The sequence below is a fragment of the Dicentrarchus labrax genome, unplaced genomic scaffold (genome assembly GCF_905237075.1).
Source record: "Dicentrarchus labrax unplaced genomic scaffold, dlabrax2021, whole genome shotgun sequence".
NCBI lineage: Eukaryota > Metazoa > Chordata > Actinopteri > Moronidae > Dicentrarchus > Dicentrarchus labrax.
Genome location: NW_026136713.1, coordinates 13,017,220 through 13,249,957, shown reverse-complemented (window position 1 = coordinate 13,249,957; position 232,738 = coordinate 13,017,220). Strand labels below are relative to the sequence as shown.

The following is a 232,738-nucleotide window of genomic DNA, read 5'->3' as shown; positions in this document are numbered from 1 at the left end:
TCTTTATTTATTATGTGTTGGTGTTTGTGCGTGAAGCTGTGTGTAGATGGTGCATGTTTGAGTGCTCTAATAGATGGTTTGCTTTTATAACATCTGACATACTGAGACTGACAGCTTTTTCTGTGACCATGGAAACAGGAAATTAGCCCGTTCACTACGGTGATGCACTCAGAAGAGGGGTTTGAGCAACAAGGCTACGGTAATCTGCTGGCTGACACTTAGACACTTGCATCCTGAAGAGCGTATCTGAGGAGAGCAGAGGAGGAAGAGAGGGGAGGAGAGGTGGCAGATAGATGAAGAAAAACACAAAGATGAGAGATAACACTTCAGGTTTACATTTTGATCTCTTTTCTCCAGAGACGTAGTCGTATAGTTAGCCTCAATGCAACCCTCATGTACAAATCCCATCCCTTATTGAGCTCTTCCTCCTCTCCACTGAAGTCTATCTGAGGTCTGGTTGACTCGACGAGAGAAAGATGTCTCCTCCAGATGTGGTGTTTGCAGCTTAGTAGTATGCGGTTTGGCTCCCGCGATGGCTTGGGAGGCAAGCTGTGTGCAGTAATTGAAGCTGGCTCCCCTTGGGGCTCTGCACTAATCGCTAATAAAGTCTACCTCCTCCCCACCACCGCCACCACCAACCGGCAGAGTGTGTTTGACCCCTGCCTGCCATCTCTGTGTGGTCCCATAATGAAGGTCAGGATGACTGTATACACTCACAGCACAATTATACAGTACAGACAACAAGAGGCCTCACTGAAACTTATGAAAACACAGTGCGGCAGTATACACTGTACACTGTAATTACAGTGTAGAACCATGTATTAATTTGCTGGTGCTCAGACACAGACATGCACGCACACAGATATGCATGCACACATGAGGTCAGCCAGCCACGCATTTCCCCTCACAGCACTTCTGCAACACACTTATTTTTTTCCCCCACAGTTTTAATTTCACAGCTGAAAAGAAGAGACAACTCTGTCTACTAGGCACAAAGCGCATTGGTAAATGAACAAGATTTCTACTGAATAAAACATCTAGTGAGAATCCCAAATGCCCACAGTGCTGAGCTTATTGTAAGTCTTAGAAGTAAAAAGAGGATAAAGACAGGAATCTATTAAGACTATTTAAATCGGTTTCATACCCTTTTAGACATGGACACTGTGACCTCTGCTCTCTTGTGCTTTAAAAGGTATTACATTTTAGACAATGGAAATGATATTTCATGGATATTGAATTTTATTGTATTTGTGGCCAATTTCATAACAGTAGAGAGATGACAGGAAAAGCCAACTCAAAACAGGAATGTTTCCATGACATTGTCAGCATCTGAAAAACCCTCAGGCCACAGGGGCAAATAAAAAAAACATTATAGCAACAACTGTAATTGTCTTCTACCCCCTACGCTCATAGTCGTGTTGACAGACTATGAGCACATGTTGTCACAGTGCATGGACCTGCTAGTGGCCCTGCGAGGCTGCACTTCGGATTTTAGATTAATGCTAAAGTCAGCATGCTAACATGTTCACAAAGACTAATACGCTAGCAAACAGATGTTTATCAGGTATCAATTTTTATCTTCAACATATTTTTTTTATATTATAATATAATTTAATTAATTAATAATATTATTTGCTAATGAGCCACAAAAAGAGGTATTTCATTCATAGACTATAATACGTAAACCTCCATCATCTCTGATGGACAGCATGGAGCGACACTAAAATTGAGAAAACTCAAAATAAATAGCCTTTTATTATAAATACAATTAGTATATTGACAGACAATGCCATCCCTAAAATGCTGCTAGTGTGGGGGAAAAAAAAGGTCTTCTACATGTTCTTTGTTCAGGGTAACCAGTCATCAGCAGTCACTTTTAGAGCTGTAACAACATCATAAGGTAAAATATGATATTGTTTCAGCTCTAAAAGTGAATCGGTCCTCAGGAGCACTGACACACTTGACAAGTTTGAAGTGAAAAATCTAGAAAAATGTGACCAAACCTACAGAAGCAAGCTATCATTCCCATTTAAATTACCCTGTGTTCTTTGATGAGGAAGTGTATTGACGATCTCGCTTCAGTGAGAAAGAACCTATCAAGAGGCTTATGGTGTCATGTGGGGAGATGTAGTTCCAGATGACTGTAATTATATGCTCAGTGTTGCTTCTCTTCGATACCAAAATAGATTTATGATTCACCAGCCCACGCAGTGTCCACACATGCACAGACACGCGCACACACTCAATGTGTAGCCACACAAACAAACATGCGCACACCTCCCTAGTAATCAACTCTGATGGAACACAATTAATATCCAATTTCACCAGCTTTTGTTTTCAGCTGTGGATTTAAAAAGAAATGAGGAGCTCCCGGGGGAATTGACTCATGAAAACCAATATTTAGTGTGGTGACATTGTCTGCTTGAGGTCAGGGATAAAGGACTGAAGAGCTCAGGAAACAACACTGATGGATGCAGGGTAAACCATAGAGTATAACAAAAGCAAGCAGAAAATACCCTCGATGGTATTTATTAGGATGTGAGAGGTCTTTAGTATGCCGGAGGCCTCAGGTGTTGGGAGACACACAAGATTCCAATCTTAAGCTTCCCGTCTGGCTCTGGATGACACACCAATGGATAGCCAGCCGATTCATTCCCCCTGCTAGTCTTCAATCAATAGCGGAACCAGCAGGGGAGGGAGAGGTATCTTGGCTTCTCTCCGTTTCCCCTTTAAATCAGACTTACTATGCAGGGAAGGAAGACAACCCCTTCATCCTTTATCATGCTGGAAAGACAAGCCCACGGAATGCCTCAAGGCAAACTGTGTGCTCGGCACTCTCCTGCATGGCTGCCTCAGCGATAAACTGTGTCTTTGTAGCCTGCGGTGGAGTTGTGTGTCAGTATATTTGGCCACTGTGGTTAGACATTCAGATAGACTAGTCTGAGGGTGAAGGACGACAAGATAGGAGTAGTCTAAAAGACAGTTACGGCTGTTGTAATGTTCCTGTTAAACTGGGAAGGTTTGACCTCGAGGGTGCTCGAGTTTTTGAGGTGTAACTCCATCTTTTCCTTTTCGTGCTTCCTGAAGAATCGGTATCAAAGAAATCTCTACTAGCCTACTCATTCCTTTTTAGCCGTACTAGCAGCGTGGCAAATGCGATTTTTTATCTGGTCTGTTATTCCACCACTTTATATTTCAGTAAGATAGAAATATCTCAACAGCTATTGGACATACTGCCATGCAATTTAATTACAGGGCTTCACAGTCCCTACAGGATGAATTATATTGTTTAGTGATCTCCTGACTTTTCCTCTTACATTTCTGGTTTTGAATGAAATTTATGTGAATATATATTTATAAATAAATTGTTATGACATTTTGGGTAAACATTTATGTAGTCATTTTGTGATCCTCTGACCTTTCATATCATCGTCAGGTCAAAATTCGAATTTATTTATAGTACTTGCAAAAACTAATTCACATCCCATCAGCCTCAGTTGTACTCTGTGTTTAGTTTAATACAATGGTGAACATGATAAACATTATACCTGCTTGACATCAGAATGTTTGCATTGTCTCTGTGAGCCTGTTAGCATGCTGAAGTTAGCATTTAGCTCAAAGCAGTGTGCTTAAAGGACCTGTGTGTGGCCTTTAGTGGCATCTAGCGGTGTAGTTGCAGATTGCGATCCCCTTGCCTCACCATCCCCTTCCAACTGTGTAGGATAAACTATGATTTCTGTGAGACTTTTGAAAGGCTTTATCTACATCGATCTTTGTCACCGTGTTGGCCTACTATAGAAACATGGTGGTTCAACATGGCGGCCTCTGCAGAAGAGGACCCGCTCCCTCTGTAGATAAGTAAGGTGACCAAATCACAACGATTATCATTTTCAGGTCATTATACACTAATGAAAACAGACCTATGAATATTATATTCCATTTATGTCAGCAGTTCCTCCTAAATGTTTCACACTGGACCTTTAAATACAACCTCAGAGCATGGCTGCAGACTGCTATCATTGTCGAAACATATCCTGTATGATCATGTGTGTATGCAGGCCTTTTAATCATGAATATTCTAAAGCAAAGGCCTAATGTTGCATAATAATTTAACAGGAGTGTTGCAACACAAACTTTTACTCTTTGTAGCTTGCAGGCATTGCATTATGGGTGGTATTTTTTGGTGTTTCACCATTCAGTACCCCAAAGGGAAATATTATTGGCAACGCATAAATAGTTTGCTACAGAAAAAAAAGCATAGATATTCCATTCGACCATCCATTCAACAAATCTAACTTAGAAGGCTGTTTAGTTTTAAAGCTAAGCCTTTAACTTTCCTTCAAATTATCTGTCTGCCCTAACAGCCACTTTTTACTTTATCGTCTTCCTCCTTCCTCTCCCTTTTGCCAGAGAGATGGATGGCCACAGATCAGGATGGAGGCGGCTGCCTCGGACAGACTGATAGGGAGCGTGAGTGAGCCATCACTCTTGTAATGAGGTATTGGGACAGAAACTAGGGTGAGTGGGTAGTTAGGAGGAGGGATCAGCCCACCAGAGGTCAGCCTGGAGGTCAGTACAGAGAGGTGTGACGGGACAAGGAAGCGCATAAACACTGTGGTATTAGTAGGAGACAGAAATAGATGCTACAGGGGGCTTGGTAACAGATCGAGGTCAGGTTATGTGAGTGTGTATTTGTGTGTGTTTAACACAAGGGGCGGGGGGCAACAGTTGAGGCAGAGACCCCTCCCAGGCGAGCAGTTAAGGGCGAAAGCGGTTGGTGTTATTGTGTGGATATGTCAGAGTCTTCAGGACCTGCTGCGAGGGGAAGGGTAATGAGAGCAGCTCCAGTGTGGAGATGTTTGTTTTGGGGGCACCAGGAAGTATCTAATTAATGCTATTCCAGAGGCCCTGGTGAGGCCTGACCTTCTGTTCAAAGCCCAGAGCTGCCTTCACCGCTTCACCCTGCCTGGGCTGCCATCAGTGAGGCTTGAATTATTGATAAGACTGAGAAGAGAAGTAGGAGAAAACTGGAGGGATGGAATTCTCCATTGCATGTTGCAGGAAGTTGAACAATCTATAAAGGGAGATGAGACTAACCCCAAGGGCGGGAGTCTTCAGGGAGAGGAGCATCCTAAATAACAGGCATTCTTGAGAGACCGGGGTTAAAGGTGATGGAGACGAGGATGGAAGTGACTGAGAGCAACAGGAGAATGATGAGTGAAGCCGGAGGATGAAACATACATCCAAGATGGAAGCAGAAGAGACAAAGAGAGAGGAAAAGACAAATTAAAAAGGCAAAATTTGTCCAAACATTTAGGAATGCGCCTGCATGAAATGCAGCATATTAGCAAGCCTCAGCACGATGGAGAGTGGAAGGGGGGACGGTGGAGGGTGTGTTGCGACTCCTAAATCAGGCTGATGCTTTCCCCAAATGCTCTGCTGTTATTTTGCCGCAGCTGGGGCTCGCTCGCAGGAAACAGATGGAGGTAATAAAGCCGGGAGCTGGGTGGACTCTGCGATCCCACTGGGCTGTCTGCAAGCAGGCGCACTCCATCCCAGCCCTGACACACATAAAGCCCGTTGAGGATTGAGTAGGGCACGAATGGCCGGCGGGCAAGGTGACCAGTGGGGCAGGGATTCAATCTGGGGGAAACAGGCAGTGTTTAAGGCTTAAGGTTTAAGAATGATTCACGAGTAGACTCCAGAAGTAATACAAGGCCTGGGTCTTAAATATCAACTGTGAAGTCACAGAGAACAGGGGCTGGAAACGTGGCTCAGAGCAGGTTTCAAGTTGCAAACATATTAATAAATCAATACACAGCACACGACGAATCTTGATATATTAAGGAATAGATCGACATTTTGCAAATTGGACTACACTTGATTTGTTTTCCTAAATGATGGGTTTTTTTGCACTCAGGGGAACATCACTCAAACTGGTGTTGGTTTATTGATTTTAAGAATGGTGTTTATCTGTTTTTGCAAATGAACTCTTCACTTACTGACAAGCTTGTCAACTTCCAAGTAGGTGGACTTTGTTGCTTTTGGAAAGAGCCACACTCGCTGTTTCCCCTTCATTTCTAGTCTTTATGGTAAGCTAAGCTAACTTCATACAGTATTTAAGGCACAAATATATGAGTGGATGAATCATCTCATATAACTCTTGGAAAGTAAGCAAATTTACCTCCCAAAATACCTAAATTAATTAAACCTCAGCCTTAAGCACTATTTTACACATAAAAATTCATCATCTAGGCGCAAGAACTCAGATGCAACAATAATTTGACAGTAATAAACAACACTGTCATTGCCTCAGTTACCTTGAAATCGCACAGATTGCATGAAATCTCTCCAGACTACAAACCTGAACACTTTTGCATAAATCTGAAAGACTAATTAGCCTTTGGTGATTAGTTGCTGCTCTTGCTTTTATTCCCTTCTCTTATAATCCCAACCCACCCCTACACCTACGCTCTTTCTCAGCTAAGTCATTAACGGCAAACCTCCGGTGGGAACTGAAGCTACCTGCGTTGAACAAAAACAAATACTAGCTTGTTTCATGCATCAGCCACCGGAACCCCTGGGACTTGCAAAGTATGAAGTCAGGAGACGGCTGCTCCCACTAATGTATTTTTAATCACTTGTGTACACTTTTTATTCTCCCGTCCAGACAGGAGACAGATGCAGTCAGTCCTCATGTCAACTTCCTATTATCTAACATTATTAAAAAGTATTTTTGGAAATGTTTTAGTCAGGAAATAAGCTGCGCAGACTTTTCTTCTGGCTTTACTATGTTCTATATAAACATTTTATGCAGAAATAGAGAAATAGAGGAAATGTTGCTTGCCAAAGTGCTGTTATATGTTTCTACAGCCGTGGAAAACTGCAAGAAAGAAAAGGGGAAGGAAAGTTGTCAGCTGTTCATCCACATGAACTATCTAAGAAACATTAACTTGGCACGAAGGGAGAAACTCTGCCACCTAAATAAGACCAGGAGCAATCAGATCCCATTAGTATTACATGCCACGAAGTCCCTGTACACACACACACACACACACAAACACACAAAATCACAATGCTGCTGTCTTTCTGTTAATTCAATAAACACAGCACTTGTGTTTATAGAAGAATTTACTCCATCCAAAGCAATTATTTTCTATCTCAGGCAACCTCTGGTCTTATTTTGTTTGGAGAGGCAAAGGCAATTTCAGTATATATTCACATCCTTGAATATGTAAACACTCACAAACACGAGGCTCTGACATCCTGTTTTCGACTCACCTTCTCTCTCCCTGTGGGGCTTACAAGCACTAATGTTCTCTGATGTCTGATTCAAGGTTCAACCTGCAGCTCTTAGTAAAAGAAAGAAAGAGACAGAGAGCTGAGGTGCGTAGCAAAGAGGCACATAAAGGAAAAAATGTGACGACAGAGATAACAAAGATGTCGGAGCGGGTTTGAGATTCTGCAGAAGCAGCAGCAGCCAGCGAGCCAGATGTGACAGCTTGTATTTTGTCTTCCCTGACAGAGTGAGAGTGATGGCTGCTTTGATCCAGCACAGGATCTGACATATTCTCAGTTCCTATCAGAGCACTCAACACATCCCCACTGGCATGCAAAAAAGCCCCCAAACACGCTAGTGTTCGTAAGCAAAGATAGAACTGCAGAGTGCTTGATACAAAAGTACCACAAAGCCACCTGTCATGGGCTGGATGTGATGTGATGTGATTACAAATTGTTCCATTAACTCTAATCTTCTCTGGGGTAGGCAGCAAGAATTCTCAACTTGAGGCAAAGATGCACATGAAAAAATAGTTTCGGTCCATCTGTATGGGAAATTTATTGCAGTGTATTCACATCGCACAATGTTTTGCAAACACCCCACCTGCAGCAAAGTAAATGTTATCATTGCACCAAATGGGCTGGCATGCATGTTCGTATGGAGAAGCGCTCCCAAGCGGAAATCCACAGTTAAACAGTGAAAAGGCCCACTGAGTCTCTGTAAACAGTGGATAGGTGCTTCAGCCTCCGGTTAGATTTGGGAGCTGCTTTCACCTTCTGTTTGTCTCCTGGTTGACAGGCAGTATAAACCCTTCCAGCCTGTAAGTAAAACAAAAATTAGTCCACTTTTTGCAGCGAGGTCTGCCTGCAGAGCAACACTGTGACTTCATGACAGACTCTCTAATCCTCAATCTATGATATGGATTTAAGAAGGGTTGAACAAGGGCTCTGAGGGATTTACCCTCTGACATCCTACTGTGTATCCCCATAAAATAATATGTATGTCTATAAATATGTTAGTATTCTTGTCAGTGGCCTCAGTATTTACATAAATTTTACTTCTACTTATACCACCACATTTAAAGGGGAAATGTTTTTACATGTTTTACTACGTTACATTTACTTATACAGCTATAATTACTAAGTTACTCAGAAGACTGATGTGTTGCCTTTATGTTTTATCCGATTTTAGCATTATTAGTGGTGTGGCTCTAGGGATGGATGACAATGGATGGTCCACCACTGTCCTCCAAACTGAAATATCTCAACAACTATTACATGGATTGCCATTCATTTTGGTTCACACAATCATCTCCAGACGATAAAACCCATAGATTTTTGTGATCCCCTGACATTTCTCTTGTAGCGGCACCATAAGGTTTATGTTTATGATTTTGAGTGCAATGTCTCCACCGCTTTTGAGCTGATTGCCATGAAAATTGGTGCATATATCCATGGTGCCAAGAGGGTGAGTCCTAATGACTTTGGTGATGCTCTGACTTTTCAACTAGCGCCATCATCAGGTTTATAAAATGTAAAAATGTATTTTGTTCATTACTTTTGTTCATCACCAAATACTTACAAAACAAATTACATTTCTATCAGCCTCAAGTTTACTAAGTTCTATTTAGCAAATGTTAGCATGCTTAGACACTAAACCTACATTGTGATATTGCTATTTTCCTTTAGTGTAAGATCTGAAAACTTCTTCTATGTTCTTCTGTCATTAAATCTGTGGGTTGATGTTTCTGCACCATTAATCTGATTAATCTGATCTTTTTTTTTTAATGCTCCTATACTAAAAGTACATTCTGCTCATGTAGATGCACTTAATCATAACGACATCATTTTCATTTTAACAGCAGCTGAGAGACTCGTTTTATGTCTAAACAAAAGAGTTAAAGGTGTTTTGACGCTAAGAGTCCCTTGGTTATAACGAACCAGCTCTTCTATTTATTTCTCTGTGTCTAGGACTGTGTTACTGAGACATGAGACATACAACCTGTGGGCATCTTAAGTGCCTCTTATCAGCAGCATTTGCCTCATAGAGAACCAAATTGGGCTGCTGATGCACGCACAGCTGATCCCTCACCCTTGGGGCTTGAACCAAAGAAAATGCTGCAATTGTGAGCCATGGATTTAGTCTGGGTAGTGTTTATCCACCAATCTGTTTGGATTACCGAATAGCACAGAGGATATTGTTCAGATATGGTCCCCTGTCGTGTAGAACAGTGCTCAAAATAAGATGTCTGTCCGTATGCTCAGCCCATGGAGGACATGAATACAGATGTAATCCACCCACATCATGGAGTCATCGCTGTCTAGGGGCAAACAAGTTATCAAGAAAATGTGTTGAAGTCATCTAACTCAGATTTTACTAAGAAATTATTTTTAAAAAAAACCCCTGCCTTTTTAGATTAGAGAAACATTTTATAATTCTAGCCACATGGTGTCTTGGAACTTAGTGGAAGCAGTTGCTTATTATTATAATCACAGTGAAGCCCAGAGTGATTAAAAAAATGACAATTGTTTCTCTAATGTAACAATTTTACACAGTTTGGCAGTTTTCAAAATTTTGATTAAGAGCAGATATTACCAATTGTTTCAGTAGCCCAGAGTTTTGCAGCCATCGTAGTTTCTACTACACACTTCACAGCCCGTTCTCATTCCCAGGTTGTCAGATGCAGACGCAAGTGGTGTTCATTTAGTCACAATCTGCAACTTCACCGCTAAGTGCCACTAAATCCTACACACTGGTCCTTTAACTGATAAAAGTGACTGCAATGATATGATATATTTATCTAAAATAGTAATTTTATTTCTCTTGCTGCATTCTTAGGGAAATATTTATAGAAGAAGCTGCACTATGTGTACTGTAATGTACTGCTTTACATTATAAATACATAGTATATATTGTAGTACTTAGTGTCAGATGTAAGACAGCATCTGACATTTAATGACTGGGTTTTTTCCACAGATTATAGCTGTTAGAGCTCTAACTACAGGGTCTTCCTCAGTTTTACTTTCCTTTTTTTTCTTTTTCCAGATTTATCTAAGATAAAGTTTTCAGTAAAGCAATGGTGACTTTCCACTGTTCTAAAACAGGAATTGAGGCATTCACAAGCTTTCTTTCTCACACCAGCAAATCCACAGACCCACAAACAAAAGCTGCCAAAAGTAGTAAAGCATCTTGGTGAAGCAGCAAAACTGCTTTACAGTCCACATGTACAGGTATATTTCAAGAACATAATGCAATATATCATTCTAATCTGAATAAATAATTGATTTTGTTTGTTTCAACTTTACAGTGGTTCATGAACTATTCAGTTCAGATAATGTTATGACACCAGAAAAGGAAGTGTCTTGTTCCCACCCATCTGCCCTGTTCCCACAGGAGGAAAGCTCTCTGCACCCCCCTCGTATTTTCCCCAGAATGTATCCAGCCTGTCAGATCTGGAAGCATACAGATCTTTTCCTGTTTTGACTTTTCCTGTCTCCGCTCTTTCCTGTCGAGCACTGCTCAACTGCAGGGTGTTTGTCTAAAATGTCTGGATGTGAGATGTTAGAGTTTGCGGGAGTTGGCAGGTGTCGTCTGGAGATGGAAACAGGTGGGATTGCTATTGATTTTCTCCATGAGCTGGCGCACGTGCATAAAAGATTTAGGGACAAAGCAAAAAAGGGAGAATGGCCAGATGTGTTCATTGCAGCTCATTGGAGCAGAAGCTCTTGTACTGGAGTTAATCAGTTTCTCTGAGGCTGTTCCTCTAACCTCCAAACTTGTCTAACTACGTAGAGGCCTTCTTTCATTCCCTCATCTCATGAAGATTTTTCTCTTCTTGAATTTCAAATAAGGTTTTCTCAAATAGTTTTTCCTGTCTTTTTGAGCCCTTTATGAATCTAGTGTAATTTATGTGACATTTTTCTTTAGTTAGTTATCAAACTCTCTAGGATTCTAAATTTGATTCTTGGAAACTTGGACAGCTGCTTCACCAAGATGCTTTACTACTGTTGGCAGCTTTTGTTTGTGGGTCTGTGGATTTGCTGGTGTGAGAAAGAAAGCTTGTGAATGCCTCAATTCTTGCTGCTAATTTATTAATTCCTGGCTAAAATCCTCTTGATGAAATGTTTCCATTTAATAGACTGAGGATCAAAGTCTTTTAGCAACCTCTTCAGGAGACAGAGAGCTAGTTAGCAGCCATCATAGTAGCAACAGCAGCGTGAAGGCGTGTGTGTACAGTTTGTGTGAATTGATTCTGCATTGCTGGCAGTGCAGTGTGCTTCTCTGATGAATCACTGTAATTTGCACATCCTGCAGTGGAGGCGATGCCACAGACTATTAAAGACAGCAGCCCTGCATTGATTACCATAGCAGGTAATTGCTTGGTGAAGATAAAATCAGTGCTAATCCTGGGGTGTTGTCAGGTTTTGAAACAAGAAAAACTTTTGATCTTCCCAGCGGGTATGTAAAAGCCTGGCCATGCCAAAGGAGATAAGCTGAAGTGGACCAAATCAATTCCTGTAGTGGGTTAATTGCTTTTCTGTGCATGTCTAGCACATTTTAAGAGTGAGAGAGGATTGTTTTTATATTGATTCACTGCACAGGGAAGATTTTAATTTGCCCAAACCTCTCTGGCAGTGCCGACAGTATGAGGTTAGGAAATCCAATTATCTGGGCTGGTCCCAAAACTAAACTAAAACCGCAGGAGAACCATGATATTGAAATGACTGACATGATTCAATGGGCCTTTTGAAAATTTGAATGACGCGAGATAAGGATCAATAGATCAAGGTCGCATTCACTGAGATAATAAGCAGGTTCGGGGAGGCTTGTATGCTTTGTCCTCTGTAAAAGACTTGGGAAATATGTTGTGTGAAAAGCCTGAGACATGCTGAGACTCACTGCACAGACACTGAGACATTCAGTGTTGCAGCAGCGTTGCATGTACCAAACCAGAATCTAATTTGAAGCATTTTATTTTAGTTTATAGTGTGTTGACACTGGAAGGACATTTTGGAAGATGTTAAAAAATGCTCTGTTTTTGAGTCTAGTGTTGACAGATACTATTTCCTACGAAGCAATGTAAAATAGATACCGTAAACAGGAGCTGCTCAGATCCAGCGAAAGTGAAATCAATTTGGACATTGGTGTGATGCCTCAGGCAACAGCTCAATATCTTGCCTCAGATGCATCTACAAGAAATACTGGATGGGCAGATGTGAAGTATTTTATCCAGCAATAGCTCAAAAAGCAAACAAACAAACATAACTATATACAACCTCTCTTCTTGGTTTCTTTTTAAAGTAAGTACTTTCTAAAATAAATAAAACTCTCTATGTTTTATATAATATATATAATATTTAGCTCTCTGCTAATTTGTTTCAAATGTGCTTACCTCTGCCTTCTCTGAATTGTTGTGGATTCTTTTACCTCTGAGTTTCTTTTGAGAACTGTGCCTACACCTGGCAGCTTTATTATTTGTACTCAGGTTGTCTGCGTTGCAGTTTGTGGTTATGTGATTACACTCAACTTTATTTGTGAGTTCGATCCGAGTACAATTCTGAAACTGAAATAACTGAGTTCCTAAGATTGAATTTTGGAACAAGGACCCTCACCAAGCCAAGGCCACAACAATAGGTATTAATGTAGGACCCTCCTCAGTTGATATTGTGGTGTAAATTCACCAACACATTTGGAATTAAATAAAAAAAACAAAAAGAAAAAAATGAAACACTATGAACCTTGTGTTTTTTGGGCAGTTGCCTACTTTGCAGAGATGTGCACAAAAGATGCTTGAAACCAAGATTTAGTCTCTACAATATCAGGTAGTTTGTTGGGTTTCTGGTACCAACTCTCCAATGTTGGTTGTTCTTGAGTTCATTAAACTCAGGATTTGTGTGTGCTTTAATGTGGGCTAAAACAACTAAGAAGCTAAATCTCAAATACATTCCCATTTAGAGGTTTACAACAATACAAAAGCTCTAAATGCAGTTCTAAGAATATGTGGGGGGTAACGGGCAGGAATTAGCATTTCGCTCTTTCAGCCATCCATTAATCCATTAATTCTGCCTTCCATTAATTGGTTGCATTGAGCTACAGAGTTTCAGTGTGACAGACTGATTAAATCTCAATAACTCTAAAATGTCCTGTTGGTGGTGTTTTTTAATTGAATTATGTCTGTACATTGTAATCGCCGCAGCTGCGAGGGAGAGCGCTGTCTCTGCTCACCTTGATGTGTTGGAGACAGAGACACAGCCACAGGCCTTAATAGAGACTTCACAAAACTCTGGGAGAGGAATACAGCAGTGTGATGATCACTTCAAAGTTGTCAGGAGGCCTATACATAATGGATGACACAAGAGCAGTCCGCTCTGAAGTGCATTGTTCATCTCTCCCAATTAATTTAGAGGTAATAATTCCTTAGGCACCTTAATACGACGTGAGGCCACCATAGAGAAGCTGCTGCTACTGCTGGAATTAGAAAAGACATCCGTAAGCATAACTGTGATTACATGCCAGTCACTCTGGCTAGCTCTGCAACACTGTCAATCCTTTTTTACTACACTGTAACCATGCATTGCATTATTACCTTACATTTATTTAGGTAATGCTTTTATCCAAAGCAACTTACAGTGAGTGCATGCATCCATGTGGAAACAACTTAATCAAATATGCCGATACTTCAAGTGCTACATTTAGAAACCATAAGAAATAGAGGTTAACTCAAAGAGACAGATCAAAACCAAAGCGGCAGAGATCAAGATGTCGTGACATTTGGTCCCTTTGGATCAAGCTCCGTAAACACAAGATCCTGCTTTTTCCAGAATGCAACTAAATGGCATTTTTCATTAATCCCTCCCTGCCTGGATAATGACTACACCTTTATATTCACATATACAACTGTTTTCTCGGGCCCCTCCTTGTGACCATTAAACTAAACTTCATGAGTAAAATTGGTAGTTTGTCCATTTGAAGCAGCATTAGCTAACTTTTTGGCTACTTGGTTGCAGCAGAAACAAGCTGGAGACCATTTGAAGTAATAATGGTGAACGTAGCAAACAGACTCAGAGCAATGTCAGCATTCATTTGTAGCCGTGTTTTGGGCCACCTCCCTCTTCTTGTATCTCTGTTTTTTTGCCCACTATGTTCACCAGATTGTCGCTTGTCTGTCTGCTGTTTGGTGCAAAGCAGGTAACATAATGTCTTGTCTTCTGATGAGAGCAGTGTGAGTGAACAAATAGTAAAGTTGTGGCAGAAAACCAAAACGATGAGCTGAAAAATGCTAAAATGCTCCACAGAGTTTCGTCACTATGAGTGACACAAGTCCCTCCTAAGCCTGTATAAATTTTCAACAAAGCAGTCAGTAAGGTCTATTTTTGTGTTTGTTTTCCATGACACGTTCTGAGGTGTGATTTTGTGGTGTAGTGTATGTGACTGGCAGTTTGCCAGCAGCATCACTAATGCATACGGCCCATTTGGATGCGAAGAGAAAGGAAGCTGAAAATGTTCCTGATTTATTTGGGAGCCGCGGGGGACTCAAGTGGGCTCTATTGTTGCCGCAGTGTGTTTGTTTGTTGGAGGAGTTTTTGTGGCCCCATGAGAGACTCGCAGACAAGACACACAGATACACACACACACACACACACACACACACACACACACACACACACACACACACACACACACACACACACACACACAGGGACTGATGATGATGTACAACCTCGGTGTGTTGAGGAGCTTCCTCAGCACTACATAATGCCAGGAGAGTGAGAGTGACTCAGGCTGACACAGCGGGAGTGTACATGGGGCCGAGGAAACTCAGCTCCCAGTGCACCACAACTCCTCCTATGCCAGAAACAGTGCCGCTTTGCAGCTTTTGGAGCCCAGTTTCCAAAGACTCCCGGGTTCCGTTATTAATGGTAATGTTGTTTAATGTTTTCTTATCTGCTGAGTCCCTGAATGTTGAACATTTGCAATTCTGAGTTTTTATTTGATCTCTTCCTCATTCCCCTGCTAGGCTAATAATCTCTCCATTTTTCCATGCTGTGTTAAACAAGTCAAAAAGCACATTTGGTCCTGCAGACCTTCCTGGAAAAAAAAAATTATTCAATTAATAATAATAACAAAAGAGACTTGCAATTTGGAATCACCATTGAATTGCCTTATCACCTCAGGGTATAGTGGTGGAAAAATGAAACAAATGAGGTGAGGTGATGCCAGCCACAACAGTCCCTGTTGTGCAAGTCAGATAGCTTCAAAGTCTCTGACATCTTGTAATATAGTTTTAATAATGTCAGTGTAGAACACTGGGGATTTTCTTTAGACAATAAGATAACAATAACTACTGCAGCTTTAGGCAATGTTTTCTATCCCTCACTTTTACTGTTGTTTGGCTCTACAATATTTGGGAAGAACTGTCCAAGGCCACATAAAAGATTTATGAATACTGCTTCTGGTTTGACCCAATGTTCACTTTAAAACAATAACAATTGAACAGTAGCGTATTTGCATATTTTAATGTTTAACCCTTATGATCTTGAAACGTTTCATAGCACAGGAATGAGTAGTTAATGAAGAAGGACGGATGAAGGTTCATTGTGAATTCAGCTACAGTACAGGTGACAGCACAGTGTTTGATGACACAGCTGGATCTTATTGGTGAAGATCAGAAGGAAAAACTTCATCTGAAGTCAACTTGATCCCGCACACTTTGGATGAGAATTTAGTTTGCAACAAACTCATTAAAATTTCTTTTTCAAGAGCTTCCTTTTTTCTCAACGTTTTTTTTAAATGTACAATGCAGTCAAGTGAAACCACATAAGGAAAATCTACTCAATTATACATTGTTGTTGATTGTTTGTGCTGTTGTTGAATGACAGATAAGACCGCAGCTAAGGAGGGACTTGTAGGTGAGGTTTAGTGATCTTAAAAATGTCATTAAAGGTGAATTCATGTAAAAGAGGATTAAGGGCTAATTGGTGTTTAAAAGGTCGTTTTCTCTCTGGATGTCAAAAATCTTTTCCCCTGCTAGCAGCCCTGCTCTGTGCTGTAGGTGTTTTAAGCACAATTAACAACTTTAAAGCAGTCAAGCCCACACACAAGTGTCACAAGATCACACCCCCAGACACATAAGTGGGTTAGCAGTCAACATTATGTGTTTTATAACAAAATACACTAAAGATAGAGAATATTGTGTATTTTGTTTTCACAGACACACACTCTACAAACGCCTTTGTCCATCATTACCATCAGCAGAATTCCTGCTGTTTACAACATCAGTGAGGCTCGCTTCTGTCTCCAACCGTCAGATATACTGTATATTTTTAATACTGCTTCACATTCACCTCAAAAAAACATCAAGCACCAGAAGCAAGATGCCTTGCCTCATTTGTGCGTGCACAGTGTAGTGATATCTCTACAGCTCATATTTCTCCCCATGATTCTACTAAATTATCATCCCATAGTTCATAAAACACAGAAAAACAGGACCAGTCAGAGGACAGCACAAACCAGAAGGCTCTGACGCTGTAGATTAAACTCATGTCAAGCTGCATTCTCTGCCCCACTCCTCTCCACATTGACAGCAGATGGCCTGCAGGGTAACATGTCAGCAGGGCACTCATTGCTATGCATAAAAATGTCTGAAAAAGGCAGAGAATGGAACACAGTGCAGTGATTTGCAGCATGAAAAGCATTAATGAGCAACAAAGCATCATGGGATGACTGTCGTGGCTGAATTTGAATCAATTCAAATGATGTGCTGTGAGGGCTAATACGTCTACTACATGGTTATAGCATTATTACAAGTTCTTATAAATACATTACTCTCCTGCAGGAGGCTTAGCCTGTTTGATATTTGTTTCTATATTTGGTACGTTATAATTCCCATCCAAGGAAGAGAGGCTATTCCAATCACGCAGCAGTCCACACAAAACAGCAACAAGGCCATGTGCCTCACATTCTGACAGGCCATGTCAGATTTTCCACCGAGAAAAGTAGCAGGCCAGGCACTTGGCTCACAGGATTGGACTATCATGCCATCTGCCGCTCCATCCCACAGATTCAGTCTTTTATGTGATGCTTGGTAATCAAGTCATCTAATGTTTCCATTTATGCTACAGCTCATTTCCACATGCCTACCATTACACAGCACTACCCATGATGTGGCTGTATATCCTCTTACATACCATTAATCATGTACAGGGGTTGACAAGGATCACAGAGATGGCAAGAAATGAGCATCAAAACCCTCTCCATACACACTTATCACACAGAGGTATATTTATGTAAAGGATTTAAAAGCAGGTAAAGTGACCCTACTGAAATACTGGAAGTGTGTATCTCTCTCTCTCTCTCTGTGTGTGTGTGTGTGTGTGTGTGTGTGTGTGTGTGTTTGGTGGAGGGGCTCCGAAAGCTTTCATTCTGAATCTATGGAAATGCACGATTTTAAATCAGGGAGAGAGGGGGAGAGAGAGAGAGAGAGAGAGAGAGAGAGAGAGAGAGAGAGAGAGAGAGAGAGAGAATGGAATAGGAGTGTGCAGAGAGAAAAGGGTGCAGAATTAGGAGATTAAAGTAGCTACAGGATTAGGCCCCAGGTTTTAATGATGGAAATGGAAAAGCTGTGAACAGAGTCTGACACATTCTTTCTGGCCCTCCTCTCCTCTTCACTGCCTCTTTCCACAGCATGTGTCTCCTGCTGATTGCGTGGACGACCTGCGGGGAGAGCCAGCTCTGCTCTCCATTAAATAGCATGTATTTGTCTAAAGAACATTTATGTGCAAGCACGTGTTTCCTAAAGCAATGCAGCTGCTCTGGTTAACAGATAATATGTGGACTGGTTTAGCATGCGCAAGTTACATTTTAATAGCTTTTGCCAAGGCACTTGCACACACACATTTGGGGCCCACACACACAGAGAGAGACATTTCATGTTTGCATTCAAACACTGTAAATACCAGGATTAAGGCAATAGTTTGGTTACTTACTTGATTTACAGTAATCAGACATCCAGAGTTTACAAAATCAAGTTAATGTCTGGAAAGGGGTAGTTTACTGGGGACATCTCATTAGTGCCACAAATAAGCAAAAAAAAAATAGACAGCCTTTGTTGTTGTTTTTTTTATTTCTAGGAATTTTCAGAACACTTTAACATTATTTATGTCCCTTGCTAGCTGTGAATGGAAAGCTGTTATGCTGTCAGCCCAATAATTTTCCATCCAATCTTAGCCATGCTATTTTGTCTTTTTATTAAAGAAAGGTTATTCATTACTTTTGAGGAGAATAGAATAGAATCAAATCAGACTCTGTTACTGATATGTAAATTGTGTGAATCAGGGTAGTTTTTCTTATTTGGATTTCACCTGAAAACAACAGTTGCGGTTGAGTGCTGCATTATTCGGTCGTAGTAAAATGATTACTGTGCATGTGAACGTACATTTTGATCATTTCAATAATAACAAAGAATAATTGTAACGAAGGAGTTGATTAGGACCACTTACTCTATAATGAGAAAACTGCAGGCTGCTAAATTTTTACACTAGTATGAACCTAAGAGTGTGTTATTAGACAGCTTAACTGCCAGCTCTGCATTCCCATTTCAGGCGTAATAATTAGGCCTCAGTTTTCCCTAAAGCCACATTTCATTAGCACATGCATACTGCTTGCACACAAAGTTTATCTTTAAGCGTGAAACTCTTCCTGACTGCTGAAATACTAAAATATCCCAAGACCCTCACTGCGGCACAGTATTTTACAAAGATCACTTTCAGCTGAGCTTTAATTGTCAGGAGGCCCGACTGTACTGAAGATAACTCATGCCCCGAAGAAATGAGATGCTAATGTATTGCTGGCCATTCGAAATAAATCTGCAAGGTGCTCTTTCATGCAAATGCAAGGCGCCCCGTGTGTCAGCAAAAAGGCAAAAACTGATACATTTGGGGAAATAAGATGGAATACTGTGCCCAGGATGTTTGTGGCAACTTCTCTCTGACATCCCGTTCTTGCTGAAGGCTACTGTGGTCAATATGGCATTACCTGAAAACAAATGAGGGATTGCGCCGTCAGTCCTCCTCTTTTATCACTCTATCGTATTAAGAATACATATCACATTATGTATTTAATCAGCTGCAGTTTTAATGGGTGACATTAAAATTTGGATGCCAAAAATGATTCAGTCTGGGCTTTGGATCCTGCACTTGTCGTCACAAAATCATAGGAGAAGGGCTAATATAGCTGTGCCATCCTCAGTGCCCCGGGTGCCAATCCAGTAAAAACTTTAGGAAGTGACTTTAAAGACAGACCCCATGTTTAGTTCTACCTCTGTCCAGGGATAATCACCACTGCTAAAATTCGTTGGTTTGATCTCTCATGCTTAAATATTCTGTCAAATAATGTTTTTCTATCAGACCTGTTCCCACCAGACTGCTTTACCTCTTCATTTCAAAGGATAAGTATTCCCTTTGTTGAAGGGCTGAGCCTATCAACTTCAGAGATCAAATCCTCATAGTGCATCCATAATAAGTCCAAAGGCCAGCTTCAGAGGGTTATACCGAAAAAAAAACAAAGGGTGAAAGAGAATTGAGAAGTGAACAGATTCCAACGGAGAGGTCCACATGCAAATCAAGGACTTCTGGTTTTGGAAAGGAATGTCTGTTTTGTCTAACAGGACTCCAACACAGCAGACTGTGCAGCTTCTGCCACAGTAAACAGGGATTTTAAATCGGGAAGACTTGTTGTTTCAATCCTCTGCATGCATCCTGACTCAGGCGTGCTCTGATGACACTCCTCCGAGTCTGGGAGCCCGGCCAGCATGCTGTCGCTGTCCAAGCCAATGCTGAAAGATGAGAAATACAAGAAAAGGAGCTGATGAGGCAATACTCTCTAATGAGTTGCAAAGTAAAATCTTTTCTATGGATTTCTCAGCAATCAGTGACCAGTTGGAGACGGCCGGAGTGTTTACGTCAGTGTGAAATGTTTCCGCAAAGACTGACTGGATGATATAAATTGTCGCCGTCGTGTAGCTGGGAGAGGAATTGCCTGCTGTTTAGAGGCTCTTTAGAACCTTAATCTGTTGTTAATCCTCTACTCAGGGCAAGAGGATAGCTCTGTTGCTCCTTAGCAGTTACCAGAATGCCTGATAAAACTATTCCATTTGTCTGATGTTTAATGAGATAAAACGTCCCTCTCAACTGACACTTGAGGATTAATGTCTTAACCTCAAAATTAACCCAGGACAAACGCACAGCTGAATTGCATCAGGCTGAAGGCCTGAGACAATGAGACAACAAAACATCTTTAGGGCTACCGTCAATAAGTCAGCACTCTGCTTATCTATCAGTGTGGTTGAAGATATTTGTTGTTCTCTGGAAACTTCATCTGAAGCCAAAGGTACCCATGAAAGAAATCACAAGAAAACAGATATTTGATGATCTTGATGATGCTGGGGAAATGATCAAAAGGTTTCAAAACCTTAAAACTACTTTGGTATCTTGATTTGTCTTAAAAGTTTGATGTTCAAACTCAAAGAAACGTGTAGACTTACTGGTAAGCCATGAAGAAACTACTGAAAATAGTAACTGAATATACTTTTTAGACGATGGATAAGAAGATTGATAGATAGAGTTAACATGTCTATCCATTTAGAAGAAGTGCTACAGCCAGGATTAAATTAGCTATAAACCTAAAATACTACCAGCACGTGTAAAGCTCACTAATTAACCCAAACATTATCATGTGCGAGAACAGAAACGTTTAAACGATAACTTTTGAGGAAGCTACGTCATAGGTCACTGCATGAGATATAACATGTTACAAGTGAGCTTTAGAGGTGCTGGTAGGAAGATTTTTGAACTTTGGAGAGCATTTTGTTTTCTTTGTTTTCCAGTTTTTACGCAAAGCAAAGCTAACTGCCTCCTTGGTCTAACTCTGTAGGCCTACTTATGCACAGATGTGAGGGCAGTGGTGACCCTCGCATTGATAAGAAACAAGTAAGCGTATTTTCGATGTTGAAATTTAACCCACAAGGTGATTAAATAAATGTAATGTTTCATTTCATTGTAATTTATGCCATATATTCCACATTAAGACCTAGAAACAGGTTCTCACACACACGCACACACACACACACACACACACACACACACACACACACATACATGCACACACATACACACACACCTGGTAAATCATTAGTGAAGCCGGATGAAAATTTTATGCAGAGCAGATAGAGGAACAAATGGCACTGTGCATTGGTTCATGTAGTCATTATTATTCCACATTCTGGCCCTCTGTAATTACCCACTTCGCTTCCCGGTACTCGTTCTGAATGCTTTCCATTGCTAGCTTGAAGATAATGTAATCACAAAACCATCCAAACTGCACAGCTTTTGAATCACAGGCAGAGAGGAGAAGAAAGGCTTTGAAGTTATATGGTTAATATTGATGAGGTGAGATATTTTAGATGATTAGCACCAAGAATTTCACTTATTTCTTTTATTTTGCATCAGCAAGGTCAAATGCCTAAAGTTTTACACTTTTTCCAGTTGCTTGATCAGTGGACACAGTACAGAGAACAGGGCAGCAATCTCTTATTAACAACATTACATATATTATCCTTTGAGTGAGTGAAGAGAAGATAATTCAAAGTAGTTTGTAATGTCTCCATTACAAATGTCTGTGTCTCTTTTTTGGAAAAAGAAGTGTCACTAACAATCACTATAGGGATGTTTTCTTCTATGCTGGGAAAAGACAAACCTCATTGTTGTAATCGTGTATGTGTGATTGCTAGACGAGTTCAGCCTAAATACTACACTTAATCAAACTGTTTAGTTCTGCTGACATGCAAAAGCTACGATGTTAGAGGTTTAAGTAAACTTGTTGACAATCTTCACACAGCTTGAATCAGAGCAACGTGAATGAAACTGCTTACAACACGTTCTTGCCATTTTTATAAAATCCTCAAATTTGTTGACAGTGTTGCCACAGCAAAACACTCTATGCATTGTACTTCTTAAGCAAGTCACTTTGCCAGTGCCTTTTGCGATCTGGAAATTCTCTGGGCAAGCGGATCTTTTTGAAGTCCTCAATGCATTTCTTGAGATCCTCCTCCAGCATCTTCTTTTCCTCCTCCTCTTCATCTACCCCCAGTGGGGGGCCACCATTCTCCTTCACGGTGGGTCGTGGCAGGGTCTTTAGGTTGAGCATGGTTGGACGCTGGGGGCTTTCAGCTGGAGGCGGTGTTGGGGGAAGAGGAGGACTGGAGGTAGAAAAAGGTTTGGCTGGCAGGGGTGGGGGCAGGACTGAAGGGGACAGAGGAGGGAGTTCAAGGCTGTCTGCAGCAGGAGGAGGTGGAGGAGGAAGAGGAGGTGTCAGAGGAGAAGGAGAGTCCAGGGCCAGTGGGTTTCGTATGTCTAGTTGTGTGTTGCTGTTGGTTTCTGGAAGACTTTTGGTTTGGCCAGTGCTGATGAGCTTCTCTGTGGCTGATACAGCATGTGCAGTAGCAGGTTGAGAGGTCAGCACTTCAATCGTTGCCTTGGAAATCATTGATGAACCACCTACAGCAGAGAGAAATAATTACAAATTTAAGTGAGTTAACTTTTAAGCATTACAACATAGTTACACTTATTCAAAGATTTTCTTCATCATTTTGGGAAATGTGCTCTTTCTTCATTCATGGGTAGATCAATACCACTCTCATCTGAACTGTAAATATGAAGCTAGAGCCAACATGCAATTAGCTTAGCATAAAGACTGGAAAGAGGGGGAAACAGCAAGCCTGGGTCTGTCCAAGGCTTAGTATGGAATTATTTTCTCATTCAACAGCCACGTTGCAAATTGCAACTCCCTCGCTTCACCCTCACTTTCCCAGCATGAAGGAGAAATCATGATGACTGCGAAAAATGCAAACAGCCCTATCTAGAGCCAGTGTCGTTTTTATCTTCCTGATTGCGTACAGATTAAGATATAATGTGTTAATGAGTGATTAGTACTAGGCATATTTTTACTCTTTGGACAGAGTCAGACTGGCTGTTTAACCTTGTTTCCACTCGCTATGCTAATCTAATTACCTCCTGGCTCCAGCTACATATTTACTGAACAGACTTCAGAGTGATATCGCTCTCCAACTTCTCCAATCTATTTCCAGTCTTTGTGCTAAGCTAAGTTAACAGCTGCTAGTTATCACTTTATATGTGAGAGTGGTATCAATGTTCTCATGTAACTCTTGGCATGAAAGCCAATAAATGTATTTTCCAAAATGTCAGACTATTCCTTTAAAAATTGAGAGCAGCCAATATTCTTACACAGGTGTCTGCGCTGCTTTGCACACAAATTTAATTACATTTCGCTTTTTTTGTATGCCTTATCAAAGTGTGTCAGTAGTGTGTGGCTGGCACAGAAACAAGCACCTCAGCTTTGAGCTTTACAGTTTTTGTCTCCAAAAGTACAAAAGTACACACATGCTGGCACAAGAGGCTGTAGGAGCATTATGGAAACAGGAATTAGCAAAGAAAGGAGCTCAGCAGGAAAGGAAAGGAAATGAGAGATAAGGAGACTGGAGGACAGTTTCAATTAATTTCAGAATTACTATAATTTTTGTATGTACATTATCCTACAAGGAATACTTTGATTGAACGGATGGTGTGAAACCTCCTGACTGAAGATTGACAAGCCATTTTTCACGGTATGTTGATTTTTCATCTCATCTCTGTGTGAGGACAGAGGAGGTTGCTGCACTGCCACTTCTCAGAATAGTTGAAGTAGCACATGTACATTCTGTTCTATTTGAAAGCCCATCAACCATTTTGAATTGCCTCCTCTCTGAACATACAGCCTATATTTTAGAAAGCAGTGAGCAAGTAATAAGCCTTTCACTTTCCTTTGATTTTTACAGTCACATGATGGTACACAGCCTTAGATTGGAAAAGCAAGTCATAGCAAACTTGCCCATGTCCACACTAAAGCGGATAAATTTCAAAATGCATCTTATTTTGGGGGGGTGGAGGAGGGCTTCCATTTCCCACTAATCCTGGATTTTTACCACAGAGAACACACCACACTTTGGTAACATTTGAAATTGCCCCATTTTTGTCATAAGGCTAGAGCTTTACTGTAACATATGATTGTTATGCATTCTCAGGCTTTCTTGTCATGTGATCCATTTTGGAGAATTTGACATGCTTTGTTCTTCATGCCTACTCTGTAAACAATAAAAAGCCTAAGGGGGAAACAGTACAAAGCTTTACGAATGAAAATGGCCAGCAGAAGAGATCTGAGCCTTTTGTTGTTGTTGTGGTATTTCAATTTGGACGCTGAACTTTCAGAAAACAATCAGAAAATTCTCTGTGGACAAAAAAAACCTCCACTACATAAACATTTTCAAATTCATCGTGGATATTGCTTTATACCATGTAAAATGACAATAAGAGTCCTCCATGCACACTGCTTGTGGACTACATCATCCATTAGAGTCACAGTCATACAATTTTAAATCACACACACTCGCATGCTGCTTCTGTATAAGAAAATACATATGAGCAGAATCTCTCTCGCAGCCTCTCCTCATGCGTGCTCATGCAGAGATATGCAGGTACAATATGCCACGCTTATGGCAGCAGTCACACACACAACCCAAACACACACGTGTGCAGACATACAAAGACACACAAGGCCTTGCACTCCTTCCTTCAACAGGGCTCATCGTCACGGTAACCCATCTTATATAACTGGAAAAGCTGCTTGTCTCAAACGGAGGCGGCACAGAATATTCTCCCGCTGCCTTGGCTTTCTGAATACCTGAATGTGTGTGTTTGTGCGTGTGTGTGTGTGGGAACGTTTGACAAAAAGTGCTTGTGTGTGAGAGCAAGTAAGTGTTGTCTTGTGTATTTGTGCATGCATGCGTACTGTAAGCATGCGTGTGTGTGTGTGTGTGTGTGAGTGAGTGTGTGTACAGTATGAGTAGGTGTGGGTGTTTCCGTGTGTGTGGGCATGTGTGTCGTTATATTCTGGGCATGCACTGGCATTTGAAAGAAGGACAGATAAAAGCAGAGAGAAAGAAAGAAGATGTAGGGGAAGGAGGGGTTGGCAGAAACATGTTTTCCACTGTGTTTGTGTGTTCGGTGCATTCAGTGTCTCTCATAATGAATACATGTGTTTGAGGGCCGCTTGGACGTGGGAGTATGGGGGCTTAGCAGCGTCGGAGGAATAATCCACTGGGGGATGGGCTCCATGCTTTCCTCCACCACTAAGCCTTATGGAGGAGAACAGCGAAAGAGAGCACTCAACCCTTTTCCCCAGGCCACTTCTCCAGGGATATATGCAAAAGCCAAAGCACTTTCTCACACATCCTCTCCTCTATGCTGCCTCTCTCTTTCCCATCTGCTCAGTGTGACACATCCCTCTGTTGCCATCATTACAGCTATTAGCAACTCTAGTGTGTCACTGTTGCCAGGGTTTAGCACCTCTCTGTCACAAAATGTCTTCTCTATGGTGTGTAATGTTTTTCCACCCCACCTGAATCTTCATTTCATTGAATCATAGCACACTTGTGTACTCCTACACACCGATTAAAAGAAGACATTATTTGTGTTAAGTTCTCATGGTATTATCATCCAAACCTAATGTAAACATACAGGAGTCGTTTTCATATTAAAGTCGAAGTGAAATTAAAATGTATTTTTTGTCACGACCATCATCAGGTAGTAAGATCGACGTAATGACTCCCCAATAGTGAAGCACAAACGTCTGAATCGCCTCCTGGTGACTGACTGAGAAGTATGTTATTCGCTTTCTTGCTGTGAGTTAAATAAGAAGATTCATACCATGCTCATGTTTGTGTGGTAAATGTAAAGCTACCGCTAGTTAGTTTAGCTTTACATAAAGACCTGAAATTGGCTCTATCCAAAGATTTTCATACCAGTAACTCAAGCTCACTATTTAATATGTCATATTCTGTTTGTTCACTTTCTACAAAAAATTGTATTTATCATTTATTACAGTACAGTACAAATTACAAGGAGTTATGTGCCAGACAATTTCTTGGCTAAGACCAGAATCTTCACTGATTTCCTGGCAACTGTTATCACAGAACCAGGCCAGCTGTTTCCCCCCACCCCCGTTTCCAGTCGTTGTAATAAGTGTATTTCCAGAAATACAGAATTTGTTTACAGCAAGATGGCCCCTTAAAATGTTCAGTGTTGCAGAAATAGAATATAATATTCATAGGTATGTTTTTATTAGTGTATAATCACCTGAAAATTTGTTGTTTGTTTTCGTTACCTTAGAATGCGATGTTTTTTTAATCTACAGAGGGAGCGGGTCCTCTTCTACGGAGTCCGACATGTTGAACCGGCATGTTTCTACAGTAGCCTATAATGGGCAAACCAAACACTGGGTCTATTGAGGACCTTTCACGTTTTTTGTCCATCTTAGTTTCTCCTACAGGCTTGGAATGCTGGGTTGTATTTGAATGGTTGCAATCTGCAACTTTACCACTAGATGTCACTAAATTCTAGACACCAAATTGCTAAAAGATAAAAACCAAAGCTATGTGGGCTTGTTGAAAAAGGGAGCTTTAAAATAACTGCAGTATCATTATGGTCTACGTTTGCTTACACAAACATTGGCTGAATTACCTTAAATGTGACCAGGTCGATCTGTGGGTACCTTTTAAAATTCACTGTGGCTGCTGACAGGTGTTGCGACCCGAGATTGGAGAGACCGGCAAACAAGAGGACAGCATCATCTCCATGGTAACGCCACAATGATGTGCAGGAGCCAGAGCTACACAAATGCATAGTAATGTGTATGAGACAGATAGAAGCCTTTTATCCAGAGTGTGAAGTTGTGCATATGGCTCTATCCCGCTGTTCTAAAGGGAGCTCACGCTACATAGTTTTGGCAATTACAGCGTGTTTTATATCTAATTACCCAGCATTCAGCACAGATATCCAACATCTGCTTTGTGAAATGATCAGTATGGTGCTTAGTGACAGAGTGGGCCTCACCACCTACAGTCTTTTCATTCATTGTCTTTTCTCTCTGATTGCTGTCAGAGCAAATACATACAGAGGCGTAATCAGACATGTTAATGCTATATTCTTCAGACTAACTTTACATGCCCGGGCATAAGCACAGATGCCCAGATAGAAAATCACTGGAGTGTACTCACAAGTCTCTGAGCAATTACAAATCTGTCAATCTACATAATGTAGAGGAAATGTGTGACGTAAACAGCTGGAGACAGGGAGCTGCTGCCAAGTTAAGAAAAGCAAAAAAGGGAGCAGAGATTATTAGAAAGAAATGCGGAAAGAGGAGGTGTTTAAAAGAAACCTGTGAGCCAGTCATCAGTAACTAACTAGCAGATAAGGTTTTTCAATTCATTTGGATGAGGAAAAGACTTTTATATGATATTTTATGCAATATGTATATTTTATTTTTGCAGACTTGCACAAATCTATGTCCGATCCAAGTGTCCTACTGATTCACCTGCTCCATGTGCCTCCTGTTTATCTCCCTCTGCTTTAAACACCCTGAGCTGCTGCCTGGCGTTTACAGCCAGTAAAAGCCAGTCTGCCTAAGCACCCAAAGCCCACCCTGGCACCCCCATAGCCTGCAGCCCCCCTGCCACCTGCTTGTCCTCTCCTGCCCAGTGTCAGCTCTGCCTAGGACGACAGCACAAGGACATGCTGACTGTTTAGATTACTGATAATTAGGGGGACAGATTAAAGCCCAAGTCTCCAGATGGCCCAGGTGAATCCTATCCTAACAACAGCAGTGACACATTTACAACTCACTGCTTAAAGCAAGAAACATTAGATCAGCGGAGACGTAGTGACTCCTCACTTTACTTTCACACTGTTTTCACAAAGCTGATGTACTGTGCATGTATTACCACATTAGTCTAAGTAATTATAGAATAAAATACATAAGGGGATGCTTTGCATTTTAAAATTGTATTTATTAAAAATATATGACCCTTTCCCCTCTGTCAGTGATTGATAGCGTGTAATTAAAACTCATCAGATTTAAGTAATTGCCATCTTGAGACATTCATTTGCAAAGAAATAAACTTTATAATTATTGTTCCCATGCTAGTCAACCAACTCTAATTACCAAAACATATAAGTATTAAATAAAACCATAGATTAAAAACAACATAAAATTATGTTTCATAATATAAATTGTTTTTTAAAAAGTGAGGGAGTAAAAGATAACCCTTCAAACAACAGCATAAAAACAAACCAGGATTGAAGTTATTATTTAAGAAACTGAATTTTTTTTGCGCATTATTTTGTGACTTTTTAGTAAAGAAATGTTGTTGTCTTTCTGTACTGTGCAAATGTTTAGTCTAGGCAAAAAGCATAAAAAATACATATTGCATCAGACCGTATGAGCAGCAGTCAGGAGCAAAAAATAACATCATTAGTATGTTCTTACTCTAAACTGAGCTCTTTGAATTTTAATGAGAAATGTTAATAACAGTCACTTCTATAGAGGCTGTGCCCTCCCCCGTCCCCCCCAGCCTGATGGGGTCCTGGGCTAGTGTCCAGGAGGCCCTTTAATCAATGGCATCAGTACATAGTTTTATGTTGCATTTGTAATGAAACAATTTACATGTTTAAAATGCCAGTTGCAGCTGAGTCAAGCAGGGGATGTTCAACTGTCTTGCAACGGTTTCCTCAGTCAGTTATTGTCACAACTTCCAACTTGCTGTGCCAATCTGATGTTTCTTTTTTCCTTTTTAACTATTTCTGTCCCACTCCAGATGCTCTTCACATATTTACAGTCCCTATGGCAGTATATATGAAGGACTTTGCCACTTGAGTTATCCTATTTGTTCCTTTCCTTTTTAATCCTACAACTTTCCTCTGACACTCTGACTCACTTCCTTTATAACAAATGTCATGCTCCCTCATTCCTGTCCAGCTTTTACTTTAGTCTTTCTGTGTCTTGGAGCTTAAAAGAGAGAAGAAAAGATTGCACAGTCAAAGAGAATAATAAAGAGACAACATGGAGCGAGAGGGATGAGAAGACACCGTACTGTACTTGGGGAGTGACCTAATCTGCTCTTTTTCAGCTGCTAGACCACATCCCATGTTAACTGTCTTCTCTGCCTCCCTGCCCATGGGTATGACTACCCCCCTGACCTTGCGTGATGGAGTCCCCCAGGTGTTTGGGAAGCCAATATGCTTAGTGATAGCTGCTCTCTGCAAGAGATGTGTGTAAAGTGGAGGAAGAGGGGGAGAAGGAGGAGGAGGAGGGGCAGCAGGAGCATATGTACCCATGCTCGAGGAGCAGTGGCGGTACACATCTGACTCAATGCCTGGCACACTATAAATAACCCGACACACAATGAGATAAAGATGCCCTGAGCCAGTGCTACTGTACTTGCATATGGGCTTAGATGGCAGTGTGGGCGAAGCGTGTTTGACGTCAAGGACAAATACAAACACAGCAGGTTTTTCAGCTCACATACATATACATGTGCAAATGAACCAAAGCATGTAACACGCTGGGCTGACGTTCACATATAGCATGCACACCCTCCCTTCACAGACATCACATATTGGTGGAGAAAGCAGTCGTAGGCCTCAGGCTTCAGTTCTCAGGTTCTGCACTACATCCTCCTATTGGCCGACGTTACTCTAAGGTAATTAGTGGCAATGATGCTTTTCTATATTAGCATGGACTTCTCGTGTTATTGCTGTCAAGAGAGGATGAGGGAGGCAAATGGCTTGTTTGTCTGCTAATGCATTTTTAACTGATCGCAAAGAAGAGTGAAACGAAGGCGACCAATTAGATGTAAAACCTCACAGCTCTGACTCATTAGCGTTGCACAGGAGGGTTGTTGCACATCTTCTCCTAGCAACTTCTCTCCCTCTGTGCATGTGTGTGGTCTGTGTTTGCGTTCAGAGATGCCAACTGCCGGCTCAGCATATTTGTGAGCGAGGGAGTGCACCTAGTTCATTGCCCCCACGTGGCCCCCCATACCAAACCAGCGCTGACACACCCGACGCACAGGCCCAAAAACTTATCCAACCTGCCCTCTAAAACTCCTCGTAAGCACAAACATGAGGACGAAACAGAGTCAGAATATCCCGGCATGCCGATCCAAAAGTAGACAAGGCATTAAGGCTGTGAAGACATAAACAAGCACAGAGCCACAGATGGTTGCAGCTGAATGAACAGAAACAGCAGCGCGCAGACAACATCTGATAGTACACTAGTCTACACAGTCTAAGATGTAGAGAAAATGACTCATTGTAGTGCTCTGTGTTGTCACTCTAACGCATGTGGTATGTCTATTCATAATAGAGTATGCAGTCTGGGAACCAGGGCTGGTTATAGTTACAGGCACGGCTCATGATTCACATGATGAGACAGAAAATACAATTATGTTTTGTTGGAAAATATCAATTTTCCCACTTTCTTTTGATGTAATCATATACTATGAATCAATATTAATCCCAACCATACTGAGTAATCCTGTGGATCTATATCTGTCTGGTGTTACTGAATCTGTCTGTGAGTGTTGACGGAGCAGATGGGCCACAGAGGAGCACATTACAGCACGGCCCAGTGAGGGCTTTGTTTGTCAGGGTGATCCAGCACCTCTTCCGAATAACAGGACACTTCATGCTGGAGTTGCTCAGAAAGATAAGATCGGAACACCAAATCCTTCCCACTTAAATACTCCCCCAGTCTCGTCTCACTTCCACCAGGTTATTCGTCTCACTTTCTCTCTTCTTCTTTGCCCCATTTTCCAATCTCTTTTCCTTTGACGTACATCCACTCCTGTTCTCCTTCTGCTCTGTTCCTTTCTTTTTTCCAATTGGGGGAAGCGATGACCCAGCTGGCTACAAGACAAGGGGATCATTCTAAGAGAGGAAGGCAGACTGAGCCAAGGCATATTGCCATGTAGAGCTGCCTACAGTAACAATAGCACCACAGGAAGACGACATGGGTCAAATCACTGCCTCAAGGTACTGAGAACAATCTTGTGCTTGCATGGTTTCTTTTTCCCTTGTACTTCATGATAAGAGTTTAATAACGGATTGCTCATTGAGAAAAGCTCAGTGAGAAATTGTATATCAAACCTTGTGGTAAGAATGTGAATAATATTAAATAAATGATTTAATTAAATTGAATGTGTGCTTTGTGATGAGCAAAGAATGCAATCTGCTATTTTGGATTTTTCCAAAAGACAGAGAAGCAAAAATGTCATGGTAAAATATCTTTATTGTAACGTTCTGGATAGAACAGGCATACCACTATGGTGACACAACTAGAACCTGCTTCTGGATATGGTGCAGGAGCAGGCGTGCTACACTTTTCAGCCACAAGTTTCACAACAGAGCATTAAAAAAAAAGATAGATAGAGAAAACAAAAAACCCAAGGAGCATTTCATCACAGCTTAGCATGTGGACCTTGCTGCTGTTCAATGTCGGAGTGTCAACACTTCTCACACGTCTACTGTTGAATGTTGAGTCTCAAGGCAACTCATGGACGTGAAGAGCGAGAACAGTTTAGGACACTGATGCCTGAAATTTCACACATGAGGCATGTCTCTCCATGCTTGTGCTAATGACTGACCTTGGCGCTCCAGTGTTGCAGTAGTGTGCCGGAGGACAGTGACAGAGGAATGCTGTCTGTGACTGGGTTTGTTTGGGCTGAAGAGACACTGCAGGCACGGTATTGTCCGGATTTGCCATGCATTCCAGACCGCAACAAAAATCATCTATTTTCCAGGAAGGGAGCCACATAAATTTTTCAACAGTTTTTGTGAGGCTCATCAGCTATGCTTTTATCTAGGCCAGACTGAGATCAGGTTTAGAGGTCTTATACTAACGTAATTAGCAGGGGATAATCTCTTACGAAAAAACTTATATGAATCAGAGTTTATAAAACAACATGTGCCTGCCTTAATCACATAAACATGACCGTTGTTGTTGTTCAAATGTAAAATATGCACACTTTTCTGTCTCTGGGTGTACTCAATAAAAATGCAGTCAAAAACAATCTCTAATCTTGTGTAGCCTATAAAACTACAGTATTATTTTCACAGTATTTCACAGTCCTGCATTTTAGGCCCAATCTATTTTAAGATTTTCTTTACTATACGTAGTAATTAGGTCAATTATTGGAAACAAAATAAGGGTTTTGTAATCTGCTTTAACAGAGCCTGTTATCTATGCATGTCCTCATTTCTATCATGGCTCTGTTTTCTGGTCAACTGAACAAAAAAAAAAAGAGGAAAAGATGTGGAGAAACAGTGGAAAGGCAGATGGGAGGAAGAGGGAGGATGGTGCCTGAGGATAGAGTGTTGAACATTTAATATGTAGTAGAGTTTATGTCCAAGGACATTTCCTTTTATGGGAAGTGATGAGATGAAAATTTGAAATGGTGTACTTGTGATTGAGTCGTACTGTCAGTGAAAATTAAAAAACGTAAACTTTCCTCATAGTTTGTGCTGAATGCCATTCAATGCTGAGAAAACATTGTGTTATAAATGGAAAATACAACCCGAATAGAAAGAAAACATCTTTTTATTTGACAAATCAATTTGCTTTTTGCTGAACACTTTTAATTTCAGTGTTGTCTACGCCTGCAGCGACACTGCAGCAGGTCTAACATATTGACTCAGATGTCAACAGCACTTCATCACACTGAAACACAACAATGCGGTTTCTAGACATTTCAGAATACATTTATTGTCACTGTCAGACGTTCTGCCAAAACTACAACCTGACACCTTCTAGCTCAGGAGAAATCCTGCACTATACTGCCTCGATGGCTGCTTCTCAACTCAAAATTCACTTTATATTCAACCTCCTATTCATCAGTCCTCCTACAGCATCTAATTTGGGATATTTTCCTAACTGTGTCTTCATTTTCACATCATCAGCTGGAGCTTTTGATGGATTTACGTGCCTTCAGTTTGAGTTATAGTCTGAGGTATACATGATGTGCAGACCTGTCCTGAGGCTGTATCTGGAAATGACCCTCTTACTTAACTCGCTCCTTTATAACCTAAGTTACACCTGCTCACTATAAACTGCCCTCACAATGCCCTTGCTACAGTGCTGAGAAAACATTGGGCTTTGGCTGTTTACGGCGTAACCCAACCCTTTTTTTGAGTATTCACTTACAGAAAGTGAGAGCTATCATCAAATATGCAACAGCTTCAACTAATACTGGACTGAGTATTAAGAATAACATTAATGTTTACAGAACACTCAAAACGTGATCCGCTAAGGTGACTACCACTTTTTTATTTTTTTCCTGAAACAACATGGTGTAAGCCTGTCCCAAGAAGCGCTTCACTGTAAAAATGCTCTTAAATATGTAGACTTATTGAGCGAAGAAATGTCAAAGAAGCACAATGAGTGAACAAATATGAGCAGTGGGCTGAGAGTGATGTAACACCTTCCATCTCCTCTGCCCTCCCAGTGTGGGTGATTAAAATACTGAAAGCTCCCTTGCAAAATCAATACACACTTCATCTGAGAACCTTTTTTTTCTTTCTGTCTACGAGATCTCTCTTGATATTTGAGCTTTCATAGTTTCTGTTTTTTTTATCAAAGCCTGTTGCTTGTTCATTTGCCACACAGACAGCGCCTTCTTGAAAAAGAAACTCCACACACCTACGATCTACTTCTCTCTTTCAAAATAAAAAAAGTCTAATGCATTTTTTCCCCCCTGTCCATGTGAGTGTATTATTGATAACCCTCAGTCATTCATAACACAAGCTGAACAGATAAACTACTATATGGCACGTTCCCAATTGCATGGTACTGGACACATATAATAAAAACTGAAGGAAATTTGAGTTTTGTGTTACACTTCTTTCTTGTGCTGGGGTGCTGTGCTCACGTCCCTCAAGGCTGATAAAATGTCCAATTATTTGGTAATTTAGTTCAGAGGAGCAGGAGAGAGTCCGATCTGCAGGCAAAGTACAGCAGTGTACATCAGGGTCACTCTTTGAAGCCCTTTCCCTTATGCCCTTATGACTGTTTCAATAGTCATGTAGACACACTGGGGTGCGTATTTAACAAAATTAGCTCTTGGATACAGTATTGTGCTTCACCAAGGCAGATATATAATATATAGAGTACAAAAGGGAAATAGTACATAGAAGGTATCAGTCTCTGCAGGAAAGGCTATGGAGTTGCTGTAGTTGAGGACTGGGGACTACAACTAAGCAAGGGCAAAAGCTGCACCTGAGGATGAAAGGGGGGATGAATCTGGGGTTGAAGGAGGGGGAGGGCTGCAGATTCGACCTGGAGAGAAGGTATGAGTCAAAGCAGTTGCTGTTCATGGGATAAAAGCTGGGGGGGCTGCAGAGAGATGCAAGGGCACAACATCTACGGTACATCTACTGGTGCAGGAGCCATCAGAGAGAGTAGGACAGGATGGCTGGAGGCTGGAGGAGGAGGGGGCACTTGGAGACAGGGTAGGGGACCGAGGGGGAACAAAGCCGATAGTCTCACTCACGGTAGAACACATATTCAGTGTAGCTGGTCCAGATCTTGTCGTCCGTCTGCTCATGGGCAAAGGCGCAGGTTCCTGTGGAATTACAGGCCACCATGTGGAAGCCTGCATCGGCCAGCTTGTCAAAAGCCTGCTCCAGAAAGGTGAACTTGAGATAGTAGCGGGATGTGTAGCGCTCAGGTGGGCGGTCGGGGTCACGGCTCTCGTTCAGCGTCTCCCCAAACACCTCTTTGGCCAGAGAGGTCTTCCCACACACCATGATCCGTGCCACCCGGCGGAATTTGGCATCGGTGTGACTGTCACGGCCCAGGGTGTATGAGCCTCGGTAGCCAATGGTGATGAACCCGGACCGTTTGCCATCCATGGCGCCGGGCACCAGGCTGGCACAGGCGGCGGCAGCGGCACCCAGGGAGCTGAGGTTACGGGCCGAGTCAATCCCAGGCGAGGAGTCCTCTGGGTCGCTCTGACATCCCTCGTCGCCAAGCGAGTTCTGCTTGCTGATTTTGGGCGCCAGTAGCTTGACAAGCTCCGGCAGGTTGAAGAACTCAGCCTCCCTCTGCAGACGCCCGCGCTCCGGGAAGTGGTCTGGAAGAACCAGCTGCTGGTCCCGCATGTAGTCCAGGATGTAACGGAACAGGAAGCCATCCCGATCCACGAAGAAGCGACCCTTGGTGTCCCTGGCCAGTCCTTTGGCTGACTTTCGACTGAACATCTCCCACAGCAGGGAGTCTGGCACACTTGTGAGGGTAGAAAAGCGGGTTATGTATACCTGCCCACCAACATTGAGCTCTATAATCTCTGGGAAGGGTACCTCTTCCCCAGATATGCCACTATCGGGTAAAGCCATGGCTTACTCCTTCCTAACAGGTGCACTTGGCTGCAGCTTTAAAAAAAAAAAAAAAAACAACTCTCTTGGATGTAGTGAAAGTTCAAATAACAGGATATGTCGGTGAAACCCTTGCAGAGTGGTTGGTGAGGCCTGTTGCCCGTTTAAAGACTGCAGGTCCTGCTGCGGTGGATCGCCGGTGGTAACGGAGCGGCTCAACTGCAGCGCACGATTGGTATGCGCGCAATAAAGGGCTGGCCGCCACTCTCGCATCAAAAGCCAGGCAGCAAACAAAACAGTCACACAAACACACCCCCTATTCTAACTACAGCTTCCCCCCATAATGACTAAAACATAGCGCGGAGGGTGTTTTCAGGCAGCGCTGGATGAAACCGTTCTGTCCACGTCCTTTACGCACAAACAGATTTGGTATCCTGAGATGGAAACGGTGCTTTTGACACCAGTTCTCTGAGCAGGAAATGCGCGATTTGCACAACTGTCCATAACGACTTCTCTTACTCTAAATTTTGCTCGGATGTCCTGGCGCAAGCGGGATCAGGTGGCCCAACTTCAATAAAGCAATCCATAGTTTGTGACCTCCGTGGGTTCCCCGATGAGGAACGTCCACGAGACGACGAGGATGTTGCACATGCAGTGAGAGGCGATGAAGAAGTATAAAAAGATCTCGGTGTTTTTCATCCCCACCACCCCCCCCGCGGTTAAATTTTCCGCGAAGTAGTCAGCTGTTCGGCTCCCTTTGCTCCTCTCTGGTGTCGGACTGTAACTCTGCTGCAACGTAACGGAGGATACAGCGTTATTCAGCCGGTAAGCCACGCCCACCCGCGGTGACGCGCCTTCTGCCCTGATCCAGGTCAAAATACTTTGCCCCCCTGAGAGAGCCGTGTGGATGGCAGGAGCCTTCAGTGTGTCGGTTTAAACTCTGGGTGATGAAGTCTGAAGTTTTAGTGGTGCCCAAAATAAATACACAAGGCCAGAATCAAATTAAAAGATCCTAATTTTTTTGTTCTTTCTATTTTTCTATCTATTTTGAAATTCATATAATTCATAAAATGGCCTACCATAAATAGGAACAGTAACCAAACCTGTGGTCCCAAATTCTAATTCGTACTTTTTTTTTTATCAATGTGCACACTTGAATAAATAAACAGTGACAGAAGAATAAAATAACAGTAGCCTACTACCAAATTCTTGTTTTTCTGGAGTCTCATTAAAACCCAGCCACTGACTTAGAAATGGGCATGCATTTAATTTTGATGGATTTTTTTTTGGGGGAACACTCTCAGTGATCAGTCAGTATCTCTCAGAATGGATGGGATAACAGTGACATCTAGTGAATATTCAAGAGCAAGTGTTTTTTTGATTCTCTGATATGGGTTAGATAGGTATTAATTGATATTCTACATTAGTTAGCATTCTAGTTAAAGTCCCCCTCCATCATCAAAATGTTTCTGATTGTTACTTCACTTGGATGTTTGACCTTCACTGTGCAGCTTGATGCTAGGAGGCTGTTTTCACATTCATCTACTGAAGGGAAAAGTTCCACTGAGTATTTTTTTGTAACATCACAACTAGTTTGGAAGTCAGTCGTGGTCCAATGTGCAACCCAGACAAGTGTGAAGCCTGCACTACACATACACTGAGAATGGACAGGAATTTTCCAATACTGGTATCGGAACAACTTCAGTGTTTTCAAGAATTTTCAACAAGTTGATTCATAGATTTTTGTGGGAAAACCATATTAAATGCAAATTATTACTCAAAATACAGCAATAATTATTCTAATAATGATAACACTTTACTTTAACCAGCACTTCTCATTTAGCATTTATGATTATGCATTTATATAAACATGTAATTAATAGTTTATAACGCACTAGAATAAAGTTTTACACAGATACAAGTGCATGTTATTGTCAATAACTCTGATTGTTATGAGTGGAGGCTGGTGTACAAACATAAAAGTTACAATTAAAAGTTATCACACAGTCTTCATCTGTGGATGATTTCGGTTCAGTTGTCATGGAAACTGATCTGTTGACATTCAGATTCAATTCAAGTTATGAATCCATCCATAGCACTTTTTGGGCTTAAAAACAGTTAAGCATGAATGTTCATTCTTGACCTTTGACATAGCAATCTGACAAAACAATCTCAGAGATCCACTTACTAGCCATTGGAAATCTACATCAGATGACACATCCTATAGTCAAAGTGTAAACATAACAAATTAGTAAGCATGGGAGAGTCACAGAGACCTGCACAGTCAACAGACTGCCTGCTATATATGTCTCCCTCTTTTTCTTTTCATGTGTAGTCCACCACACAGTCCTCCCTCTGACTAATCAGCAGGCCAATTTCACCCGTCTCCAAGCATTCTGGCACTGATTTCCCTGAGGGCCCCGCAGTCTCCAGCTGGCTTGCAGCACTGCAGCCTGGCCGAAGACAATCTGGATCCGACAACATTGGTTATGTGGGCTACCACAGGATCTGGAGGTAATATGGCAGTGGTGCCTGCCAATGAGATGAGTCGATGACACACTCCCAGCTCCATTCGCTGTTCACTCCACTGAAATATGCAAGAGCAATATGCTGTGTAACACCAGAAACCAGTGAAGTCCAGAGCAAAATATCCAAAATAATAAGCTCTGATGCAGAACCCTATCTAAATATTTGGGATGACTGCCCATTATTGGGATGACTTCCCATAACCCATGCCGGCGTTTGAAAAATATTGAGTGAAACATCTGTGTATGACTGCATCACTCACTGCACATCAGCCTGCAAACCTCTTTTTACTGGCAGTTTCATCATTCTAATCACATCCAAACCACAGCCCATTGATCCTCAGAAATACGGACCGAAACGACTACATCAAATAAATTAGTTTGACCTTCTGCACCGGCTGGATTATCTGTGTACGTCTGTCAATTCTCATCACAGTGATGGCCTTCAGAGGCTGTTAGGTGTATCGTGCGTGTTCGGTGCATCGCTGATTCATTGGCAGAGAGGAGGCTTGCAACCAATGGGAGAGAAATAGTGGTTCAGCACACTTAGACAGGAATTTGGAAAATGTACTTAACGACTACCGGTGTTGCTAAATCTGCATGTATTCAGAGAAAAACAACCAGACATGCTACTCTGAACACTGAATTCTTGGATCATGCAGCGAGAGAGAACGGTTACTTAGGGAGGATTTTATGGATATGTCTGCATATTGATCTCAGCGTTCTCAGCGGTTTCTGCTGACAGCTGCACCAGTAAGTGATTTATGAGATATTCTGTGGGATCAACAAAAAAAATGAACAGGCTGTTGTATCTGTTTTCTCAGGTGTTTGCGGTGCTCGTGTGAACCCATCTGCACAGCCTCATTTCCCTCAGTATGAGGCGTCATACATCTTTCGAGACAGGCGACATGGGAGTGAAACAGGACACGACTGCGGCACATCTCGGTGAAAGAGTCATACAGCCTGCGAGTCTCGGCACAGAGGAAAAAGATGCAGTTGTTTATTTAATAACAACAGAGTCAGACTTGAGAGCAGTCGCTCTGTGCAACATAATGAAATTAAAGAGGACATTTAACCAGGAAGGCTGGCAGCCCCCGCACACACTATTACTGCAAAGTTTTTAATCAATTCAGTTTGTTCCCCCCCCCCTCTGTGCTCTTCCTCTCTCTTTCTATGGTTACACCCAAAACCGTTTAATCAACCTGTTTGTTGTCTCTGAGGCCACCCCCAAACCAATCATATCCTCCGTATGAAATAAATAATGTATATGACTTTGACAAATGTGGATCCACATTCATCACTATCTCCCATATTGATCTTTCCCCTCTTGGCTACTACCAGTCTGGAAGTTTGTGGTTTGAATTGGAAGGAAGTACATTACTGAAACTGACTGTTTGAAAGTGGGAAAATTACTATTTGAAATTTGGGTATATGTTTTCAGTTGAACTCCAAACATTACCTTTACTTTAATAGACAACATTATGACCCCTGACGAAGATCTGAATGGGATCAACAATACATTTTGTTTTATCAGTGCTGTATCTATACCCTTTCATCTTCATGTGTATAATAATGTTTCACAGAAGACATTTTGACATTTCACAGTTGAAAAAAGGACAGGTGTAAATAATCAAATGAAATCTGGCTGAATTCCATTTATCTGCTTCAGTTTCAGGTTCCTGGTATTGTGCATGCTGGCTCACTGTCAGTTTACAGGGACACTTGATTAATGTTATTAGGAACTACTGCACTTTTCCTACCACCCTCTGTCTAAAATCTAGGCTCTTTACATTAGCAGTCGATTGCAGATATAATCAAACTTCCCTTAAGCTTATCAATTCTTTTTCTAATTCAATGGACAATACAACTTAGCTGAGAAACACTAATTCTGATTCACTGCAGGCTTGAGAACTGTGCAACTATGTCAGCTGAGCTAATTCTTTCTGACCTAGAAGACTGACTGTTTTTTGCTGAGCCAGTGAGGCTGCGATCTCTTTGAAGCACTTGAAAGACCTCAGCTTGTACAGTATGCACTGAATCTACTTGTTGAGTTAGAGATGCTCTTAATGTATACAGCTATTGGAATATTATCCCAAATATACATAGTGTATCAACGAGTTAAATTGAAAGTATACAACTTTGGAAGGCTTAAGCATCTCTGGATTTCAAGTCTGGAACTTGGAAGATTATTGAAATGTATTTATCCGTGCTTGCAAGACTGGGCAGTACAGTTCAGTCCCCTCTCACAATCCTGCGTCTATGCCAGGTGCGTCACAGGGTGACCTGGTAAAATAAAATGCTGAATTCCCTTTTACTAACCGATTAATGGCTTGTCGCTGGAACCACAGTTACTGAGGCTTACTGGCATATTTCATCACTTCTCTGGTGGACTAAAGTTGTACAATCACAGCATTGGATCACCATGTTGGCTGCTACAACTAAAAACACACTCATTAGAGGTTTTACAAAAATAACAGCGTTCTTGAAGCAAGTTGTGGATGAAGCATTTTCGTGTTGCCAAACAGAACACTTCTTTTTTTTTTAAATCTTCCCTGAATAATTTTGTTGATTTACAGAGCTAAGAAAGTCACTAAGCATAGTAACATGACAAAACTACAACCCTGCATGTCCTCCTCCTTGAATGAAGTTGACCTATAAACTACTGTATGAAATAAATCTGTATTCTGTCTGTTCCTCGAGTACATTTAAGGGAACATCTGAGATACTCACAGAACAATTGACATAATTTCCACATAATACAGATTAGCTACAACCAACCCAACCCTCATGTATGTGCATATTCCTGCGTTAAGTTGTGATAGACATACAGCTCTTCAAGATGCCACGTAAACATGATTCTTTTCTGCAGGACAGAAAGGACAAAAAGCGTAAAAAGATAATTGTTTATTTTGGTTCTTCCCCACCAGTAGTTTATCCACAATCAGACTGAAAGAAAATATAGACTAAGGTACACGAAATGCAGGGATTTTTAATATATACCACAATTAATTTCATGGAGACAGCATATGTGCATACTTTAAAGACTAACGCCAATATGATGACCACTGACTTCAAGGGAATAATCCCATGTTTGGGACCGGGTTGGGTTATTTAGGGTTGTAGGACGAGGGTCTGGGAAACTTGTTAGTGAGCACAAACAAAACACAAAACCCAATCACTTATCCATAGAACAAAACAATAAATGGTTTCACCCACCACTTTCAATGACAATTCAGTTTTGATGCAGTAATGGGTCGTGCCCACTCACCAGCGATAACACTCAAAACAATCTTTACCTTTACCAACTCACAAAGCTTTGCAATTGTTTATGTAGGATTTATTTATATATATGTATACATATACATACATATATATGTATATATGTGTGTGTGCGTGTGTCTGTGTATGCACACATGTAATTAAAATACAAAAGTTATTAAAGTGCTTTCTACTGACTCAAACACACAATCTCTGAGAGAATGGTATTGATACAGCATGTTTGAGAGTTAAAAATCACTTAATTTCTGATTAGCTGTGTTTATCAGTGCTTAAGAGATAAAGACCATCAGATGTAAGGCATGATTGCAATCAAATGGTTAGCTGAGAGAGCACATCTGTGTCATAGGTAACATTACACATACGCAACTTACAGTGGCAGTCAGATATAGTATCTTCAGGGGTCATCAAACGTGAACCAATCCATCTGTCAAGTTCATATAATAATACACCTGTTAATTATCGGCACCCTCATAGCAGATTTCTGATATTCTACTAATACACCAACTGCACCATTTCTCCTTGTTAGACACCTCTGATCAGACAACAACAAAACTCTGACTCAACTTTTAAAACATATTTAACGGAATATAGCCTATATTATACATGATTAATTTAATGTAACTCCAAAATGTTGGAAGTTCAGCTGTTAGATTTATTGAGATATCTTTTTAAGGTGCGTAATGTGTGTCAACATCATTCAAAACCATTTATGAACTCATGAATGGCCCTGCCCCTTAAAGACCAGATGGCATTGAAAACAAATGTCAGGGTAAAAGCTGGTTAATAAGGAAAAGAGATACTAGTTGGTACTATGGAGGCAAACGTCTCCTGTACTCATTCCACATCATCTGAAGAACTGGCATGACGTTCACAAAGCACCGCTTTCTGTTTTACAGGACACAGTCATCATCTTGCAGCATTTCAGCTGAGTGGGTATAAAAATATAGACATTTGAGACCCTGAATATATGTTCATATGTGATTTTCTGCAACAAAACAAAACACAATTTACAGCTGTCCCACTCAGTGTACACACACTGTCTTTTTTAGACTTTACCCCCATCTAAAATGTGTTCTTGCATTACCCCTGGGGGAGGAGGTTTACACCCATTACAACACAGAACACATAACGGCAATTATAATGTTGTCGTCTTCTTCAACAGCCTACATCCGTCACTTCATTTGTTAATATACTAAAATTATCTCTGGGTGTGTGACACAGATTTACTCAGGAAAGAGGAGTGTGTGTGTGTGCGATGACATTACATCAACATGTCTTTGTGATGCCTGGCTATGTGCTGGCTCTTCTCCGAAGGCCTCCTAAAGCCCTTGGTGCAGTAGTCGCAGCGGTGGGGGTAGTCCTTGGTGTGAATGGAGATAACATGGCGTTTGAAGCCAGAAGCGTCCGTACTGTTATACTCACAATACTGGCACTGATAAACCTTTCTACCACTGTGTGTCTTCATGTGCTTCTTCAGCTCAGCGGGCTGGCGGAAGCCTCGCCGGCAGCGCTTGCACTTAAAGGGGAGGTCCTTTGTATGCAAGGACAGGATATGGCGACTCAAGGTAAAGGTGTCGGGAGCATTGAAGTTACAATGCCGGCACTGGTGCACCTTGTTGCCCTTGTGTGTCTCCGCGTGTTTCTTCAACTCCGAGGGCCTGTGAAAGCCTTTCTCACACACGTCACACTGATGGGGGAAGTCCTTGGTGTGAACAGAGATAATGTGTCGTTTCAGGTCACTGGAGTTGGTGCTCTTGTGCTCACAGTGTGGGCACTGATGGGTCTTGTGACCTTGCACCACCTCTATATGACGCTGGAGTTCCCGTGCATCAGCGTAGGCTTGAGGACAATGGCTGCATTTGAAAGGCAGATCTGCGCCGTGCTTGCTCTTGATGTGAGTCTTTAGGTTGGACTGATCTGCGCAGCGGAACTCGCAGTGCGGGCAGTGGTAGGGCTTCTCGCCTGTGTGGGTCCGCATGTGTTTCTTCAGCTCTGATGGGTGGCGGAATCCTTTGGCGCACTCGACACACACATGTGCAAAGTTCTTACTGTGCACAGCCAGCAGGTGACGGTTGAGCAGGCCCTGCTCAGCTGTCTCATAATCGCAGTACTTGCAGTGATGAAGTTTGGGCTCCCGGTCTTTGACGATGAGCTTGTCAGACCCCAGGGGGCTGGACTCATGGTAGCGCCGTGCGTACTCAGTGTATTCCGGAGAGCGCTCATTGTTATGGCTCAGCAGCTTGTGACTCTCCAAGTGGTTGTGGAAACTGACCTTCTTGTTGGTGGTAAAGTCGCAGTCTGTACACTGATACTTCTTCTTAAGCAGGTGGTCAGGGTGGTTCTTCATGTGGCATTTGAGAAAGCCTCGTGAGCGAAACTTCTTTCCACATATGTGGCACGGGTAGACCGTCAAAGGCATACCATCTGGTCCAATGATAACAGCTGGACGAGAGGGTTCGAAAAATAGAGAAATACGGTTAACCTTTTAATGTGAAATGCTTTTTATCAGATAATACAAATGTGTTGACACAACAAAAGTGCCAAATGACCATCTTATCATCGTGTCAAATGTTATGCAGTTCATACCAGTCTGACACTGCCGTGTGTCTCCTTTCTTCTTTTTCTTAGTTTTAGGTTTGAGAGCACGGTTGACGCCCAGCCCTTCTCGGATTTGCAAAAATTGTGTGGAATTTCCATTCTTCACCTGTTCAATGGTATTACCTGTACAGACAGTTGGGAATAAAACAGGATAGAAGACACTTTTAATTGTGAGATATATATATAATATATAGGTTATTTTTTAAAGACTGTTTGCTCTATGGAACCATCATTGAAAACATGTTATATATTCTAGCTAAGACATTTGCGGTACAAAACGCCCAGACACAGACACAAACATCTTGTTGTTACGGACTGATGGTTGACACTGACAACATGGACCAAAAGCTGTTTTACAAAAGGAACATACTGATGTCATCGTCGTCGTCATCATCACTGTCATCCTCATCATCCTCTTCTTCTTTTGGATGGTTCTTGACTGCCATGTAGACCATCTTGTCACGGCCAACTCCCAGTCTCCCTGATGATGCAGCTTCCAGGTCAGGATGGCCATTCTGGTAGTCATCCTCTGTTATTACCTCTGTTCCGCCTTGGAAAAGGAAAGAAAATTACAATTTAATCAAAGCTGTCATCTACATTCAGTTTAACAGGAAGTAATCTCTATGTAATTTCTTGTATTAACTGATTATTTTTCAAGTCACTTGCCTAAATCGTCATCTGCTTCAGCTTTGAAAATGTAGACTTTGATGACCTCAGAGCCGTCCTCCTCTTTAGATTCCTTGTCTTCCATTACCTCAGTGCTGATCTCAAGAGGAGTATCTCCTATGTCCAGCTTCTCTCCCACCTCATCCACTACAGTAACACAAATAGCCTTAGTTATCAAAAACATAAATATAAAACACAGCATTGCATAAGAACAATATTTATTAATGAAAGTTATGTTTTTATAAAGCAAGCTGTCTTACAGGAGATCATGAGGTAATCCTCAGAGCTGCTTCTTGCATCATCATCCTCATCTGTCTGCAAGGGAACAGCCTCAGTTGGCATCTGTTCCTGGATTATGGTCTCGGAGTTGGCCTCTGTAACCATCAAGCCTTCTGACACAAGCTGGTGATCCAGAGTGTTGCCCTGGTGCTCAGACAGTAACTCTGCCACAAACACCTGGTCTGGCATGTCATCATGGTGGTGGTTTGAGCCCTGGATGAGGTCTGAGGTTAGGACGTGGTGATGATGGGGGTCCAGCTCTTCCTCTATCGCAACTTCTGTGCCCAGAATATTCTCGGGCATGATCACACTGTGTTCTGAGGACACCATGTCCTCACTGGTGATTTCATGGGCTTCGACTCCTTGAGATTGCAGACTTTCCACGTCTACCTCCAGACCTTCGACAACCTCAGCTTCTAAACCCTCTACTTCCACCTCCTCCTCAAGGCCCTCGACAACGTGAGCTTCCAGGCCCTCAACATCTACCTCAGTTTCCAGGCCCTCCACCACTTGTGCCTCAAGACCCTCAACTTCCACCTCACCGTCTAGGCCCTCAACAACCTGAGCCTCCAGCTCTACCACTTGTGTCTGTAGCTCCTCAACCACCTCTGCCTCCAAGCCTTCTACATCTGCATGTAAGCTCTCGACCACTTCTGTCTCCAGGCCTTGGACCACCTGAGTCTCCAGGCCTTCCACCTCAAGCCCATGCTCCAGGAGGATGCCCTCGTCCGTCATCACATCAGAAAGAAGCATACCCTCGGGCACAGACACCACAATGTGCTCCCCATCAATGTGAGCCAGACCCCCCATGCCTGCAACTGTAAACACAACATGCAAAGAGGGGTGCATGACAATGAGTTTCAAACTTCAAAATGACAATTAAAATTACAACCCAGTCTTTTGTATAGTCTAGCTATAGCACAGATGTCATAGCACCATGTCACATGTTTGTGAAGGTGATTCATCTTCTCGTTGATATGCAGTGAAAATGTCATTAGAAGAAATTACAGATGTCATCTTTAGGCTTTACCTTTATTTCTTAATTCGCTTTGGATTACAAGTTGTATGTTGAAATGAAGTACCGTTTGCAATTTGACTACTTGACCACCTACCAAAGTCTTGCATGATCATAGCGTGGGGCATTTTCAGCTCCTGAGTGTGTAGCTCCAACACCCCTCCTCCTTGATCCATGTCTTCACTCAGAAAAAGACTGAAAATTACAGTGTAAACTGTGTCAGCGGTTTTCTTTCACTTTTGTTAGTGTGCATTACTAATAATGAAAGTGAATGCAAAAAACTGTGAATGCCACTATGGCTAATATTCATCATACATACCTTCACATTTGATGACAAAACCCTTAGAATAAAACCAATAAGATATTTGATGGGCTTTCTTCCATCAAGGTAACCAATCCCTCTGACAATGAAAAAACAAGCCATTTGTACTCATAAGAATTACACTCACAATACAACAGAACTGAAAAAGAGACAATTTGAAACAAATATGTTTAAAAACATTTATACATGAGTTCAGGTTTACAATAAGGACATTGGTGCCACCATAAATAATGGCTTCTGTATGGGTACAACACACAAGGAAGAACAGAACAACTCCAATGCTGCCACTTAAGAGGAGGGCAGTTATGTTGTTGACCACTGGCTCCATCCTTTGCCTATAAAGAGTACTACAGGCAGCTTCAACCTAAGGACATATAGCTATACACCTGAAGCTGGTTGAGCCTGATGGCTGGAGCCCATCTGAGACAAAGGGCTGTTTCTCTCAGTGTGCAGGAGGACGGGCTCGCAGGAAACGGCTCTAATAGCCACTGGAAGTTCACTCCTGCATGTTTTTGTGAACGGACGGTTCAAAATAAGCCAAATATGTCATGTCTGCAATGGTCTGTGGTGGCGTTGAGGGTCCCTGTTGTCCACGGATGTTATCATTTTGAGATCAAACTAACACCGTGCTGACACAGTTATCGTTTGTGGGGGGAAAAAAATAGTGTATTTTGGACTCTTTGCACAAAACTACACACGCTCAGAGTGTATGGCCGCCAATGAAAGTACCGCAGACGTTATGCAATGCATACTAGGGTGGCTACCGCCCTCCACCCACCGGAGCTAACCAACGTTAGCAAGCGAGCTAGGGCTGTTCCTCCGAGCGCCATTTTGTTTTAGCATAATGGCTAATTCAAGGAACGGAACAACCGATCTTATTTTACCAACAAAGAACCCCCTTCGCACAACGTTACAACAATAAGAGAGTAACTAACACAAGCAACAAACCACTGTCACTCATAATGTGTCTTGTTTTCACGTCGCGCTGATCTAGGCGACGACGGCCGTCCCTCCGGCTAGCTAGCTTGCTAAGCTAAGTGAAGCCGCTTGTGCCGCATTATCTTCCATGTTGTTTTTCGAAAAGGCTGAAAGAGGCCCGCTACGGCCGACTGGGCCCTCGCGTCTTATTCCACATGCCTTTCTAACCGATTCAAAATAATTTTACCTGATAACGTCGTCTTCAGACTCTATCGGTGTTTCTCCCCCTTCTCAGTTTTGTCTGTTATTGTTTTGGTTTATTTTTGACGGTAAGCTAAGTGCGGCCTGCAGTTTTGGATCCCCGGGCACCCTTTGCTAGGCCTCGGCCAATCAGCTTGCTTCCTGACAAGCAGAGGGAGGGCGGGGGGCAGACAATGCGTGGCCTCGTTTACCGCTGATCCCTTACTATTTGCGTCATGCATAAGAGAGCAGAGTTACATTTACACAGACATACTCTTAATGGGGACATAATTACGTTCAGCTCTGAGACACAAACATTCACACGTTATCACACCGAGAATTTTTTTATTTTTTTTTTTATTATTGTGGTCGCAGACTGTGCTCCCACACTTTGAATGCGCAGATGAGGCCTGTAGGCCATTTTGTCACAAGGGGTGGGTGAGCGTCGAGCATTGTATTGTGAAGCGTTTGGTCATGAACCCAGGAAATATCCGGGAGAGGATGACGGAACCTGCTTGCACTGCGGATGAACTGCATAGTGTGACTAATTAACCTGTGATGCAAGCAGACCTGGACTTTTTTTTTGCATGCATATATATATATAAATAAAAAACAAACAAATATAACAATTATAGTTTCAGGGTAAGACTTTATTATCCAGTTTCATTACAGCTCTTAAATTGCAGAGGCACTCTGCATGAGGGTGCATAGCTGTCTAAGGCACGCGGCCTTCGTGCATAAACATTTTCTTTATTACAGTGGTATCCAAAAGCAGACACTCAAAACCACCTCTAGATATGCTGTAAAAATGCTTGAAAAACACAGTACCGTAAGATTACCTTTAATGAATCACTTCTGGTATTAGAAAGAGTGTTGCAGCTGAAATGCACCTTGGCACAAACCATATTTTTTCCTTTTTTTGTATTATTTATAAGGGCAGTGTGGTTTACAGGAGTTGCATTGCTGTGTATTCGAAGAGCAAAACACAAATACAACACAAATCTAATGATAATTTCACAATGAACCAACCAAACATTCATAAATTCACACAGATCATTGTGGAACACGTGGGAGATTTGTCATATTGCAGTTACATAATGATGAAAAGGCTGTAGGAATAAGGAGGAAAAAAACAAACAAAAAACCGAGCATGCAACACTCAGCACCTTCATCTATTAGGAATTCACACAGAAAATGAACAAACCAGCAATATCTTCATTTAAATTGTCGTCATATCAATTACATCAAGAGAACAGTAATACAACCCTTAATATTCCAGCAGTTTCTCACAATCACCATAGAAAAATAAGTAAAATTGACACAAACAAATCTTCTGGAAGCTCTGAGTTGGTCCATATCACAAGTGGAGTGTGCATGTGTGCCTTCTTGTCTGCCTACACATCCTCTCTGTGTGGGTTGACAATGTTTCATGCAAGGGCAAGAGATGAGTCTTAAACTACGAATCCAGTGTAGCCCAGCACTCCAGTTTGAAATGGGGGGGACTGAAAGGTTGTATGACGTGTCTATGGACACAGTGGCTGTGTTCTTTGTACTACGAGAGGTAACCGGGAGAGATCAGGTGAGGGGTTGCAGCAGTGAACATCCTTCATCACCAGCCAACCTCAGTAACAGCCATCTTTCCAGGATTCATCTGAGATTTTACTCATGCCCAAAGACCTGTAAGTAAAATAATAATATTTTTACGTATAATTATCAAAAAAGACACATTCCTCAATATCTTAATTTACCATTGAAGCACTCACCTCCTGGGGGGCTGTGAGAGTTTACTCCTGGTGGATGCTGATGACACAGCCTGTCCTCGGCCCATGGCAGGCCTCCCCACCCCAGTGGAAGCTCTCCCGGGTATGTAGGCTCCGCCATTGACAGAGCCTGGGGACTGCACCCTGCGACCCCCTGCTGCAGGCGATGCTTGTACAACAGGCAGACCTCTGGATGGCTGACGACAAGGTGGCATGGAGCCCACCGGAGCGACAGCTTTAACTGGAGCCCGCAGGGAGAGAGGCGACTGGCCGTTGCTACGCAGCCGACTACAAGCCATACCTTGAGTGAAGAAAGTAGAGTATAAAAGAATCACAACCAGCTACTTCTTTCAGACAAGTTAGGAAAGCAAATATTAATTAATACATAGAAAAATGCAGTAGCTGAAATCCAAACCCCACTTGTGGCATGTAGAAGTTGTAGGCAAGCCGGGGAGGAGCAGTACTGGATTATCAAGGACAAGTTTGGAGTAAAGTAGTGGAATAATCATGTAGCAGGTCGGGTAAAAAGAGAGTTACCTGTACAGTACCTGGGGTATGTTAGGGAAGATGAGTGGTCAGGGAAGGAGCAGCAGAAGTAGCTGTGACTCATATATAATGAGTGAGTTACAGTTGGACTTGTGTGTTGAGGGTTAGACTGTCAAGGTTAGATCGATACATCTGTTTTAATATGTATCAGACTGATATTAGATTTTTATGGAGGGGGGGTATAATATCAGTGTCTAAATATCGTTCAAAGAATATAAGTTTCATTTTTCAACATTTATTAATGTTAATGATTTTTTACAATTGAAACATTTTTGATTTGAACATTTCCTTTGTTTGTTAGTGAATAAGTAACACGACGTCTCATCACATTGGTGTATATTACTGTTTCTTGTTGACAGCAGCCTTCAGGGCTCCAGACTTTTACATTTATTCAAACAATATTTAATTAAAAAGAAATTACTAGGGATGTCCCAATCAAGCAATCAAGGTTTTTTCAGACCCTGATCCAAACTCAGTCATTTAATTTTGATTATCTGCCGATGCCGAGTCCCACTCCGATACTTGTTTTTGTTTTATAGATAATATAGTGTATACAGTGAACTGTCTGTATTCTATTGAGCGGTTATTTACGTTGTCTGTACATCTTTTGCACCAGTTCATTAATTAATTACTCTTACTGGCTTGTCTCTCCTCCGAGCATGGGATAACGCCTGGTGAGATCGGATCCGGACATCACCAGAAATTTGTATTTTTAATGTACTCCTGTTCCATTGGAAACATCTGCAAATAATGCCTATTGGTATTCAGTTAAACATGTAAGGCTGCCTGTGGTGTTTTCTTATAAACAAACAACATTTCTGTTTACATTCATAACCCACTGCATGTATACTTAAGGTCTAACAAACGTGTTAAATATATTTCCTTCCTCATAAAACATTTACAAGGCCAATTTTTAGATAAGTTTGAAACCTGAATTTTATCCATATTTGTTTGCTAGCAGTCGCTTTATTCCCCCAACCACTGCCAAGAATGTGCATTATGACAAGGCTGCACAATTATGGTCAAAATGATAATCCCGATTATTTTGATCAGTATTGAGGTTGAGAGGTCCCAGAATACAGCAAAACTTCAGTTCATTTTGATAAAGTAGTCAAGTCAAATTGGTCTTTTTCCATCAGTCTGTGATGTGAAGAACCGTGATCTGATTTTAAGCTGCACACGGTATGGGTCTGAACAGTGACTGCAACTGACATGGCTGAGAAGTGGGAGGTGTGCAGCGTGTTGCCTGCAGCTTTCTCTTACAGCTCACTGTGGCTGCTCCTTCTTGTTCCATTACTCCCTGACATATTTCAAATGGATCTGCTGTCCAAATAATCCAAAAATGACCATTGTCTTGTTTTGTAGATACATTTTTTTTTAACAATAGCAGCCATTGTCAAGCGAACTGACAAACACTTTGCACTTCCGGTGACCAGCTTACTTCAAAATAAAAGTCAACTCGTGTTTCGCCAGTTAAATGCTTTTAAAAAGAGAAGCTGCAGCCGTAGTAAACGTTTGGTTTTTGTTAGCAGTAACTTAATACAGTATTTTTCTGGATCACCCGTGGTGGCTGGCTGTTAGTTTATGAAGTGTTCAAAGAGTTTTCTATGATCTGAGTACGCATTTAAAACATATATATCGTAGTCGATCACATTAATTGAATTGTAGGAAGACAAAATCGTTATGGGGATTAGTTTTTGATTAATTGTGCAGCTCTAGTGTCACCAATGTGCGTGTATGTGTGTGCTCATGCTTGTGCAAGATAAAAGCAAATTGAGGACCTACTCATGCTCCATAGTGCTAGAAGTGGTCAAATATTCCACAGGGTACCTTTAAGAAGAATCTTCCAGAGTATCGATCAAACCTTACCTGTGGTCATGCAGAGGTTAAGATGAGGTGAAGTGATAGGATAAAAGTGACACTACAAATGGCTATAAGCAAATGCAGGTGCCACTGTATTACAGGAGTGGTGTGGACCAGGTGAAGAGGGTAGGGTTACCTGTGGAGGGGGAGTGAGGCAGATGGGACATGCGGTTGCCAGAGCTCTGGAGGTTAGCCTCCATGCTGCGGCTGTTTCTGACTGCCTCCAGGGAACGTAGGCTGGTGCGGGGGGCCAGATTAGGCATGCTGTGTCTCAACTCCTCTGGAACCACACATATAGAACACATTTAGCAACATTATGATGTGTATTATTATAGTTTTGGTACAACAAGAATCTCTGTGAAGGTCACGCTGATCTTCTAAGTGCTGAATTACCATGTTTCTGGTTATAGCCTACCCTCACTCTTAGCAAATTTAAGCAGCTCTGCACTGGGGCCCTGGAGAGATCGTCTGGGTGCTCTTGTGCGTGGGGCCCCGAGTCGGCTGCTGTATTCCTGACCGTGGTTGGAGGTGGATGGAGACAGGCACCGGGGTGAGCCTAAGGGCGAAGGGGTAAAGCGATGTCGTCGCTGTGGCATGGAGCAAAACTCATCCTCTTCGTCCTCCAGGCTGTAACTATCAAATTCCTGATCACTGTAGGTGCCCCCCGGCGCAGGGACTGCAGAGAGGCTGTGGAGCTGCGGCGTGATGCAGATGCTGAACTAGAAGCATAATCCTGCCTCAAACCTGACACCAAAAATATAAAGTTATTAAGCCATGCAAATGCACTAGCATACACACAGATGCATGCACATAGAAAAACACAGAAAACTACTCAACTCAGCTTTAAGATAGAGTCAAAATATCTATCTCACCTACTGAGGTGTAGGAAAATATCTTCTCTAAGGCTAACTGTGCCAGTTAAGTGCCTTTCTCCATGAGCTGTCACAAACAGTAGTAGACTTTGGGAACACAATCACATGTGATGTCCAGCACACCATGTGCACAACACCTCTACTTACTCTCTTCCTGTAGGCGAGCCATGATCTGGACATCAGTGAGATCCTGCAGCTTATAGCCCATAGAGATGGAGTCATCTGATGTGCTGAGCTCACTGTCTATGGAGGACTGTGAGCTCAGGGCTGACTGCATGTTTGGGACACCTGTAAAGACAGAGGGACACCTATTAAAACAAAGGTGCATCTCATACATAAATGGTACTAGTAACCAGGTTCTACAAGTTATTTCCTCTGTTGGAGAGAATTACCTTAAATTCTCAAATAAATGCCAATTCTTAACAAAAAGCCACATGTGTCTGTTTGAACAAATAAAAAAATAAATGGGCGGGAATTACCAGGACCTGTAATATAATGCCTACAGAGCAGGGCTCTCCTAAAAAGAGGGAACAGAAATGGTTTCGGCCGCACCTTTACCTCCATTTTTCAAAACACTTATTGGACTATAGTATGCACTTCAGTTTTTTATTTATTTTCCTCCATTGTGCAACAGGGGTTACCAGGTTTAAACCTGACACTGCCATCCATAGGACCAGCACATCACGACAAGATGATAACTAGCTTTCAAACAAAGATTGCCTAACCCCTCCAAAAAGAAAAAAAAAGACAAAATTGAAATTGGACACGAGGCCCAGGTGAAGCACTGCTTTGATTAATGAGCTCCTTTGACAACATAAAATGAGCATGACAAATATGAGACCATTACCTATGTGGTAACTGAATTGATCTAAAAAGATTAGATGCCAACAGCATCTGTCAGACTCTGCTCAGTAGATGACAGGGACTGATTGATCAGGCTCATACAACTGTGTTATCGCTTCAAGGTAATTAAGCAGAGGAGCACATCACAGTGTTGATGGAAAAAGTTGGTAAAGCTTATTTAAGTTGGGAAACATCGAAATAAAGCAGCTCAATCAGTCTGGAGGAGGTGTGTGAAATATAAGTCACACCCGTAGCACTGCCTGTATCAGGACAATTTTGATTTAAATTTAATATTCACCCAGTGGATATGCATTTCACGTAATTTATCAGACTGACTTGGTCAATGGTTAACAATTCAAAGTTTGAATGCAGTCTTTGTTTGACAATCACATCTGGTACATTTTAATTAACACGGCTCTCCTCCCAGACTTCACTTCAGCCTTGCCTAACAGCATTAGTCTAAAAACGACTGTTTGCTGATGATGCCCAGGAAAGCAGTATGCAATGTTTCCCCCGCCAGACGTGTCTGTCTGACACAGGCCTTACTCTCAGACTGAGACAAACGAGAAACGACAACATCATCCAGGGGCATTTGGTTATGTAAAAAGTCTGGGATTAGATAGGGTCACCACTCCCACAAGCCAAGCATTTACAAGTTCATGCAAAGATGTTATTTACAGGCTTTTCACAACATTAGCACTGTTTGTCTCTGCACAGTGAAGGGCCAGGTATTGCGAGTGCAAGGTAACTGTAACAGTCACCACAAAGTCCAAATCACACATCATTGAACATTTCATACAGGTTAGCATTGCCTAACAACTTTTAATATACCTTGTTCCCATCCCCCTTAAGTATAAACTACATATAGTTTACAAAATCCTGATCATCTTCACCAAGTATACTAGTGTTTTTTTTTATCTGCCTGGCACACACAGTTCTCCACTCATTTCAATTGTTATATTGATTTATTTGTTTCATCACTTTTATTATGTATTTATTTTAGAATTGTGATGTAAGTGAAGGTTTGGAGGAATGGGAAGGATATGTGTTTGTGATGCTGGCAAAAACAGCAACCTTTGTGATGCAAGAAGCTGCCAAATACATATTTGCCCTTTCATGACATCTGTCTTCACTTATTTTTCTTTATTGACAAGATAGTACTGAATTCAACAGACAACAATTTAGTCTATCATATCAGACCTTTCCACAAAAGTGAAACCTATGTTCATTGTGATGGAATGCACTTCTCAGGCAAGTTTAAATTCTTTGTTAATTTTAATACTGTAATAAAATGAATGGTAAACAATGTCTGCCTGGTAGAAGTAGAAAATCAATCTAGAAAACCTGTGATATGTCTTCAAAAAAGGTTAATAGTAATGTGCAGTATATGCAACATACAGTAAACTGGGTAAGAAATGCAACAATGCCAGAATAGTCAATAGAAATTACCATTCAGATCCCCAAGAGGGAACATTGTTGATGCATTAGTGCACACGCATATCAACTGACCTACATCCTTACAATAAATGACGTCAATCCCACTGTTGTGTTGGGCAGAAACTGAGGAGCACAGTGTGTTAATGTCATGCCATACCTGAAGTGCCACAGGTTAGTAGGGATTTGTTAGTTGATTTGTGGTACCCAGGAGAGATCAGGCCTGAGCCTGCCGAGCCTGCCTCTGCTGATGGGCTACTGTACATGTTCCTCCATCGAGATGCTGCAGGGAACAGGAGAGGAGAGATATTCACAGAGAAGAAAATACACACTCAAAAAGAGATGACATAAAGAGAGAGACATTCAGAATATGGTTGCCAAGTATGGTCGGCATCAGTGTAAATGATATAAAGGGCTCCATTTTAATCGTGCAATGGCAAGTGCAGAGCAGTTGGTCTTGGGCTGTGTGGGCGTCTCTGCCACCCCAAGTCAACTGCCAGCAGCGCAAACGGCTGAGTGAAGGGGACTATAGATTAGAGGGTGTGGTGATTAATAAATAACTGGTCTCATCACTCAGAAACAGCTGAGCCAGTCAAGGTGACACATGACGATACAACAGCCCAACAAATAAAGACTGGTCATCTACAGGAAGTCATGTTATCTGGATGACGCAGAGTGCTATGATGTGAACACACAGCACTGCATAACCAGAGGCAAATGGTGTGGGGTTTTCTTTTAAAAGTTAGATAAAAACAAGTAATAAAATAAGTTTTAACAGTTTATATGATTCCATCAATTTATATACATAAAACACACTTGCTACTGGATGTTGCACAAGAGGACCAGCAACTAAAACCAAAACAATTGGACTGAAACTCCCCAAAAACGTCTTTCCAATAATCACAAACACCACTGATTTGGTTGAAATAAACCCTTAATTCACCAAATTAGGTGTGAAAATATTCCAACAAGTAAGCGAACGTTAATCCTTGTGGACAAATCTGCCCCTAAAAGTAAATTAAAACTGAAAGTGCTTGTTTTGGCCACCGACAGGCTCAGATTGTTATTCTAACAACCTTAAGTAAAGGATCCCTACATAGGCAGACCCTTTGTTTAACCAGAAACAGCCGTAATATTGCTATCGCTCGCCATATTCCAGAGACAAAAAAGAGTCATTTTACCTTGCATATAACTGTAACATCTAACCTAACTTCATTCAAAGTGAACAGAAACAAAATTAAACTTATTCCAATGTTCCAACAATCACAAATTCTGCTTTGGTGTAAATAAACTCTCAATTTAGAGACGTAGATAAGAAAAACAGTGGTTTCGGTCCCTCTATTGAGCTGCACACAGAACAGACGGGTTATGTAAACAGAGCACAGAGAGGCTGCGATGACAACAAAGGTGAGAGAGTGTGAAAAGAGAGCAAGAGTTTGACGTCATTCTCTGCCCAAGACGCCATTGATCAACTATATCCTCATATAGAAAATAGTTATTTGCTGCTAAATAAGTGTTCATATAACCTTGAAGTCATAATCGTACTGTATTTCACATTGCAATGCTTACATCATATCTTCAAATGTGACACAGCAGCATTTGCTTCCTAATGCAAACGGGCCACTGAATTACTTTTAAAAAGTTGTAAAGGAGACTTAGGTTTTACACAATATGTGGACAGTTGGATGTTCTGTGTAATAGCGGGTGTAACTTTACACAAGAGCTTTGAGAGAAAAACTGTCGCAACATTTGCATTCATACTGTAGTAAACCGAAAATGGGGTTCATTTAGACGCCATGTTTTAACTGCTATCCCTATAGTTTCTGCAGTTTCGCTCCAACATAATCTATGCCACAAGGCAGTTTCACGGCCTGGTGCTGCCGTTTAAAAAGGAGAGCTGACGCGGGCGGGGAGGGGGGGAAAGGTAATCCAACCCAGCCCATGACTTCGTGTAGTCATTCAGCCCTGGTGTGAATAGCTTTGTTGTTCAGGTTCTGCAGTGTGCGGGAAGTAGGAGCCGCAAGCAAGATAAATAATACATGGGGTCTGTTGGATCAGACACAAACTTCTGTTCACACGTAGAAACATACAGAGCATGGACACATCACTCAGGCTTTGTCACACGACTTTAAACACACACAGATCTGTGCACACGCACAGTGGAGGTGAGCAGTAAATAAGACACATTCACAGAAGGAGGTGAGACCGTCTCCCTCGGCTGAACTGGGTGCTTGATTTAGGCCAACCACCTCTAAGGCAGAGACATGTGACTCAAAGACCTTAAGATACAAACATTTTCTCTCATTTATAATGAAAGCAAGTTGCTGCTCAACATGTGTGATGGACTCTAAGATTGTTAATCTTAGGGCTTACATAGGGAATGAAAACACGCACAGATTAAAGCATACTTTGGTTCAGGCATTCAAGGAATTTCATTCAAAGATGTATGTTTGATGCTTACTCTGGTCTAAACGGCTGATCAGGGTCCGACAAGCAATTTCTGTCTCTGGGCTGCGGTGGTCAAGAGCCTGCCGACACCACTTCAATGGAGACTCTGGGCCTGGCTCTGCTACTTGCTTTTTTGGAGACACATACAACCTGTGGAGAAAACAAATGATTACATGGGGAACTGAGAGCAATCACAAGGAGTAAAGGGGATTTGTAGAGTAACACAGAGATGGAAAAACTGAGGTAGGGAAAAGGCAGTTCAGGGCTGAAAAACTAAGCCTAATCTACGTTGTATTAAACATGCTTGTCAGAAGTGCCAGTAACTGCAGAGCAGAAGATTTGGATAAAAAATAGCTGCAGATTAGTGTGCACTACTGGCCTGTGAGGTATGCACTTAATAATATTAAGCATGCCGTGTACAACAAGAATGTTTTTCACACTGTACAACACGAGCATGGCTGAGCACAGACAGAAGTAACACCCAACCACCGAATGGTTCTCCAGCAAAGGGACACTGAGGAGGCAAAGATCTCACATCAAACAGACAACCAGGCTGTTTTGTTTAAAATAAATGATGTAATCAAACCAAACAGTGACTGAGCAAATAAAGTATTGCATCTTTAAACATCCGTATCACAGCCTCAACCTGGTTCTCTGACTCTGTTCTCCCCTCTGAGATGAATACACATTTGGCTCAGCCACATTTGCCTAGCATATGAAGCACATCCCAGCCTGTGTAATGACACTCAACTCCACTTCTGACCAAGTCTAAACAGCCAAAACGGAGAGAAATTTAGTGTTATATTTGGAATCAGCTGTACATTAATGTCCACTGCCACAAAACTCGAAGGAAACTGCAAATTCAAATCTAAGAACCAGCCATGGTGGTTTTTTATGGAGCCGTGCAATGTCTGAAATCAACACTTGACTTGGTGTTTCCGATGCCTCCTCTGAGATGTGTCCGGTGTTGCCCCAGTGAGAGCAAACAGCCATTAGTTCAACCACAAGCTTTGAACTGGCAGTCACATGGGCTGATCCTTTGAGTCTGATACACAAAAGGCCCGGACGGACTGGTTCTGGACCAATCAACAACAAATCATCTTCCCATTGGGCAAACACAAAAGGACCCATTTCCCACTGGAATGAGCAACAATGCAGAGAGCAATATTCAGGTCACATATCCTGCCACAGAGGACAGCTTTTCTGTGTGTGGGGGAGCAGAGCTGCTTTTCTTAAACACAAAACCTTGTGTTTGATGTGGACTAATGCTGCACATTTGATCCATTCACACTCGAGTTTTGGTCACAGGTTAACGCCTGGGTGTTGCCATTCATGCAAGCCACAGGTCTACTACTGTAGTTCTATTAACATGACTGCTAAACTAAAAAATATAGACCAGACCTTTGTTAACAGTAGTCTCTACAATGTTTGCTCTGAAGAGTCAACAATGAAGATGGGCAATAATAATAATGTTCAAGTATATCTGAGATGAGGAGAGCTAATCCTATAGTTACTGTAAAAAAAAAAAAGTATTCTTCCTTGCATTATAAAACCGAACTGTGTCGTACACAGAAGCAGGTTGGACAACTTTTAACGCGATGAAATCAACTGAAAATTTTGGTTTATTCTGCTCAACTGCTCAATTAGGAGGTTTGGAGTTTAGGCCTGTGTGACGGAATATATTAACAGGCAGGAAACATTATTTTGCTAAGCTTAACAGGAGAGCTAAAAGTCTGGGAACTAAACTTCAGAGAGAGTGGATACTACGCTTTTTAAATAACACGACCCGTGTGCTGCTGGAAAACTATATTTTCTCTTTTAGAGATTTTATTCTAAGATTTCAAACCCCACAAAAAGAGATCCTGCAGAATCTCTCAGTTCCAGTGTGTCCTTGTTGCAGTCTGGTCACACAGGGGGGCCCCCCTTTGGGTCACATGCTGTGCAATCCCACCCAAAGCAGTTTAGCCATGTGGCAGCACCCAGTCCAGAACAGATCAGATTATGTCGCTGTTAGGATTACTGGATGTTTTGGCTATGATAACCTCACAAAGCACATATGGTATGGCTAATGATGCGAAACTGAAAATAAGTCATGAATGGTCTGGCTGTTAAGCTCCATGGCTCAGCTGCTAAAGTAGCCATCAGGAACACAATATGGTACCTGCTTCAGGCAATGCACTGCACAGCGTAAACACATCCAACTGGGATAAAAATGAACATGGATTATGAGTAATTAGCCCTCTATTACCGCTCTTTTTGCGTACATATATTCCATCACTTAAATTGGAGGAAATTAACAAACTTAATTAATCTCAAACTGGTGTTTATAAGCCTCACCCTGACTTGCATTCAGGAATGAACGAATGCAGATATAGCTTTGTTGATCTTTAGGACATTGTGTAAGAGGGCTTAGGGAAAGCAGATCTATGCCGAGTCCAGTCAACAATAACAACAATCATTATTAGAATCATTTTCTCAAACAGTTTGATAGTTAACACACTCTTGGTGCGTTTTTGTTCAGATGGGTATGAATAATAAAAAAAGCTTTGTGCTCATTATAACCTGCCAAACAGGTATCAGATAGGTTCAGGCCTATTGTTTATCAAGACCAGAGAGTCAAGTTTAAGAGACAACAAACAGCCTCCTCCTTTTGTTTTTATACGTCAGCTGCTTCTGAAATGATTCTCTCTGACTGGCTGCCCTTTCTTTTTCTTCCTCCTCATCACTGCAGTGGCTTTCTTCTCTCCCTTTTTTTCCCACCAACACCTTATTATTTCCTCCTATTTACAGTACATATTGAGAGTTAGTGATCAAAGCTTTGAAAGTACAATGTGGATGAGCAAAAGGGGAAGTAACACACTTTCAAATCAGAGGTTAAAATGAAAGAGCCCAAGTGAATCAGGCTGAAGGGGCTCCTCTAACTATACAAAGGTGAACTTAAATGTGGCATCCCTGCAGCCTATATCACCAGAAATCAACTTCCACTGAAGGTGACTCGTATACGCTGCTACATATTATGGATAGTACTTGTGATCTTTCTCATATTTGCAAATGTTTATCCAGAACTTATAAAAAATATATAAGTTGGATAACCCAAACACGTGGGGAATTGCGAGGCCATCAGAGCACGGGGACTAGAGACAAGCATCGCCGATAACAAAACATACCAACTGTCCTCGTCCTCTACTTCTGCACACTCATCCTCCAAATCTAGGACATCCACTTCATCCAGTGCAGTTTGGTCCACCCCTGAGTCGCTCTCTGCGAGTGTCTCTGAGTCATAACTGTCCTGAGAGGGGCTCTCTGGCGTCTGGCTTTGCCCCCCGGACTGCCGCCCTCCGTTGCTGTAGGCCAGTGTTAGAAAGCCCCCACACGGACCCTGCTCGTCGTCGTCCTCCTCTTCCTCCAGCCTGTTCGCCATGGGGAGAGGGGACATCTCTTCGCCACTACTGCTGTCCTGAGGGGGTGACAACTCAAAGTCTGTGCTGCCCAGCTTGCCACCGTGCTCCAATCTGAGATGGGAGTTGCTCACCCCTTCACAAGTCAGCCTCTCATTGATATTGACAGCGGCCGTGAGGTTGCTGTTGCTGCTGCTGCTGGCTCCTCTGTGGATGATAGTCTTCTTGCTCCCCCTGTTGCGCAGGGTCTCGTTCTGGACCTCCAACCTATGAACAAGCTCCTGCAGCTTTCGGACCTCCTCCAGCTCCACCCCTGCCAGGTCCTGACCCCCCACCCCTTCCTCCTCCTCACACCCGGGCTCGGAGCTCTCCATGAGGCCGATGCCAGGCTGGGGGACCACGCTGGCACTGTCCGGGACCACCATGCTCCTACTCTATTGAGAGTCAAATGAAAAAAAAAAAAAAAAAAGATTATTTACATGATGACAATATAAAAACATGCCTATTTATATATTAACCGGATGAGCTCAAGCTTTCTAGGACCACATGCAAGCTCAAGTTATGATGATCACACCAGTGAATGGGCACTATCTTGCCAACAGCAACTTACAGCCAAATACACTGTTAGTATAAAATAATGCACAACTAACGTTACTTTAAACACATGCTAAGCTTTTGGTCCTAGTAGCAATACTATGAAGGCGCCACTTGTGCTTTAACTAGCCGATTTCTCCTAACAAGTACCACTATTTACATGTCGCTTTTATTACTTTTTTCCCCCCCTCGTCGTAGCGTTGCTAACTCCGCAACAACAAATAACGCCACCGATGCATAAAGCTAGCGAGAGGACGTTGTAAACCCTCAAATCTACCCGTAAACTGTGAACCCCACAGCGGCTATATTGTACTAACATCCGTCCACTGTACATTATAAGCACTCTGGTTTATTGTTAGCAAGGTTTAGCATTGCTATCAGCAAAACAATCGTACCGGTGAGAGAGCCGTGTTGTTCCCCAGTTGTCCCAGCGGGCTGACGACTGAGCTCCCCCGCCACTCAAGAGCTATAAACCCCGTCTGTGAGCACCAGCGACCGCATGAATGAAGCAGCTAACCACAGTCACCTGAAACGGTCCTCAGCTCGGTAATGATTGTCAAGGCACCGGGAAAAAACCTTTCAGGTAGCTAGTTCATGTTCTCTTGTTGCTGCAGCATCCCCGGCAGCGTCCACCGTATCGCTCGCTGCTAACTAGCTTGTTGATGGACCTTATTGCTTTAGTTAGCCCAGTGAACCGAGCAACAGACCTGCAGCGGCAGCAGCGCTCGCCCCTCCCCCTACGAGTTTTCCCGGTTGTTTGGCGCCCCTTATGGGGGAAAAGTGGTACTGCAATAATATTTTATATATATTTATATTGTAACCACTGGGCGTCGCTGTTTACATGGTCGCTGTTTACATGATGGTGCAACACAGCACTGTATTTAAAAGTTAGGAACCCAATAAATGTTTTATTTATGCAGTGACTAATGGACGGTGAGTCATTTTTCACTAGATATATAAAAAAAATAGTAATAGTTTCTTGGGAAATGGCATTGTTGTTTTTAAAATGTAATTTCTCCATGGGTTCCACAATTTATATTTTATTCACGCCATTGTGGGGTAAAGACCTGAAGAACTATCATCAGTAAGTATCCCAACACCTTGACAAATAAAATAATAATAATAAAAGATCCTATATACTACTTTAGTTAAGCAGTAGTAGCTGCAAAGAAACATTCATAGCTGCAGTCATAGAGGCCTACTTGCTTTATGTCACCACATCTGATATATAATAATCAGTTAAGGACATATGCGTCAATAACAGCCTCATTTAAATTAAAAAAAGGATGGCAAAAACAGCATATTGTCAATATTTTAGAGACAAACCAAGTTTTCCGGGGAGCTCATGTCTTATTAAGGAGAGCCAAGTTAAGCCCTGGCTCACCTGTAGTTGGCACCCTCAGTTAACAGATAACGTGTTTTTATGTTTTACATTATGACCCCCACAAAGAAAAAGAAATGTGAAGGGAATGACTAAATGTAAAAGAGATGACCCTCATTGTTTTTCTGTTAATATACACTCAAAGGTCAATCATTATAGTGGATAGGACATAAAAGGGGTCCAGAAATCCTAACTCCTGAGTGGTCATGTAGGCTTACTTACATACACACAACTTCACTTTGTGCAATTAAAAATGCAGGATAGTGAGACTACTAATGAAAATAAAACACCAAGTTGAATGCAGCAAACACTACAGTACAGTGGGTCTATTTTGTTTTCTGGACAAGGTGAACTTAAGAAAGTTCTCATGCTACTAGAAGTACCTGTATAACTTGTTTTGCGACGGACAATGATCATGTGCACTTGTCTCAATGTTGACACAGGGATAATTCATGGATTGAATACAGCGGGCAATAAAAACACGGGTGTAATCAGCAGTATGCCCCGGATACTGCAATTGTCCAGTATAAATCATATGTACACGTTTTTCAGTATACTGACTGTGATTTTCAAAGACAGTGAATAAGATCATAAGTCTGACTTCCTCCTATCATTTAGTTGTGTCCTCATATGTTCTCTGCTCGTTTGTCTCTAGTCTGTTGTCATAGTGCAAAGACAAGCCTGATCCTGAAAGTACATTCGAAACGAAGACAACATGCATCACTTTTTGCAGATTCATAAAAGCTATCATTCCCTTGAAAAGTGATAAATTTTTCATGATCTCTGGCAGAAGTCCTTACAACAGAAGGGAAATTATAAATCTGTATAACTCTGCAACCAAATTGGACAGTATAAAGTATGTCTACACTCTCAAGTACTTTAATGCTGCTGTATGAGCATGTTTTAACAGGCTTATCAGGAAAACCCAGCCTACCCTATCTTGAGCAATCCACCTGCATTCTGATGATCCATGTGATGCATTTCTCCTTCCGCTGTATGGTTTTCCCAAGCACACACACAAGATTAATGTGGACATTTGATAAATCTTATGCACCTGTAAACATGTAAATGTTACACCCCTGCATATGGAAACTAAACTAAAACTCACTTTTATGACATGAACCATATTTTATGTTGGCAATTAAAAATGCAGGTGATCAACTGCCTTTTCTTCTGCAGGCTAAAACCTGTTCTAACTTAAGGGAGGAAGTTCTCACTAGGTGAGGAGTCTGTCAACAATTAAAAACTGAAGTCAGTTATATGCAGCTCATGGGCAGCCAAAGCAAACAATATGCATGCTCACAAACAGTAATAACAGTTTTATTATTGAAAAATAAAGTTTGGACATCACTACAGGCTTTGATTTAGGACCTTTTTCCACTCAGCCTAACATTATTAAGTAACAGGAAAGTGAGTGTCCATTACTATGAATATTGTGAATTATATGAAGCATGTAAAAGGTGTTTACAAACTGGCTCTGGTTTTACCTGTTTGGTTTCTTTATTGTGCACACTGGAGCACTCAAGCAGCACAATTTGGATCTTGCAAATGAGACATATCTTTTTAACTTGGCTTTTAATTTGGGTTGCCTTTGCTGGTATCGTTTTTACATTTTATTGTTATTATTATATGTATGTATATGTATATATGAATCAATAATATGATATGAATGCTACTTTACAAATATCTTTACTCGTGTTTTTCAGCTGCATGTTGGCGTGCAGTTTCATATTTTGGGCATAGGAATGAAAATAACTGAGCTTGAAAGTGTACCTCAGCTTTAAATGTAACTCAGTTTTGCCTGCCACTCATTGTTGGCAATTGACTTAGACCATGTCCAGCTAACATTAGAAGCATTTTTGTCCCAACAAAATCCATTCAAATATGCTTTAAATACACAAGATGACAGTTTGATAAAATATACACAAATGCAACGCAAGCAAATCATCATTAACACTTTTTTATTAAAGCAAAAATATCATCTTATGTGTTACTTTTTAGACATTTCCTGGATGGCACCATTTACAGACATACTTATGGTATTGGTAACAATGCAATATATTGGATGGGTTTCCATTAATACAGTTATTTATGATAATTTGAACCTGTTAACTTGTTATCTTGCTCCATTCAGCCCTTTCTAAACCGCATGGAAAGCACAATAACATATATCCATTGCATTAATTTATGTGGGATTACATACAGATCTTTCCCCAAACACCATTTCTTATGAAACATGGCGGCACAGAAAACAGAGGCACAGGTGGTGATGATGGACAGGATTCCTAATTGGAGGAAAAGCATGTAACAGGGCAGGACTGAAGGAGAGGAATCATGACAGGTGCATTTCAGTTTTTTCCCTCTTTAATGGCTTTCTTCTCTTCTTCAATTTCTGTGGGATTACAAGAGAGGCAGACAGCGACAGAGATTAAGTGATCTGGAAGTCAAGACTAGTCCTAAATTGTTGTCAGGACAAGAAAACAAACTCATGTACCTCTGTGTTTAAACAACATCATCCTATATTAATGGATTTTAAGAAGACATTATACAATTGTTTTCTCAGGATGTGTAGTACTCCGCATGCCTTAACCTCATCTATGAAGGGCTTTAATGTAATGTCTATCTAGGATTTCTGCAGCAATGTACAACATAACATTAGATGTAGAATATCAGGACGTGGCACAGGAGTGAAAAATAACATTGAAAAGAATAAAGATAGGATTTTATGATTTCAGTAGAATTATTACAATTTAGTATAAATGAGCCTGTGTGACTTTCGCTAAAACATATCAGCTCAAGTAGAGGTGAGTCTTAAAGGCAGTGAACCGTGCGCTCAGTTTCACAACAACATCTGTCTAACCATAAGATACTGTCATACCACACCAAGTAAGGGTGTAGCTGCAAAGTGTAATGAATTTATCAAGTGTGTCATTGCTAATGAATTTAACTCATTTAACTCATTTATAGGAGGAAAAAAGTGTTAGTTCTTTCAAAAGCTGCATAGTTTAACTTCATTGCGTGGAATTCAGGTACAAACTGGACACTAAAACAGCCACATTTAGCTCAAGCAACATGTTTCCTTCCACTGCAACAAGCAGGGAAATGCAGAGAAAATTCACAGTTAGTTGATATCCAGCTTCAGTGCCACCCGCTTCAGTGCTAATGCTGAGGGTGCCTCATCACTGAGATACCAGTCAGGGCACATTTTCCCTTAAATTCTCCCCTTTCCTGCTGCTGCATGTCACACCATGAAACATGAAGCTCAATTTGCCCTCATGTCTCATCTGCACTTATTATTCAGGAGACCGAAATCTAATGATAAAAAGATGGGTGGGGCTGTGTGTTTCCTGAACAGGTTGGCATTAAGCAGAAGGTATTTGGGTGGGTGTGTGTGAAGTTAATCAGTCATGCGGTGTTTGCAGTTGCCTTTCATGATGTTAGGCAAGGAGGAGTTGAACTACAGAGAAAATCTGGATAAAGGGTGTTTGAGTTTTATTTGTTGACAGCATTATTTTCCTTTACTTTTCTTACCATCCTTGGTTGGCATATGATTCTTTTCTTCCGTTGCAGTCTTCCTTAGTTTGCTCTTGTTAAACGTCTCCACCTCCTTGGTGACTGGGTTGTCGCTCATTTTTAAAAGATGTCTAATGGAAAACAGTGCAAGAGAGAAAAGAGAGAGCAGAAAATGGGGATTCAAATCAAAACTGATTTTGACTATTAACATGGCATGAGAAAATGAATGAACACACCCCATTATCAGTTCCATCACTCAAGATGTTGTCTGCAGTACATGTCCATACAGGTATACAAATCAAGCCCATCCTCAGTTAAAGAATACAGTTCTGGGCTGAACTCTGTAGTTATGTAAGCCCGTCACAAGAATCAACATGTACTTACAATCTACCTGATCACGGTGAACAAACAGGTCTGGTGTCATGTTACACATGTTACGCTGTTATTTACAGGTATTCAGTCTCACAAGAGAGCGGACATACTGTACTTGTGCATAGCTTTGAAAGGGTGGTGATATGGGTAATGAAAGTGCGTCTACGTGGGAAAAAAAAGTTTGACACATAGTTTCAGTATTATCTTATTTTTATATGACTTCTGTTGTAGAAATTCTATGTGGAGCTTGATATAATACTGTAACACCGCCCGCACCGACAGAGTGGACATCCTGCGTAAAGGGTGGCACAGTTTTATAATCTACATCATAGTGAGGATGTGACAGGTGAACGCACCAGCACGCGGGCCTGCTTGCGACAGGTTTGCTTGAAAAGGCAACGTTAAGTAATGATCAAGGCACGTACAGCTTGTGTGCAGAGGAATGCAGCGCTGCCAGGTGTCTATACACACCCCATAATATAACAGTAATATTAACAGTAACCTTACTGTATTGGAATGGCTGTATGGTCTATAGCAGAAATGTTGCATAACACATATAAGCCTTTGATGCATAGAAATAATACCATAACATTTATTATGATGTTTGCATTGCATTGCATTGATTAGGTGTTTTTTTTTAATGCACGGGCTAAAACAAAGAGAATTCATAATAATTTACCTGGTGCAGGGGTGCGCAGTGACAATGTCCTTTACAGGTAAGATGCGTGTGTGTTATCTGTGCAAAGCCAACGGTTAAATAGAGTCTATACGCCCTTCTGCACGCCAACATGGACACCCATGCTCTGGCTCTCATTGGCTACCAGAGCTCAGAGGAGGACTTTTAATTGGACGCGCTTGGTGCCTGACTTCTCTGAAATATTACAGGCTGCTTCTTGGGCACGGCTGCCCATTCTTGCCATGCAGTGTTGTAATTATCTGAATCATGTGTTCTTCTTTTCCTGAGTGAATTTGTTTGTCTACTATGCAGTTGAGCTCCCATTATAGTTGATGTGGATGATATCATCTTTTTACTTTTAACACAGTGTCATCTAGTGGACTGGTTATGACATTACACGGTTTGACATAAATCCATTAGAAAGGTAGGAGAACAGCAAGTACATCATAGAAACCACACAATGCACAACTGATAAGATTCATTTATTAATGCACTTTGAGGGAAAAAGTGTATTCTTCATTATAATGTTATTATATGTTAATTTCACAGGTTTATGGCCATTGACATATTCCTTTTACAGTCAAACAGATTTATTTAATGAGCTACATTAATACCAATGTATATGTATACTTATAATACCTACAGCGTATTAGAGTACTATATAACAATTTATTTTCAGATTAACATCACCTGCATGTCTGGACACCCATGCAGATTCTTGTCCAGGATCTTCTTGCACTGTGCCCTCTCATTTGTTCCAGTTCTTTAATCCACAGACAATTAAATAATATACTGACAATACACCTTGAACGTGCGTACATGTCCTTTAAAAGAGGAGCTCCTGTGATTTAGTATTTCACTTCCATCAAGTCTCCCAAGAGACAGATGGTCAAAATTAATATAGCAGAGACTGGGTCCAACTGTAAAAAGCATGGATGAAACCAATTTTGTTGACCCCTGAGCGACCATAAATAACCATCTCTTATAAAAATCCATGCCCCAGTTTGTTAAGCAGGCTTTATTTTATAAGTTGGAGTCTCCGACCTGATGCAGGGATGCTGGAAGTCAGTCAAAGCTAGGGGTGCTGAGAGAAACTCAGTTTATTTAATGATAACATATTAAAGGCTATGTGACAAATAAATATGCTGCAAAACCCCCCACATTAACCTTGTTACCAGATATATTTCATAATCTAGATCTGAAACCAAATTACACATCCTGTTAAACTAGTGGTGTACATGTGTCACTTTACAGTAGCAGCAATTGCAGTTACCTTGCGTACTCTAGCTGTAGCTGGCTAGACAGTACTTTTCTAACATAAAGTTGTCTAACATCACATTAGACAACTTCCTTGGATTGAGGACGGTTGGAGACCTTTGTTGGATGTCATTGCCACTTTCTCCCAGCCTATCAATTCTTCATTCTACTGAGTTAAAAAAAAAAAAACTTGACAAAACAATGTTCCTTTAGTGCCACAGAGGGGATTGCACAACCATTTCCTGAGTAGTAGCTCCCATGATGAGACTGAATTTGAGGAGTAAAATTGGTGAAATTCCCCTTTAAGACAATAAAAATACAAGGCACCTATGATTCACTAGCACCATATAAATACTAAATGATAAATATTCCCCCACCGCCTCAGAGACCGGGGTTTGAGTCCTGGCAGTTGTACCTTCAACTTACTAAATTGGCGTTGTTAGTTGATTTGAACCAGCTGATGGATCACGTTCTTGTTGCTACACTAACAATTCCCATTAATAGGCTTTTGTCACTTAGTAGCGGCTTAACAGTAGTAAAAGATGTAAATGTAAATGTAATAAAATTTATGATGGTTGAAATCCATTTACCTGCTACAGTTTAAGGGTCCTGGTACAGTTGATGATGGCTCAATGTCACACTGTTATGGCTTACTGGGACACTTATAATAGTTAATGTTATTAGTAACACCTGCAGTTTACTTGTATGCTGTGAAAAAGGCCAAATGGTTAGGGCACCTGCATGAACCGCAGGGACCGGGATCCGATGAATGCGTTTTGAAAAAGCAACATGGCTGTTCACTCACCAGTAAAACATTGAGAGTTAGCAGTGATAAGGAATATAAACACAAAAGGGCAGAAACTGAAAACAAAATACTCTTCAGACAAGTCTACGTCAAAAAAGTCTACGTAAAATAATTGCATGGACCGTTTTCTGGATCATAAATAACACAAATAATAAAACCAGCCATTTTTAACTGCGTCTATTCAGCTTGAACGCTTCTGCTGCCTGTCGTAGATAGCAGTGGTGATTCCCCATGTAATGCATGATCTCAAAATAACCAGAGAACCTCCTCGGTAAAGCAGAGTCACACTCTGCTGCCGAGACTTCCACAGCATTCTCCAGCAAGCCATGACCCCTTTCACTTCCCCTCCCACCTGTGCCTGCATATTTGCCACTAGCACAGACAGCGGGTAAAGAGCCAAGCTGATTGCCATTGAGGTCAGCGTCCCTGAGATGAAGGAGGACACCATTGGAGAGAGCCCCTGTCCCTCCACAACAGCACACATTGGCCCCTTCAGGCCAAAGTAGAGCGAGCTGCCAAGAGCGTTGCGGGCCATGATGGGCAGGAAGGCTCTGTAGTACCCTAAGCCCGGCCTCTGTGCTTGCAGCTTGACAAGAACACTCTTCAAGGTGGGTAGACGGTTGTCGTTTTGGCCATTTTGCAACACATTCTGGACACGCTCAAAGGGGGTTAAAACCACAGCTTCTACCATACCTGCACCGAATCCAGCCAGAGCAGGCAGGGCAGAGGCAGAGAGGACATTCTGGGATGACAAGGAGAGTTGGTGAAGGAGGGTGTCCTGGAGGCCAAAGAGGAGCGTACCATTCAGTGTCCTCATCAGTAATGGTGGGGCCACGCCCCTGTAGAGCTTTGCAGGACCCTCTTTGTAGAGCTGTCCCACTGCCTGGTGAACCGGGGTGTTGTGGATTTGTTGGCGGAAAACAGTTTTGTAGACAGGGAAGACGATGAGGGTAGGGAGGGTGGATAGCAAGCTGGAGGTCCCACCGTGCAAGTAGCTACGGAAACGAACCACTGGATCCCCATGGCCCTCTTTATCTTGTTTATGGTCAGGATTTCCTATCATTCTTGAGCTGATTAAAATCTGAAACACAAATCATTTCAGTTGTCAGGACAGTCCTACTGAAACTGAAAATAATAAGATTAAACAAAAAGCACAGGATGCAAACCCAAAGCAAAAAATATTACACTTAAATATCATGAACCAGTCTGTGATCAGAAACATTTAAGATAAATCAGAGATGAAATGTACCTACCCGTGTCACCAGGCAGAAGAAAAAGCTTAATGATTATACTCTCCTCCGTTCATTGTTGGATCCTGAAGGCAGCACGGGCGTCTATTCGTACACCATCACTACACGTGGAGTGGGGTAATTTCTGGTTATTTTACATTACGATTGCAGCCCGTTTTCACCCCGTTCCCATCCAAATGCGAGATGAATAAACTGTCAAACCTCGTCAGACGGTGTGCAGGAGTATGAAGGCGACAGATGGAATGAGTATTAACCGGCCGGTGCGTTTGATTGGTGAAGACAGGCTACGTCACGTGGCCAGCGATTGGTTATTTTGTCTATCAATCAAAGTATTTCCGTTGGAAGAAGGCTGTGTTCAATGCAAACTCGGAATAGACTTTTTAATATATATATATTTTTTAATTATTTAATTAACAAATAATTTATTTAATTTTAATTTAATAATTTTCTATATCTAAATGCTGTTTCAGATTATTCTCAACACATTCTGATAGGGAAATACAGAATATTTTATTATTTGCTGGGCAGAATAAGAGAAACAATGGGATAAGCATATACAAGATATAGACAAAGGGATTATAACTGTACAATGTAAACTCACTATGTTGACTAAAAAAAACCCATTCCAAAATATCAGAAAAGACCCAGAGACTAACAATAGAAATTAGGTTTTAGCAATATTAGACGCAAAAAATGTATTGTGTATAGTCCCTGTTAATAAATAATAAAATAATTGTAAAAAGTCTGGTCCAGCCTTGGTTGCATACAACTTGAAGCCTTACAAGCCTATAATATGGTACATTAATGCCAGAAATAACAGACACAAGTGCCACAGTTAAGATTTTGCGCATATTTCATTTTATTAAGAATGCATCCTCAGATAACTGGCGCATTCAGCCTACTGAAAAAGTAAAACACAAAAGTTTGGAATATGCACAATAATGACAAATCTTTCCTCCAGACATACAAAAAGACAAAAATGAAGAAGGAAAAGCAGGTGAACATTTCTGACGGAAGCTCCAGCCTGCAGAGACCCCAAACTAAAAACCCGACAGCTTCTCTATAGAAAGACCTTCAATGCAGAACCTCGGAGGGTAAACCCTGGACACTGGGCCAACCACACTCAATGAGGGCACCTCAAGAGCTGAAATAAACATGCAAAATCGTCTTCTACAGCCTGATAAGACGTGTGACAGTTCTTCATCCAGTGAGAATATAAACACAGCTAAATAGGAGGGAGAAATGAGAGAACTGGAAGAAAAAAAGTCATTTCATTTCAGACTGTTGAGGCACTCTTGGTTGAGTGGAGCTTCAGTGGCACTGTAAACTAGTTCAATACACATTCACTTCATTAATTATAATCTTTCAAACAGCAGAAGATACAAGAGCAACATGAAAAACTGCACTCGTTCATTGTAACAAAAAGCACTGTAACAGCTTTATATGGCAGATGCTTCTCCTGACCACTGGAACCTGCCAGGGATATTTATATAAGCTCTTTGACAACAGATTGAAATGACTCCTGGAGAGGTGAAATGGTCAGGAGAAACTCTGGATTTATGAAAGGGGGGGACAAAGTTCACAGTGGATAAACACTTATTTACCCGAGTACAATAAATACGCTGACCTAAACTGGTAGCTTGCAATTGCTTTGGTGTCCCAGACATGAAGGGACACCGCTCAAGAGGGAAGGGACTCAAGTGAGTGGGATCAGCATTAGTAACAGACATGACAGTTTTTTTGTGTTTTTTTCATGGTAAGTTAGCAGAACAGCTTTGCTAATGGTTGTGTTTGGGTTGGGGAATTCCCTCTTCTCTTATTTGGTGTAACAGCACACAGTAGATGGTAGACACTATTTGTTACAATGGGACGTGGCTGAACAGGTACGACACAGACTCCCCGTTGTGAGTTCTACGGATGGCCTCTGCAAGGATCATGGAGATGTCAATAACCTGGAGGGAGAGAAGACGGGATGATGTGAACACAACTAGACTGGATGAGTTGTTTATTGACAGAGAATTAAGTACTGTTTGTTTGTTATTTTACTTTGGTGTCTGGGAAACAAAAGAAAAGTGATAATCAAAATTATCAGTTGCAACCTTACATAAAACCAATGTAAATGCTGTATCCTGACCTGTATTTTGGGACAATGCTTCATCTTTTCCTCCTGAGGGATTGTATTGGTGACCACCACAGCTTCAAAGCAGGCATTGTTGATGCGTGAGATAGCTGGGCCGGAGAAGATGCCATGGGTTAGGATGGCATACACCTTGGTGGCACCAGCAGAAATTAGTCTAAAAGGGAGAGAAACAGTATGTTGCATTACACATCTCCACATGACTGGATATCAGTGATCAAGGTCTGTTTTAATTCATTAGTAACTCGAGCAAAGGCTGAAGCAACACAATACTTTTAAAAAGGGAGAAATAAATTCCCTACAAGTTAGAGTTTTGTTTGTTATTTTGTAAAAAAAATAAAAAAACTTTAAAAGAACAGCTTGAATTAAGTTTTTTTTGTTGTTAATGCAATGCAGAGTTATTCACATGTATTATCTAAGTATTGAATCAGGACTCAGTATCAGCAGACACTCAATATGAAATGACTCCGAAAAACTTGACCTGGACATAACTACTGGATATATATACTGGAATAGAGTTGAAATCAATAATTATCTCTTTCTAAATTAGTTTGACATCAGGACCACAGTAACCAGAGAAGTTATATTTTAAGGTTTCAACTGGATTTACCAGGAAGGGGTAAACAAAGAGACTTACTTGTCAGCTGCATGACAGATTGTACCACACGTGTCAGCCATGTCATCAACTAGAATGGCAACCCGATCCGTCACATCTCCGACGAGAACCATGCGGTCCACCTCATTTGCCTTTTTCCTCTCCTTGTGAATAAGGGCAAAGTCCACATTCAACCTGTCTGCTATTGAGGTGACCCTGCAAAGGGAAAAATACAATGTCCTTGAGTTAGAGCCAGTGTGCAAGCCAAAGTGTACAAAACTGTAAATGCACACATCAAATTAGAGCCAGAGGATAAGTAAAGCCAACAAAAGTTTAATCTAATGTGAATTCCAGAGGAGATATGGTGAGGGTAAGCTTTGCTCAAGGGTTAGAACACCTATGGCAAGTGGCACTGGCATACCTCTTGGCTCCTCCTGCGTCGGGTGAGACGATGGTACAGTTTTTCCATTCAGGGATGTTCTCTTTGATCCATTTCAGCACCGCTGGCTCTGCATACAAGTTATCAACGGGGATATCAAAGAATCCCTGGAAAAAAGATAACAGAGGTAATGATGATGAAAAACTGTACGTCTTGATCAGTCTTCACTTTCATGAAAAAAAAAAAGAGGATGAAAGAATAAACACGCAGCCTCAGATGTCCTTACTTGAATATATGAGTTAAATACAACACAGATCCGCTAAGAGAGTTCTCGGCAAACATGTGCACATGGGCACAGTCATAACAATAACCTGAAATACAAAGTTTAACACGTTCTTTTGTGGGTAACAAACACAAATCTGGTTGCGCTGCCATTACTGCTGACTATGGGACTGTTCACAGCAGCATGGGTAACTGGTTGACAATGTTAGTCAGTGGCCCCCAGTTACTGATGCAGGTACGTATATGGATGGAAAAAGGGACCACTCAACCGTTCGTCACATTTCAAGTGCTAGCTAGCATAATCAATCAAGAGTTGCATTTAATCATCACAGAGCAGTTATATTTGTAAAAATGTATAAATACAAATTAATGTTTTTTCATAGGTATTCAAGATTATTTCATAAATCGCCAGGCATGCAAACATTTTAGTCCTCTTATTTACTTCTGGTACTTCCTTGTGTACAATTTAATGTCAAAGTGTTTTTCTGTTCATTAATATCAAGAAAGTCTGGAACATCTCCAAGGACCTTCCCATCTGTAGCAGTGGACAGGCTGACACCTCCCTACATAAAACACTATGAGTGTTACGGCCTCCGAGGCCTCCTCAGGTCAACACACATTTCATGTATAATATCAAAGTAACTATATTAAAGTATAAATATCTACATTACCAATAAATTCTCCAACAAGTGGTATATGGACTCGGGTCACAAGCGCTACCTGCTGTCCTTTGTTGACATATTATATATAAACATAAGGCTGTAATCATCAGGGTTCTAATGTAGGTTCTCCAAAATCAGGCATAAACAAACAGGGGTTTCCAAACTTTTTGAGTGTGAGGACTACCTAAAGGGAGAAATGGTCAGTAATGTGTTTAAATGTTTTGATACAATGGAACCCATTTGTACACTTAAGACTGAAATTGAGATTATAGAACTTGCTCTGTGGGAGTATGTTGGAGACCCACTGGTTTATAATGTAAAAAGAAACAATGGCACTATAGCAAATGAGATGCACTTCTGTTTGGGTCTGCTTGCGTGTTGCTCACCTGTATCTGTGAGGCATGCAAGTCCATAGTGATGATATGGTCCGCGCCGGACACTGACAACATGTTGGCCACCAACTTGGCAGAGATAGGAGCGCGGCTCTGTAATGAAAATAGATCTCTTCAGTCACATGGAATAAGTGAACTGGCAAGCAAGGCTTGTTTCTAAAAATAGCACTTAACTGAGAGCTTAGCTATTCAGTAAAATGATATCAGTTAAATATAACAATCCTTTAGACTCTAGATCTTAATAATGGTAATATAAAAAATATTTACAGTTTGATTATTCATACTACTAATAATAACTACTAATTACCAGTATGTAGAGATGACTAAGCACACAGAGGCATTCAGTTTTAATTTCTGAGTTAGCTCTTAACATAAGAACAATACAACACTTATTGCTGTATAACAAACTCATCCTGGATCCTGGATATCTAGCCTTGCATCACAATAATTAACAATTCAGATTTGGTAAAAAGTGGAAAACATGCCATTCATGCAATGATTAAAATGTTGCAATGAGAGTTAATAACAGGCAAATAGCTACACAAGAGGAAATGAGAAGGAACTGGTGCTGACTCAGTAATGCATAAAGAAAGGGTGGAGGGGGGGGGGTGGCAGCGAACAAACAAAAAGAAAGCAAATATGCTTTGTCGAGTGGTTGTTTATAGACAGGGCTGCAGGCTTCTTGTCATGATGCTGGATGGCAAATGGCATGACAGAAGTAATTAGACAGATATCCCTCACCCCCACCTTGTCCTTCTTGTCTTGCCGGGCATACGGAAAGCAGGGGATGACAGCCGTGACCCTGGAGGCAGAGGCGATCTTGCAGGCGTTGATCATGATCAGCAGCTCCATCAAATTGTCATTGATCTCCCCACAGCCACTCTGCACGATGTAGACATCTTCCCCTCTTACGCTCTCCCCTATCTCCACGCTGCAAGGCAGGAGAGAGGCGACAAGACAAACAGCACTTAGTGCCACTGAGTTAACACACCATGACAGGCAGAAGATGGATGAGACAGGGTGAACTATAGCTTCTGTGTATGTGATGTTATCTCAAGGGTTAAATCTGGGGGGGAGGGGGAGGGGGCATGCTGAGTCAGAAAACGACAGTCGCAGTATTTTATATATGTATGACATAATTTCAGTTTACTGGAGGTGGCTGTGTGGCTCAGAATTAACAGCCAGGTTGATAGTTAGCATGAGTCCTCAGACATGCGTGGACTACAAGTTCCTAACAACACCGCGCGGCAATTTCATCGTGACACCACGTTTCTAATTTAATACATGTCGCTAGGCTACAACATTTGCATACAATGCAGCCATACGCCTTCCCTATGAGCTTCTTTAAGAAGTAGCCACGGCTGCAAACGCCTCACCATGTTTCTTGGTTGCTGAATTTCTTCGTAACAACCTTCCCCAGCTCGAGTCCCAGGCGGTCTGCTATTTTCTGAGACAGGTCCGGGTGTGAGCTACCGCTGAATATTTTGATATTCGGCATTTTTTTGCGATCCAGGGCGTCGTTCAGTCCGAGCGAGCGGCGGCAGCGAGCAGCTGTCGAGTCCGAGGGGGCGAAGAGTCCGAGACAACAACTGGAAATTGATCAACAGTTGATGAGCTACTCTTAAACCGAGCTAAACTGTGTTCCCTACCTATCCACCATTATGTCCCACACATCACGCGTGCGGCTCTTCGGGGCGGCGCGCACGCTGTCACTACGTTCTGCCGTGATTGCGTCATTCTGGGCAGGGGAGGGGGGAGGACGAAGGGGGGAGGACGGAGGGGCAGGGGGGAGCGTGAGCGAGCGAGGCACATCCATGTACTCTTCCTGAGTGTGACTGTGTCATCCTGCACACACTAATGCAAATAAAACGAGCAAATGTATGCAAAGTGAGGTTCTGCATAGTTGTACACACAAATAAGAGTTTTAATCGCCTCCTGTCGTCGTGTTTTCACATTTTATTGCCTCAAATATTGTTTCTAAATTGTTTCATACAAAACAGGGCTAGTTATGTTAGTGTTTGTAAACCATTAACTTGCATCCACTAAACCTCAGAATCGATTGTGGGTCCTCTGGAAATGTGGGCTCCTAGAAAATCCACAACCTTTCTTGGTTTGGAGGATACTGCAGTGCATGTATAGGCCAAGACACTTTCCCATATTAGCTTAAACTAAGGCAAAATGATATTTAGCTTGCAGCTCTCTTATAACTCAGATTCAGTGTCAGCGATAACAAGTCTGCACATTCCTCCTGTGTTGTCATAAAAGCTAAAATCTATCTCCCCTCAGGGCCTCAGAGACAACAGGGCGAATTTTGGGACCAAAACAAATGTGAGTCAACAAAATCTGTAAAAAGAGGTAAGTATAAGCCTTTTTAACTGCAGATTTTTTGACTTGTCATAGTAGGAAAAAACACAGGTGTTACTAATAACATTAATGGCTCTGTTTTATTCAAATGTCCCTGTAAACCATGACAATGTGACAGTGAGCCAGCATGCTTAATACCAGGACCCTGAAACTGATGTAACTAAATTGAATTCGGCCAGCATTAACTTTATTGTTTGCACCTGTGCTTTTTATGTCTACTGTGAATAAAGCCTATCGACTATGACTGTTATTCTTGTATGTTTAGGTTTTGATTGGTGTGTAAAATTATGGGTGTAACATATCTCTGAACATCCACAGACAGTTGTATTTTCACTGGATTGTCTTTCTTGTTGCCAGTTTTGTAAATGAACATAACCTTATTGTTTTGGGCAAAGAGGCTCCCCTGGCTAGTGGTCAGCTTAGCTTCAAATGCTTAGAAATAACATGAATGACACAGATTAAGTAAACCTATAATGTTAACAACATAAAGCCATTTTGCTGTTAATTGTTGGTGTTGTGTCAAGTCAGGGAGGTTTGGACTGTTGAGTCAACATGACTTTTTGTCAGAGGCAAATGAATGAAGCAACCACAGCAGTAAGAAACTGCTGGCAGCAGCAAGAGAGACGTTTCCAGATCTTTCACATGACGTCATTTGTTTAAAGGCATTCTCATGGACATCCTGTCACTACTGCAACTTTCCTGCATGCAATGTCATTTCCAAATTCTCTGAAAGAGTTCATATAATATACTTTATTGCTCTTAAAACATGAGTTAACTTTGTACACAGACAGAAGACCACAGTGACGACAAGATCATTGACAGTAAATAAAGACAGGAATGAATAGGTGCACATAAAGAAACAATGGATTAAGCCATGGCGGGCTCATCGTGTGAATGAAACACAGACCACTGAAACCAAATCCACACAGTTTAGCAAAACAACTGAACAATGACAACCACAGAAAATGTTTATCATAATGTTAAAATGTTCAAGTGCTGATGAGAGAATATTGTCTGATATTTTTGTTTATAAAAATAAACATGTCCCATGCTTTATACTCGTAATATACTCATTAAAATATATGTTTTGCTATTAGTCTATGTTACATTACTACTATAAATAATTACCTTACAGACATGTTTGATCTTTTCCTTTTTACAAAATAGTGAAGAGTTTGGATAAATCGTAATGTTACTGTTTTAAAAGTGTTTCTTGTTCTCTCAAATATTTTATCTTGCTATTTACATTTACAGTGTAGAATAATACATTTCCATACTCAATATCATTTGCAAAACATTAACATATTGCCACCATGGCCTTTCATTTTTGCCTGTTCTTCCACTTTAGAACTGGAAAATTATCTGTACAAACAGTATCATCACCTTCAATGGTCAAAGTATCTGCCCCTGAAAGACTAATACGTAAGGGAAAACATGCATTACAGTGAAAGAGAAAACACTGCATATGGTTATGGAAAATGCCACATCAACAGCGAAGGACAAACCAGTAAAAGAGAGTGCTTGTAAACACTAAATGTGTCCTGAAACCAAGAAAATAAGTGCAACACAGCTGCTATCCTGCTTTCACTTTTATACTCCCAGTAGTAAGCCATATTGCTTAACTGATGAATAACTGACACAATTGTCCCACAAAGTCATATTAATAACAAATAATCCAAGTTGAAAATATAGATACATTTAAAAATGAAATAACTGGCTCAAATTTACAGCAGTATTAAGACATAATTTAACTATAACGTATGTGGTATTTAAATGAACCACCCATGATTTCTGATGTTTGTCAAATATTGAACATTTGCAAGCTTTTTCATCTACAGTATGTCCACTGTATGGCACGCTAAAATTAGTTTCCTACCACCGTAACAGTTCAATACCTTTATTCAAGGATAATTCATTTGAACACTCTGCTGTTTACATCATATACAGTATTTTATAAACATTTGAGTTATTTTCATTGGAGTACCATGTAAACAGCAATATCACATTTCTTGTCTTTAGTATTGTGGCAGTCCAGTTGTCAATATTAATGTGGTTTCACAGCACTTTCTTTTAACAGTATGTCCAGTTTACATGTTAGGCCAGCACAATCATAAAGCCTCTGTGATTAAGAATAACAAGAGGATGAGACACAAAGAAGATTTCAGACAGGAAACAGATGTGTTAGTTTTATTAAAATACATAGAAAACTACTTTGTGTGTTTCTTATATATTTGCTAGGTTGCACAATGTATAACAGCACATAGAAAGCAAATTTGTTTATAGTGTATCTGAAAACCTGAATAAAAACAAAGGATCCTTTGAAACGGGTAAGCTTTAGCTTTGAGGAGATGAATTATGTAAAAGTGGTGGTGTGGAGTTTTCAGCAGCAGAGTGAATAAAAAACACTTAATCAAACATTAAAAGATACATTTCAACTTCAGAGCTAATTTCAGAGGTTGTGCAAAATTCTAGTGATAAGCTTACTCACTTGCAAGTGGATGGTTATATTTAAAACTATGATTCACGACAAGTGAGATGCAAGTGAGCCATGGATCTGTGATGGTGTAAAACACTCTGTGCGTTAAGTACAGTGTGGGTATTCCTTCTCTACAGCTGAGTGAGGTAACAACACTCATTACCGTATAGTGGATAAGACTATGATTTGGGTCTCTGCTACATTGTCTGCCCTGAGCAGGTGTGTTTCAAACCTGCACTGTTATAGTGAGAGAATGGGCCTCTGTCAGTCATTATAGTTTAAAATGTCATACCTGTCTTTCAGCAGTTTTCATTTTCCAACACTGTCACTTACATTTTCACTCTTGTATCAGTACGCCAGACATAGTCAACATAGCCAACAGAGATCTCCATTTTGCATTACAACAGTTAGAAAATTCAACAAACACACACATCACCATCTAACCAACCAACGCTTTGGACTACGCAATTAACAGAAGTCGCTACGTGACGAGATCTCTGAAATATTTTTGTCCAGAGCAGAGCATACATTTATTTCTGATGATTTATTATAATCTTTATAAGTCTCTTAACTCAATACATTTCAAATATATTCTTCACTTTTTTCTTCACAAAACTTTATATTATTTGCTAAGTAGACACAACTCAAATATACATTACATATAAAATATTATACTATAGTGACTTATGTATATTGTGAATATTGATATGAGGTGATTAGCCCTGTATCACCCAGTCTGTTATAGGGTTCTTATTCCATTGTGCATTAGTTTGGTGTATCTTTATATTTCAAAACAAGATCCACGAGGCTACCTCAGGGCCTGTAAACATGGGATGGAACAGCTGCATTGCAATTTATACTGAAGATTGCATGACTTGTAAAAAATGTAAACAATAAACAAATAATGAATTTGGATAGAGTAGCCACCCACATTCTGTACTGTTTTGATTACATCCCTGCCAGATTTATCCTTACTGGGCAGGCAGAGTTTTGATGGGTCGAGTGAGTGAGCTCATGTTATTGGTGTTGGAGGAAACTTGAGGGCTCACTGTCTTTGTTGGCAAGCTGCTTGAGTGTCCCATTGATTCTTCTGCTGCACGTAGAAGCAAAGTGTAGTTGATAGCTACTTCTTCAACTTTTCTCAACAGCTGCAGCCTCTGGGTTTCTGAACGAACCCCTCTGACCAATTTGATGAAGGTCTGAGTTAGTTCACACAACACTTGAAAGCTGGCTGTGACAACAGCAAGCATACGTGTTGGACTTTTTTCAACACTTGCCACTCGCCGACAAGATGCTCTGAATTCTTTGAAGCGCACCGCCAGCTCCTGTTTATACTCTGCAATCTGTGAGGGCTGAAGACGAGCCTCACCCTCAGCTTGTGGGCTGTTAGCACACTGACGCAGGATAGCTAGCAACTCATTAGCATCCAACTGGGCATTTAGGAAACCATCAGGCAAGCTGAAACTTTTCCCCTGTAGAGCCTGTACCCGTGCCAGGCTCCCCTCCAGTGTACCACAGGCTCTCAGGTCAATCTCCTGTGTTTGTGGCTCCTCCTCTTCCTCCTCCTCTTCCTCTCCACTGCAGTCCTCTGCATTCAGAACCTGGAGTGTTTTGCTTACTACAGGAAAGGTACGTGAGTCCAGCTCCATGCCTGGAAGGACCTGAAGGGGTATGGAGTATGAAAGCTCGTCCTTCTCACTGCTTTCATCTGCTGCTTCACACTTCCTGTAGCAGAAACAGAACGAGCAGCATTTATCTTTTTCATCACTGTCTTCACTGGGCAGGGTCAGCAGCACCTCGCCAGTCCCATCTTTACCTTCACGCAGTAGCTCTTCTCCCTGAATAAAAAACACACCCTTTTTTCCCTTTCCTTCTGCCTGGTGAGACTGAGTGTGGACTGGCTCTATTGGGGTGGGGAGCCTCAGCCCTGTGGCCCTCACTCTTTCCATCTCCTTCTCTAGGCTCTTGGCTTTGGGCTTTACTTCAGCATACACAGGTGTGCTAGTGCTGTTATCCAGCTCTCCAATGCTGTAACGCCTCTGGAGCTTCTTATATTGTGGTGCTCCCATGCAATCAGTTTGAGAAGTACAGGTGGGCAAGCAGGAACCCTGTTCTCCCCTTGGCTCCCTTGACTCAAGGCTGGTAGAGCGTATTCGTGTGGTCTTGATCTCTAAGGTCTGAGGTCTCCTTGTAGCACCTTGGGTATGAGGGGCTTTGGAGACTGCTGGAGGAGTCTTCGAGATAGTTCTGCCTCTGTGTTGTGTCTCTGTTGTGGAGCCAACTGGTGTATCAGGTAGTCGCATGCCCCTACACATCCGCTTACAATCACAGCTGCGTCGCTGCTCCCTGGAGATACCTGGTGCCTTTAGGACAGGGCTGGTGCGGAGCTGGCAGGCACAAGGAGTGCCTGAGGGCACAGGTGAGGATCCCTGGGGCAAAAATTCGCCCTGGGATGACTTGGGTTTCAGTAGCTCCTCTAAGAACTCTAGTTCATACTGACGGACTTTCTGCAACTGAGCCCTTCGCTCATCTGTTTCTCTTCGCATTCTTGCAGGGAACGTAGCCGAAAGAAGGTTTCTAAAGCTTAAGAAAGGGACACTCCGCTGGGACTTCCCCTTACCACTAACTTGCTTCTTTGAGTCTCTGGCTGGGAGAGTAGAGACCTTATCTACAGAGAGGCTAGGTGTTGTTGGATCATCTAAAATAGGTAAAGATTTTATGGGGCATCTCTGTGACTCAAGGTGAGATTTGCCCGTGGCAGCCTCAGCCTTGCTTTCAGCTGCTTCTTTTCTCTCTGCTTTAACAGGCAAACGAGGGGAGTACTTGGTTTGCATCTGAGGGCTGGGTTTTGCCAAACTAGGATCTGCTCCTACTCTCACTGTATTTTCTTTGCTGTTAGCCAGCTGTAGGCCTTTGGCCCGAAGACGCTCATCATCTGTGGGGGAGGAGGATTGAAACACCACTACCTTCTGAACCTGTGGATCTTTTAGTCTTAGTTGGGGTCCAGGCTCCTGCACTGGGCATGTGCAGAAAAGGTCGTCAACTGGCAGAAGTTCTGCAGAGCTTGAAGGCTTCATGGTCTCACTAGAGGCAGTCTTGGCATCTTGGCACATATTAGTGGGTGAAATCTTGGCAGAGGCAGTTCTTTCCAGAGGCAGGAGGATAGGTAAGGCTTTGTTGCTAGGGTCTGTATTAAGAGGTGCTGTTGTCTTCCCCTTTATACCATCAGAAAGATTTTGGGTCAGTGTCTCCCCTAAAGAATTTGAAAACTTCTGATCTTTACTGACTTGAGCTGTCAGTGAAGCATCAGCCATTTTAAGTTCTTCAGGTGATTTAGAAGGGGGGTCCGTGGTGTTTGCTTTGGTGGACTCAGAGTTTGCCTTCGTTTCTGCTTTCTGTTCAGTCTGAGTAGTGTCTTGATTGCCCCCCTGCTCTGTCACAACACTGAGCACTGCAGAGTCTTGACTGGGCCCGACTTTAAAGGGAACAGTCTTGCTGAGGATTACTTGCTTGGGTGGACAACCGGCACGAATCTGACCCACAGAGAAGGCCCCAGTCCCTATGGTCTTTGCAGTGCAGCCAGGGATAGCCAGGGGAAAGTCGCGGCGGCAGAGAATACGTTCCTTGTTGATATGGTGAGCCAGCAGATAGGCCTGGTTCTGGTTCTGCTTCATAGCCGACACCATCTCAGAAACATCTGTCAATTCAGAGGAGTTGGTCTCATGGCCTGAGTCCAATGATGACTCAGGTGTAATGGCAGCTAAGACAATCAGCCCTGAGGAGGAGAACACAGCACACCGTTATGATAAAGAAACAACTAATATTAATAAGATAGAAATATTCAAATGGTATATTTTAGATTTTTTTTAGACATTTACAGTTGAATGGATTCATCTTGATCACAAAACAGCCAAAAATATTAATACTTTTAATTTGTTCTCAAAATCAGTCCTTTAGGATTTATAACCCCTTTTCAGACTGCAAACTATGCACCATTGGGCTTGCCTCACCCAACCTGAAAGAACTGCTGTGTGCTTGAGAAATGTGCAAAGACTAGCAAATTTCCTACTCTGTTTTTATGTTTTTAAAACACAATGTGTAATAATCAACTATTGTTTTCATTTATGTAAAACCAATGACCATAATATTTTCAGCTTGACTATAATAGTGTTCTAGTTAGGGTTATCGGCCAATTGTTCAGCATCCTGTAGGTATGAGGTAGTTTTGAACCTTCTACCTTAATTATGTGTTGCACTTATTGTGCATGCATTGCTACCATAATATTAAGAGATTACAGGATTTTCATGCCATTTCACAAGGAGATTTTAGTAAGACTGTAGTTATAATGAAAATATGATGTATTGTAAAAGTATTGTGTGATATTAATTGATAAAAATAATTATTTAATTGTATCAGTATTATTGTTGTTAATGACTGAGGCTGTTGACCTGCAGTCTGTGTTGGCTGTTGAGGATGATGGGGGTAGTCCTCAGAGGCTGCCAAAGCCTCTAGTGCCTGTAATGTGGACACCAGAGCATCATCAAGTTCCTGGGCATGATCTCGGACTGTTCTCGTGGCAACATTATCAATCAGTGTCACAGGCACATCTTCCTTGGCTTGGGCCAGCTTCCCAGAGGCAACCCCTGCGCTGGCACTGGCTCGAGCCTTCCTCCCTCTCTTTGTGTCATCCTCATCTGAACTGTTGTCCCTGAAGCCAGGTGGTGGGGCAGCAATAGCAGGTGGTGGTGGTTGCAGCTTTTCTCCTCCACCATCTGGCTCGTCCTCCTCTTCATTCCCCGGGGGCGGTAGTGCCATGAGGTCAACAGCACCTCCATCTCGGGAGGCACAAGCACTGGAACAGTGTTTTCCAGAGCTCCCACTACTGTTAAATGCTGTTGTAAGACCCTCTGCCCTGTGCCTGGCTTTGCAGGAGTCACAGAAGTATCGTGAGGTTTTCTGGGATTGTCCCATAGTTTGGGCTCGGATTCGGAATCCTGCATTCTCCACTGCTGGGGTTTCTAAAACCCCAGCTATTTCCTCTGTACTCTGCTGGGTGGGGTCTGACTTGGTGCGGGGCCGCCCAGGGGGCTCTTGGGAAATAAAGTTCTCATTGATGTCGAGTTCAGCTTCGGTGTGTGTTTGGAGCTCTTGAAATTGTTGTTGTTCTCGAAGGTGGACATGACACAGGCCTAGATGCTGAGGCTCTGCTGGAACAAGGGCCCTTGCGGACCCTGACTCCCTGTGTGAGCTTTCCCTCTCGTCCCCTCGCCGCCCTCCACTTGGCAAGCTGGTTGCCCCAGAACGTGGGTGGGCATGGTGGGAGCTTCTGTAATCTGAGGATAGAATTGTCAGAGCAGTGGAGAGTTTGAGGTGTTAAGAATTAGTTGGGATAGAGAAGATCCTTATGGGAAAGCAGAGGCGACAGCTGGTGGTCACATGGGGATTATTTGTTATTTCAGAGATGGATGTTGAAAGTTGAAGTTTGTTTGAGGTTGGAGGGTTAGATTCTGGTGGAATGTGATGGTATAATGATCCTTCTTTAATGTGGACTACAGGTTGAGACAGCAGATGACAGAAGATCTGTTCATGTTTGAACAGTAAATGTTTATGATCACAGCAAAAAGTACAATTCACTGTAAAATTCCACAATGTTATTCTAAGAAACATGGAGTATCCCATTCCAATGAGTCAAGATTGAGATGAGAGGAGAGACAGCAGAGGGCGCCATGGGATGGTAGTTCCAGGATAACCTTGTTACTACAGGTAATGGTTTCAGCCAATGAAAAAGCAGATCAATGTCCATGTAGACTTAACATATAATGAAGATTGTCAAATATTGCCTGACATGCAGTGTCTAATATGATGCTGAGATAAAGACACTTTCATTTATACAACTCTAAATGGCGTGATATGAATGTTTCATTGTAAGCTTTTGAGTAAACAGTGTTGTTTTCTGTAAATTATTTTACATTTGATATATATTGTCTAATCAGAGCATTTGTTCAAAATGAACCACAAGTCAAGAAGACTTCTAACATACCTGCCTTGGTCAGCTGAGACTGACCAGGAGTCCGGAAGTAGATGGTCCGTTTAGGGTCTACAAACAGCTTGTAGTAGCCAGAGATGAGGCAGGCAAAATTACTGGCATCAGGCCATTCCATGAGAAGGACCAAGGGCTGCAGAGGGTGGTAGGGAGGGGAATTAGGAGACTATTTAGGGGACAGGCAATGGGCATTGCCTGCTCATTTTGTAATGACCTGATGAAATAAAATGTATGAAACTGTTGAAAGATTTGGTACTTAATAATTTTATCATTTATGAAGTTAAAATGAAAACTAAAGCGATGGCATGCAAATGTATATTTTCACTATAGTGCAAAATTGTGTGTCTTCAGATGTATCAGGTGTAATTGTGTGAATCTTTGGACATTGTGTTGTAATACCTTGGCCTCATGGATTGTCACCTCCACACGAGCCACCCCTTGGCTCTCTCTGTAGAGCTGGATCTTGGCAACCCTACTGAACTCGGCCAGAACGGTTGTGAGGTTGTTTTTCAGGTCAATCACATGACTAATGCCATGTCGAGGACCCACCAGTAGTGTTGTAGCTGACTGTTTCTCATCCTGTAGGAGGACACAGGAAATTTATAACAGCATTTACTTACTATATTGGAACGTCACATTATACCTTTCAAAATCCACTGTTTTGACAGTTTCATTAAAATGTTAAATCAATGCATTGAAAAATGTGCTCCCTCTGCGACTACAAAGACAGCTTCAAAGACACATTACGGAAAATAAATGGAGCAAGGAATTAAGTAAAAGAGATACATGTATTCCTGTACCCAAAGATTAAAAAATGCATTACCAGTCCAACAGTGTGGAACAGTATTCCACCAAAAGGTGGGAGGTCGTTGAGTACACGCATGTACTGCAGCTTTCCTTGGAGAGGAGGGACCTGTCAACAGAATGATAAACAAGAAACGCTCATCTTTGAAAGAGGAATCCTCCTCCAGCACTTCCCATGTCCTCCTGGGGGCACTGTTGGGCCACAGATGTTGATCATGAGGTCTTATGCAACAGTTACATCTATAGAGATTAAGGGCTTGTCCTAAGATAAAGGACTAGTTATCAAGCAGACATAACCATAGAATACAATAAATTAAAATCTCCTCTAAAGAAGCAGCAAAGTGTTGATATTTAAATGTTAATAGTAATCAAGAGTATGGTAGATCTTTATGTTTTTGTTATGCTTATGGACGTGTAACCAAAGACAGTAACATTTTCCACAAATAATAGATATTTCAATCATGAAAATGTTTACAATTAACAACTAGTGTCAACATCTTATATGGAGAAACCTTGTTGCCCGAAGGTGGTGGATGCTGGTAGGTCTTCAGCAACTGCGACAGGCTCTTGCACACATTCTTCTCCTTGACTGTTGGGAGCAGAGTGAGGGGAAGGAAAGGCTCGAGTCCCCATTCTTTTCTGTGATTGAGGGCAAAAGGGAGAAAATGAAAAAGAGAAAAACAACAGTGGAGTAGTCCGGGGAAGATATCCCAAGTGAGAAGACAAAAGAGTTTTTTCATCCCATGGGAAAACACAGTGAGCCTAGCTTACATTCTCTATGACTCCTGGGTTGACATGGCCACGCTATGTCTATTACAAGCACAGTAGGTCTGTTCTGCTTCTGTGGTTGTGATGGCAGAAGCTAATTACCTGCTAGGTTGAGGTTATGAAGAATAAATGAGCAAATTGAGGGAGAGATGTAATTTCAGAAAGCAGTGGATTTCTTTGTCTCATAACAACCTAGGCAAAATGATCCCAGAGTAATTTGAGTTTTTAATACTATTGGGATTAATTATTAATCATTTAGACATTATTGGATGAAGGAAACTCACCATGGGACTCACTGATATGCTACACAGAATTGTTAATGAGGTAAAAAATGCAATACATCAATTTTTGTCTGTAAGTTCATTTGAAAGCTAATTTAGTTTGTGGACTTACTCGACATGCTTGAGAGAGATCTTCTGATTGGGCCGTGCGGAGGACACAGTGATGTAGATATGGAGAGCAGCCAATCGTAACGTGATGTCAGATTTCCAGTCCATTCCAAAGCGCTCCTTGATGACGTCATTGCGACTCTGTTAGGACATGATAAAATGTTTTGTGCACAGGGAGACAGCTTTCCAATTCATTAGACTGTCAGATATCTGTAGTTAATGTGGAAGCGTTGTTGGAGTCCTTACAAGAGGGCCATTGTGTCTAAAGCCTGACTCTGGCATGTGCAAAAATTCTAACTCTAAAATCAGTCAGAGAAGGCAAGAGTAAACATAATCTAATGGAAACAGTAAATAAAACTAGCTACTTATAAGAACTTATCATCAGTGGCCCCCCTTGCTCCTCAAGGAGACCGCTTTCCAACAGTATCGTGAGATTGAATGACATCCTTTCAAATCCCTCTTTAATCCAGCACTTCACCTGTATATAGAGGTACTCAAATGCGGCGGGGTCCCTTCTCAGCAGGTCCGCAGGGTCCTTGGGGAAGAAGCAGATGCGGAACAGACACTTCATCCCTTGGAAATAGGTTCTATGCACCACCTGAGGGAACACGGCAGTATCAGTATCAACTGACTACATCTTTGGCATTAGTCACACATATCACAGTATTGTTTTCCATAGGTAAACGGTGCTAGTGCATTCTGGATGCAGCACTGTGTGTGTTAGCAATGCGATGATAAGTGTGTGTAGATTTAGTTTCATCAAAGTGAGCAAATGCAAGAAATGTAGAGCCAACAACAACCAACAGCCTAAAACATAAATATACAAGACTGAAAGTCAAGAAAGAATGTGATTTGCATTCAAAATCACAGAATCATCTGACTTATGATTTATTATTTTAATTTCACCTTTTAGTTAGTGGTATCGATTAGATGCCAGAAGTTTCAGAGCTCTCAACTTGCTTTTCAGTTTTCCTGACAGTATGTTAGATCATCTGATCAATAAAAGGGCAGCAGAACCACACCACAATAATCAGCCCAACCAAAGGCAATAAATGCTGAAACTGTAAGTTTGAATGCAAAACACAGTTATTTTCAATTCCCATTTTGGCACTTTGTCATATATTCATATAAATATATAGCTGCTATTGTCCTCAGACTTTCTCATACTTATACTCATTTAGCTGTCTTGTATTTCTTACATGTGTCAGAGGCTGGTTGTCCTGCAGTAGATGCAACCTTTGATTCTGGTCCAAACCACCTGCCTCCAGCACCAATGCAAAATGCTCAATGTAGCGCAGTGAGAGGCGGTCCTGCAGGGACGAGATCACATCCTGAAAGAAGAGAGATTAGATTAGACTGAAATACATTTTCACAGTAAGAACACATTTTGTTGCAACAAAAAACATATATTTGATTGATTGTATGGAGGTAAATTTTCTGAATTCACTCTGTGTTTGTCAAATTGATATCCTTAAGATGTGTTTAGGCTCTTTATTTTATATTTGTCATTTTGTACTATGGAGAGCTTCCATAGATATTCTTTATTCTGCGCAGTGAGTGCATCCTATTTAAGAAAATAACATCTGCATGTCAGGGCGTGCAGGACAAACTTTTGCTTTTGTGCAGATCAGTGTCTATGAATGATGTAGAGCTTTTCTCATATCCTATTGTACAGAGAACACTGTCTGAGGAGAAATTCACAGTTAATCATATCTTACCGTGCTGTGAGCAATGCCTGAGGATAAGGTTTCAGTATTTCTTTGACCTCTTAATATATTAAAGGTATGGATGTTCTAGGGATTCTATTGTAGTGATATGTTGATGTAGTTCGTCTTTAAGTCTGTCAGTATGAACACTCATTAAGAGCTGTAATGTATGTACACTAATGGTTTGCTCTTCATAAACAATTTAATTGACACTTGTTAATGTAACCTAAGCAGCAGCTGTTTCTGGAAAACAGGGATAAGCAGTTTTAACAGTATTGACCTGTGCGGTTTGCATTAAATGACGTCTGGGGAAGCCAAACAATCCACTGAAGGACACAGAATGCTATAGATTGTATTCTAAAATATAGCAGGAAAGCCTCTTTAGTTGACAGACAGTCTAATGGGCATCCTATTGTATCATTGATTTAATCCGTAGTATTGTTTTATTGATCCGAGCCTCCTTATTATGCTGAAATTCCATTTAATTAGGCTGACAGGAGCAAGCTTCCTCTATCTCTCCTTTAAAGTGCTGCTGTGTTTCTTCTTTTCTCCCTCACTCTCCCTCCAAGAGCAGAGGAGATATTTGTGAAATCTAATAGAGTCTATTTAATGAGTCTGCTCGGAGATGTCAGACTCATCTTAGAGGCTGACATAGAGACAGAAATGACCTCTGTCTGACTGAATTCATTTGTTGCTTTATGGCCTTAATCACATTACTGAGATTTTAAACTTAAAAAACTGATAAGATGAAAAAAGAAAATTAAACCTTTTTTGTATTTATCATCTCAAAGCAATTAGATATAAACTCGAAAATGAGGCTCGGGCGATAAGTGTTATATTTATGTGTGACAGAAATCGTGGAGTGCGCCTGGGTTGTATTGATAATTGCTTCCCATGAAGCTCCATAACAATCATATTATACAATTAAAAATCCATAGAAATTCAATAATATGTAAAAGCCACCAAAAATCAACAGTAGTATATGCTCATATTTTGTATTATAGTATTATTATAATATTAGGCTTAATTTTAAACATATAGTAGTTGATTTCTTTGGCTAATTGGGCGACAGTGCATCAAGCTACAAACACAATTGTGACGTAATATCACTAAGAACGGTACGATATACAATTCTATCACAAATCGTGTTAAAACAGTATAAGAACTCAGTATTTTGTGGTGAATTTCCATTAGTGGGATAATCGTGAATTGGAATTATCGTGAATATTTGCACATGATTGACTTGAAAAGGCTGTCTGGCGCTCTAACATATTAACATATTTGATTTCCTGATTTATTTTTAATTGCCACAACTAATCATAGGACGTTGAAGATGCGATTCATCTTCTCATCTCCCTGTCGTTCTTTAGTTTGGAATCCATAGTATTTCCACACATCCAGTTGAGGCAATTAAAAATAAATCAGGAAATCAATATAGGCCTGTATCTTAGAGATCTAGACAGCTTTTTCAAGTCACTAATGTGAGATGGTCATGATTATCCAGATAATGGAAATTTAACACAAAATACTGAGTGTGTTTTTTCATGATAAAATCATATATCTTATATTCCTAGCCACAACGTGATGTGTGGAAATACTTCAGATTCCAAACTAAGGAACGGCAGGGAGATGAGGTGCCTACCTGAGGTGTCATATCTGTGATACAATAAAAACATTTGTTTCTTCAGAAAATGTAAGCTAAAGTAATTCCTATATGTTTTAGAGCAATTTTAAGTTTTAAGTTTTAAGTATATTTTAATGGTGAATCGCATTCATTTTGTCCAAGATAATCGTGACATGATATTTTTATGTTGTCCCCTGTCTACTTATCATTTAATAAACAACATTATCATTAATTTGAAGTTGTGTTTCAGGGCCCCTGATGATTGCTAAGTCCAATATTCACTCTTCTGTTCTGTTTTGGTTTTTACTGGCTCCTGGGGAAAAAACAGTAAAGTTGACACTAAACACAAAACTGACAGTTGACTCCAGAGAACTGTAACAAACTGCAGAGTTGGGAGATAATTATCTGTGGGTTCATCACTACAAAGACCAATGCCAGTATAGTCATTTGATGCACTGTTAATATGAAAATGTATTGTATCTGCTTTAAGTAAAAATCCCAATGGTGTTGAAATTTAGTTATCTTTCCCATGTGCACAGCTGTAGTGAATACATACCCTAACAGTGGTACGGCTATCGAATGTAAAGGACTTAATCTGTCCATTCTCCAAGAACACCTTCAACACATTTGGTATGAGTAGCAAGGAGTCGTCCTTGAGCATTGTCTGAAAGAGATTGAGGGAGAAAAGAGCTTTGTTTTAGTGATGGTATGTGTGAGAATGTGCCAAAGAGGTAATCAAGTTTTATTTGTACAGCACAAACACAGCCAGCTGCATTGGTAGGTCTGTGCTTTGTTACTGAGACAAAAATAAAAAGTAGTGGAAAAGGGAGGGGGTCCATAGGAGGAGTATTAAGAAACAAAGACACCTTATGGATGGAGAGATACTTCAACTAAACTCTGGAGTCAGAGAAGGAGTACAACTCTGCCTAAGGATGCCCATCCCATGCATTTTATCAGGATCAAAGAGGGCTTATTCAGTTTATCCAGTCTATCCATTCAATATATATGCCACGCAAAGAAAATTGGATGCTAGGATTGAGAGTATTCACCACAGAGTTTCGTGAGTAGAAGCACAAGAGGAGAGGTCTGATTCAAGGTTACTGCTTTTACTCAAATCACTTGTTAGAAGAAAAGTTTTGATATACCGTTCAGTTCTTCTTGCTAAGATGTGACAGGCACTCTTCCCTCCCTGTTGCTGTCTCTTTTTCTTTTTTTTATCTCACTGAGGGCTTTTTAAGGAAAAGACTCATTATGTAGTTTCAAAGAACCACAGTTGTGATCAGAGGGAAAGACGATACCTAATGTAATAAGATAGACGCACTGTGACATGTGGCAAGGATGCGAAGGGAAACAACCTAACAAAATCAAATCCATAATTTTGGGCCAAAACAAAATCAACCCTTATCTTTTTCCTGTATTTCTTCCATTTTCTAATCTGATGATGGGATTTGTAAGAACAATAGACAGTCATTACTCATGACAGTAAAGGGATGTGGATTTATTGGAACAATATATCTCAGAAAAATGCATTTAGTTGAAATGGAGAGCTGTGTCCACAGCAGATGCCCGGCAGTCTGCTTTTAGAGAAGTTAAGTGTTCAGAAGGCTCAACAAGCTGTTCTTCTGCGCAGATTGAAGTCTGAGTTATGAGCAAACAGATCTTTCTCCATACTGTACCCTTTAAGCGAGGGTGAACCAAGAAATGCCACCAACCGGTCTATCACTTCCCATTACAAGCCATAACTTTGTTTTTGTTAGTGAGGCGAGAGAGTTGAGGCCGATTTGGCACATACCACGAAAATGTTATGAGATGCAAATCACAGTTCACTGCTATGGCCTCATCTCTTTGCTCCTCTCTTTCTCTCAATAAATGCCAGGCTAGTTGGCCAGCGCTGGTAAATCTTTTGATGATCAATAGCATCCTATGGCTCCTGGTCACTGGAGACAGACATCTAGAAATGTCTTGCCATGGGTTGGTGGCTGAAACATTTAATCATTACCAATCATAGCATCCACCTCCTATCTCTGCCTCAACAGTGCCTTGTGTTCTGTACCTTTAGCTCTAATAAATTGGATTCACAAATCTAAGAGAGAAACAGGGAGGAAGATTAGTTCATTCAGACAGGGAGGTCCAGTCCCAGTACTGTGTTGCTCTAACCATTAATTGAGCTGAGGGCCTTTGCTGATTTGTGGGAATATCTCTCACTTTACTGAAATCTTAATTTAGATCTAAAAAAGGAAATCTCTGGGTTCACATGCTGTTGACTACTGGTACTACCAGGCTAGAGTGGATGGTAAATGAAAAACAAGCTTGAGCTGTCTGCCTAACACTCTGCGTTGGCTTCATTTAAAGGTTATCAGAGACCTGGTGGTCCGTGTGATGATGAGCAATCTTGTTCTCTACCATCTTCCATTAGGTTCAGGTAAATAGAAAATGGAACTATGAAATGCCCTTTCTTCCAACTTCTGATTCTTTATTGATTGTCCGTTACTTGTTATCTTCGAGCTCCTCCCACTTTACAGTGTAACCTCCTTTTCCCCTAATAGTGATTGATTGACCACCAAGGATTAGGGACTGTATGAAAGTTATTGTTGTGGGGAAAGGAGCTGAATTGTCAAATTAAATTTCACTTTATAAAAAAGCATGGTGTAATTAATGTTTTACTTGGACCCTCCCCTTCACTGCAAAACACTCTTCCCCCAAATACCTCAAATTAATATATGGCAAACATAACACAATGGTTAAAATACAGCCACTCTGTATTTTTGAATAACAAGCTGCTAAATAAACTTCATACATATTGCTACAAAGTGAGTGAATCATGAACAGGCATCGAGGGCTCCAGCACTACAGCATTTTCACCCCGCTCTATATCCTCTGCATATGGCGAAATGCACCTCCATGGGGCACATTAAAACCATCTTTTTCATGTAACTCGGAGTCATATCTCTTTTAATTAATCTAGAAGTTGGACCATCATCCCTTTAGCAAAAATCTCCTTTTCCTGACCACCCTCTTTCCCAAGTAATTCATTTGCTTACAGTCTCTTAACTCACACATACGCCACACAGCAGGTCTTAATTGCATTATGTGTAATAGAGTCACCCAAGCCACATAAGTGTTGTTTGTAGCTTGGTAATGTTGATTAGTCAGGTAAGAAACTTGTGCAACCATGGTTGGACACAAATATTTAAACATTTCTAAGTGATATTGTGGGTGTTTTTGTTGCTCCTGTGAAGATTCAAATCAGCCAGGGAAGCAATTTATTCAAGGATAAACCTGGACCAAAGGCTTACACATACACACAGTAGAAAACAGACAGAAATAAGAGGACGAAGAGAGGCTACTTGAAGCTTTATTGCAATTCCTGATCAAACAAAAGAAATGCACAGCAAGAGAGGGAGGGACAGAGTAACAGCATGTGTTTGCATGCACATGTCATTAAGAGTTGAACTTACTGAGTCTGGGTCGCTGATGGACACTTGCTCTGAAAAGCGCACTTTAGGCGGGTTGGTTCGCAGGCGGGCCTTTTTGGCTGCACTTATGAAGGCAGACTTAGGTGACTGAGGATGAGAAGAGAGAGAGAGAGGAACTCTTGAATCAGCTTGAAAGAAGAGACGTAAATGAGAGAAAAGCCCCTGTGACTGCTAGTGCTAAAGAGACGTGTGTTGGAGAGCCGGCTAATGCTGCTGCAATGCGACAGCTGCAAACCTGCTGTCAACTTAAAACTCACCTGCTGAAAGTTTAAATATTTTTAAATTGTTGTGCTTGTTGGTTTGAGCACAATAAATAATGTTAGCTACTTAAAGCCAACACAGGCAAATCCTTGCAGAACTGCTGCATAACTCATACGACTATAGGACTCCAAGGCCCAAATTATGAAATTGAAAAATTATATTAGAGTAAATGTTTTTGTATCATATCAGTATTTCATCTTATAAAAATATACAGTTCAGTTAGTCAGCTAAATAAATGGTATATTTATATTCCCTCCACATGGATAGATGCACACACAAAATGTATTTAATAAAGTCTCATGGAGATGTTTATATTCCTACATAGAACTGCTCTGAAAGGGCTTACCAGAAAAAGAAATTACTCTAATGTGTAGGCATGGCCATGAATACTAATTTATGTCAGCATTGCATTAGTGTGCACTTCTGGGACAGAATACTGTGCAGTGTTTCTGTATGATTCAGAGTGACAGGAAAAGCGTTAAGACTGCTGAAGAGTAAGAGAAATCCTGAGGGAGAGAGAAACATGAAAGAGAGTGAGTGTCCCATTATACTACCTGATGGGGCTGCAGCACAGTGAGAACTATAGAGTCTTTGCAGCGTCTATGGAAAGACAACAGAGAGTGGAGTGGGTTAGATAACGCCACGGACAGCATGGTATTTGGAGCGCTTCTCCGGGTTTATATCTGCCATTTCCTCGCTGTCCTTGAGCTGCAAAAGGACTGACTCATCCACAGGTTTGTGTTGATGTAACACATCACCAGCAATAAGAAACAGCTTGTTCCTTTTATTCCCCCCTTTTTACCCATGTGCTCTTTACTTCCACTTGCCCGTGTTGCTGGTTCCCTGGCCCATACCCTCCCCCTCCCCTCCCTCCCTCCTGGGACAGTAAAGGATGTTACCTTACAAGGTCTATGACTCTCTCTCGGGGCGCGTCGCTCACCGTCTCCTCGTTTATGGCCAAGATCTGGTCTCCAGGGAGAAGCTTGCCAAAGGAGGGACCGTCTGCAGATAAGACGGGACACAGCCACCAGCATACAAAGTCATATACATGCAGTCCAAAGTAAAGTTTAATTTGACTCACCACTTAAAGTGCCATCACTCTCCCTGTATGCTATATCTCAGTGGTTTTCCAAAGTTTGAGACTGTGGGCCTCCCCTTAGACAAAACTTAGAAAAGAGTGCCCCTTCACAGCCCCCTAGTTTACTTTTATAGTTTCACTCAAGTCCTGGATGCTTATAGGACCACGGTTATGAAATTTGATCCCACTGACACTCAACAATTGAGCCAAGACAGCCTAACATCGCTGTCTGACATGCCTTCAGACTACACCAAATACTTTAAAAAAGGTCTGTCCTAAGGCATTTATTAGTTTTTGACTCAGAGATAGAAGAAAAAACAGTACAATTCTGTAAAAAATGTTTTATCTATGAACTATCTATTTAACCAAATCACCCATGTTTAGCCTATGTGATCTCCTTTTGATAACTAATGTAATAACTAACTAACATTTTTAAACTTCCATTCACTTAGCCTGCTCTGAAACAGTTTGGACCCCCCCTGGGGAGCTCTGTCACCCTTTCTCACATGCGCACACACACACACACACACACACACACACACACACACACACACACACACACACTAACCAGCAGAGACGGAGCGTACAATGACAGGCCTCTGACTGCCTGCAATGAAGCCGAAGCCTTGAGTAGGGTGACGCTGGATGGTGACCTGTCGAGCTGAGGCAGGACTTAGGGTACCACTGTCCATACCATCCTGGCTCTCCTCTAACATTGCAGAACTGTACACACACACACACACACACACACACACACACACACACACACATTCATATATAAAAAGGGATATATCCACATACATTTTTGAAATGAGGAATATTCAGGGTCATGGTTGTATGTAGCATCTTGTACCTGTCACATGCGTTCGTGTGTCCATCCTGGACCTTGGCCATCCCCTGAGAGGAGGGAGCAGCATGGGACAAGGTCGCACTGCAAAGGCCGCTCTCTGTTTCGCAATCATTCACCTGCGCAAGAGAAAGGTTGAGACAAGCAAAGAAATAAAATACCCTGCTATCTCCACAGTAAAAATACTTTTTTGTAAGTTTTTGATTGAAACCACAGCTTTTCTGAGCACATCTTATTATGCTGCTACACAGAAAAATAAAATTATAAATGTGAAGTTGAAAAATGTAATATTCAAAATTGAAAGTCAACAAGTTAAATTTGGCTCCTCACAAATTTTTCACAATATATATATTGAAAAATCCAGTATGGAGGTAAAAATGTAGGCATTTTTGTTGCTAAAAGCATCTGACATTTGAGGCCTGCCTTTAGAGAACCTGCAATTATCTAGGACCCATAATATAATGCTCATAGAGTATGTAACACTTTAAGGTTTCTGAATCTGCCAGTCTCTCCCAGTGTGGACCAAGCTACTGCTGTGAACCACACATGCTCTTTTGCAGATGCCTGCGCGGGAGGCAGTGAAAGCAAGATTACTGAAAGACTGTGTGTGAGTGTGTATGTGGCACGTGGGTTTCTGTGTTTGTGGCAGAAAAATGAGAGAAAAAAAGGGTGGAAATGAATGTGTGAGGGAAAGAGAGACAGATATTTATGCTCGTATCTGTGATCTAGGACTCTGATGATTGCTGACTAAAGATGAGACAATGATGTTAATGGTGCAGATGGGCTAAAACAGGGACAGATGAAGAGCATGACAGCACTGTTCGGGATTATTATGCAGGGTTACACTGTTGAGAGCAAATACCTTTCTGAGTGCCACAGGCAGAGAACAAACTGTCAGTAACAGGAGGCTGAGTCGCATTAGTCAATAGTTCAGATTCATATTCTTGTCACTTGTTGTTTCTGATAACAGTGGCTTATGGGGGAGCATGGCTCATTTACAATTCCAGTGATGCATTACTGATCTCTACCTTGTGTCATGGTATCAGATGAGGGTTGATGTATCGTAGATAGGCTTCATATTGAGCTCAGTCCATGACTAAAAATCCATTACACAACGTGTGCTTTGAATTTCAATTATACTAATCATTTAAAAAGATTAGATTTGAATAAAAATTTCTGTATTCAATATTCAGCTGACTTACAAAGGATCATCTGTCTGTATCAAAGGTGCACAACAGTGACAAACGATGCTACACCAGCTGGTTCTGCCGCTAAAAAGGATTACATGTTTTTGATAGAGAATGATTATTTTCTCCTTTGATTCTCCCCATGGATTGTGACTTCTCTCCCCATTTTATTCTCCTTCTTTCTGTCCCTCTAATGACTTTCTCTTTCCCCCACCTGTCTCCCTCTCCAGTTGCTGTAAGGGACACCCGTTCTGTTGGACCTTTAAGGAGATGCCAGTGACTGGGCATTCATCAGGTGTGTGTGTGTGATTGGTGTGTGTCATTATGAATGTCAGTTACTCCTCAGCACCTCTTCTCCAGTGCAGAAGAGCCAAGATTTGTGACCTCAACAAGGAGACGATATAAATATCCTTGTTGTGTGATCTAGCCTGCACTTCAACCTTGTCCATTATTCACACAGCATTTGTTGTAGTCTGATAGTCCCTGAATCTTTTGTACATATCAGAATCAAATAGGAAAACTGAAATACAGCTTGAAATACAAATTGTGCAGTGCCACCAACGCCATTGTATACAAGCATATATAACTGTTATCGAATCAGAAACTGAGGAATATGTCCTCCTCGGTCTGTCTTTGTCCTGTGGCTTTGTGAATTGCACATAATTTACAGCTTTAAATTGTTCACTTAATTTAGAGATGAGTTATTGGCATTCAAAATAAGTGGTGAGGAAGAACTGAACAGAAGGGAAAGCGATGAAGGTAGCCGGGGGACACTGAAGCTCACACTTTTGCAAAGATAAACAGCCATTCAGCAGAGGGGCCGACCTTTTACTGAGAGAGGACGCCGAGGAATTCTGTCAAGAAATGATCCCCAAGGGCATCGGCATGCCTGCCCGTTGCTATGACTACGGCTCTCAGTTGCTTGTTGAAGCTCGTGTGGACGGAGGGATAGTGGGTGGATGAGAATAGTGATGTGGCCAGACGCTCTCCGATCACCCCGCAGCCACTGTGGCCAGATGCCAACATTTCCTCAGGCAGTAGAGGTCAGGGAATCACATACCTGCTCTGCTCCAGTGTCCCAGTCTGCAGAGCCTCACCAGGCCTCGGGGTCTGGGAGGAATGACCTTTTACTTATTATCCTCCCAGGCCTGCATTCTAACAGGATTATCATTAACCTGGAGGGACACTGCATTTCATACAGCAGCATTGCTGAATAGCTTCATTTCTAGTGTGGTCAGATGTTCAACAGGTTTGATTTTGTGACCAACTTTTATTTATTCCACAAGATAAAGCAATGCAACAGAAAGCATACACTGCAACTTTAATTGCTCTTTATCCCTGACCTAACCCCTTCCCTGTGGGTCTTTCTCTAAATTACATTACACATGCGAAAACAATGCGTTGCAGAGCAAATAAGGAAACAAATAAAATAAAATAAACATTGATGTCATTGTTCTAGCTGCATTAAGTGGCTCCTTCCCAGCCCCGAGCATAATCTGTCCTGCCTCATTCATCCTAGCAACAGAGAACTCCATAGCTGAAAACTCTATTAAAGAGTGATTCCACTGATGAATAGGAAAGTGCAGTGATTGCCACCTGACCGCCAGCATCTTTTTAGCAACATGGTGATAGCCAAATGGTTAAAGTCAGATGTGTGGACACGAGTCACATGACTTGGACTTGAGTCACAGATTTAATGACTTTAGACTCAACTTGACAAAATCAAAACAGGCTTGAAGTCACAATGAAACATGACTTCACTTGATCTTGATCCTTTTGACTTGAAAATACTTGATACCTTCCCCAAAGTCCAAAGAAACAAAATATGTTATTAAGTAATATTATGAAGTGTTGTTAGTAAAAAGTGTGCCACAAATCAATTAATTTCCCTTAATTCTCTGAATCAACCAATGTTAAAGCTATTCATTCCCAGCAAGTCAACACTAGTTCCCAAGATCCACTGTGACACAATCCAATCAAGTTGCTGGAGAGAACTATGAAGAAGTAAACTTATGTCATTGAGCGCCAGTTGGAAAAAATAACACCAATTAGTTTCACCTGTGTCTAATTATCCTTCCCCTCACCAGTGTATTCGTTGCTTCAGTGCCAATACATCTTTATGTGAAGTCTAACTGGACAGCTTTCTAGTGTGTTTCCCTGTGTTCTTTGGACTCACTACCCTGGACATTTTGCTTCATGTTTTGGATTTTGGATTAATTGACTGCCCCTTTTAGATTAATCGTTAGACTGCTTTTGCTAGTTTTGACCCTTGCCTGCCTCAACAATCCTGTAAGCCTTGTATTCTTTCACTTTTGTTATTATGAAATCATCTGGGCTGCACCAGCTCTGCCTCTGTCTTTGGGTCCAATTCTCTTGTGTTCCCTGTTACCCTGCTACAGTTGTGACAATTACATTTGGTGAAGAGTGCATTGTGACTTGTTCAGGACTCGAAACTCAAAAGTTTACAACTTGGGAACTGACTCTAGGACTTGTCTGTCTTGACTTGCAAAGACTTGAGACTTACTTGTGACTTGCAAAACAATGACAGTGTTTCAGATAAAATTTTTATTTGTTCCCAGAAACTTTGAACTGATGGCCAATCCTACTTGACGTAAAAACATTTCCCCATTTGGTTAAAATCACACAGGGTACAGTTTGGAGAAGTACAGTATATTCATCATAGAGCACCGCTTTGGTGTCAAATAAGTTTGATTTATGAAGTTCAGGTTTGTTAGTTTATGATTCTGGATTTTGTGAAGAATGAGAGACATTTCTCAAAGTCTGGCCAAGATGATTCAGAGATAACATTTTTATTATCACTAAGGGAGTCTATATATTATAACAAAGTGTTATAAATTAAAGAGACATGTCTATTAGTTCATCCTGATAGTTTGTTAAACCAGTATTAATCATAATGTCACATAAGTTCTGAAAAATAAAATATTATCCTCCAGGTTTTAATAAGGTATTATAAAATATTGATGTATTTGGTTCTGTTGGAGGCTACAGTTTGTGGTTATGTTGAACTGAATTGGATTATTGCATTATTACTAATATATTGTACATGTATAACACGACCATAATTCATAAAAAGTTGAAAAGAAATAAAAAAAGGTTGCTATAAATATGCAGCATTAGTATAAATGTCCATTGCAGCAACGTGTTCTTGCTATTTAAGACAAAACCAGATAAGACAGGAATAAAAGAATGACATGCACTTATAGGTTATAATTCAATCAGATTTGTTTTATGAATAAAAACAGCTTTTACTGTCTGGCCTTAGCAAATACCTGGTACATATCAGACATGCCCTGGGGGACAGAATCATTTCATGTTTTATAAACCAATAAAACAGTCTTAAATTCAATTCCAGTTGTGACAGGCACGTTCTAATGTGCTCTCTGGTCCTGGTCAAAACACCTGCAGCTAAATTTTATGTATTATTGCTGACCAATGCCTATATCTTGCTTAGATCAGGAAGGAGGGCATTGCATTAGAACAGGCATATAGTCACATTAAATTTTCTTTAAATAGAAAAGAAAAACATAAATAATGGCCCAATGTTCTTTGTTACATATCATTACGTAAGTGCAGACAATTCAGAAATGTGTCTGTGGGCTTGAAATGCATTTTTGAGAAAAGAGTAACAGACCTTAGCTGCTGTAGCGACTGTGGAAACTGGATGGACTCTGCAGGAAATTTGCCGTGAAAGAAGGAAAATTAGTTTAGCAAAGATGAAGGACATCTTAGCCATTGTGAATACAAATACTAAAGGCTGAAAGCTGCAGTCCTGTTCAGGAAAATTAGACATACCACTGAGAACCCTTGAGGAGGGTAAATAAGTTGCCTCTCCTTACCTTTTGTGACAGAATACACGTACGGTCCCTTCTTCCAGCCAGCACAGTTGCTCAGTTTACCCAGCTCCTTTTTTTCCCTTTTAGTTTAGCTTAATTCAGTTTCTCATCTGAACTGTACTTAAATTGTTCTGTGGAAGTTGTCTCTCCTTATTGAACCAATTAGCGTGATCCTTGGCTAATATGGGATGCTGCAAAGGGCTAAAGAGAGCCTTATTTCATTGTGCATCTGTCTCAGACCACATTTTTCTATTATCTATTCAAAATTATGAAAAGACTCTAAAAATCTTGTTGAGACCTCGAAGATACAAGCTTAAAGAGAGAGTTGGCTAACATTGTTAGCCCTTAATCAGCCATCACTGTTTACAACACACACAGACACAAAAAACCTAATCTGTTTAACGTAAATGTCTTGCACTTAATTTGATTAGATGCATTAGGCGGGAATTTTGTGGTAGATGGTGATGTGGTATATGTAGCCTCTTTAATGATAAAGCTAACTTGACAACAGGGATACGCATATGGAGGACATTGAACCCGACAACATTGATTTATGATTTTAGGGTAAATGAATGCAACATTATTTCTGCCTGTGCAACATTATTCAGACTTAATTAGTTTAGCCTATTCCCACATGCAAGGGTTGCAGCTTAGCCTTTTGGATGCTGCATCTCAAATGTAGATTCTTAATTATGGTTTAATAGGAATTAAAGAGTCCATTCCAGTGACAATTAGCATGGCGCTTCCACTTGGCACTCTGAATTATCTGGCTACTTACCCTGTTGATGCTTGAGGAATTTTCACTTATTTTACTGTTGCACTAATTGTTAATCTCACTGATTAACTGCGTCTGGTAAATGCCTGAATTATAAATTATAATTTGAATCAGAGATGGAATCAACTGCAGAAACTAGGGAGTTGTGCAGCACTAATTGGAAATTGAGGAGAGTCATAACCGACTGTATGTTATTGGATCATTGCCTTGAGAAGCCAGACAATAGGTAAGCACTATCTCAGTGATTATTTATGACTGACAGACAGATGAACAGGCCGAGTTTATATCCTCTAGCTGACTAAATAATTTATAAACATAAGAATGCAACAGCATCAGCGCTGGTATTTTGTGAATTCAATATTACTTTTCCCTTGTGAAGTCTATCGTTGGTATTATGCCCTGTTGCTCAATTTGTGGTGGTACCATACTAGAAAACTGCTCTGAGGACTTTTATTACTTTTGATTATGTAAACTGAAGCTATATGGCAGCAGTGATAGTGAAAGGTAGTCTACAAGATTTGATCCATGTAGCTCTGTGGATGGCGGTCTGTTGGTCAGTCAGTCAATCCACAAATGAGATCTCTCGACAACTCTTGGGTGAATTGCTGTACATATTCATGGTCCCCAATGAATCCTAATGACTTTATGCTACCTTTAACAGCCTCACCTGTTTAAATTTAAATTTAAATTTCTTGAGCCTGTTATGCTAGTGTTATCATTTAGTTTAAAGCACCACTGTGCCTAAGTACAGCCTCACAGAGCTGCTATCCTGGCTGTAGACCCTCATTGGCTACATATATATCAAGTTTTATTTGACAGAGGTTTAGCATTACTTGGATTGGAATATAGCCAGATATACAATACAATAATATCATATTTTTTCCATTTAAAACTAGACTAATTTACTAGCCACATATATACCATATGCATTTAGCTGTTGATTCAGACAAATCAAACAAATACAGAGGTTAAGATTTGATTTGGCCACCAGATGTTTCTAGCAAAAGAAAAAGTAAAAATTTAAAAATAAACCAATTACCATTTACATCGTATTGGTAATTTTAAGATTCAACGGTACAAATAAAAGTATGAAAGTTCAAGATGTGACCACCCTGATTAAAAAAGCGTGCATCAGATATAACTGGGGATTAACTCAAGATGCATCTTTGCGTTGGTAAAATCTTTCATTATTTATATATAGTTATTAGTAGAGGACCTCTGCCTTTTTATTATTTAGAAATGTGACCAATAATGTGTAACAAACAATTTTATATTTAGATTCCTCCTCTCTCAACTGTTTCCAAGCTGCTTAAGAACCAAAAGAATAACCATAAAACTCAAAACTATCTGTACCATGTTGAATAACATAGCTTTGCATCGCATTGAATCACATTGTGTTGACTCAAATCGTGTCGAGTTGCCCTTCATTGCAATAGGGCTGTATTGTATCATGAATTGGATTGTTGGCAGTCCATCGAAATGTTTATCGCATCAGCCTCAGTAATGGAGCTGCACATCCCTACTTAACAATACAGTACAATGGGTGTTTGCTTTTGGTCTATGGCCCTCCAAGGGAAAAAGTTGAGGCATCCCTGATCTACATAAAAGCAGTGTTTAAATGTGTCCAAGACAGATTTACTTTCTTCTCTGAATAGTTATAATAGTTTGAATAGTTGGAAGAAAACTGCAGTGTAAGCAACTTCTTAATGCTTTGCTATACTTTGTAACAAGATACAGCTTAACCATAGCTTAAATTATGTTGGACCACAAACACTAGAAAAAGGGCAATGCAGTGTAAAGATGGTGGATCCTACTACTATATCTAATTTTACATACATATGTATATGAAGTCATGTTCCATACCCATACTTCCCATTCAATCACAGAGAAATCCTCTGTCAGCCTAGAGCGCAGACTGCCAACATTTTGTATCAAATGTAGCAAATCCTTGAATCTGCAAAAATCCTGTTAGGATTATGAAAGAGGCGACACAATAATCTCCCCAGTGTACTGTGAAATGAGCCTTCCTGGACAAAGATACTCTGGCTGTCACATGTCTAGTCTCTAGGAAGCTGCAAACATGAAAGTCATTCTGGCGACATGCTCGCCACTGTCTTCAATCTGTTTTCAATTGCTGTGATAAAACCTCTGCTACATATTTATGCTGTTTTTTTTTTGTTTTTTTTATGGATTTGTGGTGATGGACAGGCCTTTGCACTGAGAGAGCCCATCAAATGAAGCCATCGGCACTGGGCCTAATCCTTTCTTTCACTGCAGGCCAGTCCCACAGAAATCCTGCAGGACTACATAGTTCATTATGTGGGAAAAGTGAAGGCTGATATATGAAAGTCAGTCCTGGACTTCCTTACTGATAAACTTTTCATTATGTATTTTATCTGCAGGATTGGATCATTTAAAACCTTAGGCAGTCCTTTAAATAAAACGTGAAGTATAGCTCACATTGCTTCCTCTTCTATCCTTCCCCATTACAAAGCAGTTTTCTTTCAGCCATGCATACACAGAGATGTTTTTTTTTTAAATTTACATTAACAATGACTTGCGTCTTTCCTATCTGTATCGCACATCTAATCTGCTTTTCCCATTTTTTCTCACTCTTGTAAGTCGAGTCTCCAGCCAACCCCTTTTATCGCTGTTGCCAGGTAAACAACAACAGCTCATCTCTTTAAGCCTCACTTGACATGCTGGCTGCTTGCATTTCTGTCATATGAAATAAAGATGCAGACACAAAGATTTTGCAGCTGCAGGACCCATCCCTCTGTCTGTCTCTGGCTGTGTTCACCTGCTGGCTTGCCTGCCAGCATGGTTGCATCCTTTCCTCTCTAGTAGAGCCAGATGGCATCCATTTAGTGAGCGCCATTGACGGGTTTCTCACTTTCACTTTCTGAACTTGTTGCCCACCTGTAGTGATTCTGTTTTTTTTTTCCTCTGTTAATCTCTCTGACCCCCCCCTCTCTCTATCACTGTCTATCCATCTGTCACACCCAGTCTCTTTCGTCTAACAGCCAAAGCTGACTGCCTATTTGAAAATGGATTGTGGTTGTGGGTAAAAGCAACAGCTTGAGTGGTGATTGATGCAGCTAGGAGAGAGAGCATCAGCTCTACGGGCTGTAAATTATGTGGAAAAAGTCCACTGAATGTTTGACTTTACCTTTACCTTTCTGGTCTTGTTAAGCAATTAGCCACTTTCTTTATTTGCACTATCCAATGTACAAACATCCACCCCCGACCCTTTAGGCCAGCAAGCGTAAAGGAATATAATTTTTATTTAGGTTAATCTGAGTGGAGAAAGATGCTGTTGGGGTTGAGTCGCACAAAATCACAGGTGTGTATACATCGCTGTGCTTCTTTCAATGTGTGTATAGTTGCACAGTTGTAAGTATTTGAGCGTCTCTGAGCAGATGAATGAGTTTTATAGCAATGATACCCAGCCCAGCTATGATAAGCGGGACACACCTCCCACTAATCTGAGTCAGTTGTAACACCTCGTACTGTGATCGAGACTGCATAAAAACTAGTTAGCGAGAGAGCAAAACAGTTGAAATAGCATTAAGTAAATGGTTAAAATGTCCAGCTTCTGCTGAGTGGTAGTAGCATGAGTGTAAACTTGATCCAATGAAACGAAGAAAAAAGAGACCAAACATTCAAAATCGAAATAGTTTTTAAAAAACAAAAATTCTAAATTAATTAAAATGAACATATTTGGAATATGTCAGGTGGTGTTGGTAAAGGTATATTTGAGCTCATCTGACAGGACAGATTGGGAGTCGCTGCTCTATAGGATCTGAGAAATGGTTATACGATGTATTCAAGTGTTGAAATGACCACAGCAGACTATATGCACCCATATGGGCTGGAATCCTAAGACCCTCTAAGAGCAAGAAAGCAAAAGATGATGACCATCTTGGGAAAAGTTTTGAATGAGAGCAAACTTAGGGAAAGAAACTGCTATCATAAAAGAGGGATATATGCTTCTCCCGCGTGTGTTTTATTTATTGTGTTTCTCTGCAATGTGTTATTGTCTTGGAGGTGGCGATGGTAAAAGGTTAAGAAGGATCTAAAAAAAAAATGAATGGGGTTTGGAGTGGATGTGACTTCTTCACAATGGAGTTCACAACCTTGAGGAGGGTACAGGATATAATTTTGGTTTCCTCTCCAAAAGTCCATTAAGCAACAAGTGCAAATGTAAACGTGGAAAATAAACCCTTTGAGGAAGCGGTAGCTTTGTTAACAAACTGACATCCTATCATTCTTACCTGGACTGAACTCACTCTACATCTCTCTCATCCTCCTCAAAATAACTAGCCTCTCTGTTTTCTTTAGCACCTCAACCAAGACAAATGAAAATTAATGAGAGTGGATAGGTTTCATCACTCTATGTCCTATAGTGTTATCTGAACAGTATAAACAGTATGTATCTATATATGTCACAAATCAGTGATTAATTCAGTGTGTGTTTACATTTTTCTCTATTCCTATATTTTGTTAAAGGCTAGATCTCTTTCGTATTGTTACTCACACAATGTTATTTTTATATTTAATCTGAAGCAATGTTACTCTAACTTTTTACCACCTCAGAAAATATTAGGCTCTCCATGTACCATTATTATAACTGGCATTTAAAGGTAGTGTAGACTGACCCTATTCATGTCACGCAGGAGGCAGCTTTATTCCTAATATGATGAATATAAATGTTGTGAATGACAATCATTTCTGTTTGAGCTTCATGTAGCTCTGCAAAAACTGAATGAGCCTAAAAACATAATCAGTCCGCCCAGGCATTGGATAAAACCCAGGAGTTAGCACTCTGTTATCCTCACTGGGGATGAGGGGAACACAATCTCCATCACATCCTGACATAAAAATATGATAAAATAACAGCATCTGCTTGGCCACATGTTTAAAGACTCCCTTTGCTCCACTTGACCGGACTTGGCTGACCTGTTGGTCTTGGGCTTAGCTGCTCCTCTGACTCACTCCTACATTATTAATGTGATCATGGCACCACATGACCTTCACCACAACATGGAAATTAATATCCCACCTTCCAGACCAGCTTAACCCCACAACCTCTCAGTAAAAGAGTGCTGGCGCCAGCCAAGAAGTTCACTCTGACAGGAGCAAAGGTTATAATATCTCCATATCCCTCACTGCTGTCTATAGAAGGCTGCAGATCATATGGGTGAATTTATTTTCTTTAGTTTTATTTCACTTGCAAAATAATTACCATGTAATTCTGATACCTTGTTTCATTTTGAGACATGTAGGACTGAAGCGATTCATTGATTAGTCAGTGGAAAAAAATACAATTATTTTAATAATACTTGTTTCAGTGCTTTTTCAAGCAAATTTGCCAGCCGTTTTTCCAGTGTGAGGAATTGATGCTTTTTTAAAACCCATATATGATAGTAAATTGAATATCTTTACAGTAAACTGAATAATTTGGGGTTTTTGACTGATATTTGGCTAAAACAAGTAAGATATAACAAAAACAGTAATTGATTAAATCATTTTTTAAGCCTTTAAGCCCTAATTCTTACTGGCTTTTACTAATCAGGAGGTAAAAATATGCTGTATTCTAATCTATAATCATAAAGCAAATACGGAAATCTGTAAAGTTTGGATTATGTCTTCTCTCAGGGCAAGGTAAATATTACAAATTGAGTTCAAGCAGTTAGGTGATTAATCAATTACTAAACAAAAATAATTGCTATGGGCAATTTATTTCTAGTTTAAGTAATTTTATAAGTGAAACACAAAAAATAATTTGTTCCAGCATCTCAAATGTATATATTTGCTGGTATTCTCTTTTATGTAATTGTAAACTCTTTGGGTTTTGGACTGATAGTGGGACAAAACAAGACATTTAAACACGTTATCTTGAACTCAGGGAAACTGTAATGTTTTCACTATATTCTACCTTTTTAGAGACCAAATGACTTATCACTTACCCAAGAACATAACTGGAAGATTAATTAATAATGAACACACAATAATTGCTAGTCACAGCCCTGTAAACTAATCTAACTGACTCCCACAGGCACACAGGGACAAACCAGTTGTTGAAGGCACCGGCCCTGAGCATAGTTATTAGAAGAGAAATAGCTCCTGCATCAAGTCTCGTGAATTACTTCTTTTTAGTGCCTGAGGTTTACAGTTACAGCTGCACCATTAACATTGACAGTCGGCCCACATAGTTCAGCACAGACCTTGTCACGATCTGTGACAAAACTTTGTCTGACAGCGGGTTTCTCCTTCAGCCTGAGTCAGTTAAAACACAGATTTGCTGTAAAGACCTTGAGCCTGCTTCATTGAGTTGAGATCAATAGCATGGCCTTCTCTGGCATACGGACGGACGCATTGGATGGACAGATATGGAGAGGAGGGACAAGGAGCCGTGATGGATCAGCGTGGTAGTTAAGAGCCGGCCTGTCACAGAGGAGAGATGGGTGGGGGAGGTTAGCCAAACAGATGTTCAGCTCTGACGGTCTCTGCGGGTCACTGAGCAGAATCTTGGTTGATAAAAGGCGGATGAGGTTAAGGAAATGCAGCTCATCCATGTAATAGCTTGTTACGACTTTCCCTCACTTTCCCGGCCATAAAGAATATATTTATAGAGGGCAAGGGGCAGACTTTAATGCTGTTCTGAAACTGCGGTACAACCATAGAGGTCATAAATATTAAGGCAAACATGACGGTGCTGTCTGATGAAAGCCAAAACAATATTGGTATTCTTCTTGCCCTTTATTTCTCTGAATTCAAGTTTTTCAGAGGTCATTTACCAGTTTACCATGAAATCGAGAATGTTTTGTATACCTGTGATACATTACATGGGGCAATAATCCCCTTCTAGGATGAGCTGCATCTAAAGACCAGTAGCAAGAAGAGTTTTTTTAAACTGAGAGAGGTGGAAGCAGCCAAGTGTACAGAGCTGCCTTTCCATAGCACGGCGAACACCACAGAGGCAATCTTCTTAACCTTCCATGTGGGTCCACTTTACCCATCAATGAGACAGCACACTCGTTGCTCTGCTGAAGCTAAAATGGATACAGTATATATGAGAGGCAGACACTGTACTGAGTCAGATGTTTGCTTGTTAGTCCAATGGACATAAATTAAAATAAAATGAAATAAAATAGGCAAAACCTAATTAAATAATATACTTACACATTTTAACCCCCCAAATCTGTTATATATCTCCAAAACAACACTTCTGTGTTTGCTTACTTTTAAATTATAGTGTGGTGGTTGTGAAAAAAGAGCAACACTAGATAATTAGTTTAAAAACTAAAAAGAGCCACGGGGCAGTAAAACAGAAATATGTAAAATGAAATATGGAGCAGAGAAATAAGCAATGAGAAATATTTCCTAAGTGAAATAGCAGCTCAGGAAAAAAAAAAAAAAAAAAAACAGCCGTCATAGTTCAATAAGCTTCCTTACATAGCAGGAAGATGCAGTTTCCCTGGCTGGTTATTTTGAATCTATGTTCTCTGGCTGGGGAGGTTCCACTTGACTACATTTGATTCATCAGTCAGGAGCTGAAAAGAGAGAGTCAGGCCTGCATAGCATTCTCTCCCCAAAGTCTACCAACCAGCCTGTGCTGTGACGGGACTCTGCACTGTACAGATTGTGTGCTTATTCAAACCTTTTCATCAATTCCTGATCTATTTCTTGTTATTTACCTGACCTTTCAAGGTGTATGAATACTGTAAATAAGACAGAAGCTTTAAGTGTTGGCAACGTGACCTAGCTACCACCAAAGGCTAATACACCTGACCTTTACTAAATCTAAAACTCCAGCATCCTCCACGCGGGGTTCTGTAAATGAAACCATTAGCTAAAAGTTGGCTTTGACTATAGCTTTCACATACATCGTGAAAATGACATGATTAGCCAATCGGGTCCAGCAGCCTGCAGCCAGTCACACCAGCCAGTTGCCCACAGCTGAAAACTAAGAGGCAGAGTAGCCGTGACAGCAGCAGTGCGGCTCTGTCTCTTTGCTGTCACCCTTCAGTGAAGCACACAGCTCTCAGCAGCTCGCCTGACAGCGGAACGACACAGAGTGACATTCATTCTCTACCAAATACAGCATGGCTGCTGCCCCCTCCTCCTCCTATCGCTGTCACCCATGAGATATCAACCCCCCCTCCCAACTCCACCCTTTTGTGATTACCAATAAAGTGGTCTTCTCCCGCAGTGTGCAGCATGCAGCTCATTTCCCACACACTCACCATTTTCTATATTTGTGTTTTTGACTAATATTCAGTTATACATTTCACACAGTGTAAACAAATTTTCTGACTCAGACACATTTCCACAAACTCTATTTGTGTAATATTAATTCATGCATTGTGCTTAGCGGCACACAGAGTGATGTACCCAGCTCTATTTTCCTCCTTTGTACATTTCCACTCAGCAACAAAAGAAGCTGAAAAGAGAATATTAATAAGCTTTGCTGCAACAACAGTTTGTACAACAGTTATGCCCTTATCTTTCATTTATATGCAATAATGACAAGGTGTGGACACACAAGTACAACACCTCATTAACCACAATATCCAGTCTGACCTCTTTGCTCCACCCTACTATTACATTAGGAATACATAAGAGTGCCCTTCTAGTGGGAAAAAAAAGGTGACGCAGTACACTAATGGGTGCCCTTAAAATGGAGGAAATGTGATGCTGTGCCCTCTAGGGTGCCCTTCCAGTGAAGAAAACGCATTGCTGTGCCATATACATTGATCAGCCATAACATTATGACCACCTGGGCTTCACTGGTGATCATAATGTTATGCAGCCCCATACATCACAAACTGCGACACATTGTGTGTTCTGACGACTTTCCATCACAACCAGCATGAACTTTTTCTGCTATTTAAGCTACAGTAGCTCGTCTGTTGGATCGGACCACACGGGCCAGCCTTCGCTCCCCACATGCATTAATGAGCCTTGGCTGCCCACGATCCTGTCTTTGGTTGACCGCTTTTCCTTCCTTGGACCACTTTTGAGAGGTACTGAACACTGCAGACTGGGAACACCCCACAAGAACTGCAGTTCTGACCCAGTCGTCGAGCCATCACAATTTAGCCCTTGTGAAAGTACCTCAGCGTGAGGCTGCCCATTTTTCCTGCTTCTAACACATCAACTTTGAGGACAAAATGTCCACTTGCTGCCTAATATATCCCACCCAATGACAGGTGCCATGATAACGAGATAATCAGTGTTATTGACTTCACCTGTCAGTGCTCATAATGTTATGCCTGATCGGTGTAGGCTACACTGCATGGTAGAAAATTAGTCACAAAACAATTTGCATGGAGTGCTGCTCAGGTGTGAAAAAAGGTGTCCCTCTGGTGCGCTTCCGTTTGGGGATCCTACTAGTTTAGAATTGTTGAAGAAATTTGAGGAACTCAAGAGAGTAGTGATTAGGCATGTTTTTTAACTGTTAATGTGAGTAAAAAGCCACAAGATATTAAAGATGTTTTTAAATCAGTACCCTCTTGTGTACCTCAGATTTCAACAATTTTGTGGTAGAAAATGTGTTCAGTTCCCTGTGTGTTTTCCTGGCCAACTTCCTGGCTGTGCTTCTGTGTACTGACTTGACTCCACTCATTCTGAAGGTTATACATCACTGAGTGAAATGTAAGATTTGGTCCTTTAGCATTTTGGTTTTGTCTGTCAGGCGGCTTAGGTTCAGATTTGTAACCCAGCCTCCCTGCTGTCTGAGACTGGCTGGTCTGGGAGCTTCTGAAGCTGCTCTCCCTCCCTTTCTTTCCCTCTGTCTCACTCTCTTACCACCGACTTATCTAGTGCTGGTATGTTTTAGTGGGTGTGCAGAGAATACCAAGTGGCTGCTCCATCAGGGTGTGTAATTATCTGGGCTGCTGGGTTGCCATGCTCCAGCCGCCTGCCTGCTTGCTTTCAGCCAGGCCTCACTCGTCCCCTGCCTCAGCTTGGACTGAAGTCCACCACTGTGCAGCAACTGTGTAGCTGTTGTTCTCTTTGAGGTTTTCTAATGTGTTGCCACAGTTGTTTTCAAAACCATGTTGTTCCATCCGTCTATCTCTCTTGAACAAAGTAACAAATTCAAATGTGGCAACAGGGCTTTTCTTACAGAGTGGTACAGTGGTGCTACATCATCTTTACTGTAGTATCATCATCTCCTATATATTCCAATGCAATCACACAATATTACAAAATATGTTGGTCGATCATACCAGATTGTGTGGTCAAGGTGTGAACAGAAAATATCTGTAACATTGCCAGTGAACATAACCTGGGCAACAATGACATTTCCTTAGACATTTGCCAATGCATAGGTGTTTAATGTAATTTTGTCAGAGACAGAAGAGATAAGTCCAGTGACCTCTAGTGGCAGTTAGAGACTGCTTATCTGGTTATCATGTTCACCTGTCAGTGGGTGGAATATATTAGGCAGCAAGTGAACATTTTGTCCTCAAAGTTGATGTGTTAGAAGCAGATAAAATGGGAAAGCCTGAGGATTTGAGGGACTTTGACAAGGGCCAAATTGTGATGGCTAGACGACCGGGTCAGAGCATCTCCAAAACTGCAGCTCTTGTGGGGTGTACCCGGCCAAAGCTCACTGTGCATCAGTGGGGAGTGAAGGCTGGCTCGTGTGGTCGGATCCAACAGACGAGCTACTGTAGCTCAAACTGCTGAAAAAGTTAATGCTGGTTCTAATAGAAGAGTCAGAACACACAGTGCATCACAGTTTGTCGTGTATGGGGCTGCATAGCTGCGGTTGTTATGGCTGATTGGTGTATATATATATATATATATATATATATATATATATAGACATATAAATGTATTAGAACATCCGTATTGCAAAAAGAATAAAACAATCTGTGAATCAAGCAATTGAAAGTTAGCTTCCTAACATTGCTATTTTTTATGTTGCAATAAGGCAGACATACATCGGTCAAGTTGCTTCAGTATCGTTCTGCTGTTATGAAGGCATTACACTGAATACTGAAACGAAGATCCTCAGTTTTACAAAATGAAAGCGATCAATTGTGCAGAAAAATACTCAGCCGACTGTGTACACAGCATTGGCCTTTATTTTATAACTCCTGTAACTTCTGCTATCTTGGGCAAAATGCAAACAAACACTGCTGCATCAAAGCTGCTTAATGAAGAAGATTGTATCTACTTTAAAGATTTTAATCTCCCGTCTTTGATTTGGTGAGATGGTCCAGGGACTTTGTGACACTCCATAATATGCCGTCTGCTGTCTGTTGCTCTCACCCTCAGTGTGGAGGAAATGAATATATGCTTGGCTGCTCTTAGTGCTTTAATCCATTTAATGCACCCTGGGCAAGGAGAGGGGAGAGGAATATGTAGCTTGCTGTGGTGCACATATCCAAAAGAGCTTGACTATTGCATTGAAGCAGAACCGCTGACTGCATGCAATTCTTGTTGCGGTTGTCATTGTCATGTATAATTCGCTTGCTAGCATTAGTCAGAGTGTTCAATATTTGAAAAAAAATGCTTCCTCGATATTATATATTTTATTAAGAATAAATAAGTATGCTCAGTGAATTTCTCTTAGTGCTAAGCCACTGTTCAATCAATGACACTGTCCCTCTGCAGCCATGATACACTGACATTTCCAGCACCAAATGTTTGTTTGTTGTTCCAGCTGGTGACACAGTACCAAAGCCAGAAAAATGTACACTTTTATTATTAATTCTATAAGCATTCACAGCATTTGCTTTACTTTTATTGTTTTGTTTTTGACAAACACTGTATACCCCCTGTCACACGCTCTCTTTGGGAAGAGTCTAGCAGCATTTATGCTCTTTTATGTTCCAATAAACTCCCAGAATTCGGTACAAGGTGCAAAGTGTACCTGTGGACGGATGTTTATTCCAGATGCAAGTGTAGGTGGCCCACTGAGTGATGGCTCCACCATGAGTTGTGATGAATCAGGCAGCAACTGTGCACTTTTATCCCTGTTAATGGGCTGCGATCAATAATGCAGCTCCGTATCAGCAACCACAGAGTGATAACTGAGTATGAGGGGGGAGGGAACCACATGATAATCGATGTGAATGTGGAGATAATCAACAAGATTGCAGGTAATGCCCTGGGTGGTCTGTCATATCGAACCTTTTGCAGGACCATTTGAAGGGATCAATCAGTAAAATCGCCTCTATTGCATAAAGAGTGGTACACAGCTCCTACAGTGCACTGGGGAACATTTGTGTCATGACGGTGAAGGCGAGAATGGGAGAAATATGAGTCTATTTGAGTCACAGATAATAAGCCTAGGACTCTTTTGTGTAGGCTTGTCACTTTGTAGTAATTTCAGCTGTTCTTTGACTCAGGAATATATTTTTTTCCCTTCCAACCTCTTTAATGACAGAAACTAAAATGTATCCATCTCTTCATAATTAGGTGCAAAGGCTGTCATAAAATTGTGGAAGATGCCGCTAATGACTCATCTCACAGGTAATGTTAAATTTCCCTTCCTTGTTACAGTGAAGGACTTGCAGAAGACTTGCAGTGGCTTGGAGGTGTTCACTGGCTGCTCATTGCCTCTCTCCATGAGGCCCCGGCCCTGTCTTGGCTAATTGTCACCGCTTGCCTACTCTCCTCATCGGCGTTGTGTGATAGTGTGTGCTCAGCCATGTGTGTGAAGTGTGAGAAAGCAAAGTTGATTGCAAAGTGGTGGTGTTGTGACAGGGGCAGGAGAGGGTTAGTGCAACATATCGGTTTTTTTTACGTGCATTTGGATGTGGGGGAGAAGAAAGGAAGGAACAGCAGGGAAGTCGGAGACGAGGTGGGTAAATTAAAGGACCTTGGTTATGGTGTGTGGGGGGGGACAAAGATATGTTAACATATGAAGCTCCTTGGAATATAGTTTAAAGTTAATACAATTGGAGACCATGGTTGGTGTGAGTGGTGTCATTGGTAGCAATATCTGGAGCCAGAGATGGTTTGCAGGCATGTCAGCATCACGCTCAAGTCTTTTCCTCTGAACCTAATACAAACAAATGTCTGATTGCATTAAGATAATTAACAACTGAACTTTGTGATACACTTACAAAATGGCATTTCTCTCTGCTGCTCCACTGAGCTGCAGACACAAACCAAACCAAACCGAGCACAAACAGTGGCTAGAATTACAGATCGTGTGCTTATGAACCATTCAAGGTAATATAGTCAGTGCTACAGAGAAGACACAAGATATCTAGAGTGTCCCAACAAAAAGGAGCTGTATGTGTTTGGAACACAAGATGGGAGTTGGCAGGGCCATTACAGCAGAGGTAAAACACGCTGAAAGGCGTATAACCGTACTGACAGAAGCTAACCTGTCAGCAAAATTACTGCAGCTTTTTGTTACACAGTGACAAATGCACTGAGGCTTGTAGGGTTCAGACAAAATTTGTTTGTTTTTGAGGCGAGGGGCTGTTTCATCTTCAAAGCCGCAACTTTACTCTCATCTTTCCTCGGGATTGATTACATGTTGAAGTCAGAACAACAAATAATGAAAATTCTTTTTCACCTAAAAGTTTTATGATGTGGTTAATTTTCATGGCATGTGGGAAGAAATGCATTCACTGGAGAAAAAAAAAAAAACCTGAGCCTTAAAGTCTGCATGCTCCACTTTATTTCGTCATTATAGTTTTGGGGATTTTTTGCTGTGACAATGAGAGGGACTCCACATGCAATCGGCTTGTGTAGTCAGTCAGTCAGTCAGGAGGCAGGCAGGCAGGTGCTGAGCACAGATATGTTTCTTATCGTTGAGTTGCCTCCTCTCAGCTCATCACAGTCTAGAGCACATCATGCACACATACACTCATACACACATACACACAAACACACACATCACACATCCTTGGGTGTGATATAGAGGCAGAGGAAGTAGAGGGAGGGGAGAAGGAGAAGAAAAGAGAATCTATTTACCTGTTAGGAAAAGAAACTCTTGGGAAAATGCTCCGTGTTTTGACAGTTGATACACTGCTTTTTTTGTTTCACTGTGACAGTTAGAACAAAATTACATTCTTGAGTTTATCTTTGGGATAACAAAATAATAAATGACCAACTGCTGTACTTACAGAGCCCTTCACTCAGAGAATCTTCAAAAGAGTATGGCCAAGTGCTGCATTACTCAGACTGTGCCTCAGCATTTTTACTTAAGAGCCATAACCAAGAGGAAGGACCGGAACGATAGCCAACAGCTCTGAGGTGACATTTACGATTTTAAGATGAGAGTTGCGTGAACTTAATTAAGAAATAGCAGGGGACATCAGCCACTCTCGTCTTCAGTGTTCCCTAGGAGAGCTTATTTCATGCTCCAGAAAGCCTTTATATCAGACACGTGCATAAGCATGTGTGTCTGCGTGTAAGAAGTACACACACAAACAGAATAATTGAATCACAGATGTAAAACCTTAAAGCATGCAGATTTGCGCAAGCACAAAATGTTTTTCTGCGCTATACTCATGGCACAGGACATTGCACTGAAATTAAAACTTGCTTCATTACTTTTACCCTCATTATTGTTCTTGTAGATACAAACACACATACTCTCTGTAACATCTGAAACATAGTTGTATTTTGTATGCAAGTCTAAAGAAGAGCCTTGGTCTTAAGAGACGAGTGTGTAGGATTTAGTGGCGTCTAACGGTGAAGTTGCAGAGTTGCAACTAACTGAACACCGCCTTTGGTTTGTCCCATGGCGGACTCCATGGACTCTATGGTAACTGAGACACGTTTATTGTTATTCAGTTGTTATTTTTAGATGATTATACACTAATGAAAACATACCTATGAATATTGTATTCCATTTCTGCCAATAGATCCTCCTAAATATTACATGGTAGCCACTAATGATTATTTTCCATTTCAATTTGTTATCAGCAGCTAGCTTTCCTGATTGATTGATCAAATGTTTATTTCCTAAGATGTCTCCAGAAAATTGAGCTTGTTTGATCTAACCAACAATCCAAAAACCAAACATATTCAGTTTAATATCATAGATTACTGTAAAAAATGGCAAATATTCACATTTGAGAAACTTCAAACTGGTATTTTCTTTTGTAATTTCTTCTTCTTTGAAATGCTTTTCATGCTCAGTGACAATCACATATCCAAATATTGATTTACTGTTAATTGATTAATGTTAAATGATCCTTTGGAAAATAATTTCAACTCTCCCAATGAAACCTGTTACTTAACACTCTTGATGGCTCAAGTTACCAGACACACAATGGATACACACTAATGTTTCATCCATTCTGTCATTGTTTTACAAAAAATAGCCTTTCACATAATTTTCTTTCTAAAATACCTGTGGAGTTGGTAGGTTGTCATTTACATATTCCTCAGGTCAGTGATCACCATAGCAACCTGTGGAGCTAGGAACAAAGTATCGTGTCTACAGTACAGCAGCTGCAAGCCTGAGGGCTGAGGAATGAGGAGAGGTTATGAGTAAGACGATACATTGTACGAACCCCAAAGACTACATCTACATGTAGCTCTACATCGACATCATCCTATTACTCTTGCTCGTCTTTAATAAAGTCTCGCTCTCTCTCTTTCTCTCCCTCTTTCTCCCTCTCTCTGTCTTCTGCTCACTCTTTATCTTTTGCAAAAATGTTCAGTAATAAGATATGTCACTCTAACTGCACATCCTGGAGGCTTACATCAGTTAGTTCCATGTATGTCATCTAATTCACAGTTAAACAGAAATGCTAATTCCATTTATTGTAGTGATTTATGATTTGTGCAAAGCTAGTTTTATTATTGTTCTCAGCGCACATCTACAAACAGCTGTAAAGTACATGTCACATTATATCACTCAAATAATACTGACTAATTTAGAAAGGAGTATCAAAATGTGTTTGTGTGTGCCTAAGTCAGTTTGGCATCTCAGCATGTATGTAGCTCTAATCTTTGATTCTTTGTATTCAGCTACAAACTGTCTGTCTGAGATTCATTTTTTTGTTTGTTTCTCCACTTTACTTCTCTCTCTCTCGGTCTCTCTCTCTCTCTCTCTCTCTCGCCGTCTGTGTGTCTTAATGTGACGCACATGCATATGAATGTGTTTATGTTCATGTGGGTGTCCCTGCCTGCTGTCAAGCTGCTGATTTCAGAGAAGTTTAATAAAATTTGCCACAAATAACATTTGGCAGGTCCGAGCACCATGGGAACAGTGGATCAACTCATCAGTGTAGTGTATTATATTGGCTGAGTCCTGTAGCGTTTTGATTTTACAGAACTGCTTAAGATACTGAATTATGAAAAGTATTAGAGATAAGTATTTGATTAACAAACTGGCATTCCGATTGAAAAAAGCAAAATGCTATGTAGGATTACAAAATGACCAATAGTGTCAAGCTTTTTGAGATTTAACTTTGCATAGGCTCATTTTGTTGCAGCTAAACAATTAAGCGTGCTAGCTGTCTTTCAACAACTTTAAGTCTTCAGTTTCAAAAGATGCTGAATGCCAAATTCAGAGATTATTCTTTTTTTAATGTACATCTTGGAAACTACGATCCATTTGGACCATCTTAAGAAGTGCCTGCTCTGGGAATACAGTGTGTGTTTCTTTATCTCTGGAAATACAGACAAAAAACAAAACAAAAAAACCCCTCTATTATTATCCCTATTATTGCACTTTAGAGATCATTTATAGAGATGAAATATAATTGTATTGTAATTATTGGTTTTCAGTTGGGAACACTGCATATTTCTCCTGTTTGTTAGGCAGAAATGTTGAACAAGTCATATATTTTTATTTAAACACAACTTCTGGATTTCTTCGTATGAATAAATGTGACAGCACCTTGTGTATACACACATCTCTCTGAATTTGCATCTTAATCTCATTATCATTATAATATTTATTCAGTTTCTCATGTAATATATCATTCAAATATATGTAATCCCTCCTGTAAGGATCAGTAGAGTCCAGTCCAATCCAGTTGCCCTTGGTGGCTTCAGAAGGAGTTGTGCAAAGTCTGATAAACTGCCTCACTTGTCACCCGAGTCAGTGTTGGTTGAGGCTGAAGACTACAAGTTTAAAAATAAAAATTTGTTGGTGAGGAGTTACCAGACCTTACCAGACCGCTGTAACCTGCTATTCATCTCTGCTGCAGAATAGCAGCTACATTAGCTATTACAAGTGTAACACACAGCAGAATCTCTGACCAAACTGTCAGTGGTCCAGTTACTTTGTGGGTAATAGACGCCAGATTTTCGACAAAGATGAAGAATGTATGGAATGAAAAAGATGATATATCTGGTTCTGCTGCATCGACTTCAATCATTTAAAAGAGAAAAAGACGATTGTGAGTCTGACAGTGTTATTAAGTGTGCAATGCTAAATCAGTGGAGCAGGTTTAGGTCAATGTAATAAAGTACTTCTTTCAAAGTGACCCAGGGATGAAAACTTTATTACAGGATATTTTAAATCTCCTGTGGGCGATTTGGAAGGTATTGTGTGACTGAAGCAAAGCTTGTTTCTTTTCTAAAATATACTTGAGATGACCCAGAATTTATGGAAAATCAATTTTATTCTGCACATTTTTCAAGAACTATATGCCTAAATGTGAAACGATTTGAGGCAGTACTTCCCTTGAGGTTATTTCTCACAAAATGTTACCTGCTGGTACATGGGCAGTACTTGTAGGCAGTGCATGCTGTATTTTATAGTACATACATCCACATACTATAGTTCCACTCTATGTATATAGACATATAAAAAATATTATAATACAACAAAATCTAATGCAAGAATACAATTTTACAGCCTCACAAAAAACAACACTGTCAACTTCACAGATGTTTTTATTCATTTCAGGTTGTATTTGGTCCTTTCTTGCATTACAGGTTCATGGTTTTAAGGTGTCACATTTCTAGAGAATTTGGCCTACATGACAGCGTTCAGGGGCAGCTGTCAGTTAAATGGCAGTTGGCTGCCACTTAATTATGTTTTCCCATTTCTCAAAATGACCTCATAATGGAGATTTTTGTGCAGTATGACTTCTGTGAAGGACACAACATATCAAATTTGAGTGCATGGTGAAGCTGGAATTAGAAGACTTTTCTACTGATAAGCCCCCAGTAGGCCAAAATAATCAAACTTTTCATTAATTCAACATTAGTATCTGATGATGCTGTATGTGTAGAGTTTCATGAGTTGCATAATGTGTGTGAGCAGACTAGTTGGAAGTACTGATTAATGTGGATGTTTCATCAGAGGTCTGGGAAACAAGGAAATGCAATAAACAAAGACGGTACATACTGTACAGAGAAATTTAGCCTTCAGTCTTTTAGCATTGTTTATGAGGATGTACATATCTCACTTTATAAGTGTCTGCTACACAGAGCAGTCTTTATTCTTTGATTTTGACCATAATAATGAGTACCTGACCTTTGGATACAGATCCGACTCTGACTATGACGTTGTTTGCCCAAGGGGAAAGTGGGACTAAAGCACTTTGTTCTTGGTCCCGTTAATATAAGAGGCAAGAAAAACAAATCTTAATTGCTATTTGAAAGGTGAGACAAACGCTGGTATCAAGACTCGCAGAGATGGACTAATACTTTACATCAACTACGTCCTGTTCAGAACTATATTTCACTTGTCAAACTCCATTTTTGCTAATCCATTACCACTATGCCTTTAAGCCTTTTAAGTGTATTTCTGTATCAGTCATGTCTTAAGCGGGAAAAGTGGATGTCAAGATGAAACTCTTAGAATACATAATGACTTCATTAGTGGTCCTTCTCTGTGATTAATTGGAGTGCTGTGTCACCCAGTGTGACAGAGCCGCTCATTGCCAGACAGTGTTGTGACAGGAGACGAGTACCATGTTGATGAGTCTGGAGATGATCACACACACTCACGTACACTTGTAAGATGCACACCCATGAGTAAGCAGCATCGTCACACACATTCTGTCTTATCTAAGCATGATGATCCCTCTGAGATCAAGACAAGGATTGCAGAATAAGACCTGGCCTACATTCAGTCAGATTTTCCCCCAAAAAAGGACAATCTACCTGTGATTGACTGATTGCAATTTCACTGTTTTGTCAGCGGTGATTAGCAACAGCAGTCTCTGCTTCAATATTTACCACGGTTGTTAATATCAACATGTTGGCACAAACCCAGCTGTGTTAGCCCCCCTAAAGAAGCTGGCATCTCTCTATCTGAACAGGAGAAGAAAGACTTCTGAGGGGCCTCAGAGCCTCTCAGCTCTAGGGGCCAGAGATAAGAAAATCTACTGTGTTTGATGGCTGCTGTAAGCTCACCATTACAGAACATTCAACTACAAGGAGCAGGGAAAAAAAACAAGTTATATCCACAGAAAACTGAGGGAGAGAGAAGTGGGGATGGAGTAGTTGGAGTAAGCATGAGTAAATGTAGGGTGCGGAAGATGCACAGAGGGGGCAGGGATGAAGCGAGACAAGGGTCGCTGTGTCTAGATAAGAGAAATCTACCAGAGGCTGAGGATCAGTCTGCTGGTTTTGAACTGGTAAATGCTCCCCACTAGGCTATCCAGCCTGGCCTTTGATGGATTTGTTTCATTGATGTTGGCTCTACGACTTTGAACAGGATGTCTGGAGTCGGTACAACAGGGAAATGCATCGTGGTCCCTCAGCAAAGCTCAGCTCGTCGGATAGTCTCTACAGTATAAAGTCAAACTGTTATTTAATCAATATGATCAATACAACCATTGAATCAGGTCAGTTGCTGTATCAGTAACAGAGCAAAAGAGACCTCTTGACTGCAGGGGATTGCTGTTAGTGACTGTGAGTTAATGTTCAACTGCAGCTTCACTTTATTAAAATAGATCTATCATTGATGAAAACCTTTGGAAACGATTTAATCTGAGCAGGTGTCCAACCTGCCTCTGGCTGGTTCACACGGTTCAATGGCTCTATGGGGTTCTAGTTAGCGTTTGTTAGCTTCTTAAGCCTTTTTTTTGGCATGTACTCTATATCCAATATTTATCCCAGAATCATCTGTCCAATAAAATTCCAGCGTAGCCACATTTATATTTCATTGGGTATCTGAAGTGTTTCTGATGATGTAACAGTGGCTTATCTGTACCTCTACCTGATCTGTCAGTTTACCCTATTCTTTTTCCCCAGTATGCGTTCACATGCATTCAGCGATCATTAGAGGCCCAGGCAACAGACCACATAGGAATTTTCCAGCAGAAACATCACTATGCATAACACACACATAGAGATGCGAGTGAAAAACAAACTCTCCTCTCCCCGCCTGTGAGAGCAACACCTTCCATATGCTTGAGTAGTTATTTATATTCCCCCTGGCAGATCACACAGGATTTTTTTGATGCCTCTATGTTGTCTATCCCCGGCCCGCCAGGTCCTCTGTGGCCTTCTCCACTCAGCACAGTTTGCTCAAATATCTGTGAGGTGGTGAAGGACGCTGCCCTCTCTCCTCCAGCAGCAATACTGACATTTTAAGGAGGAGCGGTGTTTTCTTTGTGGGGTGCAACAATATGCAACTGTGAAGCTAGAGGAAAAAAAGTATATTATGTTTGCTTCTCATTTAAATTAAACTTTTTTGCCGTGCTAGCTCTGTCTGTGAGTCCACCATTTTGGTCAATACTGAAATATCTCTAAAATCATAAGATGGATTGCCAAGAAATTTTGTACAGACATTTGTGGCTCCCACTTAATTAACCTTATTGACTTTGGTGATCCCTTTACTTTTCCTCAGGCACCACCATGAGGTTCACATTTGTGATCTGTGTGAAATACATTAATGACTATTGTGTCCACCGTAGGATGAATTCTAATAACTTTGGATATTCGCTGACTTTTCACCTAGCACCATCATAAAGTCAAGATATCAGTTTGTCCAATATAGTAATTGTGTATATATACAGTGAGTGAGCTGGTAGTCAGAGCCAACCAGCTGCTATCAGACTCTCCATGTCCGCGCTGTTACATGAAGCACATTCGCGGCCATTTGTAAAAGTTTGTGTGTGGTGCCTGTGTTGTAGCTGAGCTAACGGCTTCAAGTGAGGGGAGTGTCATGCGTGGGATCATCATTAAGGAAATAAAGTCTGTTGGTGTTTCGCCTGCCGTTTAAAGCAGTCTGATCCACAAAATACTAAGTAGAGGGTTAGTAAAAGCTAGCACCAACTCCTGTGAATGATATGTCTTGATCAATATACATTTAATAAATGAGCGCAGCTGTTTCACAGACTCCCAGTCAAAGCGGAGCCCGGGTGGAGGTGGGCCACCCTCCTCTGATGGGGGTGTTGCACTCTTTTTTAAAATATAAATATCATGCGGTAAAGTTGCACAGTACAGCCATATCATTTTGTTTATGACTCAAATGTTAACATGTTTAAGTGTGAAATACCTCTGTAATTCAAAGATAAAATTAGATTTTATGACACATAAACCTAACCATGTTAAGCTGGGAATGTGAATGATCTGTTTTTGACAGGTCCAGATAGTAAATTTACAATTCTAACATCTCCCAAAGATTTTGGTGATATGAGCTCAGCACACTACCCACTCTCAGCTGAAATGGAAGACACCCAACAAGCTTTTTCATTTCAGTTTTCTCTGATACTGACCCATATTAATTTGTTCAAAAGCAAGGTGATAAAATACGTGGCAGTGATTCAGCATAGAGGAGGTCCTAACAAGCATAAGTGGCATCTCTCTGAGACAATAAATGGGCCTATGAGTTGATTATAATCCCGAAGCGCTGTGGGGGTAAACAACATGTTTTTGATGTTTGTGAACATTGTGTTTCATATGCTAATTAAGTAAAGCTTCCAACCGTTGACGAGTATTTTCTTTTTGCAATAAACAGTGTTTAGTACACTGTGCTGCATTAATACATTGAAGAAAGAATGCTTAAACATATCTAATTCTAAAATAAAAAAAGTCATAATTATAACAGTTTATTAATTGCATACACAGAGTACATTTCCACACAATTGCTTATGACTGCAGCAAATTTGATTACTGTATTGACTGCAGTCATTTACTCTGCAGCATTATTAAACTCCCTCACACACATCCTGTTATGGCAATAGCCACTGGCTGCTGTACCTGGCTACAACAGAGAACCCACCACTCTGCATTAGCTTTCTGCTCACTGGCATGGAATCAATGCAGAATTGCAGATGTGAGCAAAAGCTGCAGAGGACACACACACACACACACACACACACACACACAAGCCATTGCTTCGTGTGTGATCACGCCTTCACTGCAATATCATGACAACAGAAACTTCCCACCGGGACATAACTCATAACCTCTAACAAGATATAACTTGTGTTTCTTGAGAAAAACTGGAAAGGTTAGAGGGCAAAGAGCTGGGAATAATTATGTGTGACTCTTTTAAATTGCCTGTTAAAGCAGAATGATCGGTCAGCAAGAAAGAGGTTATGCATTTAAGCAAAATTTTACTATAGCTTTTGCCTATGGCTTACATTGATGAAGGATTTAGCATTTAATCCTTGTTAGATTAGGTTTTATATCCTTTTGTTAGATCACACTGAAACGGAAGAAGTTTGAAATCTTTCTTCACATGATTCATGTACTGTCTAATAGTCCCTTTAGCTTTGAATGGGATTTAGCTTTTCTACCATATAAACGATCTCACAGTGTGACATTAACACAGAGATCTTTCAGGAACCATATCCCAGCTTTGGGTTCATAAAAACCGGGGAGAAAATGGAAGGCAGAAAGTGTACTTACGAACTCTGAATGCTGACTGGTGGACAGGAGGTTCTTTTCTTAAGCAGGGATCTCCCACAAACACTCATACACACACAGAAGCGTCTGGTCCGTGGTGTGTGTTCCTGTTGAGACACAAAAGCACAAAAGACTGTAATACTTCAGACTATGGTAGATGCTGAGCCTTAGCATTGGTACTTAAAATGGCCCTGTGTGACAGATAAAAAAAATTTAAATTGAGAAGAAATGTAAAATAATGTACAGCATCTGTTCTAAATAATAGATGTATATTTAAATACATATATATATATATATATATATATATATATATATATAAGGAATAATAGTGAGTGGGTGAGTGAAATGGGCACACGGGTGTTATTTGGCTTGGATGTCAAAAAAAATTTAAATTGTGAGATTTATGTTGAAATCCATCAGCTACAAGATCCAGTGTTTTCAGTGGTTTCATTACTCATTTCATCCATGTACTGCAGAGCTGAACATGATTCAATCTGTTATACCAGCACCACAGAGCAGAAGAAATTGTTTAAAAATGGAACAGAAATCTGTAATATTAAAATATAATGCCTCTATCTACATAAGTCAGCTGTTTTGCTGAAATTCAGAATCACAGTTTCGAATTTTGTGCTGCTGTTCATACTTTGGCACCTTTGATAATCTAATATCAGCATTTTAAACACCACCTTGTTTCACACTCTTTTAATTTGATTGCTAATAACACGAAAACCCAGTGTTGTAATGTATAGTTTGTTAAAACTAGGGTGTAAATCGTGTTAGACTAGAAAAATCTGTTTTGCATAGAGTGATAATAGACTCATAAACAATTATATATGCGTCTAAATGCTGAATTTTCTATTTTGCGCCGTAGTCTACAATGATGGCTCTCCCTTCTCTGCCGACAATTTTATTGTTTTTTAACATATAAGACAAGATTTCTCTAATTAGAAATGAGATTACAAGCACATTTTCTAATAAGGGTGCTGACTCTCACTTGGGTAAAATTACTTGCTGTTTAATTTATTAAATGTATTATTTATTAGTAATTTATTCAAGCTTATCTTCTACATTATTACAGGACATTAAAAACCATAACCTGCATGCTTGACCCCTTAAATTTTCACAAAGATTTGTATGCTCTGGGCACATATTGGTGTCAGGGCATCAATGCATAACATTATTAAACCGATGACTTTGACTCAACAGAATATATACCCAGTCAACTGAATTAACAACCCCAATAACCAGACTTAGAATTCTGCATATTAAAAGCCAAACAACGAGTAAATGTCCTGTTCTTCATTAACCAAGAAATCTGAAATGTACTGAACTTGACACGTGTATCTGCTCAAGTCCTGCTGTCAAACATTGTGCATTCATTCCCCTCAATCCAATGTTAATGCACAGATGTGTGGCATAAATCTTTGATCTGTCTAACTCCCAAATTGTAAAACACAGAACTTTAACCCAGGAGACTGCTGTTGGTGTCCTGTGTGAAACCAAAAGTATGTGAGGTATGTTATTAAGTTACATCAGGTATGTAATGTAATCTACAATCTTTTCCTAATCCTAACCAAATAGTTTTTGTGCCTAACGTTGCATATTTGTTGTTGCTAACTTGACCACGGACGCCACCTGCTCAGTTTCACAGGTTCAGATTCTTGCCAATTAAATTTCAGTTTTGGTATCCTGTGTGACCCTGTTCATTCATGTCTGTTTGTGTGAGTAGGAGTAAGCTAATAAGTTAGTCTTTAGTGTGTCTTCTTCCTATCTCCTTTCACTCTGTGGCTGCAGCTGGGCAGTGACAGTGTTGCATTAATACGTTTGGTTTCTTTATGCTTAAGGTGATTGCTTGTGTCCATAGTGACTGAAACATTACATCCCTGCACTGGGGGTTATTCCTACTATGATAGTAATGATGAACATATTGTCTGTATTTTAGTTTTGTTTCCTCAGCACTCATTGCATGTTTGAGGAATCCCCCTCTATGGTGCCTTTTCTAGGATTATTTTTTCTTATTCTCATTGTAGGACTTGTATTAGGCATACAATCAAAGTCAAACTGGGCTGATTTAAAGTATAAGTCTCACAATATGATATTGAACTAATTAATGACACTCCAATCACTGAATCATGCTCAGATTTAATATTTCATCACACTTTTCTAATGACAGACAGACTGAAATACTCCGCTCCAGTCGAGCACAGTGTTCCAGTTTTAATGGGCTCAAGAACATCCACATTCATTTCGTAATTGCACAAATGATACGTTTCAAAGACAGGCTGCCTGCAGCTTTGATCGCGGGAGGCAGACAGAGATGGAGACTTGCGTAGGAACCTGGAGAACTCATACATAACAGTCTCCCACTGCTTCTTACAACTGACCCAGGAGGATTTTTTTTACACGTCGAATGTAGATTCCAAGATAAGAATTAGATCTGACATAAAAGTAGGAGGATATTAATTAGTACCAACGAGGCTCAGTGGTGGTTCCTGTAATAGTAAGTAAACGTTTCGTTAGCTGGCACATTCCAGGGACTGGCTGCTCATTCCGTAGTACCATATTAGGCTAACCGCTACGGACACCAAAGCCGATCTGTTTGTCCAGAGGCACTGAGGCTTTTTTTAGCTGAAAGTGTCAAAAGAGCACTTACACAACACAGAGCTGGACAAAACACTGGAAAAGATATGTGGAAATGCTGTACACAGAGGGAGACAACAATTCACAGATTTGGGAAAATTTGAATACATCGTTAACGGCAGTAGCTCAGTGTGTAGGGACTTGGCTTGGGAACCGGAGGGTCACTGGTTCAAATCCCACAGACCACAATGTCGAATGTGGACTGGAAGCTAGAGAGGTGCCAGTTTCACCTCCTCTGCACTGCTGAGGTGCCCTTGAGCAAGCCAACCTAACCCCAAGCAACTGCTCGTGGGCGCTGCTAATGTGGATCACTCCACCATCTCTCTCCCTGTTTGCATGTCCACAAGTGCATGAAGTGTGTATTTCAGCTTGTGTGTCTAAGGTATAAAAAGAGTGAGAAGAAGAATTTCCCTAATAGAGGATTAATTAAGTATATATCTTCTTATATTTTAACCACTAACAACCGCAGACACTGATTTGAGCAGAGAACGCCAGATAGAGTGACACAGAGAACAAATATTAAAAGTAAAAGTTGCATAAGCCTATTTATTACAATTAAGTATTTCAAAATAATGTAAACTTTTTTTTAGAATAGCTTTTAAGTCTTAAAAGTATGGAAAAGCTTTTTATTTTTAGAAAGTAAAAAGACTTCTGACTATTGAACTATAACTTTCAAAACTGCAACACTGAGCTGGAATGTATGAAGCTTGATTGCATCATATAAAAAATATGGCAAATTTCAGTTTCAGTACCAATGACATGCCCATTTATATTTTTTTTCCCTTTATTTTTAGTTTGTCAAGCCTCATTATATCATCGCCATGTATTTCACCTCCTGTCTCACATTTATGAGTCATTCCAGTCGCATCTTGAATTGCATCACTGGTGTTGTCTATAATTGTGAAAAAAAGTCTATAAAATTGTATTTGCCGGAGGTTATATTTAAATAGAACATGTGTTCATTGTTGAAACACAGGCTATCAACTGTGTCTATAGATTTTCACTCATGATTAACACTGCGCATGTTGGAGTCAATGACCATTTACATGTATGTTGCCACTACTTCATCTCTCAAGCATATGGACACAGACTTTTATTGACAAGTAATTACTAAAATAATCCCTTTTGCTTTGGGTTGTGTCATGTGTGCTATGATATGTCAACAAGATTAGGCATTACAAAATGCATGGTCTTGTTTGGGTACTTAGAGATGCTTAAGTTTAAGCTTAAGATCTGGGATGGATGTCTGTCTCTAGTGGAAACTACAGTGTGATCCACAATAACACATCTGAATCACTACATAGATTTTATTAGTCCAGTGAAATGTATTTTGCTCTTAGTATTTTATAATTGTTTATTTTGATATTGTTCTTACAAGTTTTATTCTGTTTCTGTTTTACATTTGTGTTGCACATATTTGATATTGGCTTAGATTTATATATATTTAATGTATAGTTAATGTGCCTTTTTACCACTTTCAATTATGTAGCAGAAGCTCTTGTACTCATAATCATAAAACTACTCTGATACTGCACCTGATACCACTTTCCTGCAGCGTGACATTGCGTAACGTCACGTTAGTTAAGCAGGTAGGTGGAGGAGAAGCAATGTCAGCAGTTTGGAGGTATTTTAAGCAACTTTTACAACAACATTAGCAACATTTAATTTGTTACAGTCAGAAATACCAATCAAGCACTTGGGCACTACGTCACACCAACATCTCCACCAGAGAGTTAGTGAATTACAAACCAAGAGACTGCTGAGTATAATGTTTAGCTTCTCACTGTCTTTAGTGTGTCTGTGATTATGTGGCTCTACTGTGTCTGTCTAATGACATCCAAGGATTAAACATTCTGGTCTGATCAAAACCACAGAACTTGGAATCGGCAAGTACCCATATTTTAATAATTTTACTTGTATTTGGTCTTTAAAAAATTGGCATCTCTAATTTCAATGTCTTTTATTTGCTATTGATTGATTTGTAGAACACTTTGGTCATCTCTGGTTGTTTTAAACATGCTGTTTATAAATACATTTGATTTTATTTGATATCTTAGTAAGAGACCCTATCCCCAACCAGGCTCTGTGAGTATTAGTAAGTTGATTTCCTGCATTGACAATCTTGCAATTTATCCTCAATATCCTCAATACGTTTTGTTTGTTCTTGGAAGAAACTTTTTGATGCCAAAAAGGGGAGGATAGTTTACAGAGGTGCAGTACAGAGCCCAATCATTTGATCATCTAAAGCATAATGATTACATAATAATGGAAGATGAATAGTAATTAAATTATTTTGTATTTATGCAAAGTCAGACATGAGAAAACTATGAAGGGAATGACTGTATTACAAGAATTAAGTTTCTTAAGAAGTAATACCTCTACAGAATGCCAACTGGTTCTTTATTATATACTCCACACAATCTCCAAAGCCACACATGTTTCAACTTCATTGTTTGTTCATTTTCTTCGATGGCCTTGACAGATCATATTTTTGTCTTCTGTGAAGTCAGGTTTCAGGTTTAGCCAACTGATTGATAAATATCTTGCCAGGTTAGCTGGGGAATTTTTTCTGTTGAATTCTGAAAGAGTGAGGTAGTTAGGCCCATTCGCCACCTGGCAGCATGAATGAATCTATATAATAATGTTTGAATTCAATTTTATTTTTATAATGCCACATCATAACATAACTTTTCATATATAGCAAGTATAGACTGTACTCTATAAGGGTAAATTATGTTTATTTCTCTCTTTTTTCATTCATCTCCCTTTACTTTAACAACAATCTCTTTCTGCCCTCCATCCATCATCTGTCTGGTATATTCCGTAAACAGAGCCTGGCCCTTTGTCCATTTCATCCAGACTATTCTCCTGCAGACAATTCTCTGCATTCTTCAGCCTCTCGGCTTCTCCCTCTCCCTAGACGCACTTTGTAATGCTTCCTATTTGTCCTGTGCAAACAGTGTCTGTCAGCACCGTCTCTTCTCTGCCTCCTTCTCCTTCACACCTATCCACTGAGGTTATTTCTCTTTACCCTGGACTGTTCTCTTAGAAGTTTGATCATATCGTACACATCTAATGCTTACTGTATCCACAAAAATACTCTGCTGTCCAATTTAACCTTTACACCCAGACAAGGTCAACTAAGGTGTGGGCAGTTGTTACAAACCATAACAGAATAAAACGAAATAATGGAAAAACCCAAAGGCAGGAACAGACTTTTATCACTGAAAATGTGCAGCTTTGTCATATTTAATTAATGGGGAACATATTGTACACAACATCCATACATCAACACTACACCCACAAGGCTGGCACCTGCTGTGTTACTATAGTAACATCATAGGATGTCTTCTGGCAGGTACAATCAGCCATCATCAGTAATTAGAGCTCATTAGCCAATGGGCCTGAACCACAATCTTTAAACAAAAAGAGGAAAATAAGGATGGTTTTGATCAGAGCAGAATGTTTCATCCTTGGATGTCATTAGACAGACACAGTAGAGGCCCATAATGTCACTGTCAGAGGAGGCACATGATCACAGATACACCAAAGGCAGTGAGAAGCTGAACATTATACTCAGCAGTCTCTGGTTTGTAATTTCAACATATTGGGTCTTGGAGAGGTTTCACTAACTCTCTGGTGGAGATGTTGGTGTGATGTAGTGCCCAAGTGCTTGATGATTTGCAAAAGTTTATCAGAACTCACTGTGACACACTTATTTAATGAGGACACCCTGCCACTCATGCCAGTACAAGTACTTACGTACAAGTACATGTCACAACTGAGCTCAGATGATTTGTTGGAACGAATAAATAGGATCAACTATACAGTATTACGGTATGTCAGGCCAAACCCAAATCCAGGAGCTGAAATGATGACAAGAACTGTCGCATGTTTGATGATCAATATCAGTCCTAAAACCAGCCTATAGGCTCCTTACTGCCTAAAGCTGGCCTGGTGTGAAGCTGTTAGACCATGGTGAATTGCAGGATCCACTTAGCTCTGAACATCACTTCGGAACGGCATTAGGGGCATTGGCTTATTTCAGACATGGAGCACACTTGCCTACTACCTGGCGGTGCGTGAGAATTGGAAAAGATTTAAAATAATCACGGACAGTCTGGTGGAGACGCTTCAGCACCATGGACAGCTACTGTCTGGTATTTCAGCTTCTTAAGCAACATTAAGAATGCACAATGAAGCATGAGGGGCGCTCTGAGGAGAAAAATAAGCACCCATAATATGCTCATTTATAAATCTTTCCCCATTGAACCTAAACATTTATAGCCAAGAATTAAATATTCCGTTTGAGTGTTTCTGTAACCAAGACATGCATTTATTTTTCATTCATTTCAACCTCTTGCTGAAACTAGCCCCTCTGGAAATTTGCCACAATTTACTCTGTATGCACAAGAATTTTTCTAGACACAAAGGGACGAATAAATGAATCAATAAATAATCAAAGCTGTTATCTTTATTATTGATTTTTTTTCACACTGTTAGATTGGAAAGAGAGCCCAGTTTATTTCTACTGATTATCATACACTTGAAAGAGTTTCAAACCACCATGCATCCCGCTTTCCTTCAGATGTGCATTATCTACTCTGCCTCCTCTGCATCCCCCAGTGTCCTTTCTTCAATTGTCATTCACTGCATCCACTCACTAATGGAAGCTTTAAAAGGACTATTAAGGAGGAAAATTATGGTTAAACAATTCAGATATATTTAACAAACCTCTTAGCCATTTCATTTTCTGCATTAGCAGTGATGATTCAATGGTAAAGGCTGAGGTAAGGTGTCAGCTAAAAGCCTATAATGAAGCGGACTGTTTGTCAGGCAGGAAGATAAGTCCTGTAATTGCCCAGGGTCCTGTATTGTCAATATGCATCCTAATGCCTTCAAAGGCTCTATGGTTATGAGGGCAGGTGCATTGGCTTTTTCTTATGCTAGATAACACATGGCTGTGGCCGATGGAAGTGTTGGATGCATGTAAACTGTAAGAAGTGAAAGCTATTTGAATTTGGATATCCATAATAAACCTGCTGAAGTGTCCGGACCTGGTGATATCTCAGCGGTCCAGCTGTTTTTCAAGCGTAAATGGTTTCAATTTAGTGCAAGCCTGTGAGTTTGTACTGTATGTGTCTGCCTGTGCACATTCATTTATACAGCATGTGTGTGCTAACACATGCACAGTGCACATTGATTTGTGTGTTATGTCTTTGATCACCCCGCTGTTAAATGTTCTTGCTAGCTCCTAACCCGGTTTAGCTTTTAATGGAAAGCTGCGGGTTGGTCTTTTCTCACTGTGCCCTCTGCTGTGGCATGCTTCACTTTGGAAAAAGGAATACTTGCTAATTAAGATAGTTAGTCCCCAGGGGTTGTCCTCTGCAGCCAGTTTTTGCTCACTGTGGGAGTGAGAGGTTGACAGGTCTGCAGGCAACACAAGTGTCTTTAGAAACTGAAGGATGGGAGAGTGAACTTCATTTTTGAATATGCATGCAGTAGCACAGCTCTCTATGGAGAAGCCAGTGTGTTGGGAGTATGAAACATATTATAAAATAATGGAGCAGTGTTGAGGAGTACATAAAGCAGCTCCTATCACTACAATTTAATTTCTTATTTTAATGTGACACTGTACTAATAGTCTGCACGGTTCACAACTTCCTGAGCATGTAATTCTGATTTTAAATGCAAGACATAAGATATTTATAGATCTCAGTTTCAAATATTTTTATTTTAAAGCATCTTTATATGAGGAACATGCATTAACAGTTACATTTGATAATTGCCAGTTAGCATACTGTAGCAAATACAGACAAACAAATTAGAAAGCACTCAAGGAGTGCACACCTCTATCATACAATCCTATTAATTTGTTGTTTTAGTACTATGCAATGTTTTTTTTTTCAAATGACTACGTGTAATGTGGAAGGTGTTGCTCACAGTGTTGAATCCACAAAGAATCGGTATGCAACTTTGCAGTCCCTCTCAGCTTCATGATGAATTTTAGCATCTCTTAGCTCATTGTTTTGGTTCACTCAAATTCATCAAATTCATTTCCAGTGAACAAGCTCTGATGAACCCACTCTAGACTACCTGCCAGCACCAAACCATAGACAGACAAAGTGAGCAACTAGCTGATGAATATAGTGAAGCATCTGATTGACTACAAATGAATACTAATGTTAGTCTGTATGTGCTGGATGTGTAAATAGGAAACAGTTTGCTAACATATCAACTTTATGAGGTGATAATTATGTCAGTGTTGTGTTTACAGCTTGTTCAAGAAAAATTGACCAACAGGAAAAAAATGCTGCATTAATGAGACTGGCTCACGACCCGAGTGCTCATCATGCTACACCATCTATTGGAAGAATGCCATTAAATTATGCAGGATTGCCCACAGTTGATAATGTGAGTTTTGGTCAAACAGGTCAAATCAACAAGCATTTGGCAACATGGTTATATTAACCTGCAGCAAGGTGCTCGGTACACAACATACTCGTTGATATTCTTTTGATTTGCATATTGATTTTGACCCCTTGAGAAAGTTGTTGAAAATTTGTTCAGACATCTTGGACTAAGGATTGACTCTGAACTCTCCTTTAAGCTTCACATTGATTTTATGATAAAAAATAAGTCAAAGAATACCAGTTGATACCTGCTATTGATCATATCAATAATGTGCCCCTGACACTAATAAGTAGGGATGGTAAGGATGGCTTGACTTGAAAAAGCTGTCTGTCATCAGCATACAGTACAATACTGATGTAATTTGAACAAGATAACAAGGGGGAGCCCACATCTTTCCAGTTTTTCCAAAATCCTCAGCCTGTCACCATGGCTGAAGGCTCATCCTGCCTGCTGTATCCCCCAGAAAAAAAAATTAAACTGGATGTCTAGAAATGGTATAAATTCCAAAATAAAGAACAAGGAGAGAAGTGATTTCCATGGTTATGTTAGAGCCATTTAAAAGACATGAAGAATATTTTCATGACTATCAGGATAATATCGCAATTATTTTGGCCAAGATAATCGTGACAACATATACTTGATGTTGTATATAATTCTGTGTGTAGATTTGTTTTGAGGTGTCCAAATTAATTAATTATTTAATGTATAAATCACTTAATTGTTTGAAACAATTGGTCCCATGTAGATCATTATATCCGCTGAGACATATGCAACATCCCTTTGTCTTTGTCTCCAGAATTTTGCCAAAAGTCAGACACAGGTTGTTGTAGAACAATCTTCCTCTTTTTCTGAAATCTATTACGTTTTTCTCTTTCTCATCTTCAAAAGAGACAAAAACTGTAACATTAAACTGAAGACAATCTGCTTCAATTCCTCTCTATGCTGATGTTCTTGATTTATTTTCTGATTGATTTTATTTTAACAGTTGAAGGCTGGTGGGAGAGGGTGAGTGAGCTGTCTGTGTATTTGCAGTGTATGCTTGTCATATAATGCTGTTTTTGTTCGCATGTGTTTAGTTTTGCATTTGTCGTCATAAGACTCCTTTGAAAGTGAGATGTTACATATCAATGGGCTGTCCTTTCAGTCCATTGAAATATTATAAAATGGTATGGCGTTTCCAAAAAATAAGTGAATTGTTGTTTTTGTGACCCAATTTATTTAAAATATGACAAAATTTGTAGGAAGACAGTGTTTTACTGTTTTAAAGGTGTTGATATATTTGTCTTATGGCAAGGAAACCAAAACATAACATGGTTTATTAATGGATTAAACAATGGAGCTATTGCTTTAGTTATGCACTTGTTCCTTGACTAATGATCTTGTTTTCCCACCAAATTTCGTAGTTTTCAGATATCCTTAGCTAACTAACAGACAAACAAGATAAGGTTGTAAACATAATGTCCTTGGCATCCTCCTCCCTCCTACTGTTAGATGTGGTTACTCCGTAGGGATCACCAGTTCTTTACACAAGGTTCTAACAATGTCGAAACAACACTATAAGTGACACCGCCATTCTCTGGATGAAAATCCCATTTACTGGTGGAAAGGAAATGTCATAAAGTTGGCACTTTTTTTACTTTGTTTTATTTCTCCTCCAGCACAAATCAGATGATGTCCACAGCAGCATATTTTATAAGCCATTCTGACAATTACAGACACTTTGGTATAATCTTTTCTTACTTGCTCCATTTGTCTTTTAAATACCTTGTACTTAGGAATAACTTAAATAACGCTCACCAGTACCCTACATAAGCTATACTGATTATTTTCCCCAGAGGGCCAGTTGTACAGACCTTACTGGGCTCATTATGATGATTCACTCTATAGCTTGATGTTTACACCCCAGGACAATCATACATGAGTACCTAATGATTACAGAAGGAAAAAGGGCCTAAAGGATAACAGTGAATATGAAGGTGGGCAGCTAATTAATGTAGCTTCCCCTCAGAATAATGATCCGGTTCTGTGTGTAAGAGAGTCTGTGGCAGTGCTGATGGCGGGTTGTTGGATGATTACCAATTTCAAATTCCTTGCACATCTCAGAGATAAGGTAAAATTGGCTGCTGTCTTGGAACACCTGATACTTGCTTGTCTTTGGAATTATCCAAATTACCAAGATAATGTTTAGCTCGAGTTGGGTGGACCCAACTTCATAATAACATTATGTGATTATTCTTCGTGAGCAAGCTTTTAATTTTTGTCAGGTTTGGTTTTGCAGGTGCACAGAGAATTAAACATATCATTGTAATATGGACACAATGACGAGTAGTTAGCTAACTATGAATGAAGATCCAAATAACAATTTTACACAGGAAAGCAAATTACATGTTTTACATCTGCTTGTTGTGTTACCATCTAATCAGCAGGATTCTTTGCATGCATAAAATCATTAACCAACACCAGCATGTAGGATTTTTATCCCACCACGAAATTAAGATTTTAAGACATAAAAAAGACTCAGTTGGAGTCGGATTAATTTATAATTTATTTGGGATACAGAGCTTGTGTTGTGCTTCTTGTGTCTAAATTTAACACAGGTAAACAGCAGACCGTTTTAGATTAAACATTGTAGATCTGGAAGAAAAAATATCAGATCCCACACCCACTTTCGGTGTCCTACGAGATATTTTGAATTGTTAACAAAATGATCTTGTGAGAAAAAGAACTGAAGTATTTTGTATTCAAAATAAATAACCAGTGTGTTAACATTTTTGGAATGACAATTTGTAAATGCTGCCTGAAATATCTTCTGAAGGAACATCAGTACATTTACTCAAATGCGGTACTTAAGTAAACATTTTTACACACACAACACTTTCCATTTCCAACAGCATATAAAGTATAAATGCTCCAACTTAACGAGCTACGGCAGTAAAATGCTGCTCACACAGTGATGCATCCATAATAATATAATTATATAATATACAGTACTATTACCCTCCCCTTTCTAATTTAGCTAATTTGCATTGTTTCACCTCTTTTTACAACAGAAGCTAAATGACTAAGCAAATTGAATATCTAATAGGAAAAGGAAAAGTAGCGGTGAAATGGAGATGCAAATGGGAAAGGAAATTGCCCTTTGAGATGCCTGATTGAAATTATTACATTCTTAATTCAAGTTGTGAATCCAGTTATTTATTTCTCTTTTTAAACCTCCTATTCAATCAGATTTTTAAATTCTATTATTTAAATATGAATTAATTCATGTATTTTTTAAATGATGTACTTTGTATGATTTACTGTTTTATGTTGTTTTTGTAATTTTAACTATATTATTTTGAACTATTACTATCACTTTGCTTGTAATTTAGTCTATTTCTTTATAGATTAATTGTTGATTTGTAAACAAATGTAGTAATTCCTATTTCTATTGTAGGATTAGTTAAATGCTTAATTATTATTTCCGTGACACTCGTGGTCCTCTGTATACATCTTCAACCACTGCAACTAAAAGTTTATTCCTTAAGTAGTATGTTCATTCATTGATACCATACAGTAGAATTATAAAATGTTGATAAATACACAAGCTACAAAAATAATGTGTGCATTTTTCTTTCTACCACTGTGAACAGTCACAACCTGAGAACGAGATTATCATTTGATAGAAAAGTCCCCGTGATTTAAAAAAACATTTATCACTGAAAGATTTTTTTCCTTACCTGAACTGAGGCTCTAAGGACAGAGGATGTTGAATGTTGTGCAGATTTTAAAGCCCACTGTGGCTTTGAACTGTGATTTTGGGCTACATAAATAAAATATGTCTTGACTAAGGCCAAAATATGAAAGAGGCATTTCACTGTTTTTAGTTGTATAATGGCTTCTGTGCCTCTGCAGAAGATTTCCAAAGTCTGGATGACCCTGACCCTGATGATGTCTTTAGGGTTATCTCAGCTCAGGCTTGAGACTTGTGGGTATTTAGGAGGCAGGAAGGGTCTAATGAAAGACACTACTGAGTTGGGACTTGGATTGTGTTTGGAGCTTGATCCATCCTCGCGTCCTTTACATTTTAGACAGTGAGACTCTGCACACTAAGGTTCATGAATTTATTGAATAAAAAAAACATACTTCTGGCCCTTTAACCTTCATCAGGGAAAAATACTTGGCAAAATGGAAATCTTAAAGCTTCTGATGATTTTAAATAGAGCACACCTGTGGTAAAAATTGCAGTTCTAAGAGAATATCGCCATTTTACAGCTAACAAATAAACGATTAAACCAGCAGACCAGAAAAATAATCCAACTATCGCAATTCTCCCGCTCCCTCCTGATAAAACAGAACTGAACAAATGAATCCCTTTCTAAAACATTATCTCAGCTTTGTTATACACTGTGTGCTGTATTGTTTCTCATTACTTTTTCACACTGAGAAAATATTAAGCTAATTGTCTGGTGCACTTAGGTAAGCCAACATTATCAAATAGGTTTGGGTTTTTTTTCTGAATAGCACATTATCAATAATGGTCCAATAAAAGCAATTGTAAGGGTATTGCTTTTATTGATTTTTAGAAATGAAAGACTCTGGCTTTGCTTTGCTCATAAAAGTAATTTTTGTTCAGCAGTTCTGTTCAATTCATTTGTATGGTGTTTTATACTCAGCAGACACTTCAATAGTTAAATATAGAGGAGAGAGAGAAAGCCACTCTCCATGTTTATGAACACCAATGAAAAGTCCAGAGGCACTTTCTATCAAGCATTTCATCTAAACATAACTGTTAATGTTTTGTACCCTTTTTTTATTTTAATCCACTATTACCTAAGTGCATACATCATAGTATCTTTCACAGCCCACTCATCTCAGCTCTGGAATCTGTCCTTTATTACATGAACGTACCCTGTGACCAGCATAAGGAGTTTACGTCAGCAGCCAGAACACCTGTGACTAATCATGTCTTTCACTGCACTCTCCCCTTTTCTCTCATAATGTCAAACAGTGCCCAAAATACACCCCCGCACCACCACCACTTAGATACTCTGTGCTGAGAAAACGACTATTATTCATGCTGTACTTTGCTGTGCCATCGACAAAGCACCGTGGTATGGAAGGCAGAAACACCCGGCTCATGGTGATTTGCAATTATAATTCGGAGTGATCAAAAAACGCTTTTGATTTCCAAATAATCAGCTTAACCTTTGCCTGATTTTCAAAATACAGTTACTCACTCGTTTGCTTATGTTGAGTGTTGCCCACAATAAAGTTTAGTTTAGTCTGACTGATACAGAGCTGCAGTCTATTTGCACACTATATATCAGTTATCTCAAAGCTTATAATTCTCAGTAACTCTTCTGCTGTTCTTTATCTACATGTCTATTTGACAAGGATCAATTACAAATATTTGGCTTTTACCTGAATTTACCTTATTAGTATATTTGGTTCCATTTATATATTTTGTTCATATGGGTTTTATAGTACCTATATTACCCAGATGTCAGCTCCAGTTTTTTGTACACACTCAAGAGAGGTTCAACAAAACATCAGACTTCAGCTTAGGAGACGGTGGTTCATTTCCTGTTTCCAACAACAATTATAAGCAGCAGCATAAACTAGTCGTGCCTGGAGGAGTGAGTGATACTCTTAGTTTATGTGCCAATTTCTTTTTTCAAGCGGCACCTCCAGCAATGGATAAAGGCCCTGTGTTATAAACAGTGACATGTAAGACTATTCTTGCACATTTATTTTACTCAAAAATGGGCCAGTAGCAGAACATTTTCACTTAATTTCTGCTGCTTGACTTGTGGGAGTAAGAATTATTATGAGATTAACATCAGCCACAGAAGATGTGCACATTTTGCGATCAATAGGCCTACTGGCCCACTGACAGGGGAGACAACTACATGCATTACGCCAGCATGAATTCGACAACTATGTCATGCCTTCCCCATCCTTGGAAAATAAATTCAGCTTGCAAAACACTACTGAATGATGCCCATCAGAAAAATAAGTAGGTACAGTCTGTATACCAGTGGCATGCATGGGGGGAGGGCAGGGTGTTCGCCCCCCCTTGTGGCCCAATAGTTGAAAAACGCGTGCTAAAGTGCCCCCTTGGGAGCCAAAATGCGTGCTAAAGGGCCCCCTTTGGAGCCAAAACGCATGCTAAAGTGCCCCCTTGGGAGCCGCCTCTGCCCTTCAAAAAGTCTGTGCACGCCACTGCTGTATACCCTGCACCACTGATCACATCAGAAAAAACTATGTGTTGTTCTAGAGGGTGTGGGTAAGATGCTTGATGAGTTTTGCATCCACAATAGTATGGTTATTAGCAAAAGCTTATCATGAAGTTTAAGTGAGCCATTCTTTTCAAGTTAACCCACAGTAATGCAAATATGTATGCTAAAGATCCAGCAGAGTGCAAACAGCCACGTGTGCAGAAAGGAACAAATTGCCACCGAGGTGCCAATAAGTCTGTGACACAGTTTATAATTCATAGTAATAAGCCGGCCACTGACAAACAACAGAGTATGATGGAACACAAGCAGAGGCTGAGTAGGATGAGATAAACTACAGAACATGGTGTATATGTGGGAGTGAAAGCTTACGAACGTTTCTTATTTTTTTGCATCTGATTGTGATTCCTCTCTGTCATGGATCAGCTAGTGCCTGCATTGTCTCTCAATGATTGATGGTTATTCAACCCGAGTAAGTCTGGCCATCTGCTGTACCTGAATGCACTCCCATATATGTATAAATGATGCATTTGAAATCTAGAAACCTTTAGTGGCCAGCAGCACACTGTGAACATGAGTCCACTGACATACTGTACATCACTACAGTGTTATCTTGAGTAGCCAATTATAACTCTGTAACATAAACTAGAACTTAATACTTTACTTCAAAGGCCACTTCCTTGAACTCTTTAAAAGTCAAGTCTCAAGGGAAAGTGGTAAAAGCATTGCATCATAACAGATTTGGCCCACTGAAGAGGCCATCTACTACTAGTTATCCAGAGAAAGCTATTACACAGAGAGGGTCACAGAAACACAGTCTGAGGACCTTTTTAAATGCTGAGCGCACTGAATATCTACAGAAAGGAAGGAATTCTGGTTGAATGGACTTTATGTTTTTTTCTACTAAGGACCAATGTCTCTCCAACAAGTTGAGCTGGTTCTGAAGTGGAACCTGTCCAGACCTTGTAAGAAGGGTCTCATTAATAAACTTGTTTTTCGATTGGACCTATCAATTGAAAGCTCAAACTATATGTGTGCTTCTGTCTGCACATATTGTATTTACACTGGAGCAAATACTTAAACAGTCTGCATGTGACTACCATGACTATTTCTGATGTCCTTAGTCACTGTCATAAGGGACTGTACAAAAATGATTTTGGGGGAAAGGGTGCTCAGAAAGCTGGGGAGAATTTGTAATTTTTCTTTGTGGTAAATGGAGGTTTGTTTGAATTTTTGGAGCACAGAAGAGGGTCTTTTATTTTTTCTTAACAGATTTTTATTTTATATTTTATTTCAGTCTTCTTTAAGAGTTTAATAGTTATGATGGCCTTAATTTCTTGCAGTGGATCACATGATTGTGGTTTGCCATATGCAGAGGATAAGCCCCCCAATAAATGAAACCAGTATATCAGTCCTGTACTTATTAAATATTTAAGTCCACTTCAAATGAGCGCATTAGTGGCTATTGTGAAAAATATTATTCCATTAACATATTAAGGTTTAACTAGGATACATCTTGGGATATCCCAAAAAAGCTAAGCATAAATTTAAATGAGTTGTTCCAACTCACTTTTGTTATAATACATTTGAGATACTGGGTTCTAAATCAAGGGTAGGGTAATGCTAGGGAGGGTTTTACTTTTTTAAAGAGTGAACGTAAGATTCAGTCACCCTTTTCATGCCAATAACATTCCTACAATCCCTAATACCCACAAAAAGTAAAAAGAAGTTAAATGGCAACTTTTACATGCAAGATAAAAAAATATCTCTCTTTTTGACTTCTTTTAACCAACAGAAATCACAAAATACATTGTCATTTATGAAACATTATTTCTTAATAATATTCTAAATCTGATGACAATATTGCACATGTTTATTTCCATATACAGATAAAAAGCAACACAATAGTCAGTCAGAATAAAAAACATATCCACAAATAAGCTAACACGGCCCTGAGTCCCTTTCTCCCTACAACTTTGACAAATCCCTGCTTTTCTTTATGTTTGAGGCAAACAAAATGGAGAACTGTAAATAGATGTAGAGCAATTTATGTATATGAGGTATGATACAACAACTGACACAACACTGTAATGAGAATGAGAAGCCTTTGCTTTCCATTTCAGGAAATTGTTTTCAATTCAACAAGATGATGTATCCTCACTGATAACTCTGAAGAGATCTTCATATTCTGACGCACTGAGAGGACTTAATGACTCAAAGAGTGCTGCTCTCCATCTAAAATGAAATGGTTTGTACTGAGAGAGCCTAACCATGAGGACAAGTGAATAAAGAAGCCCATCTTTAAAGCTACCACAGAGGATAACTTGTAATCCTCCTCACTTTGCTGTGGCTGTTTCTGTGTGCGGCGGCGGCGTAGGTTAAGAGTCAGGCAGTGTAACAATGTGGTTTAATTAGAAGATGAGCTCTGTTTGTTTTTGTCTAATGACCGGCTGTTACCACACACAAGTTTCTTCTCATCAGGTGGGGATACAGTGTCTCTATGCCCCTGACAACAGAAACTATTTTGTGGGATTAAAGTTTTCATGAGTGAATACAGAAGGGCAGGCTAATGCAAAGGAGGAACACTTCTGTACTACAACACGGTCAAAACTAATCTCAAAATGTAATACTTGATTGTCTGTGAAGTTTAAATTTGAAATTCATTCACTCTTCTCTTTTATTTTCCTGATTCACTCTGATTTATAGCAGGTTTAGTATTGAAGACAGTCCTGCCTCTGTAATCATTCGGGTAGAGAAAGAATCTACTCTGTCTGCTCTTGTTTTTACCTGTATAGTTCATCCAGTTACAAACCATTGAACAAATCTATGATCTATAGTGCTGTCCCTAAGGGCTGATGGGTAATATGCAAAACAGCTCAGCTTGCATTCAGCAGAAACCATAAATTTGCAGTGAAGAGCTGGGAGGAGCTCCTGAGGGTTATAAGTAGGGGAGGAGGTGGTGTGGTAAAGCTGTGCGCCATATCCTTTTGCCTTCTCAGCATTCTTGTCACGCATCTTTAACGTCATGCTTTAGCGCCATAAAACCAAGATCATTAAAAGCACCTGCATTGGACCACTAAAGCTCACCTCTCGTTTGAACAGAAGAAAGTATAGTCACAAATTTCAGCACTCTTGACATACAGAGAGGGAGCGAGTGGAAAAGCAGTCAGATTGCATTGGCCCACAAGGGATTCCTCTCTGCAGGAAATGTTGAAGGTTGAGGTGAACATTGATTTGTGACAGCAGAACAGGTCATGCCCCCACTCTGCATCAATACGTCAAAGTTGCCCTTTTCCTCTGTACAGTCCCAGCTGTGACTGCAAATCTCTGGCTGTCAAATCTGTGTTTCTTGACTTAAGATAGACGACCACTAGCTACAATATAGACATCTTGAAGTCCCCTGATATACGTCCCTTTCATTTTTGAGAAAAATAGATTGCGTAATGTATCAAATACATACGTGATATCACATCATCTCACGTGAGGTATCAGTATTTACAGTACTGGGTGTTTATGTGTTGACCTTCCAATCTGAGGGGTTGTGGGATGGTTAATGGGAGAGGAAAGTACTCTAGTACACTAATGTGTTTTCATTTAGTTCATTTTTCTCCAATATGGGAAATTATAATTTAATAATTGAAATTAAGTCATCTGAACAGTTTAGCATCATAGACATCTGAAAACAAAGAGCCCCAACTACACACTGATTTCATAGTGCAAGAGGTCACAAGATAAAAAAGATTGCAGGTTTAATCTTGAGGAAAGTGATGTTTTCTATAGAGTTATCACATGTAAGATAAGAAAAAAAACAAGGCTGACAGGTATCAAACATACCTGTATGCATTGAAAGAATAGGAAATCACTTATTTGTTGTGAATCAGGGTGGTGGGAAAAAAAAGATATCTTCCTGTCCTGTTGTAATCCTTTCAAATGCACTTAGGGGGACAAAGGCAACGAGTGGCTGCGACTGCCCCAGCTGCTCGAAGATCGGAAGAAGAGTGCAATTGGTTCCTCAGAAAATGCATGCATTTATCTCCAGTGACAACTGCTGGTGACCTATTCTGAATTTTAAACACTTCCAAAAAGTTCCTACGTGTCCTCGACTTACCATCAAGATTTATTGTACTGTAACAAACAGGGGCGGGGCTGGAGGTCCAACTCTGCCTAAAGTAAATTAAATTTACATTACAAAAACACTATCTCATCTGATATATTACTTGCATCTTGACATTACAGATTACCTCAGAGTATTAGCTTGTAAACTAATCTCCATTATCAATTAACATTATTACCATTCAAGCATCACTGCATGACATCAAGCCGTGCTTGTAGTTTAAAGAATATTGTATGGTGTTTTTTCTCTTGGAAAATGGCTTAGTTTTGGGGTATAAAGTACATTCTCAGATAAATAGGTTTTCTCTCCACAATGTGATTTCTTCTCTTTCTCACTGGATTTCCATCACAGCTCAGCCTTGCAGCCTCCTCCGAGAACCAAAACCTTAAGCACTTGGTCACATTAAGGCACTCCCTCCATGCATCACTTAGAGCATGGCAGCTGGCTCGTCAGCTGGAGCCCGAAAAGAAAAGATGTTGAAGCCCTCACCTTTTTCCCCTCCAGTTATCAGAAAAGGATTTCTCACTCACAGAAGCCCTGAAGCTGTCACTCAATGAATGATGAATGCTCTGTTTGTGTATGTGTGTGTGTGTATGTTTGAGAATGTGTTTACCCTTTTGAAACCAATACCACTTCAGTTAGATTTTAGGACAACTGGGCCATGTCTCTTTTGTGTTTTGCCCCTGCCTTTGGTAATCACCTACTCTGGTCCTCCTCTCCCAGCTGCTGGGGATGATTTAGGTACGAAGGTGGAGATTAAACATGGCTCTGAAGTTTCTCCTTTTCAAAAACAACCTCCACTCTGCCAGCTGCCATATCCCCCACTCTCTTATCTCAGTGGGCTTTGAAACTCACAGCAAAAACAAGGCAAATAAGTTGGTTAGTCTGCTTGGATTTTTTTTTTCATCATCTTCAAAAAGCCACTATGGTAGATATAAAAATAGAAACTGTCATAAATGCATTAATCATTTAACTCTGTGTGACTCCAATCAGCTGGGTCTTGACTGTACCATACACAAAGTATTCCCCAGGTTCAGGCGGTAGAGGGAGCATAATCACAGGAGACAGCTTTGTTCTCACAGCCATGTTCTATGCTGAGATCGCTATCTGAAGAGGAACATCTGTCTGTCTGAAGTCGTAAGCTTTTGTCATACCAAGCTCCCGCATCCGGCTCAGAAAGCAATCCACTTAACACATACACACACACACACACACACACACACACACACACACACACCACACATACACACTCAAACACACACACAAGCATTGGCACAAACTGATAACAACACATCAGAATCCAGCACCAGCCGAAACACAAGGAATGTATGTCAGTTTCTCCCTGATGCTCTGACAAAAGACTACCCGAGGAGCTGCATTCAAAGTAATCACGCAGCCTTTTGCAGAAAGGCTGAAAGCGTTCCCTCTGGATGGAAGGTGTTGTCTGTTCCTGCATCGCAAATGATCAAAATGACGTTTTGGACTTTTTGTAAGCTCCTGTGAAAAAAAAAAAGTATTTTCGAGAATATATCCAATTGTCTTCATCCACATACTGATGTTCACAAAGCAAGCAAATATCCAACAAAGGGGCAAGCCTGCAGGAAGGTTATTAGGTGTACAGAGCTGTCTGTGACATGCGGCTCAGTTTCAGGGCCCCTGCAGGGGCCCGAGCTGATTTACTGCCTGCCAGGCTGATGAGTCTGAGAGGCAGGCAGTTATTGGCCTCGGCCACACTAGCCAGGTGTGAGAGAGATTACAGCCTTTAGCTGGGAGCAGCACCTTTGCCCAGTGAGACGTTTGGCAAACGAGAAGCTGGCCACATGTTCTGTTGGAGCCACAAATTGCCAGAAAGATATATGAAGTCCTCAACTGCCATGAGAAATTCTGGATAGAGAGACTTGTTTTCATATCAGAGTATTCTGAAAGCATAATGTGAATACATGATGGAAATATTAAGCAATAGATAGCAATCCATAGTTTGCATACAAAAACTGCCAACACTATGCAATTAACAAGATATGCCAGTTCCACATTTTGGACCAATTAATATATTCTCTCACGCTAGATCATCAGCTTGTTTCACATGATCACTTGTTTCATTACTGCTTCTGAACCGAGACATGAAATGCGGCTGTTTAAATTCTAGCCATTTTAAATAACTATTGCAAATATCACAACACCAGATGGACAATCTGAGCTATATTTGGGCAGTGGCCATTTAAAGAGCTGCCCTCCCACCATTACAACAAGTTTGGAGAATTTTTATTCTTCCAATTCTCAATTTTTCAACTTTACTGTCCTCAAGGGGGGAAAGAAGCAGAACATGCTGTACACAGACTTGAACATGAAATATAATAACACACATAACAATGTGTAAAACTTATACTAAAACCCACCACACAAAAACCACTGTACATGACATGAGCATTTAACAGTTTGATGGCATGAGAGACATGAGGGAACTGTGATCTTTGCATTTTTCTAAATGTTCCACATACGTTTCATGCACATTCATTTATAATATGTTCAGACAGATGGGTGGCACAGGCTGAATATGTAACTTACATGTACAGTAACTGTGTAGGAGGGATAACCTCAAATATAAACCACCAATGGTGAATGTTCTCCAAGATTGCAGCTTTCATCAATTTGTATGGTCAGTTGACAAAACAATATCACCAGACCCTTTTCATAGCAGCAATTTTGACATGAAATAGTGGAGTAAACACAGGTGTCACCAATGGTACTAATTAAGTCTCTGTTCCATTTAGTGTATTTAGCAGAGACTTTCCAGCGAGCCAACATGCACAATAGCAGCACAATGACTGTTTGACCTGAACAGAACCTAAATTAGTATCATTGGTAACACCTGTATTTATCCTATTTCATGTCAAAATGAGTGTTGCAAAAAATCATCTTCATCATCTTCACAGGCAGAATATTTGCAGTTGGTGCTGAACTGATGCAAATGAACGGTTATGAATAGAAAGCTCAAGAACGGCTACTAAATGGACCTTTTGGTGAGATCACTGTTGTTTTCAAGGTCAGGAATTCATTTTAAACAATACTGTTTAGGGGCTCCAATATGCAGAAATATTCAAATACACACAGTTATACCGCATTTAATTAGCATAAAGTGGGAATGTTTGTAAAGGGCAGACTCATGTGTGCCCACAGAACCAATTGTCAGCCAGATATCTTGAAGGAGATGTCAAGGGACACCTTTGATAATGGACATGCCAATTTTGCCATTGTCAGTTTAACTTTGTGGTTATTTTGCCCCATTCTCAAGAAACTAGGATGGTACATTGGTACCAATGGATGCCTTAGATCTAGTTTCATATGATACCAGCATCTTCACTCTAGCTTTTAAACTGAGTCTGATACAGACTCTGAAAGACAGTGATTCCGTTCATCAGTACAGAATTGAAGAGCCTACCATTACACCAGAGAGTGGGTGGGATAAAATGTCTTGTTTTCCCCCATATTCCAGCGCCAGTGGCCAGCATGGACAAGAAGTCTTTAAAATGGGCCAAAACAAAATCTGAACACCTACAATCCCATGACAAGTGGTCAAACTCCAACTGCTGATGAGTATCATGTGATATGATTGAAAGCTCCAGAACTAAATAGAGCTTGTGGTGAGATTTTTACACGCTGATATGAAGAGGATTTGGTCAACATTAAGTTTACAATAATATTGAAAATAAGTCAGTTGGCAGAAACTCCAGATCAATGCATGCTGCATTATGTTCCACAAGTGAAAAATCAAAATGAATCATCAAAATTGGATCAGCAGATCTTTTCCTGTTCAACACATGTCAGCCAAATTCCACCAGTCAAGTTTTAAACAGATCCTGCCAACAGAGATGAAACAACTCACTGACAATCTGGGGTGAAGTTAACATATTGTCTTTCCAAGTTCGCTGACGGAGGCAATAAACATATAAAAACAATATAATCAGATGTTGATTGAACCGCAGACTGTGACTAAAATGGCAAACAAAAGCTGACACAACACTTTAAATGTCAGAAAGTCTTACTATATTTATCAGACTGCAGCATGTTCAGCATGGAGAAGCTTAACAATCACAAACACAAGGGCAAAGGCAGTTAAGATCAATTTATTCATGAATAATTTGTATTTACAATCCCTTTAGAAAAATAGGATATATAGGAACACAATATGGTATGCTACTGACACTCACATATACTCTTTTTGGCTCCATTTCCTGGGGAAAAAATCATAATTAATCCCATTGTGTTTCTGGAAAAAAAGACAAAAACCTGCACATAGCAGCTGTGGTTGTACACCACTGCTGGATAAAACTACTTTAGCCAAAATAAGAAGGAGCATCCTTCTGTGTGTTGCTGCCGCAAACTCTGAAAACTGATTACAGTTTACTCATTCAAATCGAGACTTGATATGTACATATCCCAACAGGCTTGTGCGTGAATATTGTCTTATTTTGACTTTTTCCTTTCATTAGTCAGTGCATTATTCATGTTCTATATTTGTTTTGTTGTGTCTTGTCAGCATATTTGACACACGCTCTAAAATATAATTTACAGCAGAATCTACAGAGCCAGTGTTTACTGTATTCCCAAGAGGAATGACAGGCCATTAGCAAAGGATTTGTCTGAATCCAGAGTTTTCACCTTGGAGACAGTCGCCAGATGAAAATATGCTGGTCAAAGCACAATTTATCACTGTTGCACTTCTCACAGAAAGATACTTTATCATCAGCACTGAGATTACAAGCAAACATGTCTTTTACTGCATTTTTGTGGTTTCTTCTGTTTACACTCTTTGAATAAAGATACACCCTGTTGGTTTACAGCAGCACAGTGTTTCAGTAACACATCTGTGAGGTTTCAGTCAGACGAAACTCTCGGTGACTTTTAATCATGACCATGGCCTCCTGGCAGGTGGTCTAAGTGCCCTTCATTACAGGCCGATCCTTCTCCAGAGAATGTACTCCACTGCTGCTGGAGAATGGGTCGCCCACATTACCTGCAGACCATTAATTAACCAGACAAGAGCTTCATCTCAGCAGTGGCTCTCAGTTGTGCAAACCACTATCCGTTAGATAGCTGTAAAAAATTCTGGTCAATATCAACTGAGATTTTGTTTTTATATATCAACCTAAAAGATGTCCAGCTAGGCAGTAACCATCAGCTAATGTCAGGAGGGAGAAGCTATCAAAAGAGGACGACCCTAATTCCTGCATGACTCACTCTGTGTCTCAGTGTGTGCATGTGTGTGTGTGTGTGTGTTGCAGGTCCATTTACAGTACAGTAAGTGAGGCTAAATGTTCTTACAATTGTAAGATAAGGAAAAAACTACAGAGATAGAGATAGATAGATAGTTTTGCTGAATACCTTTACTTTTGGATCATTTCTGGGCTCATGGTGAGTTTAGGGATGGCAGACGTACACTTAACCATAAATCGGTCTAGTATTAATATTTGCCATTTAAATAAAGGTACTCAAGTGGACCAATATTAGCTCTCTGGAGCAATTGTGCCAGAAAAGACAAGAAGACTAAAGAAGGCTAAATAATGGATTTAAATTGATTTTTTACCATTTTCAAGTCTCCTCTACCAGGTGCCCGTATGAATGTTAATGCTTCTTCCTCCTCTTCATACTGGCTATTAAGAGATCCCTTCCTAATGCACTTCCAAAGTAAATGATGGGGGACAAAATCCACAGTCCTCATTGCATGCAAAATTCCAAGGTTAGGGTTGAAGAACAACTTCAGAAAAAACAAGCAAGCAAAAACAGTGCCAGGGTTCATATGGCTGGCTTTGCAAATGTTTTACGACAAAGGAAATGCTTTAAACCTGAAGGATACACACAGTGCATTATGATGAGAAACACTGAATGCAAGTTTAAGTTTATTTATATAAAAGAAAACTTGCCTTGACAAGGAAACTGAATTTGAAATGCATTTTTCAGTCCTCATAAATATAGAAGAACAAACGTGTGTTTGAAGTTGAATGTTGCATGTATGAATGAAACCTTTATTCCCCTTAGGGGGATATCAACAGAAAACCAACAACCTTGACAGCATATAGTATAACATAAAACATAAAGCTCTCATATGTGTGCCCACTGCATAATAGCACCATCAAAGCTTCTTTAGTAGTAGAAGTTTTAATAAAATACACAGAGACTCTAGGCCTATGTGAAACATTATTGTGGAGAACTGCCTTGATTGTTCATTCATGCATCATACTGGAGGTGTTTTTTAAAGTCCCTCAATAAATAACATTTTAACATTACATTTTAAAATATAATATAGTGATTTTTATTGTTAATTAATTTGTTCCTTATACACCCTGTGTACATCCCTGTGACTGATATAGATTGACATTAAGCTTCTCCTGCCAGGTTGTCACTTTGCATTGATGTTTCATTGCACACAAGACTATGCTTGTTATAGTCTATCCTGTTGGGAGTATGATTCATATAGATTTTTCTACAGCTTCCCACTGTGCTTTGCAACTTAATAATCACTATAATCAAAGAAATAAGTGAGCAGCACTTAATTTTTTGTAAAGAAATCTAACTGTATCAGATTGTTTTATAAAGCACCTGAAGGAAACTACAGTGATCAATAATAAATCCCATTACAATAAGTAGCAATTGTTTGATACAAAATAAGTATTATTTTTTATAGATAGATAGATAGATAGATAGATAGATAGATAGATAGATAGATAGATGAATGAATACTGTGCTCAAAGTTTTGAGAGAAGAAATAAAGAGAACACTGGGTTTCAAACTAAATCAGTCATTCATGCATGGCAGAGTGCTATTTACGTGAGAACATGTTCTGCATAATACCACATTTAGTGTGTCCAATTACATTAAATGTTCATATTGGGCTGCATCCCTTCCCCCAGGGTTATAGAAATTTAGAGGTGGGAGGGGTGGAGGGTTATAAGCATTCACTAAAGCCACTTCTCTATTTTCCTCAAAGAGTCTGAATCCATTAAAAATTTAAATTAGGCTTCTCTGAAGAGAATGAATGTACCCCCACACAATCACGGTGTCAGTGCTGCAGCTTTGGTCTGCATGTGTGTGTGTGTGTGCATGTGTACGTGAATGAGGGGGGTTGGGAAGAATCTCTGTTACAGTAATAACTCCTTGTGGGCTGTTCTAGCTGTGCGTACTCATGCATCTACACACACACACAGTATGTAGTGTGCATGCTAACAGACCTGTGGGCTGAAAGCTACAACCCCCGAAACAGTCTGTGGATGAATATAAACCCTGCCTGTGTGGTTTTCAAAACAATTCAGTTACACAAGCAATCAGTCTGATTCAAACAGAATCTGACATAGTTGCGTTCAGATGCTAATCTGAGCTTTTTGTCTAAGTCGTAACTTGTGTTTGTACATAGACATGTTGTGTTGACAGCAGAATTTAGCAAAGCTTTATGCAAGAAAGCATCACCGTCTGCAGGGGAATTACACAGTCTGTCTTCACTCAGTTAGCAGAATACTGAATCCACATTCTCATCTGCTCTGCACTTTATTGTCCTAGTTTTAAAGTGGCATAACATGGAAATGCTCAAGTAAAGTACAAGTACATTAATTTGATATTTTCAGTATATGTGACAGCACAGAAAAGATCTATATGTGTGTATATGTGTATAAAACATGATAGTGCCACATCTCATGCATACACATATTTTCTCATAAATATATAATTCTGTGTGCGATTGTACCTAATTATACTCAAGCAGATGTATGGACTATTAAAAAAACTGTAAATGTGTACAGGTGGTAATGGTGATTACCTGTACAGTGCACTTTATATAGTTTTTGGCTCTTACATGTCTGTTGGCATCATGATTCTGTGCTAGTTTTACAACCAGATCTTTGGCAGTTTGAATCAGTGTAAAACTTTTATAAAAACTGATACTGCTCTGGTGCTGTGGTTAAGACCGAACCTCACACCTCAAAGTTTTATTCTCGTCTGTTTTTGTCTACTTTTTTTTTAACTAACATTTTAAAATAAATTGTGTTATGTCAATTTACAAAATTGTTTGGGCAACACTGTTACAATCAATAACGTCAAAGTGTTTCATTCTTCTTACACCTTTGAAGTGAAGCCCCGTATTATAAGGAAATGTTATATCTTTGGTTTGCGCTGCTTCAGGGAGGGACCAGCAGGCACATCAAAGAGCATCAGATCCCTCCCAAATCTCCACAGAAAGACAATAACAGAAGATTGAGATGAATCCTCACTTATTTTCTCCAACAAATCACATGTACCAGGAGAGATCTCCTCAGTACTCACTCTCATTAGCTGATTTCGTTTGAGACAACAGTTTTCTCAATCAGGAGCAGGGTAGTTCTCTATTTGCAGGGATTATTTTTTGCTTTTAGATTTTATTTATTCAAGTTTAGAATTAATATTCAGTCAGTAATGCACTAAGAATGCTGCAGGCACACATGTAAATGATTCTGGCTTTTGTATGGCATTTTTAAAATATGAACATAATGAGTATAATTGTTTCGTCTAAAAATATAGACAGAACACAGTGGGCCAGGTATTGAATAAATACAATTTTAATGATTTCATTTTGAAAGTAATTACAGCGATAGAAGAGTAAATCTAATTATTGTAGATGCTGTGGCAATTATTTTGATGATATTTTACAAAAGTGTCAGTATCAGAGTGGGGACAATTGAACACTTAGGACAGTACATTCAGTGTGTAATCTATGAACCGACACAGGTGCTTTTCTTCTACGTCACCCACCTGCTGATAAATCCAGGCATACTCTAGTGTATATCTATAATGTAGCCTCTATGATGATGTATAAACCATGCATACATATGGAAAGTGTTCTTTATACCACTTCCACGCAGGTATCCACGCATGGTGAGTACTGGTACACAATGCGTACCCCACGTAGTCCTTTGAGTAGTGTGATGTTGTGAGATGGCTCTTATTAAGAACTTTATTCTTGGATACAATCTGTAGTTTTAAAAAGAAAACTTCACTAACATAGGCATGTATGTGATTAACAACCTTTTTTGACAACCCTTAATTGCTTTCTTTCGAGTAAATAAGTTTGTCACTGCATTATGATAATTATTATGATAATAGTCGTTATAAATAATCAAATGCATGATGAAGCGTCACTATATAAAGGCTGTAGCCGTAAGTAATAGGTATGCCAAATGATACAGTGGCTGCTTTAGTGCTGCTAGAAGATATTACTATTGCGTAATTTAGATGATAACGAGTATTTAGTGATCATTTGAAATCAGACCACTTTTTATTAATCTCCTCCAGCATCCGAAGCTGCCTCTGTTACCTTCTGCCATTCACCTTACTTCATTATTCATTATCTATTGTTCATACCATAGTTTGTCCAAATAACACGTTTTCTTTTGTCAGTTTGATCCACCATTACCTCCAGTTCACGTTCCATAAAATTGTCCTTCATATGCAAATCAGGCAATTGTGGGTGTCACCAGCCATTGACAGAATGGTCAGAAGGCAGAATTTCAGGATGACTGAAATGTACGAGGGAAAAACACGTAGGAATAGAAGTATGTGAGATTTTATAAATCTGACGAAAATACTGCATAAGCATGTTTCCTGTTTTGTGCGAACACATATTTCTACATCTAAAGACACACAGAGTTTTATGCATCTGGCCCCTGGTTTCTGTATATATTTGTTTTTGAGGTCAAACACAGTGGTTTCCATTGTAATTCAGTGTAAAACAGTTACTGTTAAAAAAAAAACGCACAGTTGAAAGTAATTCATCTTAAAGCACAAAATGTATAGGTCTTGGCTGCAACTCTTGGAGCATATTAATACAGTATGCTCAAGCTCCCATTAATCAAATGTAGTTTTGCAATATAATGCAAAATCGTGTGCTAACTTCCTTTAAGCTATTTAGCAAATTGATTTTGTTCCTTTCATTGTTTCTCTCATTTTGCCCTGGAGGCTGCCCACCTGAATACTGAACGTATGGTGGTATGCCTCTTTTTCCTTCTTTCTCTTTCTGTTCTTTATGCTTCTTGACTCGTAAGAGTGCCAAAAATTTGTGAGGTAATGATGATGGAAAATGTGCATCACTGAATAGAATATACGATTCCAATTATTTCTGCATGGTAGAGAAAACTGTAAGCATGGTCGGTCCCGTGTCTGCATACTGAACCCTCCATTTTGTGACACCACAGTTATATTAAGTTTGTTATTTATGTAGAGGAGCGTATAGTTTGGGGAATAGCAACTCAAATGAGTCAAATGCAAATCAATGAAATACAATTGTAGGATGAAAGGAGATTATTGTTTGTATACAATAACTGTACATAAATGGCTCAATTTTGTCTACAGTATAAGCAATGGGTTGTATTGTTAAAATCAGAACACTATCTGCTGTGAAACTCCTCTGCTCATCTTCCTGCTTGCTGCTGTTTATATAACAGATACTGTATCTGTTTGAACTTCTTAACATAGAGCTCTGTCTTATGAACAGCTCAAAGACTTGAGCAACAAAACCAGACAGAAAATCGTGTGTTTTCTTGCAGACTCCTAAACATTTATTAAAAGTGATGTCTTGTGAGTCAAGCAGCAGGGCTACCGAAACCTTCACTCTCTGCTACTATATCTGTTTTAGGAGCGAAACAATTCAGTTTCTGACAGCTTGTTAGCAAATGGCCCACAAAGATGATCATTATTAGGGATGTGTCATCGGAGCTGCGAGGCAATTAAAATATTATCAGGCTTCTTAAATCTTTAGCCATGCCTAAAGTGAGGCAAGATTGTTGTAGTGCATGACAGTGAAAAGCTATCCATGCATCCCTACTATTTTTTAAACCTCATCTCAAAATACTTAAAATGCACTGTCAAAATCTACTTTCTAACACTTCCAGCAGATTGTTTCCTCCTCTGCAGGGGGAAAAAAAAAGATCATCAATCATCTTCAACTTCATATCCATGTGCATCTCTTTTTGTTGCCTCTGTCTGTTTCTCCGACTTGCATCAGACTCGAGGAATATATTGCTTCTTTTTTATCTTGATCAGACTCTTTTTCATTTTCTGCATATTATCTGAAGACAGATGGTTCACTTTTCTATTATTCTCAATATGTAATGGACATTGGGTAATGGGGAATATGTGTACAAAAGACAGAAGTGTGGAAAGACTATAGTTTTTGTAGTTAATCTTAAGGCTTAGATAAGATCTATTCTGTGCTGTTGCTTTGGGGTAAAACCTTGAGCCTCCAAAATGTAAACTTTACATGAACTAAGGAGAATTTATAAATGTATTTAATGGATGTTAGGGGTAAGTTCATGGAACATGTACATTTGTTCTCAGTTAAACACATTTTAAAACCAAAAATTACCTACATTTCTAGCATGAAAACCGTGATATTTAAACAAACGTTTTACACTGCTTGCCTTGTGTGGACAAGTTCCATTTAATACTTAAAAAGGTAACCATTTAAGCTGCTAAGAATGATGTTGTTGTGCCATGTCCATGAGCCATTTCAATATTGTATGTACACGTCATGTGAACCAGATTTCAAGAAGAAGAGGAAGAAACAACACAACAGGCCCAGACAAGGAGAGAGGTGGGCGATCAGGGTGATGGAGAGTGAAAGAGAGAGAGAGAGTAAGAAAAATCCATTAAATCCTTTTGAAATATTAAGTAAATATATCTGTTTTCAAATACTTTTCCCTATCCCTTTGGTGAAAGACCTACTGTACTGAAAGATTTAGTTCATTCTGGATTTTGGACATGGAGTGTGGACTATGAGAGACAGTCCTGATGGCTCTTCAGTTTAGTATACCTCACTGATCTCCTCATTTCTCCGGCAGTACACACCATCTCTGCCCACCACTTCTCCCTCTGTGTACAGCTTACCCCCTGGCTATTTTTCTAAAGCTGTCCTCACCTGCAAAATGGAGTTTTTGTTACGGCACACAGATCTATAGCACATTTAAAATCCCTGTGTTTTTGCTGTTGACAAATGAAAAGTGCAAGTAGGGGTGCGAGCTGAACCTGCAGAAAACACTGCAGTCATCTGTTTTCTACGTGGCTGCAGAAAGACCTGTACAGACACAAGCTCAGGTGGACTAGATGGGTGTTTTGTGATGCCCAGTCGTGAAATACAATGGATATTTTAAAACAGCCTTTGGAGCAAAATGTGACAGAGAAGGGAACATGAAACCACAGTTAATAATGTAATTAGCTTTATGGCCCTTGGCTATGTTTGTACCCTCTGAAACAAAAACAAAAAGTCATCAACATGATCCTCACAATAATGATTGTGCTTTTACTTTGTGCATGTGTGTAAAGCATACATATTTATGTGCAAATGTGCAAGATTTTAATTTTGTGTGAGCGAGAGAAAATGCAAATACTATCCCCGAAGACTCCACATATCTCCCAAATGATGCATGACCCCGGGCATTTTCAGCTATGGCTGTTGCTTGACTGTGGACATGAAGCCTCCATTTTTGGCCTAAGAGCTTTTAAAGTTGGAGAGAGATTTTGTTCCATGGGTATTTATGTTAATTCATTCAACCATTACCCTTTCCCTGTGTTCGCCCTTAAAGTGGAATAATACTATGATATATACCTCAAAATGAACACTACATCAGGGAACATGGATAGGGACAAGATTTAGGCCACGCTGAGATAAACTATAGGCCTTTGTGAAAAACCACAGCTCTCAGTACGGCAATGGGTTTGCCAGTGCATAAGGCTCCAGAAAAATAGCTGAACCTTAACTTTTGCCAGACCACAACGCAACATCATCTGGCAAGCAGCAAATATAAGCAAGCAAACATTGGCTGATTACTTTGTGACATAAATTCCATATGTTTATATTTCAAGTGTTAAGAATAAAATGATTGCCAGAGAGTTGAAAAAAATCATACACTGCTGTGGAGCGTTTTGGTTTCTGATCAGCCTTCACACTCATGGAACTTTTGCTCAAACTAGACTTTGTGGATCATATTTTATGTACCTGAAGCAACATCATCAACACAGTCCCTTGCATCAAATGACCAGTGTGTAGTATTTAGTGGCATCTAGCATAGTTGCAGAAACTCCCCAGCTTCATCCTCCCCTTTCAAGCTTGAAGGAGAAACTATGATGGCTGTGATGTGCGTGAACGTCCCCTCTAGAGCCAGTGTCTGGTTTGTCCATTCTGTGCTGCTGTAGAAACATGGCGGTTCAACATAGCAGACTCCATGGAAGGCGACCCGTGGCACTTCTAAGGTAACGATTCTCATTTTCAGGTCATTATACACTAATGAAAACGTAGTTATGCATATTATATCCCATTTCTGACAATAGATCCTCTTAAATATTACACACTAGACCTTTAATGCGATGTTTTTGGTCTGAATGCAGGCGTGCTGGTGGCTCTGTGAGGTTGTACTTTGGCACAGCATTGCTTGGAACTAAATGCTAATGCCAGAATGCCGACATGCTCACAATGACAATGCTAACATTAACATTAACATTAATATTCAGCAGGTAAGGTTCACAATGTTGACTGCCTTTGTGAAGTACAGTTTGCTGATGGGAATGTCATGATAATTTGCAGGTGTTCGCTTATAAACCAAAGTATTGGACAAAAAAATACTTTGTGGTGGTAAATGAAAATCCAGGAGATCAAGTTATTAATTGATCCTTTGGAGGATGTGAATGTGTGTGACGCACTGACATTGCCATCCCTCTAGGTTTAAGTGTACACTTATGTCTGGAAAAGCTTCTAGATACAACCTCTCTTTGCCATTGATGCAAAAAGCTAGTCATAGCACACACATATCTTACAATCTAGTGTTGAAAGTGTGGTTTTATTTTTGCATTTGTTGCAAGTGTTTTTATCTTCTTTTTCCCAGTTGATAGTTTGGGATCCTGGCCAAGTTAGGAAATTACTTCACACTGCACTGCTCTGCTGCGGAGCACTAGCGTGATTCTCAGAAATACGCTGGCACAAAAGACCAATTAATATGCATGTTGTTACTCTGATATTTATCGCCCCAGTAACACTGCCAGTTTATTACTGTGGTTGTTGGGGTTTTTTTTTCTCGTGTACCTGGCCTACAGCTTGGCCGGATTGGCCCTCAGATACGGCAGCAGAAACAGCTGGTTGTCAGGGGTGACCACAAGAGTGAGCGAGCGAGCGAGCAAGTGAAGAATAAAGAGAAATTTATTCTACACCTTTTTTTGAGTGGATACTCTTTTTGCTCATGGGCTATCTATCTATCTATCTATCTATCTATCTATCTATCTATCTATCTATCTATCAAATGACTGTTCTTTTTCTGTCTATTCTTTAGAAATACAAAGGGTTTCCATGGGAACTAAATCAGTTGGATCAGTGTTGGGATTTAGCTTTTGGTTGTCAGAGTTGAGAAAAAGGGTTCCTCCCCGTAACCACCAGACTTCAGCAACAAAGTGCCCATCAAAAAAAACCAAAAACTGTCATGTAGGAGTTTTGGATTCCTGTGATAAAATTCAACTTCAGATCATACTCAGTTCTATTCAAGTGTACAAAAATATGTGAAAAGGGTTTTTTACCAGAGGAACCCACAATGGTTTATTCCAGTACGACTAAGCGAGTAACAGCATACAAAAATATCTGATGGTTGACACATTCTCATTGTCTCTTTGTAGATATTGTAATATTTCCCATCTGTAGTTTCATATTAAACAAAGGATAACTGGTGTTATTTTGTAAAAGCCAATAATGGAGTGATTAAAAAAAATCTACTAACAAGTATTGTCTTTGTAGCCAAAGCATGCCACTTAACTCCATCAAAACACATGCAAGATACCATTTAATTGATTGACTTAGCCAGTATAGTTTATCCTGATGTGACTCCACAGCTGCATTTTTTAATCCTCCAGAGCACAGTTTTCTACTGGGCAGACGTCATACAGCATGCAAGGATATAGTTTCATTTTACACTGCTGAAAGCAATAACTTACTGCTCATTGCAATTACAATATCACGTATGAAATGCAACAATGGAGTTCAATTGTTAAGAGGTATTAGCTACATCAGCCTATGGTTGCACAGAGAGTACTCGTTTGCAGGATCATTTTATTGGTGGTTTTGGTTATTTCAGGAGATTTGTAGATAATAATGAAAATATAAAATATATTAAAAAAGCACCTCTTTATAACCACATCTTCTGTTTTAGATCCTGCAGAGCTTTAAATGCTGGACAGAAATAATTTAGCCTAACAAGATTGAAGATGGAGATCACTGCTTCAATTTAAAATCAACTCCAGCAGGGGAAAACAGTTGGTGTGAGTGTGTGCATTCATGCGTTTCTCTGAGAGTGTTCACGTGTCTTACAACAGAGCTATCCACTCGTGCTTAACTACCAGCGTAAAGTGTTTGTGAGACTGAAATAATGTGTGTTGTTTCCCCTCATTTAAATGCCCTCCACTGTAATTGGTGTAATCTGTAGGTTTTATCGAGTGCCAGGTCTGTTTTTATAATGTTCTTTTATGTGCCTCTGCAGAGCTGCCAGCCCATGCCAACTGCCTCTCCTTACATGTGCATCAGACCTTGCTACTTTGATGCTGATTGGATTTTGTAAGAATGTCCAGACTTGGTATTTCTCTGGTAGTCCAGTTCTAATGAGCCATATTATGTGAGGTTGGTATCTGTTTGTGCACTTGGACAAAGGCTGCACCATAAGTTGTATTAATTTGTTCTACCCTACAACCTTGGGGCTATTCTGCTCTCTCTAATGACTAAGCAGAAGTTGACAGAGAAGATAAAATAGCAGCTGTGTGTTATTCGCACACACACAATGTACAGCAAGATCACAGGAAGGATTTCAGGGCTGTTGTGTGCTTTTGATCATATTTCACACATTCAGAAAACTCTGAATATCTACAATTAAATGTCTTTTCTAAAGGAAACGTTACTTGATAACTTGTATTCGAGTGATGCCTGTGCATGTATTTACTGCCTTAAAAAAACTCCCACAATCAACCTACACATGCATTTTCTGCAATCAGACAGCCACTCCATCAAAGGCCAGTCTCACCAGTGTCAGGCTGAGTGGCATCTAGATAGATGTGGCGGTATGGCTTTTAAAATCAACCTTTAAATCAGCCATCGTCCACTCTGAAACACAATGTATAATGGAAAATATTGATATTTTTTGGCAGATGCTGAATGCTGAATGTACCGCCTCTTGAATGAATCATGGCATTGAAAAGAGTGCTCTCTCCCTATCTGACTGCCGGCCTGCCTTGGTGCTCTACCTGTCTCATTCCCTCCATTTGCTCTTGTCCAGTGTCTCTATAACTTGCACAGCCACATGATCAAATCAGAGAAGCCTGGTCATCTAAGTAATGGCTTTCCTTCTGTTGATTCCTCCTGGGTCCATGGCCCTGCGTTCAGTGATGTATGCTCCATACAACGGCACTAGACAGCTCATCTCTCTCAGCCACAGGCACCTCTGAATAAGCACATCCACCCTGGGCCATTCTCTGAAATGCACTTTGGGCCTGCTGCTGCCCCTGTCATTGACATCCACAGAAGGAGAAAAGCACTATAACCATTTTAGAGTCTTGTAATGAGGCTTAGTGGAGGTTTGAGGGGAGGAATCCTCTGTTGGCAGAGGTTGTAAGCTGACCTTTTCCCTTTTCTGTCGGGGCAGCCACAGAAAAGGTGGCAACAGTAACATTCCATCTTTAGTTATATGATTGTCAATGTTCATTTTCACTCTCACCCTCTGTGTGAACCTCTCATAGCTCAAACATGTGTTTTCTCAGTGTGCAACTGTTCAATCTAATTATGCAGCAAATCAGTTTCTTTCTCTGTCCCCAGGCTTCTACCCCAAATTACCACCCTGCTTGACTTGGTGTAACACCACACTCGCACCCAAGAGCTCTTCCTACTCTCCAGCTACAGTAAGCACCCTTTATTCAAACTCCTCTATGGCATTTCATCTAACCTGCCACACCGTGAAATACAGCCTTCAGACTTTAATTGAAAAACTGGCCAAATGTGGTGTGTGGGATGAATATATGAATTACAAATGAAGCACTGAGGAAAAGCAAAGCCAAATGGTCACCCCCAAAAAACAGCAGAAGCCCATAGGATATGGCACTCAAATAAATTATATGAAATGCCATGGACTTTCAATCCCTCTCTTTCTGTCTGTCTCTCTTTTCTTTTTCTTCTCTCCTGCTTACCTCCCTGTTGTTCCTCCTTTATTCCAACTGACATTCCCCATATGTCTGATGGATATCGGACCATGTCCTCCAGGACACATATTCCATTATCATGCTGCCACAGTGCTCATCCACAGACCCATCTCCCTTCTAATCAATGACCATGCAGCACAGCAGGAAAGCACAAACAGGACACTCACAGCAAAACCTTCAGTTAATAATCAAACCAACACATCAACAAAGATGACAATCAAAGAAGCAAAGTAATCTATATATCAGACGACACATTCTGCAGATCAATATAGATGGAAATCCAGCAGAGCAGCCCCAGCTGTGGTTCCTCTTACCTGCGTGTCTCTGTGGTGATACTCCTCTCTGTGGCCGTGTTTGGTGAAGACCCTCGGTCTACACAGCCATGCCCTCCTATATGGGCATGCATCTGTGGGGCAGATCAGAGGTCTGCCTTGTATCTGTCAGCCTGGACAAGAGGAGGGATCAAGGATCAGAGAGTCCTCCCGGCAAGCAGCCCCGTCTAGCGCATCTCCTTGTCTCTCCCGCTCTCCCGGGTCATTCCAGCCAGCCCCTCAGCAACTGCAGAGCCAGGGAGCGAGCGTTCAGGGGGGGATGGGAGGTGCTTAGAGGACTGAAGCGGACATGGAACGGCGAGCAGAGCACCTCCTCCTCCTACATGTCTGACTGCAGCCAGTGGACATGCTACAGCTGGAGCCTCCGTCAACCTCCCGTTTTCTCCCTGTGCATGTGTGTGAATGAGTATGTGTGCGTTTATGTGTGTTTGCGCGTCAGTGCTGGCTCCACTCTGTGCTGTGTGTGAAAACAGAGTCTCTTCCCTCACTGTTAATGCTGCCGGTGGCTCCAAGATGCTGAGGCAGTTGGAGAGATGGAGGGAGAGAGAGAGAGAGAGAGAGAGAGAGAGGGAGAGAGAGAGGTGTGTGTGTGTGGGAGTGGGTGAGGGAGAATGGCCATGGAGACTATAGGAAAGGTTGTTTTCCCTCCTGCTCCATCTATCGGTATCAATTTAATCAGGGATGCATGGTTAATGAGTCACCCATACCCATACGCATGTGTGTGTGAGACACACAAAAACAAAGAGACAAACGCAAAAAGCATGCATTAACATGCATTATCTACAAAAGCAGATAATGCATGTTACCTATTTTGCATGTTAAATGTGTGCAAACAGTCCTTTGTATGTTAATGAGCATGTTCTAAATTGCTGGTTGAGAACTTTATAGCCTACACATACACACACAACCAAACATACACAGAAGATAGCAACATCTAAATAGCAGCAGAAGATCTCCTCAGGCTATCAGTATATCAACAGCGCAGACAACCTACAGCCTTAACAGGCTACCTGCCTCCCTGAATGCCCAGGGGGATGATATATCACACCTCAACAGTGCAGAGGATCCTCTGGAGAGGAGAGGAGAGAAAAAACCTTGCAAGGCAGCTGGATTTGCAAGATTACGAAATCGGAAGATCTCGTGAGGATCCTTCTTGCTTTAATCAATGCATTTGTGACCAAACACTGAGTGGTACCGGACCAATCAGGAAGTCATGACAGCAACCGAGGTGGGCGCAGAGAGAAGGCACTGTTTGTTGAGCAATGGTAGCTTCTAAAGAGGTTAGCATAGATGCTGCTAGTATCACTTATATCACAACTGCAGAGTATTTCTTTATCAAAAGAAGAGCAAAGAACGGCACTGAAGGCTTTTTTCCCTTTCTCCCAACTGGCTTCAGTAAGAGTTTAACTTACGTTATGTCGTTCTTTGATCTGATTGGTTGAAGTTTACCTGTGATAGATGGTGACAGACATATGGTTCATCCAATCACCTGCCAAGTATTTTTGCCAAGTGCCTGCCCTTTTCCAAACGTTTCCAATGATGACTTCCCAGGTGGTTCTGTGTAACAAACCATTTGGCGCAGTTGGTTAGGAGAGGAGAGGAAGGTTGAATAGATATAAAAGCCCTTGCAGTGAAACATACCTCCAAGAAGAACCCAAAAAGCAGGTGGCTCATTTGATTAAAAAGAGAAACAGGGAGAGAAAGAAAAGAAAATGAGAAAGACAAGAGGTGAAATGTTGAGGCTCAGTTTCACTGACTGTGCACTCTGTTTTGTTCTCTGAGCATGCTGTCTGCTCTGCTTTGACTGCCTGAAGAATAAAAGAGGGAGAAAGGGATAAAATGGAGAAGAATGAAGATCTGGAGATAGGAAGAAAAGCTTTTGAAATTGACAGAGAAAGAAATAGAGAGAGGGAAAGAGAGAAATGCAGGCACTAAGACATTTTCACATCTGATAAAAAAAGCGAGACATTTACAAAGCACAAGAGAGGCATACTAAACAACCTCTTCATCTTTTCTTGTTTTCTTAGATTAGTCTTTCCTTATCTTTGCATCCTCTTTAGTTATGTCTTTATCTTTAGCAGAATCCTTTCTTCCCTCTCTGTGTCAGGCTTCGAATTAGGCAAGCCCTCCATTCGGCTTGAATTCGTGATTCGTGTAGAAACAGCAGAAAAAGACAGCAGTTACCCCTGTCACCCTGACAGAAAAGGCTAGAATGTCTAGACAGACAGACATATTCGTAAGCAGTGGAAAGACTCTCTCCTTGTAGGATTTGGGCCTGCAGACAGCCAATTGCAGAATTATATGACAGGACAGTCAAAAGACGGTAACTCCCTTTCACACCAACTTTCTGTCTGTGCTTTTCGTGATAATCAACACCCTTCTGTGTTACAGAAACACTGATTCTCCCAGACGTGAGTACATGACCAATCACAAACAAAAACAGTTCATTTTGTACCTGCTGTGGCAAATTCAAATTATGGAAATTACTTAAACGTGGAAAGGATGTCATGGATGTGAAGGAACTGATTAACAACAGTTTAAAATCATTAACAATGCACCCATTGTAAATCATCCCACAGCAAAGCTTAGTGTATCCTTACTGTATTAAGACCTGATCCCTCAGGGGAAACAGTCCTGCACTGACCTGGGGTCTGCTTTTGAAAGCACTTCCTGACTCTCGGCAGTGTTAATCCAACTCTGTAATCTGCTGCTAAATCAGGTTTTAGGAGTGAGCGGAGGCAACGACTGAGGCAATCTCATGAAGAAGAATCAGCCTCATCCTGTGTGTGGGGGTAATTATGCATGAGGAAGACGGTTAGTGCTGCGTTGGATGTTGGCAGAGAACTAACAGATGGTAATTCCCTCTCACTCCTGCACTTCTGGCAGACCTCTGGATTACAAATGCCCTGGTACCTATATTCACTCATACACATTACCTACTCTCACGCATACGGATGTGACACAGCTACAGCTAGTGCTAGTTACCGTCCCAACTTTAAGAGAAACTGGAAAATCCTTCAACATAAGCAGGATCGTGCCAGATAGAAGTTCTCATAATTGTCCCTTTAATAAAATAAGTTGCAACTAGTGGCTTTGTTTATGGTTAATTCACTAATTATTAATGCCTTTAAGATCCGCAATTAACTATTAACATCCACTTTAGAGATTCCAAGTTTCTAATAAGCGATGAAATTTGTAGTTAGAGTTGTTGTACTGTAGTAATCCAACCTTCTTATAAAGCATCAGTTAGTGTTAATAAAGAATATAAATAAGCTCAAGGGTTACGATGCCAGGATAACTCACGGGGTAGAGCTGGTGTCCCACGTACCGAGTCTGTGTCCTTGCTGCAGTGGCCATGGGTTCGAATCCGACCCCTTTGCTACATGTCATCCCCCCCTGTCTCTCTCTCCCTTTAATATCTTCAGCTTGAAAAAAAAAAAAAAAAGCCCCCAAAAATATACATATATTAAAAAAAGCTCATGTGTTTCTCACCTCCTAGTCGTAACCAAAGTTGGTATGTCATCTGCAATTACATTTACCATTAAGCCAGTAATAAAGGATTCTTTCAATAAGCCAAATCTGTACTTGTAAATGTTAAAACGTTTACCATGTTGATTATTATGACCCACACACCTTACATAGGTGGAAGCAAACACAGAACAACAACTAGCATGAGCAGAAAAAAATAACTAAACTGGCCACAGAAATTCAGCAACTAAACCAACCAAATAAGACTCAGTAACCAGGACCTCAGGAACGACATGGTTCACATACTGTAGTACGGTTGACAGTTGAGGCAAATGATGAGGCTAAACAGTAGGGATGTCCGGATCAAGTTTCTGCCTCTCGTGAGCTCCAGTAGAGTTGAGCCTGGCAGTGCCGAGGGATGATTTCAGCAGCTCCATCATGGACGTTACAAACCCAGCCAAGAGACTCCAAAATACAGGAAAGCACAAAAACATCAGGTTGTCAACAGCCTTCAGAAGGCCAGTAGTAACCGCCACAGACTCAACAGTCAGATGGTTGCCTGCATATATACTCACACAGTCTCTCTTATAGTGAAGAAGAATAACTAACTCCTTTTTCTGGTTTGTTTAGGTGAGTCAGGTGAGGGGTGGAGCTTTGTCGGACTTTTGTTTATATATACACATCCCTTCGGGGATAAATAAAGTATTTCTATCTATCTATCTATCTATCTATCTATCTATGTATTTATATACAGCACATTTCAAACTATAGTGTTCCTTTTTTCCATTAATTACCAAATATTTAAATGTCTGTACTATCTCCCATATACAGTAAGTCCTTCCATTACAGTCTTTTAAACACGCCCTAGCTCTGGAGCTGGATTTCAACCATTTTGTCATATTAAGTTATTATTGGCTTGTGTATTGGTTTTGTCTTTCAAAGCTTTTTTAAAGGTTTGTTTGTGTTTTATTAATCCATCTATAATTGTCACAATAATATTTCAGATTTCTTCTGTGAACTAATGGTAGTGTGTTATTGCTAGTTAAATGTTTCTGTGTGTTTCTGCAGTCAAGGTGGTGTGTCTCCTTTGAAACTTTGGCATGGGCATTTAAAAATAAAAATAAACTTTTGCTGATGAGATGCTACTACACATCTGTGTCCTGTTTACTCATTTTATTGAATCTGCCCATTTCTGCAAACACAAGATGCTGACAGCAGTGTTCTTTTTATGGGACACCAGTGTGTTTTATTTTCATAAAACACACAATGGCATGTTGTGCCATTGTTAGCATGGTGTTAATTTGTAGCTTAGCTTTCTCAGTATAGCTAGTTGGGAAACTAAGAAACAAATAAGTTACAGAGACAGTGGAGTTATGGAGACATGGACCTTTGACAGATGCTCAGATATACAGAGTTTGTATACGGAAAGTTCATAGACCACTTTGCTTGGAAGTGTATGCCTCTGACATGAGCCAGTTGGTCTTGGAGGCATTTCTGGACTACAGGCATGTAGCAAAGACAGAGGACAAGTTTGGCACTTTATGGCTGGCCTGGCCCTGGTCTTAAAGGCCAATAGCTTTGAACAGGGTGCCACTGATTTGGAAAAAGATTTCACTGTTTCGGAGAATGCCGGGAAGGCTTTGCAGAGACACTCAGAGACAAAAGAAAAGATTAACTTACTCAACTCAAAGCTTCCTCAGAGTGCGACCAGAAACAGGACACTGTTACTTCCACCTGCAGACATACTGCACACTGAATGTAAGTTTAAAAAAAAACGTTTGTCAAAGTGAAAGAACATTTCAGTGAAATTACTAGAGGAAGGAGTGGAGCCGTGACCGGCTGCTGTGTTTCAACTTCACTGAAAGAGAAAATGGCTTCCCTGTCAGAAAAGAATCTCTGCTCTCCGGTCTGCTGCGAAATCTTTGTGACTCCTGTCCTCCTGTCATGTAGCCACTGCTTCTGTGAAGAGCTGGTGGAAGTAGAAATTGACTCGTGAGTGTCCACTTTGTAAGAGAAGATTTGGAAAGGAAAGAACCGCCTGTAAACTTGGCATTAAAGAATCTGTGTGAGGTTTTCTTACAGGACAGAGATTCAGAGGTTCTCTGGGATGTTCACTCTGAGAAACTTAAACTCTTCTGTCTTGACCATGAGCAGCCAGTGCGTCACATCTGCAGAGATTCCAAAATACACACCAACCACAGATTTAGACCCATCGGTTACACTGCACAGGAGCTCCAGAGATCTCTGAAGGACTTTCAGGACAAACTGGAGCTTTTCACACAAGTTAAATTGAAGCTTGATCAAACAGCAGAACACATTCAGGTCCAGGCCTGACACACAGAGAGGCAGATTATGGAGCAGTTAAAGAAGCTTCATCAGTTTCTACAAGAGGATGAGGAGTCCTGAATGGCTACCCTGAGGGAGAAAGAGTAGCAACAAAGTCAGATAATAAAGGAGTGTATTGAGGCTCTAAGCAGAGAGATGGGAGCCCTTGCAGACACAGTCAGAGCATCAGGGGAGAGGCTGACGTCTCATTCCTTCACAACTACAAGGCTGAAGTGGAAAGAGACCAGCAGTGCCCCATGCAGGAGGATCCACAAATGCTCGCAGGAGCACTGATCGATGTGGTCAAACACCTCGGCAACCTGACCTTCAACATCTGGGACAAGATGAAGATGAAGGAGACTGCCTCCTACAGTCCTGTGATTCTGGACCCAAACACAGCTGTCTGAACATCTGACCAGTGGGAGATGTAGGGAAAGACAACCGCTTCCTGAAAACCAAGAGAGTATTAAAGAAAGAAGAAAGGGCTTTTGCTCAGGGACTCACAGCTGGGAAGTCAAGGTTGGAGACCATAAAGGCTGGTTGCTGGTTGTGTTAGCACAGTCTGTGCGCAGGAAGGGACTCATGCAGTCTGGACTATGGAGAATACGGTTCTATAAAAATAAATACTCTACATGGTCATTACCAGCTCAACCTACTGTTCTCCCAGTGAGGGAGAAGCTCAAGAAAGTCATAGTGAATCTTGACTAGAACAAAAGAAAACTCATTCTCTGATCCTGATACTAATACACACATACACACCTTCACACACATTGTCTGTTGGTGATACTGCCAGTGAAGGTCTCTGTAACAGTGAATCACTGTGGTTAGTTAGAGCAGGGATTCTTAACCTTTTTGGGGGATGGAGACCAACAACAACTCTGGAGTTGGATGGAGGGGTGCCATCCACACATTAGGCAAACCTACTTGTATGTTTTCAGCAATTATTGTCAGTAACCACCTATATTATGTATGTATAAATGTAAAATCTGTTAAAAAAAAAAAAGTGCAGTCTAGTGAACAGTGCTTCCACATTTATCAGTCAATGCATGGACTGATACCAGGTTGTGGTCATTGAGAACCTCTGAACTAAGGGATCTCTCTGTCTGTCTGGACAGACAGAGACATCCAGCTTAAGGGGTCAGAGCAGCACCTAAATGTGTGTTTGCACTGGTGTAATATTGGCAGTGAGGGTGAGAGTCTAGAGATGTAATAGGAAATTAAAAAAGGCTATTTTCTGAATGATTTGTGTAATTGGAATAAGGAGAGATATTCGATTTCAAGTCATGTAGGTTTAAGATAGTATACAACTCTATACATTTGATAAACTGGGTGGAACTTCCTCCAACAGCTTTTTGCACTCAAAAGTATATTGGTGTATATATATATATATATATATATATATATATATATATATATATATATATATATATATTGATCGGTATTTGCTTTGTTGAGCTTTATTGATCCGATCCGATCTTTTGTTTTACACCAGCTGTCACACAACTGTTTTTCCTCACCAAGATTTCATGCACGGTGCAGCCATCGTCAACATTCACTGTTTCTTTCCTCCACTCTGCTCTGTTTGTGAGAGAGAGCAGGAGTTTCACCATGGGCAGGGCTGCCTGTGCTTGAAAGAGAGAGGGTAGAGATCTGACACAACCACACTCAACACGCCACTGCAACTGCAACAAAAGAGTAATTAATTAATGTAATCCGTGCAGAAGATGTAGAGACGACAGAAAAAAAACACAAAATACAGTTCATAGTGAAACTCCCTCCAGACAGCGAAAAGGCCAAAAAGATTACAGTTGTTTCAAACTTTAATGTGTAAAAAAAACTAAACAAAAACATGGAACATGAAACAGGAACGGCGTTGATGCAGGCATTTTGTTTCTTAGTGCAATGCAAAACTATTTATTTGTCAAGCATATACATTGATTGGGTTGATTTTAATGACTTAAATGTATTTGAAGTGTGCACTGTCTAAAGAAAATATTGAATCAATATCAGCAGATACTCAATATTTAATGACTCAGATTGGATTGGGGGCTAAAAACCGTTGATCCCTATTCAAAAGTGAAAAAAATAAAATCACACCCAATGTAAAAAGGAGTATTTTGAGCTGGTAACCACCACAGTTGAGCAGTTTTCTGGGACGTTTTCATATAGGATATTTGTGCAGGTCGCTGTCCAGTGTGACTCCATTACAGGTGTGACATCATCTGTAATAGCAAGTATTCGTCACAGAGATGTCGTCCATCTCTGTGACATCAGGTCGATTTGACCGCCTCCCATTTTAGCCACGGACCACTCTGCTTCACGGAAAGGTTTGTTGCTTTTTCTGACTTCCTGTCAAACCTGTTCTTTATTTCTGTCACAGTACAGCTCTCTGATGATGCAGTGTTGACAGCTGTAGTAATATCAACTTTTTCCACTAATGCCACTACTGACACTGCAATTTGTTTTGTTTTCATCTTCTAATTTCAAATAGCAGGACAAGATCTTCACTGTGAGGTTCTTCTTTTTACTCTTGTTTTCTTCATTTTTGTCAATTAAATGTGCTCCTAAGTGGTGCACCACAGGTGGCCCTATATAGCAATTTGGGGGCGCTGATTTTGCTAATATTCAACTCTCACAAACAAGTTTGTACAACTGAATCAGACTTGGAACTCAGTACAAGCAAACCTGATGGAAAAAAGAGATTTTAGGAGCAGAATGCAAAAATGTTCTGTAACACTAAAGATTACAGCCTGCCAATTATGGCGTCAGTTTTAGTATATATCTGGCGTACTTACTGGGCCGAACATGCAGATACAATAGAAGAAGGCAAGAGGCTGAGGAATAAGGGGATAACAGCTTGGTGTTTAAGAGGCACATTAAAATAAATTACACTGTAGGCTTTTTAATAATCACAGTACTCTAATATTTTTATTAGGTCATATAAGACAGGGAAATGGAGCAAACTACATAACAGTATTGATAACTATAGCTATATGTATATGTTTCCTAAAATGATAATCAAATTTTGTGGTCCAATGTGAGTAACAATCAACGTTTTCCTGTCATAAGGTGAAAACCAAGAGTTGGACTTTTACCTTCTGAGGAGACTGTAACACGTCACTCATTTAAAATCAACCTAATATCATGTTTAAGGGACAATCAAGTGTGTGACCATACTCCATGACTTATGAAAATAACTTGAAGTGTGCCTTGTTTAATATGTTGTTGTCCTTATTTTAAGTAGTTTTTATAAGGTGAGCTCTGCTATATGCACAGTGTTGCTATTCCTGTTTAATGTATTTAAATGTGTCTTTTATATCTGTCATTACACCTGTCCAGGGACTGCAGGTGAAAATTAGCCAGGATGGTTAAACTGGCACATTTACAGTCATTAATATGTCCCTGTAAATGCCAGAGCATTTGCACATGGCACTACACCTGTGTTTAAGGGGTGTTCCCAATGCTAAAATCAATCGGCCTCCTGCCTCCAATTTCTGACTTCACACCTGATAGTTAAGAAAGTTTGGTGCATCTGTTTTTTTTTGTTGTTTTTTTTTCCCCCTCCTAACAGAAAAGTAAGAGAGAATATAAGAGGAATTTATGGGAATGTTGCTACATGAAGCCAAATATATACATTATACAATAATCTATCTATATTTTGGCTCCTTTTTATGATATAGCTATATAGCTGTTGAACATACAAATTAAGCCTGGTGCCCTATGTATACCCAATAACTGTTTGATATGCATCATTTAAAAAGTACTTACAGTGGGGTGTAATTTATTTCTAGGTCCTTCATAAACGCAGATATGTTACTTGCTTATCTACAGCATTTTTTATTCCCTTGTATCTACCAAGTTGCCCAATAAGTATTTCATTCATACTCCATATCTTCAAAGTATTTGCACTGTACCATATTACAAAACGGCACTTATACCGTGTATATATACACATCAGCAAGCATGTATGATAAACACATAGCTTGTGGATGTTTAATTTTCTTCCAACACATCAAATTAACATTTACACAAGGCTTCACCATGACAACTGAAGATTTAAAAAAGCATGTTCTCCAATATCACAGAACCTGTTTAGTTTCACACACACTAACACTAACTCTAGTCTGAGACTAGTGTGTGTGTGTGTGTGTGTATCCACGCAGATACACACAAGCACACATGAAAACCCCTAACAAATCCAAAGTTCTATCAGCGGTGACCTTGCCAGAGGGTATCTAGCAGCTGCTTCCATGGAGAAGGTGCTGATTGTGATCGTAAAACTTGAAAGTCTTTGATCTCAACAGCATGGAGGATTAACAGTCAATTAACCCTTTGATCACTTCTGATCCCTGCAGTTTACGCTGTATATCCCATATATACAGCACATACTGCACAGACAGATGCCCCGCTGCTGGATAATGGCTCCATTATCTCCTTCATTGGTCAAATTTACACCGCAGATTTATGTACACACAAGTCGATCTTCCTCATCCTCCTCATCATTTCCAGGGGTCAGGTGTTACACAGCCTGGCGTCGGCAGTTCTGTGCATCTATTGGATTTCATGATTGGCTGAGCAATGAAAACAGAATGAGATATAGGACAGTTAATATCCACACTGACCCTAGGCTGAACTGACATGACACCCAGCTGTACCGCCTAATGACATATTGACCGACTGTGACAAAGCCTGTAATGAAAACATACAGACTCAAAAAGAATAAAACAACACAATCATTTCCCCCCACTCTAGACACAAAGAATGACATCTGTGAAAGAAATACTAAGCATGCAGTGATTCTTTTCATATGATGTAATGCTGCGCTTCGAAAAGCCCATTTATTTTCCTCTCATTTCCGAAGGAGATTTTGCACTTACCTTTTTAAATGGCAAACTGGAGCTCTCATACTCCAGGTCTTTATGTTGCTGAATGTGTGATGGAAACTACCATCAGAAGTTGTTAGTACCTGTAGTAGAAGATCAGTTTATTATTAATTATTTTGAAGTTGACATTTTCGCTGCAAAAGGTCTAATACATAAAGGTGGCATAAATTTGATTTTGATGAATTGGTCAATTTATTTCTCTCTTATATGCATAGAAGTTTTGTTCGTGTTCTGAATGCTAAAAAGACACCAGCTTAAATGTGTAACATTTAGGAGGCTCTATTGGCAGAAATGGAATATAAGTTTCATAGGTATCTTTTTTCATTAGTATATAATCACCTGAAATTAGGAATCATTGCGCTTTCGTTACCTTAAAATGAGACAAAATTTCCATGTTTTGAACCATGTGTTTCTCCTCATGTTGATCATGTCTTTCTTAAAGGGAAACTTTGGTATTTTTCAAACTTGAACAACAGTGTTTTAAATTCGGGGCAATTGCACGTCGTCATTGTACGTTCATTATAAGTGCTTACTATGTTATTGTATGACTTTGATGTTTTTAATTGTTTAAAACACCAAAGTGTCACAATGTTTCTGGTTTAACAAAAAGGATCTTACTCATTAACAAAAAGATCTGTCTCTGTCGGGATCCTTTTCGTAATGTTGACAGGCATAAAATAGAGTCCAGGTTGAAAAATACTTAAGTTTCCCTTTAATTTCAAGACAGTAGTGCTGTCTCATTTGTTTTTCCAGTGCAGCTGTATCCGATTCAATACAGAATTTAATTAAGTCAATTAAATTCAGTTAAAATTAGTTAGGTTCAAATTACTTCTGTTCAGTTAAATTCAAATTAGCTCATTACTCTGTAATTTAGTGAGTGAAATTTGGTTCGCAGACAGAATTCACAATAACAAAAACACACATTAAAAGCACAACAGAACATGTAACACTTGACCACACATAGTATTAGACTGCCATTGGAACATATGTTATTTGTTTAGTTAAATTCAACAATCAGAGAGGACAAACTGGAACGCTGTACATGTTATTGTCTACAAAAAAAATCAATAATTTGTGTTGTGTTGAAGGATGGTTTCCTGCTGGGTTTTGTCCATGCCTTTTCAGTTATCCACCAATTCCCACCAGGTCAGAAAGAACAATCATGCAGTGTTGTGTGTGTGTGTGTGTATTGTGTGTTTGTTTCTGTTTTAGGTTAAACCAATTGTGCTGCACTAAAGCGATAAAAATATAGCTCAGGGCATTGTCCTTTGAAAAAAGCCTCAATCCAATACAATATATATCTTCCTATAGGCCTTTGCCCAGGCATATCAAGGACTTGGCTATTATGGGACTAAGTCTTAAAATAGCCTTTGAGCTCCAACCAGTCAAAGAGCAGCACATTAGACAGACAGACAAAAAGTAGGCATGTTAGTACAGAACGTTGGGCTCTGGGGATGCTGGGTCCCGGATCAATTTGAGGGTCTTTTTGAACCTACACAAAACAATCTTGCACCCCCTGCCTTTTGTCAAAACAACAGGAGGTCTGGTTATTACTGATTACAATTGGCACTCATGCAGAGCTGAATTTACATGGAGCACACCGTAGACTAACAAATACTGGCTAAACTTCCTGTCAGAAGATGAATCAGGAGCCTGTGTAGCAGCATAGTATGAGAGACTGCATGTGGTGTGGCCCCTCTAAAATGACTGAGCCAATCAGATAATCTGATAAGAAAGCCAAGTTAGTGGTGTGCATTACCATCCATTAAAAGTGGTAGTTTTTTTTATATATTTATATTTACTATACATGGCTGCTCATCATTTAACTCCATTATCTCTACATCAAAATTTGATCTTGTCATTCAACATACGTGAAACTTGTTTTCGCATTATCACAATTTCTCTCATTAGGAGGAGATAATAAATCAGTTTTCTCATTACTTAAATTAGGTAAATGATCTTTGGTGAGATCACAGATTGTGATGATCAAGTGATTTACAAAAACTTGTCATTAAACACACATTAAGCAGCAGTCAAGTCTCGTTCCAACCATATCTGTGACCTCAGCAGTCATGTGCGCAGCCATTGTTCCACGTGGTTTTTAACGCCTCTAATCTCGAGATCTTGGCTTAATTATCTTGTTATCTCAAGATAAAAAATTAATGGTTTTTCAAGGTCACAACTTCAGTCTAATTGCTGTTACCTTCATGAAAGGCGATTGCAGTAGACCTGATAATGAAGTCTCACTGTAGACAGATTAAAGCGGAAATGACAGACAGAGAGATCACTACTGATCATCACATTAGACACTGAGATTGCTGCCACAATTAGTTACCAATTAAGTCGTGATCTCAAGAAGAACATTTTGTTACATTAATGTAACAGGGTAAAAAAAATATTATTACAAAAAACAAAGTTTGATATCGCAAAATAATTAAAGTAATGATGTGTAGTTTGTGTATGAGTTGGCTCATTGAGCCAGCTCCCGCCTGAGAGCTGATTTCGGTCCTAACTTTTTTTATGAATTAATACAAGACTGAATAATAGGATGATCCTATAATGTACATTATTTACTAAATACAATCCAGAAATGTCTCACTTTGGTATAACTTTAAGACCCAAGCATGGTGAGACTTTTGTATGTAGCTCCAATTCGCTAAATAAAGTTCAGTATAAATAAAACATTCAATACACATGTGTAAATGTGTTTGATGTTTTTACATTGTTTAAGGTTAGCATAATAGATATAAGCATCAAATTGTGGTATTCTGGGATTCATAAAGTTAAGTATATTACATTGAATAATTTAATGATACATGAGCACACATACCTATCATAGGTCGAAACATTGCTAAATTTGGGTGCATGAGAAAAGCCTGAAGTGGTACTAAATGAAGAGCTGTTTGGGAACCAACTCCTATTGCAATTGATCTGGCTCACAAAAAAGAGCCAGAATTCCCATCCTTAAATTAAAGTTCAGTTGTGGAGTTTTTGACCATTAGTAGTGCTGTAGAGCAATGTTTTCATGTCTTTGGGAATGCCACAAACATATGCATGATGTGATGCAATTTTTAATTGATGCATTAGTCTGACAAGCTAGTCTATAAACATTTATAAACAGTACTCAAAAGAGACTGAGGACTTTCTCCTGGCTTTACATTTGTGAGCACCTGCTCTTGCCGCCGTTAAAAGCAGTTACTTTGCATTTAGAAATCCCCAGATTTCTGGTATCACGAGACAGGTAATGCATACATACTTTTGGTGGCGGTCATGTGCCATTAATGTGCTCATTGAAGAGGAGAATAAGAAACCCACAAGCTGAGGAAGACAATGCATGTTTTGAAACATTTCAGATAAAGCCCGAGATGAGATTAAACACTTTGTTTGGCCTAAAGGATACAGTACAGACAATGTAGCATGGAGTTTCATTTGTTTCTTACAGTGAAAACTCCACAGGGTACCTTTCAGTTGTTGACGTCAAGATAACAGTCGTAAAATAGATATAAACAATGATATTTGTCATCCTTAGTTGCTACTTTTAATGTCTAACAGAATAGTATAGGAGGTGCACCAGAGATTCTGTTAGAGCCAATCTCTGAGTTTTATGGTTTGTTTAATAATTGTTCTGTTTTTTTTTGGAGTGCACACAGCCTACTTTATCTCAAAAGACAGCAGTTTTCTAAAACTAACATTAGTTCGCTGCATGCTATTGTAACTAATGATCTGATCAATGTTAATCTGTAAATAGAGATTATTTTGAAGGGCCAAGGGCAAACTCTCCAATAATCAACACAGAGAGCAAAAAATGGGATGTAGGAGACACATTTTTGCTTGTTAGTCAAATAACAAACTATTAATTTAAATACTTTTGTTGCTTGAAAATACTTTCCTTTAATGCTGTGTACACTTCTATGACAGATTTCACTATTTCCACTATAATCTCTGGGGCTGTGATCCCATTGTTCCTGCTGCAGACTATAATATGAGTTTAAACTGATGACTAAATTCCAAATGTTCATTTTTGTCAGTGGTATTCAACTTAGAATAACGACCTAAACGGTTGTGGTACAAGTACACTCACTGCCTTTTCACAGACCATCAGCCTCCAATACTCTCAGTCGATCTACAGTAAACCGCTCTGACTTGAGCCATCTGTCTGGACCAGCTATTGGGACCATCGCTGTTTACCTTAGGGCTCTGCTTTGTTCCTCTCACATCAAGACAGTGATGTCACTTGACCTTTATGGTTTCTATCCTTGAATTTGTTAATACTCGTGGAATTTACCCTCAGGCCGAAGTTGCTCTAACTACTGTATGACAAAATAAATCTGAGGTCACTGAACTGTCCCGAGGTACAAATCTAGTCATCTATGAATAAATGACTGTGATGAGACAGAGGGCAGCCTGTCACAACAATAGTTAGCAATGAGTGAATGTTAATGCATAAAAGTACAAGTGAAATGACTGCAGAGTGGGGGGAATTGCTACAAATTACAATTAATGTTCCCTAATGTTAAGCACTTCAAGTGGTAGGTGTTATTTTGTGAGAGTTTTGTTTAATAGGATTTATATCCTATACTTTTTTTTAAACCAATAATATCTAAATCAGAAGAAAACATATCTCCAGTTCATTGGAAGTGGAAGTTAAGGTTATTCAGAGGGTTCATTTTTTATTTTTTTGGCATAGAGCTGATTAGACCCGCAAACATTTTAGTTTCTCATGTTTATAACAAACAAAATTTAGTTACAGAATTTATTTTACAGAATTAAGTGAGTTGCAGTCGATTTTGGAGTGAAGTCTGCATCCCTCAGTACATATTGTTTACTAGCGGCTCATGGCCTTTCCAATATGGCGACCACGCGGACGCATAGCGGAGAGACACACAGCAGTGGCCAATGACCTTTTGCTCTGACTCCCACAGTTAAGATGGTGGCGGGATTTATTTGTGTATCTTGCCTAACTTTGTAGATCATAACATATCGGTATGGAATTAATTTAGATGCTTCTGTTCAAGATGTGACCAAACTTTTCAATGGATGGAGCCACAACAAAGGCCAAAATTGTTTTTCCCTTAGCAGTCGATCACTTGCAGCCCCTTCTGGCCGGTTAAGAGGAGTGAGGGGTCTGCAGTCAGTAAAAAAAAGGAGCACTCAATAAAATACGTTTTTCAAGGTTTTTCCAACACTGTGAATCACAACCACGAGAAGTCCTTGAGCATAGTATGGGTCATGTAGTATGTGAGATCAGCTGCGGACAGGTACACACATAGACACTTGGATACACAAACAATAAACCCATCTCATAACCTTCCTCAGGCTTACAGTATGCTTGGTGGATATAAAAATAACGTTTGCATGTCCCTCACAAAGTTAGCATTGAGAAGCCTGTGTGACCAACTCAAAATTGTTTTAATCACATATGGGGTTAAAACATTGGCCCTGCTGGTCACAACAGCTTCTAATGAAAGAATCGACTGAACTAGCTTAACTAGTTAACCCCTGTGAGCCTCTTCGTCCAAGTGATGATGTGTAGTCTAAAGAATTAGCTAACTTTAAACCAAGATAAGACATATTTTATATATATATATAAGATACATATTTTTTTTTAATCTGATGACAGTTATGACAGATCTGCTCAGTGCCCTGGAGTTAGTGGTGGTAGAGACAAAGACCCAAGGGTAGGTAAGGTAAGACAGCTCACTCTGTTTTGTCGTTATTATTAATTGTGCTTAAATCAACAATGCAACATGCCTCTCATCAAAGCAGATATAGGGTGAGTTATTGACTGGTGTTCATATAGAATATATTCCCCTGCAGCTAATTTGATTAAAAAAAATAAATCCTGTAGTAAATATGCCAATGAGTGAAGATTTGTGTTTATATAATGCAGGTTTCCCAATATAAATATTTCAAAGCAGCTAATACAAATAAATCAAAGAACTCAACCTCACAGTATTGATGGGATTTAATTACATGATATGTGTAATGTTATTGTGTATTATTATAAATATTATAATTATTGTTATATTAATATGTATTTATTTATATAGTTTATTCATTTGGTGAATCAATAACAGACTTGACCAGAGGCAATCCAGAAAATTAAATACCTGATAAATCAAAGTAGGGGAGACCGGGGCTTGTGGTCACACTTTTTACACTCTTATATAGACCAAAGACCAAAGTCTCAGGTATATATTTTGTATTCATGTCATTTTCATATCTTGTGTCAGTGCAGAGTTATAAGTAATCAAATAGAGAGTGTGAACATGTGACATGTTGCCCCACCATCGGGTAAGTTGTCTCACTACAAGGGGTAAGATGTCACGCTAAGATGTCACGAAGGACAAAATTATTGTTGTTGTTCTTTTTTACTTGAAAGTGAACATTGAAGTCAGGCACAGAAAATGTTTATCATTGAGCTTGAAAAAGCCATTGAACAAATGTTAACATAAAATATTATGCAACATGCACAGGGTAAAAGTCCTTAGGAACTGCTGTCACGTAGGCTATGGCTCTCAGACTCAAATACCTGTTTTACCTTTCTTAAACTCAAAATTCCAGATTGAATTGAATTACAAAAAAAGAAAGTATTGGTTCATTATCAAACTTAAACCAGTGCTGAAATGTGGACATAGTTCCAACAACAACTAGAAGATCCATTCATAAAAACTCAAACAAAACCTGACAAACAAATTTCCTCATTAGACTCATCATCTGCATCGCAGTTCTGGCATACGTAGACTGATTTGCCAGGGGTGCATTCTTCATGGGCCCATCCTTTGCATAACATTCTATTACATTATATATTATATTCTATTATATATTACATTATTGTAATATTGCATAATATTATTATAATAGTGCATAATATAATAATGCACTATAATAATAGTGCTAAAAAATTGCAAGTATATATATGCAGTGCATTTTCATCAAAATATGTGTGTGCCAACTAACCCCAAAATGACTGAGACATGTTGCCCCAAACTACCATGTTTGCTAACACTAGCTCTAGCTTAAAGTTAGCTTAAAACAGAACAATGACTGAGGTATGACCGGATGCCTTAATCTCTCCTCTAACAAGTCCACATGTATCACTGTTTTTATCTAAACGAAGCTTATTTTGAAATATATAAAGTTGATATTTTTTTACTTTGGGTTGTGCAAAATGGTTACTTGGTGCTCATCTCAGCTCACAATGTGCTATCCTCTTCTCAGACAGGACATGACACCTGACCATGTAAAGGAAGAAAACTAGTATTCCACTTTTTAGTTGTGCCCCTTGGTGGGGAATATAATTGCAATGTGACAACTTACCCGTGTGACAACAAGCCCCGGTCTCCCCTACTGCATCACATTGATGCAATAATTATATAATAATCTAAAATGTGTATTAGTTGCGCAGCAATACAGAAACGTTTGTTGGTGGGGAGCACAAATGGCAAATGACCCCTGCTGTAAAAATTTGGGTTTTCCACCGAGGGAACAGCTTAAAGGGATTGTTGAGACCGTGGAGGTCTTGGCTTATAAAGCATTGTCATTTGCAATGGATCACTTTGCCCTTGAATGGGTGGGTGGGTGGGTGGGTGTATATGTTAATGCATGTTTGAGGGCGTGTTTGTTTGCTTGTGTGTGTGTGTGTGTGTGTGTGCTTCCCTGTGAGTGTCCTTGATTTTTGAACAGTCTCATTTTCCCATCATCATCAGCTGCATCTCTCAGCAGAATAATGTAAGTCGGTCTCAGGGGAGGTTGAGACAAATGTGCGGTGCATCACAGAGTCGTGTAGTCTGCTGTGCCATCACGATGGGATATTTTTTTGGGTGGGTGAGGCGGTGGGAGAAAGCATACTGTCATCTGTTCCATTCCAGCAGCCATTAGCCTCCTCTTACTTTCCCTGCCTTTTGTTTCTCAAAGTATTTTCACAACACTCACACAATTATCCTCCGGTCTCCTCATATCCCTCTCCTCCTCTCATTAGCTAAGGGAGACAGCCTTAGTTTAGGGTAACAAGTTGACCATTTTATGAGTGCATGCTCATATGTGTGGTTGTGCGTGTGTGTGCCTGTTTACATGTGTGTGTTATTCTCTGGAGCCTCAGCCTTTTGGCCAGTTGCAGGGCTGTCTTTAAAAGCAGCTCATTAGTGTATCCACTTGGACTCCAGACAGCTCTTTCTTCTTCTACAGCTGGTTGTGGGCACATTAGGCCAATGATGCTCTCTCCCTCTAATGGAGCAGAACGAGAGGGCCAGCACTGAGCTGCTCCTGTTTGCTCTCCTATTAATTATTCTCCCATAACCAACTTAAACTCCCACAGTTGCATACGTATGCGAAAGCTTTGTAAGGCTTTCTTTAACATTTACATCAGTGGCACTGCACCCCTCTGATCAAAAGAATACGCTGACTGCTGGACTTTTTTTTATGATCTGCTCTTTTTAACTAGTGCTCAGTGTTGGCAAAATGTGGTGATTTCTTCCTCCATCTGCCTTTTAGGGCAGACAAGGTGTACAAAATGGCTGTTGACTGTTGAATGTGGCAGGGTTGGGATTCATGCTGTAGTTAGATTTCTTGCTGACAGTAAATTGCAGGCGCAGTTGTTTGCAATGGTTTTCTAAATTGAATGTACTTTACAGAGCTTTCAGGAACAGGGACTGTGGTTGACATTGCTGCCTGCGCTGTATACATTTTGAGTTTCATATCAAAGATATAACCAAAACTGTGTGCTACCACCAAGATACTGCTAAAATGGAAATTCAATCTTTATGTAAACAGTAGGGTTGCAGCTCTATACTGATACCATGGTATACCGTGTTATGAAAATTGACAGTAAATTATTCTGTGTACATTTACTTGTATACAGTATAAAAATCTACTGTATAAGTGTTATTAAAAATATTAAAGGGTCTCATATTTTGTGAAAATATAATAAAGCATTTGTTCAAAACAACATTTCTGTCTTTATTCTATTAAGGGTTATTGTGGTGATAATTATAACAATTCTCTAATACCAGGTAGGTATACAAATATTCTAAATTTGAATATATAATCTAATTGCAAAAAATAATAGACTTTCAATTACAAAATAGTGTATTTGGTTGTGAAAAACAAGAGATAGCACTTCCATGGCTTCGGAGTTCTCCTGTGGGCCTGAGCTGCTGCACTAAATGCATGACGGATTGGAGTCACCAAACTTCACTTTTATTGATTGAAAATGAAATGTAAGTCAAGCTGCTGCAAGCAAATAATTCAACTACAACTGTGTGGTAATGATGGCAGAAAGTTTACACCCCATCTCAGCTGCAGAGAGTGATTTGTTCTCTGAGATAGGTGGTTGAGCAGAACTACTGTACGTTTAAATGTATAACAGGCAATTATCTGATTTAATGAAGAACAGAACATATTTACCTGGGAGCTAGTTATGTTATGTTTTGGTTCATGCACATAATGCACAAAAATAAATAATCTCAGGGGGTACTGTGGTGACACTGATTTTTTAGAACAAATAACTGAATGTCATTTTTCATCTATATTGACAGCACTAATATTAATGTTCCATGAAAATCTCTTACCACTGCAACTCTAATTAACTGATGTAAAAACTGTAGAACATGCATTTGCATTGATGAAACATGATTGTAATGTTCACTTTTTTACGTAATAATAGTCTTGAATTCTGAGCTTATACAAAATATCGCTGACATATTCTAACCATTTATATCTTACACTGGCTCCCAGTTCTTGCCAAATGTGCTTCTCCCTATTACAAAACATTACATTAATCTAAATCCTATTAATCAGTTCCCCCTGATTGCGAGAGAGAGACTATTTACAGGACACAGCAATTTAAAATAAAACAGCTGGAATCAGAAGTTATTCCTCTAACAGTTATTTCCTTTGGAGTAGACTCCCTGTTGTGAGTAAAGAGGGAAACAGTTTGTTGTTTTGTTGAGACAGGAATGTACTTTGTGTTGAGTTCTCCCAGTTTATGATTTTTTCACAATTGTGTGTGTCTGTTTCTTTCGAGTGAGAACTGCACTGTGTAAGGTTTCTTCTGCAGCTTCTTTATATTTTAGATTGCATGTGTTAGTGAGTAACATCATCATCCTTTGTGGCTTGCCTCTGTTGACACAGAAGTTGTTTACGGTGCTTTTTATGTTGTTCCCATGAGAACCTTGATCATGAAATTGGCTATGGGGCTGGCATTCATGTTCTCCATCAGTTCTTTCTGTTTATTCTGTGAATTTTGTTTAGGTTACATTTTGTCATCAAAATGTAATCTTTGGTTACCCTCGACTTGAATTTCATGTCTGACCTTCTGGCTCTGTAGCTTTTTCCATTTTTCTGATGGTCAACAAAGTACAGCAACAGCTAATATAAAATGTACTCACAAACTGCATTCAGGGGGTACTGTGGCAACATTGATTATGTTGTGGAATGGAAACAATTGCTCATCCCTTGTATACTATACAACTGACTGAAACCAAGCTACAAGGTTATCTGAGGCTACATGGTGAAAAAGAGATCAATGCTTTAGCAGAACGCTTACTTTGCTGCGAAAAAAGCAAACCAACAAGGAATATTTTCTCCATTTGATTCAACAGAGTTATAGTGCGATTGGGAGAATATACACACACAGCAAATTGCAACTGTTAGTCAACAACTGAGCCAATTTTGTCTTTTTTTTCCACAACAAGATTGTCGTGAGAATTTTTCCTCGTCCTTATTGAGGGTTGTTTGAGTGTGCAACTGTGATAAAGCCCTGAAAAACATGACAAACCTGAGAGTGCTTTTCCCCAGGGTAACTGTTGTTTGTTTTTATTTTATATAAACCATTGAAGTGGAAAGCATGACACTATAAACAATGCCTGTATATGTAGCATGTAGCACAAGCTTATTAAGTCTAAAAACAGTCTTGAGGAAAAAGGAAATTGGGTTTTCTATGTACACACTACTAGAATAAGTAATTATTGTTTCAGTGAAATACATTTAAGGGTCGCTGAAAACAAATTTTAATGACCCGCTCTCACTTTAAAAGAGAAAATAAAGTAGACGGCACTTTTGAAAGTTGGATGTAATGTCTGTGTTCTTCAATCAGACAACAGACTTGCACTCAGTGTTATTCTTGGAGAGGGAGAAAGAGACAGAGATTCATTTTTCATGGAGCTATTTGATTTGCACATTTGGCTTTCAAGGATTCTCAGTGGCATGTGAAAACCCAGAGTGTATTTCAGCGACTGAAAGCTCAGCATGAATAAGTCAACAGTGTCAAAGTGTTTATTTATTCATTTATGAATCTCTCCTCATTGATGCTCCTCAGCAGCATCCCTTGGTGGCACTGCAACATTTGCTTTTGTCTAAGTCCATGCAAATTATAAAGCAAGTTTGCATTGTTTCATAAATGTGGGTATTTGATTAAATATTATATAACATTTCCTATATTTATTTATCTACTTCTAACCAGGAGTCCCTCTAACCTTATTCCAACTCCCCTTTTCTTCGATTAGACTATATTTGCTATGATTAATTACTGCTATAGCATGAAATGACTGAAACGATGTTCTTTAAACAATCCAAATAGAGCCTCAGTGTGCTGGGTAACTCACAGTTGGTTGATGTCGCTTTTTGGCGAGCATTTCACTCCTTAATTTTTCTCTAGCTGTTGTCGATCCAATTCTTCTTTTGGTGTGATTCATACTCTCACCATCGCCCGAGCTGTTTGGCTCTCACGAGATAAAAAATGCTTATAATAGGAAATAACTGGTGTGTTTAATGGGGGATAAAGGGTACTAGATTATGCCGGGCGTTTGTGGTGGCAATATACTTTAGTTTGCAAAGTCAGCACTGCTGCATAGCAATATACTTGATCCAGACAAAGAATTATAATCCAGCAAATACCTATGTCATATATACTCATCCCTGGCAGTCTGTAGAAGTGCCAGCTGACAGCTCATTTATACGAATGGAGCAGAGGAAAAACAAAATGACAGTTAAGTCAGTGGCTCATCTGTGAAAATAGTCATCTGCCTATCCTTGTTTATATGGCTTCTGTCAAGTTAGAGAAACATTTTCTGGTTGCAGAAAAATAATTTATTTTGTGTGAGCAATGCAAATGGGGTCCTTTTTTGAGTTCATCAATTTTAAAAGAAACAAGAAAAGCTACACATTTCCTGCCCACGATCAGATGTTAAATTATCTGCTTTTGTGTTAGTTTGGAGACCTTAATTTGAATTAAACACACTTTTCAATACTTCATGTGGGTGTACCTGAACATTATTGACATTTATATTGATATTGAAATAACTATAACAAACCCTTGAGCTGTGGGACAAATAGTATTTAGAAGTGGAACAATTCAAAGTCTCTCTTGTTGCTGAAAATCTATATTTTTCTGCTTAAATACCTGAAACACTATTATACAGAATCCATTTGTCCATGAAACATTTATTTTAAAAATTATGTGTTCAATGTATGTAATAATAAAGGAATATTTGGAAAAAAATAGAACTGCAATGATTTGTCATATATGACAATAAATTGAAAACATTTTACAGTTGGTTGAATAAAACAAGCAGTCTGAATCACAATGGGTTGTGGGAAATTTAACAGGAATGTTTGACTATTTCCTGACAATTTGTGCTTTGTGTCAACTATTAATTGATTCATCAAGATAATGATCGCTAGATTATTGATAATGAAAATACACGTTAGTTGCCTCCCTAGAAATAAAGCTTGTGTCTGATTTAAAAGGACGATGGTGATAATGATGTTGGCACACTCCCGAGCAAACTCTTTTAAACGTACAATGTCATTTCTGTCGCTAGGGGATCTCTCAACATCAAAACGAATAAGAAAAAACAATGTTTGACAGCGTTGTGAAGTAACATGGGATCATGGGTGTTGTTGTCTTCAACATCTGTGCCGTCATTGCAATCATTTTCTCCTGGTTAGGGTCCCTTAAGTGTTCAATGTTCAAGAGAGGAGCCCAATTACGCACATAGGTCTCCCTCTGTATTTCTCTCTTCTCCTACATATTTTTTGGGTTTGAACATTGTTGGAGACATTTGGGATAATGTACACCACTTACTCAAATATTTAACATAGGTCTAGTGTTAGATAGAGATATTTTAATGTGGAAATGTTACATATTGTAGCTTTAAGTGCGAATGCAATCTGATCAATTTAAACTTCAGTGTGACATTTTCAAATATTAATATTGAATTAAATACTGTCAGTTTGTGTAAAGGCTGCGAGGGGATTTTCAGCTAGTTGTTTTGGTTCAACAGTTCATATGACAGTCACTTGTGCGCTCACTCATCTCGCAATATAAAACTGGGCAGCTCTTTCCGGCACACTGGACAGCTTATTATGAAGTAACATGGTAGGTCACTACTTTGCTGTAGGCGCTCATTATAGAGCACATACTCTCCTCTACTGCTAAAACACAGTAACACATAGATGCAGCCTTGATTCACATTCCTGAATGTTCTCCAAAAAAACACTGAGATCAGCACAAAAGCAATGATGCAGACTCAAAGCTGATTCATATGCTTCATTTAGTTTGTTTTGTTGCATGCCACAGTGCCATTTTCTTGTTTTTCCACATAATTCTTTTCTTGTGGTAGAAAATTATAAAATTCTAACAACTTAATTGCACACAGTGAATGCATACAAATTATTATAGCCTATACTGCAGTGTACCGAAAGTTTCCACATTGTAGTAATACAGTATGGGCTCTATCTTGCACTCAGCGCAATTGACTTTGTACACTGGCGCTTGTATAATTCCTATTTTGCACTCGACGCACATTGGAATTTTCCCTCCACCGACGCACGTCCTTAAATTAGGGAATGAACTTGCGCTCCGGGGGGCGGTTCAGCGAAAAGAGGAGGCGTGTTCCGGCGCAAACGCTCCCAGGTGCTATTTTGCTGTTTCAGAAAACAATTCCGCCACAGACCAGGAAAAACCTAGTCTAAAGTCAGTGGCGCTTATTCAGATGCTATTTTAAGGGCGCAGACTTGAGGAGATGCGCCTGAGAGGCAGCAGCAACATCGCCACCCGGTCAAGACGGGCATTAATACTTTGCCGCATCCCGGACAGCTCCTGCTCCAGCATGTCAAACCCAGTTTGCTGCAGGAACGGGTGGTCCTCCGGCGTGTAGTGGGTCTGGATCCTCTGCACATTGGTGTTTGCGCTGCTCCCTCCTCAGCTGGCCCTTGCGCACTGCTCCCGAGGCCAGGGGCTTCTTCCTGCGAAGCTGCGTTACATTGTTTTGATTTATTGTATGGCTGTGTTACATTTATTTCATGTCAATAATGTCACTTGTCGGTATTTCACGGCACTGACGAGAACGTCGGACTCCTCGGCTGTGAACCGCTCCTGGCGTGCGCCTGGCCAATCCGCCGTTATAATAGCAATACGCCATGGAACAAGCGCGCCTGCTTTTAAAGGGAATGTGAGATGACGCTCTGATTGGTTTACTGCATACACCCAAACCACACCTATGACTAATTTAGCTACTTCAGACCAACCCATTTTAGATTTGCGCTGGGCGCAGGAGTCATTTATCCCGCCGGCATAATAGCAACAGCGCCCGAGATCCGCCCACAAAGCTACTTGCGTTTTGCGTTTGATACTTGCGCTTCAGATCGGCAAGATAGGGCCCTATGGCTGCTAATTTGGAACAAAGCAAACAAACAGAAGGTGTAAAAGCTCACTAAGATTCAACACAGCAGTAAATAAGTGTTGCAGTCTGTCTGTGCTGTATAGTGTTGGCCTGCATGTACTGTGCGTGCGCCTGCCTCAGTGTGTTTGTGTGTGTGTGTGTGTGTGTCGGGTTGTGTTATAGACAGAGAGAGGCTTTGTGAGGGTTGTTTTCTTCCTGCCAACATAGCTGTTTATTTTGCTGCACCGATAATTGGATCAGACTTTGCTTATTAGCAGTGTATTGCAAATAGGTGATATACTTCCAACACAGTTTTGCTAGATATATAAAAACACAAGCCTATGTTTTGTTTACCATCACAAGCAGAAACTGGGATGCAAAAAGCTGCCATATTGTAATGAGATGTAAATACTTATATGTCTTTCTGAGACATAGAATTGGCAAAACAAAAAAACACTGAGAAGCCAGAACACCTCAGAGACCAAGACCTATCACATTATCTCCGTTCTGCTCTCCCCGCAGGCAGTACCCAATAGCTTTGCTTTCAGCGTCTTGGCAGCTTAATCAAAGAGAGAAAGTCCATAGTGAGTTTAGAAATGTGCAGGCGGGAACAGACAGTGCAGGATTCTCCTTACCTGTTGTCTCTTACTTGAAGGAACAAAAATAACACAGAATATTGTGACTCAAATAAAAAACATATTTTCAATATTTACTCAACCATCGAGAACCATATCAGAAAAAAACAAAACAGCAGAGGTCATTTTTTCTTACACATAAAACCAACTCGGTTAACTTGACAATGATTGGAAAATGTTTGATGTCTTCACAACTGGAATTGCACGATACTACAGGTTGGGTGCTTGTTCGATTGGACCAACAAGCATGAGAGTTTGACACTTTGATAGATTGTTGTTTATATCCGGTCTCAGCATCAATTTACACGTCATATAACCATCCTGCTATGAACTTTAAACTAACTTTGAACTCAGTTCAACTCAGGTTATATTGGTTAAAATTAGGGCTGCTTAATTAATCAAAATATTATCAAAATTGCAATATGGCCAAGTGCAATATGCAAATCACAGATGATAAAACAGTGATAAAAAAAGTTCCCAAGCGATGCCCTTGGCTATAAATCATGTTCACAAATGAAAGAAAACATGTTTGGTACAGACCCCCCCAAAAATACTCATCGTCATGAATATAATAATGTTTTTAGTGCAAATTAAATGTGTGATGCAAAAATTATCATATATCCATCAAAATAACTGCAATATGATGTTTTTAACATCCCATGCAGGCCTAGTTAAAATATGTCTCCAACTGGTGATTATAAGGTCAACCTGCAGTACAGTGGTGATATTTTCTCACACATCAGCACCTGACTGGGACTAATTTTCGTAAATCTCTCAATGCTTTCTTTTTTTGTTTTGTTTGTGTGCTGCTCTGATTAATTGCTGTAAAGCAAACGTATGATGTAATCGATCCAACAGGTGCATTCTATCTCATTATCAATGCATTTATTAAATGATGGTTTAAACATTTGCCCCACTCATTAAATATGTGGCCTTTGACTTTGAAGCAGTCAAACTAGGCAAAGTTGTTTCAGAAACATATTTTAGTGTACTGTAGCTGTTATACGAGAATGTGTGTGACCAGGCGAGTCGCCATTGTTTCCTACTACAGATGAGTCAAAACTGAGCAGCCAACTCAAGGTATGTCCCCTCCACTGGCATTTTGCCTGCAGTGTCATGACTCTATAGCCTCTCGCGCTCTTTTTTGTATTTACCATTTACAGTGTTCAGTTGTACATGGAAAGATACAGGATATTACACATTATAGGTTTAATCCTTCATTTTAAAAGAATCCAGATGTTTCCATGGCAGTGATTACAGGTGTTTGTCTTAATTAACCCACAGCTCTGCTTAAGGAAACATGGGAATACTGCGCAACACCATTCAAATTAAATCTAATTTGCTTGCTAATTAGAGAATTTATTTTCCATTCTTCCTCACTCACCTTCGACTTAATCACAGGTTTCTTTTATTCTTCACTTGGGATAGAGAGTTTCTGGGAAATTCAATTATCTAAGTGGAAGATACCGTTTTTTAACTACACGTGCCCCTGATGCAATTTACTTCTCCTCCTCTCTTCACTGAGGTATCTCTCTATTTCCTCACTCTCCACTCTGTCTTCAACAGTTAAATCTGATATTAAACTATATAAATAACCTCTTGCCATTTCATAATGTTATATTTCTCAAAGTGTTGGTCTTGTAAATGGGAGTTAAAAACATGCTGTCTTTTGGGATGTTGCAGAATCCCGAATTCGGCTGGTTGAAAGAGGCTTTTGTCCAGGCTCATGTTGGACGGGGGAGAGAGGAAGCTCTAGAGAAAACCATGGAGAGCCAAACAGACACAGACAGAGATTAAAAGAGTCTTCACTGCCACAGGCCTTTAATCATGAAACTCATAAAGAGCAGGAAACAGCAAAGTCCCACGGTTCTCCACCATTCTGTAAGGATCCAAAGCACACAGCCGCCCACACACACACACACACACACACGTACAGTATACAAACCCAGACACAAGTTGATGGAATAAAACACCATGCACACACACGCAATAACAAACACAGGTGTGTGTGCACATATGCACAGTGAAACCTGGAAACCAAACCTGACATCACCTGTCACAGAGAATCCCTGAGGTTTTCCTCTTTTTCATTACTAGACCTTGTTTTTCTTTGCTGAGGTTGTAAGAAATAAAATCAAACAGGAAACACACTGGAAAAAAAAAACAGTCCATGTACTCACTGTCCACTGGCAATGCTTGTATTTGGAGCTGGGCAAAATGGCTGAAATTAGTAATAATCAAACACCTTCTAAACCACAATATTAAACTATTTTAATGTATTTTCCTTGGAGCCATGGACAGTATGTTGTTTGCAGGAATTATGTGGGTTTTTTATCGACCATGAGTGTCAACTACTGTAAATCTTTATATGTAGCATTATTGTGTTATGTGTGTTTTACTTTGGGGAACAATCAGTTAATTCATATAAAGTGATTTCAGTTAATTTAATTTTACTGCTTGCCTGTGCTTGTTGTCTCTTCCAAATAGGTTTGGCTAACAAAGCAGCACATTACCAGAGCAGCGGCTGCTTCAGTCTGCCATCAGTATCTACCCAGGATACGTCCAGGCAAAATAATGAGTGTAAGTCATCCACATTTTGGTAGCACTGAGAGTCACAAATAGAAGAAAATAGGCTTAAATTTTAAAAATAACCTTTAGGTCACGTATACAAGTGTAGAGGGCAAGTGAAATACGCTGTTACACAGACTCGTGTGAGAAAGATGACTGAAAAGCCTCCTGTGTGTTTTTTTTAAAAGCTTGTATGGTGATCTGACTGCTTGTGTTTCTTGCTCCTGTCAGACTTCTTTTTAATGATATGGAGGCATTCCCAGATCTCAACAATTAACTGCATCAATACAGCATCATTATTAGGACTATGAAAAGTTGTACAAAACTGTAATAAAACTGTGTTAACACTTTGGTGCTGGAAAATAATGAATTGTCATAATGTTTATAATAATCATCATTTTCCAACACTTAGTGTTAAGTAATTCAGTTCATACTATCTAGTTAAAAAAAGAAAAAAAACATTTATCATAAACCTTTGCATATTAAAATGACTCATGAAATTAGTTGAGAAATGTAAAAGTTATATTATATTTCTTTGCAGAAAAACCACAGCTCCCCAGTTTACTTGTATTTGTTTACACGCCACAGAGGCGTAGTTGACGTACGATTCAGCGGCCAATGCAACGTCTGTATATGTGATATATGTATTAATGTCTATGAGGTGAGCCCTGGCATCAAAATGGCTAAATATTTGCAAAAGAAATGCTAACAGCTGCAAGCTTGTTTATTGTTTATGACCAGGTTAGGGTAACTTGGCTTTTGCAGCATGCACGTTGCTAACTCTGAGGTTGTTGTTGTTTCATGTCGCGGACTTTAAAAATGGTAACACGCAGATAGTGGAAGGGAAGGAGAATCTGTGAGTCACACTAATAGCTTGCTGTTCTGTATGTCTGATGTTGTATTGAAATTGATCATGTGGACAGAATTTGATTGTACTGATTGTCACTAAAGTAATTTGTGTTATATTTATTTGTAGTGGTATTTTTTCTGTTATTCTAGAAACAAAATACATCTCAAATGTAAAAGGCAATCCACACCAAGAACAATATCACAATAACTATAACAATAACAATTTGAGCATCCACACTGATGAACGATAGTTATCGTTCTTGACCTGGACAGCCCTTAAATCTGTACAGCCTTCGGGTAAAGTACAAGAAAAGTGTCTTCAAGTGTACTCTAACAGATACACCACAGTAATTACAAACTCTACGGCCGGTGACATTTATTAAGAGACCTCAAACATTATCACACCAGGTGTACAGTATATGAGGTACTTGATATGCAAGACACACCTTAAGGTCTTAAGCCATCCTTCTTCCTCCCTGGGTGAGATACGTTCTTGTGACACAACACAAGCTTCATCACTAGCAAATAAAAGCTGCCAAGCAGCATAATGACATAATAAAGTTTCCTCCCAACACATCCACTAGCAGCTTTGACCTTTGATGTTTTTGACCTTCCTCATAACTCAGATAATGGCTTTTGATTGAATAGCTTTGGGAATGTGTAGAAAGGTGTTTGTGTGTGTGTGTGTGTGTGTGTGTGTGTGTGCATTGGGGAGTGGGATGTAAAAGTAAGTTACAGAGTTTGACACCCACTCCATCAGCTCTGTGAATTGTGGAAATGCATCGATCGTTGCGACAACGTTATTGTGTCTCGCCGGGCCCAGCTGGGGAGGAAGATAACAGAGATAACATAGCTCGTTTCTCATGAGAGCATGCTTCTGTCTGTTTCCCCGCCTCTGCCTTAGGCTGTGCATCTGAACAGCTGTGTGTGTATGGACGAGCTCTGTTTATGTTGGTTGGATGTACGGTAATAGGCAGTGTCTCAGAGGGAAGGCAAAAGATAACACAGTTGGGGCTGATGTGTGCGTAAGAGATTTCCTCTGCTAAATACATTTTCTGCTGCAAACAAGCTGATAGCAGAGTGAGGCATTACAGTCAGGTATGAAGGGTTTGAAATTTTAACCACACATGTAAACGTACACATGAATGCACACACAAAGTCGTACAATCTTCCTTTTATTGTACTGCAGTGTAAGGAGGTAATGGTGCAATATGTTAACCAAAGACAGCTCCAAGGTTAAACGCTTGCATTGCTGTGTGCTCTGCCCCCCATCACAGTTATGCTGATGAGAAGAGAAGATTCCCAACACTATCAGCCTTCTTCCTGTGTATTCTTTTGGATGATGATGAAGTGGTGCTGAACATGTGCAAGCTGCAAGGGAGTAAGAGATTAGTGGAGGTCTTATGTGAACTAATAAGTCTGCACAGCACCTGAAGGTGAAGTTTGGAGCAAACAGTATGCTTTGAGCACTATGGAGTGGTGATACAAAAGAGGCACTACATAGCGTTGCAATTGGCTGAAGAGAAATGAGTGGCCTCACAGAAAGGGAAAAGTAGATAATGAAAGAGCACAGACACATATTTATCCCCTAGCGTGACTAGAAACACCTCAACCGCTCCAACCTGCTCCTCTGTCCTCGTATTCATCTATTTTCCTCCAAATTCTATTTTGAATTCCTCAATCCTCTTGCTTCTATTTTCCTCACCCTTCCTTTCAAACCAAAACCCTAATATTTCATTTCTCCTTTTCTTCTTGCTCTGCCTTCTGCTCTGCCCCACTCCTCTTTCTTCTTTTGTCCGATGTGTTTCTCTGCCCCTCTTCTTGTCTCCCCCACTACTCTTCATCTTCACCCTTTCCTCCTGAGCCCAGAATGAGTCTCATTTCACTGCCGGCTCATTGTCAAAGAGAAAAATGAGAACATGAGACACTGAGGGACACAAAGCAGGCTTTTGACAGTAATGGGATTATGAGGTGGGGATTGAATATTAAAATAACGGAAGGAAAATGTGAAATGTCAAATGGACATCTGAACAGAAGGCTAGCAACACTTTATCACTGCTAGAAGTCTCTAGCACTGTGCAGTGACTGGTAGTGGATGCACAAGAGGTGACAGGGAAAACAATAAAGGCTCTCACAGTCTGTTAAGTATTCCATTATGTGCCATCTTGTGCTGTCTGAATGAGGAGTGAAAGAAAAGGGGAAGGTGGTTAGGCAGAACACTGGAGAAAGACATCCCATGGAGGCCATGGCTCTCTCGATCATCCAAGGACAGCTTGCTAATGGAGTTGTTTACATGCAAGCAGCTCTCTTTCTTTGTCTCTCTCACACACACAGGTCTAGAGCATACATACATACCATTTGCATGCTTCTCTCGCTTGACTTTGACGCAGACTGTCAACAATACACACTGGAATTCATCAAAATCAAGCTTTCTGCATGAACATGGACATAAACAGCGTGCTATACTGCCGTGTCAGCCATTTGTGCCTGTGTTTGTGTGTTTGTTGGTGTGTTTAGTCAGCAAGGCTTGATCTGGGACATGCAGGCCTGTTAGTTTAACCTTGTGCCCTGCATGCACGCCCAGCAGATAATGGGCACTGTTGGCAGGAGCCAGTTAGTATCCTCTGACTTCGCATCTGCCATGTGGTCTGGCCAAGCGTGATGCCAATTTCTGGAGAGGCAAGCTGATGCGCCTTCAGACTGATTTAATTCACACTTCTACATCTTAATTTTAACACATTGCAAGTCGACATGCATGAGTTTACAGATGTTGTCTTGATTTTGGTTGCTTTACCCTGGATGCAGTTTTTACAGGATCACAATGTACCTTTCAAATGCAGCAGCAGGGTAGCAACAGGAGCAACAAGAGACTGTTGTTTAATCAAAGGGCCCAGGCTCAAGCTGCTGTCGGTCCTTGAGTGAGACACTGAATCCCTAATCCCTGAGGGGAATGTCTCTGGCTGATTTTTGGTTTCTGTTTTTGAAAATGAGATCCCTGGTATCACTGTCGACAAAATCTCCCTACATTTTTTGTGCTTGTTTTCTGCTGTGGGTTACTTAAAGGAAAGGAACATATGTCTTGAGAGTGAAATGCCTAATGCAATAAAGACTGCTTATAGGCACAGTAGAAGCAGGGGGGATTTATACAGCATAACATAACACTATAATAAGGCTAGCCAATAACTCAATATTGTCATTGGTACTATGTAGTGATTATACATTTGCAATGTAGGCAGTGCTATTTCCCCCCCGGTTGCGGTTGTTTATTTTTCCCATAATTGGCCCAGAGTTGGTACACATCTACGGCTCAGATCAACATGAAACTCTCCCGGTTAAACCATCAGCACAAAAGATGAACAGTCGTGTCGGTAAATATCTAGTTCTTTGACAAAATATTGAAGTACAAGCCTATGTACATAAAAACTTTGAGGGAGAAGTTACGACTTCCATGATGTCAACAATCGCAAATCTTAAAATGTGGGTGAAAAAAAACTGACAACACAATCTGCAACTTTAGTTTACTTTTGGATTAATTCAACAACAAAATGTTGCTTCTTCTCCGTAGCAATGCTGGCTTATGCTTATGTTTTATAATACTGAGAATTGTCTGCGCTGCCAAAATGACAAACAGAATTTGATTTGTAATGCAAACCTATATGATAGTTACATTAACCTCAAAAAGCCTTGTGTTTTTAAGTTAAATAACATTGAGATTCATGTTTAAAGACAAATTTTAAATGGAAACACAGAATGGGTAAACTGCAGCTTCCAGAAACAGTAGCTCCTCTCATTTTGCAACTCTGTTGTCTTATTGTATTACAAAATGTAGCTGTCCAAATGAATACTTCCGAGCAAAATGTAATTTAAAGCTAACAAAATGAGTTATTGAATGGAGTGGAACAGGGTTTATTAAACTCGATTTGATTATTTTATGTGATTTTGCCTACCTTTGCCATACTGTGAGGGTGACCAATTAAAGGAAACAAAACAATATATAGTTTCTACGTAAGGGCACCATGAACCTCCAGAACAGCTTCCGTGCACCTAGACAAAGATTTCTGGAACTTTACTGGACAGATGTATATAATATATTCTCACATCTGTCTAAACATACTGTATATTGGTATTGGAGAAATAATCTTCTTCTGATATTGATTTCAACCAAACTGGCCGTCCATCCAATAAAACAATACCTCCATGGATTCCGAAAGCAATAAGCTTTCAGGTCCATGTCTACTACAAAGTAGCCTAAGTGGGTTTTGTGTGGCAGAAACAGAAACAGAGGTGGCACAGGCGACGAATATGCATGTATATAGTATCCACTTAGTGAAAAAGGTCCACAGTAAGCTTTAAAATACAAGGCTGATATGAAATCATTCTTATATGATATCGACCTCTCATAAAATAAACATCTATGTTCAGATTGAAGAGCAAAAATAAAAATGTGCATTTATGTGACAATGTCTTTAATATTTCACTGATGGGGCTTATGACATGATTTTGTATTAAGACTCATAAATATACACACAAACACGCAAACACACACACACTTCATTTAGCCTGTGCCAGAGGCTCACTACAGGGCGCTATGGTGCAAAATAATAAAAAGACATTTTCAGTGATTAATACCCTTCTCTTCCAGCCTGTGGAAAAGTGACGCCCATACTCAATCATGTCCTGAATCTATTAGAAATTATTGATTTTGTCGGAAAGACAGAGAGAGAGAGAAAGACAGAGTGGGAGGGAGTGAAAGGTAGAGAGACATAGAGACAACGATATGAAGATGGAGACAGAGAGACAGATGAAGACAAACAGGGAGGGGAGGGGAGAGAAACAGACAGCACCAATAAAGTTGTCGTCTCTCGACGGTAATTGGAAGATTTGATGCGAACAAACGACGGCTAACTTTTTTCATAAGTGTTGTTAAACGCACTGACAAGTTTGGTAGAAGTTTGGGGAAGTTCATGCAGTGCATCTGGCCTCGGGAGCACGACGTCTCTGATGTGACCCTTTGATGTCGACCGTGTCCTGTCTGCTGTGGCAGTGACTGATGTGGAAAGACAAGAGCAGAGTGGGGAGAGTCACTTTCAAGGCAAAGCCACTCAGTGAACTCAGCAACAGAAGAATGGGTCAGAATTCAGAGTGCTCAAAGACTGACAGGTCTCCTCTTGAATCATAAAAAATCAAAGTCAGACCATGTCTGGAATCCCCTTTGTCAGAGAGAGGAACTTAACCTAAAAAAGGTTTATATACTGCAGGGGTTGCAGGGTGAAGTGTGTGTGTGTGTGTGTGTGTGTGTGTGTGTGTGTGTGTGTGTGTGTGTGTGTGTGTGGGTGGGTGGGTGGGTGTGTGTGTGTGTGTGTAGATTTCGGTCAATATTTGATTTTAATTCCTGCAGACAAGTATAGCATTTCATGGTGAGCAAATGCTGTTTGAGCCTGATGCAGTTATCCAATGATGTGCCCAGTCTTGTGTTTTGGCCTTGGACTCTTCTTACCTCACCAGATACCAGCTTTCTGCAGGTACATTAGTCAGTACTTTGTAATAAGTGAGAGTAAGCCACAAAAAAAGCTACAGTAAGGGCTCTATGGAGGTCTGGCCCTCCATGCTAGGAAGTTGCAGTGAAAGACATGAAGCCAGAAATACAGATGGTGATATCCAAAATAAAGACTACAAAGCTCTGGTTGTTAGGGCAAAGACCACTGATGCTGATAGTGGTGAAACTCTATAATCTGCCCGTGGTACTGTCTGCATCACAGTATCTGATAATTCATAACATTCCCGCTGTTCCTTACCTTGAGCCTAACTCTCCCGCCACTCCCATTTCCCCTGCAGTTACCCCGTTCTTCCCGCCATCTCCCAGATCACCTGATCCCTATCACCTCATTACCCCTGTAGAATATATACCGGCCCCCTTTGTCTTATTTCCCTTCAGATCTATTGTACTTCCCTGACTTAGCTATCTAACCTTGTATCCTGCCTGTTATACTTGCTTGTTTTCCAGACCTGTGCCTGCTCCTCTGAACTTATTTTCTGTTTCTTAGCCCCTGCTCTGTTTTGAATCGGCTGCTTGTTACTGACCCAAGCCTGGCACTCGGGCTCGGCCTTTGATTTGACTATTGAGACGTGCGTTTGACTCTCATCCCGTTTACTGAGACTGACAGACTGTCAAAATACAGATCTCCCTTTCATTGTAGTTGCAGTTTAGGTCCACGATAATAAATCAGTGCAAGAGCTCTCTCTGGAAGTAGCTGTATGTCAACACTAAAAGAGTAAGCCGCAAATGACCTTAAATGCATAATAGATCTCAGGTATGCCATACAATATGATATATATAGTGGCTCCACCTAGTTTACTATGTCTTTACCAGGTTGTAATGAAGCAGGGAGAACATGATCTAAAATGTACCTTGTGCAGTTTTTAAATAAATAAAAGTTGTATTTTCACTCCCTAAACCACAAACAAGACAGAATGGCGATATATCTATTTGTTTCACCATTTATCCATCCTGTTGAAAAAGCAGTTCATCATATTGAAAAAAGATGACCAGATGTTTTCTGCTTTTTTTTTTTTTGAATAACTCAGTGTATGTATATGCCTAGCTATAATCTGCCCATGAAAGGTGCATAAGTATTTATATCATTGATGTCTATCTGCACTTTAACTGATTCAGAGGATGTATTTGTTTACAAGTTTCTTGGAATTGATCATTGTGTCAATAGGTCAAGCTAAGGTAGAAACACTAATATGTAAACTGGAAACCCACATGTACTGCTTACATCCTGTCAGTGTGCTGGTATTGCCAAGACACTGGATTATTTTCTCTTTATATGATCCCCTGTTGAAGGCATGATTGATATGTCTGTGTTCCTTACCTTTAAAGGCCAATGTCCTTAAATGACTATTCCAGTTGGGGATATTTGGCCTGCAGTTTAATTTGAAAATTGCTTTTCCATTTCTCGACAATTCAAATTGCTTTAGCAAGCAAATTAGACAAAATCTTGTTGTAGATGTGTCATTTGTAATAACAGGTTGTTGGATTTTGATATTGTGATTTGCTTGGTGCATAGTGTGTCAGAAGAAGCTGGTTGTTCTCTGGGCATCAAGATGTCAAAATGGGATTTTTAAAAATGTTTGATGGATATCAATCCATCAACTCTGCCACAGCAGTTATGTTTTTAATTTATTAAATTATAAAATTATTTTTATGAAATATTGTAGACAGGTAGGCCTCAGGCCAGGGAACCATTGATTCATTTTTGGTGGTGAACTAGAACTAAAATTTCCTCCAGTACATAACATGACATATTGATTTTAAGCCATAACAATGAAATATACAGATCTAGAGATTTGATTTGATTTCCTAGGGATATATTTGCAAGGCAAAGAAATTACTTTAACTTCCAATTAATGTGACAGGAGTGACAGCATGGAGACTGAAGTCTGTATATACTGTAAGATGCAATATCCAACACAGTCAAGTATGCTAATGAGATATTAACATGAGATATTACAGCTTCTGTGATGCGACATCACCCACATTAATGCCATTCAAATGATCTGAATATGGAGGTTTTCAGAGTGTGTCGTGCCTCCCCAGTGGGACCAAGAAAGAGAGATGTGAGGCAAATGGGAGAGATGCATGTCAGTGTTCTAAAAACAACTGGGAGTTAAATATGGTACTTTAATATCCTTAGCACCTAATTCTTTAATTTTGGAGTCATAACTCAATCACATTTTTTTTAACATTTTCCAAGGATACCATTCTAATGTAAGTCATAAGTCTATAAATCCACTAAAAAGAATAGAAAATTGACACTCCTTTTAACCCCATAAATTTCCTAAGAATGAAAAAATTAGTTATAGTTGCCTGTACATGGCAGAGAGTGTTAGGGGGTGTGCAGTGATCTCCATTTTATCTAAGAGGTGTCACAGTGTCCACAGTGTCAGACTTTGAAAACCTCTGTCTTAATGCAATGCAGTTGAGTGCACATTTCAGATGTTCATCATTCAGTCAAGGACAGCCACTGCAGATGGTTGGAGACTTCCCAGTATGTTCAGACTTCTCCTGAATAGTAATAAAACTGTGAAAACAATGAAACTGAGCAACAGAATAAAACTGAAAACTGTCTTAAAGAAAATACTGAGAAATAATGGTGTTTATTGGATTCCCAGTTTTTTCTATGCTCGATTAATTTTTCCTTCAGTATTATATTATGAGATTCTAAATCAAGGCAATGACACCTTTGAACTTTGATTAAGAGAACATAGTCATCAACACAGCTGTCATACTCCATCTCCTCTATTGTTGGTTGAATGTCACCTCCTTCAATTAGCCTCCAGGTTGGGAATCAGCCATCTATTTTGTGGCCAGACTTGCTTTCTAACCTGCTGTCCAGGAGGGAGACCAGATGTTTTTCATGATTAACTCATGAATCTTGACTGGTTTATGAAACTACAGATGGAGTGCCCTCTAAGTTTTCATTGTTATATTTTCCTTTACCAAGACATAACATTGCTAAGATAGTTTCCTTTGGTTTGTTGTACTATAACGGAAAAGGTAACTGAGGCAGATAAAAAAAATGTATTACTGTGAACATTTAATGTAGTTAAACTATCATAATTTGGTATGTTCAACAGCACCTGATTCCACATTCAAGTTAGAAGAAAAAAGAGTGATGAGTAATTTATAAAAAGGTCTTCAGCCTGTCACTGGGTGACCACTGATCAGCCAATCACACTGATTACTGGTTTTAATGTCCACAGAGGCAGCAGGCAATCATTCTGGATACAAAAGACCTAACAATCTTGCAAATATAGCTTCTCCTTAATCCTCCCTTCATCAATTCTCTACAAAAGTAGCCACAGGAGAAGAAGAACAACTAAACAGTTGAATATCTCATCATCATCTCATGCGGCTTAATCCTTAATCTTCTGGAGATTTTAACCACAATAAGTGCTGTCTTTTTCTCAGAGGCTTCAGTTTGTATTTGTGCATGAGGATGCACATTCATTGACACATGTATCAGCTCAGTGGTTAGCACAGGTCCTGAGTTTGAATCCCAGAGTTTGCATCTCTGTGTGTTTGCACATTAGTTTAGGTTAATTCTCCTGTCAGTGCCCTTGACCAAGGTACTGGCTCGGATCCCCAGGCACCGCACAGTGGCTGTCCTCGTACTCAGGATGGATCAAATGCAGAGAAAGTGTCCCTACAGTGATCAATAATGGATCACTTAACTTAACACAGGTGATTCTATGTGTGTGTGTGTGTGTGTGTGTGTGTGTGTGTGTGTGTGTGTGTGTGTGTGTGTGGCGTGTGCGAAGATAGACATATGCCTAAATTATCCCCAACTTTCATCTGGACTGTCACGCACACTGAGACGGACACAACCCCCCCCAAACACACACACACACACACACACACATACACAGTGACATTTATTCATTGACATTTTAAATAAATTTGGCCTCCGGATCTCAGGGAATATTTGGATACATAAAGAACACCCTAAATGGCAGCTGTCATTTACTTACCAAAGTAAAATTGTCAAACAGCTCTGACAATAAAAGAGATCCATATAGCTTATATTTTTGCCATGGTCTGCAAAGTATAATAAACCACAACAGATGTCCAGTAATTGACATGCCATCTGCGTCAAAAGAAATCTTATTTATAGTGAGACGTGCTTGGCAGTGAAGTGACAACTTTCTAAGTGCTACCTGGAGCTGTGTGGTTCATGTTGGTGCTCTGTTTAGAGCAGATAGCAAGACTTTTCGGTCCTTTCAATCTATATTTCCCTGTGGCCCTGTGGTCTGTTCATTGGATTTCACAAGTGTCAGAGCCAGATGGCGTGTGTGTGTGTTTGTGCATGGTTGTATGTTTTAAGCAGAATAGAACAGGTGTGCCTCTCAAGACTCTCTGCAATATTCAATAATTACAAATTAACATTCATCAACATACACATGAAAGCCACGTTTAGAAGCAGAATAATACTCTGAAATGCTCTTGTTACCAAAGCCTCCTCCCCTATCCATTCCCTGTATTAACAGCTCTCCTGGTGTGTAAATACCAGCCTGGTGATTAATGGTAGGATGTAAGTCCTGTTGTGTCTCTGTCACATCATCTATCATACAGCCCGGGATGACCAATAGCAATGACAAGATGAATGGGCCTGATAAACCGGGTCTGCTGGCCTGTTACTAAGCTAGCTAGAACTGTTCACCTTTATGTTATTAGTTACGCCTCTCCAGCTGGACAGTGATTACTGTACAACTCCAGCTAGAAATCAACATGTGACTCCCAAATCCAAAGAAGGACTTCTGTTTTGTCAGTCCAGACTCTAGTTCTTGTTACTTTAGCTCAAAAAACTAATTTGCATTGTTATCCATAATGTATTATGACTATGATGATATGAGTTCGCACTGAATACTACTTGCCTTCCAAATGTGTTGTACAAACTGTGAAAAGTGAGAAAAAAACACAAAAAGACCCAAGAGCCAGGGTTTGATTTCTCTGTTCTGGGCTACTGTAGAAACATAGCTGTTCAACATGGGGGTCTCCAGAGAAGAGAATCTGCTGACTTTGTTGATAAAAATGTCTCATTCTTTGTTCTTCAGCTAACAAAAACACAGCAATCTTATTTTCAGGTGATTACACACTAATAAAAACATACCCTAATTTCTACCAATACATCCTCCTAAATGTTACACACGTTTAATACCTAACATATAGATTTCGGTTTTCACTCCTTTGCTTGGATGACCAAGTGCCATATTTTCAGGCAGATAGTTATTTGTTCTTTGCCCAAGTTGAAATGGCATTGTTCTCACCTGTCAAAATAAACAAAACGAGAGAAATGAATGCTCCACAGTGTGATTGAACTGCTGCAGACATGACTGGTGTGAACATGCCCTCAGGGTGCTACAAGGAAGCACAGTGTAATCAGAGAGGCCAACACATTACATCTGGAGCTGAATCCACATACCTCAAGGGCATGCCCTGCCCTTTCTAAAAGGCTGTGCTTTGCTTTTTGCCACAACTGGGGCATTTGGCTCTCACCTTCACAGGCCCAGCCTGGTCATCACCCGGTCTCTTCTCCTTCCTAGTCTCCAGTGGTGAGCTGACCTTCTCACTAGTCGAAAGAGCAGAGTTACACCCTTTCTTTGATTGTAGTCTGAAAAGTCAGAGGTAATACACCATAATGTTCACCTCTGCTAGCTAACTGATCTCTCCTCCTGTGGTTATAAATTGTTTTATTGCCTTTTAAAGCAGCAGCTGCAGTTCCTTGAACGGCCAGTTGGGGTTGGCCACAGAAGTGATCAATCTACAATCAAGACGGCTGTAGGGTGAGTGAATTTGTATATAACTCACCCATTTAAATTAAGGCTTACATTTATGTATAGTTAAGGACCTTCTTGAGTGCCATTGAGGCAACTGTTTTCAGTAACCAGGATTCATTCGGCCTGCCTCAGCTCCACCTACCCTTCATGTTTTTGCCTATTTTTGAATAAGCCAGGAGCCGACACTTTCAGGACTGCCAAGATGGCAACGGCCGGAGCCGACCATACTGAACTTTACAACGGCTCTTCAGAGACCTACGTTCCTTTTGTGTCCTTATACTGTATCTAAGAAAAAGACCAGTACAGCTTATAGCCACACTTTTAGCTCTCTGATTACCTCAGTTTCTTTCCTGTAACTCTTTTCTCACTTGTTAATTATATACCCCTTACTCTCCTTACCTTACCTTATACTGGTTGCTTATATTGTTGATGATTTACATACCGAAGTATACTCTATACTGAAGGACTCACAGCAAAAGGCTCTGAATTAGATCATTATTGAAAAGGTCATTCTCTCAGACACAGCCAAGATAAGAGTCATGAGCAATGTACCATAAATACCATAAACCTTACCTTTACGTCTCATGGATCACAGACTGCATTGAACGCCATCCCACTCCTTGGAGAAATGCCTTCAAGTAGCAATTTTCACTCGATTAATATTACCTGAAGTTCTTCCATGATTTGTAATAATTGGTGACCTTAACCCCTGCGTGAACCTGCTGAGTTTATAAACTGCAAAGAAAAAAATCCATTGCAAAAACACAATATATTTGACAAAAATCAGAGGTCATCGAAAATATGGACACTGCTGTAAAAAAGAGCTTTGAAAGATATTTAGGTCCAAATTCAGGATTCACACGAGGTCCCCGGATAATTCTGGTTCAGCGTGAACAAGGCCATAGTCCAGCGATTCAGAGCGCCTCTCCTTGGAGTTGGAGGTTCAACTAAGTCTGTTGACGTTCCCGGGGGTCATCTGCACAGAGCTGGCTGAGCTGGCGGATCCTGGCCGTCATGCTTGACCTCCCAGCAGTCTGAAGTAATTGTCAGTCGGAAATCTCACCTCTCATCTACAATAGGATGGGTATGTGCTCAGCATAAAAATAACATCTCTTCCATTTACACTTCAGAACATCAGTGCCAGAGAGGAAAAAAGAGAGAGTGAAAGGTAGCAGCGTGTTCTCTGTCTTATACTCTTTCTCCACTTATGAGGATCAATGTGTGTTACAAAGATAACCTTTATAGTGTAAGAGTAATTTACAGATAACTATATCTTTCCTTTTCTTTTATAACAGTCTTTCATCACTGATGACCTTAGCATGTTAACAGTGTCAGCATTACCGCACCAGATGTTTATTATTTCGGCATGAAATAATTTAAATCAAACTCATATTTCCATAACCCCTAACAAAGTCATTCTCAAACCTAAACCTAACCCTAACCATGGTAATGTCTCCTTCTTTGAACACACCTTTGAAATCTTTAACTGAACAATAGAAGGTGTAAAAGTGCCTTTGACTGCTACCACGCTGTACAGAGTATTGTATATAAACTAGTTGTCACTACTACTACTACTACTACTACAACTAGTAAGTTCTGAATTTAAAAAATAGCATAAATTTCTGTATTTGCTTACTTTCCAAGAGTTAAATGAAAAGATTGTTACCTGTGCACTGTGTGCAACAAGCTTAACTTAGAATAAGACTGGAATCAGGGAGACACACCTGTCTCTGTCCAAAGATTAAGAAAAAAAGCTCTGCTACAATCATCTGTAAAGCTCACTAATTATGTCTGTATAAAAAGCTGAAACTTGCCCATGCACCACAGTGCTTCTCTTCTGGGTTCCAGCTGGTGCAGAGCAAACCAAAGGAAAACAACAAAAATAGATTCCGGTGGGATGCTAGGATTGACGTGTTTTTTATTACATTAAAACGAAACGAGAAGGAGCAAACTACGCGTTGTCTGTCTGTAATTTGTACACAGTGACTTCCTGGAGTCTTGTCGTCAGAGGGATGTTGCCAGGCAACCAACACAGATGCTGCACAGAAATTCTGTGAGCAACGCAAACAAAACGCCAGTCACTGTATTAAGACAGACATCTCAAAACTTGGGCAGATAAAACTATATACGTCGCTGGATATTACGTGATGAAATGTGGGTTGTTTTTGTTTAATTTGACATTCAGGAATTACTGTGTAGGAAAAGCTGTTTTTAACTCTGTAAAGTGAGGAATAATAAAGCATGTGGATAGAATCATTTATGGATTATGAGCCATAGGTTCCCTATCTCTGCTGCAGGCCATATGCGTGCACATCTGCAGTACATGTTATAAAGATATGTAGCCTGTCCTCACACACCTTTAAATATGACTGAACAGCTCTCTTGGCTGTTCATTTATTTATTCAGTTCAGTTGTGTCTCTCTCAGAAAGTGACCTTGTCCCTTTCACATCTGTCTCATTTTATGATGATCTCTGCCATCACACCTTCCACATGCACACCAAAGGACCAATGAACTATTCACTCTGCTTCTTTTTTTTCAGCCCCCAACAGACACACACACACACACACACACACACACACACACACACACACACACACACTGAGAGAGAGTAGAACCCCATTTCCACTGACACATCACAGCTTGCAGTATGCATGACCAACCTTGCCATTATCTCAACGGAGAAATAATTTGAGTGTCAGATGTTTCATCAGGGAGCAGAAATTATTCACCCTGTCATAGACTGTGGAGTTCAGACGGGTGTTGCGGTGTGAGTGTTAAATTTAGTCCGTGTATGAAAATTGCAGTGGTGATGGGGGAGATCTGACCATTAAAATGAGGCTTGTGACTTATGGTTGTACAGATCAGCTTTTTAAAATGTGATGTGTTATCCCAGTTTCAAGATCGTTACAGCAAAGTCCTATTATCTCTGCTAATGACCTCATCATTCAAAGTGAACAAGCTTTATTCACTCCCCTCCAGATTTACAGAACAAAAGGCCAGACTGGGAGGGAAAGCTGAGTGTTTTTTCCAACGAGCCCACAGGAAATCATCGACCACTCACTGCTACTTCTCGAGTGCTATTGAGTGGGAAGTTGAAGAAGTTCACCGTGCAGTTATACAATCTGTTTCTTTTCAGCTTGCCTCAGCTGGAATGATGAAGTAGAAAAGATGTTTCGTCAATTGAAACTTAAGAAAATGGCCACTTTGGGAAAAAAAAAAACTCCCTCCAGACAAAAATGGCTTGACAGGAAACATCAAACTGGGAAATTAAGATTTATAAATGGCAACTATTGTGCAAGACTCTATTTCTGGTGCTCCAACAACTGTCATCCTGACTGAATACAAACTATTCCCTGGGTAGTTTGCCAGATGGGCAGCACTTTTGGGGCAATTGGTTTCCTTGAACCAAAGGTTTGATCAATCACAAGAAATAGTGAATTATGACCTTAGTTTTTCCCCAGGGAACTGTGCCATGCTGGGAATATGAAATATACCTTTCTAGACACATGTTAAAAGCTGGTGAAATTCAACAAAATAAGCTAGACAGCTTGACTTTCACTTGTGCTCACCTACAGGTGTTGTGATTGACAAGTGCATTAAACCCTCAGCAATCAAACAACAGGCTTCATCAGCTGTTGGCTCAGCGTGATGAAGAACAAAAAGGCTGCAGTATCTGATTAGACTGACTGACACCACAACACAGGTTAGCCGACACACCTGGGATAGCCTGTTTACAAAGCTGCGGCTGCAACGGTGTAACCTGACTACAGCAACATTACAGGCAGCCTAAACAATGGTCTGAGACAGCTCTGAGGGCATCAATATTTAACCAAGCAGGCTGGCAGACAAAAAGAGCATGTCCAGGTTTATCTCTCCCAAAGGGGTTCAGGCACTCCAGCAGACTAACTGAATTACATTACTATGCAAGGATGTAATTTACACCTTATTCCTTTGATAGCACTCATGGAGGAAAGAGTGCATGCGCCCAGACGTGCCTTTTGAATCATCAGGGGCAACTATGTGAACTCCCTTCTTAGCTCAGGCCAAACTCCCACAAGTGCAAAAAAAATCTCATACTGTTGAAGCACTGTGGATTAATACTGTATGAATTCACAGCTGGTGATAGTAATAACGGAACAGAGCTTTTTTACTGTTTTACAAAATTGTACAGCAGAGAGTTAAATGAAATCAGGACACAGACATTACACACTGTAAAATGCACGGATTGCTTCTGTAATATTTTATGATCAATAGCCTCAGGGTGCCTTGTCTAAATGAAATGTTTACTTTTCAAATAGAATTTGAAATGCAAGTAATTCATTATGCAATCATGCTGACTCCTGGTGTTTTGTACGTGTAGATAAACTCCCTAAAAGTGGATCTCTTGTAAATGTCACTGAGGAAGCTTTGCAGAATATGGTCGCTGTTACGGTAAGTGTTTTCTGTTTGCAGTGTAGAGGAGCTTATGTCACACTCTTCTATTTTTATGCATATACTGACAACCTGTATGTCTATTTTTTGGGGGCTACCGATTGGATGTCCTTTGCAATTATGTATATACTTGTGTAAATGTATGTGAGGCACGTTTAGTGTTCAAAAGCCCCCCCTGGCAGATGCTGTGCTGATGGATTTAAAGTCCTGCTTAATTGGATGGAGAGAATTGATAGTGTCTCTCAGTCAGTGAGTGGGTAGTGCTAAACAACCTGAGCTGCTCTCTCTCTCTCACTCTCACTGTCTCTCTCTGACATTTTAATGCAATTCATTTTCATTCAAAATGTTGTACATTTCTTTCAAAAGAGCTGCTTTAATTGTGCACTTCAACCTGCCCTCTGTCTTTTAGAGTCAGGAGGAAAATACCACAGACCACTTGCTGCATGTCAGGTTACCATGAAAGAAGTTCTGTGGGTGGATTAATATTTTGTATATTTAGTTCTCAGCAAGAAATGGTGGTCGCCTTTGTCTGTATAAAAGAAGACAGTTTCTGTAGGCAACATGGATATTTGCTTTGTTCTCCATTTCAGTTTTTGTATGTAAGACTGAAGCTTATGCAGACTTGTCCATTAAATTTAGCTTATTTAAGCAGTTTCCAGCAGTGATACACAACGTGGAGGAAAAAGAGCAGACTGACTGCAGAGTGCAGCACTGACAATAAAGTAACAGAAAATCACATGAAATACAGTCTTTTATTACTGTTGGCAGAGAAGGAGACACAAGTTAGAGGAGGTAGAGGAGAAGGAGTCAGACAGATGACACCGACGCACAGAGAAAGAGGCCATTAATCAATAAGACGAACTGTGACCAAAAACCTAAACAACTTCTCTGTTTTCCACCTCATTCTGAATGCAGACATGGAGTCAATCCATCTGTGTATGCAGGAACTGTTTGCATGGAATGGCACGGAGGGCACTAGATGCAGATTGTGCACAACCAATCTCAGGTAGATGTAAACAGGGCAAGTTGGGCCATTGAGATGTACCTGCTTGAGCTGATTGAGTCAGGAACTCTCCAAGGCATGTGGGCCTCACACATAACCAGGACCTTAATAGTCTGGTCATGCCTTACGCAATTGAGTATCATGATTGACATCCCTGCAGACGTGACACCAGGGCCACAGTATTTAATTAAATACCAGCCGAATATACAATGTCCACAGATGAACAGAGCCCCAGTGGAATTAGCCTTATTATTGGTCATGAAGGACGAAAGAATGGGAAAAAAATGGCTGATGGACTTGACTGATAGAGGAAATAGGAAACTAGAAGCTTTCCAGGTCATAGCTATGCCACAGACAAATAATGCACTATTTAACATGGGTTTCCAGGGACTGGGTCATGATTTTTTATAATCAAATCAATAATTTACAGGTGAAGCTGAGGACAGGCAGGTCATCAGGATGTCCAGGCACACAGTAGCATGATAACATTAAGCGCACTATTTTAGCAATAATGATTATACATGTACTCCAAAATATTTGCTGGCTGTGACTTCAGTTCATCTTCCTTTGGCTTCAGACTGAAAATAGCACTGTGTTAAAAACATGCAAGGGCCTGCGTTGGTGTTTGCTACAGGTAGGAGTAAGGAGATGAAATACTATTAGTACTACAAGGAGGTCCAGTTCACATAATACATCCATGAGCTATGCAGCACATCAGATGCTACAACACTGTAATCAGTTGATACTATGAGATATTATGAGCAACTGTTTTAGGTACTGCTTTAAGTAGATCATTTAATTGTCTAATAATCAGACTGAATTGTCATGTTGCTTCATTCATCCAGGGTGACATTGTGTTCCTGTCAGCTGATTTCTTGTTTGGAGAGGGTGTTATTTTGTTTCATCTTGCCCTGACCAGTCAGTGGCAAAGCTGTGTTCGTCCCGCAGATGTCAGTTTCAGTTGACATGTAAGCTGTGGTAGTGATTGCAGATTTTTTTGGCTACTTGGGGGCAATAGAAGCAAGTTGTGGAAACTACAATGACATATCATCACATTTCAATAAGTTTGTAACATCTAAGGGTATTTACTGGCAAAAATGGAATATAATATACATAACTATGTTTTCATTAGTGTATAATCACACAAAGATAGGAAACGTGTTTTCGTTAAGCTAGATTAATGCAGATGTACACGTTGTTAGTCGTCTTACAGTAATAACAACTCTTAAGTGGAGATATTTTTCTTTAATCAATGTCAAAAATGTTAAAGCAGCCATAACTTATATTTTTAAAATAAAACAATATATCAAATGACCATGCAATGTGACAATGTGAAGGGGTTGCTCAGGGTGATGAGAGGAATCCAAATCTGAACTCTCCCTTCAGCTTAATAAGTTTTGTAGTGAGTTGCAGCTCATTGTTTTGGTGTACAGCTGCAACTTTACTGTTTTTGTTCACTCTCATAGTGAGGGCTCTGAGGGCAGCTATTTTTAATGAAAAAACTCTAACAACCCACCGCAAGCCACCTGCTCATCACTAAATAGCAAACAGACACAGCAACAAACTAGTAAACATGGTGGACAATTCGGCGATGAACAACGCTTGAGTCTGTTTTTGACAACCAGGGAATGAGAATGGGCTGGGAAGTGTGAAGGAGAAACTACGGTGGCCGCAAAACTTGCAAAAAACGTGAAAGGCCCTATCTACAGCCAGTGTTTGGTTTGTCTGTTCTGGGCTACAGTAGAAACACGGTGGTTCAACGTGGCAGATTCCATGGAAAGCGACCTGCAGTGTCTTTAGACAAAAACGTCTCATTCTATGAAGGAAAATTACGTCTCTATAAATACGGCCTATGAAGCTCTGATTAGTCAGTTGTTTCCCCAAATTAAAAAAAGTTGTCAATGCACACGTCACCACTCATATTTGAACAAACAGAGGGGTCTGGAACGTAGATCACATATAATCTACAAGAAAGGTTAAGGGGTGCGTGTATTTGATTTTAATGTTTTTCATTTAAAATTGTTGTGCTGTGTCAGATGATGTTGCATTGCATTGTGGCAAAATTGGGCTGAGTTTAGTCAAAAGCGAAAACTGACTTTGGCTCAACTTTCGCTGTCATACCTTGCCGTACCATTGCAGTGGCCTCATTGAAATGAATGAGAACATTTTTTTTGACACAGCGCTGTTGTCAGTCTGAACACAGCTTTAAGCTATGTGTGCTGTAGTGAACCAGCCAGCTGATGAGTGGAAGTCAAACTACATTACCATGTAAGGGGAGTACCATCTAAGAACTGCACTTCTGCCTGCACTTCTGTCACACTTCTGTCTGGTGTCTTTGGTTGTGCAAAGTTTTTTTCAGACAGCTCCAACACAGGGACCAAGTCTCCCACATGGAGAGTGACTCAGTGACAGGAAAAAAAAGATATTCAAACTCTTATTTTAACACTGGAGGCACCCAGAGATAGAGTCTATCTTCCCACCTGCACTCTCAGCATCTGTCATCTTTTTTTCCTGGAACAGTGGGTTTAATGTATTCACACACACACACTTACACTCACATTCCCCTCAATCTGCACTTTTCAACCTAAACAGTACAACAAATTCCAGCCACAAATTGGCCTCTCATAATCTGATTTTTCATTCAGTAGGGAAAAGACATACAGTACTGTAATGCTGCACAACAGAAAGGATAGTCCATGTTTTTATTGTACATGCTAAAATGACATTGTAACCTTGTATAGTCATGTTGGTGTTTTGTTGTTTCTCCAGTATCAGAGCAGTTTAGTGGCTGTTTAGTCTCAAAATTGTGACAATTTGTGCAATTCTAAAGCAAGGAGCATTTTTTCAATGGTAAAAATGTCAGTATGACGAAAAAAGTCCTCACATTCTTATCCATTGTGATCAGTCGTTGCTGACACAATAGCAGGAAAACCTTCTCAGGATTGTATAAACCAATCCAACAAAAAAAGGAAATGATCATATTGTTAATGTTAAACTGCTTTCTGATACAGTCTCAACTAGGGATGAGTGAGTACGCCATTATCTTCATCTGTTCCACTAACTAAATGATCTGTATTTACATCTGTACTCTGAGTGGGCAAGGCTTGAACGAGAGTGTAACTAACCTCACCTTAATTTAAGCCTGAAATTGATATGGGTCAGAAGTTGCTTTACTTGAAAAACTGTTTACAGACCAGCCTCAGAACTGAGCTTCAGAGCAATGAACACAAAAGTAGGAAACATATTTACAGAAGTTCTTTTTTTGTATATAAATTACTATATTTACGAGTATAGATATAGACACATTTCACTCTGATGATACTCAGATACTCAGTACATTATCTGTACCGGATACTCGTTTCACGTTTGTATAACATTATTAAATGTTCTTTTTGTATGTAACCATTGTAAGCATAATATTAGAAATACTGTTACATACACCGGATCGGATAGGGTACTGATATAAACATTTTAAGCCCAGAGATGTTTTAAATGATGCAATACTGGTTAGAGCCTATCCAGTCATTAACGCTGCAGTAGGTTACTTTTAAAAAACAACTTTTTGTCATATCTGCTAAATTTTCAGTATCCTGACAGCAGTACTTGACACTGATAATCTGAGTGCTCCTAATGGCAATTTGCAAGAATCCCCAGCGCCTGAACTAAAAGAACCAATGAGAGCCAAGAAAGATATTTGTTTGTTGACAGTATTTGATGACCAGGGAATGAGACTACTTTCTTGGCTCTGATTAGTTGTTTTCATTTAGACTCTGTGAATTCTTGCAAAGGCCATCAGGAGTACAAGGACGAGCCAGAGGAACCTGACAGATTATCTGTCACATACTACAGTTGGGATAAAGCCTTGTGAAAGTTTCATCAAATATGACAAAAAAAACAATTGCGGTAAGGAGTCCACGTTCATGCTCTACTAGGTGAGCTAAATTGTGCCCCAGTGTGTTTCCTTTTTGTTTTATCTTTTTACACACATCCACACAGCGAAGCTACAGAATGGGCGGGTCTATCACATTTAATTCAGGCCCACTTCGTTACAAGGCTTCTAACACAAGAGCTGGAAACATGCAGTGAATACCACTGAGTGGATACTTCAGTCTCTTCTGGGTTATGTGACTTGTTTACCACTCTTTTTTTCTTTATTTCATAGTTATCTGCCCATGACCCTCCTCTTTCTCTCAGTGTGCAGCAATAACACACATTCTACACTGGGCTAACGTGCTGCTTGTAACAAAGCTCAAGGTTATACCAGGGAGAAAGAAAGCATATGTTTTTCACATGGAGCAGGATGAAGAGAGTTCAAGTTCAGCCAGCATTCTCAAAAATATCTGTTCCTGTGCTATTTCCCCCTCAACTGCTAATTCAGCCCTAATACGCACTGCCAGGACCACTTTCCCATCGCTGTGGAGGACATAACATGCAGTGTTTGTACAGCAGTTTAAGAGAAAGGTCACAAAGAAGAGGGACTTTCCATCACCTATTGAAGCACTCGACACTTGCCCCAATTAGATAGTTCCCAAGATGAATGGTCACCTAAGGCCCTCGTCACCCAATCTGTGACAAGCTGTGTTGTGGAAAGACTCTTCACAGCTGTCAGTCAGATATAAACTGGCATCAGGGCACCAGCACAGAGACACAGAGGCTAAACACTAATCCATCAGACTATAAAGAAATAATGTCAGTGTTCTGTAATCATCAAATGGAAGCTATTTTTATTCTTTACCCCCTGTATTGCCCATTATTGTTTATTGGGTATATTTTTTAATGGAGACTTAATGGGTGCAGTCGTAGTTTTATGGCGCTATTTTTGCAGGTAAAGGGTAAGCAGATATAAAAATGGAAGGATAGATGTTTCTAGTTCTGCCAGTATGTGTCTGTGTGTGTGTGTGTGTGTGTGTGTGTGTGTGTGTGTGTGTGTGGTTATTTGCCATTGTGCCTGGCTGTCACGTCTGGGAGGCTTGTTGAGTTTAGATTTTACTGCGTGTCCTTGGTTGTTGTGTATCTTTATATATGATTTAATGCTGCTGCATGTGTCTTCCAGCTGTGTGTGTGTGTGTGTGTGTGTGATGTGTGTGTGTGTGTGTGTGTGTGTGTATACGGGGGTGGGGGGTTTATTGGGTTGTGCAAGGCTAATACTAGCATGTCCAACACCTATACAATATACCATTGTTTATTTGATTTTTGTTGTGTAAATTGTTCTGGTTGCTATACCTGTTGTTTTGAGGTACCAATATCAACTCTATAAAACAATTTTTTTTAAAGATGTCTGCTGATTTGTGTCGTGTGTTGTGGACAAACTGTGTAATGGAGACACTGTTAATAAGTTAAATCAATCTTCGGCATTTCTGTATTGCAATTTCTTCATATTATTGGCCAATTATGCATCTTCCAACATACCTGTCATAGGCTAAAAGTGTCTAATTATATAAGCCATGCTGATGTATCAGTCAGGGTTTACTAGTAATGGCCAAATTCTGGCTAAAATAGCAATCAGAGGATAATCTACTTATTTAAGGCTGCAAATGAGAGTTATTTTCATTATTGATTATTTTGTGGTTTATTTCTACTACTACTCACAACATTTTCTCAGAGCCAGTGGCAATGATTGAAAATGTCTTGTTTTGTCCACTCAACAGCCTAAAACCAAACAATATTAAATTTATAATAATATGAAACAGAAAAATATAAAATCCTTCTTGGATGTCATCCTCAACCCTTCCCCACTACCAATCAATCTCTCTCTTTCTCTCTCTCTCTCTCTCTCTCTCTCTCTCTCTCTCTCTCTCTCTCTCTCTCTCTCTCTCACTATTAAATAAAGGTGAAATGCAAAAAGGAAAGAAAAGAAAAATAACTTAAACAACTAATTGATATCCAATATTGTTGATGGGTAATTGATCATTGAACAGGCTAATTTTCTGTGAACCCAACACTGAGGGCTGAACAAAATGTTTGATAAGCTGTTGTTATAATAATCAACTTTCAGGCCCGAGGCACAAGTATGCCCTACACTCTGTGATTGTCTTGATTTGTGTAATTTCATTCTCCCTTTATCTGATTCAGATGCAGCAGAACGTATGCTTAAAGCCAGCAGCATATATCATTATTCAGAACATTACTTTCTGATGGCAGCCTAAAAAGTTGCTTTTGCTTCTAACTGCTACCATAAATCAGTGAAAAGCTTTTACATTTTATTATGGGATGGAGGCGTTATCCATCTTTTCACTGAGTTCAGCTTTGTTGTCTGTTCTCTGCACACTTAAAATAAGGACATTCAGATGGTTAAATGGTGTTTTATTGAAACTAGTAATGTTTAAAGTGCTTTCTCTTTTCACAAGGCTTAAGTAGGGTTAATGAAAATATTGATATTTTTAAACATTAAATTTGGCTTCAGTCAACAGGTTTTCTCTAGTTCAAATATTTATTGTATTTTTGTATGTGGTTCATTTAAGTTCACCCTGCCTGGCCACAAGCAACCAAGCTGCTACAGTTACTTAGTAAGAACAGAAGACCAGTAATTCCCTCTCTGTATGTGGTAATAGATCTCTGTGCTTGTGCTTCAAACCAGAATAAAAGACAGTACACTCGTACACTCACTCAGTAATTGCTTCCTTTAGCCCAAATATAAAATCAGACCTGTAAAAAGTCCAAAATAAATGTTTAGTTTGTTATAAGAGCTTGAACTTTGCTGGAGGTTTTATTGGTACCCTCTGACTCTCAGCCATGGTTTTCATTTTGCTTTGATCTTTATCTCCCCAGGTACAAAACAGTGCGCTCAGAATCCTGTTCTTCCACAGAGAGTTCCCCGTAAAAGTGCCTCTTTTCTAAGATATCAAAGGCAGGGGAACATGTCATCAATCATTTGTTTAAACCCTTAATCATCCAAGTCCACAAGTCCATTAAGGCTAAAATTACTCCTCAACTTCACTGATATTGTAGATCTAACAATCCCTGTCAGCATGCTTTAGTTATGCGATACAGTTTAGTCAAATGAAGCAAACAGTCACTACAGGGCTTTGATTTATACAAAACAGTATCAGATTTTGGGAAGAAAAAAGCTATTATAAATCTTTTTAACCATTTTTGGGGCTAAAGCTTTTGTTTTTCTTTTTTTCCATTTGTAATTAGTTTTCTGAGCACAAATTAAACTATTCTTGTGGAAAAGCTTCAGTCAATTAACTCAGATTGCAAGAGCGAAAACAGTGACCTTTAATCATTACACAATGTACCGTAACTATTTAAAGGTCCTGCAGTTATGTTTGTAACACAGAAGGGGAGTCTGTTTAGGTATATAAGTGTGCTGCTTTTGTTTGGATGTTTGGTAAAAAAAAAAAAAAAACATTTTATCAGGTTTGCTGTAATTCATTATTTGTCAAACTTTTTTTTTTTTTTTTAGCAAATTTGAGATGATGGAGCAAGCTGAGCATTAAAAGTAAAAACAAATCTTTTGCATGTGCACCAGTGCAGTTTGAGCATAACATAAGGTATGAAACCAATCATTTCCCATGATTTTTACACATGGCTGCCGTTCTCTTTGGGTTTCCTGTTGTGCTCTGATAACATGCCTTCCCATAAATCAGCCAACAGTATTTACAAAATGAGCTTTAAGAAGCTATTTTACAACTAGTTTAAAGGTCCAGTGTGTAACATTTAGGATGATCTATTGGTAGAAATGAAATATAATATTAATTATTGCCAGTAAGTCAAAGCAAGCACTAGAGTAACATTTAATGGGCTCATATTAAGTATTTTTCACTTTCTCATATTTCCATGTTATATAATAGTTTACGGTTATAATGGTTATTGTCAGTTGCAGCAGTTACAGTGTTTTCTTATGTTTTATGTGAAAGACGTTATCCTAACACAAGCAAGAGAAAAGGTGGTTCTAGTTACCAGAGGACTCCAGCAGGGGGAGTGCAGGGGGAGCTATGTTACCTCGCTTCAGTCGCTACATACGTAATCTGAGGAAAGTTTGTTCCTGCACATCTTTTTATTAAAATACTACCCTTTTCAGGTATGAGTCCTTCATAATATGCACTAGTGTTATATGAATGTGTATATGTGCTGATGAAACTGTTTTTAATGCAGTATGTTTGGGCATTGTAATGAAGTTAATTATCTGACAAGTAACTTAGCCACATTAGCCTTTAGCAATACTAACGTCAACCCAAATTGGAAACCCTGCTGCAGAAAGTAGTGCTGGCTAGGTATGTTAGATTTAAGCAGCCTAACACTTGTTATAGTTCAGGCCTGTAGATATCTAATTGAACAACTGTTTACATTGTGACACTGTACTGGAATTTGTTGTCGTATGATTGTATTGATATATCAGTCATTACACACATGATCCGAGGAAAGTTTGTGTCAGTGCATATTTCATTCAAATATTTCCCTTTTCCTTATCCTTATGTTTTTCTTACCTGAGAAGGAGACATTTTTGTCAGCAGAGGGAGCAGGTCACCTTCAATGGAGACCACCATGTTGAACTGCCATGTTTCTATTATAGCCCAGATTGGACAAACCTGTTCATGGCCAACATAGTTTCTCCTTCACGCTTGGAAGGAGGAGTTGCAATTTGCGACTGCACTCCTAAAAGGCACTAAATCCTACACACTGGACCATTGAAAAAACCTTCCAGACATTTGCACAATTGCTTTATTGACCCCAAACTCATCATAAACATGTTAATTTCATACATTAACTTTAATTGCCTGCTGACAACTGTACGCTCACACACAGTGAGCAACACATGCTCTACTGTTCTCTGTTCCTCCAACCCATATGAATGAGTAACAAAGCTCCTTTAAATAGAGGTGAAAGAGTCAGACACTGAGCACCATTATCAGAGACACCAGTATCTTTTAGAGGCCAACTAAAACGAGCACAAAAGAGTGACAGGGTGCTGAGAGAAGATAAGTTGCATTCTCACCATCTCTCCAATTTACAGGCCTTGAGAATCAAAGGGAGGCGGTGGCTCTTATATTAAAGGTTTAAAAATGGAGTGGCGTTTTTATTTCTTTTCCCCGGGCCTCATTTTATCTGCTCTGATCCCGATGGCGCAATTGGCTTCAAGTACAAAAGTGTCTCTGCTCCCACTCCACTGTCTTGTGTGTTTGTGTGTGTGTGTGTGTGTGTGTGTGTGTGTGTGTGTGTGTGCGTGTGTGTGCATGCCTCTGCATCTCCCCTCTTTGGTCTTTGGTGTATGTGTGTGCATAATAAGAGCATATGTGTTGCTAAGCTGTTGGTGTGTTGTTTATCAGACTGCTATCAGACCCTGCTTTGATAGGACTGCCATTGCTGTAAGAATACAGGGTCAACTGGGAGACTTTCCTCAGTGAAGGCACTGAAGTGTAAAGAGTAAAGGAGAATGAGAACATTGCTTTAAAACTGCTAATACCTTCGAGGGGAAAGAAAGTAGTGAGAGAAAGTGTGAGAGAGAGCAGGTGTGATATAGAATACGCCTGGTGGTTGAGCTAAAAACATGCTATCTTCAGGATCAAAATGAGAGACCATGCTTCTGGTGATAGGTGACATTTTATTGATCACCAGCCAAGTTAGAACTAAACAGGGCATGAATGAGGTAACGTTACTTGATTGGACACTTAAATCATGACAATGATGGACTTTTTCCCACTCTTCACCTCCTTCATGTATCTCTGTTTCTGTTTCCCTCCTTTCTTGCATTGTGATTGAAATGTCTCAAAAATGTTCCATAGATACAAGAAACAAAAAGTAAGCTGGGGTAACATTGTGTGCTTTAACGAAGGCCTTGGACTTTCTGCATCCCTCCTGCTCCGAAGGGTCAACCCTGTTTGTTTCACGTTTGTTTCATTCAGTACGTGCCATCTTGTCTCACATGCACACACAGGATCAAACAAACACACATGCACACAGAAAGGAAAAAAAAATGGTCTCCTCTTCTCCCTTAGAGGCAGGGACCTTGAGACAGCTGCTGTGAATGGCAGAAAAACAATGAAGCACTTTCCGTCATCCAGTGAAGAGGCGTTGCCAGGCAGCAGGAGTATGACGTTGTTACCCGCCAGTAGTAGCTGGGAGGGGCAGGATGGAGGGAGAAGGTGTGTGCATTTGTGGGTCTATGGTAGAAAATGTACAGTAGGTCCTCGGTAATGGCGTTAGTTCAGGGGAGGTTCTGTATGTCAGAGGACCTCGAGACACACACATATATATATTATATATATAAGCCTGTATGTATGTCTGTATGTGTGTGAGTGTGTGACTGTATTTCTAAATGGTTAGGCTAAGGCTGAGACTAAGATGGAGGATCTTTCTGCAAATCTGCCCCAGAGTCTGGCATCATTGCTTTTAATGAGCACTTCAATCCCCCCATGCATTCCATTTCTAGAAATGGATATTGATTTCAGTGTGGAGAGGGAGAAAGTGAGAGAGTAGGGGAGAGACACAGCAAGTAATATACTACCCTTATTTAAGGACATGTTGAATATAAGTTAGACATTATTCTTGAATATAGGGCTGGGTTGGCAACCTTAATACAGTTTTCATATTAAATTATGTCCGTAGCCAGGGAAGTGGCTACAACTGAGGACACTGAGGACATTTATATTTTTTCTGGGAATTTGGGGATTTTAGAAATGCATGGTAGTGGCAGATTCCAGCATTGTATTTGCCTTTTTATAGATAATATGATAATATAAATATAAGATATTTTAATATAGGTTATATAAAATTATTATTATGATGATTGTTCTTGGCAGTTGGCAGAAGGCTTTGAAATTTGTATTTATTATTATTTAGCGTCATGTGTAAAACAAATAATAGCAAAATAATAATAATAACAGTTAACTTAACTAAAACATTTTGAGATTTTTATGTCTGGGGATATGGGCGCAAAAATTTGATGTTTTATATATATTGATTTCTGTTTACATACTTTTCTTTAATTTCTTTTATTATTTTATCTGTATCAATCAGTGTTTTTTTTTTTACTTCAGTATGCCTCTGAAGTCTGAGTGGCTACCCGATGTGCCTCTCCATTTTCCTTACCTCTTTTACTCCATGCTGTCTTTTAGAGAAAGGAACGTCTTAATTTTTATTTCGGCGCCCATGTTAACAGATTAGAGCTGTCACACTGTCTGCGTGAGTCATGCTCATGGCTGCAGCAGCGCTTCACTAGAGAGTTGAGGTCTCTCCTATTTTTTCGTGAGCCACACGCATCTCCCAGCAAGAGAGGACAGTGAAAACGATTTATTGGTAGTCATATCCACCTATTTTCAGTACAGTTTGAAGTAAAAGCACTGTATTAATGTTTCATCTGACACAACTTCAATTGTGAAAGAATTTCTAAGAGTGAACTGGTTAAAGGGCAGCGCTTTTTCTCGTGCTCTCTCTTGCTCTCTCTTGGGTAAAAAAAACACACGTGACTTATATTGTTTTTTCATGGACATTATACAAGATTTGGAAACATCGGGCTGGCAGCAGCAGCTCCGCACCAGCCATGCAGCTGACACACTCTCTGTGCAAACACTGCATGCCTGCCAGACGCAGCCATCACGCACTGCTCAGGCAGCCTATGTAAACACACTGTAAGATATCCACTGGGGCCAACCATGTCATGCTAACATTTTAGGATGTTGGCTAAATAATGCTCCAAAGGTAGGGTACATTTTGGCAATAGAAAAACTGGCATGGCCATTTTCAAAGGGATCCCTTGACCTCTGACCTCAGAAAATGGGTTCTATGGATACCCACGAGTCTCCCCTTTGCAGACAGCCCAGCCCTATTTTCAAGTATTCAGTGCAGTTTATAACTGTATTGTCAGTTACTCAATAAGTGTCTGTGACTCCTGAGAGCAGAGCAGCCTTAGTCACTGTTCTGTAATCCCCCAACTCCTCATTGGCTTCTTCTCTCTTTAAAACAGTTTGTGTATATGTATTACATACAGTTTAATATCTCTCAAATCACTACTGCCTTATAGCTGTTATTGGTCTGTGCAGCAGAACCAATTTAGCAGATTTGGAGTTGCCTTTGAGCTATATTTCACAGTTGAGGAAAAGACACTGGATTGGAGTAATAAGGAGACTAAATGAGAAACGAGAGAGAGACCCAGACAGACAGACAGACGTCATAAAAAATTGAAGAAAGGAAAGGATTATGGTAATATGTGCTAATTTTGTGTTAATTCTCATTCTGGAGACTGTAGTTCTCTAGTGTCGCAGCATCAACTCAGAGCTGATTTGTGCAGTTATATCTTCCTCGGCCTTATCTCCTCACCACTCTCCCACCTTGTCTGATTCCTTCCAAAATTCCCCCCACTTCATTTGTGTCTCTTCTCCCATCTTTTACTTTCTCTGGTACTGCAGAGCCTCATGTTAAATGCAAAATCAACATGATAGAGGGATTGTATTAGGATGCTAACATCATTGTGTTGATATATACATAACAGGTTTATCGACCTTCACCCTCAGACTCTATATGTATTCCTGAAATGTGGTTATGATGCACTTAAGGTAAAACTGAAGTCAGAGTAAACACACCAGTCTGATGATATCAGTGTGATTACTTGCAATCAAAGTCTGCACAGTGGCAGTAACATGTGGAATACTAATTTATTGACATTAAAGCAATACATATTTTACTGCTTTTTTTCACATAAGTTTATTGAATGTCATCAAAAGTTGTTTCCAGGTGCTGCACACACATCTTTAAAGGAACAGCATATCATTATTATTTATGATCCACAATTGGCCATTACATTAAGTGTGATTTGTTGGCTTGACAGAAACAGTTGATACTCTACTGGAAAAAAACATATCAAATAGTATAAACATATCAATATATATATATATATATAGTATACATGAATGACTTATGGTCAGTTCTGAAAAGTTTGTTAAAATTAGTTTTTTGACTTAACAAAACATTAGTGTCTCAGCATAATTAAATGACTATGCCAGTGTTTTAAGACATTTATAGTTTACATTAAATCCATGTTTTATGTGAAAATGTTATCTAAGCACCACCAACAGTGATGGTTATTCAATATCCCAATAGGAAATCCTTTCAGCTGAGAGTATAGAATTATATAGATGTATATAGCTAAAGTAATCTGCTGTGTTATTAAGCCCCCAAATTGGCTTAATAACCAGCCATAAACACTGCATGTTTATGGCTGGTTTAACGAGAAGTGCACGGCTTGTCAGGCTTTATGATCAGTGCTTTACTGATCAATACAAAGTAAAGTGTTTGTTGGGTTATTGAGAGTTTCGGGGTGCAATTAGGTGATAGCTGTTGGTTAGTTGTTTCTCATGTTTGATAGTGGTGACAGACTGATGGTTTTGGATGGAACATAAATTACTTTATAATGATTTTTTCAGAGAAAAGAATCACAAATTCAAAGGTTTGCACATAAATGATTTTTTCTTATTTCCCTGCTGAACTATGATTTATTGCATCACATTTATTACATTTGATGTGACGCCACACATATCTGCTATTATGTCTGATATTTTTCTGGCAAATGGCAGGAATCTCTACTGGTATCCATGTTTTTAACCTGTGCTGCCCACCCTTTGTCTGGGACAATGTCATTCAACATGTCACCAAAACATCCATCCGCCCAGTTACCTCACCTGGTAAAGCTGGCGAACATGTACCAAGTCCTTGCTGCAGCGGACTAGGGTTCAAATCTGACTTGTGACCAAATTGTGACCATTTCAAATTACAAAGTTTCATTTGATTCTGTATTGTGTAAATATTGATCAATACTGATACTGTATTGATTACTATAACACTGACACCAGGACTAGACATATTATACTCCCAAATTTGTATTAATGCCTGTACCGTATTTATCTTACAAGTTACATATGGTCCATGGACATTACTGAACACCAAAGCTTACAAATAAACTCCAACCATTTAAACGTTTCCCAATGTCTTCATTAAATTTCACTGATCTTGTTAACCGTAAAACCCTTGATATGAATACCTTTGGTATACAAATACACATAATAGATACAAATAAGATATTTTATTAACAAAAATCTTTGCTCACAAGATTAAAAACAGCTTTTCTGTTTTTTGATGAATCGGTGTACAATATATCATCAAAAAGGACCATGGGAGAATTCTACCTTTTAATCTGATTTCAAAGACAAAAAATGAATTGAAAGGGCAAAATTTATTTGAAAAAATTTTTTTTAAGAAGCTTTAAAGCTTTTGCTCATCCCTTTAGAGACTACAAGAACAGAAGTGGGCGCCAAATCTGATATTATGTTGGAAAACATTTATTCAGTCAGATGAAAGAAATAGATTATAGCTGCACAGAAGTCTTCAAAAATATATTACAAACTGTTCACAACTGAGGCTTAGCCATTGTGCAGAAACATTTCATTTCCATCCAAAGTAGCAAAAAGCACATGATGTCTGTCTTCTCCTAAAGTGGTATACAGTAAGGGAGCTGTTTTTGCTGAATAATATTTCCTGCCCTTATACACCTTCAGACTTTTGAAACATTTCCAGAATATTGTGTGATTGCAAGTCGCATCGAGGTGTGACAAACTGTGCTGGGCTTCGTTGAGTGATTGGATTTCTGGGAGAAATTTCAGGTTAGAATGACATACACACACACACACACACACACACACACACACACACACACACACACACACAAACGCAGTAATACTACACTCTCTCCCCAAAAACGTTCACACAGTGCAGTAATAGCAGCTCATAAAAAAGTGTAACTGGCCCATTAACAGGACAAGGTGTCACTCAAAGTGTGACAAGTACAGTTTGTTCAGGCTGCAACTGCCAGTTTCTCTTAAAATATATCACAAAACAGAGTTTTTATTTGTTTAATTTCAAGGAGTTGGAGAGTTGGGCTGGTGATGAATGGGAACAAAAACTGAGCAGAACGGAAATTGCACTGTTCCTATAAGTGTTTGATAGAGTGTCTCTCTTATGTTCGTCCCTTCCAAAACCTTTTGCTTGGTGGAAATGTAAAATAGTTTGCTGACTATCTATTTTCAAGTGAATTAATTTCAGTCAAAAGTCAGAAGCTGCTTCAGTTTCTCCTTCAATCGTGTGGGGAAATAAGGCCAAATTCAATTTCCCACATCAGAATTGACTCATCATATAACACTGAGATATTGAGATTTAAAGGTGTTGAGGGGCCTTGGAGGAACCTCCCTAACCAGAGGGCCAAATGTATAAATCATGCTTGATGTTATGAAATAAAAAAAGATCTTAGTCCAGGTGCAGAGGACCATCTTATTATGTCCAGCTCTGCAAAGACACTCCAAAATTCTGACTTCTAGTGTGTGCTGTTGACTGACATGATAGGCATGAAGGTTGAGGGAATTTGCTCCAAAGGCTTTGTATTTTTCTTTGCTGGGGTGAATGGTGGGCTTATCCTCCACTCATGATTAGAGGCAAATTCATCTCGGACCTCCTGGGGAAGGCTTTAAGAAACCAATGATTTCTTCAATATAGCTGCCCTCATTTTTATATCTGGGATTCTAAAACATTTTCAGATCACTAGGTCCTGGAAAAAAACTTTCATTTCGTTAAACCCACCTTGCAAGAGAAATCCCTGGCTAAAGAAGAAAATACTGGCAATGAATCCAATAAATGCGATCCGGACAGGTTAAGTTAGTGGGGAGACCTGCAGAAAATAAATTACTGGGGTGACAAGGCAAAATACTTTTTCAAGAGACTATAGATGATAAGACCTTTTATCCTTTTAGTGTATCAGGGTCGGAAAACTACATGTATTGTGGTCATTGCTGGAAAAACAAGATCATACATCACGTTAAGCACAGTATGTGATTAAAGGTTGTCTTGCCTTTTTTCTAAATGTGAAAAGCTCTGTGAAACTCAGCTGGGATCAGTTTTGTTGATCTTAGACTTCAACACTGTAATTTTCAATTTTCAAAGATTTCAAAATCCAAAGAGAGCCATGTTTTTAAGAAAGTCTTATTGCTCCGCTGATGAAAACATGAAGGGAAGCAGTATGAGGAGAAAAATCTGCCGTTACATACTAACAACATGAAAGAGCAACACTCTTCCCTTGTGTCACATGTCAAATAGCAACAGTGAGGATGGTAATACTAAATAAATGAGTCTGTTTTGTGCTATAAAAGGTTCTGATCAGCTCGTATGAAAAGTAAACTAATATAAATGTAATATTGCGTCTTTTGGCATTTTATATCACCACCAGTGACACAAGTCCTGGCACTATAAAAATGTGCTTGCTCCATAGAAACTTAAATTTAAATCTACAATCGGTTTCAAGTGCCTGAACATTCACCACGCAAATGTAGTGGTGTGATCATGGTGCACAACCAAAAAAGGTCTCAGCCACATTTTGAATCAGAAAAACCTTTTAGAAAGCCTGGTGTTGTGTTCCTCCCTCTGTGACTCTGTGAAACCTTGACTCAAAGCTGTTCCTCTCTGCTGCACATCACCGACTCCCTCCGGACGCTCCCACCACTCTGCTGTCACCACATGCTCTATTTCCCCTCCAAATGTGAATATTCTCAATCCCTCTGTCTTCTGTACCGCTTAGTGACAAGTGTTTGTATGTCTATGTGTGCGTATACATACCTACAGTATGTGTGTGTGTGTGTGTGTGTGTGTGTGTGTGTGTTTTTGAGTGTGTTCTGCTCTTGTCAGCATGAATGAATGGATGTGTTTGTAGTCAGTGTTTTCTCTGTTTCCCCTGCAATTAAATAGACTCCCACAGAATTCCATTAGTATCCATTTCAGTGGAGAGTTTTACTATTTCTGACATCTTTCCAAGTACTTGTTGGTGTGTGTGTGTGTGTGTGTGTGTGTGTGTGTGTGTGTGTGTGTGTGTGTGTGTGTGTGTGTGTGTGTGTGTGCCTATGCCTCTGTGTACACGATGAGACTCTCTCATGAGGAGCAGAGTGAACAGTGGGACTGAATGTCGGACATTTTGGATAGCTTCCAATCCGATACAGTGCAATACCTTGCTTCTTCCCCCTCAGGCTTGGTTGACATTTAATTTTTCTATCGCGGTGACCAATGCATAAAAGAAAAGGTCCTGCTGCAATTACAGCCAAGGTCAGTGCAGTGGAGTGGAGTGTGCTGTGATGTTAAGATGTTGAATGGAAGCTGTTATGGCATCACTATTCCGTCATGCATACACACACACTAGTATGCACACATGAGCGAAAGGGAAAGGCAATCTTCATTTTATTCAGACAAAGACACATTTTTTATCCCATAGAAATAAACTGCATAGGCCAAAAGCTTCTGTGAAATTACAAATGTAATGCAGCATTTCCTCTATGTCAGTCAGGATGTTTGCATACTTAATTTAATCCATTTATAGACATTTCAGTCAACTGGCATGGAAGCCATGCATGTCATGAATTCAGCCTCCTGCTAATGGTTTTAACATAATGGTTTGTTTTTTTTCTGCCAGCTTGATAAATATGTGGGATTCCATGTTCATTAATGACCTGTCAGTCAAGGGGAAGTGGCACCAAGGCAACCACGGGCCAGGCAAACAAACATGGTCTAAACACACACGCAAGTACCTACACAGAAACATACATGCAACAAAGGCAAACAAGGTCATCTGTGCAGTCATTTGTCCATCCGTCTCTAGCATGGTCATTAGCATGGTGCCTCTCAGTGTGCAGATGCTATTTCACTCTCTAATCCTGCCAAAGAATTACATACCAGCCTAGCTTGACCCAGCCAACTGAAGCAACAGAGCAACACCTTGTTATAACTTTTTTACCCCCAATTACTGCAGCTCTCTATCCTGCCAACTTTGTTTCTCTCTCTTCCTCTTTCTCTCTGTTCTTATCCTCTTCTTCTCTCTCATTTTGTTCCCTACTGGATGCTCATTAAGAGCTTACCCTGGACTCATGCCCGGCCAGAGTGGCTGCCAGTCAAACTGAAAGTGATGATACCAGTGAGGTGTAGTGGCTGTGAGCTACCACCGGGGGTCCGTAGTGTGCCACAAAGTATTTGCCTCTTCAAACCAATGAAGTGTTTTTCCCAAGCTCAAAATGCCCACAAAATAACTTGAACTCTCATGTGACAGCAGCAGATGAACTGACTGAATTAATAAGTGAGGATCACTTTTTCTGAAATTTACCATGCTATCCTGCAGATCCTGACAGTATCCTGCATCAAGCAGCCAAAACACAAGTAACAGAGTAAGTGGAGAGGCTGCAGGAGACCTGTGAAATCAAACTGTATGTGTGGTAACATGGGAGTGAGGCAGTTAGAAGGATGGAGCAGATGGCAGACAGATGGAGATGAGAGGGCAGAGGAGAGAGACGCAGAAAGAGAGGAGAAAGGGCAGGATCGAGGGTGAATCCATCAGCGTCTTCCTGTGAGGCATGACAGAGCACCGGACAGCTAGATGGATGCCTGTAGGTGTGCTCACTGAGGGGCAGAGCAGCTGGTTGTTCACTCCTCCATCTTTTGGTGGATTTACCTGGATGCCTCATTGACACATATGCTGACACAGCACCGGTACCACACACACACATACACTCACGCATTCACCCCCAGCTTGTCACAAACATGCTTAAAATTCACAGTAAGTCCTACAAATGGAAAAAAAAGCCAGCGCACAGAGCAGTGGGGCAGACAGCAACGTTTAAAAAAGGATTAATATCAATGCAATGCCAGGCAATTTCAGGACTTCACTCGATCAGTTATTTTAAATAGATGTTTACGCATCTGTAGCTTTTTCAGAACAGCAATCACTCCGGAGTAGAGCCAAATGGGTGACACTTGGACGAATACACAATGCTAATAATTCTGTGGTCGCTCAGCGGAGTGGATGCAGAGACAGAAAGAAATGGAGGGAGATAAGTTGGTGAAGAAGTCGAATGCTGAGCAGGTCCCGCCTGAGGGCTGTGAGCCAATATCCGTCACCGTGGCATTAATTATATTCTCTATTCATTAGAGCACACCCTGGGGACCGCAGTTATTAGACACAACCCAATTAGGCCTGTGGTGAGCTAACGATGCCGGGCCGGGGCGAGGGGCAGTAGGACGAATAAGGAAACCAATAGAGGGTTGCAGCAGTGCCTCCATCAGCCCCTTTTCTGGGAGTGGGAGGACTCGCAGCAGATGGAAAAAGGTGATGTAAGAGAAAATGTAATCTTACAAGCCATATCCTGTAAGAAATCTATTTTAGCTGGTATTCTCTTTGAGCATATGTGAGGAAAAAATTAGTAGGTTTTTGTCTTCTATGGAATATTCATATGAATAAAGGCTCGAGTCAGAGGATAAGGACAAAGAATTGATCAGAAAGACGAAACCCCCTTAAATCCCACACTAGCACTGAAATTTGCATCAGAAATAAACCTCTTCAGAGACAATAGCTCAGTGACATTTTGTGTGACAGCCCCCACTCAAAAAGCATGATGTTGATATGATGGACATGTGAATGTGTGTGTGGAACATTGTCTTAGTTTAGATTGTTTCATCTCATCCTGTAAACCATTGCGTGTCCCCATACTTCAGAGATTTCAGTACTTTAAGTGCTCAAAGAAAGCTTCTTGGGAAAAGTTAGTGTCCCATGAAAGACAATGATCTATTGTTAATTTTTAAGATCCCTCAAGGATACAGTGGAAGTGAGACAGAGCTCTTGTATTGAAGAGATAATATCTCATCTTTATGATTTGGTGAAGAGCTTCCAAATCTAGATGGGCATTAGCAGATGAGGGAAGCTTTACAGTCAGTGTCGCAGTCTGGCTGGGAAACTTTTAAACGTCACATATTATATTATTGTACATTTCACAATGGCTGCAGTTTCAGGACAAAATTGGTCTTTGGCATTCGGACTGAACAGGAGGTCCAGATCAATTTTATCCTGTTCTGATGTTAGAACACAGCAATGCTTGAACACCATATTGATCTTCTAGCAGCACACATCCTCCTTTTCCTGATCTTCCCTCTCTCTCTCTCTGTCATGACGACTGTATGTGTGCACATGGCTGCCCTGGATCAGGCAAAACAGATAGGCTGTTATGGCTGGAGGTGAGGTGAATCAACGTATCAGCACTTCTTTGATGCAGAGCCTGTTTCCCTATAGCGTGTCTCTGGTTGATTAAACACATCGACTGGCCTGTCAGTGGGCTGGAGGGATGGCCCACTGCAGCACTCCGTGGCACCAATTCTCCACCATCTCTGAGCCTTAGCTGGAGGCTAAAAGGTAAAGGCAACACTGGATGAAAGATGATGTCAGCACTATAAATTTGACAACACAGGAAAGCATGTCTTCATCTCCTCTGTTTACCCTCTCCTCGCCTTTGTACAATTCTACTGACAGGGAACTTTCATCTTTTTCCTCCGCTTCATATCCGGCAGCCTTCTCCAAGCCCCAAGACTAAGCAACCTCACTACCCATGGCAATAGCAGTCCCATTTGAATGCTAAATAGATGGTCATATTCTGTAATTGCTCTGGCCTGCTCTCTGTCCATTACTGAATTAATCGTTTTAGACTTCTCTCTTTCTCTCTCCCAGTCTCCATGTCTCTAACTGTTTCTTTGTCCGTCTCTCTAACTATGTCTGTCTATGTGAGGGTGAGCTGATGCCATGATATCGATGACTCTCTGAGTATAGTGCATCCATGGGCTGATTATGCACTTTTCCCTCCAATCTAATCCAGCTAATGATCCAGGGATTTCATATTTATTATGCAGCACACCATCATTTATCATTTCCCAGCGCCCCCACATAAATAGTCATATTGGCTTTGAGTAAATGAGAAGCAGGCAAAGGCAGAAGCTAACTGTCTGGAACCTGGGAGGCATAATGCCCCTATATACTATAACAGGCCTAAAGCAGGTATTTGTCTCCCAGAATCATTATCTGACTCTCTGCAAAAAAAAGAATTGAGTTTCCCCCAAAACTGTCGATGCAATAAGACGCACAGTGGATTTACACTAAATAGCTGTTTTCACATTTTCTTTTCATGCATGACTGGCTGGAATGTGTTGTCGCATCAACACAACACTTGAATAGATTAAGTACTGGCTTAAGGTTTTATTTAAAGGAGCAATCCGATTTTACAAGGTCAAAGATAATTTAATCATCACAGGCATCAGCCTGTTGAAACAGTTGTATAATATCTTGTGGAGGTGTTTTTTCAGGTCTGAGAAAATAACCCTTAATGTTTTGATCGAGGTTATTGGGAATACGTTTCAGAGACTACAATTTTATAACAACCGGTTACAAACTGGGCTTTGAAATATGATGCCATTTACACCACATGGAGACCGCAAAAGCTTTCTCAGCTTTGGCTTTTCTCTTACAAGTTTCCAAAGATGTTGAAGTTGGTAGTAAAGACTGCATTAAGCAAGTTGAAGAAAGGCTCAGTAATCATCTCCTTTTCAGTAACACACATCTAGACAATATATTTCCACTACAAACTTTCTGCTTGCTGTGATCAAGGCTATCCATCACCGTAAAGGAAAGAATGTAAACACAGCAATTGCACTCCATGTTTAATCACCCATTTATTAACAAGACAAGCTGACCTTTCCAATCGTCGCTCTGTATTTCATAGTAAATGAAAAAACCTAAACACAGTTATTGTGGTGAATATAATTAAAGCTTGAAAAAGTGTGATCGTGTACAATACATATGCCTGTTGTCAGTATGGTGCTATCACTAGGTGATAGATCAGTATTTTAGTAATCATCTTAAATCTTCAAATTACAAGTGTCCCAACTATATGGAAGTACAATACTAAATCGGTGGAGAACCCTGTAACACCATGCCAGCAAAACTAGTAGATTCCCTCATTGTCCTCTGGAACATTCATCGTAGTTGTCTTATAAGAAATTATTTTTTCCTGATAAAAATAATAATTTGCCAATTAGTTCTTTCTGTCTTTGTCTCACAAACATCACATTTCACCCACTCAGACTCTTTTTTCACTTTGTCTTTCACTGCATACCGAATACTGATCTGAAATATTCACATGCACCCGTACAAACACACAAACACTGGAGAACAGTGCACATAGTGGATTACAGATGGATTTGATATAGTGTTTGCTTTCAGTCGGGCCCTATGTTAATTGATCCCATTGATTCTGTCAGGCTGATCCATAGCCTGCAGGCTCAAAGCCACGCCGCCCCCTTCACCACAAATCTCAGTTCATAGTCCTTCAGCCAACACACAAAAACAGCATTTCTCCATTGCAATATACAGCATACAAATACATATTTCACAGGTCATGGAACTCCTATTATTTTACTCCTGCCCCATAATGGCTACATACTGTTCTGAAATGGGAATTTCTGTTGTCTCAGCAAGTATGCACTGCTCTATGTGTTCATGCCTGGGCAATTGTAATGCAATAAGGGGCTGGTCAGGAAATACAGGAAATATGTCTCGTACAGTAACCTCACACCACTACTGTAGAGATTCACTCTGCAGAAGCAGAAAAAAAGAGTTATGAGAGTGCTTATTGTCATGGCCAGTGTGAAGTCGGTAGGTGAGGATCAATACTTCATAAGGTCACATCGTGATCCAGTGATCAGCACATGAATGACACTGACTGGCTGTCTCATGGCTGATTATCACCTGGTGTTAGGTTCAAACTGACAGTGTCAGATGGCAGCTCTGTTCTCTGTGCCCTGGCCAAACTTCACAGAGGAAGTAAAGGCGGAAATTACAGAGCATAGAGTCACGTAGGAATGCGTAAGATTGTGTAGGGATGTCAGATTTTGTTAATATGCTACAAATATGGTAATTGATACATATTTTTTAGCCATTCCAGGCAAATGCTGTGGTAAGTGAAGAGTGAAAGGGGTAAAATGTACCCTGTGATGCAGAAATTCTACATTGCAGACAGAGTCTATTTTCGTTTGATTCTTTGCTCTGACATCTTCCCAAGTACTCTGATGCTTTGCATGTTCCATACAACCCTTCCCTCTCTCCCTCAATTCGACTCTCCAGCTCTAAGCCGGTGCACAGATTAGGGTGCAGGGAGATGTGGAAAATGAAATCTTTTGGATGCAGCCTGCTGTGATATTACAAACTCCTGCTGCCCTCACACCTACGCATACCCTTTTACCTGTACAATGTATTACACACACACACTCGGCAGATTTGTGTGTTGATAGATGATGATGACTGGAGGGGCCTCCTTCCTCTCCCTGTGCAAGTCAGTGTGATAGGCAGAGCTACTCCAGCTCAGTACCATTTCTAATTAAATGAAAAAGATCTGGGCAGCATCTCGCTGTGGTTCTCCCATTGCACCATGATTGTTATTCACAGTGTAAGCGGCAGAAGAACACAGTGCTGCTATATCTTTTTGTCACCTGTTATAATTTCTACAGCTGATAAATAGGGGTCGTAACTACCCGACGGAGGTCCAGGCCAGATATGCAAAGTGTTTGGCTTTCGTCCCTCTATCCTGCTTGCGAAATATAGGAAAAAAGAAAGAAGGAAGGACAGAAAGAGCAAGAAAAATGATATGATGTTGGAACTTCATATGGAGACTACACAAGGAGATTATGGTGGACCTGGCTGGGTTACAGATTTAAGGGGACCAGATTACCCCAACAATGTAATATAGACAGTAAACCAGGGCTTTGATGTATTGAGTCATTGCCAGGCAGAGAGGAGCCATGTTCAGAGATTGTCTCTAATGAGCTCACCCATGTTGAAGTGCAAAGTAGGGTGACATTAATTTTTAATGGGAGCATTAAAAGCTTAGTTAATGGAGAATAGTGAGCATTTGTGATTAACTGGCCAAATTAATAGAGTCACATTAAAACTTTGCTGAACTCAGTCTGCCTTCCTGTCTGCAGCACAGGGCTTTCCAGATGTAGTCACAAGGGACTCTGCATGTAAAGTTAGAAATCCCTCGGGAGAACACAAAAGCACCACTCAAAGGTAAGGTTGCCATTGTTATATATTTTTTGTTATTGTCAAGAAAACACATGAAAAGACTAAAAGCAACAATTCAATAGTCCACTTTTCAATACTTTCCAACTTCCTCGTGCTGTCATGGCTCTCTGCCCAAGCCCATTGCTTCCTACTGGAGACGGTCACAAAAAGGCCACAAATATTTTATTTCATGTGCTTCATATGTTAATAACATGTTAACGTAACAGTAAATGTTACTAGACAAAAGTAAAGAGTGCACTTCTATGTTAGTTAGTATTAATGTGTGACTATTGGGTGCAATGGGCTCAAAATAATCTAAAGTCCCTGTATTACCTTAACAGTATGGAAGGAACATGCCATGTTTGTACAAAGATGGAGCTAAGTCACATATGGCTTAGGCCACAAAGAATACCTGTTAGCAGGACCAATTT

The 232,738-nt window shown here is 40.1% G+C and overlaps 8 protein-coding genes across 14 annotated transcripts; all 8 read right to left on the bottom strand.

Moving 5' to 3' along the window:
- Positions 1–21,754: 21,754 nt before the first annotated feature.
- LOC127374852 (uncharacterized) lies at positions 21,755–23,055 on the bottom strand. The gene has a single exon (XM_051420495.1). The coding sequence runs from the start codon at positions 22,817–22,819 to the stop codon at positions 22,271–22,273; it is 549 nt and encodes a 182-aa protein (XP_051276455.1). The 5' UTR covers positions 22,820–23,055; the 3' UTR covers positions 21,755–22,270.
- Positions 23,056–32,803: 9,748 nt separating this feature from the next.
- kctd12b (potassium channel tetramerisation domain containing 12b) lies at positions 32,804–36,402 on the bottom strand. The gene has a single exon (XM_051420494.1). It carries the CDS (start codon positions 35,611–35,613, stop codon positions 34,762–34,764), a length of 852 nt encoding a protein of 283 aa, XP_051276454.1. The 5' UTR covers positions 35,614–36,402; the 3' UTR covers positions 32,804–34,761.
- A 4,604-nt stretch (positions 36,403–41,006) lies between these two features.
- znf711 (zinc finger protein 711) lies at positions 41,007–47,603 on the bottom strand. The gene is made up of 8 exons (XM_051419120.1): positions 47,442–47,603; positions 46,274–46,355; positions 46,052–46,149; positions 44,921–45,757; positions 44,661–44,807; positions 44,365–44,544; positions 43,983–44,117; positions 41,007–43,838 (listed from the first exon to the last, which is right to left on the bottom strand). The coding sequence occupies exons 3-8, from the start codon at positions 46,128–46,130 to the stop codon at positions 42,658–42,660; spliced, it is 2,559 nt and encodes an 852-aa protein (XP_051275080.1). The 5' UTR covers positions 46,131–46,149; positions 46,274–46,355; positions 47,442–47,603; the 3' UTR covers positions 41,007–42,657.
- A 460-nt stretch (positions 47,604–48,063) lies between these two features.
- On the bottom strand, positions 48,064–61,918 carry zgc:66447 (SLAIN motif-containing protein-like). Its single transcript, XM_051419121.1, is given in 10 exon segments — positions 48,064–49,111; positions 49,198–49,495; positions 51,740–51,883; positions 52,019–52,265; positions 52,268–52,347; positions 52,623–52,763; positions 54,913–55,035; positions 57,214–57,350; positions 60,368–61,032; positions 61,588–61,918. Coding segments are annotated over 9 exon segments (1,881 nt in total). The 5' UTR covers positions 61,024–61,032; positions 61,588–61,918; the 3' UTR covers positions 48,064–49,056.
- Positions 61,919–64,517: 2,599 nt separating this feature from the next.
- Positions 64,518–67,292, bottom strand: tmsb1 (thymosin beta 1). Its single transcript, XM_051420627.1, has 3 exons — positions 67,138–67,292; positions 66,105–66,217; positions 64,518–64,965 (listed from the first exon to the last, which is right to left on the bottom strand). Exons 2-3 carry the CDS (start codon positions 66,202–66,204, stop codon positions 64,922–64,924), a joined length of 144 nt encoding a protein of 47 aa, XP_051276587.1. The 5' UTR covers positions 66,205–66,217; positions 67,138–67,292; the 3' UTR covers positions 64,518–64,921.
- Positions 67,293–67,597: 305 nt separating this feature from the next.
- Positions 67,598–70,697, bottom strand: LOC127375057 (solute carrier family 25 member 53-like). Its single transcript, XM_051420871.1, has 2 exons — positions 70,450–70,697; positions 67,598–70,277 (listed from the first exon to the last, which is right to left on the bottom strand). The coding sequence occupies exon 2, from the start codon at positions 70,257–70,259 to the stop codon at positions 69,378–69,380; it is 882 nt and encodes a 293-aa protein (XP_051276831.1). The 5' UTR covers positions 70,260–70,277; positions 70,450–70,697; the 3' UTR covers positions 67,598–69,377.
- A 584-nt stretch (positions 70,698–71,281) lies between these two features.
- Positions 71,282–76,598, bottom strand: prps1b (phosphoribosyl pyrophosphate synthetase 1B). Of its 2 annotated transcripts, none has more exons than XM_051420384.1 (7): positions 76,270–76,598; positions 75,635–75,824; positions 74,888–74,986; positions 73,600–73,724; positions 73,221–73,394; positions 72,581–72,740; positions 71,282–72,398 (listed from the first exon to the last, which is right to left on the bottom strand). In XM_051420384.1, exons 1-7 carry the CDS (start codon positions 76,389–76,391, stop codon positions 72,306–72,308), a joined length of 963 nt encoding a protein of 320 aa, XP_051276344.1. In that variant the 5' UTR covers positions 76,392–76,598; the 3' UTR covers positions 71,282–72,305. The 2 variants fall into 2 exon arrangements, with proteins under 2 accessions (XP_051276344.1, XP_051276345.1); XM_051420385.1 differs by having other exon boundaries at positions 75,641–75,824; positions 76,270–76,597.
- Positions 76,599–77,992: 1,394 nt separating this feature from the next.
- Positions 77,993–162,759, bottom strand: frmpd3 (FERM and PDZ domain containing 3). Of its 6 annotated transcripts, none has more exons than XM_051420377.1 (17): positions 162,233–162,759; positions 125,304–125,407; positions 96,736–96,848; positions 96,451–96,605; positions 95,704–95,806; positions 95,359–95,404; positions 94,526–94,630; positions 91,624–91,731; positions 88,937–89,068; positions 88,216–88,335; positions 87,742–87,878; positions 87,093–87,219; positions 86,600–86,689; positions 86,176–86,355; positions 85,774–85,942; positions 84,182–85,066; positions 77,993–83,508 (listed from the first exon to the last, which is right to left on the bottom strand). In XM_051420377.1, exons 3-17 carry the CDS (start codon positions 96,774–96,776, stop codon positions 80,705–80,707), a joined length of 5,202 nt encoding a protein of 1,733 aa, XP_051276337.1. In that variant the 5' UTR covers positions 96,777–96,848; positions 125,304–125,407; positions 162,233–162,759; the 3' UTR covers positions 77,993–80,704. The 6 variants fall into 6 exon arrangements, with proteins under 6 accessions (XP_051276337.1, XP_051276338.1, XP_051276342.1 ...); XM_051420378.1 differs by having other exon boundaries at positions 85,774–85,909; XM_051420382.1 differs by lacking the exon at positions 84,182–85,066.
- Between the last annotated feature and the right edge of the window lie 69,979 nt (positions 162,760–232,738).

Coding starts and splice junctions, on each gene's coding strand:
- LOC127374852 (XM_051420495.1), bottom strand. CDS start 22,819: ATGATTTCCAAGGCAACGATTGAAGTGCTGACCTCTCAACCTGCTACT.
- kctd12b (XM_051420494.1), bottom strand. CDS start 35,613: ATGGCTTTACCCGATAGTGGCATATCTGGGGAAGAGGTACCCTTCCCA.
- znf711 (XM_051419120.1), bottom strand. CDS start 46,130: ATGGATCAAGGAGGAGGGGTGTTGGAGCTACACACTCAGGAGCTGAAA. Junction 44,808..44,920: donor GGATTACCTCATGATCTCCT/GTAAGACAGCTT, acceptor GTGTTACTGTAG/TGGATGAGGTGGGAGAGAAG. Junction 44,118..44,364: donor TGACGACGACGATGACATCA/GTATGTTCCTTT, acceptor CTGTCTGTACAG/GTAATACCATTGAACAGGTG.
- tmsb1 (XM_051420627.1), bottom strand. CDS start 66,204: ATGAGCGACAACCCAGTCACCAAGGAGGTGGAGACGTTTAACAAGAGC. Junction 64,966..66,104: donor TCATATGCCAACCAAGGATG/GTAAGAAAAGTA, acceptor GTAATCCCACAG/AAATTGAAGAAGAGAAGAAA.
- LOC127375057 (XM_051420871.1), bottom strand. CDS start 70,259: ATGATAGGAAATCCTGACCATAAACAAGATAAAGAGGGCCATGGGGAT.
- prps1b (XM_051420384.1), bottom strand. CDS start 76,391: ATGCCGAATATCAAAATATTCAGCGGTAGCTCACACCCGGACCTGTCT. Junction 75,825..76,269: donor TTCAGCAACCAAGAAACATG/GTGAGGCGTTTG, acceptor CCTGCCTTGCAG/CGTGGAGATAGGGGAGAGCG. Junction 72,741..73,220: donor ATCTGTCATGCAGCTGACAA/GTAAGTCTCTTT, acceptor TCTCCCTTTTAG/ACTAATTTCTGCTGGTGCCA.
- frmpd3 (XM_051420377.1), bottom strand. CDS start 96,776: ATGGCCAAGGTCCAGGATGGACACACGAACGCATGTGACAG. Junction 91,732..94,525: donor CCATCAGCGACCCAGACTCA/GTAAGTTCAACT, acceptor AATCTCTTTCAG/ACAATGCTCAAGGACGACTC. Junction 83,509..84,181: donor ACAGCCAACACAGACTGCAG/GTCAACAGCCTC, acceptor TCTCCTCCTCAG/GGCTGATTGTCTTAGCTGCC.